We start from the raw sequence: 279994 nt of genomic DNA, 5'->3' as shown, positions 1-279994 counted from the left end.
GGTGCTCTCAGCTGCTCTGATGTGGAAAATGCCAGAGGTGCCGCAGATTCCGCACTGCCTGGCAGCTCACGAACGTGCAGCTAGTCGCTGCAGGGTAGGCTGAGCTGGAAGAAGGACCTTGGGTGATGCCCTCGTGTGCATTGCTCTGTCTTGCAGGGCTGGGCTGGGCGCTGGCAGCGGCACAGCTGGAGGCTCCTACCCTGATCACACTGCAGCGCAGTCCTGCCCTCTCCTTGGTGCAGACCTGGCACTTGCCCCCATCTCTCCTGTCAAGCCTTGCAAACCTCGCCTCCGTTCCTCCAGTGCACAGCACAGCCCAAAGGGTCAGGGTCGACTTTTCTGTATGGGCGGGAAGGTGTTTGCTTTCCCTTGCTGGTGGCATGGAGAGCATTTCACTCGTCTCCAGGGCTTGTGCCCCAAAAGCATGTTTCTGCTTTTGGTTTCCTTCTCTAGGCACCACGCCAAGAGGGTGTGAGCAAACAAGTCCTGTGAGGAGAAAAATCCCCAGCACTTCTGCTGAATCACCCTGCCCTGCCAGCACCACGGCCCTTTCCGGGGCCAGAGGGGAAAAGGAGAAGCATTGCAGTATCCCAGTCCCCTGTCTGCCTTGGGACCCCTTTTCACCATATCTCTCTCCTTTTCACACAGCCTTCATGAGGGACCCTGCAGAGTTGCACAGATGAGATGGTGCAAGGTGTAAAACCAATAGCATGGGAGGGGGATGGATGGGAGGTGTGGGGTGCTGTGTGAAGCCCCCTCGAACTTTCTCCTGCATGTCTGTCCCCACCTGGGGCCTGGCTGCTCCCCAGGGCTGTACGTCAAAACGCAAAATGACATCGTTAGCCATTAAGACCTACTCTGTTTTCCTCTTTCCCCTGCTGTCATCAATGGTGGGGCAGCCCAGCCCCTCTCCCCTCTTTCAGTGACTCCCCTGTATCCACTCTCCTGTCTGTCCTCCTTCTTTCTCCTAACACATGGCATTAGCTGGGGTCAACAGAGTTCAAGCCCCAAAGCAATCTGGCTTTTAAAAGATCAATCTGGACATCTTCAATTAAAATCTTAAGTGTCCCAGACAGTGGCTAAGTAAAGAGAAATATGAAAGAGAACACACAGGGCACTTCATCTATAAATGGACTAGTATATGTGACTTCATTTATCCACTAAGACATGTGAAGTGCTAGAAAATTACATCGAAGATTTACTTAACTCAGTTGTCTTTCAGGGACTGGTCTTTTTCTGAGGCGTTGAGACACTGGCAAATGAGGAACTTTGCACGAAAGGCAGGAGAAGTATGCCATTTCGGGCATGGCTTTTTTTATTCTTGTTGCTATACAGAGCTCAGATCTAAATGAGGTAAGTAGAGCCACCTACTTGTTTTGTTGCGATCAGGTTTATCATTGTACCTGGAGAGTTCTGGTTTATGTCTCATTTTTTGTGTCTTTGCTGCTTTTTTGTTCCATGTTAGCATCAGTCAGCACAATTTAATATCCAAAGCAGGTCCGTGTGTCCCCGATGTGGCTGTTTATGACTCAAAAACCTCATCTGTATTTTCTGGAACGTGTCAAAACCGCCACTTGATCACCTTTGACCACAGGCTGATGGTCACTGCCTCTATCCTCATGCAGAGGTGGTGTGAAGGAGAGTCCCTGTGGGGAAATTCCCCTTGACCCTCCCCACAGCCAGTGGCCAGGAAGGAGTAGGGCATGTGGTGGCTGGGTGGATGCCTTTGGACTCCGAGAAGTGACGCCATGGGACAGCAATGTGACTTCATGGTAAGGGGAAGGAAAACCTCCACAGGTCACAGCCCCGTGCTGCACTGTGCAGTGCCCAGGGCTGTGCAGGCTCAGCCCCAGAGCCGTGGCCAGTGTGTCCAGCCCCTCTGCCTCTGTGCTGCCAGCCCCTCACCCAGCCTTTGTCCTGAGCTAGGACATTAAGAGCTCTGATCCAGCAGTTGGATGCTCCCCCTCTTTCCTCCCCCCGACCCTGCCCCCAGCCCATTTCCTGTGTGATGTTGAGTTGTATAAGATTTCTTGCAGCACCCACAACCTGTGTCCAGCAGCCTTGTATCAATAAGTACTTGGAAAGCAAGTGATGCTGCATTGTCTAGGGATGATCCCTGCTGCTTCTGGTAGAGGAGGTTGGGTCATTTCTCATTGTCAAGGAGTACGGCCGAAGCCAGAGTGGCATCATCAGCCCTTAGCAAAAGCCCATTTCAGACTGTGCCTTTACAGAAAACACCAGCCATGTCTTGCTCTTTCCATGTAATCATGTTCCTCAAAGCACTTGACTTAGCTAAAAGTCTCTACAAATTAATGATGGTTGCAATAATTTAGAAATCTTTTTTTTTCTTTTAAAAAATATTCTCATTAAGTAGTCATAAGAAAGAACATTTGATGCTAGTAAACATCCTTCCCCAAAACAAAGAATAAATAGTTGTCTTTCCATCCTGCTGTGTGTAAAGCTGTGACTAGAAGGATGTTTTCTGTCAGAGTATTTTCTGAAGTTAGCCAGTAGTAAAACCAGAACCTTTTTGCCTTTTCACTGATAGTCCCCTATGCACCAGCCTCACCTTGCTGTGCAGCTGAATCAGTCTGATACCGTTGTGCTGAGCAAACAAGTTACCCAAAGCTGTAGTTCTCTGGATTTTTCCTTACTTGGCAAAGCCATTTCCTTGATGTGCTACTCATGCCACAGTAGCACTGGGGAAAGCCCAGCTGCTGTCATCAAAAATTACCTCCCTAATTCCTGATGCAGAGCAAAAGGGACTGGAGGTGGTCTTGTGCAGTTATTATTATGTCACATCCCATTTTGGGAGCATGAAGGGGAAGATGCAAGCAGAAATCTGCAACACAGCAGGTGGCAGAGGTGGCTGCGATCCTTGGCTCGGATCCCAGAGCTGAGGGAGGAGGAGCAAACATGGCACCTTGACCTAGGCAGAGCATGGTAATGCAGGCAAAATGCAATGTCCCCTGGTGATGAGCATTGTCCTGGGGCCCTCCTCTGCACTGAGCCCCCAGGTGAGTGCTGCAGCAGTGTCAGAGTGGTAACGCAGGGGTGTCAGCATACTGACAGCAGCTTCAAGGCCTCTTAACTGGCCTTAATCAGTGCTGCTCAAAGTAATTGTGTTTCTCAAGGTTTGCAGTCAGACTGTTCCCTACACAGAAGTGCCTTGGCCCTTTAGGCACTGGCAGTGGCACAGAAGAGCGGGAGAAAATAAGCCAAGTGGTGCTCACACCATCCTTTCATAGGGAGGAGGGAATGACACCAAGGCTTCTGTAAGATGAAATGGCTGAAACAGTTTTTATTTGAGGTCACTGCCATTTCATGGGATGTCTCTAGCTGCTATCACTTGCCTCCATGCTTGGTGAGATTTGCATTGCAAAGAGACCATTTGTGAGCAGGGAGGGCAACCTTGGCATGGCCATTTTCTTGCACCATCATCCAGACAATACAGCTGCACACTTGGGTGAAGACCCTTGTTGACAGCCTCTAGCAGGTTTTTTTGGACTATTGCTCACTGACATTCCTGCCATCAGATAGTCACCTACTTAATGGAAAACCCTGTCAGACTGAAAGACAACACATCATATCCCCAGCCCTTCTTGTCCAGCCTCATTTGCACCTCTATGGATGCACATCATGCCCTTGCACCATTTCGTGTTGACGGGAGGAAAATTCTAAACCTAGTCCCTTCCAGCAGTCCATGCTAAAAATAAGGAGCAGCATCTGATACATTGTTTATCAGATTACTTAAAAAAAAAAACACACCCGGTGAGGGGAGAGGGAAGGAACAAGGTGTTGCCAGTTATCTAGCAATTTGTTTAGGAAATACCACTTGTGCATCCAGTCTAAGGTGTGGGAGTATGAGCTGGCTGAGGGCACAGGGCTGGTTTTTGCCTGGGTGAGCACAGTGTGAACGTGACCCTGAGCTGCACGTGTTGCTCTCCAGGTGCCCACAGGCCGTGGTTAGCGGAGAGCACTACAGGGCGGCAGCTCCAGCAGTTTGCTTCAGCAGGTGGGTTTGTTTTGTTTTTTTGATATCAGGTGCTTGCATGTGAGTCAGGCGCCTTCAGACAGTGATGCCGTGCCCTAGTGATGGGATTTTTTTTCCTCCTGCCCTTTAGGGAGAGGCAGGTCACAAGCACCATGTTCTAGTGGTGACCTGCCTGGAGAGGGGCCAGGCCCTGGCAAGCAGCACGCAAGTGTGTCTGGATGTTTTCACAAGGCTGATGAGTCTTAAAACTGTAATTTGCTGGTGAAGCAGTGCAAAAATGCATCACCTGTTGCAGCCCTTGGCACACGGATGATGAATCTCCTCAGGACTGCTTTGCTGATGGCCCCTAAGTCAAAGCTCTTACAACCCTGGGGTGGCTTCACTGTCTGAATGCTAGATGCTCACAATACCTGCTCTAAAACTCCCCTCCTCAGCTGGACAGAGGAGGAAAAATATTAATGAAAGGTTCATGGGTTGAGATAAAAAGGCCAATAGCATCCTGGGGTGTATTAGAAAGGGTGTGGTTAGTAGGTCAAGAGAGGTTCTCCTCGCCCTCTATTCTGCCTTGGTGAGGCCGTGTCTGGAATATTGTGTCCAGTTCTGGGCCCCTCAGTTCAAGAAGGACAGGGAACTGCTTGAAAGAGTCCAACACAGAGCCACAAAGATGATTAACGGAGTGGAACATCTCCCTTATGAGGAAAGGCTGAGGGAGCTGGGTCTCTTCAGCTTGGAGAAGAGGAAACTGAGGGGCGACCTCATCAGTGTTTACAAATATGTTAAGGGCGAGTGTTGGGAGGATGGAGCCAGGCTTTTTTCAGTGATGTCCAGTGATAGGACAAGGAGCAATGGGTGCTAACTGGAGCATAGGAGGTTCCATGCAAATATCAGGAAGAACTTCTTCACTGTGCGAGTGACAGAGCACTGGAACAGGCTGCCCAGAGAGGCTGTGGAGTCTCCTTCACTGGAGACATTCAAAACCTGCCTGGACAAGTTCCTGTGTGAGGTGCTCTGGGTGATCCTGCTCTGGCAGGGGGATTGGACTAGATGATCTTTCGAGGTCCCTTTCAACCCATAAGATTCTGTGATTCTGTGATAAGGACAAGGAGAGATCATTCACTAATTACCATCACAGGCAAAAGAGACTTGAACTGTGGAAAATTAATTTATTAACGATCAAGTCAGAGTACAATAATGAGAAATAAAAAACAAATCTTAAAACACCTTCCCCTCCCCCACCTTCTTCCCTGGCTCATCTTCATTCCATGTTTCTCTGCCTCATCTCTCCCAGCAGCATGGGGGGACACGGAATGGAGGCTGTGCTCCATTCATCATACGTCGTCTCTGCTGCTCCTTGCTCCTCAGGGGGAGGACTGCTTACTACCTTCCTCTGCTCCAGCATGGGGTCCCTCCCATGGGAGACAGTACTCCACAAACTCCTCCAACATTAGTCTTTCCCACAGACTGCAGTTCTTCATGAACTGCTCCAGTGTGGGTCACTTCCGTGGGGTGCAGTCCTTCAGGAACTGACTGCTCCAGCATGGGTCTCTCACAGGGTCACAATCTGCCAGCAAACCTAAGGGCTCCCATCTGCATGGGGCCATAGGTCCTTCCAGGGGCCTGCCCTAGCATGGGCTTCCCATGGGAGTCACAGCCTCCTGGCATCCACATGCTCTGACATGGGGTTCTCCATGATCTCCATCTTCATCTGCTCCACCATATACCTGCATGGGCTGCAGGGGAACAGCCTGCCATATCATGGTCTTCACCATGGGCTGCAGGGGTTTCTCTGCTCTGGCACCTAGAGCACCTCCTCCACCCTCCTTCACTGACCTTGGTCTCTGCAGAGTTGTGTCTCTCCCATGTTCCCGCTCCACCTGCAGTTGCTGTTGCCCAGCAACTTTTCCTGCTTCTCAAGTATGTCATCCCAGAGGTGCTACTATTATCACTGATGGGCTTGGCCTTGGCCAGCAGTGGGTCCATCTGAGAGCTGGCTGGCACTGGCTCTGTTAGACAAAGGGGAAGCTTCTAGCAGCTTCTCACAGAAGCCACCCCCGTAGCACACACACACACACACCACCCTCCCCCCGAGTTACCAAAACCTTGTCTGGCAAACCCAATACATCTCTGCAGGTGGCTAACTGGGAAAGGACAGGAAGTTGCTTCCTTTTGTTGTTTATTTACTAGAAACCAGAACCTTTGGCCAGGAAGCTGATGCCCCAGGTGTAGAACTCCCTGCCTGGGAAGCTGAGGAGAAGCAGCATCGGGAAAGCCTGCTGAGGTGCATGGCACAGCAGGTGAGGATCTCACACTCTCCTATCCACAGGCCCAGCTTTGGGTCACAGCTTTAGGGAGGAAAAATAAGCTCTTACTATCTCCTTGGTATTTCCCTGTGGTAAGCAGTGTCACTTCCCCCTTTTCCACAACTCCAGCTTCAAACTTTGGAGAAAGTAAAAATCTGACCTTGGTGAAATGCTGTGTACCTTCCTGCCTGCAACCCTGACAAAACCTGTAACTTGGATGTCAGTCCTTCACTGATACTCAGGAACCCTCTTCCTCAAAGCTGCAACACCTCTGCTAGGCAATGGGACCCCTGCCACCACCCAATTATTCTGTGGACAGTAGCTGCTAGAAAATAATAGGTGTCTCCGTTTCCCATTTTGAAGCTCAAGGGTATGGTTATGTTTTGTTCCCCTTAAAGGCAGACATTAAAGCCTTACCTCCCAGTGCATACCTGCTGGCACTCTGCTGTTGCCCTAGTGTGTGCCTGCTGACATGGAAGTAAGGAAGAAATTTGTACAACATGATCACGCATTCTGTATCCACAGAAAACTCCTGAGTCAAACAACAATGACTCATTTTTCTCGTAAACACTTTGTATTTATTATCTTGGCAAGAATTCAAGACGTACGTGCATGGGACATACAGCAAAACATCTGACCTGTGTTCAGAACAGGCCTTAAGAAAAACAAACTCATGTTGATACAGTCATATAGCAGATACTTCACAGCAGTAACAAAAATCCTAGGGAGGGCATCAGCAAGTGCTTATTCATATACTGGCACTGATCACCTGGATCTAGGTCTTCCCTGAGCTGCCAGTGAATGCTAGCACTCTTGACAATGCTCAGAGAAACATAACAACATTCAACGAAAAGCAAACAGTCTTTACATATATATACAGAAAAATACTGTGTTGATACATAACTCAGCTATCCCCATGACAATGCATTTATGGTGATTTATTTTGTTTGGTAACACTGACGTGTGCTACAGCCTGAAGGCTGGGCTCTATGAAGCCCCCACCTTGCTTCGTATTGAATTTCAAAGCAGCATACACTGAACAGAACACTTCCGTTAAAATACATTTAATCTACTAATGTGAATGCTTATGCTGAATTTTTCTGAGAGTCCCAGACAGGCACAATCAAGGTTTAGTGTCCTTGATGAAGACTCCAAGACTCCCCCAAACTGGAGCCCTTCAGTTGAAGTTGGGGCTGCCTCTGATGCACAGCTTTGCTGAGCTGCATGCAGTGCTGGCCTGCAAGCTGGTATTTAGCTGAACAGAAACTCTTTGCATTTACTTTTTTATACCTGAAAATCCAACCTCTGTACATGTCAGCAAAACATGTTACTTAGCAGTACTAAAACAAATAATAGCTACTCCTGAAATATCATGTTCTCTGAAGAGGTATTAGCTGCTTAAAGGAGGAGGGAGCAATGCATGTGGCTCAAGCCAATAGCAAAGCTCCCATTAACATCACTGAGATGAAGTTCTCTATGTGGAAAGCAGGCGAAATCAGTCAGCTTCTGCTTAATGAAAATGGTGACAACAAGTAACAGCCACACACAGCTGGTTGTGACAGTGACCAGAGCTATGTAATCACAATTTTGCAAAGGCAGATTCAGAAGAGCTGACCAAAAAATTAATGATAAATACAAACAAGAATTCACTACAAGGCAGGAATAAATGTAGTTTGAGCAGACCCAGAATTCAGAATGTGTAACTATACAGCCCTATACCATGCTAATGTACTTTGATACAAGGTGAGTTAATAGAGTGAACGATGACCATTGACCTAAGAAGTAGCTACATGGCATGATCAGCTTCAGCCATTTTCTTGCTGTCTTGCACCATGAGAAAACACAGTTTAGGATTGTGTCTGACATGAATTGACTAGCAGAGTTACTGTTTGCCTTGATGGCAATCATCATGCTTAACACAGGTCCTCCAAAACCAGCCAAGGGTAATAAACCTTCAGTTAGACAAGCACAATGCATCACCATCCACTGGATGTGCTACAGCAGCTTCATAATTCTGGAACTGAAGTGGAGTTGCCATGAAATTAAATTAAATTAAATTAAATGGAAATAGAGTACAAGCGGAACCTTCACCTGTAAGTATAGTTAAACATTCGGAAATCAAAGGCTATTTTCTTGTACTGACTGTAGCATTCAATTCTATTGATATTATTTCTTCAAACAGAGGTAGTTGCTGTCTTTGAGTAAGTAACATGCTGAAGAAAACTTGAGATTCAACTTGTATTCAACTTTTGGATCTACCTCTATTGAAGAGTTATTTTGTTACTTATAAAGACACAGCAGTATTGTACTGCTCTCAATAAATTCTTCGTTGTTTTGAAAGAACTCTTCCACCAAACACACACATCTCAATATCACACATATCTCAATATCTGTATTTATGCAATATATATTCATATATATATATATTATATGATGCTGGATGAAAGTATGCTCCCCCCTGTATTGCATGAAGTATTTTGTCTATTATCAGAGAGCATTTTGCTTTTTTCTAGTTTATATAATGCATATTTATGTAAAGTTTTGAACATTTTTTCATACTATTCTTTGAGCCTAACAAGTAGCATTCAACGAATAGTTCTGTGAAAATACTAATTTCATACACATGGAGATACACATATTTCTATTTCTATTTTTCTTTATATTTTTATATCATGTGTGTATATATATGCATATACACACACGTATAATATAGAGTAGAACTATGCAACATTGTGGTAATTCATAGAACTGTAATTTTTAGTCTACAAAGCAACAACCTGTAACAAATAACTTTCCAATAAAGACAGTGGTTTACTTAACAAAAAGAAATAATCCCACCACCAGATACCTGTCCAGTAGAACCCATACTTTAGAAAACAGGAGCAGCCAAAAAACAAGCAACTAGCTTTTGCCTTGTGATATGGGATCCCAAATTCCAAGACACTGACACTTGTATTGACTTCTTCCTGAAGGTGTTCCGAGCTCCTTGGTGAAATGTAGCTGTGGGACATGAGGACCAAAAGGCAACTGGGAAAACCAGGTTCCTGGAAGTCTTGTAAGACCAGGCTTGAAGAGGCAAGTTCCATCTTGCCCCAAGTCTCCCGACCACATAGTGAGAGGCTCTGGCCATAGCTCTCTTCTGTTTTTTTCACCTGGCAGTCATAAGCCAATATTGCTGTAACATTTTTCAGAGGGATCACGTCACGACAGCTATCCTTCAGCAGCTACAGGCAGCGACGTACAACGCAAAGAACTTTCTCCATCTCCTTAGTGTCAGCGAAGTCTCTTGTTCCAAACCCACAGCGAGCCCAGGCCCTTCCCCGCTTCTCAGCGGTCCGTGTCCGAGGCGAGCTCACGTTTCTGGGCAGAACAGCTTGGTGAGGAGGTTCAGGATCTTCTGCCGCAGGTTCCACTTGTCGCCGATGCGGCGCAGCTGCAGGGCACACTCCGCCGCCGCCTCCCGCTCTGCCGGGGCACACGCACGGCCGTCACACACCCGCACCGCCTGCCCGCCCAGATTTGGTTTCAATTTTAATGAGATCTTGGCAATAGCGCTAATTTTCTTCATTCCATCTCCCTTTTTTTTTTTTTTTTTTAAATTTTTTTTCCTCCCCCCCCCACCTCAATACCACCCCCATTGCTACCAGCACCAGGTGAGCGCCTCTCGCCCTCACACGGGCGCCCGCAGCCCCGCTTGCAGCGGTCGCTGCCCCTCGCCGCTCCGCTCCGGGTGCTGAAGCCGAGAGGAGGAGGAAGCCATCCATCCCCAGTCTCCTCACCCTCTACATCCCCACCACATTCTGATCCGTTCACCCTCCGTTACCTGCAGGAGCGGCGGACGGCGCGGTCTTGCGCAGGGTCCTGCCCGGCATCATCGCGATGGTGAGGCAGGGCTCCTCGGGGCACGGCACGGCCCGGTGGGGCACGGCTCGGCTCGGTGGGGCACAACTCGGCGGGACAGGGCTCGGCTCGGTGGGGCCCGGTTCGGCTCGGTGGGGCACGGCGGAGCGCGGGAGGGCACAGGAGCGCACTGCGGGCGGGTGTCGAGAAGCGCGGCGCTAAAAGCGCTGGCGCCGCGGGGCTTTCCCCGCGCTGTGACGTGGGAACGGCGCGGGAATCCCGCCCCTTTCCCCTCTCCCCCCCGCCCGGCGGGCAGGCGGTGACATGCCGGAGCGCGCCCCGGGCGGTGCGGGGCGGGCGGAGGGAGCTGCGGACAGCGCCTCCGCGGGGGCACGGAAAGGGATGGAGGGATGCGGGGTGCTGGAGCAGGAGGAGGCAGGGGCTAAGGGGAGATGGAGGTGTGCGATGGGGTTGCGGAGAGGATGGGGAGGCTCTGCAGAGGGACCTGGACAGGCTGGATCGATGGGCCAGGGTTCAACGAGGCCAAGTGCCAGGTCCTGCACTGGGGTCACAACAATCCCAGGCAACCCCACAGGCTTGGGAAAGAGTGGCTGGAAAGCTGCCCAGAGGAAAAGGACCTGGGGGTGCTGGTGAACATGAGCCAGTGTGTGTCCAGGTGGTCAAGAAGGCCAACAGCATCCTGGCTTGTGTCAGGAATAGTGTGGCCAGCAGGACCAGGGCAGTGATTGTCCCCCTGTTCTGAGCACTGGTGATGTAGCACCTCAAATCCTGTGTTCAGTTTTGGGCCCCTCACTACAAGAAGGACATTGAGCATCAACAAAGCTGGTGTAAGGTCTGGAGAACAATTCTGATGAGGACCATAGTGGGGTTGTTTAGTCTGGGGAGAAGGAGGCTGGAGGGAGACCTTATTGCTCTTTACAACTCCCTGAAAGGAGGCTGTAGAGAGGTGGGAGTTGGTCTCTTCTCCTAATTAACAAGGAATAAAACAGGAGAAAGTGGTCAGGGCATGTTTAGATTGGGTATTAGGAAAAATTTCTTCACTGAAAGGGTTTTCAGGCACTGGAACAGGCTGTCCAGGGAAGTGGTGGAGTCACCATGCCTTGAAGGGATTTAAAAAACATACAGATGTGTTGTGTAGGCCCATGGTTTAGTAATGGACTTGGCAGTGTGATATGTTTATGGTTAGACATGATAATCTTAAAAGTCTTTTAAGAGCAAAATCATTCTATGATTTTATGTGCTTAGGTAAGAGGAGATAGAGGAATGAGATGGGCTTATGCTGGTCCCAGAGAGTTGGAGGATTGTGGCTTGCAACTTCTGGGCAAGGAGAGGAGGAGTTGTGAGATGTGCTTGCACTAGGTAAGGAGAGATAGGAGGGCTGCATGTGCTTATGGTGGTCTAGGAGAGATGAACAAGGTTTGTGTTTGTGCTGGGAAAGAAGAGGTAGAGGGATGGGGTGTGTTTGTGGTGGGCAAGAAGACACGGAGGGATGGGTCTGCTTGCTGTTAGCAAACACTCCTGACAAAGTGCTATGTCACTATCCAAGGTGATAGTGGCCTTGGCCTCAAGCAAGCCGTAGGGAAATGAGCAGGTCCATGTCGTGTGCCGTTTATGACTTAAGGCCTCCCTCCTCCTGTTGGATCCTCCCTGTGGCAGCACAGAGCCTGCGCAGCGTGTCACTGGCCGACGAGCACCAGGGCGTGCTTACCTGCTCTTGCTGTAATGTTAGATGATTCTTTTTACAAGAAACAACAGCAAGTCGCCCTTGTGACTTTGTGGCTGTCACACAGTGTTAGGAGAGCTGCCAGTATTATGTGAGTCACTCATCTGCCTCATCTCTTGGAGGGCTATGTGGTGCAGTGTCACTTAAGGATGGACTTCTGTTTTTAGGGGGAAATGAAAACAGCTTGAGGTATAGAAAGCACAGATGGGCCAGGCATAACAAAGAACTGATTTGTGGCTGAAAGCAAATAATTGCCAGCCTCTCCCATCATAACACGGCTTCAAAAAGGAAAAGATGCCATGGTGTAATACAGACCCACAAGGGTCTGTCAAGAAGCTCTGTTCTGTGGGAGTGTAGCCTCTGAAGTCCGGTGACTAGAAACGCTGATGACTTTTGAAGTCTGTCAGAAACCCTTTCCCCTGCATATGTCCTGGAAGTGGCCACACCTGCAACAGGGCTGGGATTTCTCTCTCTGTGTAGGTAACCTCAACCCCATTGATGCCTGTCTGGAGGCAGCATGGACAGTGGTGTTGGGGGGCTGGTGTGTGGGAGAGGCAGAAGTGCTCAAAGACACGGTGTTTCTCAGGATTAGATGTCCGAACAAAGGCTATGGCTGGATGAGGCTTTTGCATAGCTGTTCCCAGTGTAGTGGCTGTGTGCTGGCTCTGGTGGTATCCCACAGTGCAATCTTCTGGGTTGTGACCTGGTGTCTGAGCAGCTTAGGTTGGCCATGGAGAATTTTCTGATGTTTCTGAGAATGTATTGTCTCCATCTCTTGTCCTTTGGTATATAGCCTATACGGCACATAGGCTTATTTGCTTGACTTTGTATGTTCAGGGTCCCTCTTCAGCTGTGTGTACATCCATTTGTAATACAGGCTGGTCCAGGGAAAGCTGCCCTTTGACCATATCATTCCTGTAACATAAGAAACCATTTATTCAAAACAAGTCTGTTGGGTTTTCAGTGGCGGGAAGGCAGGTAAACAGCTGAGGAATGTGTCAGGCTGTATGATGTGTTCTCCCTCACAGTCTGCAGCGTGTGTTGTCCAGGACTGCGTTTTGCAGCCATAGCCTGACAGCTGCTCCACAAATCACAGTAGCCCCTCCAGGACACCAAAGCGGGAGGCCAGGGTGCTTCCTGAGACCCCTGTGTGCCCCCAGTGCTCTCAGTGCTCAGCAGACCCAAGTGGAAGGAAAGTGCACATGAAATCAGGCCACAGGGAAGAGGGACACAGCAGTCCTTTGTGCTGCTTGACTCAGGCACTTTATTTTGCTCACTTAGGCAGACCCAGAGATGACCAGAGGCTTGTTCTTCTTTGTGAGTTTGGAGACAGACCTAATATTGGGCAAATTATTTAAATGACCGTTCCTCCAGCGAAGCCAAAAACAAAGGAACCTCGATCCTGTCCTGCTTAGTACTACTTCCTCACCCGAAAGAGGCACAATCTTCAAAGGCAACTTCTGCCATTACATCTATGGGAACAAAGAAATTAACTCCTCTCTTGGGTGTATGTGACAGAGGAGATACTTTCCCAGCCAGTGCAGCTCAGCACAAACCATGTGACAGTAGAGTTGCAGGCATTTATTTATTCATTTTATTTTATTTTTAAATCGTGTTAGACTAATAAGAACAGTTGGGGACTTTAGTTCACAAAATTTGTTAATAGACCCTCCTGTGAGCCAGAGCATCTGAAATGCTCATCTCCCCCATGGCCGTGCTCGGAGCTCTCTATCTGAGTGCAGTGGTGTAAGGCAGGAAGCCCCGCTGTTCAGAGGGCAGCTGAATTGCATCAGCTCTGGATCTGGCCCACCACTCTGCAGGGTTTTATTGGTGTGTGAGGACCTTACTGGTGTGTGACAAATCACAGTCTGTTACGGCGGGAACAGCGGAGAGTGGGGCTGCTGCTAATTATAGGGTTGCACAACAGGGGCAGAGCAAAAAAAAAAAAAAGTCCATTGTGGTTTTGAGCTCTGACGTTTTTTTGTTTCAGTTCCCTTAAATAAAGCAGTATAACTGTGGGAAGCACAGGCCTCTGGGAAGCTGCTCTACTGGAGCAGTCACAAAAGCTGTTTCTTGCTGTGGCTTCACTGAACAGGAGCCCAAAGAGCACAAGCCTCTCAGAGCACTCTTCCAGTTCATTCCTGTTTAACAGTTGGCACAATGACACAGTTGAGAAGGGAGAACCATTATGAGATAACATGCCCCAAGCTTCAGCTGTGTCTGGGTGATATGATCTAACCAGGAACATGTTATTGAAAGCCAACACGTGACAGACTCTCAGTCTTAGTAGGAAGATCTGCTAAAATGAAATCGAACATTGCTAAAAGGAAAACGAATGTTACAGAAGCGAAATCATGAGTAAGAGAGACAGGAAACTAGCCGTTTTTTCTCTGAACTGTTATTTGTGCTGAATCAGCTTCAAGCTGTTTCTGTGCCTCTCTATAAGATCTTAAATAAATCTCTCGGTTATTGGAGTTTGTCTTCTCACCTTCCCAAGGCTGCCTGCTGTTGACAGCTCTTGTGTTAACTGACCAGCTGTCTGCTTCTCTTTCTCCTTTTTCCCGTTTCTGCAGACCGCAGGGTCGGCAGTTCTTGTTGATCCCTGCAGGTCCCAGCACCCGAGCAGGAAACTCAGCTCTATTGTCAGCAGCACAAACCAAAGGTCATTTCAGGAAAGCGCGGCAGGGTGCGGCCACACTGAGGGGGCGTGATGGTGGCCTCGGCAGGCTTTTCTGTTTGTTTGTTCAGCGTTTGCGGTTTGTTTCTTGTTTTTGTTTTGTTTCGGTTTTTTTCTTTCTGTTTTGTTGTTGGTTTTTGTTTGTTTGTTTTTGTTTTTTTTTTTCATTTCTTTGATCACTCTAACTCTTGTTTGCTCTTTTCTGGCACCTTTCCTTCAGGGATCTCTCTCACCGCTATAAGCAAAACTTCGTAAATCCTCAAGCCTTCAGCATTAATTTCAGCTTTTCAAGGAAACAGCCTTTTTCTGTGTTGGCAATTTTCTGATGGCAACTGCAGCAAAGCTTCAGCTTCCAGCAGCTGCTGCTGTGCTGCTGACACTTCCATTGTGGTGAGGAAAGAGGTTACTGCAGATTTAAATAGTTAGGTGAAAACACTCTCACTAATTCCCCTTTGAGTCGTTTGTGTGATCCATCACCAGACAGGAAAAGAAACTAAGGAGACCTGCCTGTCCACTGCTCAGATGTAGCCCCAGTAGCACAGGTTTTATCTGCTGTTTAAATTTTACCTAATGGCCCCACCACTAATTCTTAGACTCTCCCTAATGCTGTTCTCTCTTGCCTGCTTCTCTTGAAAGCTTAAACTTAAAATTTTCTTAGCACAAGCTGAGCTGCATGGCTTCAAATATCACAGTTCTCTGTCACTGGCAGTGGAATGAATACCCATAGTTTCCTCTATGACCACCTGTGTGACAAGCAGGCTGCATCAGTTTTTTATTGCAAAATGCTTCCGAAAGAAGACTTGCATGTGTCTAATCAGGTGCCCACCAAAGCCCTGGTGGGCAAAGCAGTTTTCCTACTGACAGTAATAATATTTGGCTGAGGATGGGGTTGAATAGCAGAGCTGAGTGTAAGACAGTTTACATTGACTGTGTGCTTTTTAATCAGTGAGTAACTGGGACTAAGTTTAGTTGACTGAATTTTCCTGGTCTTAGGCTGTCATACACTAATTTTTAAATAAGCTGGGGTACATTATCTCATGAGCTGAATTTTCTCTGAAAACAGAAACCAAAGACACCTCAGGTGGCTCATTATAAGCTCCCAATTCAGCTCACTGTTAGTCACCAAAAAGCTTTCTAAATAGCTAGGATGTAAGAGAGGGGAAAATTCAGCAGGTAGTTTGTTAAGTGGGTTTTAGCGCTCATGAAGATGACAATATCCTCATAAAAGCCAATCTTTGTAACAGCTATCCAGAAGAAGTAGGTATTAGTAAAGTAAATATTGGCTTTGATCACTGTTGGTCAGGCTGGTGGAGTATTTGCTGAAGAACTCTCCTCTGTGTAGGTGTCTTTTCAAACATCAAGCATACTGTTAGCACAGCTGCACCATCACTGCTGGGTTTTGCAGAAGCTCTTCCTTGGATGGTGACTATGGTTATTTTCTGTCTTGCTATCTTCGTTGAGAATTTGAATGTGCTCCATTTCTGGAATTCATCTTTGCTGCTCTGCTAGATCTTTTTCAGGCTGTGGCTTCCTCCTGTTTCCCCTGTTACTTACACCTCCTCTGCACTTTTTGTGTATAGTCAAGGCAGCAGATGTGAAATTGAAAAATAAAAAAGGGGAAATCCTGTATGTGAGGCACTTGGAGCATTCCTGGCATCCTCGTGCCATGCAGCTGAGCCAACAATCTGGTAACCCACACAGGGCTCATTATCAGTCACTTGCTGTGAATCGCTGGAGTCTGACAAGAGAATCAGGGAATCTAAGGAGTTCTGGTCCTCAGTACTCCAGTATCTCCCCTGTACCCTTCCACTTCTCTTCAGCTGGGACAGGAGCTATTTTGTCCCAACTTTTCAGGCTATTCTGAAAAATATTTTATCTGAGCTGGGTTTTGGAAGTGCCTTGTTTGAATAAGCTCCAATTGGATAAAGAAAAACCTTCTGCTTTGAAATTTTTAGGACTTAACTGTAAAGATAAGCACCCTACATCTAGAAAAGACAGATGGTACGTTCAATGTTATGAGAAAACGTTGGCTCTCCTCTACAACTTGAACCATAGAATGGTTTGGGTTGGAAAGAACATTTAAAGTTCACCTAGTCCAACAAGCCCTTGAGAGAGGGCTTGAGAGAGATATCATCAGCTAGGCCAGTGTGCTCAAAGCCCCATCCAACCTGACCCTGAACAATTCCAAGGACGGGGCTTCTACCACAGAATCACAGAATCACAGAATCACGGAATGTCCCTGGCTGGAAGAGACCTCCAAGATCATCCAGTCCAGCCTAAGACCTAACACCACAAGCTCACCACTAAACCATGTCCCTAAGCACCAGCATTGAATTGCCATTTCAATGCATCCAGAGACAGTGACTCCACCACTTCCCTGGGCAACCTATTCCAATGCCTGACAATCCTTTCAGTGAATAAATACTTCCTAATATCTAACCTAAACCTCCCCTGGCACAGCCTGCATCCATTCCCTCTGGTCCTATCACATGTCACCAGAGAGAACAGGCTGTCCACCTCATCTCTCCAACCTCCTTTCAGGTAGTTGTGAAGAGCCATGAGGTCTCCCCTCAGCCTCCTCCTCTCCAGACTAAACAACCCCAGCTCCCTCAGCTGCTTCTCACAGGACTTGTTCTCTAGGCCCTTCACAAACCTCGCTGCCCTTTTTCGGACGTGCTCCAGCACTTCTATGTCCTTCTTACAGTGAGAGCCCAGAACTAAACACAATATTCAAGGTGTGGCCTCACCAGTGCCAAATACAGGGGGACAATCACCTCCTTATTTCTGCTGGACACAGCATTCCTAATACAAGCCAGAATCAATACCCCCAGGTCTTTTTCCAATCTGCAGCTTTCCAACCAAACATCACAAACCTGTTGCTTACCATGGGGTTGTTATGACCCAAGTGCAGGACCCAGCTCTTGGTCTTCTTGATTCCCATACAAACCACCTTGCTGGGCAAGCTGTTCCAGTATTTCACCACCCTAACAGTAAAACATTTCTTCATATCTAGTCCAGATCTCCCCACTTTTACTTTAAAACTTACCCTTTGTCCTATCACAACACTTTAATAAAAAGCCAGTTCCCATCTGTTTTATAAGCCTCCTTTAAGTATTGAAAGGTCTCAATAAGGTCTCCCTGGAGCCTTGTCTTCTCCACGATGAAAAGTCCCAACTCTCTTGACTTTCTTATGGGAGAGATGTTCCATACCTCTGATGACTTTTGTGGCCCTCCTCTAGGCCTGTTCAGACACCTCATGTCCTGAGGACAGTAGAGCTGGACACAGTGCTCCAGGTGGGTTCTCACCAGAGCAGAGTAGAGGGGGAGAATCACCTTCCTTGACCTGCTAGTCACACTACTTTTGATACAGTCCAGGATACTGGTTTTCTGGGAAAAAAACTTTACTTTTCAGGGATTGCCCTGACCCACGTGCAGGACCCTGCACTTGGCCTTGTTGAACCTCATGAGAGGATTTTGTCCAGGTCCCTCTGGATGGTGTCTCATCCCTCAGGCTTGTTAGCCATACCACTCAGCCTGGTGTCATCAGCAAACTTGCTGAGAGTGCATTTGTCCCACTGTGTGTGTCACTGACGAAGTTACTAAACTTCCAGTACAGACCTCTGAGGGTCACCACTCTTTTCTGGTCTCCATCTGGATGTTGACTCACCACTGATTTGTATGAATCAGTGGTTAAGTGCATTTGGTTGAGGATCTTGGGGCCATTTCTTTGCTAAAACATGGACATAATAATGAGAGTACACGAGCTTCATTTCACAATGCCTGTTTTGGAAAAAAAGGCAAAAAAAGCATTAGATAGTATTGCAGGTAGATCATCACAGCCCAGATGTCAGGACCTGGCAGTACAATGCCAAGATCTACCCATTCTGGGGGGCTCTGCTGAGTATGGCAGTCTCCACACCATCGCTAGGGAGGCTGGGCACTTTCCATTTCTGTATCTGCAGCACTGCATTGTGGCAGTAGAAAACCTGCTACATGCCCTACGTCTCTATAGAAATGACTTGTGTTGGCTGAGAAGTGGGGCAGCCTGAAATTGTGTCTTGGTATAAGTTGGCAGGATGGCCACAGACTGTGAAGGCAGAGGGATCACTTGAGTCATCGCTAGACTGAAAACAGAGTTGATAGGAGAGGGATGGCAGCTTCCATGTTGTGAGCTACTTTCGATTTAAAGCTTTGCACTGACGTGAGTTCATTTCCTTTTCGGTTTTCTTTTCATATGCAGAAACATGCAGGGAGGGAGGCGGGTTTGAGTTTTGCTGCGAAAACGAAAAGCCACCCCGGAGGTGGAAAATCCCCAACAGCTGCTCTGCAGATTTGCCACCAGAGCTCTAGGCATGAAGGGATGCAGGAACAATGTATTGGTAGCAATGACCTTGAAAGGAAATGGGAGGAAGCTTGTCCTTTCCTGCCACAGAGTGATCTTTTTGGGCTCTCAATGCCTTCTCTATAGGTTTGAGCAGCTCACAGAGTGGAGGATGACATGCTGAAAGTGGTGAGACAGCGTAGTCAGATGCAGCCAGGAGCACTGTCCTCCCTGAATGCCTGTCTGTTACCATGCTGATCCAAGGGCTGGATACATCCACTTCTTGACTCCTGGGAAGCCCTTCTATGGGGAGCAGATCTATGTGGCACCCCAACCTGCAGCTGTAATTCCCCCCTTTGCTAAATGAACACCACATTAAAGATCTTACTTAGTGTGTAGGTGACATCAGGGAGAGCAAAACCAGCAGCGAGCTGGATGTGTTTGATGTCCACACTGGCTCTGAACACGGGGATCAAGCTTTTCCCACGCATCCACATTCATGTGCTGGGTCCTCACCCCGGCCAGGCACACTTTTGGCAGTGGGTGTGCCCCTGTGGGGTGTTGGTTACTGATGGGAGAAGGGAAAGCTGCTGGGGTGACCCTTGACATTTAAGAGTGCAAAAAAGCAAGTCAGAAATAAGAAGTCTTCCTTCAAGGGTTAGGACACCATGTTCTTCCTCACTAGAGATTTCTCTGCAGATGCACCGACTCCAAGGGGTATAAAGGAGAAGTAAATAGGGGAAACAGGAAAAGAGTTTTGCACTTGACAACAACAAAGTATTTTTTGCACTTTACAACCTATTTCTACTCTCCGGGCCCTCTGTGCTTTGGGAAGGTCCTGGTGTTGGTGGCTCCCTGTCTCCCCAGTGGGTCTGGGTGCTGTGTCTGTGCCATGTGCCCCTGGGAAGGGCTATCACCATCCCTTCCAGCTCCACACTTGCAGGAGGGGAGCAGAGGAGCACAGATGCCTGGAGGGAGGAAGAAGAGGTGGGTCACAGTGAGGAAGTGTGTAGGCTGCATCCCACAGGGAGGAACAGGAGTCAACGGGATCTGCAGGAAAACTGGGGAGGGACTTTTTGTGAGGGCATGGAGTGATAGCACAAGGGAAACTGGGTTTAAACTGGAAGAGGATATATTTAGATTAAATATTAGTAATAAATCCTTTCCTGCGAAGGTAGTAAGACACTGGCACAGGTTGCCTAGAGGAGCGGTGGATGCTCTGTCCCTGAAAGTGCTCAAGACCAGGTTGGTTGGGGCTTAGAGCAACCTGGTCTAGTGGAAGCTGTCCTTGATTCTGTGACTTTGCGTGGCAGTATCTTGGGTTGCATCATGTTTTGTGGCCGTGATGACATCCTCTCGCCCGGTTGCATCACGCTGCAGTAGGCAAGGAGGTGGAGCTTGGAGGGGAAGGCACATGAGCTGCAAATCTGGAAGGAGCTCACGATCTGCAAAGACACAAGAAGTCAGGGGGGGTTTGTTGCTTTGTTGTTGTTGTTGTTGTTTTTAACACAAGGAAATGTAATTGTCCAGATGGTGGCAAGCATTTGTCAGGGGATGGTTGGTGTGACCAGGCTGTGGTTGTGGTTATGGCAGAGCATAGTGGCTGGCAAGGAGAGGGAAGGGGACTGCTTTGCCAAAGAGGTGACTTAGGACCTCCAAAAGGGCTCGAGAAGGGGCAAGCAGTGGAGGAACCTCCCTGGACAGGCACCATCCACTGCCCACTTCCCTGCAGCTCTGATGGATGCAACATGGAGTCAACAGCACCCTGACAAACTAGCCAAGAGCCTGTGTAGTTATTCGCTGATAAGGTATTATGGATATTTTCCCTGGTTGGGTACTAACGTGGCTGGCAGGGGTATCAGAGGGAGATGCTCTGAAGGTGCTTCTTGAGTTCTCAGAAGAGCTGGCAGGGTGCCATGAGGAGCAGGTACTCCAGAAGGTCCACCAGGAAGCAGGTGCAGGGTGGCATGTCCTATGCTAGGAGGGCTAGGGGGTCCCACTGAGCATGGCAGGGAAGAGGAGGAAGCTAATAGCCCCTGTTGCAGGACAGCTGAATCATGCTGCTCCACAAACCCTCACCCACCCCTGCAGGGATGCCTCAGGGGCTAATAGTCTGCACCTCGCTGACAGGGTTCACCTTCTGCTGGGAGGAAAGTGACCCAGGCATCCTTGCTGATCCCTGTGGTTGCTGTAGGGTCTCTGGTAACCTCATGGAATGTGTTCCTCTTGGAGTTACTGTGTGATCTGCACGGTATGCAAGTGACCCTGCTGATGCCATGGGATGGGACACCCTCTTTGAGATGTCCTTCATGATCCTGTGGCATATGACTCCCTCAAGTGACACTAGTCATCCCATGGGGTATGAAATACTGGGGTGACCATGGTGACCCTGTGGGACATGGCACACTGTGTGTCCCCCCTGCCCCTCCCCGTGTCCCTGGTGGCTATGAGTGTTGGGACATCCCTGGAGCTGGGAAGGAGTGAGCAGTATGGGGCTGCTTCCCTTGCAGCTCCAGGCCTTCCTCTCTTGGCTTCTCATGGGGTTCTTCAGTTTCTCTGGAGGCCTGGTGTCTCCACTACCACCTCTGTCTCCTCTAGCTGGTGGTGAAGGTCCCATGTTCTGTCGTCACTCAGGCTGTGGGACCAGTTGGCCTCAGGGCTGACCGTGTAATCATTGCATCCTGGAGCTTCAGGTTCCCTCTGCCCAGCAGAGGCCACATCAAGCAGAACTTGCCATATATCTAGATGTGGTTGCATCTGGGTCTCCAGCCCAGGATGTCACAGATTAACAGTTACTCACATTTGTTAAGTAACTCTGGCAGTGATGATGTCAAGTCTAAAAACCCAGAAGGCTCAAACAAGGGTTACCCACAGAAGTTTGGATGCTTAGTCTAAGTAGATAATGTGAACTTGCAGTTTTGGCCGAGGGCCATCAAAACCACTTTTTGGTGGTGTCTCAGCAATTGCCAAAGAGCAGAAAATAGTGACACCCACAAAAACAACGAGTAAAATACATAGTCAGGCTTTTAAGAATCTCCGTTTAAAAATTCTTGGTACCATACATGAGAAAACATTCACAAGGGCAGCCAATGACCTGTCAGACTTGCAGTTCTGGGAAACCTCTGAGGGAGAATCTCCAGCATCCCAGTTTTTTTTAATTTAGCCCCCAAACAACAAAGCATACACAATAAACAATGCACTGAATCTAGTACTGGCAACTCTGATAATAATTGTATGTATTCTTTATACTCTCTGCCATGCCTATTTCTCACTTTATTAATTTCTCTGTCCCCAGCTTCCCATTGTTTTGCTTTTAAAATTATCATTATTGTTGTGATGCTTTTGGCTTGGGACAACTGATTTTCTCTTCCTTCTAAATTATGTCCTACCAACCAACTGCACCCTCATATTAAAGAAGAAAACTAGAATTCAGGCAGACGTGGTGAAAAGTAACCATACTATTCTACTTTTTTAATTTTGTTGTTGATGTTGTAGACTGTTTATCCTAGGTTATAAGATATTTGAGATGAAGATTATTAGTTCATGATACTGGATTGGCATTATTGTTAACTTTATTAATGTATGATCAAATTTACTATTACTATTACTATTACTTTACATAGATAATTTATAATAAAATAATTGGAAGTGTGAGGTATATGCATAATTGGAGCAATCTCTAAAAATAATATGTTTCCCTTGGTAATTATGAGAGATTAAAGGAAGATCACATTTTTTGGCAGATACATAGGTAACCTGTCAGCAGAAAATCTGTAAGTCCCAGCCTCCCTTCTAACACTGAAGCAACAATATGAAAGAGAATTTTGCTTTCATCAGTGTATTTGGGAGATTTATTAGCCAGGACTAGAGAAAGATTGCAAACCTTAACTGGATTTCCCTATATTCATTCTAATGTAAATATTTCATATATTCAGTTACTTATAATATCCTCCCAACAGAGCAGGATGTTACAAATCCAACCAGATGCAAACCCAGCTTTTATGTGCATAGGGAAAAAAAAATATGCAAACTGAGTGATCAAGCAGTTGCCAGCCAGGAAATGTAGCTTGTTCTGTGATCTCCCATGATAGTGGACTTGGTGGTTACACACTTCTCCCAAGAGCAGAACATGGTGTGCTGTTCTTGGAACAAAGAGAAGGGCAGGTTTCATAAGAGAGCAGAACTTGTAAGATTTGCAGTTGTGGTACATACAGATATTTTTCCACCTGCTATTTATTTCCCTCTATTTACTTCTCTACACACCCAGGAGTTTGCTGCTGAGGCATGGTGCAGAGCAGAGCTTTTTGCAGGGAGCACTCAAGGCAGCCTGCTGCTGAAGCGATGTTGTGTGCTCTAGCATGAAGAGATAAAATTTCTCGTGCTTGTTCTCTTAATAGCTAAGGTCATTCCGTCTGGATGCATCTGGCTGCTCTTCCATCTCCACCAGTAACCAGCATACAGCCACACCTGGTGGCAAATGTCATGGAGGGAAGTGCTCAATGTGACTCGAGGAGCAGTTGGCAAGAGAGGTACTGAAGGGGAAGATCCAAGTCACTGTGCCCTCTGAGTTAGTAGGACTGGTACATTTTCCTGTGTTTGTAAAATATTTGGGCATGAGGGAAAGCACTGCCAGGAAGGGTCAGCTCAGGCATGTGCCTGTGATGGTGGCTGTGGGACACCTGACAATGAAGATGCTTGGACTACTAAAAACAGGATGGACATGAAGTGATCTTTCCCTTCTTTTATTCTACCGATTTCTGTCAATCTACAATAAGGACTATCTGAATCAGAAGATACACTTGAGGGGTACATATGAAATATTATTACTTATATTTAAATATAAACATAAATATCTAATATATGAAACTTATATATGCTATATGTAATTAATTATACTTAATTCTACCATAATATTTTTTTATTCTGAGCTCCTCTGACTTTGACAATATTATTTGGGACTGCAGTAAATTCTGCAGGGGACCTACAGGCTCATTATCAGAGCTCAAAATTATCACCTAATAATTTTTCTGCTCTCCCAATCTGAGTCATTCTTTGTTCAGATCATTTGCAAAACACCTGAGCTAGATAACTGCAGTAAACTTCAGAATAAACTTCCCAGAATGATGAGACATATTCACAGAAATAAACCTAGGGCAAGTCTGTTGTGTCTCTAAGGATCTCTGACTGTCTTTTAATTTATGTCTACTGGCATAGAAAATCAGCTGATGGGAGAGTCTGTTTAAGAACAAATCTGAGAAAAACCTTTATGCAAAAGAGGAAGCAGTCATCAAAACTTGTCTATGCAATTATAGGTTATACACATATTTACTGAAGCAGAGGAAATGGAACAACTTAAAACTACGCATTTAAAATGTGCTTCAGCCAATAGCCAGCATGATTAAAATCTATCTATCTTCACGCTTCTTTGCTTTAGTCTTAATTGATGTTTCCACAGTTTAGTGATTTCTGGTATAGAGAGGAGAATAAGAAGGCTCTCTTCAATCCATTTTTGCAGTGTTTTTCTTATGGTTTATCACAGAATTATAAGGAATCCTTTCTTCTAGATGTCGACTAGGTGTAGGTTTAGCAGATGTTGGCAATCTGTTAGGAAGAGACAGAAAGGTGTCTTTTAAAAGGGTAAAGTTTAGAAGTTTTATAGCAGCGATTATTTTTATTTCCAGGCAATGAAGTGTAGTGATGAAAATATTGTAGGTAAAGCTGCACTCAACAAAGACCATTGAACTGTGTTCTCAAATAGATGAAAATGCAAAAACTGGGAAAATAAAGGGAAAAAGCCAGCAAACCTCCAAGGACCACTTACGGCAGTCAATATGTTTTCCTCTCTCCCTTCTGTAGAGACAAGAGAAGTAGCTACTGCTTGTTATGTGGGGTCGGGTGCTCTGCTCATGATTAAATGGCTATAAAGTGTGCTGGAAGGTCACTTTTTGTTTAATGTTGATCCCTTCTGCTCTCCATTTTGTCATGGAGGTTTAGTTTAACCACAGCCTCTCAGTGGAAATCTCCAATAGGTAATATTTTCTCTTCCCTTTATAACTTTGACATTTATTGTACAAAAGCTATATGGAAGTTGTAGCTGTTTTTCAAGCCATTGGGGCAGTAGACAAACACTGAAGGAGAGAGGCTACCCAGGGAAGGAGCTAATAATCAGGTAAATAATTGTACCCTTTCCCTAAGTTCTTTTCTAAGGCTCCCAGAGCTGAGGACTGAGCCAAGCTTATGGCACTGGGTCTTTTTTTCCTTTTTTTTAAAAACATATTTGTATACCACATTGTTCAATTAAGCATCTTGCATTGTAGGACTGCTCAGATATCTGCAAAAATATTTGTACTTTTCCCCTGGAGAAGGACAACTGCAGGTGACAGTTCTTGGCAGAATTTAATTTAATTGCTCATTGAGGTAGCCTGAAAAGCTGGATATTCAGGTTTGCCTACAGAGGACCTGAAATGACACATGAGCTGTGTTTGACCCCATGTTTGAAGAAAATGCCCTCATGATTGCAGACAACCTTTTCAATGATTTGAGCCTTGACAGCAAAGGCACTGGCAGAGTAAAGAGTGCTTTGAAAACTGCTTTAAGATACTCTGATTTGCCCTCTGTATAGTTAAAACTTATTTTACCAATTTCCTTCTTTGTATTAGCAAGGCTTTAATAATGATCAATCATGCTTACAGAAAAAGGTTTCTAAAAGGGTTTATTTAAGAATAGGGGACTGAACAAGAGGCAGAAATCAGCTTGGCTTTCAGAGGGAGATTCCTGGACTTTACAGAGGCAGATGTGAATGGTATGCAATGAGTTTCCAAACACAGCCTTCTTATAGACACCTCCATAAAGTATCCAAAAGGAAGAAGGGAGACAAGATACCTTTAATTTGAGCATAGTCCTCCTAAATGCCTTTCCAGCTCTCAAAAGAAATGGAGAAAAGCTTCTCACTGAGGATGTTCTTCAGTTCAATCCTGAGCAATCTGTGATGATGCCATGCTGAGTGTCCAGTGCTGTGCTGCCTGTCTAGGTGTGCTGGGGACTTCAGGTGTGAAAGATGCAATGGAAGAAAAGGGCAGTGTGCAGGGAGTGGAAGATTTGAAGTCTCCAGAGCCTTTGAAGCTGCTTTGGGATGAAGCAGGAAAGGACAAGTAAGGAAGACAAGAATACAGGAGATGGCAAATGTTATTAGTATGATGTTTCCATGTGCTGGAGACATGCAACAGGAACCTCAAAACCTTACTGATCTCTTGCAGCTGATAAACAAAACCAGAAGATGATGCAATGAGGTCAGTGCAGGAAGCTGTTCCTGACTCTTTTCCTGAGCTTATTCATGGAAAACAACTGTTCTGGTACTCTCTGTGTAGAAACACATAGCTGTTATGCAGAGGAAAACCAATGGAAACTGGAGTCTGTGCATCCAGAAAATCCTGTGACATTGAAGGCTTTGCAGGAGGTAATTCAGACTGTGAAACCTTCTAGAAAACAGGTATTGCATCATACGGGTATTGTATCATGTCAAGAGAGGGTTAATTTCTTGCTTCGCATGAATGGGCAGGTCCCCCAGTATTCACCCAGCAGAGCAGTGAGTCATCCCCCAAAGCAGCCCTCAGATTGTTCTCATCCATTATCCAGCTTTGCTCAGGTCACATATGAAGTCACCCTCATTTTACAAACCAAACCTTAAGTTACTGATTCTAAAACCACAAGAAAAGCACACACTTTTAAGGGTGGGAGAAAATAAATATCTAAATTCTTGAACTCTGTGACAAGCCTTTCAGACATTACTTACTTGTGGAAAGGCTTGATGCTGAAAAAGCCCCCTCTTCAAAGCACACAGAAATCAGTCACCCTGTTTTTGTCACGCTTCTGTAACTACCTATATTGAAAGGTCACTAAAGCCCAGTACACGAATCTTTTCTGTTTATAATTTTGTGGAAAAACTTAGACCTCACCTCGAAGTTTTTCTTGTTGCAGGTATCCTGTTGACTTAAATGTGGTTGTTGCTGTCTGAATTTTTCTTCACCCTGTAGTTCAGCCCTGGCTGATTGTGGTGATAAGCTGTTTCCTTTGACTGGCTATGGTAACAGATCTCTTTGGACGAAGTGGGCTGAGCAGTTCCTCTCCATCCTTGTTTTGTGGTGTCATCAAAGATCAGTATTACCTGATTGAGAAGACCTTCAGCTGTGTAGCCGAGTTTATCTGACTGAATGAGCTGTGGAAAAGGAGCATGTGTATTTACCTGGATTTCTCTAAGTGCTTTTTATCTTGCTTAATCGTTGCTGGCTAGATGAAGAAGCAATGGACATCTGAAGGTGAAATTCCTTTTGCCCACCTCAAGGTTCACACTTGGACTTGATGGCAGTTACCCAGAGAAGCAGTGCTCAGGGAGAAGGGCCTATGAGCCAGTTATGAGAAAGCAGCAGGTTCCTTCAGAAGCTGAGAATGTTTCATGGGGTCCAGGCAACATGACTTAGAATCACAGAATCATAGAATGTCTTGGGTTGGAAGGGACCTCTAAAGAGCATCTAGTGCAACCCCCCTACAATAAGCCAGGACATTGCCAGCTACAGCAGATTGCTTGGAGCCCCATCAAACCTGACTCTGAATGTGTCCAGGGATGGGATCTCCACCACCTCTCAAAGAAACCTGTTCCAGTGATCCAGCACCCTCATATTATAGAACTTTTTCTCAATTCAACCTAAGACTACCCTTTTATAGCTTAAAACCATTACCCCTCGTCCTGTTGTTACATGCCCTAATGAATGAATCTTCCCCAGTCTTCTATATGCCCCTTTCAGGTACTGAAAGATTGCTATAAGGTCCACCTGGCATCTCCTCTTCTTCAGGCTGAACAACCTCAACTCTCTCAGACTGCCTTCATGAGAGAGGTGCTTCAGCCCTCTGATCATTTTCATTGCCCTCCTCTCGACATACTCCAACAGGTCCACATCCTTCTTCTCTTGGGGGCTCCAGAGCTGGACACAGTACTCCAGGTGAGGTCTAACCAGGGCAGAGTAGAGGGGCAGAATCACCTCTTTTGATCTGCTGGCCACACTTCTGATGCAGCCCAGGATGGAGTTGGCCTTCTGGGCTGCAACTGCACATTGGTGGTTCATGTCCAGCTTTTGATCTAGTAGTACCCTCAGGTCCTTTTCCACATGCTCTCTAGCATGTCTTCCCCCAGCCTGTATTCATATCCCTGGCCCAGGTGCAGGACCCTGCACTTGGCCTTGTTGAACCTCATGAGGTTCTCCTGGGCCCACTTCTCTAGCTTGTCCAGGTCCCTCTGGATGGCATGTCATCCCTCTGGCATATCAACCACACCACCCAGCTTGGTGTCATTGGCAAACCTGCTGAGGGTGCTCTCGATGTCACTGTCAGTATCATTTATGAAGGTATTAACCAACAATGGTCCCAGTATGGACCCCTGAGGGGCACAACTTGACACTGTTTTCCATCTGGACACCGAGCCATTGACCACTGCCCTCTGGATGTGACCATCCAGCCAATTCCTTACCCACTGAACAGTCCACTCGTCAAGCCCAGATCTCATCCTGGAAAACTGATTTTCAGCATGACTATGTAAGGCCTTCACACACAGCTTGCCCATGCACAGAAACATTTCTTGATAGATAATTTTATATTATGTGCTTGAAATTCACTCTGTAGCATAAATTCCTCCAGTTTGGAGGCAGACACAATACTGTGCTCTTTGGCAGACAACCAACATTTCCTATCAGCTGTTTGCCAACAGGTGCAAGTTCTCTGTAAAAGAAAGAAGGAGCAACAGACTCTCATTATTTGAAGCTGAATAAAAGAATAAAATAGAATGATGTGTTTAGGGATAGTTCTCGGCCAGAGAAACTAGTTAAATCTATCAAAATTATATTTTCTGACTGCTCCCCAAACCTGCAGTCCCAGGCATCCCAGGGCAGGGCTGGGAGTAGTCCAGCATCTTTGTGGTTTGCATGACCCTTTCTAGAGACTGGTAAAGATGGCTCATGGCTAATGTAGGGTCATGGAAGAAGGGGTTCATGTTAGTCAGATAGTCCTTAATAACAAAAATAATGTATGTTGGGAATATCAAATGAAATTTTTACTTCTGATCTTTGTAGAGGAGCTGAAGACAGCTGTGGGGGCTGTTTCTGTTTTGTATGAAAGCAATGCTGCTACAGGTTCTGCTTCAAGGTCATGAAGGTGCCTCAGTGGAAATTTTAGGTAGATGGTTGTAGTTTACAGTTCATTTAGTTAGAGATTAATTTTCCAACTTCACCAGAGTGCTGGGTAGGACAGACAGCAGCTGCAAAATGGCCTTTTTTTGGGTCGTTCACAATATACAGCAGCACAGTGAAGTTGGCATAGCTGTGCTGTTCAAGGCAGGCCAGGAACTGAGAGGAGGATCATCCATGACACCTGTGCATTGGCAGGGTCCATGTGACAGCCAAGCCCTCAGCTCTGGCCCCAGCCACCCACGTGAAGCAAACGGGTGCAGCTCCCCTGGCATTTGCACAGCTGGCTGCAGCTCTGCTGCTGGTGCTGATGAAATTTTGCATCTGGCCTCCATGCCACCTGCAAACCTCGTGGGAAACCAGCAAGAAGTTCTTTTGCGTGTGGGTGTCCATCAACATCTATCTGCATATCTTCTCCCTGGGGCCCTCTGGGCTCAGGATCAGGGTGCAGAGGTGGCTGCTCTGCTTGCTGCCATGTCCCTCTGGCAGAGGTCACCACTGCATCAGCCAAACTGGGAAAGGGAAACCCATGTCTGTTTAGAGCTCTGGCACCTCACACCAAAGTGCAATCTCTCAGTCTAAAGCATTCTGATGGCACCTGATGCCAGGCTTTGCTCTAAACTGGCCCTGGGGAGGCACAGGTTTCTTTCAGCTTCCTCCCTGCCAGATGGAAGTTTTCTGTACTGGAACGAAGGGGAAAATTAATTAAAACTTACAAAGACATAAAAACCTTTTTTAAAAAAGTAGTAAAATATCTTAAATTTGGCCACAGTGAGTCATACCAAATTTTGCTTCTCAGGGTTGCTGACCCAGTGGGGGCTGGTGGCAGGGATAAGTGCTCGCAGTCCTGCTCCAGAGGTTTGTGCAATGCAGTAAAGGTATATTTGCCAGACAGGAAACCATTGCTGTTGGGTTCACTCTGATCCTGGCAGCCATGGCCTAACTTGCCTCTGCAGAAGAAGTTTAAGCACTTTCTGGTTTTCTGTGTGGTAGGAGGACAAGTTAAGTAACTGTTCACCAGAAGTGCCTGTGGTTGGACTGTGTCTCGTATCTCCAACAGTACAGGGGAAGGTACCAAGAACATTTGCTGCAACTTAACATGGCTGAGGATATGTAGAAGTGGAGAGGACAGAATCACAGAGGAGAGTCCTCATTTCAGAGTTCCAAACCCTGCAGAAGTGGACTTTGAACAAAATCTGGACCTGTCTGCCAAGGTCTTCATTTTCATCCAGAAATGACCAGGCATCAAATTGATTCTGAGCATTCCCATTCAGCTTGGAGAGACTTCTGGTCAAACCCATCATTTTTGCACATGCCTCTCCCAAATATCATCCATTTCCATAGGAAAGCAATTATACTTTTTACTTGCCAAGGAAAATGCTTTCTTGGTTCTTTTGTTAACCTTTCATAAATACTGTAAGAGTGAACAGAAGTGACATCTGCTGGACACATCCTGGTACCTTCTCTATCTGATATCTATAGGTCTTGTAAAGCACCTGATGACTACAATAACTTGGCTATTTTAAGGTCTTGTTAGAATTGTGGGGTATTATTCTGTTTATAGAAAAGTGTGTTCAAACTTAAGGTGTCTAAGGGCAAGATTAATGTTTCTCAGGGAAAATATTGCACATTTTCTGTGGTTCAGTTCCCGTGCTTGTAAATTGTGGAACTCCTGTGGTCCTCCCCTCCCCCCTGTATCAGGACTGCATTGTTTAGTTCTTGAATGGTATTTTAGAACTGAAGAATTATTAGAACCCCTTATTGTTTAAGACACCTTATTGCACCCTTATGGACCCTATTTTTAAAAAGGGCAGAAAGGAGGACCCTGGGAACTACCAAGCTGTCAGCCTCACCTCTGTATCTGGGAAGATCAAGAAACAGATTATCCTAGAAGCTATGGTAAGGTACATGGAGTACAAGGAGGTGATTCTAGACAGCTAGCATGGCTTCACCAAGGGCAAACCCTATCTCACCTGTCTGGTGGCCTTTTAAGAAGGAGTGACTACATCAGCAGGTATGCTGAGGCCAGCACCACTTATGCAATGCTGGGTGAGAAGAGGCATGCAAGGTGTACTTCCACAGACTTTTACTAAATCACATGGCTCTTCAGATCAGATTTTAATCTTCTTTTTGGACTTCACAGCTGACTTGTGATGGGGACATTCAGCCAGGTTCAGATGCGAATGTCTCTGTTCTTGTGCTCAACAACAGTGTATTTGGTGCTGTTAGAAATCATGGTGAGAACAGAAGGTTATACCTTCTGTACTTTCATAATTCTCATAAGGCTGTTCGAATGAAGCCACCTTATTTAACTGAACTCAACTCTTCCAGAGAGGATTGTTCTGAGACAAAGAGAGAATACCCAACTGGGGAACTGACATGGCCATCCAAGACAGATGCTGCATTTTTAACCAATAGGATTTTTTTATTGCTTCAAAGTTACCTGTCTTAAATTTACTGTGTGATTTCATTGCCCAGTTTCCCACTGCTGCAAAATTATTCTTGCAGTTTCTTGCAACTCATTGCTGCAGTGATAAAGCTGTCCTACAAATTGTCCTGCCCTCTGAGTACCAGTGCCTCATAGAGATAAGTCGTATTTCCATGTTCTCAGTTTTGGGAACATTGCAAGCAATATAGCTACTGTGAGAAGGATTTGTGTGTTTATCATGTGAAGTTCTGTTCTCTGAGAGGTCTGGCCAAGGCCAGAATAGGTTTGATGTAGGAGCCAACTGAGGACAGGTTTACAGGTGAGCCCCATGGCTTGTTGGCAGACGGGGGGGATCTGGAGTTGGATTAGAGTGAGAAGAGAAAGGAAAAGTTTTGAACATTGCAGCATTCCAAATATAACCCGAAGTATTTGGATTAATATTCATTATGTAGAGCAAAACATACTAGTGAAAAGGAAATTGTAGAGAAAAAAAAAACACCTTAAAAAAATACTCCTGAACAGTGAAAGAATCCCAGAGATGCAGAGAGAAGCACTGCATATGCACTCCTGCTCATCAGCTGTGTATTCTGGAGGGGTTTGGGTGGAAGAGACAACCTCACCACAAGGCACCTTCAATATTGAATATTGGAGCTTTAGAGCAGAGAACTGACCGAGTTCTACCCCATTTCTTAGTGATGAAGGGGGGAGGACTTTTTATTTTCTGCTAGCTTAGCTCCCTCTGCTGTTATGTGAGGTGAAGTTGGATGGGTTTCAGGAGGGAAATCACAGGGAGACCTCAGAGAAGAATAATGGAAAGGAAATCCTGTGCCAAAATGTGCCCGGTTGTTAATGTCTCGCTGTATTTCTGCTGCTGATGTCCAACCCCCCAGCAGCTTCATCAGTGCTTGAGGTGCTGGAGGGGGTGGTGCCAGGCAGACTGCTGCCAACCTTTTAACCCAATGTATTTACTAGGAGCGCAAAACTTTCAATTTCACACTGGAGGGACTTCATTTTCTTCCCACCCCTAAAAGAACAGATCAATACCAAAACAAAAGAACAATGTACAATTTGCACTATTTGTTGTTGCAGGAGTTGTTTGCTTCGACTTGATAGTTGCTGTACATATTAGCATTTTCCTGCCTTTTTCCTTATTTGCCTTGATGGTTTTCAGTTTCCCTTTGGTGACTGGTCTTGTTTCTCATGATCATGTTGGTGTCTCCCTGCAGAAGGTTGAAAACAAAATACTGATGATTGCCTGCTGTCAGGTGTCTTATCAGAGATACCTCCAGGGCACAAGAAGTGAGTTGTTTCATTAGTGTCACTCCTATTATGGATGAATTAAAATAATTAGCATTTTTATGGCTGCTTTAGGTGAAACTCTGTTCAGTAAGTGGACAAAATACATTAAACAGATTTGAGGTTGGACAGTCTTTGACAGCTCCATCTGGAACGACCAAGGGGTCGGTCAGCAGAAGTTGCTCAAGCTGCTAGTTTTGCTGGCAAAAATCAGCTATCATCAGAAAAATCTTCAATTCTTACTGGGTTTGTGTGTGTAATATATCCCAGATACTTCCAAGTTGCACTGTAATAAGATTAAAACTTACTAAGGACTTCCCCTGTTCCAGAACAAGATCAGCTGGTCTGAAGTCTGGCTCGGATTGTGTTTGTCAAATAAAGCTGTTCATGACCAGAACGCAAATCCATCCTTACAGGCCTAAATAAAGAACAAGTTGGTTTTCTTCCCTCTTTTTAAAAATTAGAGGTTACATCCATACAAAAGCCTAAACCAGTCAATGGAGCTCTTTCTATCAACTGCAATGAGTTTGGGATCAGGCTATAAATGACTAAGAGCAAAACAGTCGACATCAGTTAGCAATAGTTTTGCAAAAACTCTGCTCATTTGCTAAGCAGCTGCTGTAGAGCAATGCAGAATATTTTGAAATTTCCTTTCCAGGTACAGCTATGTCTAGGTGGGAGAGACTGTAAAAATGCTGCCTCAAAGCCTGTGTTCAACTTTATTGTCTAAATACCTGAATTCTTTGTTATTTCCTTTCTATGTTGTGTTCATCTAGATTGTTTTAACAGACAAACATTGTTTCAGTCTTTGCATATTTGTTTTTCATTTGAACTCAGATTAGGTACTGAGACAGAAAGGCTGATATGCTCATTCCAGCCAAGTTTTCATTCCAGAGATGGCTGTTGATAAGTGAAACTATGACCCTAAAAAACCACTGACAGATGCTTTGAAGCAGGCTCTTGGAAGAGCTGAATTAGGAAAGGCAAAAGTATATAAGATATTTTACCTCCTTTTATACCCTTTTTTATATCCTTAATGTTACCCCAGTAGAATTAAATTCCTGGGCTTAGTAGGGGAACAGTGATGAACAGTAATGGAAATCAGAATAATTTGAAGGAGAATCAGAAGCATTGAATGAAAGCTGCTTGCCCAGTTATGCTTAGGTTTTGAAAATTTTTGCATATGACTATTCATTTTATCTAAAATGCCAGCTCTAACTCAAGGTTACTGGAACATGTTATAAACCAGCATGTAGATACTTGTGAGCATATCTTTAAATATACATGGCTACTCCACTTTCTGCCACCGCAAAGGTCAAGACACACAGTCCTAGTCCAAGGAAACATGGTCAACATATCATTGTTTTGAATCTCAGACTTTAAGGACAGTAGGAATCTGCTGTGCATCTTCAGACATCTGCAGGTGCATTTGTTCTTTAAGAAGTGGTTTTGTTTTGATGTCACAGACATTCCCAAAGGGGATTTACCAGGGAATGTAACAGAATTTACCAGGGAGTGTAACAGAAAGGTTAATCCTCACAATAAAGCAGATTCTGCTGCATTCTGAGCAAAACACTTTCCTTTCTGGAATTGGATTGAATTTGCACATTTAAAGGGGTGCACCTGTTCTGCTTTATTCCTGATGAAGAGAGCCTCACCTCTGCTAGTGTCACGAACCCCTGAGGCAGGCAGAAGGATCAGAGCATAGTGGGTGGGAATCACATCAATATATTGAGATTGAGTGATCAGAGTGGAGGGGAAAGGGAAACCCAGTGGGTGACTAAGGTTAGTGATACATCAGTTACTCCAAGAAACAGCGTTTTTTGTTGTTGTGACTCTAGGACTGATGCACCAATAAAGGAAGAAAATGGTAGAAGTTTCAGGCCCTTCTTCAGGCATGACTGAAAACTGAAGGCCAGCTTTTACTTTATGTGTGTGTTGTAATTTCTCTTGTATGACAGATCCTTTCTGCCTTGCCTCAGAAAAACCACCCCAGTTCTTGGTTTTCCACTAGGTGCAGCACAAGCTCCAGATGAATTACTATGTCTTGGTTTCTCATAAGACGTTAGGTTTATGAACAACCTTCATGCTTGTAGGGTAATTAGAGAAGGGTCAAAGGACTGGTATGTTTATGTACAGTCAGGGCTGAAAATGACTGTGTGTTTTCAGCCGTGCTACTGCCTGCTTTGCTGGACTTGTAGTGCAGAGCTGGGTGGAGGTAGAATTAATTGCTAACCAGTTATCTTATCTGAAGAGCCACTGAGTTATGAGCACTCGGGAAATGTGATGATGGTGACCCCTCACTTCAGGAGCTCGTGGGATCCTCTTTTCTCCAGGCAACAATATTGCATGTGAAATGAACACAGTTAAGGCAGATGAGGGTTTTTTAATAGTTTATTTATTATTTCCCCCCCGCCAGTGGAAATGTCAGCAGAGACATTGCGGAGGCGCTGGTGCCGAATCACGGCGTTTTGCCGGGAGCCAAAAGGTGGTGCTGTTACTGCAAGGACGAGGAGAAAAACGTGGCTCCGGACGCCTTCAGCAGTGTTTGGGGTTAGCTAGGGAGCAGAGGGAGAGCTAAGAGCTTTCCCTGCTTTGTTCAGATGATGTGATGCTCAAGGGCTGTCTTGAAGTACAGGACACCTAGTACTTGTGGGCAGAGTCCAGGAAAGCAATAAAACTCAACACAAAAATATGCCTCTGGAGGGAGGAGAAGGAAGAAGAGGAGAAAGGAAATAACAGGTGTGAGATATCAGAGAACAGGACTGGAGAGAGTGGTGCCAAATGATGCTGGGCTGGGCACTCTATGAGGAGGCAGCCACGGGGCTGCTACTTGAAATAAACATAGATAAGGAAATGGAAGCATGAATAATCCTCAAAAGAAAAGGGAAAAACAGTGGGAGAGTTTGGAGATCCTTGGAGTGGAAGTGGGTGGCAGCAGGATGTAATTTAAACCCTCCTGAGATGGTTTCTGTCTTGGTGTCTATAAAGGAATGTGTCAAATGGGATGTTAACCTAGTCAAACCCAGACAAATTGCACCTAGGCTGGCACAGTAATAGTATTTAGGTGTTGTATAAGTGGATTAAGGAAGAACTGGTGGTCCAGCAGGAAAAAGTGTTGTCTCTTTTAGCTTACCTCTTTGAAAAACTCCTTGTTCCCATGGCAACCCTCACATTGTGGCAGGGAATAGCGTGCAGCCAACTTCTGAAAATATCTCTATTATTGTCCAGCTTAACAGGCACCTGATATGCACTTGACTCTGTCTTTTGCAGCTGGAATTGTCTCCAGTCACTGTTAAGGCAATTTGGACAAAAGAGAGATTTCAAAATCAGCCTTGGAGCAGTCCCGTGGGGATTACTTTAGACAGCAGTGTGAAATTCAGTGCAGCTTTTGGGGAGCTGCTGTCTCAAGTCGTCTGGGGAAGCATGAAGGTAGCCAAGCCCTACAAGCGTTGCTGTTTGGCCATTAGAGGCTGCAGTGACCATCCGAGGCATTGACGTGATGTTCTACACCCTTCTTTTTGCCCTACTAGGTCACAGGTATGGCCCCACTGGGCAGACCTGCAGAGGGTCTGAACTAATGTTTCTCCTCTCTCCCTGTGACTACTGAACGACTGCAATATGGTATTTGTTGAATGAATTGGAAGCACTGCTCAGGAATGGGCTGAGCTGTGCAAGATACTACCCACACCTAATTTCTATGGTCGTAGATTAATCGTAAGTGCCCACTGTGTTGTTCAACTCCTGGGCACTTTTAAGCAGAAGTATCCCTTATTCTTGCAGGCTTGCCTGGCTCATCCTCCAGGACCCCTTTTTCCTCCCAAAGGTAAAGAAATATAAGTCCAGGAAGAGAAATGCATAACAAAGGAAAAGCGGAAGGGTGAAGGGTTAAGAATGTAGGACCACAAGCCTGCATGGGGACCCCTCAGCACCCAGGTCTCCCTGGAAGTGCTCTGTCTTAACTCTGCCACTCATTTGTGATTTGTTCTGCCCATGTCCTGATGCCTGGCCTGGCCTGTGCGCACCCAGTGCCTGAACTCTGGGCACTGGCTGTATGTTCTGTTAGACCTCCTAGAAAGCAGCTGCCATGCCAGCTCATGTCTCATAAGAACTGGAAAAGCTCTGTGTTTGCTGTATACTTGATGACATGCTCTCCAATTAATACCAACAGGATTTTACCAGAGGCTTCAATTGGAGTGCAGCAGCATAGGTCTGTAGTCAAGTCTTTGTCATCAGAAACACACCAAATAGTAAAAGTATGTGTCAGCTTGTCCCTATGACATAAGTGTGTTGTACCTGAGCAAGAGATAAGTGTAAATAAATAACACATTTTTGGAAGAACAAGCACTATGTTTCTCTGTGTGCTAGAGAGCTTGCATGTAGCTCAAGACTCTCACTGTACAGTAATAATTCTTGTTTGTACTGGATGTTTCCAGTTCTTATCATTAATGTCTTAAAGCTTGTTTATTGAACTCTGGGTCAGTTTATTCAGGTTTAAAGATGCTTCCACTGCATGTTTTCAGTTTAAGTGCATGGAGGAAGGGAGTGGGGATATTTTGTATGCTGTTGCATGGCTTTTTCAGAAGGTTGATCTTGAGTTGTTGGTTGAACTAGTAGATGAATTATAGGACTGCCCATTGTGCTCTTTCTTTCTTTCTTTCTTTCTTTCTTTCTTTCTTTCTTTCTTTCTTTCTTTCTTTCTTTCTTTCTTTCTTTCTTTCTTTCTTTCTTTCTTTCTTTCTTTCTTTCTTTCTTTCTTTCTTTCTTTCTTTCTTTCTTTCTTTCTTTCTTTCTTTCTTTCTTTCTTTCTTTCTTTCTTTCTTTCTTTCTTTCTTTCTTTCTTTCTTTCTTTCTTTCTTTCTTTCTTTCTTTCTTTCTTTCTTTCTTTCTTTCTTTCTTTCTTTCTTTCTTTCTTTCTTTCTTTCTTTCTTTCTTTCTTTCTTTCTTTCTTCATCTGTTTCTCATTTGTGTCATATGTTCCCTCTTCTGCTTGTGTATAGGACTATCAGTGAGGGCAAAAAAGAATGTGGTTCATACAGGATAGTCTTAGCCTGCATCAGAGCTTGTGTCCCATAAAGAAAGGGAGATCGTCTTGTGGTTTTTGCATAGAATTGTGGAATCAAATGGCCTATTTTTTATTTTCCTGGTGTTGCTATAATCTTTTTGAGGAAATCAACATGGGGAATTCAATTATAGGATATATTTGTGGCAACACAAAAAGGTTGTGGCTTCAGTAGAGAGCAGATTGGGCTGTTCTGTCTTCAGTTTGCCTTGTAGAGGAGACCTTGCTGAATACAAAAGACACATATGTGTTTCCTAGAGAATACTCTCTGACTGGGGGATATCAAGTTGTAATAAATCTGAGTTTTCTGGGTAGTTCCCACACTGTCTTCTCATGCTTTCACAAGCACAAAGAACAGCTTCCAAAATCCTCTGTACCAAACACTTGCAGAGCCTGAGCTGGCAGGTCAGGCTGTGTTTCTAAATGCACATCTGGAATGCAGAGACATTGACCTCTTATTTATCCAGCAGCTTACAGATGTGTCTGTTCATGAGTGACAGAGAGCTGTGGAAACAGCCATGTAAGCTGCTTCCTGTAGTTCAGGCCATAGTGACAAATCATCCAAGCTGTACAGTGCTTTGGAAGCCAGGGAATATTTAACTGCAAAAAGTTTGAGCTTTCTCACTAAAAGATGGACACTGATAGTTTTCTCACCCACCTGATGGATATTCACGTATCCATCTGAACAGCTCTGAGAGGTGTTCTCAGAAGCCCTTCAGAGGGATGTGAATTTGGATTTGAAGCATCTCCAGCCACCCATGCCTGTGGCTTATTTTGCTTAGCATGCAAAGGAGTTTTTGCTCTTTTGCAGATGGAGTTGACTGAAAGTGAACCTTTGCCTTCAAAGATACCGTGGATACACCCTGACTGTACCTGTACCCTGTCTTGCACTCCTGTCCACAGGGAGGAAGGTGAACATAAGATATGAGTCCGCTGAGTGGGAAAGCTGTAACTGCTAGAGACACAAGGTTCCTGCTTTGTCTTTTCACAAGCCCTTTCACCACTTTGTATTTAGAGAAACAAGAGTGTATTATTCTGATAATTTTTTTCAATGAAGAAGTACAGAAAAAGTCTGCTGTCTGATATAAACCTGAAATAACATGGAAAGCACATAGAAAAAATTAATAAACCTGCCACAACTGATCTTGAGGGAGGCTTTTTTCTTTCATGTAGTGTAAAGTTTTCAACCCTGTGCAATGTGGCTTCTCTATAAAAAGGTGTTAAGTGCTCTGTTGGGTTTATTTTCTATCCTGCGTACTGAGAACTCCTTTTGTGTTAAATATCTCTGCTTTTCAATATCTTTTCTAAAAGAAGCAACTTGGATTGTGGTTATAGCCAAATGCAAAGCAACTTTCTTGCACAGAATAATCTGGACTCTTAAGATTATTTTTCTCTCAATACTTTGAAATCTGAAAAGGTTTTCAAAAATCAGTGAAATGTTTTGAATCTTGGTAATGTTCTCTCCTCTTCAGAAACAATCTCATGGTCCTACACAGAGGCTGGAAAGAAATACTAAATACCTGAGTCTGCCACAGAACATTTCCATGGCACTGGTGAAGTGATTTAATTAGTTTCTCTAATTTACACCTCCAAAGACAAACAACAATCATTTCTTGCCTCATCAAGTTATTGTGGTGGTAAATGACATACATGTACCTTTAGGAGGAAGGTGAGTGGATTCTACACTGCCAAAAGCCAGATAAATACTTGATCAGTTTTTTGGTGTGTTTTTTTTTGGTGGACTTCGCCATTCCTCACCAATAGCTGGGTGTTGTTGTTGTTGTTGTTGTTGTTGTTGTTGTTGTTGTTGTTGTTATTATTATTATTATTATTATTATTATTATTATTATTATTATTATTATTATTATTATTATTATTATTATTATTATTATTACGTTGTGCCAGCAGTTAGAGTCAGAGATTGACTTGAAGTCGATGTTGAGTGCTGTGATGGTGATTTAATAGTCATCACAGTCCCAAGCAATTGCAGATGGAGAGTTCCTGGAGTGATTTGATCCAGCTACAAAAGGGGGGAGCCTGTGGAGGTTAAGATGGTTGTTCATAGCGTAACTCCTTAAATGATACCTCCTCCTTTCTTAAATTCAGGAGGAGAGAGTGTCGATTTTGATCCCATCATTCGGGCTTGCTCAGTAGGTTAAGCATGAATCAAACTTAGTGCCTGAGGTAAGAACAAACCTAAGGGAGGGAGAGTGGAAATTTGTAGTGGATTTATATTGAGAAATCTTTCCCATGTGCACTAGCAATTCTAGTCTAAGAGTGATTTTTTTTTTTTTTCTGGTGTTAAAGATTGACATGGTGAGACAATCTGCAATAACAAATTCTTCCCAGTTTTTGTGCATGGGCAAACCCCATTGACTGGGAAATGTTGCCAGATTTGTCGGCAGCATACAAAGCAATAACAAAGTTATGTGAAAGGAAGTGTGTTCAATGAGTGGCATCTGCCTTCTTCATTGTATCTGCCATCTCCATGGCAGTAATTGCCTCATTTATGTGAATCAAGTGTTTGATTCTCATGTCTAATGCATCAGTGATATCCTGTCTAGCATATGTTACAGATTACTCCATAGCCATTCCACTATATGACTATGGAACAAATTTGTTATAAACAAATTATGAATCAACAGATTATGAAACAACAAATTATTTAAAACAACATTATGAAACTGTTCTGAGCTCTGCATGTCTATGTATAAAACTACCTTCATGTAAAAATCAAATGCATGAGAATGAAATTATATCCGTCTTACTTGCAAGTTAACTCCTGCTTGCAAGGCAAGAGAACTCCTGTGGCAGCTGCGTCCCTTTAACTATATTTCATGGGTAAAATCCTTTGGTTTTGAATAAGCTTGTTAATAGTAGATTTTGTGGAGGTAAAGGACTTGTATGACATACTGGGATTGCAGCTAGGTATGTGTTGTATGTCTGAAGTCTGTTTGGTGAATAAAAGTCTCCTGGACATCTATACACCAGCCCACAGAGAAGTTTCCTTTTCTTGGATGGCACAAGATGAGTATTTTCTGTACTGGCTCCATAAAACTGTGAGTGTGTGTCTGCTTGATTTTTGGCTCCTATCTTCCCACTTCCTTAAAAACTCCTAAGACTTTTTTAGCCAAGTGTTCCTTGTGCTGTCTGCTTAGTTCCTTTGTACCAGTCCTTTCTGTTATCTGAGGCTTTCTCATAGCTGTTGAGCATGAATATGGGATTATTAATTGTTTCAGTTGGCCAGAAAGGCATGAGTCTACACTGAATAGATTCAACCTCGTGAAAGCCAGTGGTTTTTTTCCTAATAGTTTCAGAGCAAGAAGTGGTAATTCTTTTTTTTCTTTATTCTACTTAGACTACCTGCCAAAACTTCAAATTTCAACTTATGTTCTGGCCCTAACATCATGCCTTGTACATCGGTTTTCTAAGCAATACTTGAGGGGAGAATAATGCTGGTGCCATTTAAATCAACACTAAGCCTCTTTGTACTTTAAGTGGTCTGGAGACCAGTGCTATGCAGGTGCTAATTGCTGCTTAGAAACTTGGTGTGAGAGCATGTGTGCTTTCAGCAATGTCCATAAGTGGTGTTGGCTTGTTGGAGGGCTGTTTTGGCAAGTTGGGAATGGGATTTTTTTCATCAAAGTGACTACTTCCACCTCTGAGATGCCAACCACCACTAGAATAATAATTACAGCCTGTTCAGGACTGGGATGCTCAATTCTATTTTCTACTACAGGAACATGTCTCTCTTCCAGTATTTGACAAATTCTAAATCTTTTAAGAATTTCAACCAATTCCTGCAAGACCGTTTCTCGAGTAATTCTGCAGACCAGCAAGGATTAGACAAGTGAATCATACTAGTGTTAGAAAATATAGCCCCAGAAAGGGAAGAAATGTTCTTTGTCAATCTTCTGCTCTGTGCTTTAATTTTGGGCTGTTTTTTTAGCTTAGAGTGCAGTGTGTGTTAGATGATGGAAAGTGGATAATTTCTGTGAAGTCTCCTTTTTTTTTTCTGTTTTCCAGTAGCTTTCGGTCTGTCAGAGAAAGCCATGATATGCAGTTTAATAAGGGACAGAATTAGCTAAAGAAAGAGGTCTAGGTCAAGTGGGAATCATCTGTATTGAAACAAACAACCAGAGGAACCCAAAGAAGAGAGCAACTTGCGTATCAGCAAGTTTGCCTGGAAAAACACTTTGTCACTTGCCAGTAACAAGAAATATTGGCAGTGGCAGAACTTCAGAGGAAGTGGAGAAATGACAGAGAATTTTTTTAAGTGAAACTAGTTATGTAGAAGTGCCTATGATAACTTTACTGCTCTCCTGTTGAATCCCAGCACAGCCCAAATGTGTTAGGCCCTGTCAAAAAATAAATAGGATCTGCAAAGCTTAAGGCTTTCCCAAAACCTGATGTGGGAAAATGGTTCTATTCCAGCGCCATGAACAGGTTAGAATTCTCCCTTTGCTTCTCTGTATGACCTCAAGTAAATAACATGTCCTGCTAGATCTTGGTCTTACTGGCTGTGTAATCACATATCCACAGGTGCGTGCCTCAAAGCAATTTTTCTGAAAGACTTGCTTTTGGGATCCCTTTTGTTTGGTGAGCAATGATTGTAGTCTGGATATGAAAACTTCTGTCAAAGCTGTTGTAGTTTTTACAGAGGGTTTAAATTTTAACAAGTCAGCATTTCCTAGCAAGATAAAAAGGGGGGTTTTTTTGAGAGAGAGAGCTCCCAGCTGGTACTGCTCAGATCACAGTATCTGGCATTTCTCTGAAATGAAAGCAGATGGAAAGTTCTAGGGCGTTTAATTCTGCTCTTCTTGTCTCTAACCGTTTGCCTTCAGGAGGTGGAACTTTGAGAAACACTAAATCTGGTAGGTTGGGTAAGAAAATGTGAAAGCTGGCTGTATAGAGTGAGAAGGTCCTTAAGTTTAATCTTTGATCTTTAGCTGATGTGTTTGCAGGCGCCAGATTAATGGGTTCAGTGCAATGATTCTTGTACCACCAACTCAGGAACAGTAAAGATACCACTTTCACTGTTCCTGGTTTTTAGGTTTTTCCTTCCCTCATTCCCTCTCTTTTGGTCACTTTTGGTAAAGTTCTCCCTTTTTACTTGCCCCCTTGAGGAGGCTGCAGCTTGTAAGTGTGACTTTTGTCCATGTTTTAAGGATGAACAAGGTGGAAGTTCCCCACTGAAAGGGAAAGGATGGAAGATGTTGCGTTGATCATACTGGGGAGAAGCTCTCAGAAGGGGGCACTGTTAGTGTATCTGTATTATGTCAAGTAATGATTCCTAACTTACCCAGGACTTCTGACTCTACTTGTTGTTAATTTTGGACCAGGCATGAATCCTTGGTGCAATGGGAGTTGGGCAAAGGGCAGGACATTTTTGCTTTCCACTTTGGCCTCCGATTGAAGCTGTTGCCTAGAATAGAATTGCTTCCTGGGAATCTTGCATTGATATGGGGGCGAGATCTCTGGGCAGTGTCCTCTCATTTCTTGGTCAATTCTATTCCAGGACTGGCACATAAGTGTTAGGAAAATGTTACACTCATAACATATATGCACCAGGAAGGTCTGCTGTAATAAATTAGGATAAAGGTCTAATTAGCCGCCTACTCTCTCTTTAACAATGATATAACAGATAATTTAGGAAGAATTTAATTAGAAAAACATAGAGTGAAAATTCCTCTGATAAACTTTTCTGTCTTTGGGTCTGTGGTGACTTCCAGAATCAGAGATGGTATCATTGTCTTGATGCTTGATGCAGCTTCTCATTATCTTGAGAAGCTCCTGATGGATTTTTATGCCATCAATCCATCAAGCTGAGTTTTGAAGCCATGCAAAACATTCAGAATTCTCATGGCAGTGACTTTTCAGTTTAAATGGATTTTGTGTGAAGATATGTCTCCTTTTGTTTACTTTGAAGCTGCCTCTTTCTCTGCATTTAATTACTTCTAGCCTTTTGACACCCACCTGCTCAGGGGCTTGAGGGGAGGGGGCTTATACTGCCCTGCACAGTACTGCTAGCCATGCCTGCCACCTTTCCATGTCAGTTTTCAGCAGGGCAGCACAAATCTTGGAAACACCTACCTGGGTACCTTCTTCCTCAGAAGAAACCTGTTTTTCTTGTCCATTTTTTTTTTTTTTTTTTTTTTCTTTCCCAAATGTATGACCATGAGATCTTTTCCTTTTGTCTCTGGTGGGCTACAACACAGCACTTACATAATTTCAAATTATTAAGTGACCCTCTTTTCCATCTTTCTTTCCCTTGCCAAACTGTCCCAACCAGGGTGTTTTGGGGTTTTTTTGGGGACAATGGAAACACCGTATATTTCCCAAAGGAGAGCAGCTGCTATGAAAGTCAATGTGTCAATCTACTTTAGAGGGGGCTAGCCCCAAGCTATGTGAACACAAGTGACTCTGGGCCACTTGGCAGAGCCTGTAAGTCCTGCTTTCTAAACTGTGCAAAGACAGAGCTGACAATGTGTGCAGAGCACGGGAGTGCAGATTAGTCGGTCTCTTAGAGTGCTCTTTGCAGCTGCTCTGCAGAATTGAACCTATTTGTAGTTCTTCAGGTTTGGGTTATGTGGAGATGGAGAGTTATGCAAGAGGAGGGCAAGTCCCATGAAGACCTGGAGAATTTTCAACTATTTTTTTTGCAGCAGCTTTGCCTGAGCAGCCCTTACCTACTGTTACATCAGTTCTGATCTCTGACATCCTTAGTTATACTGGTACCAAGTTACACCACACAAGAGGCTGCACGTTGTGCTGTGTGTGAGCTGGTGTTTATGCAAGGAAAAATAAAAATAGAAAAAAAACCAAGGAGGAGGGGTAAAAAAAGGGGATGTTTCTTATGATGGCATTGCTGGGAAAAAAAAAAAATATTGTAAATCTGTCAAACGTGTATATCTGCTAGCACTATTTCTTGGTATATTTGTAGTTAACTCCATGTCTTCATAAGTAGTATGGTAGGGATCTAAACTGCAAGTCATTATATTCTTATCTCAAGTCCATTCCTTCAAAGTGTCAATAAAAGAAAAAATCTGTCTGTTTACAGCTCAGTATATTTTTATAATAGCAATAAATAAAATAAGGAATATATCCAAGCTCCAAAGACTGTGCTCCTCTAAACTCCTGTCTTCCTATCTCTTCAATCAACTCTCTCTGGATATTTGGCTCAGGTCTTCTTGTGCAGAGCAGGCAGAGAGTGACTCCAGATTGATGCCAGCATGTAAGTGAGGAGAGAGCAGGGCCAAGATCCACTCCTTCAAGTCCAGAGGTCTTGACTTCATTTCCCTTTGTTTTTTAGCTCTGCACAGCATTGGAAGGGTATTTTACTAAGAATGGGAAGAAAAATAAAGCTCTGTATCTGGGAATCTGTTTTTATACAGAAATCTGGCATATAGACGTTCTTTCCTTTGACAGGATTCTACTTCTGTGCAGCTTCTCACATACAATGTTTAAGAGATTTAGCAGTATGAAATGCCAAATCAGCAGCATTTCCTTTCTGGACTCATGGTTGCTACAGTCTTGATGCAGTGTGATGCTTTCCAAGTAGGAACAGGGGTTTCTTTGTGGATATTTACCCATGCTACTAGCAGAGCAACTGTTACAGCTGTGCAGCTACATCCTTGTGAATGATCTCTGGTTTGTCAAAAAGTTTTGCTTAGAAAAGTGGTTCTGATAGAAAAAGTTTCACTGAGCACAGTTTTCATCAGTACCTTAGCAAAACAGTATCTCTAGTGTTTGTATATTGCCTTATGTTAGAAGAGGTTTTTGTGTAAGCTGAAAACCACAAATGCAAAGCATGAGGAGTTGTTGGGAAATGAGCGAATAGTGGATCACTGAAATGGGGATTCTTTTCTCAAAATCAAAAATGGAGCCCATGAGAACTGGCCATTTCCCCCAGGCCCACAGAAGATTGTATTGCTAAGAACAAGACTCACTGCTTCGGAATTTCTGGTCAGTGTTTCAGCTCAAAACTGTTTGTTAAAAATTGAAACAAATGCACAATGTGGATCAACTCATCAGCTGGGGACAGTTCTGACAAAGATGCTCAAGACTGCTCAGTAAGGCATCAGTAACATCCTCCAGTCTTTCTGGCAGGAGAAGGAAGAGAGCACTAATTCTTATTTGTTTATGCTAGTTTGGGCTGTTGTGAATTATTGATATGTCCCTTGAAACTGTCTCTGATCATTTCCCATTGAGCACAGAGGCATGTGGTGGTAAGCAGAGACCTGGCCTAGCTGCTAGACTTTCTCCTGCTGAACTCAGCATCCAAGTTGTTCATAGCAGCAACAGATGTTTCTGCTTTTTAAGGTCTGTGGGAACCTCACTTAACTTTTTTTTCCTGTCTTCCTTGTAGGAGCAACTGCCAATATAGCTGAGATCCAAAAAGCTTGACCTCAGCTTCGTGTTATTATTGGAAGGTATTGCAACTGGATATTCTATTGTCCATTCTCAAGTAAGAAGGCAATAGCTATTAATGCTGTATTTGCTTTTTCACTCATAGTTTCTGTGTGTTTGTTATTCAGCTACTTCCTGACAGTAAATGGGGGAGCACATAATCACTGTTGCCTTCAATGCAAGGGGGTCTGAGGGATGCATCTTGATTCAAAAGTGTTAGGCAGGCTTAGAAATAAGCTCACTAGCATCTATAACAAGCCATTCCCATTGTCTTGTTAGTGCCAAAAGCAGTCACCCAGTACTTTCTATTAATGGGATCCATTTCAACACTGTTCACAAGGTGTGACTCCTTCCTGGGTGCCCAGATGTAGATACATCAGGAACCTGAGCTGTATATGCTAAACCTGAGACTTTCAGAATGAATGTATGTATTTGAAATACTTTTTTTTTTTTTTTTTTCCTTCTACATTTGGAATTAAATCTGAGCCTGGCTCAATTCCCTGTGTGTCAAAAGTATCTGTTTTGCCAGGGGGACCCTTTCAAGACAGGAGATTGACTTTCAGGAAAAGATGGGCCATATGCCATATTTCCCCAGGTAGTTTATGAGTGTGAATTAACAGCTTTAATTTCCAGCAGAAGGTCCTTAGAAGTGTACTTGGCAGTGCATGATCCAGGAAGGTGCCAAATTCAAGCATCCCTTAGCCTCCTTACACAAGTACCAACATTTTCAAGATGTCAAGGCACTGTGGCAGGTCTCAGCACTGTTTTTTCCCTGAAGGAGAGTTGGATCTTTTTGAGTGGCTGGAGAGGAGCTGCAGGGCAAAACTGTGGCTGGGCAGAGTATGAAACACACCACTGCTTTCTTGGCTTCCTTCCTGCTCCACAGTCTCCACCAGAGAGTTGTCTCTGACAACAAGCCAACTGGCTGCATCTCACACGTGGGGTCAGGAAGCAGGAATGACGTTTCAAGACCATGTTGGACACAAGCAATTCCTAGAGGGCAGGAGTGAGGAGGAGGGTTTTTGGGGCAGGCAGAGTTTGTATGCTATGTTGCTGAGCACAGGAAGAACAATTACTTCTCCCACAAGCAGTTTTGCCTTTGGCTTCTTCAAGCAAACATTGTCACAAACCCAGATGTGAACGTGGCTCTTGGTGGTAGCCTTAGAAGGAGGCTGTGTTGGCAGGGTGAGTCCACCATTAATACATGGTATACAATTATGGCTTGAGGTTATACAGTCTGAAGCTAGTTCAGTTCCCAGCCACGTTGTGCTTTGATCTCAAAATGAAGTCTTTTTTCCTGTTTGGGTGTCACAGAAAAGGTGGTTCTTTGTATCTATGCACTGGGCTCCCACCTTTCCGGGCAGTAACATTTCATCTGAGTCATATGTTTCAGGAGATGTGCTCTTGCTGCTGTGCTGCCCAGAGATGGAGCAGGGGCTAAGGTCTGCCAGCCCCACTTGTAAAATGTGGTGCTGGAAAGAGAGGAGGGAACCAGTGTCCTGCTATGGGAAACGCAAATCCCTCCAGTTTTCTGCTATTGCTGTTGCTGTTTGTTTGGAGATGGCTTCAGACTCTAAACCAAGGCTGATCTGGCAGTGGTTCCATTACTGATTTTTCAGCAGTACATGCTGGCCTAGTGTGATGCAGGACCAGGGTACACCCAGTGTACAGCACCCACAAGACAGCTGGTGAGACAGAGTTTCACTCCATGATTCTGCAGTAACAAGGCACACAACTCTTGTCAGTCCTGGCTGCGGCAGGGGTGTGATGTCAGGTGCTAATCCTCCTGCAGCATGGTCCTCAGCATGGAGCTGCCAGGTGGGATGCTATGAGCATCTCTTGAGGAGCCTCTTGCTGTCAGATCTGTTTTCCTCCTGCATGGCATTATCCACATCAGCTTTTCTTCTGAGAGGTCAAAGGAGGAAGGCTCTCCGCTCTCTACAGCCCAGAAACAATGCCACAAAACTGCACTGAATTTCAAAGGTTTCACAGGATGCAGAAACTTTCCCTTCCCAAAAAAATTCTATTTAATTCTTAAACTTTGTCCTAAGTCTGTTCTGCACCCCCTGTTTAAGCCCCTGACTTCTCTCTTAACCTTAGAGAGGGGCCCAATTCAAAGCATGAAAGGATCCAAGTGTAGGCACTCCCTTTGGTTTGTCTTTAAAATCTGTCTTTCAGTGCATCTCCCCGTAGAAGAAGCCAGCTCAAGATGGAGACTTCCCTGGCCTTTACACTGCATCTCAAGCTGTTTACATATAGCTTTTGCTCAGAGATATGTAAACAGATTTGTTATTCAAAAGCAGAACAGAAATGTTGAATAGGACGTGATTATGAAGTCCTAACTGACATGCATGAATGTAGCTCTGTACATGAGGGTTCTGGCATGCTCTACCCTTGGAAGTGTTCAAGAGCAGATTGGATGGGGCTTGGAGCAACCTGGTCTAGTGGGAGGTGACCCTGCCCATGGCAGGGAGTTTGGGACTAAGTGATCTTTAAGGTCCCTTCCAACCCAAACCGTTCTGTGACTCTGTGATGCTGAGTGAAGAGGTTTTCCAAAGTCTTGCTAAAGTAACAAGCCAGAATATTATTAAATGTCTTCTGTATGCTGTGCAATAAATACCCTTACAATGTTATAGAATCCAATATATGACACATTGTCTGCTAATGGCTTTTTACTACTGTCTCAAATGCAAAGGCTCCCTACATTCTTACAGTAATTAAAGCAATAGTAAATAACACAAATCTTGTGACTTAGTGAATCTGTGCAGTGTTCACACTGATTATTACTATTTTTTTTACATGTGCAGGAACATGGCTTATCTCCTGTGCACCTAGGGAAGAAATGAAAGGAACAGCCTGTGCTGGAAATTTTGCCATCAGACAGGCCTTTTGCTGTCAAAGACCTTGGGTCAAGTCCTGTCACCTGTGGCAGCTCGTGTGGATAAGACACCAGTTTGTCAGTTGGCATAAAGGTTTTTTGCAGTCTGTCTTCAGATTACTGCAAACGGACATATGATAAACAATAGGAATTCTATAAGAAGGTTTTAGAAGTGAACAGCTGCCCAGTCTGGAGCTGGAATATGGGACAAGGAAGGCATTTCTAATAAAAGCAATGATGTGACTTACAAGACCGAAGGCTCCAGTCTCCTGCTGACAAATTTTCTTTCTCTGGCTCAGCGAATCTCTGTACCTTGTGCTTCCAATATTGATACTTCAAATATTTTTTTCGTTTTTTTATCTGTACACATGAAGTGTTTGGCAAATTCTGCTTAAGTTTAGGAAATATTTCAGATAAATTCAAACTACAGGTTTCAGTGACCAAACAGCTCATCAAGGAAATACTTGTATGTGTCCTGTTGGAAAGCAGCAGAAAGACCTCTGTCCTCTAAAAGACCTTGTCCTCTCTCTCTTGTCCCTCCCTCTCTGACACTTACTAGTTTTGCAATCAACCCCAGTGTTTATGGTACCAATAACAGACCAAGGACCTCTTTCTTTTAGATGGTGGGCGAACTAAACCCTCTCAAATCTGCTTTTAGCAGTGGCTTTTCATAGGCAGGAAGGATGAGAATGTTTCTACCATTAGTAACTCCTCACAGGATTTTTATGGATATAAAATTTCATGAAAGCCATTACATTTTGCAAGGCTAGGTTAAGAATGCAGACTGCTTAACTTCCCACAGAATTATGACAGCACAGCCCACTGTGGTATAAATCTGCTGGTCAGATATTTCCTCTCTGCAACACAATAAACATCAGTGTAATTTACACTGAAGTAGCTGCTGATGAGGTGTGTTCCCAAAGCACAGATGTGTTAAGACGTGGTGATCCCGACAGTTCCCATGGGAGCAGTGCTGTTGTCGGCATGAAGCCTGGCTCCAGCTCTGGCTGTGGGGAAGGACCTGCTGCCACTTCCTTGCCTCCTCATCCTGTGCTTGTAAAACTCTTCATGCAATAGGTCTCCTAGTGTGTAACTGCTACTCAAGGAAGGATTCTGGAGCAACACTAATAAATATTTCTGACAACTGGGTCATTTTAGATTTGCTTGGCTTGACTGTGGTGTTTTGTTTGCTGGGTTTTTTTAAGCTTGGATCTTCTGTTCACTCCAGTTGGAGAGTGAACCGCACTTGGTTCTTATTATAGCAGAGTAAACCTGCTGCTCTGGTGAAATATTTCATTTCCTCTCCTTCCTTTCTTTGTGTGTTTTATGTTTAATTTTTTCATTCACATGCTATTTCTAGCCCTCTGGGCAAATTGATACTATGTTTCAAGCTACATGTTTATGATGTTTATAATTACACTGTAAACATATGATGAAATGTATTTATTTGTAGGACCAAAATAGTTTGGCATTGCTAAGAATAATTTAGGATGTACTGCCATCTAATGGCTTTGCTAACAATAGAGGAAGCATAAGAGTAGTCTTGGGTCATATTAGATTTAGAAAGAAAAGCAAAAAGGTTTTCAATTACAATGTAGAAAAGGTGTATTTGAAGTATATGGCTGAAAATAATGTGTACAGACTTGGTTCCTTTTCAGCTGCTTGATATGCTGTGGTCTTTCATATCCCTGCTGTGGTCTGCTGTAGGAGTCTCTAAGTAAGTACAGGGACATGTTTATATGTTACTAGCATTTAACTTGAAGAATTCTTGAGCCTGTGTCATTAAACTTAATGATGCTTCTAAAAGCAGAAGTTCAACAACATTTGTGAATTCCAGTTTTAGAGAGGTCTTACTCTGCCTGTGGCTTGACCTCTTTTAGTGGTAAAAGAGAGTAAATGAATTCAGCCTGTGGCACTGAAAAAAAAAAAAAAGGAGCTTTTCAGGGCCATGTCTTGCCCCTCTGCTGAGAACCCTCTCCAAAAGAACCTTCCTCATGCCTTTTGCCATGATTTCTTCTAAGTTGTGGAAGCAATACCTGCTCCCAGTAAGGCTTTGAATACTTCTAATGGGCAAACAGATTTCTTCTTGCTGCCAATGATTTGGCCATATTGGAGCCTAAGCTTCGACAGCCAGGAGCTACTGGCCAGAATCATCAAAAGAGCTGGTGCATGGAGGACCGCACTGAGACTGCACAGGAAATCCTGCAGAGAGGGGATTCACCTTCTGCCTGGGCCTTGTACAATGGTGAGATTGTTGCTTCTGTAGTGGATTGAGAAAGATGGTGCATGCTTAACTGTGTGGAAGTGTCTTCCCTTGCCTCTACAGCCCCAGCTCTGACTTTATTCCTGCACTGTCTGTGAAGCTCCCTTGAACACACATCCACGCCCTGTTTTTTAGTGACCTGAATCTGGCTCCTCCAGCCTCCTTCTGGTCACTGCCTGTCCATGTATGCCTGACTCAAGCCATGCTCTGGATGCTGCTTTGCTGGTGCTGTACTATCTCAGGAGCATCCACGGGGACACAGGGATCCCTGTGCATGTGGCTGGCTGTGTGCAAAGGGAGATCTGGTTCTAGAAGCAGCACTGCAGCTGAAGTGGTGCTCCAGAACATCTTTTATCGAACTCTGCAACACCCTCATTTTTAGAACTACTCCTTCAACAATTTAAGCTGATTATAATTTGTTAAGCCCACCCTTTGGAATGTTACTCAACAGCTTTGTGGAGTCCTAAGTGCCCAGAAACAGTGCAATTGTCCAAGCAATCCTGCAAACAATTTCTTAATTTCCTGGATGACCCCAGGAGGAGTGGGCAATTTTACCTTCTTCCTGCTACTGCATTTTGTTAGTGGCAGTCTTGCATTCATGTCTGATATCCAGAATGCACAAACAGAAGATGCTCTTAAAAAATGGTGTGTACCCTATCTATTATGGTTCATATCTCAAGCTTAACTGAAAGGGGAGTGGGAAGGGTATGACTGCATAAAAATGCAGTAGTTACAGAAATAGTCATGTCTGAAGTGGCCCAACTGGGTAAAAGTTCTAGCTATGAGACTAGATTGCTTAATTCCCTAAAGATTGAAAAGTTAAATTCACATTCAAGTTCTCTGACATAAACAATTAATACATTGATTCAAATATTTTAAAAAAAAACAAACAAACACAATGCCATTGTGCTTTTGTTGCCTATGCATAATAATGGCTTCTGTGAGTCCAAATGAGTCAAATTAAATGACTAAAACACTCATAAGCAAATAAAGGTCATTCTGTTGGTGTCCAATAGAGTGCATCCCTAGTTAGTGCTATAGCCCCCTGATTGATCAGTGCTATGGACTCCTTCCCCTGGGGAAACAAAATCTTGTGCAGCCTTCAAAAAGAAGCAATTGCTGGCATTAGAAAAGTCACTCTGGAAATATGCACAAGGAAGTTATATATAGTAAATAAAACTTCTCTGCCCTGTGTGAAGGGAAGGCATGTACAAAAGGGTTATGCTTCAAAAGGGAGGTTTTTTTCTTCAGAGAATGGAGTAAGAAGTGGAGGCTGGAGTTTGTCAATCTGTGTGAGGTTTCCAGTAAAGAGTGAGCTGAGGCTGTTCAGACATAACCTCTCCCTACCAGCCTGCATGCCTGAACCCTAGGCTGAACCCTAGGATGAGAGGCTTCTGGCACATTGCACTTACATTTTTTTCCCCAGCTCCTTTCAGCTTGCAGTTGGGTAATGCTGGCCTAGGATCACCTCTGGTCTTAATTGATTTGCACCCAAGGTCACGTTGGCTTAGGCCCTGCATACCCAATGGTCACCATGTTGTTCTAAGAGTGATTGTGATTTATCCTCCCACACCCAAATGAGGTCTCCATGCCGGTGTCAGGTGGTGCACACACAACTGGGAAGTTCCATTTTTCACTCAGATGCTGAAATTCCACAAGGGACAAAGTTCTGTTAAATCTCATGTAACTTTGTTCATTTTGAATTAAATGTCAGTTGCCAACAGGAGGTCAAAGGAAGTAATTTAAACCTGTAGAGGAAGCTATCAGTTAGGTTTTAATGCACTTAGCCCAAGCTGAACTTTAAAACAGGATCTTAAATCGTTCTTAGGTTGCTCTTCCTCTGAGATGACCCCAGCCAGCACAGTGCTGCTGTTCAAATACTGTACCTGTTCTATTATGTGGGTTTTTTAACCTTTAAAAAATACTTGTACAGTGTAACAGGAATTAGTGAGAAGGTAAACTATTTCATGAGGAAGGGCAATGTGTCATGCAAGTGGATTCTTCCAGTATGGAAATGTTGCGGTGATAAGGCAGCAGGAATGATTTTTGAAGTCTTCATCTCAAAAGCCTGTCCTGTCAGCTAGTAGACTGTGCCCTTTTCACAGCTTAGCAGCTTATTTGTAGCTAGCTTTAGCATTGCTTGATTTTAACCCTATTTTAGTGCAATAGTTAGCAACTCTACACTTTCTTACCTTGGAATGCTGTTGCTCCCTTCAGGTATTTTGCCTTGCTCTTCCTACCCAATTGTGCCTTTCCTGGGGTGATGGAAAAACCTCTCCTGCAATCAGGCTGAGTCCTGCCATTCACTTAAAGCCACTTTTTCACTCAACAGACCATGTATGACAGTCACTGGAAGCAGCAGCCCCTTCTGAAGACAGGGAACATTAAAAATGCACAGGAAAAACTCCATTCAGTAAAAGTCATCAATACACCTCCTTACAACCTAAAAAGTTCAGTTTTCAACAGCCTCTTCTGGACTGCTACAGGGCTGCTGGCTCTTTCCGCAGCCTGTGTGCTTGCTTCTCACCCATATCCATGCAGAAATGTCAGCAATGGTACAGGCACTTGCTAAATTAATTATAAGTGACTTCTTCACTAGGTTGATATCTCAAGCTCACGTCAGTGTAAATGCTCTGTCCCTTCTAGAAAGATATTTCTTCATCCAGTCCATCTCTTTGCTCACTTTATCCTGCCCATGTTATCCACACTACCTGAGCTACCTGGGCATTGTGGCTTACACCTGGATTCCCTGTAAGAAGGTGTTCATATCCTCTTCCTGCCCTTCCCCCTTTCCATTGCATTTACAGATGGGAATGCTGTTCGAGTGCCTTGCAAATCCATGTGTGATTAAATGAAGTAATTGACTTTTTCTCAGCTGTTTGCTTCTGGCAGCTGATCCCTTCACAGTGGTGCACCAATTGGTCAGGCCAATAAAAATGTACAAGTGCAATGAAAAGTTGAGAAGAACTTCTGCAAAACCTGGGATACTTCTGGCTCTAAGAGAGGCATTGAGGGAATGACCCTGCAGGATTTGCCATTGGAGCCTTTCTGAAGCAGAGCTGGCCACGTCTGGCAGCCAGACAGCAAGATGGGTCAGAAAGTTGGCAGAGCTTTTGCTTCAGCTTTGGTTTTTGTCTGAAGATGGGGGGCTGTGAATGCTGTCAAATGTAGAGCTCTTCTTCCCGCCACTACAGCTTGACAATTGCAGTGGCTTATGGTGATGGGTGTGAAGGAGTGAAAAGGGGCTTGGGTGAAGAACTGGGCTACTGGAATGCACTGGTTTGGATTGTGTTGTGAGGGGAAAGGAAGACATTCCCATCCCTGCTTCCCAGCCACAAGCAACCACCTTGGAGGAGAGGAGCAGATGCTATAGAAGAAATGGTTTTCCATCTGGTGGTTTCCTTGCCATGGGGCTGTGAAGCAGCATCCCTTACTGGCCTGAGCAGATGCTCACTTCTCTTGGGGCTCCACCTCTACATGAGGGCAGATGGCACTAGCAGCTTGTTGACATTGCCAGAGATTTTCATACATGGAGTCCAACAGGAGTGGGCAGGGTGCTGGGAGGATGTGCCTAAAGAAATCATGTTTGTTTAGCTTTGACATTGTCACAGAGCTGTGAAGGGGAAAAAAAAAAATCATTTGCGTATATTCAGTCCTAATTTATTGCTTTTGTTTGTGTTTCCAGGTTTGTTTTCTTAATTTTGTGGGGTGGGAGCAAAGACTTTGAAGACATATCTATTTCCCTCTATTTGCATGCTTTGCTGTCCTTGCAGATGATGGAGTACAGGGAGCAGTTTTCCACTGCTGCTGTGCCAGTTGAGTTTCATCCTCACACAGAAATTTTGTCATGCCGGAATTTGTTGCAGCTCCCTTTCTGTCCTCTGCTCTGTCTGTGCTCTTGGCAGCTTAGTCAGATATGCACATCCTTGGTACTTTGGTAAATTCAAATATTTTTAATAAGAAACTTCTGAATTTCACGGTCTTGTAGTTCACTCATAAATTAACACTGGAAAACTTTGCTGCAACGTCAGCCCAGTTTTGTTCTTGTAAATCAGTCCTACCACAAGGGTAGGTTGTTGTATATACTTTATATTATTATATATTCAGCTTATACCTTGGATGCTCTTCCTTTTTGTCTTGCCACTTCCTTCAGCCTTCTTGGCTTGGCTGTCACCAGCTGGGGATTTAGGCTCTCACGGGGGTGATGTCCTCCTGATCCACAGCCACAGGAGCAAGCAGCTTCCCAGAGCCTCCAGCAGGCAGCTGATACTACTAAAAATTATAATCTCGTGCTTTTCCTTCCCCCTGCTCACTTGTGGCTTGGTTCAAAGTCTCATTTTTTCAGAGCAACAAAGTCTCCTTGTGTCTTTCTTGCATGAGCAAAATTGCTCCTGGGCATTTCCTGCTTATGGCTATTTTTGCCATATTGTGGCTTTGTTCAGCCTTAATGTTTTTCGTGCAACACAGAAATACTGAGGGAGAAAAGCGATATTGAACCAGGTCTTATTTATTCGTACTTGTGAGTTACTGCTATCTTGCTGCACTAATGATGGCTGTTTTGTATGAGATGTAGTATATTTCTGAACTATCCAAAACCAACTACCTTTTGGTCCAAAGATCGGCTCAAACCTGTCACTAGGTGCTGGCTTGCAATCTGTGTGTGTGAACTTGAGTGAGTCTGGGCTCCAACTGGGACAATCCCTGGGCAGTGTAGATCTGGCCTTCAAAACCACATTGCTTAGACTGTGTTAGAGGACATTATGTCTCTCTGTTTTGCAGTGCCAAGGGTTTCTGGTTTAGTCTGTGTTTTGCTGTTTGCCTTAGAGTGATGTTGGACTGACAACCTGGCTTTGCTGCCCACACATGAGAAATCCTACCTATCTCCATGTAGTTGTGGTGGGACTTCATCCATATGGCTCTCATTCATGGCATGCAGATTCAGTGCTCATTGTCCCCAAAGGCTGCAGATAATTTGGACAATTGCCTAGAAAAAGGAGATGAGTGTGCATGTACCAGCCACAAACAGGTTAAGTACAACTAAAGGCCTGAAGTTCTGTGAGATGTTTTAATGTAGTCCTCTCCTGGGAATTATGAATCAGTGGGAAAAAATCTTTCCAATTGTGGGCTCTCATTAGAGTAACAGGCAGCCATAGCTGCTCCCAGTGTGCTGTTTTAGCCATTTAACTCACTGGTTTGACAGGCTGTGGCATACATCCAGTTAAAAGTCAACTTGATGCCTCTTTGGTAGAAGTCTTAATAGGAGCTTTGCCACTGATTTCCATAATGGCAAAAACCAGCTCTGGAGTTTGTCACCTTATTAGCAGCACAGCTCCCATGGCACTTCTCACTGGGAAATGCTCAAGAAGTCTCTCCATTACAAACAATGATGGCTCAAAGTGGACCCACAAGATCTGAGCCTTGGTGCTGTGAAGGCCACAGTTTGCCAGCTACTTATATAACTGTCCATAGAGCAGAAAGTGACACGTTTCTCATAAAAACTCCAGTATTGGGAAAACTCAGAATGTACAGAGCAGTCATTACAGCTGGGCCAGGAGGACAGATAGAAATACATATAAAATTAAACACCAGAGTGCATGTTTTGGAAGAAGAAGGGCTTTCATGTCAGGAAAGGCATGCTTGTCACTCTGTATTTCAGTTGTGAAGGGCTAACGGGAGCTTTGGCAGCATCTGGATGTTAGATACACCACAGGCTTTGTCAGCACAAGCTGGGGTTGCACGACACTTGCTGAATGCGCAAATTGTTTCGCTGAGATTGGTAAAGACTGCAGTAAATCAGGAGCGCCTGAAGAATAAACATGGATAGACTAGTTCACCAGTTTGTTGCTCAGTCAATGATTACCCACTGTTCATTACGGAGCAGCACAAGTAGCGTAGCTGGCATATTTAACCATTAGCTAAGAAACATGTTCACTTCTGTTCAGGCTGAATTGCTAATGGGAGAAGGTGGTGTTCTAGTTACACATTAATCGTGTCTACTGTGCAGGCGTTGATGCCATCAGCCACTGGAGCAGGAGCCCTCCTCATGGCAAGGGTGCACTGGGTGATTGTCACCCCAGCTCCAAACCATGGCTGCTGTGGATGAGGAGGTCCACAGCAGAGAGGGCAAGGAAGTCTGGGATGAATGGGTGTGTGGAAGGGCGGAGAGGAAGAAGGCTTGGAGGGAAAGCAGCAAGCCTGAGAATGAATGGCTTAGAGGCCAGGGCTGTCATGTACAAACCACGCATCTGAGAGAAGCTGCGAGACTTCAGTGGCAGGAGGCATCATGTGGACACTCCTCAAATATTTATTCTCCTCTGTAGAAGGCGGTTGGCTGGCAATGGAACTGATTTCAGCAGATGGACATGCTGTCTAAAGTCAGGACAGGTACTGAATAAAGAGAGATTTTCTGAGCTGCTCCTTGGCTGCTCTTCAGTACTGGCCTGAGCCCTGGAAGAGGATCTAGAGGGTTCCCTCATCCAGACAGGCAGAAAGACCAGGGCAGTGAGGCCAAGCTGAGACATCACTCGGCCAGTTTCTGTGCTGTGTCTGCTCAGAAATATCTGACAGCCTGTTCGCTTGTACAGGCCACTTGGCTTGGAAATGCCTTATCCCAAGTGTAGCATTTCATATACATTCTTGTAATTCATTGAAACCCCCTTTGCTCTCATGGCAACTAGCCACCTAGATGTATTTAATCCAAAAATAAGTGCTGTAGATTATAAATAGCTCCTGCACACACTAGGAACGTATTCCAAGGAAACATTTGGACATGATGCCTGAAGGAAGAGTTAGTAAGGAAAGGCAGCTTGGTTCAACTAAGTGCCAAGCTATGCACTGCTAAATTCCCTTGTTGTTTGGTAGAATTCAGTTACTGTCAGGATTGTTCGTTTATTTGCTCTTTTTTCCCTGACCATTACTTTTTAGGCAGGAAAATCAGTGACCTAGCTTTGGTAAATAACAGCTGCATAGTCATAATATAAAACTGTCTCCTTTTCTGGAGTTTTGAAATCACCCTCACCTGTTTGAGAAGTCAAACTGAGTACTTTTTGACAGATGCTTGTTTTCTCTGTATGTCTATCCTGTTTGGGGTTTTTTGTTATTTGAGTTTTTTGTGGGTGTTTTTTTTCTGAAATGTTGACCTGGAAAAGCTATTATGTGATACACAGCAAAAAAAAAGAGAAATACAGTTTTCTGGCTGCAAAGGACCACTTGGAATTACAAGAACAAAGTAACTTACTTCTCCAGTGTTTCGTCCCTTCCAGAGCTCTGCTGGAAATGCTGAACATTGTTAAGCACTTAAATAGAGCTGATTGACTGCTTAGTTTCTCTTTGGCAAGTCCTTGGATCGCTGTTATCATAGTGTCCTGAGGTCTTTCTGTATTGCCTTGGAAGGTGTTCCTCATTAATCACTGTCAGTGTCCTGTGGGGTCTAATAGATGGGGGCATGAAGAGCCTGAGACCCTGATCCTAGAAAGTCTTGGCATGTCCAATGCCTCCTGTCTTCCTTGGTAATGTGGAGCCTCTGTGGCTTTCACCAGCCCACTGCACCCCAGTGTCTCACCCACAGGCTGTGAGGAAGCAGATACCTGAACCCAGATCTCTGTGTTCCTGGGGCTGTATAAGAGAACACCATCCCATGCATTCAGTGTTGCTGGTGAGCCTCTCAGTGGAACAATTTGCTTTTATTTTATAGTGGTCACCCAAGCTGTGAGCATCCTTAGGGGAAACTCATAGTAATCCATGTCCTAAGATCCACGGAAGAAGGATGTCTGTCTTCAGCCTGTGTTCTCAGTTGTGTTTAGTCCAAGTTCCTGCAAAAGGCACCACAGAAGCTATCAATGCCATCTTCTGGGGTAGGTGCAAGCCCTTCACAGCTGCTGCTAAGCTGCTGTAGGCACTTGCCATCTCCCATTTGTAGCCTGGGCAGTGAAGGTCAGATGGGAGACCATGAATTTTCAGTTACCTTTGTTTTGAGCTGGCATGGATGCTGCTCCCAGTTGCTATTCCATCTTTGGATTGCAATGTAGATACATGGATGGGGAATGTGAACAGAACTGTGGGGTTTGTCTCCAGAAATGACTTTCTCCCTTTAGTCTAACATTTGCTGTAAAGTGGTGTAGTTGGTACGGGTGACAAGAGGAGCAGAAGCCAGATGGCAAATGGCAGCATTGGTGTTTGGGTGAGTGTATGAGGAGTAGTGTGATGAGTTTTGAAAGATCTTCTCACCAGATGCAAGGAGTCCAGGAGATCAAGCCCTGACTGCTTGTAATATTAAAGGACCTGCAGAGAGGTAAATGTGAAAAGGAATGTGTCTCAGATTCATTGGTGTAAAGTGCCCACAATTTCTTGCTGAGGCTAATCAACCTTTTAGTGATACACAAGGATTAGAACACTTGTAGCCTGAAGACAAACTAGATATAAATTAATTGTTTTGGAGAGAAAGGTCCTTCTCAAAGCAAAATCATGTACTCATCCTAACAATTAACACTTCAATAACTGAACATCGAAATGTGGATTTTCCCCTTTTCTGGCAGGAAAATTGTCTTTCCCAACATGCTTTTTAATTCCTGACTGTGCATGACAAACTTTGAAGTCGCCCATATCTATCATTGATCACTGAAAGTCAGCACTTGACAAGCTCCAAATAAGAGATTTTCTTTTTTTTTCTTTTTTCTTTTTTCTTTTTTTTTTTCCTGCAATTGAATTTTCTTCCCCACAAGCATCCCATTCCATTGCCTTAAACTTCTTCTTTGGCAACTTACTGTAGGGATCAGGCCAGAAGCAGTGCCATTGCTCTTGAAAAAGGCACTGAAAGATGTAAGTAATTTTGTATACTTTTCACACAGCCATCAGCAGAATTACACAGCAGTCACTGCTGAACATGAGGGGTGCCTGGACATTCCTTTTCCTGCAATGAATGTGCCAGAGCCTATTTCTGTGTAATTTATCGTTGATTTGTCAGAGTGGTCAGAACTCACAGAAAAGTCTTTTATCTCTGACACAACCAGCATGGCTTTAATGGGAAGGGACTCTTTAACTGAGACAGTTTAAAAACACTTGCCTTTTGACCCCTTTCTTTGAGATGTGATTGAATGTGTGGAGTGTTTTTGCAAGGAGTGCAGAATAAATAAGCAGTGAGTGAGCTGTGACAAGCTGTGGAGTGAAGGTCGTATTCTTCTTTTTTTCACTTGTGTTTTGCCAGATTAACTTCAATGAAATGGGTGACTAGTCTGAGTTGAGCCCATTTCTGTGATGAGTTACATGTGTTGCACCAAAGGGTAGAGTGAAACTCCAGTAAAAGCTGCCTGGTTTTGAAGGAAATTGGTGGGGAAAAAATGTATCAGTGCTAATAAGGTGACAAAAACAGTGTGCAAGAGTGGAAAAGCACGAAACATGCTGTTATTTCCACGGCAGGGAAAACTGCACTGTCAGTGCAAAGCTTTTGCTTGTGCTGTCATGCCAGGTTAATGATCAGTTTAAATAACTTGCCTCAGTCTGTGAATGGAGGGATTTTATGTTTGGGTAAACTTCATTTGCCCACTTATAAATTACATGCAAGCTAAAGCATTCATTTCTCAGTAGATTTAGAGGTAAAGGTTGGGAGTGGGGGTGTGCGTGTGCATGATGCATGACTGCGTGTCCCGGTTTTTCCAAGGAGGGCAGGTGCAGCCACCACCCCAGGTGAGGCAGATTTCAAAGTCTGTGGCATAACCAATGGTCCCTCAAGCCTCCCTGGTCCTGTTTTTGCCCATAACTGTAGGAACCAGGACTCCGTAACTATGCTTTTTCCATGCTTATTTTCCATGCTTGAAAACTGGGATTTCCATCTAGTCTAGTCGGTGTTCGTGCATCTGTCATTGGAGAGTGCCCATGGCTCTGCAGGAGCTTCAGCCAAAGAAAATACAGCTGGGGGGAGATGCCACAGCAGGGGCACGTGTACCGAGTCTCCAGGCTGCGTTTGTTTTGGCACAGGCTCCAAGGATTGCCGTGAGCAGAGCAGCGTGAGGGCTGCCTTGCTTCCCACCGTGTCACAGACCTTCCCCAGGTTCCCTGAGCAGCTTCGGATACGGGCAGTGCTTTCAAGAGGTGCTAAGGCAAGCTATGGAGAACCAGTTTTTTCACAGGTGTAACTGCAGGTACCTGAGCTGCCTTGGGCTGTGTCAAGCTGTCACTGCCAACCAGCTGCGAAGGGAATTGATTTTGCCTTCTCTGCAGGTGGGATCACAGGAGGCTCCGTGTGCAGGGGACCAGACCGCAGCAGATACCTGAGCTGACTGCGATTTGCTGTGAACATGTCCAAAACAGTGCAATTTTGGGTTAGCAACTCTGGGAAAACAAAATTAAATTGGCACTGCAGTGTGTAGTCCTCCTCAAAGAAATCTGCAAGTAGAAAAATACAGTTGTATGTTCTACAGTGTAAAACAACTATTTATATATGTAATAGATATATTTTGTGCTTTTAAAGATGTATATTTTTTATTCTTATACTGTGATAAGGGTCAAAATTTGCCACTCAAATAAATACCTTAGAGTTTAAATATGCAAACCTGACCAAAGGTGGGAACGAAGAAATTAGGTCATGCTGCAGATGGTGTGCTGAGGTTCAGAGATTAGGACCCACGTGCTTAGAGGTATTTAGACTGCAGAAGGTCTGGGCCCATGTCATTTACCCAAGGTCGTGGAAGCACTTTGAGGCAGAAGTAGTAATTGAAAGCATTTTCTCCACCATTTTTCATGCTTGTATGCATGGGAGTTACATGCGTGAGTGTCTGTGAGCATGTTGAAAAACACGTTTTTGAATGGTTGCTTCATCCATTCTCTTCTGATCTCTTCCATATATGTGGCTTGATGCTTTACTTGCTGGAACATCTATTCTAACATTTGCAAACCATCAACTGATAAATGTTTGCTCTTCCATGAGCGGTAATCCATATTCCAAAATAAAGGCTTATAAATTAATTACATGTAATTTAAAACAAACAAACAAAACCTTGTAATTGCAAATTTTTGGTTAACAGACTTTTCGTTATGGTCTCCTTCTGCTCAAGCTTTTATATGTAGTCTCTGCACTTTTCTGTGTGCAGTTTTCAAAGACTACCCCCTCACCTGGCTGGAGATCCATCAAGATTCAAAATTGGGAGGGGTTGTTAAAGTTTGGCCATTTACGAGCTGTATTGGTGACACGTGCATGCAACAATCTTGAGTGCTGTGCTTCCCTTGCCAGGAATTTGTGTGCTCAAACAGGGTTCCTGTATTTTTTTTCATCAAAGGACCACATAACTTGTTTGGGGGGGAAAAAAGGGAGTACTTCCCAGGACTGTTTTCCTCTGTGCTGCCACCATGACATGCATTTGCAAACGAAAGAACAAGTGCCCAAGGTTTAGTTCAGTATGTATCATCAGATCTAGCTTCCCACCTATTTTGTTTCTTGTATGCACAAGACTCACTCACACTCACTGTGCAACTATTTGTGTGTGTCTGTGGCTAAAAGTGATTCCTTCATCATTGACTTGGCAAAGACTTCCTCACCAGCAAGGGCTTCAGGAGCACAGCACTGCCATGGGACTCTCATCACAGGAACAATTGCTGCTTCAGGTGGAAAACCTCATAAACTCGAAGAACAGGGACCTTGTTCTAACTGTTACAAAGACTGACTAGAAGGGGTTTGTTTATCTTGCTGTTTGTGCACTTAGAATGATGGCCCAAGCCTTGTCAAAGAAGCCCAGACTGACAAGAACCACATATACACCTCGGAGGCTGATGGTGTTTGATATCTGAGGTGCTAGGGGAGATTTTGCGTTCTTCAGCTCTAATCTCTTATAACAAATTGGAATTCAAAACTAACTCTCAGGAAAATAAGTCAGCTCTGGTTAGTGTCACGTCATGTACTATGTATCCATCACGATTTGTTTTTGGTGGATTAGAGCTATCGTTTACCTATTTTCTGCTTGGTCAGCAGAGCTATTGTTTTAGCGGATATATTCAAAAGGTGTTTATTTTTGCCACTAATCTAAGATGAGCCTTGTCATTATCTGTGAAATGGAGGAAGCCATCTGGGGCAATTCCTTTCTGTAGTTGTTGATGCTTTCTGGAGGTGATGCCTGATGGTCAGCATTGCATTTTTTTCGAGATGCTTTCTTCTGTGACTATTTGAAAAACAATTGCATCACATTTCAACTACCTTGATCCTGCATTAACATGTTTTACTAAACATGCCACCGAAGTAAAGCAGAGACTTTTTGTCTCCTAGATGAATTAAGGGCCATAATAGTGCTTGTGATTAAAAGTGTCTTCCCTCTCCCTCAATGTTTTTTTATTTGATCCATGTTTTGTGGAGTATTTCATATGTTGGACTCCAGAGGTAAGATAACACCTTGTATGTCCTAGGGATCATAAAGAAAATATTTTCACTCTCACAGTTTCTCACAATTTCAAGATAAGCCAAGGATTGCTGGAAAAAAGAAGTAAGAAGCATAAGCACCTTCCCCCCTGTTTTTCAGACCTTCTCCTCACCCTCTGCTCTTTGCCACCCAAACCTATCTGCTGTGACCCATACCTCCATGCTGCTGCGACCATACCACTGTTTTCTCAGCATCCTTTCCTGCCCTTTTGCTGCTGTGACAGGTGCTGGTTTACACTTGGGCAGATATCAGCCTCTGCTGCAAGGCTCCCTGACATGTCTTCAGCTCCTTTCTCTTTCTGGTTTTCCTCTGCTTCCTTTTTTTTTTCCTTGCTGTACCAAATCTGCTTCCTGAGGAGCCATGGATCACCTCTGACAGTTTTTGCTTTCACTCTTTGCCTTTGCTCTGCCTTTTTTTTCCTTGCTTCACACAGACTTTACAGGTAGGCAACTCTTATTAATCACAGAGACATTAGGAAGAAATTCCTGCTCTTTCTAGGGAGCTAGGTATAATTATTCCAGACATGTTTTTTGTTCTCTACTGTCTGGTTCTGGCTTTTTTTTTTAATTCTTTTTTTTCTTTTCTGAGAAATGACACTGCTGTAGACGTCTCCTGGAGTTGAAATGGCATTGGAAATCCCCACATTGCCCAAGCCAGGGTGAGTGTTTAGCAGCTGAGCTTGGATTGTGCTATATTCCTGGGAAGTACAAATCTGGATCTAGAAAGATTCAGTCTGGGCATTCACACAGAAGGGAACCTAGTGCACAAAAGACCGACATAAAGCCTTTCAAATTAAAAAAGTATCCTAGGCCCAAGATATTCCTGAAAACCTCTGTTTTCTGTTTGTTTACACCGTCAGTCCTGCTCTGATCTTTCTGCATCTGTCAATGCTGACAGCTGGAGATCTGGTGGATTTGCCACCAAAGTACTCAAACCAAACACGATGCTGTAGTGGAATTAAGGCTATTTACAATAACTGGTTACTTTCTTTCTGATCGAGATAGATGGAAAATGCCTCAATGAAAATGTCAGTTGTAAATGGATTAAGAAAAATGACAGTGCATATCTCTGAAGGTTCCAGTGAAACATCTTAAAGAAAAGCCACCAACCCTCTACCCCAACATGACAGTCATAGTCCTTTTAAAGGTGAGGATAGGAAGTAGGGAAAAACAATTTTCTATGTTCAGGATCATCATTAAACTTTCAAACCTCTCTGTGTGTTTGTACTGAGCCTAATATAACAGCTCTGGCTGAGGTCTGTGGGTAGTAGGTTAATATTTTAACTGCTCAAGATCTTGTGAGATCTTCATGGACGTACATGACCTCAGTGCAGAGGTTGTGTCTTTCTGCTAAGGAAATGAGCTTCTGAAAGAGCCTCTTCAGAGGCTGCGATCAAAGTTTTCTTCTGAGCTATTCCAGTTACCAGTAAAATACAGAAAAGAAACTTCAATTTGTATTATTAATTTAACAACACCATTATGAATGAATGAACTGCAGGAAACTATACATCTTCATACATAAACATTATAAATGAAACTTCTGATAAGCACTTCACTGCATTGAATTCCTTGTTCTTTTCTTTGAGAGCACTCCAATATTTAGTGTGCAGCTTAATCAACTTCATACGTGGTTGAGTTGAGCAAGTCAAAACTAACATGACCCCGCACAAGGAAAAGCATCCCCTGCACGAGAAATCACATTCTGCTTATTTACTATGTATGAAAACAGTCCCAGATCATTCCTTCCCTGCAGCAACAGGAACATTTCAGTGTTTCCTTAACCACCGCCACCCTTCAACACTTTCAGGAAGCAAGCTGTGTTTTCAGGATGGCCCTGGCTGCACGGTCATTAAAGCCAAGACGAAGCAGATGAAGCAAAATAAGAAAACTCTCAACTTTGATGTATTTAGTGGTAATGGAGCTACCAAATGCAAAAAAAAATGGTTGTTGCTACATGGTGCTATTAAACCTCTTTTCTATCTACTGTTGATCACACTTAAATTATTACATATATAAAACTTTGTGCCCTGTTTTGGCAAAGAGTTGAGTACAGTATTAGCTCGACCTGCATGTTACCTTGTTTAAATTAATAAGGCTTTTTGCATGAGTTAAAGAAATATGTATGTAACCTGCTATAAGATTTTAAATTAAAAAGATAGTACAGTGTGTTGATACAGTGCTGTGTGGGTGGCAGGCACTAAAGAAAAGGCAGAGAGCTGAGTTAGGCAGGCAATTCAGGTAGTGAATCAGATGTGCATTGAAGGGCTAAAGTCCTGGAAAAAGCCTTCTTTATGCGTATTTATTCAAGGCCTATATAGGGATCCTTCGAAAATTAAGAGTTCCTCTGAAGTCATGACACTTGGGTCCTGGTTGGAAATCATCCAAAGGATTTCAGCTCTGTGTTTTTGGGGGGCACTGACTGCTTCTTGAATGTGGTAAATTAAATAATCTGTTACCAAAGGACAGACACTGCAGTGACTGCAAACCTCTCTTTGCTTGAGACCTTGTCACTGGATGCTTTCTACTGAATAACATAGTGTGGACACAGGTGTCTTCTGAGCTCTTGGGTGCAAGCACCCAGGTTCTGCTTTTTTTCCTGTTATCTCTGAGTCAGGAGTGACTGTGTGGGAGAGATGGGGACTTAGCCCTGACAGAAACACCCACAGTGTTCTTTGGCTTCAAGACAGTGAGTCCTGTCTTTGCTTACTCGTTATTTGTATAAAGGAAAGAAAGTTATTACAAAGGAATAAACATCTAAAAGATCTCCTCAACATCAGAAGCAAAACAAAAACAAATCTGCTGTGCAGAACTCCTTTGCTTAACAGAGCACAGGAATAGAGAGAGTGTGCAGCAGGAGTGCCGCAATACCTTGAATTTGGCTGTTCACAGTACATGCAGCAGACCATGGTGACAGCAGATGCTGCAAGAGCCAGGGAAAATTGACAAGCCCAGAGTTTCCCAAGTGAGAGTCCACCCGTCATTAGCCTTCTTCTGGGTACTGGACAACATACCAAGGGGATTAACAGCTTAATTGTAGCTGATTCATGTATGAGGATCTGCATTATTTGTTTATTTATTTTATTAGTAGGGTCTTCCTGTTAAAGATACAGGAAATGGAGGCACAGAACAGTGAGGTGACTTGTTTCAATGTTGTCCATGGCAGAGGAAGTAACATAAGGGGGTTGCTCAAGTCTTCTTATACACCTTTATTTCTCCCGTGCTGGTTTAACAGAGGAGTTACAGTTTGTTACTTGCACAACCCTGATTTTTCTAGCTGTAAGACTATATAAGTATATATATATATATGAGCATAATATATGTCTGTTGCTCATGTTTCCATGAATTTTCTGGCTGTAAAATGAGGTTGTTTCTACTACAGGTGAAAGCACTTGTGAGGCTAACTCACACACCCTCATTTCCCTGAAGCCTTTCATGCCTAGGAAGTTAGTGGTGATCACAGCCAAAGCAGCAGCCAAACACACTGCAAAGGCATCCTCGTTCTGCTCCCCTGGTCCCAGGCAGGGTAACCGTGAAAACAGGATATGGTACAACGGGGCAGACCTGATGCGCTGCTTTATCAAAGTCTGTTGTCATTAATCTCCTTTTTATGAATGGCGGGGAAGTGGCAGCCGAACACAAGGATAAACAACCGTTGCAGCAGAGATGCTTTGAACTGCTCTGTTCCTTTGGGAAAGAGATCCGAGATAAAGCCGAATCTGGAAAGCATCAGTGATGCTGCACCGAGAGCCGCGGATCACTCCCACGGTCTCGGACCTTTCAGTCACTTTCTGCCCCCATCACCCTGGGGCGGGGACTCCCCGCACCTTTTCTGCTGCTCCCTGCAGGCGGGAAGTCCGGGAGGGACCGGGGGGTGTGGGCAGTTTGTTGTCCCCTCACCCCCACGGCTCATCTGCCTCGACCCCTCCACATCTGGCTGCCGCGCCGCCTCGCCCCGCCCCACCGCATCTGCCGGCACATCTGGGCGGGCGCGGCCCCTCCCCGCGGGCACATCTGGCGGCGGCGGGGGGCGGCCCCGCGGCGGGGCGGGAGGAGCGGCCGGTCGGCGCAGCCCCGGAGCCGGCCGGGGCGGGCAGAGCCGGCGCGGCGCGGAGGGGAGAGGCGGCCCGATGGGGCGGCCGGCCGGCAGCCTGGCCCCGCTCCGGCTGCTGCTGCTGCTGGCGCTGGGGCACGCCTGGACCTACCGGGAGGAGCCACAGGACGGCGACAGGTGGGTGTCTCCCCCCGGCGCGGACCTCCCTGCTCCTGTTTCTGAGCCTTCCCCCTCACCCACCACCTTCTTTTCTCTCTCTCTCTTTTATTTTTTCTTTTTTAATAATCCCGACTCCTCGCCTTGCAGGGAGGTTTGTTCCGAGAACAAAATCGCCACCACCCGGTACCCCTGCCTGAAGCCCACGGGCGAGCTGACCACCTGCTTCAGGTGAGTGCCTGAAAGGGGAGGAAGGGGAGCTGGGGGGCACAGGCGTGGCGGCAGATCTGGGCTCGCTGTCCGGGGGCAACCCTGGGGCGGGGGCTGCGGGGGACACACGCATGACGGTGGTAGTGGCACTTGTTTGCCTTCCCCCTGGCACCGCACTAACCTACTCTAGCAGTTCTACTGCTCCGTGCTCTGGGGGACGGGCAACTCGGTAACATCCCTCTGGTGTGGGGCATTTCCCTTGGCCAGTCCCGATCTTGCCCCAGCGAAAGGTTTTTGTAACTCTGTTGCGGCCTCAAAGGCGTTGCTGGAGAGGGCGTGTGTGATTTTGGTTGCCATATCCTTGGCTCTCAGTCGTTGAGACAGTCAAAGGCTTCCTCTGCTCTGGATGTCTAGGACTACATTGGAGCTATAGCTGCATCAGTTACAGGATAATCAGTGAGATCAGCTGGATTCGTGCCACCCAAAATACGTTTACATTTAGGTAGATGAATCATATGCTCACAATGAGTAACTTCTCCAGCAACCAGCTCTGGGGGGGTCTTCACCAGAGGCCTCTCAAATTCAGTAAGATTAATCCAATCATGAGTTTTCATTTTTCAGCTGTGTGTTTGAGAAACATCTGTTTTTGAATAATTTTAAAGCTGTTTGAAGGATGACAAATGTCCAGAACACATACAGCAGATGTACTTTTGGAGAAATACACCCAAAGTACCAGAAAATACATATCCATATACTGATGTCCTCTGACTAGTCCCATCCCCACAGATGAGATGTTCCATCTACAAAAGCTGCTTCTTATGAGAGGTTACTTTGTGGAGATGACTGTGATCTGCCTGTGTGGGTATTGTGTGCACGTGCCAGGGAGCCACTCATGTACACCAAAAAGATGATAAGGCACATTGATGCTTGTGAAAAGTGTTACAGAGATTGACCATTTCTTCCTAGAGCATTTTCTGATTGGTGTGAATACCAGAGAGCTCCAGATGCACAGTGCAGCATGTTGTGCCTCACACAGGCACGGGTTCATGCTCTCTGGCACCCACAGCCACCTGGAGAGGTGTCACACTGCTGCCCAATTCTCAGCAACATTATCATCCTTGCAGCCCCTGAGAGGGACTGTGTGGGGATTATAGACCACCCTTATCTGCTTCCCTCATCTTCTCTCTCCTCTTCTTGTGAAGGTGAGGCGGAGTCCACTCACAAGGAGCTCTGTAGCATGTAGCAGCACGCAGCACTTTTTGGAGAGACTCAGCGTGTAGGTTTTGCAGGGAAGGAGAGTACTCGGCTGAACCTCCAGCCTTTTTCTGGTTTGGGAGCAGAGCTATGAGATGATCAAAGTTGTGCTGAATGGGGAGTTTTAGTGCTGGAGAAAGCCAGAGTGGGAGCTGCATAAAGCAGCACACACATGACTGTCCTGCTAGTTACTGCACGTCCCCAAATCCATCTAAGCGAAGTGAGTCTGCTTTGTAATAGATGAGGACTTCACAGGCTCCACTGGATGCTGCGAGCCACCGTGCAAAGAGAGCAGGACTCTGTCTGGCTGCCAAGTCCTACTGGTACTTTCTTTCTTCCTTGCTGAGGTACTTCTGACCTTTGGGGTCTGGTTGTGCCGAGCCCTCCCTCCTTCCCCAGCTCTCCCCCTGCACAATCCCAGGCAGTATTCACCGTCTGTAACCAGCAGACTGCGAATGAATGCTTCCAAATCGCTGCATTGCACCCCAGGTTGCTGCAGTTTATGTTTTCACACGTTTTATCCATCTATGGGTGCTAGGTCTGCTTTACTTTAGGGGAAAAAAAAAAATAAAAAAAATTCCATGTGCTTGTGTGTTTTCCATCCTCTGCCCTGTGAGCTGTCTTTTGTGATGTTGGTGCGCAGAGGAGCAGGGCAGCATCTCCGAAACGGAGGCGTGCGGCTCGGCAGTGCAGCTCTGCCCGGGAGGACGTACCAGTGCTTGGTGTGCTGCTGGTCCTGCCCCTCGGAGGTGTGTCACGCCCTGACACGGGCCGGCAGCATCACCCACCCCTGGCTGTGAACCTTCGGGGACCGGCAGCATCCCCATTGCTCCCGGTAGCAAGGTGTGCTTCCAGCCCGCACACGCGATTAACCGCAGCAGAATGTGTTTTAATTTAAGATTCATTATTAATTTGAAGTTGAGGCTGTTAACAAGATGACAGGAACTTGCAAGTGTTGACTAAGCCTGTGATGCTTCGAGGTGGGTTTTGTTTGCAGGACATTCAGGTGCTTCAGGATTCAGTTTTCACCTCTGGAATTACAGCAAATGTGCTGGACAGAAACTCAGCTGTGGCATTAGGAAACTCCACATTGCTGAGAAACTTGATTTTAGTGTTGTAATGTTTATTCTTACAAAACTTAATTTTTTATCTTCCTAGGCAGTTTTTCACAGTATTTCATAATGACAATAGTTAGGGATAATACAGTAATTTATATACCTTGTTAGAGGTAGTCTAAAAGGATAGCTAACATCAGTTGCTTTTTATTATTAGCATACACACCTAATTTATTTTCTAGGTCAAAATATCTTTTGTATTATTTTAGATGTTCTCTGTATTTATTTTCACATGAGTACAGAGGAACAGATGCAAAAAGAAGCGGGAGCTTGTATAGTATCTTTTCCTTGCAAATCTCATTGACACAAACTTTGTCTCATGTCATAACCCATCAGACATAAGGCAACATGCACCACTACTGTTTGTCTGCTGTGCAATTAGTTAAATAAAAAAAGAAATACATTTGAAGTCTGATGTCAAAATTCCCGAGCAAAATTAGTTTTCCAAAGTGTCAGTTCTTGATTGAAAGCAACTTAATCCTTTTATTCCTCCTGCTGGAATTTTTAATGAAAATCAGCATGTTTGCAGAACACTTCCATAAAAATAGCATCTTTTCATCACAGAAAGTATTTCTTGAATTTTTGTTGGTTTTTGGGTTTTTTTACCAGATTTACTCATGAATAAAAATGAGCCAAATAGAGGGCCAAGCCAAAAGCAGGGCCAAGCACTGGGAATATATTGGCATTTTTCCCTGTGGTCATAGCAACCTTGTACATAATTAGATGTATTTTTCCTTTTTGAATGTGTGCAGTCTGGCCCTTGGCTTAGTTTGATTTGTATTATTTTAGATGTTCTCTGTATTTATTTTCACAAGAGTACAGAGGAACAGATGCAAAAAGAAGTGGGAGCTTGTATAGTATCTTTTTCGTGCAAACCTCATTGAAACTCTTGTGTGTAACTGCACAAAGTACCCAGTACTAATGGCCCCATCATGTAGGTACAGAGAATAATTTCTTCAGATTTGTTGACATTGTAGTCCAGCAAGACTTTGAATTCCTACTGTATGCAAAATTCATCAAATTTGATCAAATTTGGACAGCATGAGAATATGAGGACCCAATTACTCATCACTGTCTTCTCCAGCTATTTGGGTGTGATGTTGACCTTTTTCACTCACAGACAGGTTTCTAAACCAATTGTTGGCATGTTAAATTAGATTGTTGTTGCTGAAGTTTTCTGCAGTGCTTCTGTCTGTTATCACTTGCATGTGACAACTCATTTTGTACATCTGAGCAGCAGTTCTTTTAAATCAGTCCTTCATTCATTTTCCTGTTAAACAGTGCTACTTTACATTGTTTCTCTGATGCAGAAGGAAAAGCAGCATCTGGAACAGGCAAACCCCTTGCTTTATCCTGATCTTGTAGCGGTGTTCCCAAATAGGGGATGGTAGTGGTTACATGACTTTCGTGTTCAAGAGGCTCAGCATCTAATCTCTTATAATTTATTAATTGGAGTTGCTGCCTTTTCAAAAACCAGCAAAACATAATCACCTAATTAACTGTTGCATATTGGGAGAGCTAAATGCTATATTCAGTTAGAATTCAGAGAGTGTAGTGAAAAGTACTCAGAAAGAACAATAGACAGACTTAACTTAAACATTTGCTACCACGAAGATGTTTGTCCATCACCAGTTGTAGGAAGATTCAAGCATGAAACAGATGGGAAAAGGAGAGTATTTGTATCTCCAGACTGTGCAAATCTGTCTAGTAGACACTTAAATAGTGTTGTAAATTGACCTGAAATAAATACTTTTGCTCCTTTTCAGAATTTTGTAATAAAAATAAAGGGCTAAAATAAGGAAACCAGTATGCATGAATCAGGTAGATCAAAATTTGAACCTGATCTCCACAACGTGGAAGAACATTTTAGCCATTGACTTCACAGGCAAAGGGAAGGGCTTTTTTTTTCTTTTTTCCTTTTCTTTTATTCAGCTGAAACTATTAGTATAATTTCCTCTCAACTTGTACAAATATGAACTAAATTGGTGGATTAAACTGATTTTTTAAAACAAATTTACTACTGTCCGGGTGAGAGAAGTGATTCATCTTTCTGCAACATCACAGGGAGCTCTCTCCTCTACGCTTTTTTTCCTAAAAATGAAGAGTACACTTTCCTATTATACCCTAATTCTCTGTGTGTAGTGATCGACGCAGCTCCTGCTGCTTCCTTTGTAGGACCAGTGGGGAGTAGAAGAAGGTTTAGAAAAAGAGTGCTTGGCAGAATAGTCCTAAGTAACGATGGTAAAGTCTTTGTAAATGTGAGGCAAATCTTTACATGTTGTATCTGCAAACCAGCCCCATGTTCTGAGGCTTAAATCTTGGCTTAGAACTTAACCAGTAACTTTTTTGGTAGTATTTTGCAAGCAGAAGTTTTTTTAAACTGGATGAACACATTTCAGTGTAAATTGTCAGCTTCTTAATCTGATAATTAACTGCAGCAAATATTTTAGAGAGGCCCTCCCTACACTTCAGGTTTTAAATTTTGCTGTGCAAGATTGCTCTACACTTGGTTACAAAAGACAGTTCAAATGTATTGCAGAAGAGGAGGCATGTATACTTACACCCTGCTTAATTCCAATGCTAACCAGAGATATCATGCCTCAAAAAACATTCTTTTTATTTTCTTGCACACTGATATGATGGTGGAGCCTACTATTTTTATAGACTCTATCATTTTGCACATTCTTGAAAGATAAAAGTAAGTGCAAGTAAGTTGGATTGTAGCAGTTTCACAAAGAGCAGCACTTTCACTAATATGCCCTTGGGGACCATGTGCAATTCCTGGTTCCCAGATATACGATGAGCATGTTGCAAAGCTTTCCAACAGGAACAAAATTGCTGTGTAGAATTTTGAAGCTTTCAGCTGGAATAAGCAAGGATGATGTTTCGTCATCTTATCTTCTGACTTTTCAGAGACTTCATTTTTATTGTGTTTCCTCTCTGAAGTTTTGCTGACTGTTTCAGCTTTAATAGAATTGAAAGAGACCCAATTGATATAATACAACAGTAAAACCAAGAAATTTGTCTGATGAGAGCAAAGTACTGCTTAATCTCCTGTTATCTTGCAGGGAAATGCACTCCCTGGTGGAATTTTTTCAGAAAATTTAAGAGAGGATAAGATCTCAAATTTTGTTTTGGTTTCAGAAAACTAAATACACACAACAGCTGTAATTCAATGTCTGCCAAAATAGTTTCTTTACATTTCAATAAACTAACAACTCTTCTTTTGCATGTAGTTCAGTGGTGAAATGCCACGAGCTGCTAATTCTGTGCATCACTCGTGGTAGTATCAACATTGGAAACTAATTCATGTAGACTATGAGCACTATGGCAAATAACTACAGCAATGCTTCCTGGTGATTGAACTGAAAATGAGGAGTGTCAGAGCTTACTAATTTATTCATCCTATGAAGAAGCCTGCATTATGCATGTAGCATTGGGCCCTCTGGAGTCCATATCAAACCATGTCTATACCTATATATGTATATATAGAGATATCGTCCTGGAAATTGCAATCAATTGCAATTGGTTGCACTCCTCAAGGGTCGGTACTGGGACCGATGTTGTTTAACATCCTTGTCAGTGACGTGGACAGTGGAACTGAGTGCACCCTCAGCAAGTCTGCTCATGACAAGAAGTTGTGTGGTGTGGTTGACACACTGGAGAGAAAGAAGCTCATTCAGAGGGACCTTGACAGGCTTGAGAGGTGAGCCCATGCCAACATCATGAGGTTCACTAAGGCAAAGTCCATCACCTGGTTTGGGGTAATCCCAAGCACAATTACAGGCTGAGTGAAGAATGGATTGACAACAGCCCAGGGGAAAAGGACTTGGGGGTGTTGTTTGATGAGAAGCTGAACATGAGATGGCAACGTGTGCCTGCAGCCCAGAAAGTCACTGTGTCCTGGGCTGCATCAAAAGAAGTGTGGCCAGCAGGTTGAGGGAGGGGATTCTCCCCCTCTACTCCACTCTTGTGAGACCCCCCCTGCAGTGCTGTGTCCAGTTCTGGATTCCCCAACAGAGTAAGGACATGGGCCATGAAGATGATCAGAGGGCTGGAGCAGCTCTGCTGTGGAGACAGGGTGAGAGAGTTGGGGTTGTTCAGCCTGGAGAAGAGAAGACTCTGGGAGACCTTAAAGTGGCCCTCCAATATCTGAAGAAAAGCTGGGGAGGAACTTTTTACAAGGGCATGGTGAGACAGGACAAGGGGAAATGGTTTCAAACTGGAAGAGGGTAGATTTAGAGATTGGGAATAAATTCTTTGGTGTGAGGGTGGTGAGACACAGGAACTTGTTGCACTGGGAGGCTGTGGATGCCCCTTCCCTGGAATTGTTCAAGAGCAGGTTGGATGGGGCTTGGAGCAGCCTGGTGTAGTGGGAGGAGTCCCTGGGGACTTGGAACTAGATGGTCTTTAAGGTGCCTTCCAACCTAAGCCATTCTGTGATTCTATGTTTCTATGTATCACAGGCAGACATTCATACATACGACTAAGTAAAATTTCACTTTGGTGTATATGCTACATTGATGCTAAGATGTTTTTATAGATTTTATTTTTTTTCTCTATATTGCTTTGAAAGTAGCACTTTCAAGTGTCATGGTTCTGACTGCAGTTAGTTCTTAGTTTGATCAGATTTCCTTTGCTGTGATTGCCAAGGGAACAGACTACTCTCAGTTTCCATGATATGTTTTGGGAAACTGCTAGTTAAAAGTAATACCAAGGCCACAGACATGTCTTTAGGTTTCCAAACAATATTTGAGTGTCCATGACTTTCTGGGCCACTTTGCTGTCTCAAGTCCTAAGAATACTGGTCTTAATTCTTATCAAATACAGGTGAGGTTAGGGACACTTGAGATCTCAGCAGATGCAGATGTTACTGGTTGGAGCAAAGCCCTCCTGCAGCAAACTGTAGTGCTGCTGTGCATTTACTGTTCAGTGTCTCCTCTGCACAGCCAGGTCACTCTGAAATGAGCCAAGATAATTAATGCTCTTTCCTAATATTGTGTAATTAGTGTGAGTGGTGCACTGAGGTAGGACAAGCTACAATTAAAGGATGAGGTCTGGCAAATGGTTGTTCACGTGGTCCAGAAGTTTTTTATGTTCACATCAAAGCTGTTCAGAGAATTTTAAAGCTGGCAAGTCAGGAGTTTTGTGGTAAGTGCCCTCCTTGGTGGTTTGATCGATAATGAAATCCAGGTGCATTTCATTATGGTTCTCATCCACAGAATATAGGGTTAAATATGAACTGACTTTCCTGGGTATGCCATCTAGCATAGAAACTCCAGATAAATAAAATAGTAGCCCCAGGGCCTCCCATGGCTGATACAAAATATGTAATAAAGTTAGGCCACCAAAGGGAATATGACTTTTGTAATTATCCTAAGTATTGTATACGCTCCCTAAGGTTAGGCTGTTTTGTCCTTAAAAAAAGTGATTGCAGTCTCTCTTCCTAACAGCAGGACGCTATTAATACTTGTATTACTGCTCCCATTGTCATAGAGACCCCTTGAGCTGGGTTGTTCTGTACTGATTGCAATCAAAACAGGCAAAGCAGAAAAGGCAGGAATAGAAGGCTAACAATACAGAGCAGTAAGGAAGAGAAAGGGAAAAATCAGGGGCATGAAGCAGGCAGGGGAAAAAAAAAAAAAAGATAAAGACATAAAAAGAGAACAATTCCATCTTGCTGGTGGTTTGTGTAAGAGACACATGTGTGATAGAAAGGTGGTAATCACTCCCCAAAAAAGTATAATTTAAATGGCTTTTAAAAGGCTGCTACTTAAGTAGAACCCAGGAAAGCAAAATGTCTTTCAAAACCAAACAAAAACATGCATGCACCTCAGGGAGTTCTTGCTTGTTCTCCCAAATAAACTTCAAGCTAAGTTACAATACCTGATGTCTCTTCACTTGGCAGCCTCTCCCCTGCTTTCCTTCCTCTGTTTGGAAAATCTCTCTCCTGTCTGTAAAGTGTGGGTCTGTGTGGGGCAGGAGTAACAACTTACAGGCAGTTATTTAAATTGTCTGTTCAGTCTTTGCTCAGTTCAGATTGCATTCTTTCCTTGTCATAGCACGGAATTATTGGGAAGTAGCTGGAAATTAAATTAAGAGGTCAGGCTTGCTAGACATCCTGGATAGGATGGTATTGCCCATATTCTGCTATGATAGCCATTTCCCAGTAGGAAGAACATGTGAGGAGCAGATTCTCTGAGGCTTCTTCTGTGCTTGCCTATTTTTCTGTCAGTGCATGTTTGGGAGAGCAGTTGCTGGGTGTGTGCAGCAAGGACACCTAGAGCAGGTATGTGCAAGATACCTGGTGTCTTGCCACTGATTTAACTGATGTGCAGAGAAACTTTCCTGGGAGAAAAGACATTTCAGACTTGCTCTTGTGCACTGCCGGTCATTTGGGGCATGTGTCACTTTGGGTTTTTGTTGAGAATGTAGTGTGCTGAATTCTCACAACCTTGAGTTTTATCTTTTGTTTTTGTCTCCACCACAGTGCCCCCCAGTACTGAGATGACTTTTCTCTCAATGTGTGACACATTGAGTGTTGAGTGCTCAGTATTAGTATTGCTTCAGATGGAGCTGTTGGGGATGGCAGTGGGCTTGGTTTGTGCTAAATAAGTGACAGGAAGAAGATCTGGTTTGAAGACCTTCACTTGTGTGTCTTCTGTCTCCTACAGTGTTATAGATAATGCCAGTGTTACAGACAGAGTCAGAGTGGTTGGGGTTAGAAAGGACTAGAGTTCATCTAGTCCAACCCCCCTGCTAGAACAGGATCCCCTAGAACAGATCACACAGGAAGACATCCAGGCAGGTTTTGAAGGCCTGTGGGGATGGAGATTCCACAACCTCCCTGGGCAGCTTGTTCCAGTGCTCTGTAACCCTCATAGCAAATAAGTATTTTTTTCATATTCTGGTTAAATCTCCTGTGTAACAGTTTGTGACCATTACCCCTAATGTTCCTCTCATGCTTACTAAGACCAAGGCTTGTGTCTGCTGTCAAAATAAGCAGAACTGACATTTGATTTACAGTAAAAATCTTTCTCCAAATTCTGTTCACAATTTTTTTCTGTCTGTTGTCCATTTTCTGTTTGCTCAGTTTCAGCTTTCAAACTAATGGTGACTTCTTTTGTAAACTAACAGTAGCAAATGTCACTTGACTGCTCTACTTTGCCTTTTCTTCTGTGTTGTTCCAATTGTAACCAGAAACAATGGAGAGCATAATCCATACAGTGCTGACTCTGTTCTTGGGCTAGGAAAAGAAAGCAGTTTGTTTGCATCTCCTTGAGGGTAGCTGAAGAGAAAAACAACTTCAGTTGCAGACAGTAATCTCAGAGCTTAGTTGTGTTTGGAAAATCCTTCTCGGTTAAAGAGTGTTTTCCATCATGCTGTGTTGATTTTGTTGTTGATCCTGGTTCAAAAAAGGAAGGACAAAACTGTAAGGCATTTAGCATACATGCAGCTATTAAAAATGTGTACCTCTGTGTCCATCTTTAACCTGAAGTTCTAGCCACATCTATTTTAATTGATAATCACAAGTGATCACGAGATTGTGGAGTTCAGGATCCTGTGTGGGAGGAACAGAATACCCAGCAGGATCACAACCCTGGACTTCCACAGGGCCAACTTTGAACTCTTCAAACAATTGTTGAGGGAAGTCTCGTGGGAAAGGGTACTAGGTGGTAAAGGGGCTCAAGATAGTTGGTCAACATTCAAGGACCACTTCTTGCAAGCTCAGGATCAGAGCATCCCAATGGGTAGGAAATCAAGTAAGGGAGCCAGGAGACCCACGTGGTTAAACAAGGAACTGCTGGGCAAACTCAAGTGGAAGAAGAGAACCTATGGATCATGGAAGGAGGGGCTGGCCACTTGGGAGGAATATGGGACTGTTGTCAGAGGATGCAGGGAGGCAATTAGGAAAGCTAAGGCCTCCTTGGAACTCAACCTTGCTAGTGAGGTCAAAGACAATAGAAAGGGCTTCTTCAAATACACTGTAGATAGAACTAACACTAGAGGCAATACAGGCCCACTGCTGAATGAGGTGGGTGCCCTGGTGACAGAGGATAGAAAGAAGGCAGAGGTGCTGAATGACTTCTTTGCCTCTGTCTTAACTGCTGCAGACTCTCCTCAGGGGCCCCAGATCCCTAAAGCCCCAGAAAAAGTCAGGATGAAGGAGGAGTTTGCTTTGGTAGATGAGGACTGGGTTAGGGATCAGTTAAGCAATCTGGACATTCATACATTGATGGTCTGGATGGAATGAACCTGTGGATGCTGAGGGAGCTGGCAGAGGTCATTGCTAGGCCATTCTCCATCATCATTGGTAAGTCATGGGCAACAGGAGAGGTGCCTGAGGACTGGAGGATAGCAAATGTCACTCCAGTCTACAGGAAGGGCAAGAAGGAGGTTGGACTAGATGATCTTTTGAAGTTCCTTCCAACCCTTAAGATTCTGTAATCTGTGCTGGATTTGAAATAAGGTGAAATACACCGTGATTATGTTCACTGTACTAATATTAGCAGCCATACAGTAGTAAATGCACATCAAACAGAATTTTTCTCCTGCCTTTTAAAATGGGCTGGAGCTAAAACAGTGCATACACCATTTTTTAAGTGGGAAATAGGAAAAATGAAAGCTATAATCTGAGTTTTTAAATTGATTGTCCTTGGAGAATGAATAAGCTTATTGTAAGTCAAAGGCAAGCTAGACTAGGGAGGGAGTGTGGAGAAATATAGGACCATATTCATCTGGGCTAGCAAGTGTGTGACAAACAATAGCCTTTCTATGGAGAAATCAGTGGTGCATGGCTCTCTGATGTAAAACAGCAGTGTTCAAGTTGCCTGCATAGTCTCATTACCCTCCCTCGAGAGGGAAGGTTGACCACCTAATTCTCTGTAACAAGATGTGTAAGTCCAAGAAGTCACATAGTGCAGCCTGCAAAACAGATAAAGAAATACATGTAGTATGGTTGTAATATTTTTGAGCAATGGGTAAATGTTGACGATTTATAAATTTCTGAAAATGCACACACAAAAAAGTATCCTCAGAATTCTTTCTATAAGAGAGAGCAAATAACTTTATTGGATGTGTTACTTCCTTATAAAAAGCTTCTTTCCCAGAGCTCCCATGTCTCAGTGGAATGTTAATATCTCCATGATCACATTCAGCACATTTAATATAGGTTGTAAATCTGGCATCTTTTCTATTCAACGAGATGTTATTATCATACTCAACTTTCATTACAGAGTTTATTATCATAGCTGCACAAAAAAAGTGGTGTCGTTTCCTAAACATTGCTCTCTGGAATTCTGACAAAACCCTTACTTAAAAGATTACTGCCTTCGAGAGTTGAAATGAGTTATAATTCAAACAGAAATAGCCAAAGGGAAAATTATTTAATCTTTATAATAGCATCTGTGGGAAGAGAAAAAAACGGGTGGAAATGAGGTTGAGGATCTTTGGTAGAACTTAGTGGTTGAGAAGGAGAGAGTGTGAGAGAAACTGGAGGGACCCAGGGGTCACTAGAGCTACTGTTTGGTAAAGGCTTGATCCTTCTGGGAAAGTGTTTTGTTTTTATAAATTGCAGCTTCCTAAGGCAGGAGCAAGGAGCAGTGGCAGACAGTCATGCTGGCAGTCTGGGCTGATCTCTGCCCACTGCCTGGAAATCAGTAGCATGGTTGGGCTGTTGGGCTGCACAGTGGCCCAGACAGTCTATGGGCAAGTCTTGTCTCAGACTGTGACCCTTGTGGTTCCTCGGATGTTGGTGTCTCGATAGATTACACAATATGCTGCTTGTATGGAAAACATTATATTTGCTTAGGCAGATGTAGAAAGGTTGCTTTCATGTGTACTTGGATTTAAAAAGATCATTAGGGTTTTTTTGTTTGTTTTGTTTTTCCTGAAGACAGTGTATGTCCACTGGACTTCCTGCTCCCTGGAGGCTACAAATGCATATCCAGAGAACACTTACTGAAACTGCTTTAAATTTCAAAATTGAGAAATGAGGAGCCTATGGAAAATAGGTTGTTCCTTTTTTTTTCTTTTTTTTAAAAAAAAATTTCAAGGGAAAATTCTAATGTCAAGCTTTTCAGATTTTATAAGGAAGAAACACAAAATGGAACATTATTAAAATGGAAAATGTGGGGTACATTTCTATTCTGTCTTGTCCTACTTGCCTTCTAGCTTGTCTAATGGCAAAACAGAAGATACAAAAAACGTTACTTCCGAGCATGTTTCTCTGCCCACTCTGTTTCCCATGTTTCTTTCTTCCATACAAAAATCAGTAAGTTAGGGATGAGGGAGGGAATGAGGGGACAAGACTACAATTCCCAGTTTTCTGACCTTTCTTTTAAGAGTCTGCTTTAGGAGTCTAGTCTTTGCTCTCTGTATATGGTCAATGGGGAGCAAGGGAAAGAGTTATCCTTAAGGCCAAGGTAACATGTCCAATTTCCTCTTAGTTTTAAAACATCTTAGAAAGAAATTAAAATGTCATTGTGATAAAATCTCAGTGCAGATATTTACTCACATAAGTTTTTATGAAGACAGACCTGCATTCTTGGCATCTCCTCTGGGTTCAAAATAGATTCAGAGGGCATTCGAAGCTTCTTGTAGCTGATCTTACATTACATCCTTCTCCTACAGAAATTTCTCTGTGTGGCACAGGAGCTCGAGAAAACTACTTGGCATGCATGAATATGTTTACAGGACTGTTTCCTTCTCCATTGTTCTTAGAAATTCACCTGTGTTAAAGGATGGCTCTTCTGGTCCCCTGCATGAGCACTAATGATGCAATATGAAAAGATTTGCAGAGGGTTGCATTTCCACAGCTTTGCTGGCTTCCCTGGACCTATACCAAAGTGCATCATCTTGGGAATTCTTCATAATTCTTCTTATCATTCCATGAAAAAAAAAAAAAAAAAAAAAAGAAGGCAAAAAGAGATTCCACAGGTCAGATGCATCTTCCCAATGAAGTGAGTTCCCTGCCTGACTTACCAAGATGAGTTTATTGGCCAGGGTCTTGCCTGCGCTGTTTTTGTCCCCGCGCTGACCCGTATTTGAGTTGTGGTTTTACTGAGCCTGCTTGGAAGGGTCCTTGATGGTGCCCCTCCAGATTTACATCGGTGGGAGCACAGAGATGCTGGCAGGCAATGTTGTTTAACCTAGTGCTGGACTTGCCAGGAGTTGAGTTATAGTTCTAGGTCCTGGGCTAAATTTCTGTGCTCCTCAAGGACTTAGTATCGTGCCAAACACAGCCTTCAAGTTATTCACTAAGTTTTACTATGAAACATCAGTATTAGCTACTTTTCCAGCTATAAAATGGAGGCAATAGCCAAATTTATGCCTTATAGAAAAAAAATAACTTGATAGCTTATGCTGAAGATATAGTGTTCCTTCTGTAGCAAAGAAGGCCGCCATAAATTGAACCTTCAAATAACTTGTTGGACTGTGTTTACTTATGGTGATTTGCTGTCATTCCAGTTCAGCAAAATGCTACCGTTTGAGATAAGAAGATTTTAAGGATATTTTTTCATATCCACTGAGAGACAAATTAGATTTTTGTGATGTTTTCTTATGTTGCAAAAATATCCAGAGTATTTCCACAGTGGGAGTAAGCTAATGGTACATCACTGGAACATCTCCAGTGAAAATAGCTGTGGCAGAGTGAAAAGAGCAGAGGAAAACAAGAAGTCAGGAGCAAGAATGGCTAACATGTACACATATATTTATTTACACGTTCTCATTTGTAATATGGACTGCAGGATATTTTTAAGTATCAGAAAAAAGAGACTTCAAACATTTTCATTGACCTTGCAGCCATTACAGCTTTAAGTTAGTCCAGTGAAAAGAAAATTGTTCCAAGAAATTTTCCTTATGGACTTGACAAAGATTTAATGCCGGACAAATATATCTTCAGGATAGAAATAGAGAGGAAACTTTCTGTGTTCACATTGCCCTTAATTGTATCTTAGGACTGAAGACCCTGGCTGTATTTTATATTGTCCAATTTGGTGCTTTGCTCCATAGAGCTTCTCTTTTGGAAAAAAGAAGTAAACAAATATAGCAATCCTTTTATTAAATGCCATCTTGACTGAGCTTCTTGGAAAAATAATGGCCCAGAGGATGAAAAATTGCAGCAAGTGTTTATTACTGAAATCCAGTCTCAGTTGCAAGCAGATTAACTGTTGCAAAATATTCAATGTTCTGCCCTCTACAATGGGATGCATGTGGACAAAAGCTGCAAAGCAGCACCAAAGAGCTGGAAAAGCCTTTGTCATGTCTTGCTCTGCAGGCACATGTTTGGTATTTGTGGGAAATGCTTGAGAACATGAGTTTCAGAACCGGTCCTTCCATCCCTGAGTTGTCACGTTAACTAAATGGGGAAGACCTGGACCATGAATCCTTGCATCATCCCTAGCTGCCTGGTGATAATAGCAGAGAGAAGCAGAGTCTTCCAGAACTTGGGCTTGAAGTCAGCCGTCAAATGGGTGTTCTGCAGCTGAATATCAGTAACTGGATGAAGAGCTACTTTACTCATTTTTATTTTTATTTTTCCTTTTTATCTCCCCCCACAAGGAAACCTGTAGTTCTGAAGCCCATTACATAGCATGAAAGAAGTCTGTTTATGAGGATGGCTTCTTTGCAGGAGCAGGTTCTTGATAAATGCAGAACTAGAGGCTAGCTTCTGTTAGAAATAGTTTTTGTTTTAAAAATAGCCAAACTTCAGGCTTTAAATAATTTCAAGTTTTTTCTTGTTACTGGAGACAAAATTAAGTTGTTTGTCTTTCAGGGTACTTTTCCATCTTTTACCCCATTTCCAGGGAGACATTCCCCATTCAGAAGTCTCCCTGAAAGCTTTCATGATATCTTTATGAAGTGTAACTGTTAGTCTCTTGGAGAGAATAATTTTAATTTTTTGGCACCCCTTGCTGAAACATGAGTTTCACAAGTAAATGCAAGATTATTTTTGTATTATTTGGTAGCGGCTGTAAAAATAACATGACATGTAGGCCATGGCAGCTTTTTTGCCTGCTTCACTCAGACTAAATGCATTATTTTTAAAAGACACTGAGAGGCACAGACACCTACTGCTTTTTGTTTGCATTGTTTATAGTGAGCTGTTATTACTTCTGTTTACAAAATACATGTTTTTATTTCCTTCTTAAAAAGTAAATTTTCCCTAATACACTTTTCTATTAAATGATTCAAGGTAGTTTACAGTCTACAGTTGGGTGGTCAGACATTCCCTTCATAAAGTCAATGTTTAGATGGAGGATTAGCCATAGAGCTCTTAATTTTTGTTTTTAGAGCATATAGCAAAAAATCATAACAAAAGGAAATTATTTATAAATTGAGCATCACAACTGTTGAAGTTAGAAGGGTTCTGGCAATGTCTTACTTCTCTGCAATGACAGAGCATGAATTCTTTTGGAAGAGATTTAGATTGAGATATGACAGCATATACATATAAAAATCGGTACCTAAAATACCGTCTCATCCAAGACAGCAAGAATATGTCATATTTGTTTCCTAGTGCCTGTGAAGAAAAAAACTAGCCAGAGTAAAAACCTGATTTGCAGCACCAGTGCAAATTGGATGTAGATCTGTTGGCTTTGGTTGAGCTTTCCTAGATTTATGCTGCTGTATGTGCTGGTGAAAATGAGATTAGGCTCTGGAATTTAGTTTTTATGAAATGTCTCCCACTTCCTTTCAAGATGAAGTAATTTGATTGTATTTTACATGGAATGATCTAATCCAGCAGTTACTGCATGTAAGCAATTAAGTTATGCTTTTTCAGCACTATTCTGTCTCACCATAATTTTTTAAAGTTATTTGTCACTGTGGATAACACAGGATTAAAACAAAACCAAAACCAAAAAAACCCAACCAAACCCCAAAACAACAAACTACCCCTCCCAAAAAACCCCAACAAAACCCAAAAAACCCAGCTTGTTGCTTTGTTCCTTGCATAATTTGTTTGAATATCCAGCAATTATGGGCAATATGTGCAATTTTTTATATGTTGGAGAACTTCAATACGCTGGTGTGCCTTCTGAAGAAGCTATAAGCTTTCTATTTATAGCCCTGTCTTATCAAGACCAGCCTAAGTTTATTCTCAGCCCTGTGATGCTCTACGGGATGGATTGTCAAACCTTTTGGATGCTTCACTACACCCATTATGGTAGAAGTCAGATGCCTACATATCATCTGAGAAGCTGTGCTCAAGAAGAGGACATATGGAATGTAAGATTAGTAAGGATCAGTTAATTCATGTATGTGGTAAAACTTAATAACTTACTGAAAGGAAAAAAAAAAACCAACAAATTACAGATCTCATTTTAGAATATAGTCAAGTCTGTGTTTGAAATCTTTGACAAACTGAATAGGATGATGCTGTGTATTCCCTCACCCTCAGATCACTCTCCCATTTCTCTGAATTATTCTGTGTTTATCAACATCCCTGAACTGCAAAGAGCAGAAAAGATGTTTAATTTTAGGGTTATGTGCACTGCTTCCAAATGCCAAGGCAGAACATGCCCTCTCTTTTTCCGTTGTTCATTACCAAAGAGTCTCAGCAGTGGTCTCAATTACAGGGCTCTGTTTTTCCTTTCTAGATGTGTGGCTTGTAACTCTTACGCAGTTCTGCACAGGCAGCCGAAAAATCACTGAAATTTTTCATTTTTATTTGCTTGCTAGCATTTTGATTTTCTTATATAGTGCTTCAAGGAAGCAGAGAGGTGGAAAACACTTCAGCCTTACCATGAGCCTGGGGAGAATGTGCAAGTCTGTCAGAGCAGGAATTGGTTATGCCCAGAAGGAGAATCCCCTGCCAGCACCAGGGCATGTCAGGATTGCAGTGTCCTCCCCACTGTCCCTTGTACCATGCTGTGTGACAGGATACTCAACTTGGGGTGAGTCTGAGATGAAATTAATGTCATGAATCTGATCACAAAAGTAAAGATCCACGGATTTTGAACAGAAAATTAATACTGGATCATTCCTATGTTGGGGCTTGTGGAGTTGGAATGGCAGACACGCAGGGTGAGTACCCCTGAAGATTGCAGTTGGCCAAAGCACTGTGGTGAAGAGAAAAAAGCACTTTAACTTGAATAAATATGGTAAAAACTATCTTTGAAAAGTCTTTTTGCTAGAACCAGAGAGAAGCTGGGCCATGCTTTTCACTGAGGCATCCAGAACTGTAAGAAGGAGCTCTGAAATGTTCCTTGTTCAGTTGTCTGGGAAGAGCCAAGGGGTGTGCATCTCAGAGGGAAAAAAATGCATTTTCTGTCTGCTTTAGAAGTGTCACTCTGGTCAGACTTTCTCCAGTGTTTTCCTGGAGGAATATATGCAATCACTGGAATGTTTGTGCTTTTCTAACACTCTTGCTTGGTGGATCATCACCTCTGGTACTTAGATGTTTGGGAATGAGAGAAAATAAATAGTGGTCAAAACTTGGCAAAAATTGATCCCCAATAGGGATTACCTAAACTGTCTGCAGTTCCATGTATCATTTAAAGAGGCAGCTTGTTGTAGGTAAAATAAATTTGTCTGGCTTGGTGGGAGTATTGGGGCAATTGTCTCTATCAGGAGCTGGTGCTCCAAGTGAGAGGCTTGTCAGCTGGCAAAGGCACAGGAGGAAAGGTCTGGTTATGGGACAACCAGGACTGGAAATTATAAAGGCAAGTGTGGTGCCACAGTGAATGTAGCAAAGTATTTTCAGCAGTAGTGAGAAAATCTTAATATTGCAGTGTAAAACCTTGGCAAGACCTCTGCTGAAACAGCCTGTGCAGTTCTGATTGTGAACTTGCCAGAATGAGGAGTCACTCCGGTGATAAAGCTTTCAGAAACAAGGACAGCTTATGTGATGGGAGAGGAAAGTGTTTTAGAGATGGAAATAAGCAACATCCCTCTTGAAAAGGTACAGGCCCATCCTAGTTTAAAAGTTATATAGCTATTTGAGTGCTGATCAATACCAAGCTTTAAGACTTGTTAGGTGTAGTGTTACATTCGCGTGAAAATCAGCTTCTGGATTTGGAACTGTTTCGCACTGGGAAGTTTGGACATGGTGATGGAGGCCTTGCAGGCATCAATATGTAAGCACTTAACTTGGAGTTGTCTTTCCTCTGCTGCATAGCTCACATGCTTTCACTGAGTTACAAAACCATGTGCAAAGTAACTTTCTTCCTTAGTTATGTCCTGTAACCACTTGTCTAGTCGTCTAAACTAAGCTACTGAATTCCCAGCTCACGTGGCAAACACTAGTGCCATCCTCATGTCTAACAAACCAGCAGCCCCCAGGGTGTGGTTGTGCTTATTCCAACCTGGAATTGTTTGGGGTCAGCACAAGCAGGCTGTTAGGGACACCAGCACACACTTCCCTCTCACTTGCGCTAGTGCCTGTGTTATTACCAGACTTCTTCTGAAGGCTGGAAATCCTCAGTCTCAGCAATCATGGCCTAGAATCGGGTGCTCCTTCCTCTCTGGCATTTTGACTGGGCTTTTAGCTTTGTTATTGAAAGTAGTGAACGTGGGAAATCTTATCTCTTGTCTGAATGACTTCCATAGCTGTGCTCAACATCCTGTGATGGTGCTTTCTCTTTATGAAAGTTTCCCTTGTCATTGTTAACGTGGAATAAATATCCCTGGAAACAAACAAAACAAGGAAATATAGAAAATATTTGCTATAAAACAGAATTGTGTTTTAATTTAAGGTCTTCCCAAGGAGCTTTCTAATACATGCTTAGAGCAGAGCATGCTTTGTCTAGCCCTGAATGTTGACTTTTCCTTCTGAATCCTAACAGGATAATGTGGGGGTTTTTTTAAATGTCAGTCTTTCATGAACCTAACTTATGCTAAGTCTTCTGTACTGAATGATTTAAAAGCTGAAATGGAATTAGAACCTTAAAGTCCTGAATGCGCATGAATTCTTGAAAAAAAATTTTTTTAATTAGTTAAGGGTATTTTACTGCTGTCATTTTTTAAGATAGCAGGCAATGTCTGAGTATGCTTTCTTAGAATCTGATCCGCAGACCTGAACATCAGTTATACAGTATCTCCAGGGATAGTTTTGGGGAATAGCCCATGATATTGTTCAAAGAACAGAACTTTTGCTGTTTATGAAGTTGTTCAAAGTGGCAGTTTTGGGATTAGGTGTCTCAAGACACATGTATAAAGAGAACCTTGTGCCTGCTGCCTGCTAAAATCCAACACAGAGGCTGCAGGTTGGGATATTTGGGCTTTTCTTACTTTCATTAGCAGAGTGAAAAGGTGGGTTGTCTTTTTTAGGTGACTTTCACAGATGCTTGTTACCCAATAGTAGCAGGGCAAAGACTTGACCTGGAGGTTGAGTCTCCAGTGACCCTTAAAGTTGGAATAACTGAGAGGGCAGCAGTTGCACCAATAAAAGCTTTGAATGAGCTGAGGGCTGAGGACAGGGAGACTGTTGCTTATAAGAAGAACTGAACTGATGCCAGCAGAAAGCTGATACCAGAGCGACATGAGCGATCTTATCTCCCCAACAGACGTGACTGTGTTCCAGAGGCTGCAAGGTCACCCCCTGGGTTTGCTTAAGGGCACATGAAGACAAAATACATCCTTTCTATACTACTGTAAACAGGGATCTGAAACACGATAATTAACATTATTAGAATGAGCTCCTTGCTACCGTCTTACTTCTTTGTGGATTTCTCAGCCAAAAAGAACAGAAGAGTTTTTTAAAAAATAATTTCCACCATTTGGAACTACTCAGTGGCCAGAGGGAGAGAGTCCATGGTTATACTTTCTGCTGTGTGTAGGAATTGCTCAATCTATGTGATTTTTTTACCATGAGTAGGATCTTACTACAGGATGATGATTTACAGGATGAAGTCAAGGCAAACATCCCAGCCACCCACTTAACTTCCAGCCCAAAATTTAGAGCTGTTTTCTCCTGACCTTCTGTACTTCAAGGTCCTTACCACAAATACCTGAGGTTTGGTGGCAGATTCTGCCCTTTTTATTATTTTTTATGTCCTGAGGGCATGAATGGAGGACAGCTCAATGGTGAGTCATGGTGGCAGACCATCTCCAAAGGCATTCTGATCCCATAATGGAAAGAAGCCCAAGCTTGCCAAATATTTGAGAGTTACTGACACATTTAGTGCTGGATACGGTCACAAACAGCTCTTTAGAAATAGCCACCACACAAGCTGGTGACTAAGTGTGAGGAGGGCTCAGGGGTACTGGAAGATAATTTTAGAGTAATGCCGTTGCATGGGTACTTGGTTTAGGCACGTGCCACATGGTGACTGTTTTGTAACTGCATCTGTAAAACGAGCAGGACAGAAAAAATGCAAGTAAACAACAACACCGGCTTTTTCCAGATCCTGATGAAACTGTTAAGTGAAATGTAATGTTCTGTGTCAGTTTAACAACCTGGCCAGACAGTTAAATGAGCTAGATGAAACATTTTACAGAAAAATAAACTTTGCTTGTATGTTTGTTTTTCAAAAAAAGTAAGATGCTGGAGTGATGAAGTTACTTACTGTGGGTCAGTGTGTTCGCGACTGTCAATGCTGAACTAAACAGAATTCTAGCCTGAAAGTCCCTGAGCAGCTGACATTCAGTGCCACCAAGGAGCCAGGTCACCTATTCAGATTGGTCAGGGGGCTGGAGACACTTTCCATGGGTGTATCCTATCTCATCTTCCAATGTTACCTTTTCTTTTCTTTTCTTTTTACCTATTTTTGCACTCTGTTGCCCTGTGGAGACAGGAATACTAGTATGTATATTTTGTAGCACCTCCCAAAGGAAGCTAGAAATGAGCCAAGTATTTTTGCTGAAAATACTTGTTACAGGCTAAGAGCAATTGCTCTGTCTAGTTCAGGATTTGAAAATACAGTTTGAGTTCTAAAGCCAATAACTGTATCTCATGCTATCGTTTTGGCAGGGATCTCCACAGGGGGTACAATTTAGCAAAAATGGGTAGAGACCTCAAGAAACATTAACTTTCTTGGAAAAGTCTGAAATAACCAAATATTATGGGAGAGACTGGACAAAGACATATTAGCTCTAATCTCTTGGGAGAGATCAGAAGTAAGGTTTTCTCAGACAGTATATGATCTCTCGTGTCCATCAACTGAAGTGAAAATTCAAGCATAAAATCAGGGCTGGGAAGCACTTTATAGAATCTGACAATCCCTGACACCCATGATTTATACCTGGGTTACAGGGAAATGTGAAACAGTATTTTAAGCTGTGACAGCTGTAAGCTTGCTGTAATTTTTAAGAAAAGACAAAGTGAGGAAAGAGCCATAATTTTAGTGGGGTTTAGGATCTCTGTTCCACTTGATTTGAATGTGATCTCAGTGCATGCTGCAAAATTAATTCAGCACAGGAAACTGTGCTCTAAATAGAAACTAGGTACATATTCTTAAATCCCCAAGCAACGCAGGGTGGGGGAAAGTGATCACTCTTTGCTAACTGTTATAAAAATTGCTTTTTCTTCCAATATAGATTAGTTTTTACCATCTCACAACCTAGTAGAAGATTTTTTGACACTTACATGTCATTTGTTAATTTGTTGGTTTATTATTTCCCCAAACTAGCCTGGTGCTTTCAATTTCTGCTGCGCAGCACTGGTGAACTAAAAGAAGCACCACAGGGGCTCTAAGGACACAACTGGTGTTTCCTATTCAGGGGAAGCCAGAGAAGCTGTTAATCCTGTAAGAAGCACGCTGTGGACACGATAACTTGTAGTCTGAGGAAAGTCGTCCCAGGCTCCTCTAAAATACAACCTCTGGTCTAGGCCAGCAGAGCCACCCCCCCTCACATCATCCCTACATCTTTCTACATGTTTCCTATGGGAAGGTGCTGTGGGCTGGTGGCAAAAGTGCACAGCAGGGACTGGATGCATTTCCTCAAGGACACTGTTTTTTTCTCAAGCAAGAAGTCTGAACCGTATCTGTGCCTGAAGGGAGAGCCAGCTCCTGCTAATATCAGTGCCTCCTGTCACTGGGTGTTAAAACTCACTGGGTGAGGAAGATATGGGTAGGAGGTTATGTGAAGTGCCCACAAAGCCTTAAGAGTGATCTGTTTTGAGGAACAAAGTGGTGTTTACTGCGGGATTAAAAACCCAAATTGCTTGCGTTTTTGCTGACATTCTGCCAGTGGTGTTTTAGAACTCAGACCACACAAGGAAAATGGTGTTCCAGGATATACTGCCTACTTAAAGAGAGACTCTGAGACTATGACCTAATGTTTGTAATTGCAAGAGTTATTGAGAGTCAATTGAAAATGCAAAATTCCCGAGTGATTGCATTTATCACTTCTGTGATTTGCATGCTTGTGGAGCATAAACAGCTGAACAAACCCAAATGGTTGATGCAGTTCAAGAGAAAGAAAATTAAAAATACATCAAATATTGTTGAAAACGTAGGTAAGGCTTGATTTTAAAGTCTGCTTAGAGGGGAAGATCAAAGAGCTTTTTAATGGGCTTTTCATGATTGCTGATCCATGTAAATGTCTGGGCAAATAGTTTACTTGGAAACTGATAGGAATACTGATAACTTCACTGTACTATTCAGTGGGATTTTACACATTCAGATATGAAATCTTGTTTTATGGATTACATGAGAGAAGGTTTGATTCTAGCAAAATCATCCTAAAATGAGCTTTACTTTTAACATAAATACATTAAATTTGCTAAAATATATAGTTTAATCTCTATAATGTATATAGTCAAGTTTATATAATGCGTACATAGTCTTACATATTTGTATATTTTTAAAATAGATTTTGTTTTTATATATATAAATAGAATCTCTTCATCATTCCCTAAAGGACCATTTTGTAGCATTGTATTTGTGAGAGTGTAGCAAAGTTACGTTTTTTTAAGGTGAGATTATTGTTTGAGGTCTGCAACATCTTCTAATTCAGATTTCATTCTTCGTAGTTGAAATTGTCTTGCATGACAGAAGGCCAGATATTTCATGCTGGTCTGTTAAACCTGGAAGACCTGTTTCGTTGTAGATGAAACACAATGATTTCTGCATTATAGCTGTATCTTATTTTTACATCTTTGTTGGCTCAGTAAAGAACATGAAATGATTTTATTTTTTTTTAAGCTTCCTTTCAGAAAGATTTATTATTTTTAGGTTTTGGCTAAGTTTGAACTTAAGGATTTTTCCCAGCTTACTCCGTTTCAGTACGCCTGCATCCTGGGGAAAGAATCTGGCAAAAGAGAGGAGAAACCAGAAGTACAGTTACAACCGAAAATTTCAGATACATTTCATTGACTTTCTAATGAATTTCACTTTGTGCTGGTTTACTGCCTCTTAATTATACGTAATTGTTAAGGCAGGTCAATGTTGATACAAAAAAAGAAAAAAAAAGGGTTTGCTGTGGTTTTTTCTCCTTTTTTGTTTTAGTAACAAGGGAAATAGGAACATGTTCTGTTTTTAAAAGGCTGATCTGAAAAAGGATACTTCAAAAGATGGCTTTAGGTGCTAAGTACCACCAAAGTTATTTTCCATACTGCTATAACACGGGAGTGCTTCACCAGCAGTGCTGGTACTTCTATATCTTCCTTCATCTGTGAATGTAAATTCTGCTGATCCAAAAACTGCAGAGATGTCTACAAGGACTTTTCTGGAAACCCAAGCTGGAAGGTGCTTGTCCAGGGGGCAGCTTCAAGACTGATTTATGCAGCTTTCTGTTTGCGTGCAGATGGAGTTTGCTGAGTGGTTGGGAACACTGTTTTTATTGGGCTTGTTCTGTTTTTCCTTTTGGCTGACTTTGCCCGTCTTCGTTCACTCAGCCCCAGGAGTGTGCTGTGGTTGGGACCTTGCACTTAATTCACATCAGCAGTTTCAGTAAACACTTAGTAAATAACAGATTGTGCACTTTTAAAGAAGATACGTTTTGGGATGCGTTTTTTTAAACAGCTTTAACACCTGTGTTACTGGCAGGTTTGAGCAGCGCTGTATGTTATATGACCATAATCCAAGAGCAGTCATGCATCAGTTTTGAAGAGACAAATACTGGCACATCCAGGGACCTTTTCCATCTGCTGCCTTCTGCTGAGCACCAGATCTGCCTGATGGCATCACTTGCATATTACATGACTTTCTCGTAAGATCTGGAGTGATGAAGAGCCAAATGTCTCAGCGACACACGGCGTGTCTAATTTCTGCAGTCGTGGTGGTTTGCAGCATGGGGGACTGCCTTAAAGCCACCCTCTCCTCCTATCAGTCAGGTGTCTCAGCTGGGCTCTACATAGGTGGTGGTTTTCTCTGTAAAACCCACGACTCACATTTTCTCTGCTTAGCTTATGATTTATTCCCCAAAACGGCCCTAAGACACATATCTTGTAAATGGCCCGTACCCTCCTGGGAGCGGCTTGCCTCATCTGCTGTGCCTTTTGAAATCCTAATGACCATTTAATCGAGTAAGTGTGAGATAAGCTGTGAGCTAGAGCTGGTTTCATGACTGTGCTTGCACTTAACAGTGTCATGGTCTTCCTAAAGTGTTAAACCATACCACTCATTGATGGCATTAAGCTGTTTTCCACACCCACGGTCCAGCTGGGCATCTGTGGCTCAGTGTCAACTGCCCCCAGCTGGGGAAGCCACAAATATCCGTGTACACTGTCTTCTGTTACATGCTTAATGAGATTTCTGCATCTCCTGGGAAACCAGCATGGCCCACAAATGGGTGATAACCATGTTACATTTCTGCTGCCACCACGTCCCCATACTCCTGAGATCCTCTCCAAGGAAAATCCATAGTTATTTGTAATGGACTGTTTAAGAAATGAAGTTAGAACAAATGCCAGTATTGCAACTTCACATTTTTAAAATGTATCTTATACAATAGAGGGAAAGAATATATACAATTATTTTTCTGTTTCCATATGAGCCTCCAGGTAATGCTGAGAGGCTGGTTTGTAATTTCTGTGCTTACTGCAGATGCCCAGCAGGAGATAATTACCTTTCAAGAGGCCCTGGCTTCTTTTTTTTTATCTTAAAATAACTGGCCAGCAAGAAATAGATTGTTCCAAAGTTTTGTGCTTGGGAAATTATTTTCCAAACTACAAACATACATCAAGAGCAAATGAGATACTTCATGGACATGTAGGCAATAGCTTAAAATTTGGCTAGAGGAAAATTCTGCTCCAAACAACAAAACTACAGGAATGTGTTTTTCAGCATCACAATTTATTGAACTAAAATTTCTGAGAGTTGACTGCTCTCCTGTTCTCATAGAACACAAACAGAGAACATGTTTTTCCATTTTCACACCCTCTCAGTCTGGAGCCTACACAGCCATCAGAGAGAGAGGACGTTGGTCATGTAGCTATCTATGATGGGGAATGAAAAAGTTCTGTAAAAAGTTTTTAATAACTTAGATGTGCACTGTGAAAAATGCTGGGGTATCAAATGAGGTATAAGTAGAGCCAGGTCACAGAAATTCTGAGTGACTTTTATTCTTATGGTTACAAGAAGGTGTGAATAGGTCCTTCTGTAGTCACCAGACTGCAGTCTGTGTTTTACCACTCTTAACAGAGCTCTTTCTACATAATTGCTTGTAATGCTAATATAATATACACTAATGAGCTGTGTATTTTATATGTCTTTTCAGTACTGCTGCAAAAACGTAAGTTACTAAAAAAAAAGACAAAATAAAAAACAACAAAGAAAACAACAACAAAAAAACCCTAAATGGTAGAAAAGTAAATGTGATTAAACATCAAAATTACAAACTCATTAAAGAATGAGTTTGCCTCTTAAACATCTTTCACCTTTAATAAGAAAGCATATGCTACTTCACTCTAAAACTGTGATTTGAAGTTACGTAATTTCTAAGAATTTTAAAGTGAAGAAATGTTTAATTTCCTGTTTCCATAGGACACCATGCCCAGAAATGGCAGAGAAAGTCTGTTTCTCCACTTGCACTGTGTGCATCCACAGGACATCCCCAGCCAGCCAAGCACTGTCCCTGGCTGTAAATAAAATGCGGCTGGGAGCTTTGGGTTTGTACAGGTCAAATACACTCTGTGTGCTTCAAGTGTTAATAATGCAGCCCCATTTTCTCCAGATTAGATACATGCTTTGCTATACCTGAGATTTTCTACGGAATTGTATCTACCTCTTTTTTAGGGTGGCTTTCAGTATTTTTGCAGACTGCATGGTATTCTGAATATAGGAGATTAAAGAGTGTGTGATTAGGTTCTTTATTTCTGGGCAAAACACCTGTTTTTGGTTGTGTGGTGATAAATTACTGCCCGACAGACATGTGTGACAGGAAATAAGTTCATGTCCCAGGCAAGCCAGGACATCTTCTCCTTGGGCATAGCCAAGAGTGATATTTTCCTGGTAATGCCAAATTAATACAAAGTTGTTGACTGGAAGATTTTTGTGTAAGCATGAATTTTGCAGCTTTAAATATAGCCAGAAAAAATTAAGTAATCATAATGAAATTAAAGTAAATGAGTACACCGACTGAAATCCAAGAGGACTCCCTGCACTGAAAATGTTAGCCAACACTGGGTAAAAAAACTATTTTGTGAGGTCTTCAGCCACACTGGAAGCTGCTTTCAGCTGCTCTATTGTTACCCAAAGGGCTTGCTAATACCACACAATTAATTGAGCCTACAAATAGATCCATAATCCTCCTGCCAGAAAGGCTGCTTTTTAAAAAATTTGCCTTGTGTGAATGATGTTAGTCTTTCCATTTTTGGATAACATTATGTCCATTACACAGTCTACTAATACTTTTCCTATGGGAGGCAAATTCTCACACAGTATTGATCTCTTGGGTGTTTTTTATTTCTCATGTAAATTTAGATTACATATTTAAAGACATTTTTAGCCTGTAATTATGCTTGGTAAAATGACACTGCCCATGCAGTGCCCACCCCAAACCAGCAGTGATGCTTACAAGCTTTTTGCCTACATACTTTTTTTTTTTGCCTGTGGCCTGTCTTTGGTCTAGGAGTTAATTGATCCAGTGTTTTCTGAGATAATTATCTTAAGCTTTGGCAATTTGGTTAGGAAAGCAGTTAAACATGTAAACCAAAATAAAACCCATATGCTTTCTGTAGTACAGTTACAACTGAAAATTTCAGATACATTTTATTGACTTTCTAATGAATTTCACTTTGTGCTGGTTTACAGCCTCTTGATTACACATAATTCTTAAGGCAGGTCAATGTTGATACAAAAAAAAAAAAAAAAGGGTTTGCTGTGGTTTTTTTCTCCTTTTTTGTTTTAGTAACAAGGGAAATAGGAACATGTTCTTTTTTTAAAAGGCTGATCTGAAAAAGGATACTTCAAAAGATGGCTTTAGGTGCTAAGTACCACCAAAGTTATTATCCGTACTGCTATAACATGGGAGTGCTTCACCAGCAGTGCTGGTACTTCTATATCTTCCTTCATCTGTGAATGTAAATTCTGCTGGTCCAAAAACTGCAGAGATGTCTACAAGGAGTTCAAAGCTGTAGGAGAGACCTCAACAACTAAATCTGCTGGAATCATTTCATGTTTCTCCTGGATGGTAAATGAACACATTTGCACCCCTAAATTTTACTAGGTCCTCAAGGATTTATATGATGTTGAGAGAAAGACTCGGTGTGAGGTTCAGATGAGATCTTCAATTGACTTGGGTGGGACAGCACAGTGTGTTTGACCTCAACAGAATTTTAGTCTCTTTTTTCCTGTTGATTTACCATAGGACAGTGCATTTGGTGGGGTCAATGTGAAGGTTTTAGTCAGTCTTTGGAAGTGAGCTGCAGGTGCAACATCCTCACTGCTTTTCATACTGAATGAAAAGAAAATGCTTGAAAATAACAGAAAATCAGTAAGTGTTACAAATTAGAGGCCTCACTTTTGTTTGTGGTTTAGCAGTCGTTTACACCAAAGGCTTTTATCAGCATTTAGTGTGAGTGGGGACAGCCATCAGAGTATAATTAAACTCCATTTAGAAGGTTTAATTTGTGCTTTGGTGCTGAGGGATTAATTCCAAAGCTTAGAATTGTAAAGGGAATTTAATCACAAAAGATTAAATAAATCCAAGCTACATTTGACAAGTATTTCATGCTTCAGTAAGTCATATGATCCATAATTATCCTCTGAAAGCCTATTAAGCTCCATTCCTTATTTAACTCATATAGCTGCCATAAGACTCTTGTGGTGTGGCTTGATCTGCATTGCTTTTTTAATGCATGTTTTGCTAATCAGGCTTCTCATCCTGCCAGTTAATCAGCCTTTCCCTGCCATGAAGCCCAGCTGCTGTACTCCCAGTTCAGCAAGATGGTTGAGACGTCTCATAGTCCGACCTCAGAGAGCTTGTGTGGCCAAGTGCCCCAGGGCAGGTGATAGCTGGAGTCAAAGGCCAGCATGATAGAAAGTAACGTAATTTAAACCTGTCTGAAGAAACCTCTGAAGAGGTTTTTGCTGGAGGCTTTCATTCCACCTGTTGCCCTATAACCTTCTCCTCCCTTGGGACAGAGACGTGCTTTATCCTGTTCATGAAAACTTATATTTTCTTCCCTTGAAACAATACAGTTTCTCTTCTATTGTTCCTGTCCATTTTTTATGAGTGGAATTTCTAGCAGGAAAAACTTGGAGTGTATTGCCACAAGGTTAATATAATTCTGGTATCATTCTGGGTGCATGTCATTCTGCCAAATGTACATACTTGGCTCAGGAAAAAATCAAATCTTTTACCTAATCAAAAATTCCTCAGCTGGAGTGCATGAACTTTTCCAAATACTTGTAATTATTAATGGAGATGCCTTCTGAAGTGTAATAGCAAACCTGCATGTTCCTGTAAGCAGATATGCAATCTCTTCATATCTAACAGTGCTGGGGAGCAACATTTGTCAAGGTTCATTTGACTACAGTTATCCCTTGTTTTCCCCCTTTAAAACTCAGTTGCAGAATTTCCACTGTAATTTCTGCTGAACAACAACAAAGAAATGAAGGAGCTCTCATGCATACTAATTGGTTGCATGTTTTGCATGAAATCCTTAGAGGGTTAGTGCACTGGGCAAACACTGTTTTCTCTGCATCAATAACTCAATCAGAGCTGGAGGCCAGATCTCTGGAGAGACTTGTAGCACTTGTTTTCTGTGGCTAACTTCCTTTAAAGGAGGCTTAAACCTCCCCATCTGGCTGTATTTCTCACCTTGCTTAAAGCTCAGCTAAGTGACTGGACTGCCTTGGAGTGGAGGTATGTAAATGCTGACATGAGTATCACAGCAACGCTTTGCAAATGCACCTTGATTCCACTATGCTTGATTTCACAGGTCAGTCATGTCCCACTGATGTTTTTATTATAATAATAATAATTTTATTTTTTTTTTTTTTTCTTCTGTGGTGTTCCAAGTCAATAGCAAATAATGTAGGTGTCTAGAAAACCAACCCAAACCCTGCTGTGGGAAGAAGGAGTGCTAAATGAAGTAGGATTGGCTTATCAGGGCTGATCTTGAGCAACTTTTTTTCCATTTTGTTTCCTAAGATTGCTTGTCAAGGCCAACCAAAAGTTCAATCAAGGTGTGCAAGCCAGTTCATACTCACACAGCATGTCTACCCCTCTCTGTTGCTGATGTGTGGACTTCAGAGTGGAATTAACAAGCCACGCTTCATAGAGGCTGCAGGTTTTCGGCTCATATTGCACGGGCTCCGCACTAGAGATTGTGAGATGTCTGTTGCCAGCAGCCCCTTCGGGGGTTTGTTACACCACCACAGCTGGTGCTGACACAGATGCAGGGTGTCTGACCTGACGGCAGCTTTGCAGCAAACCCCCGAGGGTACAAGCAATCCCCATGAGATGGCCATCACCCTGGTTAGGACTGAGGAAGGCAAAGCTGATTAGCAAAGCCTGGAGCAGAGCCCCCCCCTTGGCAGCAGCCGTCTGGCACTGCAGAGCTGCTGTGTGCGTGGCCAGCCCTCTGCTTGGATCATTTTTCAGGGTATAGACATCTGATGTTTCTGTCCCAGTCTTCTGACTTCCAGGTGACAAACTCCACCACCAAAAACCTCATTCAGCATATGTCAAATCACTCAACGCTGGAAAGTTTCCTTAAAATCAGACTGTACTCTCAGGCTTTTGCATAGGAAGATTTCCCAAGCGGTCACAGCAGATGTCAGATGTTCTGCTTCACTCTTCCTTAAAACAGAGGGATTTTAAATTGTAGTCCGTAGGAGAAGGGAATTATTTTGCTTCATTTCTGCAGCTATAATGTTTTCCTGTGAAGGTAAGGTATGAAATCAGTTATAAATGAAAAAAAATATACTTAGAAATAAGAAAGTCTGTTCCCTGAATCTGAAGCACATGGCACATGGACTTAAATTCTTCTTACTCAGGTTCTCTTTATTATCCTGTGGATATCCTGTGTAGTTGGGTCTGAAAACAACAAAGTGTGTGGCCAAACCTGAGGATGAGATATAACACTGAGAAACTAAGAGTGTTGGCTAATTTATCTTAGGATAACTTGCTATAGGCTTTTCTAACAGTGACTTTAAGCCTGGTAAAATTTAAGGAAAAAAATGTGATTTTTTTTGGAGGGGTTTTAAAAATACAAAGGAAAAATAAAAGAAATTCCAAAGGAAATATTCTGTGTTTTTAAGAAGCCACATTACCGCAGAGTGCAGCAATCTCTCATTGTGCCAAGTACACCTTACTTGGCATAGATGAGGAGAAATGCCAGTGGCATGAACACTCCTCATTTGCCCTTTGGATCAAGGTGCTGTGTGATGCTCCTGGACCCTGTCACTCTGGCTCCACAGTCCATCTCCTTCATTCCCCTGCACCATAGGCTGTCATTTGTCCCCAGTGATAAGAAGTCTCTTATCCAGCCTGAATTAGTGCACTCTTGAGTCAAGTGTGCCCTCTCATCCCACCATGCTGCAGTTATTATAAGTGTGCCAGGATTTTACAATTCGGGTACGTCCCGACAAAGAAGGCTGGAGATGAATAGGCATGTAGTCCTTTTACACCACTAGAGACATGGTGTAAAGAAGCAGGACAGTCTGGCATAAAAGAGGCAGGAGAACTGGTAGCAGAAGATACAAATTCCCATCTCAGGAGAGGCATCCCCATGAGAGGCACTTTGCTCCCTGACACAGCATACTTTTGCAACTGCAATTTAGTTCCAAATCCTGGACAAAACTGTTAAGGAAATTGAGGCCTTTCTGAGATTTCAGAGTGGCTTTGTTAATGCACCAAAGCCTTTGTTTGACCTTTTCCTGTAATCCTCCAAGTGCAGCATTGTTTAATAAAAAAATAATAATGCCATTATTTTGTTAATATTTATAATAATAATTGGTGTGTGATTTCTTTTTCACAATTTTTAATCCAGCAGTCATTTACCAAAAATAGTTGAGGTGTTTACATAACTGAGAGCTTTTAAAAAAGGTATTGTCTACATTATTGTCCTGGTCAGTTCAAATACTGAATAAATCTTGTGCAAGAGAAAGCTCCAGGACATTTCAAGTTGTGGGGGCAGGAGGGTGGAAGGAGATGAGTCTCACTGGCTTTGGTGAAAACAAGATTTTCAAGGGCAAATTCAGTCTTTCGCTTAATTCTTTAGGTCTGTGGTGACTGTCAGGACTCTAATTCTTCTAGGATGTAGTGAAGAACATTTTGAAACCTAAATCAGAGGAGCCAAGACACAAAGATGTCTCAGGTCCCCAGAGAAACCCTTTACCCGAGCAGGTGAAGAGCTGGCTCCGTGCTAGACCCCCTGACGGTCAGCTTTCCTGTGTGGTGGGGCATGGACGGCAAGTTTATTGCTGGCCTTGTGGGCTGGCTTTCCATCAACCACATGGGCAGTGCAGGGTGCTTTAGGGAGACAGGGCACAGCTCCTGGGGGAGCAACACTGGCCCTGAGTCCAGCATCCAGGGGCTGCATCTCGAGCTGGAGCAGACACCGCTGGCTTGTCCCGACTCTACACATTTTGTCATCTTCAAACATACATGTGGCAAAAGACAGCTCAGCTGGTAGCTGTTAGACTCCACGTTGTGGATGCCACCTCCTTGGGATACCACATTCTTATTACTGGAAGAGAAGAGGGGTGCAGGAGGAAAACTATGAGGTGCTTGGCCATTTTTAATACTTTTTTCCCCAGGCTATCGCTGGAGACAGGACTGGGATAGATGGACTTCTGTTGTGACCTACCTGTGGCAGTTTTCTGGTCTTATCATCACTGGTTACTTATGTTGCTCTTGTGTCTATTTATTTCCTGAGTTGTCTTGTTTAACAGTATTTCATCTTTCTGGACATTTGAAGAACACATGCATGTACTTAGTGAGGTAACAGTCTGATTTGTTTTCCCAGTAACTTGAAAATAAAATACACCTATTAAAAAATCATGAAAGATTTGAGAAGCCAAAATGCTACACTTAAAAAAATGGTGAAACACTCTGAAATTTGCTTTAACAATTTGGATTCACTAATACATTCTTTTTATCCCTCCTGAACTTCTTGGCTTATTTAAAAGATTCCTATCCAGATTGTCTCTAACAAATTAATCCTACAGATTGGTTGCACAATTAAAAATCAATCTTATTTTCCTTTCTTAGGCTTTCAGTGTTATTATCAAATTCTAGGTTGACTGTTGTTTTCTAATCTTAATTACAGTGTCATTTTAAGTGCACAGAGGGGTTTTAAAAATAATTTGAGCTGGGATCATGCCGAAAGCTGCATCTGGGGATTCCTGGAGGATGAGGGAAGCTTTGAATCCAGCAAGCTAGGAAGTTTGCTGGGTAGAGGAAGGCCAGCACAGTACTCTCAACCTGTGCAGATATTAATGGGAACTCTTGGCTGCTACAGCAGAGTTGCTCAACCTTGTGGTTTCTCTGGGAATCTTGTGTCCAAGATCAACAACAAACCTTAAAAGCACAAGAAAAGGCTGTGAGCTCAGTTTGGTGTGAGTGGATTTCTGGAGACACATCAAACCTGTGTGGCTCTGCTGGTTCACATGGTACCACATCCCTGTGAGCCCAGGTCAACCCTTGCAGCTTTTGGGTACAAAGAGAAACTGTGGTTGAAGATCACTTCCTCCTCTATAGCTCTTCCTAGACCTGCTTGATGTGACCTACAGCGTAGCCTGACTTGTGGCTAGGAAAAAAGATGGCTCTGTCATGGACAGTGTCACCACGAGTATCTCACGGGAAATGCCATCTTTGTTGTTCTGCTTGTACAAGTTGGTGTTTTGCAAGCAGAGTTTCATCTGCAGTTTCATGCTTCAGAGTACTTGGTGATACTACAAGTTTCTTATGTCTCCCCATTGCATGGTGCTGATTCCCACACAACACTGCCTGCACAGAAGCTTCAGGCTGACACCAAGAACAGGGACAAGGAACAGATCTTGCCTGTTTCTTGTTGGGTTTGGGCTTTTTTCCTCTTTATTTTCTTTAATTTTGTTCTGAAGCCAGAGAGGTCCCTAATGTGGCTGATGGAGTGTCCTGTGTCTGGGCTGGGGGTGCATCATAATGGAAGCAGGGAATCCCCGCTGCCCCTTACCCACAAGGTAAATGTCTGCACCTTCAAAAAGGATCACTAAATTACTCTTGTTTTTTTAGTATGTTTGCACAAGTAAAGCTATACTTCCAGCCCCACCGGCAAGTGCAGTGTTGTTTGTCTTGCAAGCACTCAGAGTGTTGCAGGGAGCACACAAAAAATTCACTGGCTACAACAGAGTCCTGGAGCTTTGCAAATTTTCGCCTAAATGAGGCATGTCCAATTCTACTCTTCATATCCCAGACCTGACATGAACAGTGTGAGACAACTGAGTTAATTCCACTTACTAGAGTAAATGTCAATGTTCCATTTGGGTTGGCAAAGCAACATCTCATTGCATGAGCTACCAAGGTTACTAATACGCATTTAGGGAAGATGTGTGTGTATCCTGTGAAGATGGTGAGACACTGATATAAGTTTCCCAGGGAAGCTGTGGATGCTTCCTCCCTGGAAGTGTTCAAGGATAGAGCTTCAAGCAACCTGGTCTCACCCCCCCCCAGCAGTGGGTTGGAGCTAATGTTCTTTAAGGTCCCTTCCAACCCAAACCATTCTGAGATTCTATGATTTTTTTGTAATCAGAAGCATATTTGATTTCAGACTTCTGATTGTCATGCAAAAGTTGAATCTGAAGTACTTCCCAAGTTCAAAAATCATTGTAATACCTAAAAATAATAAGAAAAATAGCTTGTGTCCAACAGTGCTTATTTATAAAGACTTTAAAAGGGGGAAAAAGAAGAAACAATGTAATTTTTGTGACCTGAGCCATTGGCACCCACCCAAACCCGTTTGCATGCTGAGTTCGTCCATTATGCACTTTGTCAACTCTTTCATATAATCCCACTGTCTCTCATCTTAATCTTAAAAAAATAGCCCTTTGTTTTGTGTTTGACTCCAGAGGATAAAGAATACGAGACTGTCTGCAGTGTTGTCAAACCTGGGTGGGCATTTTAATGTGCCTTAAACATTTTTCTATTGTGTAAGGGCATTTCCCTCTGTGTGTGCAAGTCCACTGGGTGTCCATTGTTTATATCCTCCGCTGGTGTTATCTCCAAATTCCTCCTCTTCTCCAAGGGAGTAGATTTCTCCACAACAGCTTCTCTTCCAGGCTCAGAAAAGCTGTCTCTGTGGGGCCACTGGCAAGCCACACAGCTTTGCTCGTGGACTGCGGGGGAGGGAGGGCTCCTGCAGGGAGGAAACCTATATTAACCTCTTTTCTTTTCTTTTCTTTTCTTTTCTTTTCTTTTCTTTTCTTTTCTTTTCTTTTCTTTTCTTTTCTTTTCTTTTCTTTTCTTTTCTTTTCTTTTCTTTTCTTTTCTTTTCTTTTCTTTTCTTTTCTTTTCTTTTCTTTTTTTCTTTTCTTTTCTTTTCTTTTCTTTTCTTTTCTTTTCTTTTCTTTTCTTTTCTTTTCTTTTCTTTTCTTTTCTTTTCTTTTCTTTTATTTTTTTCTTTTCTTTTCTTTTCTTTTCTTTTCTTTTCTTTTCTTTTTTCTTCTTTTTTTTTTTTGTGAAATAATAGGAAAATGGCAATACCTCTGGAGGGGGGTGGGATGCCAGGTTGCTCTGCCAAGGGCAGACCTTGCACACCAGTCAGGAGCCGAGTCTGAACAGACTGGAATTTGCATCCTCCATTTCCACTGCGATTGTAGCCTATCCTTTATGAGTTCCACTGTTCTCTGTAAAGGAGCACTTTGGTTGCAATAGCCACAGCAGACTTGGTGTGCAGCTGTTTACTGCTTTTTCTTGATGCAATTAGTGATGTCAAGTCCCAGTCTGTATCTCTGCATCTCTAGGGAGAGCGGGACATACTCAGCTGTCAAAATATCACATTCTGGTGGGGAGGGAAGGCAACATTGAGTCTTAGTTTTGTTGAAACTCTTGGTTGTCACCTATCCCCTCCATTTTAGCTCACAGTTTGAATGGCCTCCCTGTGCCCCCTGTGGTGCTTAAAAAAATGCAAGACCTTAGATGCTCTGTTATTTTAAGATTAAAACAACATTGAGCTGGCCCATGTTACGCAACTATGAATTGTACTTCATAGTTTAGTGAGTTTGTATACCATTATTAACCTTTTTTTAGCTAGCTGTATTCTTGTTTTTGCCAACTGCCCGTATTTTGAGGGTTATGATTGCTGAAAGCCCATATCATGTATTGGGGAAATATTCAGAGTGGTTCTCAGATTGTTATGGAAGCAATAATGGGATGGATCACTCCATGGCAGCACCTGTCCAGAAAAGCCAAAGGTATCACTTCACTGGGTTGCCTGCAAGTCTCTCTCAGCTCATTATAGATGTTTCTTTTCTACATAATGCATTTTGTGTTCTTTTCCCCAGCAATGCTATTGTAATTTTGCCAGCTGAAAACCTTTTATACCTGCAGCTGCAGCTGGTCCCTGAGATCGGGCATGGCCCTGTGTTTAACCACTTCCCTGCAATGTGGCCATGCAGGGCCACTGGAGTCCTGTGTCCATGCCTCTTTTTACTCAGGTGCCTGCTAGAGGATTATTTGCTTTTTACAAGTCAATTGATAAAACAAAACAGAACTGCAGCGCAAGCCACTGCCAAAAAAATATGTGAATATTGGGACTTAAACCACAAGAAAGCCAAGCCTTTGCAACATCAGAGGCTTGCTACATTTCACCCCAATAAGAGCAGCAAAGGTGGCACCAAGAAGAGTAGAAGAAACCAGCTAGTGTGGACATGGGCTTCAATTGTGGGAACTCTGTGAACTGTGATGTTGGGTAAAGATGTTTCTGCTTGCTCAAGTGGAGCAGGTTCTTTGGTTCCCATACATGGAAATGATCTTGTCTGTTTGAGGGTAAATCCTCCCCTCTCCTGGGTAAATGTGCGTGTGATGTGATTACTTGGGGGGTCAGGGCAAGTGTGCATCATCTGCTCCACCCAGCCCTATGAAATTATAACACTTATTAACTCAGCACTTCTGGCACCTTCTGTCCACCAAGCTGCAATGCCATAGCCTCAAGTGCTGCCTAAAAACACCAGATTGAGCTGGGTGATGCTGATGGACCACCATTCCCAATATGTCATCTTTGTGAGTAGCCAAAGTCACTCTCCTCAATACTTTTCTGGTTTTTTTCCCAAATTTTCAACCATTTTCAACTCAGGGACTCACAGGGCAGGAGGCAGTTGCTGTACAGTTAGTCAAAATAATGGATTTATTTTCTGTGACTTTGTTCATTTTCCCCTTTGACAGATGAAAACTGTAATTCCTTGGCAAATAGCTCCACAGTTCAAATAGCCCTTCTGTGGGTAAAACTAACAATTATTTTATTTGTGCCTGTTTCTTACTAGTGTCATATGGTCTTCCCTGCTTCTTGTACTGTGCTAGTGATCTAATATTGGATAGTACAGTGTAGTCACACATTTTCAGGATTTTCAGCTTGGCACACTCTAATATGTTTTATGGACATTTATTTGGCAAAAGCTATTCCAGCAGAAAAGTTCCTCCTATAAAGTGTCTGTTTCTAGTCCCTCATATTGCTTAAATCTGACTCCTGGTACAAACATCTCTTAAAATATATTTTCCATTAAGTAGAAATCTTTTCATTTGTAGTCCATTAGGAAAGAAACTATTAAAGAGCTCGCTTCTGTTCAGGAGATGCCTGTTGGTAGAAGCAGGGAGGAATCATGGCCAGACTTGGCATTGGCAGATCAACACCTGCAAAGCTTGGGGCCTGTTTCTGCTGGCACAGGGATGCTTGAGCCACTGCTGTGATTCCTCCAAACCTCCTTAGCTGCCTGCTGTGGCACTGTTAGGGATTTCTGGCAGATTTCCAGGCTCACTCGAGGTGCAGTGCCCTACTGAGAGGATGCACGTCTTTCCTACAGCTGGTTCTCCAGCCCCACTGATGGTTTCTGTGCAAGAGCTGTAATATGTCCTTAATCTCCAGAGTGCTTTGGAGTGATGTGTGAAAGGTTCTAGTGTGCCAGCAGCCCAGCTCAGGGCTTGATCATCAGTCTTGAGGCAGTGCTGCCTGCATGGTCACAGCTGGGCCAACTGCCTGCATATGTCTAGCCCTGAAGGCAAGCAACTCCTGGACAGGCTCTTTTCAGAGACCCCAGAAAACTTATTCACCCCTTGGCTTATGCAACAAACTTGTCCTCACCTGCTCTTTACCCAAAATGGGGCCCACAGGTAACCTTCAGGTTGCCAGGTTCTTGTCCCCACTGGTGGTCCTGACGTCGCTGACTCCAAGGAGCAGCTCTTCAGTCACCCTTCCTTAGGCTGAGGTATTGCCATGCTGGGTGAGCAAGGAACACCGGGGATTCTGACCTTTGTCACCTTCCTGGAGACACGGGAACCCAGCAAAGAAGCAGCTGGTTGCTGGACTGTGTGTGTAATGGCCTCCCCTGGGACACACATGGGGGCTTGGAGAGAGAAGGTGAGCATGGGACTGCTGTGGCCTCTCCAGAGATGTGGGCTCTGCCACAGGCATTTTCCTTACGTGATTTATTTACACAGAATGGGGATCACAGGATTTACTGATTAAGTATAGGAAAAGGGAGAGCTGGTGAAATGAAGGCCTCTTATCTCTGTGTGATGTGGCTTGCAACCCAGGATATAAATTACAGTTTTCACCGAGTGCTAATGGAGAGGCTGTTCCTGAAAAGCAAAGGTAAATCCCATGAAGCTTGCTAAGCAGCTGTGTGTTCTTTAACCAAACCGCTGGTAAATGACTCCTCTGAACACTACTTAGCTCAAGTATCTGTAAACTGTGGGCCTCATTTGGGTGGGAGATGTGGGAGGCTGAGAAAAGGGCTTATTTCTGTCCTTTCCAGGATGTCCTCAGGATAGCTGTGAGAGGAGACACAAGCTGGATGCGGATGAGTTCAGCAGCTGCTGGGATTGATGTTGTTTTCCCACTCTCAGGAGAGATGCTGTGTTGCCAGAATGGGTGTTTTTAAGAAGATGGATACCTATGGTCTGGTGCCAAATCTCCTTCAGTCTTTGTGGGGTTTTTTTCTTTGTCCCATCTAAGAGTTAAACCAGATCTGCTCTTACAGAGCCTTTCACATTCTTTTAAGTATTTCACATCTTAGGCATAAAATGTGTATTTTTTAAGCTATTGACTGCATCATTTAAATTCTGCTATTGCCTAATATTGACCTTGCCAGTGGGTTGTTATCCCAATCCCTGTTATCCCAAGTGCCATAGACATGGGCTGGTGTGCCCACAGGGACTTGCAGAGCAAGTCTCACCAGGCACCCCATTAGCAGTCATCTCCATCTCATGTGGCCATCCTCTCTTGCAATTACAAAGGCTATAAACCCCTCTGCAGAACACGTTTACAGCAAAGTTCAGGGACAGGTCTCAGTACACACAGTTGAATCATGTCTTCCCCTAAACAGGAGTTAGCTCTTATTATTTCTAGAGGTCCAAGCCTATTGCTTGAATATTAATGCTACTTATCTTTCTTGAGGCAGTGTAATATTTTCTTGGCTCTGTAACCCATCTTCCTGTGCAGTGAACAGATGTTTTTCACTGGATTCTTCACATCTCTGAGGTCTCTTTCCTGGATGTTTTACATTCAGATAGAATTTATGAATGTGTAGAAGCTCCTTCTGGGACGTACTGCATTTCTTCCCAACGAGTTTCCCAGGGTGCTGGGATGTCTGAGGGCCTTCTGGTGCCTCTTGGACTTGTGTGAACATAATTCTCCAAAACACTTTGTCAGCTAAGGGTCTTGCTACCTTATGCAACTGATAATTAACAATCATTAATTGTTATTGATTGTTATTAAGTCTTTATTCTGCTATTTCACTTCCTTCATGTTGGAAACTGCTAGTTTTTTCATTTTCAGTGTTTCTCTCTATGTTTGAACTTCTCACCCCATAGTGTAACATCCACTAGTAACAGAGAATAATGAATTTTTACATCACAACACATGTGAAATAATCATAGAATCATAGAACAGTTTGGGTTGGAAGGGACCTTTAATTATCTTCTAGTCCAACCCGTAATGAGCAGGAGTGGTTTGCTGGTCCTTGGTCTTTCAGCTTTGCTATATCAAGGCCTACACATTTTACAGGATAATATATATTGCTGTCCTGCTGGGTCTGCTTGTGGTTTCTAGCCTTTACTTAGAGGTGCAGGTTTTTGAAGACAAGTATCTGTCATCCGTGACAGGCCTGACATGCCTGTGCTGCCCCATGAGTCACAGCAAGTACAGCTAATCCGTGCTGTTCCTCATTCAATTTTCCCATTGAACATACGCAAACAATTTGAGCTGAAACTTCAGCTTGGCAGTGTTGGGGTAATAGCTCTGCACAGGGGATGAACCAGTCTTCTGCTACAGGATTATTTAATGGAAGAAGTCCTTCAATTCATTCCAGTTTGGCCTCAGAAATACATTTTGATTTAGTTGGTGAATTTCTAAAAATGAAGCCAAGACAACTAGGGCAATGGCTTAGGCAAATGATTAATGAACACTGGTCCAGTTATAGCTGCTATGTGCACCTTTTTTATTATCTGGGCTATGGAATAGAAAAAAAACCCAACATTCCTCCATAATTTTAGAACACATGCCCAGACCTAATTCTTTAACTTACTTAAAAATAAAGTTTAACTTATGAGTTTGCAATCAAATTCGTCTTTTTTTAAGTGGAGGGGGGGTTTGGTATCTTCTCTGTCTTTTTTTTTTTTTCCCCTCTCCTTTTCTGAAGGAGAGTGGGATATATGTTATTGAGGTAATTTATCCCCTGAAACACATTGAGCAAACTCAGCAAAGGGAGGCATGAGTTGCCTGCACTGACTGCACAGAGAGGATGTGCCTTGGGCTGTCCCCTGGTCTCTACCTTTTATCTTACCTAGTTATGCTCTGCTGGCTCCCAGCTATCAGATTCTGAGCTTTAAAGCATTCAGCTTGGGAGCTTTTTTGGAGTCAGACTTGACATTTCAGTTTTCATACCTTCTCAGCACTCCTAAATCCCAGTTTGGAGTCAGAAAGAGACATGCATGTTTAGCGCTTAGATGATGGGATGCATCTGTGCCTTGTGCAGGAAAGTGCTGCATACCTCTTCAGAAAGAAGACTGTGTCGTTCAGGAGTGCATCCTTCAATCACATTTGATGATCTTGGATCTTTCTTGGCCTAGCTACAGCTGCTGGGTGTCATTAGGCTTGTTGCTTTGGGCTAAGCCCAAAGGGATTTTCTATTGCAGTGTCTGACTTTTAGGCAGCTGGCCACCTAATTAAATCCAGATCCCAAAGTCAGACATCCAGACACATCCAGAGAAAACAAAGGGCCTGCAAGAGGGAGCACTGTGAAAGCCCATGAGTAGGGAGAGTGCCTGGTGGGCAAAGCAGTGGGGATTTCTGTGAAGATGTGGCTCAGCACGGCACTGGCTGCTCGGACCCCTCTCCTGGAGCTGGCTGCTTAAGGCATTACAAGCACCTTTTTTAAAGCAGAGTGTGATGAGCCGTGCAGAACAGTGGGAGGTTAGCCTCAGGTGCAGGGTGCATGGGGGCTTGGTGATGGCAGGAGCAAGATACTGGTGGCCTTTTGCTTCATACCCCAGCAGAAGGGTTGAGGGCCCAGGGGCAAGTGACAGGGTTGCCAGTGTCAGAATTGGTGCTGAACTTGCACACTTAGTCCTTAAATTTATCTTCATTTCAGGGGGGTGACTGGTTCTTCTTTCCAGCTGTTTTGCAAAGGACTTGGCTGGACTGAAGAAGCTACATGGAAGCTAGATATCAGCAAACCAACATTTAGATACTTGGCCTGTAAAGCTGTTTTAACGAAACTGTCTGTAACCTGTAATACAGTCTGTCATTTCACAAGGTTGAAATAACCTCTTCAAATAAAAAGCAGCCATGCTGGCAAACCATCTTCAAAGGTAGCAGAATAATCCCTAAGGGGAGATCTGCTTTTGTGAGGAATTCCCCAGCAGACGGCTGGGAGATCTTAACAAACAAGTCCTTTTAAACTGCCATGTACTTTGAAGCCTGAGTGAGCATTCATTCATTTGGCACAAAAAGCAGCAGTGAGGAGGGGGGACAAGGGGTGGAAGGGCTTAGTCAAGGTGAAAACGAAGTTGTGTCTTTACCCAAAGCCATTGTGAGTACAAGTGAATTGCTTCAGTGGAGGTAATAAAATATATGTTATCCCACATTTAATAAAAAAGCAACAGTGAAAATACAAAGAGCTCATTTCAAGCTTCAGTTATCTGATGTTTATTGCACACAGCCCTTTCTCCTGGGGATGGAGACCCAAGAAGTGTATTGCCCTTTGAAGTGTGGGCTGTGTGGCCAGTTGCCCATTTGCTGTTTTATGGCTAAATCTGCTTCATATGATCCACTTTCATCTTTCCAGTGGCAAAGGGCTCTGCAGAGGGGAGAGGGCAGACAGGCTTCTGGATGAGCCTCCAAATGTGCACTGAGGACAGGGCAAACCCTGGCGTGTAGGTAGTAGGAAGGAGGATGTGGGGTGAAGCAGAGGCTGTGCTCCGTGAGATGCAGAGCACACACAGCCTTCAGCTGAAGTGGGATGCCTGTGTGAGGACCACAGACTTTGCAGTGAAAAACAGTGAGCAGAGCTATTGTGGAGTGAGTTTCTGTTCCCTTTGAGGGTGAAGGCGCTGGTCATAATTTTTGCTTATCCTGCTAGTATTTTCAACTCCCATTTGAAACCATTGAGTTATCTCCAGTGGTTAGGTCATGGTATTTGGAAAAACAAGTTTCTTGACAGTGCATTTCCTGCTAACTAAATATTGAACTCTGTGGAAGAATCCCTGCTAACATCAACAAGCTTTGGACTGGTGCCACAGTCCACTTCCGGGCACTAATAAGCACTGCATGTTTTTTCTATCAAAAGCAATTATTTTACAGATGAACTGTAATAAACTGGCTGAGAAGTTTACCTTTGTAATGCCATATAGGAAAAAAAATTAAAATCAGTGTACTTGTATCCCAGTCAGGTTTAAATGTTCTTGTATAAAACAGTAACATGCTTTTAAAGCTTATCTTAGAAAATATTTTTCCTTATGCTAAAGCATTTTGCAGCAGTCTCATTTTTACAAGCAAGCCCTAAAAATTTCAAGCAAATGGCATGGATAAAGATAGAATTATTTAAGAAATTGTGTTCTTAAAATAACATCTTTCTATCCTCAAAAACTAGATTGCTGTACTGTGATATCATTGTGGAGTCATGACTTTGAGAAACAAACTTATTTAAATTAATGAAAAATATTTCAGTTGAAAACACTGTCAAAACAATCTCCAGGAAAGTCATTGTTGTGGACTGGAAAGAATGCTACTTCACATGTGTTTAATTATTGGGGGAAAAAAATGAATCTTGCCTTGCATCACAAAAATCAATCTGCAACAACAGGAAATCCTGAGCCATTTATGCAGAGGTTCCTCTTTCATTGCAATTGGCAATTGGTTCCAGCTTCTAAAACCTGTCTAATTCTTGACAGCTACAATAATACTGCCTCAGTCAGACTGTACACAGCAGTGCTCTGATCAGGAGTCTGATTTAACATGGTAAATCAAAAAAACACAACCAGCAATGGCAATGACATCTCAGTGTGAAGCAGTGCTGTGTTACTTTTTGGTTGTGAATGCAGGTGATTATTGTCCTTCCTTGCTCAACCTGTCCATGTCTGCACTTACACAAGGTGAGGAAATAAAAAGTGAGGTCTGAATTGCTGTTATTTGTGCTGACCCAGAGCTCTGCATCCCCAGCCCTTGTTGAGGACACTATTGCATTAGTTACTGCAAAAACAGAGGGCAGGAGGAGCAGTCCCTATTTCAAAACATTTGTGTTTTGGGGTCTAGATCAAAAGACACAGGACGTTGGGGTAGTACAAGGAAGCCATATATTGCTGGTAGTACATCAGCAGGCAATCCTTTCAAAGCCTTTGGAGCACACAACAGCAAAGGAAACAATTAAGGAGCCACACAGCAGCTGCTCCTTCCCAAGGGTCAGACCTGGGGATTTAAACCAAGTCTGTGCAAGGTCTCCCTGCTTGTGAGTAGCATCAGATCTCTGATTGGTGAGAGCCACTGGTGTCTGTATGACACCTTGTTTGATACTAATATATACAGTGTCTGTATGACACCTTTTTGGTTTTCTCCATAGATTATTTGACTAGGAAGTAATTTCACTAGCTGTCTTGCAGTGTTCAGTGTTTCTTCCTCATATAATGAAACTGGCCCAATATTACTGCAGGTATCTCCACATGGATTATTTCAGTCTTGTCAGAGGACATACTGTGGATTTTTTTGCATTCTGCTTCCTCTTTCTGTTCCTATTTTGTTTTTTTAAAATTTCTGATGAGTTCTCTATACTGAGAACATTAGTGGGTTTTATCCTCCTCTAATCCATTTCTCCACCTGTCACACACATGCTTATAGCTGGAGTGCTCACTTAAAAAAAAAAGCCCACAAGACTAAATTGTTGCGATCTTGGCTCAGGGTAAAGCTTGCACAGTAACTCAGACCTCTCAAACCAGACAGCCATTTGCTGTCCAAAATGGTGACAGAAGGCACCACTGCAGGGTTCCTTACAGTGGCCTTTCAGAGGGATGAGATTTCCCCAAACTGCTGTGCTGCTCAGTTCTTACAGTCCTGCTGGTCACACTCCGTTGCTACCCTTTATCTTAAAACGACATACAAAGCATCTCCTACCTGCCTTAAAAACATACTAAAGACTTTCCTTTGTGGCCATTTCTGCATCCACAAGAGCAATTTCTACTGGCAATTTGACAGTATTTTTCCCACCTTCAGCCTTCACTGCAATGGTGAGCCTCTGGGACAACCAGATTGTCCACCCTGATGTCAGTCAGCACACTGAAGCTTACCACCAGGGTCTATCAGCTGGCCAGCACGCAGTGGACACAGCTCAGGGGGATGTCTGGGCTGTCAGAAATCCCCACCTGGAGTCAAATGCCATGGTGTGAAGCTGGCTGGGAGGAGGATCCGTCCCCGGGTCTCACTCCAGGCTCTTGCCCCACCATGCAGAGGCGTGTTGGCAAGATCCTGAACCACCCAAGAAATTAATGAGTAAGCGCAGTGAATATGCACAGCCACCACAGCTGCAGTGGCAAGCTGAGCTGGAATGCTATCCTTGTATCACAATTAGAATTTAAATTCCCTAGGTCTTACCATGTGCTTTGCAGCCTCTGGATCGAAAGGCAAGCTCTGGCTGCTGTCTTCCAGATCCAAGGCAGATGTCTGCTTTATCACAGCTTGTTTGCTAGTTGATAATGAGAAGAGAAAGTAAGGTAAACAGCAGGCTCCTTCTGTCACATCCATTAGTACCTCGAGTGGCTCCAGAAACAGATGATCTCTGATTATTTTCAAATTCATTATGAAGACTTGCACACAGCAAACCTTGTCTGCAGTGTTGCATGCTTTTCCACACACAGCCCATAAAGTTCCTGCTCTTCACCAGCTGCCATTTAGCTGATCTTGAAGGATAATTTTCCAGGCTGTGACATGACTCATACACAATTTCTTTTTCATTTGCCTGACCTAATTCCTCAAGCTCAGTGCATGCTGTTCATTTCCTCTGATGTTTGTACTGTGTATTTAGAGAAGAGCATGGTTGACTCTTCTCTTCCTGCATGTGGAGGCATTCTCCTTCTGCAGGGATTTTGTGAGGAGCAATCTTCGCTTACAGGGGACTTCTTTCCTTCCTACCCCTTGCCAAGAATTTCACTAATTGGGGTCCAAATGTTGTTTTGCAGCTCCACATCTGCAGGCAGACAAAACTAAAATAGCCCTCAACCTGGATTTTTGTCAAGGGTGGGCTGCTCACAGGGGCATCAGTGCTGGTCAGAAGTATGGAGCAGTTTCCATATGGGGAGGGATTGAACAGCTAAGGGTTTGTTTTGGAGAAGAAGCAACAGAGGAGGAGTCTCTGAAGTCAGCAGTGAATTGCATGCTGCTTTTCATGCAAATCTGGATCCTCTTTATTGGATCTCTAATAAAATTATCAGGTGGTAGGTTAACAGATGGTAAAGTAGACTTGACATAAGAAGAAAATTTAATTCAGGGGAAAAAAGTCCATCCTGAACTCTTGAGTAACTTGGACATAGAGACACTAATCCAGCCTTGCCTGCAATGTTACTTTTAAGTATGGCAACTGAGGAAAAGAGAGCTTTTTGAACACAAATGGTCCTTTTACAATTAGTGGGTAAAACCTGTACCATGCAGACTGGAGGCTGTGGTTTATAAATAAAAGAAGGAAACAATACACTGACCCTGGCTGTAGGACACTAAACCCTGTCCCACCTCAGGGTGGGGAGAGGGGGGCTTGTTACAGAATTTGGGGCTCTTGGGACTCCTGTTTTCCTCAGAGAGGACAAGAAGACAACCCTCCCGACATTGACTGGGTATTTTGGTATTGCCTTATTCAGAAATAAGGCAAAAATAAGTTGGATCAACCCCCTGACTGGCATGCCTTGGAGAGTTAAACTCCTTCTAACTGCTGCTATAACAAGATCACAGCAGGGCCTGTCACATTTCTTTATTCGTTATTAAGTTACAAAGCCCCCTTTCTAATATTCAGATTCTGTGCTCATTTACCCAGGGATTAATTGGTTTATTTGTGCTGTGAGTCACTGCCCACTGTTTGGAGAGGGAATGTGCTGTGCCCTGCAGTGCACTCGGAGCTGGACGTGGTTAGATGCAGAGCGACACTGCAACAGCTCGTCCCTGAACTGCACCAGCACCTACTGGCACTGAACTGTTCAATGACTTTTCTTTTTCCTTTTTTTAGTGCAAAGTAGTTCTCAGAACTGCTTAATTGCATATCTCAAATTGAGCACATGGCATCCGTCTGTTATTGTATTTTAAGCCCAAAAGCCTGGGGTGACCAGAAGTATTTCCATATGAACTTATAAAAATTAAGTGATCCTTATGTAAGCAAGATCGAAAAGCCAGAGACACGTTTTCAGTGCCACCAGTTTGCCTAGCTGGTGTCCATACTGTGTGGCATTTTCTGGTGATTCAGTGCTGCTTTTCTGCCAGGTTTGAAAATCAAGCCAGAAATAAGAGCATGGAGGAAAATGGGTGACCCTTAGTATGTAAACGAAGCACCACTAGGTCAAAAATAACCCATGGAAACCAGACATGGTTGTTTACAGTGCATGTAAAAGTAAGTCATAGGAAACAAATGGGACAAAACAGCACTGGAGAATGCACGGATGGTTTCTCAGCTGAAATCAGGAGGTGAGCTCATGGCTAAATTACAAGCACTGCATGTAGCAGGAAACAGATTTAAATGGATGGTTTCTAGAAGACAAATGCTCACTTTATTCAAGTTCTTATTGCAACTAAAACGCCATATACTCATTTTTTAATTGAAAGATCTGGCATTCAATATTAAATTCATCTCTTATGAATTAGCACTGATGTTACCTGACATATCTGGGAGCTTCATGCTCCTGGCTGCAGTTGGTAGCAGTTGCAAGTTTTCCAGTGCTTTGGAGAACAAAACTTGTCATTCATCCTGTCAGGAGCAAGCCCAAGGGATTTGGGGTTGGTTAGGCACCAAAAGTCAGGAGCAGAGACTAATTATACTAAAAAGCTCACAAACAAATCTGTCAGAAAACAGGAAATAACAATACTGGGGTCATGCTTTCTCTTGATTTAAGGTATGAAACAATAGTTTAAAAAATATTTTATTGCCTAGAAGATTACTGTGTGAGAAAACTTGAAATGCTCTTTTTATTACCTAGGACTTTTCCTGTTGAAAATGTCCTCAAAATTGGCACAGTCACAGAAAACACTTGAATTATGATTAATCAGCATTTTCCAGTGCCAGTTGGGTCTGCCTGGAGTTTTTGACCAGGCTTGTCCAAGTTAGAGACAAGCCACTTAGCAGGGATCTCCTAAAAGGTAGTTTAAAAAGTGGGATTTCATTTTCAAATCCCCTAGTTTGCATATGATGAGGCCATGGCAAAATTATGATGATAAATTCTTCACAGTTGATCATTTAAGCATTTACATGGATGCACTCATAGATAGATATATTTATATGTCTCTAGGATCCAATTACTTCGAAAATTAATCTAACAGTTAATTTGTTTCACAATATAACACAGCATGAAGTCTCACTTCTTTGTGGAGCACAATTATAGCAAATACTTCAAGCAACCTCATCCCCTCAATTATTGCCTGTGAGCCTTCCCATGCATGACAGGAGTGAGTACACACTGGTCATATCATGGGAAATAACCACGATGTAAGAGATGAACATGAGGGTAAGGGGAGGCTCTGCAAGATGGCAGGAGAAGCTGGTTTGAAACACAGCAAGTTGCACAGCATCACTGCAAAGCAGTTGAGGCAGGAGCCTTTGGACACACCCTGCCTGCCCCACACAGCATATTCCACAATCTCAGCATCAACAAAATGCTATTAATAATTTTCCTGGGAGCAGGGAACACACCATTGTTCTGTATAATGAAAGGAAAAGTAAATAAAATTACTCCTATTGTAGCTATTTTAAAATACTCAATCTGTTTTTTAAAACTTTTCCTAAACACTGCTTTTTTAAAAATACTCTGGTTGGGGTTTTTTCCTCTGTGTAGACCTACTCCAGCACTTTTCTAGTCAGTACTCTTCAATCAAGAATCTTGATAATGTAGAAACATTAGGGGTAACCCCTTCACCACTGAAATTCCACTGGGAATGATGTAATTACATGAAGGATAGCTGTGGAATTTAACTTTTTGTTCAATTGTTGCATAGCAAATGAGGCATTAATCAGTCCTTGAACATCCTCTTGCATTGTGAACTTCAAGAGTGTGTGTGTGTGTGTGTGTGTTGGCAGGGGTGTTGCCCTTTTTTAATACATATTTGGAACAGCTGTGGTTCTGATACCCAAGTCAAGAGTTCTTCAGGTGAGATAGGGAGAGATATTAAAAATGCACCCTACCGTCTTTGAAAACAAAGGTCATGCAGAGCACCGTTGGCCCATATCACACTCCTTACTCTTGGAGATGTACAGGAAACTCTGGATGGCTGGCAGCTGCAACAAGATGAGAAAGCAGCATTTTTTGCACCCTCCAGCATGATTGAAACAGTCTGTGTGTTCCCCTGAAGACCAATCCTTTATTATTTACTATTTTGCCTCTGTTATTTATAAAACATCACAGCAACATAAATATCCTACATGAAAAGCTTATTGCATCCTGTTTAAAATAGTTGTTTTGTTGTGTACAAGCCGTATTTCCTGGATACTTAAGTCCGAATTTGCCGGCCAACTTTCCCCAGTGCTCACAGGAAGATTTATACTGCCAGACACAGATTAAGGCACACGCACATCTCTAAAGCACCTGTGGTGCTTGAGCCCGGATGGTAAAGCACCTTTGCAGGGCATTTCCACAGGGACTGGTGATTGACATTGGTGGATTTTGCAAAACTGAAGTAGCTCCATGGTGAAGGGTGCAAGAGAGCTGCCACGGCGCATGTGACATTAAATGGATTACCAAAGAGCCTGCCTGCTGGCCGTGGTGCTCGCCTGCCTACCTCCTGGAAACAAGAACGAGAACATTTTATTTTTATTTTTATTTTGGTGAGGAGAAAAGAACAGCATGTTTTCGGGCAAGTATCATAATTTGTCCCCTAAGGGTTCATTGAAGAGTATTCTTTAGAGTAACTATTTTTCATTGGGATAAGAAAGCCTGTAGGATTTTAGATGTTGTGCGGGTTCTGGAAAAATCCCAGCTAGTGAACAAACTTTCTTTTCTCTTATTGGTAAAAGCTTATTATTCACAGCAAAGAATTCAGCCCGACAGAAGGTCAGATCTGGCTTCCATTTTAATAGTCCTCCTCCTCCTCCCCTCTGCTCTCCTCTGGCAGACTTTTGTGTTCCTTGCAAAGATTTTCATTTTACCACAAGAGTAATTCCAAGATGCAATAACTTTGTTCCTTTTATTGAGTTGTTTTTTAGTTGTTGCTTAGTTGGTATTTCAGGCTGGTGCTCCCCATGCTGTAACTCACCTCAAAAGAATGCCCTGAGTGTAGCTTTACCCGGTAAGGGAAGTAGCTTTCCAGCCTTGCCAGTGCATTTTTGTCCCTTGCATCCCCTCTGCTGCCAACACTCCTCAGCCCTCTAGGACTTGGGGTGCACCTGGGATATCAGTATGTTTACTGTGATTGATCATTGAATCATAGAGTTATTTTGGCTCTTAAAGATCACCTAGATCCAACCCCTCTGCATGGGCAGGGAGACCTCCCACTAGACCAGGTTGCTCAGAGCCCCATCCAACCTGTCCTTGAACACTTTCAGGGAGGAGGCATCCACAGCTTCCCTGGGCAACCTGTTCCAGCATCTTGCCACCCTCACAGTTTCCCCCTTCTCCAGACTAAACAACCCTAGTTCCCTTAGCTGCCCAAAGTAGGCATACTTTGTGCTCTGGAGTCTCCACAGCTTCCCATTTCACAGCTAACAATGGCCCAAACAACTTTGGTAGTTCATGGTTTGTTTATTCTAAGGACAGCAGGAGGAGAATACCTCCAGCACTGGAGGGACACCTCACCCTTTGGGTCAGAAAGAGGGCTAGAAATGAGGAGGAAAGGAGATCACTTTTCTTTCTCTTTTCCACAGTAGTGATCTAGCCCAAGCTGAAGCGGGCAGCCCAGCAGTGCCAGGAATGCTGAGCATCCAGAGGGCAGGAGATGGCTGCTGCCCTGCTGCTAGCCCAGGGCTGCCTCTGCTCACCCTGGACGAAGCTGTTGGCTGCCTCCTTCCCTGCACAAACACAGGCTTGCGCTGGCCTGTCATCCGCAATTACGGCCACGCAGCTGATGGTTTGCATTCATTAATCATCGCTTGGGAGGAATGCCGGGGAAGGAGTTGTTGTGCAGTTCCCTCTCTCGTGTCCTTGCTGATACAAGGTCTTCTCACATTCTGGTATTAGAAACATTACTCCCTCATTATCACTGTCTGTAGACAGGGTACAGCTGCAGTCGGCAGCGCCAGCCAAATGAAGGTGCAAACAGCCTCAGCATTTTGCTACCCCTGTTTCTTGTTCATGGGTGCGGAGGGCAATCCCAGGAGTGGTTCCACAAGTGAAGCCCTGTGTCCTATGCCAGACCAGCCGTGGGTATCCCAGCCAGTGGGACAGGTGAGGAGAAAAGCAGGGTAAAATCTTCTGAGGGAAAAGCGAAGGGTGTTAGTGCTCCATGTATCTCTGTAGTGTTGGAGCAGGGAGACTGCAATGAAGACACAGGTTCCTGTGGCTTCATAACAGCAGAGGGTGAGCTCTGAATGGGTTCCCAGAGACGGCAGAGCACCAGCATGTCCCACCCCCATCTCACTAGAACTGGAAACACTCAGCCCCCTGCAAGATCAGGACCTGCAGTTAGTAAACACAGACAGTAACACTTGGGTTCATTCCCCTCTCTAGTGTTTTCACTGCCAAAACCAAACTTTATGTGTAACAGATGGAGCCAGTCTGCAAACTCAGAGTGCCAGCTCATCTCCTGGGCTTGACCTTCACATGTAGAAAATGGAAGGGAATTCATGCTTGCTATTTTAGTAATCTCTGGCACTTTAATTTTTAACTGCTGCAAAACATCTTTTGCATTTAAAACAGAGTTCATTACAATCACTGGATTTGCTAAGCAGTGTGGTGATGTGTTTAAAAAAAACACTAAAGAGAAAACTTACAGTATATCTGGCTTGCTGACTCTGCCAAAGATTCAAGAAATACGAGATTAAATAATATTCCAGCACAGAGTTAACTGCTAGGCTTCCAAGCAGGACCTTAGTTAAACTCACCTTGGGGTAGGGACTGTTTTAATGAGCTTTTAAAGCAAAAAAACCCACCATAGTCAGCTGTTGCCTTACAAAACACTCAACTGACACAAGAAGTTACTGTCTCATGGCTCATGGTTCCCCTTTGTCCAAGAGCATTAAAAGAAAGGAGATGGGGAGCAGGGCCTGGCAGTCCTCTACATGCATGTGTGTGAGGAAGGGAGGGAGGAAATGGGACCCCCTTATCCTCTGCAGTGCATCAGGAGGTACCTGGTGCTGCTGGCCCTACACATGATGGTTGCACAGGAAAGCCCTTAGTGGAGGTGGTGGGTGGATGAGGCTGTGCCAGGACATCTCTGGCCCCAGCCAGGATGCCAAGGAGGGGTGTCTGCTCTTTCTAGAAGATGGGGTGGAAGATGAAATCCTCTTTCATCTGCAACCTCAGCATTCCCCTTCCTTCTTCTGCCCCTCCTTCCCCCTTCCTCTTCTAGAGGACAAGATCAGGTTTTTCCCTTTTGCTGCTGGGAATGCTGGAGAACAGCATGTAAAAATGAAGCAAAGCCTGTAGAAAGGGAAGGTTTAGGAGAGCTGGAGCTCATAATCCAGCTTCTTCTGGTGGAGCAAAAATATTTTGAGCCCTTTTCCCAGGTGACACCTGGTTGGGGACCTTGATTTGCATTTGCTGTAGTGCAGCTGCACCCAGAGTCAGTGGGATCCAGGCTTCAAACTAACACAGAAAAAATGCAAAACTTCAGAAAACTCAGCCTCTTCTGATCACAGATTTCTCTAGAGTAAGCGGAGATTATTTTTTTTATATATTAATCTCTTTGTGTTTCAGCTCCCTACCTGGCAAAGAAAAGAGGAAACTGTCCAGTAACTTCACAGTAATTAATTATTTTATTGTGTATCTAGAAGGGTGCATACCTAACTCACCATATAAAATTACTTATGTAAAAAGAAATACCTAATCATTACAAAACAGCTCTTGGACAACTCATTCATCTTTCTTTTCCCACTGGTGAAATCTTGATTCTGACTGAGTAATAGCGTTTTGTCTTTTGCACTCAGTGCAGTGTTTTTAATCCTGTAATCTTTCCTCCTGGCTTCAGTTGCTGATCTCCAATCTGAATCCTATAAAATGCTTTTTGAAAATGTAGGCATGTTGCTGGAAATGTATGCACACTAGTAAATTTTCTTTTATCTCTCATAGCAGTAATACTTTCAAAAAACTCTGGAGCATAGATAAGGACGTGCTGCACATGAATCTGTCCTTAGCTGACATGTGGTTTTGAAGTGTTTTCTTAGCTCATTGGTAAGATCACTTCCAGTGTTTCCTTTGCATCTCTTTGAGCTTTAATTGGTCAAGAATTTAGTGCAAAAGGTGAAATGTCTTCTCCAAAAATGCAAAAACACAGATCTCCAGTCAGTTCTACAGAGGAATATAAATAACCATACAGATTGTGAAACTGAGAAAGTGAATGAATTGTTTGAGTTCAGTGATCACATCATCTGGTCTTTCTAGGGTCCTTTTCATCCATTCACTGTCCTGGACAGGGTTATTTTTTATTGACTCTTCCTATCTCCTTTCTTTAGCTGTTTTTGTCACATAGATCCAGCAGTGAACCAGCTGACTGCCCAAGCACTTGACAGTGACTGGCAGCTCTCCTATCTCCCTCTCTTCTCCTGCAAACTAATCCTGTCTTGTTTGTCTTCCCCTTGTCTGAGCTTTATTTTCATATTCCAGGGCTGATACCACAATCTTGCAAAAAATTTCCAATTTTCATTAGGGAAAAAATAGCAAAGCTCCTATCACTGTCCCATGCGACTTTCAGCGCACATCTTGTTGGAGATGTCCCTGTGTCTCTTGCAAGCTGCTAAGATGTCTAAAGGTGCTCTGAGCCCTTGGAAGAAGTGAGTTAATAAACACCACCAGGAATCAGAAACACGCTAGTCATAGCATTGCTGCTATCTGCAGGGTTAACATTTTTTATCTCTGTTTTTTCATCTGCACAAAGGGACAGACCCAGAGCAGCCCTGTTTTCTTTGGCTGCCATGTTATCCTAGGTCTGTGCTTCTTGCCAGTGTCCTCCCATGATCCAGCCCTGTTCATCTTTTGGGTCTAATGCTTTCGTGAAGTGGTTGTCCACTGCCAATATTTATGTGGGGCAGAGTGTGCTCAGGAGAGGCCCCCCAAGATTTATAGCCTGTCATGTAAAGCATGTTTTTTGGAAATAATGGCATAATTTACTAAGAAAACAACTCCCTTTTGTGACCAGCCAGCCTGTAGTGATAGTTAGCACAGTGACCAGGGGCCACTGGTGAAATTTCAGCTCTTGAAAAATGACTGCAGTATTTATGATGAAGGGAAAGCTTGCCACGTGCCTCTGTTAAATTAGCAGAAGTCTATTGGGACATAACCAGAGCTCAGCTAGAAAGAAGTGTTAATGCAGCCATTAGTTCCACTAATGCTTGAATTACTTGCTTTTGAGTGATGCTTTAAGGATTGTTCCTTGGTTTGTTCTGTGAGCATGCTGCTGCTAGGAATATCAGCAGGTTTTTTTTTCAGAATTTGCAGCAGGCTGCATTCTCAAGCAAAAGCTGAAACTAAAAATTATTTTGGGAAAAAACAGCAGTTTCTCAGGGATCTGAGCTGACTGAGATCTGAGGTCAGGCAAGCACTGATTGCAGTGGGTTTCTAGGAGCTTTAATGTGAGCATTTGCCACACAAAGTGCTGGTCAGAGGGAGTTGTGTGAATTGCAGGCCCTGCTGCCTCTGTCCCCGCCGCAGTGCTCAACAGCCTGTGGCTGCTGACTTGCTGTGCTTTGTGATTTCCACTAGCACCGAAGATGGTGGTCCTGGGTGGCAGGCAAGGATGGCTGTGTTTGAGGGCAAAGACTTCCTGCAAGAACCTGCTTTTCTTTGCCTTTTTTTTTTTTGCCTTTTTTTTTTTTTTTTTTTTTTTTTGCATGCCATGATCTGGAGTACAGGAGGCCCCTGCTGATGTGATTGCTTTGCAGCGAGCCTTTTCATCTTGCCCACTTTGTGAAAACCCATGAGAATTGTGTCAAGGGGCTGTGCAGTAGGATGTTTAACTGTGTGGGTGGAAGTCTCTGTCTCCTGGGTTTTCTCAAGGAGAGCAAGGACTTGCTTGTTCTCTTGTACATTTATCTATGCCACTGAGTTAATGGCCTGATAGTACATTGGTGCCTCCTTTTGAGAGCTGCTGAGAGAGCCCTTCTAACTGTGACATTGTTTTTGGTCTTGGCCAATATTGCCTTTTATTGCCAGTTGACATTACCCAGCGCTAGCAAAGCCAATACCCCATACTTTTTTGCCAGTTGCACTGCCACCCCTGGGTGGTTTTTAGACTTTGTACCAGCCCTGCATTTCCACAGGTGCCATTCCAGAGGTACACGGGGTTTTGGAGAAGGTTAACCCTGGAGTTGTTTAATTTGAAGTAGCCAGAGGGGGGTTCAGAAGACCCTGGGTGAAATCTTCTTGCTGCAGCTCAAAGGCATTAGAAGCCCTAGTGTAAAGTCTTTTTGATTTTAGAAGTGCCCACTGATGTCTCTATCTGTCCACATGCACACAGGCTGGCAGATTCGAACTCCCTGTGAGCCCCATCTTGCACAGTCATTTGGAGCAAATCCAAATGTAGCCCATTGTTCACCTGAGGTGAAATACAAGCTGAAGTCCAGTCTCTGCATGGAACATGTACTGACAAAATAAATACTGCAACACCCTCCTACATCCATATTTATTTTGCACCTATAGGTTGAATTATGAAATGCATTGAATCCCATCACATATTCCACATGTTTCCTGTTAACAGTGAAGCAGTAGAAACAAGCTGATATCCATCCCTTCTTGAAATGTTCACATCAAGGTTTCATTCCAGGAAAATCATTTGAGTTCTTCTGTAAACTAACTGAGCTGATCCATAACCTTTTGTCCAGCTGTGCCAGGGACACATAACACAGTAATGGGAAGAGGTCTCTTTCATTCCCTGTGTTTTTAGAGAGCTCTACAGGTCAGGTATGATCCAGGAATGCAGCTGTAATCCTTGTTCTGTTAGAGGAGACCATTTAGCTTGCAGTGTGACACTGCAATTACTACTCCTTTCACAGGAGAGAGATTATGGCCATGTGGTTTTCCTTTCAGATTCAGGTTTTGGTTTCCATTTACAAGTGGTTCTTGTAAACAGAATCTCTCTGCTTCATTTTTGCTAAAAGGCTTCTTGTCATAACACTCAGGGGGCTGCTTTATCTTCCCTTCAAACAAGCCCAGGTACCCAAGCAGGCTGAGAGCAAGCTGCTGTTGCTCAACATTCCCTTTTAGAGCAGGAGTTTCAGAGCAAATCAGAGCAGACGGTGCAGCCTCAGGCCACCAGCGTTCAGCTGCCAGCAGCTCCTAAGGAGCTGGGATAGCATGGTGCTGGTTAACCCTGTGAGCTTAAATTAAACACTGGCAGATGGCAGCACCAAAGCAGTGCTGGGAAGGACTTCTGCTTTACCTCCCATCTATAGCCAGCTGTATCTCTATGCCTGCCTCTGTCGATGGAGACAGACGGGCTTTTGCCTGTGGTACCCACCTAGACCCAGTCCTCATTAATTTGTCTGAGTCCTGTGTGAATCTCCACAGTCCTCTAACCTCCACCTCACCCCAAATACTGCAGTTTAGTGTTGCAAGAAAAAGTACATGTTATCTGGTTTATTTGAGTCTGCTGCCTCATCAGTTTCCTTGGGTCCTCTCTGGATTTCATGAAGTGAGACACAGCACAGCACAGCACAGCTCCTTATTCGCCTGCTGCCACTGTTCTTTAGTTCCAGTCCTGTGTCTCACCTCCCTTTCACTCTCCCTTTTTTTCTTTTCACAGAAAGGACTTCTCCTTATTTACAAGTTTCCCTTGAAGTACTGTCCCATGCTTTTGAATGTCCCTGACCCTTTTCTCCAAACCTTTTTCATATGAAGATCTTCTCCAGAGTGTGCCTGTACAAATGTACTCTTACAAGCTCCTTGGGAGCTGAGGTTGCTATTCAGTGTGCATCTGGAGTTACCTTCAGGGATTTTGTCCCAGACCTGTAGATTCTGGGAACCCCTTTCACCTGCTTGCAAGTTTCTGGGTTACAGACCAGTTGACCCATAAAATGTTTAGGTTCTCCAGCAGAGGGAGGGCTGCTGGAGCCTGGAGTTCCCAGGCAATGCTGTGTGATGGGCATGCAGTGTTCAGCTGAGGAGTGAGGAAGGGGTACCCAGGCTCTGCCCAGCAATTTGGGCATCCCTGTACAACGTCCCTCTGTGCTGGCTGGGAGCAGGAGTCTGCTGGCTCCAGCTCACCAGTGGCAGGGGAAGCGGGTGTTGCAAGAGGGGAGCAGCTCAGCAGTGTCGCCCCAGCCTCTGGGTGGCCTCGTTGCTGTCCCACTTTCAGTGGGACTTACAGTGCCATGCATTTCTAGGTCCTTCGGGAATGCTGGAGCAGAGAAAGTGGGTTAGTGCCCTCCAGGACCCTTGCCAGGTCACGGAGCCCCACAGATGCTGAATTTCCATGCAGATCATGACCTGCCTTTCAGCTCATCCTGCATGTGCTCCCCTCCTTTCAATTCAACGGGAAACTTAAATGTTGCCTCTTTTATTATTATCATCATTATTTCTATGCCAGACCTTATTTCCTTACTTTCCTTTCTGCCTGATGGTTTGCAGGGACAAATCCAGGCATGCTGAGGTGGGGAAGGCAAGCAGGACTGTCCATCACACACTCTGTTTGGTGCAGTTGCCAAGCTCTCCCTCTGTGTCCAACACACGTTTCCTAGTGCAGGCTCTACAGACATGGGGGAAATCTGGATGCAATTCCTCATCTATTTAAAAAGCCCAACTGTTTGAAAGCCCTATTGAACCCAGGACAAGTAGGTCTCTGGGGCACTGTGGATACAGCTCAGCTGAGCACCACAGTGATGGTTTTGTTTTTAAATGCGTTGATGACCCCACTATGTTGTATAATGATTTTGGCCACCTCTGTGTGTTTTCATGTGAAATGGTGCCATTCTCTTGCCTTCCTTCTCTGAATTGGATGTCCCTACATCCAATCTGTTTGCCGAGTGAGAAGCTGTTAGTGTTTCAAGAGAGGATCCTCAGAGCATTGCTGGCTGATACATTTGTTCTCTTCTCCTGTGTTTCTAAGTAGCAAAGAATGTTTAAGTAAATAGTGATTTGGGGAGAGAAATTGGTAATGGAAAAAATAACTTGAACAAGATTTGATAAAAATGCACTGTTTTGATTCAAACTCATTGGTTACAAGCATTTCCTGCAGGCCAGTGGGAACTGGAATACTGTCTTTGTGGGTCTTTGAAATCTCAGACATTTCAAAAGTGAGAGCATCTCTGTGCCTGTTACAAAACATCAGACAGCAATCAAGTTGTATCTTAGCAAACAGCTATTTTAGGTAGTGCAATCAGCAGAGCAAAATCCAGCCTCTAGCTTACAGATAGGCCACAGCTTGACTACTGTCTCTTTTAATTTGCCATCTCTTTTAGTAGGTCAATACATTTTTAACTTTTACATTTTGAACCCATAGAGGGATTATTGTGATATTTTAATAAGCCATGTAGATGAGAGGAAAATAACTCCTGTCAATAGGGTTTGAACTAAATCTAGGGTGAAAGCATTGATCCGAACCAAAATCTGTGCCACTGGTGAAGTCTGTGAGCAACTCCCCAGCTGGCAAAGATATTCCACCTTCCTTGGATTTAAAACAGACCTGCTCTGTGGAGGGTTGCTTATCAGAGCTGTTTTCCTCTCACTGGTTGAATGATGGACTGCAGCCGCCAGGCCCAGAGCCCCTACAAAGTGCTTGGGAGGAAGGAGACAAGCCAGGCAGTGGTGGGTGTGAGCCCCCAGCCCCACAGCTGAGCATGAACCAAACTGCAGCCTTGCTCTGAAGCTCTTGGTCTGTGCAGCTGGGGAGCCTGTGGGCACGGCCGGGAGCTCCCAGCCCAGGGCTGCCAGTGTCTGGCTCCGAGCTTGCTGAGCCCAGCTGGCTGTGCTGTTGTCACCAGGGTGAGATTGAAGTGGTGATGAATTGAGGTTCAAAGCCTGAACTGGAAGAAAATCAAGGAATGCAAGGCCTCCCCCAGAACGCCCATGCTTGGGGGTTGGGAGTCTCCTTTTTGCTTTGAAGAAGCAGTCAGTCATTTCTGATCTCCAAACACTGCTTCTCAGTGAGGAACTGAAACACTTTGGCCCTCAGGTTCTTCTTAGTTTTTCCTTAAAATAAGTAATTTCCTGAAAGAACATTGTTGTTAGGTTTTTCCCTCCTCCAGTGAACTTTTTGTCACCCAAAAAAAGGAAGAAATTCCCCAGCTCAAAGCCCGCGTGTCCTAGAAGCCAAAGGAAGGGTCACAAGGCTTGTTGTGGTTCTTCAGCCTGGGAGATGCACTTGCAGATCTGCTGGGTCCAGCTTGGCACTTCCAGGCATCACAATCTGTCATGCTTAATTGCTAATTAGCTACCTCCAGCCCTTTCTCTGGGAATTATGATAATGAACATAAAGAACTGTTTATTCTAAATGAGACTTCCCGAGGGTAACAGCCTCCTCAGTGGCTGTAGAAATGGAGAGCAAGCCTGAGGAAACACCAGGGCGCTGTGGTTTTTGGCAACAGATTATAAACATTTCTTTGTGGATGGAGCAGAGCATGTAATTTACTGCCCAACTCTAACAAGAGCTGTCTTGACCATTTTGCTGTTCTCTGTTAGGATGCAACAGCTAAACCCGGGTCAGAAACTGTGCAGTTAACATTTTTGTAGGTAGCAGCATAAAACATACTGTGCTTTATCTGTGGAAAATTAATTAATCATTTTTATAAGACCTCAGACATTCTTGTAATTGCTTTATTGCTTGGGTCCTGCCCAAGTGGTGATGGAATCAGGTAGCATCTAGATAGTTGTGCAGATGCATTCAAGGGCAGGAGGCTTCTTTTGATCTCCCTGCTAGGTTTGCATTGCACAGATAAAACGTGATGATCTAAAGCCACAGAGCTTGCTCCTCAAGCACAAATCATCAGTCATTTTTATCAATCCCCAGCAGTACTTGCATCAAATATTTTCTCCTGATAATAACTTATTGCAGTTGTTGCTTTACTGAAATTTTCGGGTCACTGCAGTGGGCAATAAAAACAGTATTGTCCCTGTTTTATCCTCAATAAGACAGCGGAATTTATCAACACAGAGCAGTTCCCGGGCAGAACGATGGATGCAGGCAGCCATCCCACTGCCAGGCCCACACTAGCACATTCAAAACTGTCTTGGGCATCTTTGAACACTACTGTCCAATACCATGTATGAACAGAGAATTCAAGTAACCAAAATTCAGAGATTTGAGTTATGTGCCAGCACAGGACATGTGCTGTCTGTTACTGAACATGGACAAGTGTTTGCAGCTTCCTAGCATGAGCTGCTGGAGGACAACTGGGCAAACTGGGGTCCATGCTTAGTGGTGGGACACCTCAGCTGGTTCCTTAAGGGAGTTAAGTCAAGGAATCTGATACTGGTGTAGGAACTGCACACTGGGCTGAAAAAGATCCAGATCTAAAGACTGGAGTGCCCATTCCCATTATTTTTCACCTCAGCCTGTGTTTGACAGTTGTCCCATCTTAGACATCCACCAGTGCTCCTGGGCTGGCACAGAGCTGCTGCAGCATCCCATGGCATCACACTGTGATGCTCTGACTGCATCTTCTGCAGGACTGCATCCATTACGTCATAGACACAAATAGAGTAGAAATAGGAAAAAAAAAACAAACATGGCTGATATAGTAGAAGCTGGACATTAACTGGAAAAGTACCAGGCGACAAACATCATCTCTCACGGCTTTAAGGAGTGCTGAAAGGGAATTTGGTATGTTGGAAACAGTGATCAAATAAAGTCATCATTGCACAAAACAGTGACCTTTTAAACATGCAAAGCACTCACAGATTATGAAGAGCCAGTGTTAAGCATATGCCAGCATAATTTTCTCTGGACCTCTGTGGTTCTCTGTTATGATTCAGCATTTAATTACATGATTGTAGTCTGTTTCTGGAAGGGTTTCCTGAGAGGTCCAAAACCACTGAAGTTTTAGTATTGCAACATCTCCCTGGTTTACAAAACAGCTTAATCCACTGGGGAGGGTCACTAGAGCTATGCAGCTGAGGGGGCGGCTGCCCTTGTCTGCAGCTCTGCGAACAGAGTTCCCCAAAGAGCTCCCCCAAGGCCAATCCCTCCCTCGAGGAGCTCTCAGTTCTCAGCACTTGGCTGTCAAACCACAGGAGCACACCCAGCCTCCCACGTGGGGTGATGCTTTTCTGCATGGAGTGCTTGGGTTGCCTCCCTCAAGGAGGTCCCTCCTCAGGGTCTGCCCCCTCCCATTGCAGGAGAAGGGCTGCAGGCTGTGGCTGGAGACCATCAGCAGAGTGAGCAAGGTGACAACCTCCTCCTCTTGGTCTTCACCTCCCTTAGCAGTGAAGCTGTGAACGAGGTTTTTTTTAAAAAAAAAATTGGGTAACCCTGCTGAAAACTGGGACGTTACAGGCCAGGTCTTCCCTACAAAACTTTATCCCTTAACCAAGACACCAATTTAGGAGGTTCACCATACCATTGCCAGGCTGAGCCTCTCTCCAGAAGAGTCTGTCAATCTCTGTTGAATACAGAGGGACCTGGGCTTAGCCAAGCCTTTTGCTGTGCACACTGATGGGGTGAATTTGAGAAGAAATTCAGCTACTTCACAGAAAATCAGGTATAGTTTTAACAAAGGATGTGATGGCAGTGAGTATCCTGCAGTCGCAATGTGCTAATGTGAGGAACTCTGTCCTGGTATATATGTATCTGCCTTCCATGCCCTCTCGTAGCTGTGGCTTGAAAAGATATTTGGTAGTAAATTTGAAAAATTATCTAAGTGAGACGTCTAAGAAATCTAAGTAAGGAACTACCAGTTTTCTTGGAAATCTCTTTATGTTGAACTTAGTTTCTATTTGCTTCTAGTCTTACTCTAGCGATTAACATGACTACTCTGCCTCAGTCTTCACCAGCTAGGGCTCTGTTCACACCATCCAAGTTATAGAAGGCAAAGGCAGGTACTGGGAAAAAGAGGATTCACCCTCCATAGAGGCTCAAGACCACCTGAAGGACCTGAAGGTCCATGGGAGCTGATGGGGTTCATCCTCAGCTTTTGAAGGAACTGGCTAATGAAATTGTGAAAACACTGTCCAACATATTTTAAGAGTGTTGGCAGTCTGGCAAAGTTCCCACTGACTGGAAAAGGGGAAACATAATCCTCATTTTTTAAAAAGGGAAAAAAGGAATATCTGGGGAACTACAGGCCAGTCAGCCTCACTTTTGTGCTTGGCAAGATCATGGAGCAGATCCTCCTGAAGGCTCTGCTAAGGCATGTGGAAAACAAAGGGGTTACTAGTGACAGGCAGCATGGCTTCACAAAGGGCAAATCCTACCTGACCAATTTGGTGGCCTTCTACAATTAGGCCACAGCACTGGTGGACAAGGGAGAACAACCAATGTAATCTACCTGGATCCGTGCAAAGCTTTTGACACTGTCCCACATGACATCCTGGTATTGAAATTATATCAGTACGAATTTGATGGATGGACCACTCATTGGGTAAGGAACTGGTCAGATGCTCACACTCAGAGTGGTGATCAGTGGATCAATGTCCAGAGGGAGACCAGTGACAAGTGGTGTTCCCCACTTGGAATCGGTACTATTGGTACTTTGACCTGTGCTATTTAACGTCTTTGTCAGTGACATGAACAGTGGAATTGAGTGCACCCTCAGCAAGTCTGCTGATGACATGAAGCTGTGTGGTGTGGTTGACACGCTGGAGAGAAAGAAGGTCATTCAGTGGGACCTTGACAGGCTTCAGAAGTGGACTTGTGCAAACTGCATGAAGCCCAACAAGGCCAAGTGCAAATTTCTGCATCTGGGTCCAGGGCAATCCCAAGAACAAATATAGGCTGGGTGAAGAACAGATTGAGAACAGCCCTTAGGAAAAGGACTTGGGAGTGATGGTAGATGAGAAGCTCAACATGAGCCAGCAATCTGTGCTTCCCATCCAGAAAGACACCATGTCCTGGGCTGCATCAAAAGAAGCATGGCCAGCAGGTCAAGGGAGGGGATTCTCCCCCTCTACTCTGCACACATGAGACCCCACCTGAATTACTGTGTCCAGTTCTGGAGCCCCCAACATAGAAAGGATATGGAGCTTCTGGAGAAAGTCCAGAGAAGAGCCACAAAGATGATCAGAGGGCTCAAGCACCTCTCCTGTGAAGACAGGCTGAGAGAGTTGGTGTTGTTCAGCCTGAAGAAAAAAAGGCTCTGGGGAGACCTTCCAGTATCTGAACAGGACCTACAAGAAAGCTGGGGAGGGACTTCTTAATATGCATTTTAGTGAGAGGACAAGGGGTAATGGATTAAAATTTGAAGAGGGAAGGTTTAGATTAGACATTAGGAGGAAATTCTTTAGTGTGAGGGTGGTGAGACGCTGGCACACGTTGCCCAGGGAAGTTGTGGAAGCCCCTTCCCTGGCAGTGTTCAAGGGCAGGTTGGATAGGGCTCTGAGCAGCCTAATCTAGAGAGAGGTGTCCCTGTCAATGAAGAGGGGTTGAATCTAGATGGTCTTTAAGATCCCTTCCAACCTAAACCATTCTGTGTTTCTCTGACTCTGGTTCTATGATTCTATGATCATAGAAGTGAAAGCACATTGTTACCTCTACCAGTACTGATTAGTACTTTGGAAAGGTCAGAAAGCCAAGTCAGAGAAAAACATGTAATACAACACATTTCTTAATGAAGGTGAACTCCGTTTCAAGAAGAGGAGAGTTTTGTGCCAGCAAACACCACTTGATTTCTCAGTAGAAGCCACAAGACCTACATGCAAGCAGGAGAGTGTGATGTTGTTTTCAGGTTATGGACCCTCCTGCACATGATGACATTTATTATTGCTGAGCACTGGTATGGCGGATTTTGCTGGACCCTTCAAAGAACAAACAGAAATAAGGGCCTGGGGTGACCTACTGCCAATCCTAGCTTGTCAGTGTTGCTATAAAATAACAGAATCATAGAATATTTTTAATTGGAAAAAACTTTTGAGATCATCAATTCCAACTGTTAATCCAGTACTGCCAAGTCCACCAATTAACCATGTTCATAAGTACCACACCTACATGTCTTTTAAAAACCTCCAGGGACTGCTTCAGTATCTTCACATTACTAAGGAGTCTGCATGTTTTTCTGCTGCTCATAATGCAGTCTTCAAACTTCATCTGCAATGAAGTGCTCTGCTTAGCATCCTGCCTTTACCTTTCATTTTATTTTTATTGTTGCATTTTAGGAGATTCATCCACAGAAGTGTCTGTGTGGGCAACAATAAAAAGCCTAAGATAAATTAATTCTGAGTTATTATCTGTAGTTGTGAAAGATAATAGATACTGGATTTCTGTTAGTGTTGTGATTCATTTAAATAAAAACCATATGCCCGAAGTCAGAGCCTTGGAGATTAAGTCAGACATCTGGCTGAGATTCCACATTTGAGAATGTACATGATGCAGATGGTGAGATTATAATGCACACTGTGCCCATCAGACTGCAATGGTGATGAACAAGCACATCATTAGGTAGAGAAGTGTGTGGGGGGGAAAAATCCCAACTAATAAGAGGTGAAATTTCGCAAGGAATGTGCGTGATATCCATTTCAGTTTGGAGTCTGCTTGCACGTGTTTGGGGGAGTCTGCTTTACACCACATGCCAAACCTTTATTCCAAATGTGCTAGAGTGTGCCAGATACAATATAGCACTTTCAAACAACTTTGCAGAATCAGATCGATATCTCAGGCTGTAAAAATGTTGGGTTTTCTTCCTTGGAGTGTTTTGGAAACAAAAACCCACTTGTGAACAGAGTAGAAAAGAAAAAACTAGTTTATTTTAGTCTGCATAAAATAGTAGCTCCACAGAAATGTAGTGGTGTGAACTGTGGAGCTGAGGTGGGTGCACAGGTATTGCATGTAGATAAACTGGTGAGAATGTCCAATTTGACAGAAAACATTTGTTCTGACAGAAAAGAAGTTTGAATCTTGCAATGCTAATCTTGTCTTTGCTGATACTGGTTTAGCCTCAGTTCTAAATTTCACATTGTCTCTACAGACTAACACAGATCGATACCTTGAGTGTACAATATGCTTACCTTTGGTTCCACTTTTTGGAGACAACATGCATTCTGCAGGGAGAGCTCAAGTTAACTCAGGGAGAGCCAAAGTGACTGTCACCCACAGTCACCCCAGTCATGATAAGTGAGTCAGAAAATACGTGTTACTCCCTGACCTTCCAGACTGCCTTAGCAGTCACACTACATTGCAGTTACTGTGACATGGTGGGTAGGCTCACGTGGCTGGAACATTTCATGGATGGACACAAACTTTTTAGGAAAGATAGGCCAGCAAGGCAAGGTTGTGGAATTGCCGTTTTTGTGAAAGACCAACTGGAATGTATTGAGCTGTCCATGGGGGTGGATGAAGAGCAGTTTGAGGGACTGAGGGAAAAGATTAAGGGGCAGGCTAATAGAGGGACACTGTTGTGGGTGTTTATTACAAGCCTCTGGATCAGGATGGGGACGTTGACGAGGCCTTCTACAGACAGCTGAGAGTCACCTCACAATCACAGGTCTTGGTTCTCATGGGGGACTTCAATCACCCTGATATCTGCTGAGAAGACCCCTCAGCCAGGCAGGTACAGTCCAGGAGATTCCTCCAGTGCATTGATGATAATTTTTTGCCTCAGGTGCTGGAGAAACCAACAAGGAGAGGTGTATTATTAGACCAACTATAGACAAAGAGGAACCGGTAGAAGACATTATGGTTGGGGGCAGCCTTGGTTGTAGTGACCATGAGATGATAAGACTTCAGGATCATGTGCAGCAGGTACCCTGGTGATGGAGGATATGGAGAAGGTGGAGTTTCTTAATGCCTTCTTTGTCTTGGCCTTTACTGCTAAGGCTGACCCTCAGAATTCCCAAACCTTCCAGACCACAGAAGAAGTCAGGAATGAGGAAGACTACCTTGACTGAAGAAGATTGGGTTAAATATCAGTTAAGGAAACTGGACATCTACAAATCCATGGGCCCTGATGGGTTGCACCCATGTCTGCTGAGGGAGCTGGCAGAAGTCATCACTAGACCACTCTCCATCATCTTTGAAAAGTCTTGGAAAATGGGAGAGGTGCCTGAGGGCTGGAGGAAAGCTCATGTCACTCCCGTCTTCAAGAAGGGCAAGAAACAGGACCCGGGTAACTACCAACCGGTCAGCCTCACCTCCATCCCTGGAAAGGTGATGGAGCAGCTTATTCTGGAGGTCATCTCTAAGCACATGGAAGAAAAGAAGGTTATCAGCAGTAGCCAGCATGGGTTCACCAAGGGGAAATCATGTCTGACTAACCTAATAGCCTTCTATGATGGTGTGACTGAATGGGTAGATGCAGACAGACCAGTGGATATTGTCTTCCTTGACTTCAGCAAGGCTTTTGACACTGTCTCCCATAACATCCTTGTGGATAAGCTCAATAAGTGTGGGACAGAAGAATGGACAGTGAGAGATGGATTGAGAACTGGCTACATAGTAGACCCCAGAGGGTTGTTTGATCAACAGTGCAGAGTCCAGTTGGAGACCTGTGACTAGTGGTGTTCCCCAGGGGTCAGTGCTGGGCCCAGTCTTATTTAACATCTTCATCAATGACCTGGATGAGGAGACAAAGTGTATCCTCAGCAAATTTGCTGATGACACGAAGCTGGGAGGATTGGCTGATACACCTGAAGGCTGTGCTGCCATCCAGTGAGATCTAGACAGACTGGAGAGCTGGGCAAAGAGGAACCTAATGGAGTTCAACAAGAGTAAGTGTAGAGTCCTGCACCTGGGAAGAAAACACCAGTATAGATTAGGGCTTGACCTGCTAGAAAGCAGCCCCATGGAGAAGGACCTTGGGATCCTGTTGGACAAGTTATCCATGGGACACCAATGTGCCCTTGTGGCCAAGAGAGCCAATAGTATCCTGGGATGCATTAAGAAGAGTATGTCCAGCAGGTCAAGGGAGGTTCTCCTCCCCCTCTACTGTGTCCTAGTGGGACCACATCTGGAGTATTGTGTCAAGTTCTGGGCTCCCCAGGTCAAGAGGGACAGGGATTTACTTGAGAGAGTCCAGTAGAGGCTACAAGGATGATTAAGGGACTGGAACATCTGCCTTGTGAGGAAAGGCTGAGAGACCTGGGGCTGTTTAGTCTAGAGGGGAGAAGACTGAGAGGGAATCCTACTAATGTCTATAAATATCTGAAGGGTGGATGTCAAGAATGGGCCAGTCTCTTGCCAGTGGTGCCTTGTAACAGGATGGGGGGAAATGGCACCAAGCTACAACACAGGAAGTTCCACCTCAAGATGAGGAAAAACTTCTTTATTGTTTACTGAGGGAGACAGAGCACTGGGACAGGCTGCCCAGAGAGGCTGTGGAATCTCCTTCTCTGGAGACTTTCAAGACCCCTCTGGACATGTTCCTGTATGATCTTCCTTAGGTGATCCTGCTGCAAAAGGGGAGTTAGACTCGATGATCTTCACAGGTCCCTTGCAACCCCTATGATTCTGTGATTCTATAATTCTATGATTCTATGATTTTACTTAAGTACAGCACCAAGCTGAAAACGCCTGCAAGTTTAGCAATGAGTGTCTTAGCATGAAACACATAAGAGGACCATAAGTTTACAGGAAGAAATCACCCAAACTTTTCCAAGTTGTTTGCTTTAGGTGAAAGTGTAAACTCTTGCCTATGGTCAGGGTCGTGTTTGGTCCTGGGCAGCTGACAACATCTGCCATTTCTTCTCAACACTTCCCACAGGTGATGGGGCTCCATCCTCCCACTGGCTGAGCTGCAAAATCTCTTAGTGCTGTCACTCATTTTATTTGGAAAATAGGTTTTAAAAGCCCAAGGTACATCACATTCAACTAACAGTTCTCCCATAATTACAACACATTCAATTAACAGTTTTCCCATAATTAATCTCAGAAAAGTATTTTTAAAACATAGGTGAGCCTAGGATGTTGCTGAAGCAGATGAGCTGTCAGGCATTCCCTTGCAGTGCACCTTCAAGATTCATTTCCAGAGTACCTGCATCAGCCTGTCTTCTCTTCATCTTGCCCTGAAGGCAAGAGGTCTTTCCTTTTCTAATTATCCTGCCTGTTCACCACAGCATGAGAGGATGCTTCTTGCTCCTGTGAGGGTGTCCTGGAAGAAAACAGTCTCCTCCCAGTCATGAAATGCTATTTAAATACTTTGTAGAGAATAAAGCACTAGCGGAGATGCATGTGCATATTGTGGCAGTCATTTAACCTTTGTGTTAACAACACCAAGTTTGTCAAGTTTATTACATGGTTCCAGCAAGGTTGAGATCCCTCCATGAGAATCCAGCCTTCCCCATATTTCCAAGATATCCGGTAGGTGTTGTGATAATGACACATTTATACTGTAATATCTTGAATATGCTAATGGTAAAGGAAACGTGGTGCACCATAAGAAATGTGGTGCAGAGTGCTGTCAAAAAAGAGTAGCCTGAGCTGTTCAGAAGGAGACTTTGCCCAGTCACACCAAAACTATCCTACAAAAGAGTAACACAGTGAGAACAATGCTGAAAGCCCATGGCAGAATGATGGGGAGAGATGGGTCCCCACAAGCAAACAAGCACACAGCCAGCAGCAAGTGCATCTTCAGACTGACAATCAGCAGGATGTTGGCCTTCACTGGGGCTCAAAGAAATAAGGCAGACAAAGGAAAATGTAATCACTGGAAGTAAACAAAGATTTGCAAGTGAGCTGAAAAGACCCTGCAGTGGCAGACGAAACTACTGAAAGCTGCATCTGGGCTGGTGCATAAGATGGTTGTCCACCATGACCTGCAGAAGGGGAAACCTGATGAAATGAGGCAAGCTGGTGGATATTCAGAAAGGAAAGCAGGAGCTGAGGAAAGAAGAAGCTCTGATTCTGTAGAGATCACCTGTTACAGAGTGCCTGCAACAGCAGACCTTCTAAGTCTGAAGCCAATAACCCTCCATGTGTGCCATTGACGTTAGCCCTGGACAACAGCCCTACCTGTATAGATCCTACCCAATCTTCTGGGCAAATTGGACAATAACCCTGATTGTGACCTCACTTGGGTCTCAGTTTCTTTTTGTGCCAAACATTAAGCCTAATTGCATGCTTCAAGTACCAGAGCTTCTCCACTGCTTACAGGTCTGCAGTGCTGGCTGTACCTAGAACTGCTCCAGTAACTCCAACAGTCATGGATTTAGGAAGCAGTGTAGTAATATAAATTCAAAATTTGCCTGCCAGCACTAGCATCAGGAAATTCAACACTGATGAGCAACTGTGATGTGTAATTAATACAAGGGTAATTGCACCTTTGGGTTTGCACCAATAATACCAGAATGGCAGACAGAAGCATCACTTGCTGTTTTGGAAAAACCTCAATAGAACAAAAAAATTACACAAATTGTAGAAAAGCAAACACCACCAAGGAATGGAACTTCTCTTGTTTGATTAAGTGAAATAGCCCAGAACAAAGCAAGTACCTGAGCCAAAGCACGCCGTAATGTAAAATGTTTCAATGTGCTTTTGTATGGACTACCCAACTGTCCATGCACCCGGTAGTTACATATTGGTAATAATTTCTGATTAAAAACACTTTCATTCCAAAGTGCTTTACAAACGGACATGATGGGTATTTTCTCAGGTATTTACTCACTGAGGGCATACACCCACTTCTGTAGGACAGTGTGGCAGGGGTTGGAAGGACACCCAAGCACACCCCATAGTTCAAACCACAATGAGAATATTGGCTCCATTTTGAACTCCATGGATAATTTCTTTACAACTATAAATATTCCCATCCTATTAAAAAAAAACACACACAAAAACAACCAAAAAAACAACACAAAACCAACCCAAACACACAAACAAAAAACCCCACACAAAACCCACAAAAAACCACAAAAAACCCAAACAAATAAAACAAACAACAAAGAAACCCCACCATGAGGCAGTGCTACAAAAGTCTAAAATCAGTATGTTCCATTTCTCCACATGGAAATATTTCTTCCTAAGTCAAGTGAGGATAATGCTTATTGAGCAATATTTTATTTTTTTTCCAGGTAAAGCACATACCCTCACTGCCAGCTGTGCTCTGGGCCAAAGCTGTATGTCTTAGTTTCTCTGATGAAGGGGCTAAACCACCTAAAACTGTTTTGTTTTTTTTTTCTTCCCAGGGAGCATAATCTTGGCATGATCACAGATCCCGATGGTGCAATTTTCCTTTCTCAGGAAAGATCTGGTTTAGCAATTTTTTTAAAGATGGGTGGGACTGGGGGATTGGTGGTTGTTTTCTAGCATCAAGCAGCATTGAGAGAAAGTTGTGCAAGTTTTCCTCTAAGAATTCATCACACTTGAGGCTCCCTATAAATTTGCCACACGTAATCCCCACCAGCTCAGGACTAAGTCTTCACTGGCCACCTGAGGATATGAGAGTCTACGTTTGGGTTTGTGACCTTTCTCCTCAGCTTCCTTGTGCATCCCAAAGCTTTTTGCCTTCAGGCCTCCATCCCAGCAGCAGGGGTTGCCCTGCAGCAGGGCCAGTCTTCCTTTGGCTCATTTCCAGCTCTTTGCTCTCAGTGTTTTACAGCTGCCCAAAGTGAAGTGCCCTTGATTCTAACTCAGGCTGTCCAGGTATCAGACCTCATCCCCAGTGCTGTGGCAGTGGATTCAAGATGGTCTGTAGGTGGAGGAGAGTCTTTCAGGTGGAACATGGTTGAAAATAGCAAGCATACAGAGAGAAAGGAGGGGTGAGAGGACTTGACAGCATTTCAGCATCTCATGAAAGTGTGATGTTCAACCTTAGTAGGTTATGCAGGCCTAAACCCATCTTTCTGCAGCAGGATGGGGAGGAGGGAGCAGCAGTGAGTGCCAGATGAGTTAAATGAGGCAACAGAAAGTCAACTCTCCTCAGGGCTGGGGCTATGGTTTACTTAGTTAGGGCACAGCATGTGGGTCCTGCAATTAGTACTCAGCTAACAGGTGATTGACACCAAGTTCAGGCTCTGTCTGGCTTGAAAGCTGAGCCCTGTGTGGGACATGGTGTGGTGGGGAAACGGAAGGAAGTTTCTGAAAACAGCTTTACTTCTTATTTATAAAACTGGCCTCATGCCATCCATTTACTCACAAATTAAACAGGAGCAGGATGCATTGGCTTTGAGTGGGCATGGCAGGTCTGGAGCACTCGGTGCTGCAATCACCACAGCCCACTGGCTGGCAGGAAGATGGGATGGATGGCATTCCTCCTGCCACTTTTAACAGAGCAGCTGACTGCCACATCAGAAAGCTGCTTCATGAACTTTCCATCATCTGCTGAGTGCAGGCCTACCCAGCACAGAGCCCACGTCCCAGATACCAAGACTTCTAGTGACACCATATATAAATAACAGCTCGTTCCAGTAATGCTTGTCTGCGTAGTGAATTGTTTCAGGATTTACTCCATCCATGCTACCCTGCAACAAATAACCTGCAGATGTGTGGCTCTAAAAATAATCCTTGGCACTGGGGCTGTGCTACAGCATCACTACATAATTCAACAAACTTTTGCACTGCGTTGTTTTAAAAATTAATCTTTTCTGTATGCAGGAAGTGGTTCCTTGAGACAGATTCTCACCTACCAGAGACTGCTTTGTAAATAGATTATTTTGCTGAAATTTCTGCGGACGACAAATGTAGCTCTGACTCTTGAACTTGTTATGTTAGGAATTATTTCTTTCCTTGTCCAATTCATTAAGTCTGTGTACTTAATAAGCAGTTTCAGCTTTTACAAGGTCTTCTCTGGGAACAGTAAAGCAGAGGGAAAAAGGAGAGAAACATCTGGATCAGTGACATGCCCTTGAAATACTATCTTTTTAGAGTCTTTATAGACATTTTGAAGGGCTTACATTAAGAAGTTAATTCCATTGCTGCCATTGATGCTGAAAATACATTAGAAGTAAAATTTTAGCTTGATCATGTTGCTTAGATAGTGATCAGAGCTGACCAACTCTTTTGTTTGATAATAGTGTAATGGCAAATAACGTTGTTTATATTTAGTTCAAGACTTTCTATTTTTTTCTTCAGTTTATCTCCTTTTAAAATTTTATTTTGAAAATGGAGACAAGAGGGGAGAGAAAACTGTGGGATGGGACCAAAGCTGCAATCCCACTGAAATTTAGCAAATAACATTTTGGTTTGGTTTGGAGGTTTTTTGTTTGGTTTTGTTGTTGGGTTTTGTTATTTTGTTTTGTTTTGTCTTCTTATTTGCTTCACCGTTTTTTAGTACTTTTAAAGAGTATCTGCTAGTGATACTTTTTTCTTACTATTACCTACAGTTTTGTACACTTACCAACAAACAGGACATAAGATGCTTAAGGGCTGGAGTACTTTATATTCAAGAAGAGCCCAAAGGGGCTGTGTTTACTTAGCCTGGAGAAGAGGAAGCAAAGGGGCAAATTTAATTGGTGTCTCCAACTACCTAGAAGTAGTTATAAGAGTTATAGAGGAGAAAAAGCCAGACCTTCATCACAGATGCAGCGCAAAAGGACATAAAGACAAGAGCCACAATTTGCATCAGGGTCATTTTAAGTAGATACAAAGAGGGAAAATGCACAGTGAAATGGTTAAGCACTGGAAGAGGGGCCCAGAGAAGTGAGGCAATCTCCATCCCTGAAGACATTCAAAACTCATCTGGATGAGTCTGAGCAGTTAACCCTGCTGTCAGGTGCTCTTGAATCAGATGATTTCTAAAGGTCCCTTGCAACAAAAAATATGCTGTGAATCTATTTTTCTAAAGTTATGGGATTTTTTTTTTTTTCCTAGGATTTATTTCTGCTGCTTATAGGATGGCTGAAATCATGACTCAAAAAATTCCCATGTGCTGGAGCAGGGTCATGCCCTGTAGACTCTAAGCCAGTACTGGAAGGATAAAAATCCTCAGGCATAAGTGGCTGTTAAGCACCCTTATGTGATTCATAATGTATAAAATTGGGTCACTGTGCATTTTGCACTCCTAGAAAGCACGTGCTCTGAAGATAGGAGACATTCCAATATTGTTACATAGCAAACACCTTGTTTCTTGTTGATCTGGGACAATTCATGTAAACCTCCATGTCCTGTGTGGTGTCTTGTCCTTTCAATATGAGTTTTCCACAAGACAGACAAACACAGACATCTCCCTCATGCTGTTGGTTTCCAGCTCGGTGCTGGAAATCAAGGTGTCACCTGGACATTGTAGGTGGCATAGAGAACAAGGTGCTCAGAACTATGTCATTCTTAAATTATTTTTCCATGCTATTTGACTTTCCTAAAAGCTGACGGCTTTGCATCTGACTCTCCCTGCTTCCAGACTTTAAATCAGAAGTGTTAGACTGGCTGGACATGCTTGCTTTCTTCCCAGAGCTGTGTTTTAAGAACCATCATGAAGTATCTGTTCAATATCTGCATTAAATCTCTGTGTCTAGGGTATAGATGGCTGGTCTAAGGGTGTAGATGGGTAGATGATGTGTCCACGGGAGGAGTACAGGAGCAGGGCTACATGTCAAATCCTGAATCCGTCAAAACCAGGAAGAGGTTTGCAACAGTTTCCAATGATTAATGCCAGCCAAACTGGTTTAAGTCTATGCCACAAGTGGTTGTGTGAAACTGTTCTTTCAAGAACAGATTGTAGCACATCCTCATGGCTGAGCATGTCTTGGTTTGAGCTTGTTCCCAGCCTGGCATGTGCTGGTGGTGAAGCTGCATGGGATTTCTGCAGACTCAGGATCAGGCCCTTACATGGCAGCTCACCCCGTAGTGAACACAGACCAAGACACTAACTTGTTTCTGAAGGCTAATTGAGATTTATGTCCTGTTTGGAGAATGAGCTTTAGAAATCTGACTTCCTTGCATAGTTTCCAGAGTATGTTTTTCTGTGCATGCGTGTGTAAAGGCGCTTGCCTTTTGTTGTTTATCGAAGGGAGTTTATTAGACATCGCTTATGCAGCATTTTTGTGATCTTGTTGATGAAAGATGCTATATAAACCGGGTTAGATTGGACTGGATTCAGTAAGTCTAAGAGCTTGCCAGCAATTTAGTGCTGTTTGACTCCAGTAACCGAGCACCAGTACAGCAGCCAGCAAGCGAGTGCAGCTCCTTGCAGCACTGCTCTGGCTCTGCCTTCTATACTGAAATGGGATTTATTACTCTCTATCTTGCATGGATATTTGGTAGGAAATTTGAGCTACAAAATGAAGAGTCATGGAAGTTTAAAAAAATCCAAGAGACAGGACAGATGTGCTGTGATTAGTCCTGTACTCTGGCTCACCTTGGGTTAGATAAATAATTGAATGTGTGCCGTCAGCAAGACATAGTGTTTACAGACTTGGAAGGAAAGTTGGCTTGCAGTCCTCTAATTGGAAGTCAGAGGTGGGGGGGGAAAAAGACTTTTGATCACTTTTTGTAGTTTAAATCTCAAAGCAGTGAGCTATTTTAAAACATGGGCTCAATCTTGTATCATTTTAATTGAGATTGAGAAGGCTACTTGTTCTTAGAAATGGCAATGCATTTATGAGGATGCATTATACTTTGTCAGTTCATTTAGCTACACAGTAAATGTAAACAGAGCTATCTTTGTATAAATTTTTTTTTTTTCTTCCCCTCAAATTTCATACCTGTCAAATATTAATTTGATTCTGCAAAACTCATCCCAACTTCACCTGCAAAGCTAAACAGTTTCATTTTCTTGGTACAAAGCCAGAAAATAAAAGAAATTTGTAAGAAAAGAAAGCAAGACAAAGCTGACAGCATGTATATAAATCTGAGTCTAAGCAGACAAGAACAGTCAAAAGTCTTTTATTTAGCCATTCTGGTTTTTTTTTGACATGCTGTGTAGTGATAAACCACATGAGTATTCCCTTGCATTAAGGAAAAACAAAACAAAACAAACAAACAAACAGACAAAAAACACACACAAAAAAAACCCCAAACACCACACACAGAAATAAAAAGAAAGAGTGGAAGTAAGCACAGTCCAGCACTGAAGGAATACCATATGTGGTTTTCAGGATGATGATCACATGAAACGTAAAATACCCAACAAATGGCTTTTCCAAGTGTCAGCAGGAGTAATCACCTTTTTGAAGTTGTGTAGTATTTTCCTTCTGAGAGTTTTCTTCCTGGATTAGAGAATATTCACAAGCAAATTTTTACTTTGTCATTTTTGGACATTGGATTGCTAACTGAGATACAAACATTGATGGCTACCAGTGCCACCAGTTGGGCTGTGCTACAGATAAAAATGATGATTAGTCTGGGGTTAATCAACATGTTTGCAGCTCCAAGGCTGTGGCTGGACTAGGGACTAACAAGAGCCAATGTTAGTTCTGGCTTCCCTGCAAGTGTGAGGCCCTGGTCTGTATGTTTCATGTGGAAATCCCAGTATGACCCTGGTCAGATGGAAGGATCACAAAAAACATTTCTAAAATTCTGTATTCAGCCCAGAAAAGATGCACAAAGCTGAGTTTTAGTTGTTACTTCTTCTTGCTGAGAGCAGAAGCTCTTTGTTTCTTGTGGGGCTGCCTGCAGGGTTTTCATACCAACCCATTTATTACATCCTGAAAGTCCCAAAATAGTCGAAAAGCAATGGTCTGGGACTGCTGATCTGCTGATACAGGGGGGTGTGTTGGGAAGGGGTCTGCCTGCCCAGGTTTTGTTTGAACACCTCTGCTGAACACACGCACTGCATCTCATTGACTTAAACAAAACCACAAATCCTAAAATGGTGAGATGTCCTGTGCTGTGTCCGTGGGGAACAGAGGCTGAAGGGATGCTACAAAAAGATGGTTTTGGTGGTTAAACTCCCCAGACCTGTGAAGTTTTGTTTTCTGTGCATTCTCTAGTTTTGTGCACCTATTACAACCCCCAGCCTCACTGATTCCCACCCGGGGTGGAGGGTTTTTTCACACCCCTTGAGGTTTTATTTTCCTCTTTTATAGAGGACTGAGCTTCGTACATTCACAAACACTGTGCCCAGCAGGGGCTGCAAATCATCTCAGTTTGGAAGGTCCCTTCTGAGAAGAAGGAACCACAGTTTATACTCCAGTGCCATAAAACTCTTTTGACCATAAAAAGATGACATGAAACAGCACTTTGAGGAGAGAAGGAGTCAGTTAACAAGACATCACAGTAAAGAGCAGCCAAGGAGCGTGTCTGAGAGCTTTCAAGAGCATTGGCCGGAGTCTCCCTGGCTGAGCCCTGGCACAGTTCCCTAGAGTCAACAGAGATGTGTGGCTTTTGCCAGGGGACGATCTGGTCCTTGGCTTATGTTCATGGAAGAGGAGTCCAGCAACTGTGAATCTTATCAAAACCTTCCCATTAGTGGTAACTGGAATGGGTTTTCATGTCTGGTATCTGTCATAATAACGAGAGCTGAGCAGAAGAGCAGATACCAGGGCAGTTGTTTTTTGGGTTTGTTTTGGTTTGTTTTGGTTGTGTTTTGTTTTTTTCCTAAGGAAAGGAAAACCATTATATGTGTGTAAATCTAGTTGACTTAAGTAGCTGATGAGAAACATGGCTTAGACTCAGGCAATACATTAAATCACTGAAAATCTGACTTTCAGAAAAAAAATCAAGTAAAAGGTTGTGGTGATATGCTGTCAGAGGTCTGAGTCCCAGCTTTGCTGGTGAGGGACAGTGCCCTGTGGTTGCTCAGGCAAATCCTGCTTTATTCAGTCAGTTCAGAGAAATAAAGGTTCACACATACATATACTGCATAGGTGCTGCAGCATTTCCTAGGCAGCAGAAGGCGTGCACTGTACCTTCTATTATTCACTCTCAGCTAAGACAGTGACTGGAAGAGATCAGGCTGGCCTTGGACCTTGAGTTACACCTAATGTGGATATAAATTATATGTGAAATAATTACAAAACTGTGAAAAAGAACTAAATCTGAAAATTATGGTAAAGTGTATGATGAGCAAGTGTCTGCAGGGACGCCATCCTTTCTTACTCAATATTTCGGTATGTAACCCACAGAAAGGCAAACAAAAATGAAGTGGATTCAGTTTTACACCATGTTGCCATAAATCTTCTCTCTATGTGAGTTACAGTGGAACCACGCACAGCTACTGAGCTGCTTCCTTAATACGCTTGTGCTGCAGATGCACTTTGTGCATGTTTTGGCAGGCAGACCTGGACCTCATTGGAATTTTATATAGAATATGAGAAAAACAAGAGTTTGTTGTTTTGTTTTTGTGGTGGCTTTTTTTTTTCTCTCTAAAGTACTTTGTTGGCTTGATTTATAGCTGTCTAATTATCTTTTGTAAGTTAACTGCTGTATTATATATTTGTATTTTTGCTGCACTGTATATTTCTCAAACTCCAGGTGATCAAAAAGAAACTCGGGCAGGCACAATAAAGAGCCATTTTAACAAAGACCTCTTTGTGCAATTAAACACAACCATGCTGTGGCCTTTGCTGGCTCAGGTCTTCAAGATACAGCCCAAGTCCTTCTGAGTTCATGTTATGATGTTGTCTGAAGAAATCTGGTTTTAAAAAATTGTTTTCTATCTTTTCCCAACAGGAAATTGGCTTTTTGATTTAATACATTTGCTTGACTGTATTATCATTATTTTTGACTAGCATCAGCCTAGGAAAACAGTGTTGAGATGTTTAAACCCACACAAAATGTTAAGCAGCTCTCATTCTCCCCAAACTGTGAGTCTCCTGACATTTGTGGGTCAGAAATAGCATGTCAGAAAGGGGGGATTTGACCTGCCTGACCACCTATGGAGCTGCTGCATCCTCCAGTGTTGTGCCTCAGGCATCAGCTGGGCTATAGAAACTGTCCACATGTGTGCTCCTATCCCTGATGAATGGGAGTTAAAGTGCCTCTCCTTGAATTACCTCTGTCTAGGTGGAGCCCTCCTGGAGGCTGACAGTCTGTCTGAGCCCCAGCAGCGTGGGGATAAAGTAAGGGTAATATTTTATCACAAGAGCTCACTTTCTGACTCAGAGAAGGGTTTTTTTTGTGTCTGCTTTGCTCCTAGGAGGCAAATATTTCCTAGAGTGGAGTCTTCTGTTTCTACTTCTGACATCTTTAGCAAGAGCTTCCTTAACATACTATGTTAATCTGAAAGCAGTGTAAGACTTTTCTTTTTTTCCCTTCCATTTACATTTCCCTTTGGCCTCTCCTTTTTTCCAGTCATTAAATAGCCATCATATGTTTTTTTCAACAATCTTATAGCCTTCCAGTACCTGAAGGGGCCACAGGAAAGATAAGGGGGGATTTTTTCCATGGGCATGTAATGGTAGGACAAGGGGGAATGTTGTTAAGCTGAATGAGGGTAGATTTAGACTAGATATTAGGGAAAAAAAAAATAAAATTCAATGAGGATGGTGAGACACTGGCACAGGTTGCCCAGGGAAGTTGTTGCTGCCCCATCCCTGGCAGTGTTGAAGGCCAGGTTGGATGGGGCTCGGAACAATCTGGTCTAGTGGAAAGTGTCCCTACCCATGCAGAGGGGTTGGAACTAGATGATCTTTAAGGTTGCTTCCAACCCAAACCATTCTGTGATTCTGTGATAATTGTCATGACAGAGTTTCAGAGTTGCCTCTTTGCTAAAGGTGACCAAAACCTCAATAATGCATCAAGCGGTTCCAAGCCAGCTGCTGTCATGTCCCAAGTCACTGATACATTATGGTCGGCAGATATGGGTTAATTATCACTTAAAATGTTTATCCTGCTATTGTTTGCATTTCCAAAGCATTTCAGCTGCTGCAGGGCCCTAAATCACTCCCTCTCATCTCGCACAAAAGTATTTTCTCAGCTCAGCATACCCAGGTCTCCCCGGCACCGCCGCCAGCCGCAGTGTCCCTGCACAGAGCAGGAGGTGGGCAGACACGGGGGGAGACAGAAGCCCTGCACCAGGTGGAAACAATTATGGGGAAAAAAAAAACTCGGACCGCACTGGATGAGTTACTGCTGATAGCTGCCAGATAAGCTAACTTAATAAAGTGGTGGCTTAATTAAGCCACATTCCTTGCATCTTGCCTTTCGTCCTGCCTGTCTGAGGCGATGCTATCAAGCAGCTACTGCTTTGCAAGATGGGACAATGGGGGTGCTCCTGGAAAGCTCAGCTCTTCTCTCAGTCCACAAGGTGATGGGTAACAAAAGCCTGCAACAAAGGCCTATCTGCTGCTTGCCTAGTCATGGATTTTTTTATTGGTATCAAAGGTTTGACCCTGAATCCCGTCTTTTGAGGTTCAGTGATCCAGGAGCACCTAAACCTCCAGAGCAGAGGGGAGTAGCTCAGCTTCTCACTGCTTCTTCTGCAGCTACCCATCAGAAAATAAAGAGTGGCTTTGCTTTGTGGGAGTCCCTATCACTGTGGATTTTCTTCCAGGTCACAAAAAAAATAGACATCGCAGTGATCAAGGTTGCCAAAACCCTCTGCAAATTTGGGCTTGTGCATGTTCCTGAGTTAAGACTGCATGAAAATCAGAATTTGCTGTAATTTTAAACGCCAAAGCCAGAAATTTCCCCTTTTGGGAACAAGATTTAAAGTTGATGAACCAACTCAAATTTCCCCATAGATCAAGATTTTCGTGGTCGAACTTCTTACACAGTCGCATATTAGTTTGTGTTTGATGCACGCTCACATTTACAGCAGCATAGCAACCGCCTTGCTGGAAGTTATTCACGAGCTGAAATTATCAGTGGGAACTCACTCTTACCTCTCAGTATGTATAACAAGATTGCTGCTGTGCAACGTTGATTAGACATGTCAACCTGGAGCTGGATGTCTGAAAATGAGTATTGCTATTAAAATGCCTTTGCTAATGAACATGTGTCCATCATTTTGACAGATTTCTCTTTAGGAATGTAAAAAGCTAAAGCATGCAGGAATCCCAGGGTTGCGATGTAGTGTTCAGAGAAACAGGTATGTCTGTATTGTATTTCCTGTGCATTAACCCTAGAGTAGCAGTTTCCCTGGCAAGATCACACTGGTGACTGAAGCTTGCTGTTGAGTGTAGGCTGCAGTAATACAGAGCTGTAATCTTGAATTGGGAACCAGTTGTCAAGGAGAATTGATTTCTGGGGTGTGATCCTCAAAGCAGGGCACCCCTCCTCTAAAACACTTCTTTCCATGTGCCTTAGAGCTTTCATGATGGGAAAGTACAACAAAAATTAAAAGGAAGACTGAAAACAAGACAATTTCTCAAGAAAGTCTTATCCTCCTGTGGAACTCATTGCTGCAAGATGCCTTTGAAGCTACAGGTTTCTTCAAGGGCTTGGATATATGCCAGTGCAGCACAATTTTCCAGTTGTTTTAAGAGGAGCTACATGAGGCCGTGCTTGCTTCAGGGTGCCAGGGCAGTATTTAATGGCTGTAACTTACCGTGTGGTGGGGTTCCCAGTGTTTGACTGTGGGAGAGGGCTTGATCAGGGCAAGTGCTTTGGCTGTCAGAGAATCCAGGGAGGCAGATAAAACCACAGTTTCACCACAAGAAAGGGAACAAGTCCAGGCAAGAGCCACCACCAGCCAGGCTGAGAGGAGAGAAGCAGCTCCTGCAAGGTTCCCAGCAGGAGAGCCCTTTCACAGGAGCAAGCTGTGCTGGCTGAGGTTTGCATCTGCTGCCACAAGCCACTGCAAGAGTGAGAGTCCTAGTGATCCTAGGCCTGGAAATCAGGTGGGAATTCTCAGGGAGAAGAGTAGAATTTATGAAAGTTGTTGCTTCCTCTTTCTGGTTAATTCTGGCTGGCACAACCCAAGATGTCAGCATCTTATCGCATCATGCCCTCCTCTCCAGCCAAGCTGTATCTTCCTCTGAAGAGCAGCTACAAGCAAGGTTTTATCAGCCTCCCTTCTCCCCCAGACAAGAGGAGATGAATGTGCACTTGGAAAGCCATTGGTGTGGCTTGCAGTATATGAACAGCCTCCCCAGTGCACCTTTGAACTCATTCCTCCTGCATTTGTTTGTCTTGCAGATAAAACTTCAGAGCAGTGTTTGGAGAAAAGTCTAATGAGGGACCACTGTTTGCATAACAAAGCAAGGCTTCCTCTTCAGATGTTCAGCCTTCATTAAGCATAATTTATATTCCAGCTAATCTTTAGAAGAGGGTAAAATATGGAGCCAAAGTTTGTTTTTACATAGTTTGGAGTAATGCATTGTTTGTTTTAAGTGGTCAGTTGCAACTGATAGTTGATTTAAATTCAACAAAATGAAGATTTGTAATGGCTTTGTGTTGTCTAGGGGGGTGTTGTGTCATTAACTGCCATGGCTTTCACACTCTTCTGCGTCAGTTATTGAATTAAAGGATAAGACCAAATGGACGGTTTCCCGGTTTTGCAGATATTTCAGCATGTCCACAAGGCATGAGAAACTATGAATTTTTAAAATATGGGGTTTTTTTCCCCGCAGACTCATGTGGACTTGATAAAATAGTGCACTGAACAGCAGTTTACTTCTCTTGCGGCAGCCCTGGAAACCACCACCCTGGGACCCATGAAGGTCACCAGGCTCCTGCAGCAAGTAGTTCTGAGGGTGGTAAGGGACACAGCCATCTGTAAAGGCTCCTCAGCACTGTTGGGAGTCCTGGGGACTTGATGTGGTTTGCTGCCTAGAAAGCAGAACAAGCAGATGCAGCTGAAATCCTAGATGTCATCACAAGCCAATGTGTAAGAAATCTTGTTTTCTCAGCACTCAGGCTTTGTCCAAATCATAGGCACATGAAAAAATATCTCATCCTAGTGGCTTTTCACTGCAGTTATGTCCTCCTGCCTGTGTAAGGTACCCTGCTTTGCTCCAGCTGAGCCCCCCTGCACAATATATTTCACTTATCACCTTCGAGGTTTATTAAAAGATGAGAAATGACTGATAACATTTATCTTGTGTGTACTTATCACTGAGACTTACGCCTTTCTGCAAGTTTACATTGTAATGACAGATGTTTGAAAACACCCTTCACTGTATCATGAAAATTATGACCTGAGTTGTGTATGTGGACAGCACTGAGGTGTGTTCTGTCCTTTCAACACAAGGGCACAGGGTTTTCAGAAACTACTTTGGATGCTGAGTGGGTCAGTGTTGGGGAACCCAGCCTCAGGCTCCTGAGGTGGCTGGACATGCTGTCATTTAAAATGCCTCACGGACAGGGTGCTGGGTTTCCATGTTGCATCCTTAAATGCTGAGAGATCTCCAACTGCAAAGCTCAGGATCCTCACTTTGTTTGGTTCATCATACCCATTACCTGTTTTCAAAGGCAGGTCTAATATTTAGGTTATTTATTTATTTACTTACTTACTTACTTATTTTATTGTTTTTCAGGAAAAAGTGCTGTAAAGGTTATAAGTTTGTTCTTGGACAGTGCATCCCTGAAGGTATGTGATTTTACTGCTCTTACCTCTAGTGTCCCTGTACATTTGTTTTTCCCCTAGTTTGCCCTATTCTCCCATTTGCCCTGTTCTCCTCACTGCCAGTTTGGAAGTGTCCTGATGTAACCGCAGGCTCAGCTGTGTCTCATGTGTCAAAGGGGGAACAGTTTCCAATAAATTTTTGGGAAAATTATTGGTGTCTTCCAAAGGTTTTACTTAGCATGCCAAGCCTTGATCCTCCTCTAAGTGAACGTGGCTGCACAGATCTTATACCATGACTTACTGCAAACAGAGGGATGCCTTCTGCTCTTGGCTAGGTACACAGGAGACCTCTGTGCACCCAGCAGCACAGAAAGGAGTGACTGGCTGATTAAGTCCTGCTTTTAGTTACCCTGGTGGACATCATGCTGACCATGTGCCCTGCTGGCCCAGAAGTCAAATGCCTTCCTGGGGTGCATTAGGAAGACTGGCCAGTAGGGTGAAGGAGGTCTTCTTCCCTGACCACTCTGCCCTGGTGTGGTAACATCTGGAATACTGCATTCAGTTCTGGGCTCCCCAGTTCATAAAGGATGAGGAACCACTGAAAAGAGTCCAGTGCAGGGCCACAAAGATGATTAGAGGAACTGAGCACCTGCCCTATCAGAAACAGCTGAGAGAGCTGGGTTTGTTCAGCCTGGAGAGGAGGAGAGTGAGGGGAGATCTCATCAATGCTGATAAATATCTAAAGGTTTGTGTTAGGGGGGTGGGACCAGACTCTTTTCTGCAGTGTCCAGTGGCAGGACAAGGGGCAATGGGCACAAACTGGAGAACAGGCGGTTCAAGCCAACCATAAGGAAAAACTTCTTCACTGTGAGATTAACAGAGCACTGGAACAGGCTGACCAGAGAGGTTGTGGAGTCTACTTCTCTGGACATAATGAAAACCCATCTGTACATGTTCTTGTGTGGTCTACTGTAGGTGATCCTGCAGTAGCATAGTGGTTGGACTAGATGATCTTCAGAGGTCCCTTCCAACCCTGACCACTCTATGACTGTGACTCTGTGACTCCAGATGTCAGAGAGGGGAGAGCATTGCCAAACAGCACCTCTCTTACACTGCATCTCCTGGTCATGGACATGGCTTTTTTTTGTCCCCAGGGGCAGAGAGAGATGAGGAATTACTTGGGGTAGGTCATGCAGTAGTGAAAAGGGAACCATCCCCCTCCTGGCAGAGAGGAGCTGCCCACCTGCTTTGCAAAGGCAGTACCAGGATCACAACACTCAGAGGTTCCTGCAATGACATGTCATGTGGGAAAAGGCTGAGCTCTGCCTGCCTTCACCTCAGGAGAGGCCTCTGTTGGGTCTACCCAGCCAACGGCTTCACTGAGCAGTAGCAATGTAACTTCTTCAGTTGCTCCCATCACTTCACCCAATTCAGATGAAGTTGGCTCCCTAGTTACAGGATAGGAGAAACTCTCAGGCAAAAGCAAATGGTCAGACATAACAAGGCAATAAACCTTGTTTGCTCCAAAAATGAGGTTAAAGAAGTTGGTTTATGGTAACACATCCTTCTATTTGGTGACTTAGGGAAAGCCTTGAAATGACCTGAGAGTTTTCCCAGTTTGGGCTGAATGGAAAAGTGACAAATTTACACACTGGAGAGGGTTAGCTGGCCTTTGAATTATGGTCTCCAGCCAACAGGAATTATAACCCAAAACCTGCTGCTCTTTTTTGTATTTGTATCTGCTTTGCTTATGGCTGGAAACTGGAGCACTAGTTACAAAAAAAATGGAAGAGGGGAGGGGAAGGGAGGGAAGGAAAGGGAAGGGAAACCACACATCTTCTCAAAACACAAATTGTGCATTTGCTATTTCCTTGTGGAGAAACAGCTCATGATGCTCGCTCCAAGCCCTGAGGACCTGAGTAGGGTTTGGGTGAAATTAATGGTTACAAGGATTTCTTCATCACAAGGTTTTGCAGTGAGATTTGTTTCAGGGTGAGTGGCATGAGATGATAGCTCCAGTGCAAGATGGACACTTGGAGGAGGCAGTTGTGCTGTGTTGTACAAGACAGTTTTTTGTGTAGGAGGCAGAAGCCCTGAATCCTTTTGGGGTGGAAGGAAGCCAGGATTCTATAGTCTGGCCTCCAGCTTTCCTATGGATAGTAACAATTTTATATGCTGGTTATTCACTCAATATAATGGATACAGCAGGAGAAGTAATAGGAGTAAAAATAAAATGAGACCATGGCAATATATTATTTTAGGCTTCTAATTTTCATCTCTTGAGGTTTTAGGTGATTATGAAAGCAGTTTTTATTATGTACCCACTGACTTCATTTAATTCTGTCTGTTAACTGCATCTCAGTAACCTGAGAGTTTCTGCCATTAATTGAATTTCTCTGCTGGCTCCAGCTTCTCTCCCTTTGTATCTCCATGCTCCCTTTTTCAGCTCAGTCTGTGTTTTGCCTTTAACTTCAGAGGCCACAGCAATTGCTATAACATCTGAGACGCTCCTGGATTGTTGGTATAGGGAAAAGGAACATGATTCAGTGAGGCATTCATTTCACTTACTCTGTTACAAGACATCACTTGGCTCTTCACACGTTGTTTTGGCATAATCTTGACGGAGTAGCTGTATGAAAGGCATATCTAGACACAGGCACATAAATACATTACAGATGTGATCTTATTGGAGCACATCTGCACCTTTTAATCCAGTGCTGGTAAGTCAAAGGCATGAGTAGTTCTTGTCTTCTCCAGGATTTGGCAGTGGCTGCAGGCAGCAGGGTTGGGAGAGGGACAGACCCTCCCTTGTCTGCCGTGTTACGGCCACCTCAGGAAGACACTGTTCTTCTTGGACAGCTGCTGTTTAAACAGATTCTTTCCCAAAAGGTTGTGTCTTTGTCCATGTCCATCTTTGGTTTCTGTCCTGTTATTTCACATCTGTCCTTGAAAAGCAACAGAACTCATTGCAGTCCAGCATGAGTCCATGCCCACAGGTTCTTAGTTTCATTTGCTTTGGATTCACCTTCTCGATCTCAATTTCAGCTGCAGGAACAGGGAGCAATGATCGTCAGGGAACATTGAGAGCAGTTTGCTTTGTGTGATTCCCCCTGTAGCATCTCTTTCCTGCTCCACCTGACTGGAGAAGCAGGTAAAAAACAAGCTCCTCACCCTTTTCTCCTGAATGATCTCCTTCCTTTTTGCTTTGGAGACTCACAGCTCCAAACAATGAGGTTCTGTCATGTGGTATGACCTAGAGTAAAGCAAGGACAGATGTAGTCTGAACAGCTTATTTTGGAGAGCACCTTTCCTACCGCTGGTTTGTTACTTGACAGTCTTGGCTGTGCATTAGTTCAGAGCAAAATACTTGATGACAGGAAAACACTAATCAGATCTGCCCTTTCCTCACTAATGCTGTTCCAGAAATTTTCTTGGTAGAACTTCACATGCTGTATTGTCATTCCTGAGTTCATTGAAATATGCATAGAGGCATCTGCTATTCTGCTTCAGATTTTTGTATTTTCCTAAAGTCTGGAACAGCCTGATCCTCACAGTGAGACTTGGTTTCATCCTCAAACCATGTTTCTTAGGCTGGGTTGGCGGACAAGGGGCTTGAATGCGGGAGGATATGCATCCTTGGTTCTGGAGAGCTGCAGAGGTGGTGCAGCAGAATTTGCTCAATTTCATCCCAGTTGTAAGGACTGTTCCTGAGGGAGTTGTGTTACCTGGGACCAAAGCCCTGGGGGTGCACAGCTTTGTGATGTGGGACCTGCCCACAGTCACTGCATGATCTGGGTTGGTGGTGTGGGAACCACCAGCAGGGAGATTGCCACCTTCTGGACCATTCCCTGGCTTTGTATGAAAGTAAATAAAGCAATGGTCTTGATGAAACTCTGCTCAGGTGGGTGTAAAAGCCTTGTTTGAAGATGAGTTACAAGACATATGACAAAAGACACAAGATTAAAAAGAACTGCTGTTGTTTAGTCTAGACAAAAGAAGGCTGAGGACAGATGTGATAACAGTTTTTAGGTATGTGAAGACTTGCGGCAAGGGTGAAAGTAAACTGTTCTTTTTGGAACAGTTCAAGTTCTTCAAGAAGAAGAGGAGAAAATAGTAGGCTTAAATGGCTATAGGGGGATTTTGGATTAGATATGAATAAAAATCTTTCTATCTGCCAGGATATTTAATCTTGGGAAACAAACTGCATGGTGGGTCGTCTCCATCCCTCAGGGATTTCTGGATACAGGGTAGATGAATGACTGTTAGGAAAGGTTCACACATAGAGGGGTAATCCTGCTTGTGATGGAAGATGGTCCCTTCCAGAACTGGTTTTTTGTGATTTTATTTGGGCACATCTCTTTGTGGAAGTTCAGGGAGAACAGTGCTCATTCTAACTCTGCTCTGAATAAGCTGAACACAGCACAGGCCAAATCCAGCATCTGCGTGGGTATACTGGCTAAGGAGAAGGCATGTTCACTTCAGTGCTGGGCATACTAACCTGTTCTCCATCTGATTCTATTGCAATGGAAAATGAAAATTGCAACTGTGCCCAGGAAAAAAACACCACTAATGCTTTATATCTGGGACTATTTAGAAGTGCCAAGTGTGATGGGAGTTTACAGCCCCAGCACCACTTAAAAAGCCCAAACTAGCCCCCAGGCTGTGTGTATGGAGGCAAGGGCCATGTTTTTCTTCCATGTGTAAGGCTATTAGACCCTGGTTACTGCTGCAGTTCCTGGTGCCATTCACCACTCCATCACTGTGGGCAGACTTCAAGTGTTAAAATCAACACAGTTGTGAAGCAAAAAGGACAAAAAGGATGCCTCATATTCAGAATGCAACAAGCACAAGGGAGAAAATGCTTGGCACCATTAAAGTAGTATTTTTTGGTCTAAGAAGGTCTGGCCTGACATACAGCAGCTTGTTAAATCTCATTTGTTGCTTTTCTGTACCTTGGCACACTGTCACTTCCACCTCCAGTGCTACACGTGTCCTCTATATACTTTGAGCAGCAAATGTGGTTTCCCTTGCTTTACCATCTATTAGTTCATTCTAATTGTTTGGAAAAATGATCATACCCAGAGATGTCTGCTAGTGATTAGTGTTAGTCAATAATGAGTGTGGGGTTTAATTATTTTATACTGTTTATATGAAAACACAATGCATTGCCGGGAGGTCAGTCAAACACTTAGGTTTGGTTTAGATCTGTTTGGTCTGGAGCAGGAATGGGGTATTTCTGCTGTGGCCCCCTAGTACCCAGTTACATGAAGGTCACAGTGACAGCCACGTGGACACTGTGTGCTGGATGATGTTCCTCCAAAACGATAAAAGAGACTGCCATTTGCTTTGGCATAAAGCCCAACCTTCAGCAGGGTTTGCCTGTGCTGGTTTTGAGACAAGATGCTGCTTCAGCTTCTTCCTTCTCCTGGCTAATACTCTCCATGGTGCTGCAAAGCACCCACATCTGAGGGCCTCCTGTCTGTCCCCAGCCCAGCCACCAGCCTGATGCCAGGGGGCAGGGATGAAGGTCAGACCCTGTTCTGCTTTGATGTCCATTGCCTGGACTGCAGCTCTGCTGCCACACACCAGTGAAATGAGAAACAGATTCACTCTCCTTCAGGTTTCAACTGGGGACTTACAGTATTCTGGGATTTCAGAGACAAGCCCAGTCAGTCACTTACCATGCCCTAATCCTCACATTGCCATTACTAAGTGTGATGATGGTTTTGTAACATGTTCTTTGCTAGAAGAATGTGGCTTTGAACAACTTTTCCTTATGATACACTTTCTGCCCAGATTTGGCAGTTCGTCCTACAGTGTTTCACATCATTTTGCTTAGGAAATGTTGTTATGAGCACTTAAAAATTTGTGGAAGAAGACAGCAAAAAGCTTCTAGGTAATTTAATATTTCTGTTGGAAGACTTCTTAAATTCTGCAAAATGGAAAAGTGTTCCTTGCTTAAAAAACACCTTTAAGAAATAGCTTAACTACTGTAAAGCTGTGATTAGCAATTACAATTTTTCTACAATTCTTTCCTTATGCCTCATCAGTCTTTAATTTCTAGGTTTCTTCAGTACTCAAAACCAATGTAACTTTAATACCTAGCAGAGAGTTCCTGTCATATTATCATCCAGCTACTGCCATTGGTATTCTCCTAACCACATTTTTCTCTCCCTAGACTATGATGTCTGTGCTGAAGCTCCTTGTGAACAGCAGTGCACAGATAACTTTGGACGAGTCTTGTGCACTTGCTACCCTGGGTACCGCTATGATCGGGAGAGGCATAGGAACAGGGAGAAGCCTTATTGCCTGGGTGGGTAGAAAAATATGTCGAGCTCACCTCTGTTTAATGACAGATCCGGCTCCCTCAGGTCTTTAAGGATTCAGTTTAGATCTGAAACCTTTCTTGTTCTCTTTACTATTACAGAACAAATGTGGCTTTTAACTGTATTTGACATATTGGTTCCTTGAACTAAGAGATCTAAATCCCCCTGAAATTATTAGGAGGTAGTACCTAAAACAAGACATATGCATCCAAACCCTTTGAAGTATTGGGCTGATGTAATTTTCCCTTTATTAATTCCTCCTGCATGTTTTGAGTCATATCTGGGTTTTGACCTAAGATGAGGGACCAGGAACCCTCAAAGCACTATAATCCTGCCTAATTATGAAAAGAAATCCTTGGGGTTTGATTCACATGGCTAGTATCATCTAATTCAGGAGTGATCACTTACATGAAGTCCCATGTGGCTAGTACCCTCTGACTCAATAGTCCTGCACTGTGTGGTTTACTGTGGCAGGGACCCAAAATTTGCTTGGAAGCTTTACAATGCAAAGAAACTGAACACGGGGCGTTCACAGATAAAATGCCAGGTGTGTTAGCAATAATAGTGCAGTTTGCACTCAGCTCCAGCCCAAAGTACCAGAGGAGCTGCAGTTACTCACTTATTTCACCACAAAATCTCCTGCTACCCTTAAAGGAAGTATTTTATTGTATTTGAGGTCTGAAACCTCTGGCGTTAGGATATTTTCAGCTCTTGCTCCTCTCCAGATATCGACGAGTGTGCCACGAGCAACGGGACGCTGTGTTCTCAGATCTGTGTCAACACCATGGGCAGCTACAGGTGCGAGTGTCATGAAGGCTACATCCGGGAGGAGGACGGCAAGACGTGCACCAAAGGAGATAAAGGTATATGCCAGGAGGGGCGTAAAGGTCATCGGCCAAAGTACTGGCTAAAAGGGTGATGTGTTGTAAAGAGGAACTGCACCCTATGGTACACTTGGAGCCAGGGGTCTGAAGCTGGTGATGCCACTGGAGAGCCTGGGTTGTTCACTGGGGACCCAAAAGCCTGTGGAGCAGTCCTGCCACAGGCCCTCCTCCTCCCCAGTTCATAGAATCATAGAACTGTTAGGGCTGGGAGGGACCTTAAAGACCATTTATTTCCAATCCCCCTGCCATGCGCAGGGACACCTCCTGCTAGATCAGGTTGCTCAGAGCCCCATCCAGCCTGGCCTTGAAAACTTCCAGGAATGGGGCTTCCACCACCACCTCTCTGGGCAACCTGTTCCAGTGTCCTGCTGCTCATGAGCTGCACGCACACAGCAGTAAATCAGTAGATGCATCTACAAACAAAAAGCACAAGTACATTGGAGGATGTGGAAAGCATCTTCCCCTGGAGAGGCAGAGTGGCTGATCAGTGAAACTTCACATCACAACTTGACATTACACCATTTCTTCTTGATCCAACTGTTAAAAGCCTTGTTTTGCTCCAATAACAAACTGGATTATACCTAGTTTGCAGTCTAGAGCTCAGGAGACAGTAGGAGGGAAAAAAAAATGCCGGATGCTGACCCTTATAAGCTGTCATTAATTTAATCTCTTAATTAAATTTATTTCAGTGAGTTTAATTTGTATTTTCATACAAACATCTGAGACTGGCAATCAGCCCTGGATTAGGTGGTTAGTGGCTTTGGGTACAAGAGGCTCAGAAAAGGTGTGCCTGGGAATTCACACACCTTTCAAACATTGCTTACATCAATTGCTAAGTTATGGTGAGTAGCACTGAATTCTGCTAGTGTGCAATTAGTTTGTCTGTCTCATGGCTGCAGTCAGATTTTTTCCTTCTTTCTTTTATGGAAGTAATATATGATGGAAAAGGGGTAGATGTGAGGGGTTATTCTTGCTTTTCGCTGCTGGTTTCAAAGAATATATGTGTGCTGTGTATGAATTATTTCAAAGTTTTTTTATCTCAAGCCAGTTATCAACATACAGCATTTAGAGAACTGCAGATTAAATACTTGCGTGAAGGGAAGTAGGAAAAGAACAACCTGTGCTCTGGAAAAAAACCAAACCTCTTTTGATGAATGATAACTTACCGCAGGTTCATCAATTAATGCCTGAACACATGTACCACTGGCTGCTCCAGATCCCACTGGATGGCCTGAACAATTTATAATTTTGGTTTTCCTCTGGAAATGTGTAACTGGAGCCACTCCATTAACTTTAATTGTTCCTTGTGGTTCAAAATGTTTGGGTTTTTTTTGTTTTTGTTTTTTGGTGTTTTTTTTTTTCCTTGTAAGTGTGTAGAGATCATAAAGGAAAGATGTATAACCTATACAATCCCCTTGCAGATAGTTTTTTTAGTTAACTTTTCCTCTGGCTAGTTCAAATTTCCTGACAGGGTAAAGCCCAAAGCATTCAGGGTAACTGACCATTCAAAATATTCAAGGCTGTGGAAACAACTCTAACATTTGAAAAACCTCAATTCTACACTGAATGTGCATGGTACATAAAAATGTCAGTTCCAGTAATTTAGAATTAAATAACCACCATCTCTCAAAACATTTCCCAAATCAGCTGTGCGAAGCAGAGAAGGACGCTTTCTGCTCTGCTTCTCCGCTGTACTCCAGGTTCACGTTACCGATTGCCAGACCTCTGGAGCAAATGAAAGAGGAGCTGGTCATTTCTCTTTCACGGAACTTATGGCCGTCAACTCATCCCAAAAAAACCCAAGGTTTTTAGCAGCCCGAGGGACGCGCTGTAGCCACGCACCACCCCGTGGTCAGCCCCAGCCCTGCAGCGCCCCAGAGAGCTGTGCATCCCTGCTGGAATTGCTTCCTAACAAACAGATTTTTTTGTTTTTCATGGTAGTTGGAACACCTAAATTTGATTTTGAAATGTAATGTGAAAGACATGAAAACACATGTATCCCTCTGGCTTTAACCCAGGGTATTATTATTAACGTCTTCATTGTGCCATGCCTGAAGGCTCCAATCCAGACACTTTTTTGGCTCTGTAAGTGATCATGGCCAAAAGCTTTGTGTTTGTGAGTGGGGGCACAAGAATAGGGAGCATTTTTCCTGCATACACAGCCATGTTGCATTTGGGGGAGACAATACAGCTACCCACGCTGAAGTAGGCAAATGAAACCATCTCAGCAGGCTAAGCCCAGATAATACAACACAGATGATCAAGTCAACAGTCTGCATGCGAAGACCACCCGCGGCACAGCTCCCTGCAGAGCTCTCCCCCGCCAGCATCTCCTTCTCTTCCAGCATCAGCAAGACAGAGTCTTCCAGCACATGCAAAGAAAACACATTGCTCCACCAAGCAAATCTCTTATCAGACGGTGCCGTGGGGCTCACCGGTGTCTCGCCGAGATGAAAGGACCCCCATCAAAACTGCAATATCATGCATGAACTAGACTTCATGCTTTGGAAAGCCTTCATAAAGTGGGGCTGGTTTAAGTCTTTTCCAAAATACATTTGGTTTCCTGGTGTAGGTCTGTGCAATGGAAGCAGGCTGTGTAAGTGCCTTGCTCAGTGCCGGCCAGACAGACCCTGGTAGGTGACCTTCGTATCTCACCACACGTGGGTGGTTCCATCTAATTGCTTCCTGCCCCCCTCTGGCTCATCCTAGGAGGCTTCTGGCTTTATCCATGCTTTATTCTGGCATTATTCATAGTTTGGTCCTGATACAGGATTGGATGGGGGTAGAGTGAATGTTTGATGGATGACTCCTTCCCTGGGCAAATCATCACCTCTGTCCGGTATGAGTTAGGAGGATTCCACCTCTCTCCTGGGACAGCTCAGGCTTGCTGATGTGATGCTGCTGGACTTCTTCCTCCGACAGGACAATCCAACTGGATTTGCAGAAATATCACTGGTATTAGGTTTCCAAAACATTAGCTGACCCCCCCACATTAATCTCCATGGATTGTTCCAGCCCTGTTTTATCTGTACTTCTCAGCCCCGTGTACCACATCCTTCTGGAAGATAAACTGGATTTTATAATGAAACATGAGGCCAAATTCACTGCTTCTTAATCTGCATGTAATTCCTCTGAATCTAGTGGGATTGCATTAGGTTTAAAATAGCAGAGGCTCTGGCAGTTTCTCCCTATGCCTGTATGTTGCTTTCAACATTTCTTAACACAATGTTTGCATGTTATAATGAGTCATAGAATCATAAAATGTTTAAAGTTGGAAGGGACCTTAGAGATCATCAGGTTCCAGCCTCCCTGCCATAAGCAGGACACCTCACACTAGACCAGGCTGCACAAGCCTCATCCAACCTGGCCTTGAACACCTCCAGAGAAGGTGGAGCCTCCCTGGGTGACCTATTCCAGCAGCTTACTACCCTCATGGTGAAGAATTTCTTCCTGATGTCTAACCTAAATCTCCCCTCTTACAGTTTAAAACCATTACCCTTTGTCCTGTCACTCCATGTCCTTGTGAAAAGTCCCTCCTCAGGTACTGGAAGGTGCTATAAGGTCTCCCTGGAGACTTCTCTTCTCCAGGCTGAATAGCCTCAACTCCCTCAGCTTGTCTTCATAGCAGAGCTGCTCCAGCCCTTTATGTCCTAAAAACATAAAAATAAATTGTATATTATTATAACTCAATTGGGGTGCAGGTGTGGGAGCAGGCAGTTGATCAGAAGGAAAACCCCCCAAAGCCTTTGCTTCCTAATCTTCTGATCAGTTCAGAGCTAATACCAGTCTTAATGATGCTGGTCACTCCAGCACCTTGCCCTGACAGCCTCCTCCTCCCTGACTAGAACAGAAGTTAATCTTTGTCTCCTAAAAGCAAGCATAGCTGATGTGGCCTTAAATCCAATCAGTTTTTCCTAAATTTCTGCATTAGTGCACCATAGATGACCATCTGATGGGTGCAATACTCCCTATTGGACCCTGCAAACATTTAAAGTCAAGTACCATGTAATATGTTTAGTATTAGAAAGTCTCGCTTTTATTTAAAACTATGCAGATGTTTAGAAAAACAATACACATTTATGGAAAGAGAAAGGATGTGAAAGTGTCCAAGTGAGGAGAATAAAACAATAGCAAAGAGCATTGTAGTTGATCCTTTTTGAAGAGTCTGAAGATTTGCTGACTTTAATAAGGAGCACCTGCAGAGTTTTTCCAGCACAGGACATGCTCTGTAAGGTCAGTGGTCAAACATGTCCAATAACCCTTCCCAGGTAACATCGTACAAGGCCACACATCATATGCAGAGCCATGATGCACTCTATGCTTCTCAATGACTATATGTGAAAAAAAACAAAGCTCACCTTGAGTCAGCCAGTGTGTGTCACCCTGTGTTTTGGAAATCACGTTTTTCTTTAATCATGGAATCATAGAATCACAGACTGGTTTGGGTTGGAAGGGACCTTAAAGGTCACCTAGTTCCAACCCCCTGCATGGGCAGTGACACCTCTCACTAAGCCAGGTTGCTCCAAGCTCCATCCTGGCCTTAAAAGTTTTTTAAGGAAACATCTGTTAAAAAAATGCTTGTTTGCTTGTGGTGCAGAAGTGCTTCACTGTGTATAGAACTGAGGAACGGAAAAAAATAACATTTGTGATACCTTTTACATTTTGAATAATTTAATAGATTCCTGAAAAGATCCCATTCATGTGTACTACCAACAGGTGTGACCCTTTCTCTTGTATGGATTTAAATCCCTGTCATTAATCTCAATCCCCATCTCTGCTCAGATTGATTCCATCACATGGAGGATAACCAGCAGTGATAAAGAGCAGTTTGTGCCAAGTGAATGAAATTACTGTATTGTGAGGGATTTTACTGTAATTTATAGCATGTGAAAATTTGCCCTTCAGGGGACTGTAAATCAGTTCAGATCTGTAAGGTTAGCCTACCCTAAACACAGAGATAAAAGAAAGGGTGTAAACTTTTCCAGGTATTAAAAAAAGAAAATCTTTGGGAACTGTTAACTGAAAACAGCTGCTTTAAAAATGAGCTCAGAGCTGTCCCTGCAAAGTTTCTCAGCCTTACATAGCAATTCACAGTCAAAGCATTAATAATGGCAAGATTCCCTCCTCTTCCCACAATCTGGGGAAATGTAACAACCTTCAAGCTGCTTTTGTGATCACTGTGTGAATTTCTTTCCTTTCGATTTTTATATTTGTATTGGAAACTTTTCTTTCAGCTGGACTTCCTGAGAAATCTGAAAATGTGGCAAAATCGGGGACATGCTGTGCTTCTTGTAAGGAATTTCATCAAATAAAGCAGACGGTTTTACAACTGAAGCAAAAGGTATGAACATGGATCAGTCATGCCTTTACTAGACCTGCATGTTTTGTGACAACTGATATTAAATGTGTCTGGAGCTGTCACTGCCATGTGGCTCTTGTGCCAGTAAAGATGATGATGGTAACATATTTTGAAATCATCTAGAAATGGCTTATCTTCCTTATGTTTCTATATTGCTTTTAAGTAAATTGCTGCCCAAGCTCGTGAAGCTGTGTTAACCAGCCCATGGTAACAGAGTCTGGTAAACACCCATCCCAGACTGAGCCCAGGTTTCTTGGCAATCTGCACTGGCCTCAGCTTTTCATTCATTATGAATACAAAGGGCTTTGGACTTGATCCACCTTTAGTGTATGCAAGTGCAAGATATTCTGCAGATCTGGCAATGTGGGAGAACATGATTTTGCATTAATCATATGCTGATACCGGATTCTTGCCAAATAGAAGGTGTGTGGCTAAACAAAAACATCACTAACAGATACATTAGCTTTGATTGTTTTCAAAATAAAGACCTCCCAGCTCCAACCATTTCTGTTTCCACCTGTGTCCTTGCAAGTAGAAAACAATGCACTTAAAAATTTCCTCTGGCCATGTGGCCTCCTTTTACACCTGGGCAGGATTGAAATAACCTGGAGACACAGCCCAGGATTTGGAGACGTGCAGGTGTGCAGGTGTAATGCCTTTTCTGGTGTCACCTCCTTCAAGCGTTCCAATTCTCAGAAATGGAAATGTTCTGCAGGAATATTCTCAGCAATGCATATTGACAGGCTCTCATTATTCCACCCAGGTGCTCACTTCATTTAATTGTGTCCAAACACAATTTGTTATATTCACTTTTTGTCTTTAATATAGTTCCATGGAATTTTCATTCAGTGTTACTTTTGTCAGGGAAAAAGAAATCTGTTTCACTAAAATGAAATACAATGACATTTGAGATATTCTTTACATCAAAAATCTTATCATGTCATGTTTTCCCTCTGGATCAGTAAGAAGATAAATGTGGAAGTGACAGAATTTTATGTGTGATGGATAGTGTTGTTTTCAAACAAATGCTAGCTGACAGGTTAAAAAAGGATCTGTGCTTTTGAGTGGCTGTTTGCCCAGCCACAGTCTGTGATGCTGAGCAGGCTCACACTGACCCCCGGGGAGGCATTTGGGGTCACACTGTTGGCCAAGTATTTTGCTGCAAGAACTGATGGAAAGCAGTGACCTTAATTAATGGAAAGTTTTCTGTGTCTAACTTCCACTGATAGGTGCCTGTGTTCAAAACTCACTCCTGGAAAACCAACACCATCAATACCTGTTGCTATGGGCACTTGTTGTTCAGAAGCCAAACTATGCAGCTCACTTTTGTCTCATAGCTAAGTCCCATCATGGTCTATAGCCTGAATTTTCCCCAAGTGTCTTCCTAGTGGGACTTGATTTATTTGGCATCCTCAGAGGTAGCCAACTGGGTTGTGCCTCACACAGAGATGGAGGAGATTGTCTCCTGATACCCGCAGCATTTTTGCTCCACAGAGAGGAGAGCTTTTGTCCATGCTGAGAGGAGATCTGGCCTCATACTTCTCTCTGCCCAGAGAGGCATGAACCCTAGTGCTTCACCAGCTGCTCCCCATGGCCCATTTCTTCTGGGGAGGACATGTCTCTGTATCTGCAGTTGAAGTTGCTTTGTTTTGTACAGAAAGTTTGATTTTTGTCTGCCAGAGACACGGTTTATGGGAATTGAGTCTTCAGGTTCACTGTTAAGGCTTTCAGATAGTATGGACTTTATGCAAAATTATGTTTAGCAGAAGAGTCTGTGAAGGATCCAATCCAGCAAACCCTACGGCTTAGGACTGCAGTATACTTCTGGAAGTAGGACATGTGGTTTTGTGTCTCCTTAGGAAAGGACAGGGTGAACTCAAGTCCTGCTGCCTCTGGTGATGGCACCAATACCTTTTTAGAAAATTGCAACATCTGCTCCAGATCAAGGACAGGGTAGTTCAAAGTTAAGGAACAGAAAGTCACCCTGCATGGTCAGCCAGTGGGGTGCACTATCCTGATATACTAGGGAGCTGTGGACAGTCCTAGCTTGATGTCCTACCTTGCTGGAAGGAAGAAGAGTGAAAAGCTGGAGAACTAGGGGAAAGGTATATGACACACAGCCAACAATTTAAAAAAATCAAGTAAGCAGTTCAGCAGTTGGAATAGGGGCATTGCTGGATCCCACTGCACAGATTTGTTTAAAAATCTTAATTACAAAGCCATGTTCCGTATCACTACTGTCAAGCACTATCAAAGTCTTCTAAACAACAGATCTCCTAGACACTACCCAAAACTCCAGATGTAGCATGCAACGCAACATATGGGAGTCTTGTTTCTAGTATGGTCTTTTAAAAAAAACTTACCCTCACTAATATTTGCATGCAAATGGACAAAAAATATTTTCCTAGGGCCATTAAGATCTGGAGGTGAAATAGAAATAAGGCCAGTTAGGATATCCAATCCCTGAGAGGATGTGAATCAACATCAGAAACACACGGTTTGGCCCCAGTGTATGTAACAACCCTTTTCTGGCCAGAAGATATCAAACACCAGTGAGCTAGACCAGAGCCTAGGTATTTTGGCACTCATTAGTGCAGGCCTCAAGTCCAGCTGATTCAGCGGGGAAGCATGTGTAGATGCTTTCACAGCAGCTGTGTGATTTTATTTTTATTTTTTTAAGTTACTAAGTTGTTAAAACAGCCTCGCTGTCAGGAACAAGTCAATATTTAAGCAACAGAAAGGAATACACTTCCAAATCCTCTTCATGATGTGTCTTTGCCACTAAATAAATACACCTTTTTACTCCAGCCTGGACATTTGCAATATAACCTGAAGGATATTCATGGCTGGCACTGTATACTAAGTGATGTCTATTTATCAGCTGGGATAGCAATAGATCCCCAGAAGACGATCTGGTCAGAAATTTAAGCAAAAGCTCTAAGGAGGATATCAATTAATCTGCCACTCACCTGTGGCCACCCCTAAGGAGAAACATTGATGACACAGAAAATATTCCCATAAAAACTGCTGAAAAAAAGTATAATGCTCTCAGGTAGTCACAGGAATTAACTCTGTGTCTTGGTTGTAGCATGCTGGTGTTGGCACTGCACAGCCCTTACTTGATTTATGTTGGACAAAGGAAGTTTGCAGCATGATGGTCCTTGCAACCTTCCATTTGTGTCCAGCCTTCTCTGGACAGGGTGGACACACCTTTGGGAAATAAAACTTCGCAATGTGCTGACCAGAGCCTGTCAGTGGACCTCCTCATGCTGGTCCTTGGCCAATATGGCTATGAGCACCCCCAGCTACTGATTTTTCCTCTTCAGCCCCAGGATAAGGTACTGAGACCCATGGAGTAGCCCCTTATCTTCAGCAGTCCGAAGCCTGGTCTGTGCTGCAATGGCTGGGATGCATGCTGAGTAATCTACAGGGTTATTGTTAAAAAAAGCAGATGCTTTTCTTTGGAAAACCAAAGTACAAAGGGCACACCAGGAGGAGTTCTGAATCCCCATTTTCTATGACAGCAGATTCAGAGGAGGGAGGACATAAGAAGCACCCTGTGGGGCTTCTGTGAAGTGCTGACCTCATCTAACCAGCGATTTCTGGGGGTGGAGTAAATCTACCAAATTCTTGTAAGACTTACATCATATTTCTTTCTTTGCCTTTGGTGCAGTCATCTTGTCTTTGAAAACGGCAGTGCTCTCTGAAACCTGAGTCACAAATGGCTGACAAATCCTTATGTTCCTGTCATCACATTTTGAGTTCCAGTCTGAAAAATCAAACTGGTGTTTCAGAAATGCCACCCGGAAATGTCTCCGCATTTCCAACTTCTTTTTTTTCTCACTTTTGCTTCTTTCAGAACTGCTCAGTGCATCTGACCCCAAACTGCAAGCAGCACTGGCTGCCCTTAAAATGCACTCATAACTAATAACTTGTTTGCCAAAAGAAATTTGCCCAGTTACAGTATTTACTGCAAGTGCATAGCATTGTTTTTTTCCTGTGCATCACAAACATCACGTTTTCACTAGGGGCAGGAGGCTGCATATCAAATAATTACAGAAACAAACAGGAGTCTTGAGAACAGTTCAGTGCAGGGAATTCCAAAGAGCTGACTAAAAAGCATTGTCAGATAACAAGAGTCATCATGTATTTTATTTAATGCAGCTTTGCCACACAATTGTTGCAGAAACCATAATCAGATTTTTCAGTGAGCCAAATGCATTCAACAAAGCTGACTGTCGTGGTCTGAACACAGTTTTGGGTAGAAGCCAAGCCTTATCTCACAGCACAAACGCCCTGTTTGCTCACCAGGATTTTCTGACACCAATTACACGTTCAGGATAGCCTTTGAATTACTTCAGTGGGTCTGACCCTGGCTTGGGGCTGGTTTCCACCAGGTATAGAACCCATGGAGAAGCTCCTCTGGGAAGCACACACACACACACAAATTATGTGTTTAAAATACCACTTTACTGTAACAGTTTTCAAACTGTGTGCGTGGAAAACTGGATATGTAAATGTAGCCAGTTGGTAAGAGAGAGAAAAAAAGACTGTTGTAGTTTGGGGTAGAGAGGGCCCGAAGCCTTTCCCGTATAATGTTGTCGAGGTCCGTGTGAGTGAGGACCAGTGTCACACCCGTGGGGAGGAGGCATGAGAGGTGGAAGGTTTGGGTGGTGCTGTTGTGCTCAGTTAGAGGTGGAAGGTTTGGGTGGTGCTGTTGTGCTCATGTCCTCCTGGAGCCGGGGGTGAGGCGAGTTGTGGCAGCGGTGGCAGCTCCAGTGCAGGTGGCACCAGTGACAGGGACAGCAGGGGCTGCAGCAGCTGCTGCCTTTGTCCTTCTGGTGCCTCCTCTTACTTGGTTTTCCTTCTCCTCTCTCTTTGGTCTTCTTCCCCTCTCTCTCCTCACAGCAGCATCAGGGGCGATGGGCGGTAACGACCCACAAACCATCGTCGTTCTGGGCCTGGCATCCATTGCTTTGCAGCCTGAGGCCTCTCCCTGCCTGTGCAGCCCCTGGTGAAGTCCTGCCCCTGCCCCCCAGAATTGCCACCGTTTTCTCCTTTATTCTTATTTTATTTCTTCTGTTACGCCTCTCTCTTACAGTCAATTTCAGTGACAGACATTCTTTTTTGGAAGCCAGTTCTCCACACTGACCCAGGATAGACCTGCCCTGGTATTGCTGAAACAGCTCTTAGATTCAGTTTGGCAGAGCAATATTCCCAACTCCACATGCAGCCACTCACCACTAATAAACTTCTTTCCTCACTGCAGACGAGCCTCCTGGCTTGTCATCTCCCCTCTGCTGTCTCTGGAGAGACTAAATGTTTGCAGAATATGCCTAAAAATGTTTAATTATTAAATAGATTCAATCTGGGGAAACTAATGTTTAATGGATAATTAAACAACTGATGTAATGGATACTGGCACTTTAAAGCACAGTGGGCAAATACTCTTAAATTCTAATTTCTTTTAGTGTTGTGTCTCTATGCAGAGCAGATCCAGATCTGTTGGGTTAAACAGTATGGTTAAAGGGCTAGATCCACAGAGCATTTGGGGCTGTTATTGAAACCTATGAAAAGTCAGGGGCTTGTGCAGCAATTGGGAACTAAATATCTGAACAAATATTGCCCTGAGAAAGGGTGGTAAATGAATGGAGAAAAATTCAAGTAAGGAAAAAAAGAGGTTTCCTAGGAAGATCCAAGTAGTTGCAAGATTCAATTTTTTTTGTCACCTTGTTGCTCTCTATGTCCTGAATGTCTCCTACCTTCCATTTGGATTGACTTGGAGTATTTCCATGGTGACTTGAAAGGGGAATAGCCTCACAGGAAGCATCAGGGTTTCTACTAGGTTGCTGGTTTCAGAGAAAGGAAAATACCAGAATTCATAAAAGCCTTTTGAAGTCATGTTTTTCATGTGGCACCTCTCAAGCTTAGGAAACCTCCTGCAGAGAGAAAGATATGTATATCTATTTTTGTGGATCATCTCTAGGATCCCCATCCAGAGCTCCTCCTGCACACAAACACACACACACACACAGACACACACTCACCATATGTGGAAGACCAAGGAGGGTACTATTTCTGCAAAATCTGACTTTTTTCCATGGTCCACCCAAAAGATCCTGTGGAAAGGCACTGTAGACCATTACTGCCCGTTACACTATTATCTTAACAGATTTCTGCAAGGTGTTCAGTCAGAAAGATGTACAGGTAAGAGCAGAAGTTCCCAGGCATCCTTCCAGCTGTTTTCCACTACCTGAAAGGACAGCCCATCATAGGTTCAAGGAGCCAGTTTTCCCTGAGACAACATTTTATAGCAGGAGCTTCAAGAAAGCTTCATGTCCATAGATAAAAAGAATCAGCCTGGTCAGCTTAGGTGTAACTGCTGTTTTTTCTGATTATTTCAATGCAGTATTTTTATATGCTGTTTCTCCACATGAAAGCTTAACAAAGAAGATAACTTATTCAGCTGAATTATGAGGAACTTACAGGGATTTTTTTATTTTGGCAGGTTGCTTTGCTGCCAAATAATGCTGCCGATCTTAGCAAGCAAATCACTGGTGAAAAAGTGCTTGCATCTAATGCATACATCCCTGGCCCTCCAGGTCAGCCTGGCCAACAAGGCCCTCCAGGTAAGATAAAGACCAGAAGGACTTGAATGTGCAGTGGTGCCACAGATAAAAAATATAAGTTTAAATCTTTCAGTGTGATAGCATTTCATGTATTTTATATTGTTATTATTAAATTCATGTTGCTACAAAATTTTAAAATAATTACTTTCTGTTTGTTATGGTTAGCCTCTGCCAACTGTCCAGCATTATCCATTGTGACTTAGTCTCCATGTGTTTCTTGGAGTGCAAGCTGTATTTGTCCTATATGTGTTAAATTTCTCCCTCTCCCTGGAGTCTATCACCTGCTTCAGTTGTCCTTTCTCATATTTTATCTCTGTCTTAGAGCATTTTCCATTGCATTTCAAGAATACCTATTGCTTTAGCTCACTGTCATTATTAGAGCAGAAAATGTGCTTTCAGTTTGCAGGGATTTGTACCAACTGTTTTCTTTTTCCTTGTCTGGTTTTTCAAGGATTGATTTGTTGGTTTTATGTGTGTTCTGTGTTCCATATTCAAAGGAATCTGAAAAGAAAAGTAAAACTCCACTCACACCTTCTTTGCTACATATATGTTGAAACAACGAGCAAAGCAGAGAGTTCCTAAAGGTCTGTCTTAAGCCAGACACCTTGCAGACTGCAGCCAGTGATGTTAAAAATTTTGCAGACTGCTGAATGCCTAATATTGGCTTATTGATAAATCCAGGGAATTTTCACATGGTTCTGGATGTCAGGAGTATTCTTAAAGAGGACTAGCAGATATTCCTTACAAGGTTTGATTAACTCCTTAATGAACTGCCCCCCATTTATCCCCACTTTTGCAGTCTTGCTTTGGTTTTTGAGTCTTTATCTTGTTTTCTTGGAGGACGAGTATCTTCAGTCTTCTGTATATCCTAAGTGCAAGGACATTGTGGTTAGAAGTTCTGCATCAGACTCTGAAATGTGTGGTGCTTGCTGCCTTGCCATCTCTCTATCGTAGGCCTGACTCTGCATGTCCTCCATCTGGTTTCCCCATGACTGAGCTCTCCAAGGTACTGTGGCATTGTCGTGTCGGCTTGAAAACCACTCCTGCTCACCTCCTCCTCTGCCCTTAGCAACAGGCCACCTGGGCCTTCAGGAGGAGTCATAAAATCACAGAATGGTTTGGGTTGGAAGGGCCCTTAAATACCATCTAGTTCCTAACCTCCAGTGGCAACCCCCACTAGGCCAGGTTGCTCAAATCCCCATCCAACCTGGCCTTCAGTCTGCGAGGTTCACCACTGTGCTTGATTTTACTCCTTTGGAAAACCCTAATTGCACCTATTCTGTCCTGTTGAACCCTTTTTACCCACTGCCTTTCATTTTCTACACCTTCCACGTGCCTTTAGTATGTAGAAAAGTGCTTTCCCCTCGAATTGTAAAGCAATTCAGCTAGTGACACTTCCATGGTCTTTATTTTTGTGCAAAGATTGTTTCAGGTGCCTGATTTTCTGTTTTGATTTTTGTAGTGTACCTTTTGACCTAAACACTTTTTGCTTCTGGTGTCCTTCCTAAAAACTAACATTTTCTGCTGAATAAGCAGAAGCTGAAAAGGTATGAAGCAAAATGGAAAAACAGTCTTTTTTACCCGTAAGACATTGGCTATCATACTGGGCAAAAGAGTGGTGCAACCCATCAGAGAAAAGGGCTTGCTTCTCTGCCAGTCATGTAGATGCCTTTGACCCAACATCCCCATGAGTTTTCTGAGGCTTTCTTTTTATGAGATGTTTCTCAGATGTGACTTGCTCTTTTCTTCTTTGTGTGAAAATGAGGCATTTCTGCTTTTCTTTTCATTCCCAGTCTGTGTCCCTAACTTCCTGGCAGTGGCACTCTCAGCTACTTTTTTAAAAAATAATTTTTATTCATAAATTGTTTTGTGAAGATCTCTTGTAGCCATTGTGACAAGGAGTATTGTTGTGTCGGATAATTGTTGTGTTGCTTGTCTTTTTGTGGATTTGGGTGTGTTAAGGCAACCAGTCCATAAGGCGTTTCAAAAAATGGTCAGTCCCCACGGCTGGCACTGATGAGGTGTCCTGCAGGCAGCCCCTAGCAGGTAACCTTTGCTGTCAATTGCAGGGGCTCCAGGACCAAAAGGGAGTCAAGGAGTTCCTGGGTCACCTGGACCTCCCGGACAGCCAGGCCCTCGTGGATCAATGGGACCTATGGGCCCATCTCCAGACATATCACATATTAAGCAGGGCAGGCGGGGCCCCGTGGTCAGTATTCTCACCTCCCATCATGCATTGCACAATTTGCCTTAGATCCACAACCTGTCATGTCCTTGTGAACACTTTATTTTCTCTTGCAGGGCCCTCCAGGAGCCCCAGGGAGAGATGGTAGCAAGGTGAGGAGAGGTACTGTTTTCCTGAACGTGGGCACACGCACATGTGAAGTGCAGGCTTGCTAGGGAGATCCTCTACACACTTCCAGTCACACCCATTTACCACCTTTGCTAAGCTGGAAATGTCCTATTGTCCTGTCCCTTCATGCCTTCCTTCTGCTATGTTGTGCTTGCCAGTCCTTAAGTCTTGCAAATAGCACTGCGAGGCTATCTGTTATGCAGCATCCCTGCCTTTCTCTGCAGCTCTTTTGGCTTTTCTGTGAAGAAACACAGATGCTTTAGCCTTAGCACATCTAATTAGACTGCTCTTTTGTGAATTTCTCCTGTTAACTGGTTTGCTTGTTATGGCCTAGGAGAAACACCGGAAATGCCCAACTCTTCTCCCACTAGAACCAGTGGTAACTTCCTCACATTCCTCCTTCACTTTCTTTTCCCAGCTAGTGTAAGCTGATGATTCTTGACCTGGGGACAGTGAGTGAGTCTGCAGAGACAAACTGTGATTTGTTTCTTCCTCTAGTCACAGCAAACTAACTGGGGTGGTATTGATTACAGGGCGAGAGAGGCGCACCAGGACCAAAGGGGATACCTGTAAGTATTGCTCACAGGAGGAATTTCCACAACAGAATGATGTTAACTACTAAAAAGGACATGTAGCTCCTGGAGAAAGTACAGAGGAGGCCACAAAGATTGTCAAAGGGCTGGAGCAGCTCTCCCATGAAGACAGGCTGAGAGAGTTGGGGTTGTTCAGCCTGGAGAAGAGAAGGCTCTGGGGAGAAGTCATAGCACTTTCCAGTACCTGAAGGGGCTACAGGAAAGCTGGGGAGGGGCTTTTTACAAGGGCTTTTAGTGAGAGGACAGGACGTCATGGATTAAAACTGGAGGGGAGATTTAGGTTAGACATCAGGAGAAAATGCTTTAGTGTGAGGGTGGTGAGACACTGGCACAGGTTGCCCAGGTAAGTTGTGGAAGCCCCATCTCTGGAAGTGTTCAAGGCCAGGTTGGATGGGGCTCTGAGCAACCTGGTGTGGTGGGAGGTGACCCTGCCCATGGCAGTGTGTTTGGAACCAAATGATCTTTAAGGTCCTTTCCAACATAAACCATTCTACAATCTATGAAAAACCAGTCAGACAAAAGGAGAAAAATAAAACCCTCTCCTGTGTCAAAAGCACAGTGAAAAATACTTTCCATGCACTGAAAATGTTATTGGAAGGACAGTAATTACCCGGTTTCATCCAAATGTTTTTGCCTACACACCTCCTCCTTTGCTGGGTGTGATATTGAGGCAGTAGGTGCACCTCTGCCCTACAACAGCAGTGGGACACGGACATTCCCAGAAGGCAGCAGCATGAGATCCCAGGCAGAGTGCCAGTTAGTACAGCTCAGCCACTGCTCCTACTGGGAGCCACCGCTCCTGGTGTGTGCTCCTGCCCTTCATCTCTTTCAGGGATTTGGCAAACTACAGGCTTTGAGTAAGTCATCAAGAGAAGAATGAGTATTTACAATCTGTTTTCAGGTTAAATTGTTTAAAAAATTATTTCTTACGGTGTTTTCTCTATTGGTGGAATGGATTTTAAGAATATGCCCAGCAGGGTGTCCTCATTATTAAACAGTGTACTTTACTGTGTGAAGTCAGCTAAAAATAAATGTTGATCTTCTAAAATCAGATGCAAACAGATGAATATTCTCTGCATAGTAATAACCAATATATCTAATAAGCAATGGACAGCGTGAGCCTACCATATTGAAAAGATACTGTTCAAATACCAGAATTATTGAAAAAAAACTTTAAATAATAATTATTGATTGTTGAGTCATTCTAAGAATGTGGCTTCTATCCATTTAATAAGAAGGAACACAGGGAACCAAGATTTATGTCCTCTCTTTCCATGAGGTGTCAAGATACTCTGGGGAGGGAGATGTAGCAAAGGAATTGCAAAGTAACAAAAGGGCTAAGCATGGTGTAAAAGTAGGCTCTATCTGCAAAAACATTTGCCTTATTTTGAAAACTGCTTCCTAAGCAGGCTGATCCAAAAAGAGACTGTTAACTTTTGGCAGTTGATACGAAGCAGTATTTTACTGAGTTACCCCTGCATGAGTAATTGTATCAACCTGTCTGAAAACAGTAAGAGCGAAGTGGATTATTATTAATGACCATGCCTTGTGACTGTAGGGCCCACCAGGTTCATTTGATTTCCTATTGCTGATGATGGCAGACATCAGAAATGACATCGCTGAGCTGCAAGAGAGAGTGTTTGGACACAGGACTCATTCATCAACAGAGGAGTTTCCGTTACCTCAGGAATTTACAAACTATCATGACACAGTAGATTTTGGATCTGGGGAAGACTACAAACCACGGGCAGCACCCAGAGACTCCAGGATACAGAAGGCAGCCCATCCTTAGCTTCACCTACTGAAAAATAGAGCCCCTTTAGAGTTCTTCAATATAAAAATGCACTGACAATGTAATATATATATAAAATTTCCCAGGTTTTTGTTTTGTTTTGGTTTTGATTGTGGGTTTTTTTGTTGTTTTTTTTTTTGCTTTTCCTCAACCATGCTGCCTGTACTGTAGCTTTCCTTGTTTATGGTAGCCTCCTTGCAGCATTTCCATACCATCCAACCTGCACTGTGTGCTGTACCTAGACTATCAAGAAAACCTTCTTAATGTTTAATACAATTAAGGCACGCTCTGGCTAATGGTGCAGACCACAGCACTTCATCTGCCTACTTTGTACCTAAGTCCAAATGACCCAGCACTCAAATTTTGCCGGGGGCAGAGTGGGAGCTGAACATCCTCCCTGAATGATGTCAGTAATTAAAACCTTGGTCCACAGTTACTTTATACATGTAAATACATTATACCACTGAACTCAAGCCTCCAGCTTAGGAAAGCATGGGAAGTGGAACCCCATTTCACAGCAGATGCCAGCTATAAGTGAAGTTTTCTTCTTCTATTATGCTCCACCATGGCAGGACAAAGCAAGAAAATATGGTCAAGCATGATACAAGGGTGCTGCTTCTTGATTTGGAAATCATTTGGCTTTGTGTTGCCAGAGTATATTATTCAGAGAGAGTCAGAAAGATGTGCTTGACCTCAATTAACACTACTTTTCCCTTATCATTCTCCTATTGCTCAGTGTGCAGGCCAGCTCCCTTCCTCAACAGATTCATGCTGGATTCAGTACACAAAGATGAGCAAGAGAACAGGGAATGTATAAAGCATGAAAACCAAGCCTAAGTGACTCAAGTAGGCTCAGGGGAAAGCACAAAATCAATCCCGGCCTTGAAGAAAAAGTTGGTTTCTGACCTCCAGTGGTGAAATGCTGAAGTCCAAGTGAAATGGAGATTAGAGAGAGGCCTCGTGTTTGCAAAGGGATTCTGTCTGTTTGGTTCCTCTGCTGCATGAGGGCAACTTAAAATGGCACTGGATGGAGCTGGAACACGAAGGTGCAGTGTATTTGTCTGGGTATCTGAGGAGTACAAGTAGGTGCAGGAGCGCACATGGCAAAAGGTGCCAACTGGTACGAGGATGGCTAAGGTGAGGTACTGCACATGGGGATCCTGTATTTGTGAAGGGGGATGAAAAGGAGTGCCCTTCTTTAACACTGGAAAATTCGATGGACAAGTTAGACCATATCTTGTGGATGATGGATGTTACCACTTCTTTTGGATCACCACAGCTGCTGAGGACTTTGCCACGCTCAGAAGATAAAGGACTATATTAAGCACAAAACTTCAATGTTGTATCTGTGTAGCTGCTACTTCCACAGTATGTTCAGTGCTGGGTCATGTCCATGTTACAAATGCAAAGAAAAACTTCTTATTTTGCCCAGTTTTTCAGGGCTTGCATGTTCTAATAGAATAAATACAGGTAAAAAATATAAGCCAGCCCTTTTCTGATAAGCCTAAAAAGGCTTGGATTCCCTTCCATATTCTCTGGGCCAAAAGATAGTCGGTGTAATCCTCACACCAGTGGTACAGTTTGTATGAACAGCTGGCTGCCTAGACCTTCATTTTGTGTATTATCTTAGGGGGATGTGTTAATTCCTGTAATTGTTTCCCACCTCTTTGCTATCATTATGCCACAAGCAAGGGCATTAGCTTTGAGAACATTAACGTTCTGCACTCCTCCTCTTCACATTATATGCATATCGATATTTACAAATCAAGGGGATATCTTAGAATGAAATTATTGTGCTTGCACCCTGTCAGCTTTGAGCTTCTCCTCTAGGAGGAGCTCTGCCAGAAGCTGCTGATCCAAGTAGTCTCGTGAAGTAGGTAGCAGGAAAATCAATGAAATTTGGGGAAGGAACCTGTGGCCAAAAGAGATAATCTGATATGCAGCAGGCTGAAAGAAACCTCGAAGAAAGCATGAACTGAGGCATGTAATGTCTTGTTTTATTAATTTTAAGCACTCAAGTAGGTATAAATAAGACAATTCAAAAATACACGTTAAAGTAAATTTGTTAAATGGCAAATGTTGTAACGCTTGCAAATTATGTAACTCTTGGATAAGTTTACTACCACACCCCATCCATCACCTGCTGGAACAGGTTGATTTCCACTGCAGAATTAGTAGCTGCAGGTTTTTTTGACCTTTTGATCAGATACTGAATAATGAGTTAGATGAGTGACTTCCTACATATCAACTCAATTCTATTGCCCCTTGCCCACAAGAAGATGTGTGGGGGGGGGAAAGGCACTTATTCTAGTTCTAATCTCTGCTTTTCCAAATATAGACAAATACCAAACAAGAAGTTCCTGCAGTTTGGCCATCAAATTCAGGGGCAAGTGACAATTTTCCCTGCTGTGCTGAAGTATCCAGGGGAGTGAAATTCTGAAAGCAGGCCAGAAAAGGAGATAAAATAGATGCCTCACTGTCAGTAGAGAAAACTGTCCCAGACTTATGACCATTAAATGTGGCACATGCTTATGTGCTTTTCTGAATGAAAACCTCAGTAACTTCCCTTTCTGGAGTTGGTTTTCACAGCCTAGAGCAGGGTTTGCAACAGATATGCTTAAGGAAAATGCTCCTTGGGTTTGCCCTTGTGCTTCACCCTCCTCTTTCCAGACTCCCTGCCCCAAATCTGTTGGCTGAGTCCCGGCAACACGGAGGGGATGCTATGGTAAAGGCAAGTCCTGGAATTCCTCCAGCAGGGACAGCCCCTCTGAGCACAGCTGGCTGGGAAGGTTCAGCCTTCGTTCTGCATCTGGCTAAGATCTTTGCATAGACCTTTCTCCCTTTATTTCTGATTAACTGTATGATAACTTTTATAAGACATTGTATCTGAAACACTTCATTAAGATTTCTGGATAAATACACACACCCATATAGAAAAGTGATGTTTTCTTCAGGATAGCCAAAGTTTTATAAAGCCAGAATAATTTCCAATTTAAAGTTTGGTTACTGGGAAGCCAGGAAAGTCATTACCTTCTAAATTATTTATTCTGATGTGGCCCCCCAAAATAACATCACCTTCCCCCCGACAGGAATCCAAAATAAGTTAGTAGTAAAATCTACATTCATGTTTAGTTTCAATACGAGGGTCATGCACATGAAAACTTTACTTCGTATAAATACTATGTATAATTCTATTAGAAAGAAATATTATTTTGATGTTAAGACATCAAGTTATAAGCAAAAGGATAATGAAGAGTTTGTTATTTTATTAATTTTAGAGATCTATTTAATGGAAACGTTTGCAAGAGTGTGCAGTGATGGGAAAATGCTGGTTGTTAATGGGCTTAACAAAGTCATAAAGCTTGGAGAATTTTTTCTTTCAACACTGTGCCAAGTACATGCAGGATTAGTCTTTTTTTGCAAAGCTGGGATACTGACACAGAACAATTCCTACGTAAGTCAGGCTAAACCAGGAAGAGGAGATGAAAATTGATTGTAAACTGAGCTAAGGTAATGCCTGGAGTTATTGTTGCCATCTCAGCTTGAGCCTTCTTCCTTGAAGTGTTTCGTAATACACGAAGCCCCAGAGAGGCAACAAAAGCCGGGACTGAGGCCCAAGAACTTGTTAGTTTCACATGAAAATCTGTATGTTTCTCCCTATTACACATTCCAGTAACTACGCTGTTCACTTTATTTATATACGAAATACTAAAATGTGCATAAAATGATTGTGATTTCATGACGTCTTCATAATAACAAAGATATTTTTTCTTAACGCTGTGGGTGGCTGCTTTTTTGTTGTTGTTTGTTTCTTTGTTTTTGTTTGTGTTTGTGTTTTTTTGTGGTTTGTTTTTTTTTTTTTTTTTCCCCACACAGTCCTTTGCCCGGAACGCAGCAACGCGGGCTGCGGGGGCAGCCGCGGGGCGCTGAGCCTGCGGGTGTTGGCTGCGGCGGGACTACAGCTCCCGGCGTGCGGGGCGGGGCGGCGCGGTGCGGGGCGGGGCTGCCGGGCGGTGCGGGGCGGGGCTGCCGGGCGGTGCCTCCCAGGCTGCCCCGCGGCGGGGCGGGGCGGAGCGGAGCGGTGCGGAGCGGTGCGGGGCGGCGGGATGCGGGTGTCGGTGGCGGCCGCCATCTCGCACGGGCGCGTGCAGCGGCGGCTGGGGCTGGGCCCGCGCTCGCGCCTGGACCTGCTGCGGGGGCTGGTGACGGCGCTGGTGCGGCACGAGCGCGTGGAGGCGCCCTGGGCGCGCGCCGACGAGATGCGGGGCTACGCGGAGCGGGTGAGCTGCGGGGTGGGGTGAGGGGGGGGGGGCGGGACAGGGGCCCTAACGGCGTCGTGTCCCGCCACACACACACACACCCCCCCCCCGCAGCTGATCGATTACGCCAAGCTGGGGGACACGGACGCGCGCGCCATGCGGATGGCGGATTTCTGGCTGACGGTGAGTAGCGCTCCCGCACCCCGCACCCCCCCCTCCCCACCCCCGCAGCCCCGCAGCCCCGGCGCGGGAGCTGAGCGTTGCTGCCCCGCAGGAGAAGGACCTCGTCCACAAGCTGTTCAAGGTGTTGGCGCCGCGGTTTCAGCCCCACCCCGGCGGCTACACCCGCCTGCTGCAGATCCCTAACCGGGAGGGCCTGGACCGCGCCAAGATGGCGGTGGTGGAGCTGAAGGGGAACCCCTTCCCGCCGCTCGTCCGCCCGCGGCGCGACTCCGAGAAGACCTTGCTCAACCAGCTCCTGAAGGGCTACCGGGAGGACACGCAGCCGGCCCCGCAGCCCCCCCGCGGCACCCCTGTCTAGGCCTCCCCGCCTGCCTGAGGGAGGCCGCTGCGCCCGCACGCACCAGCCCCTTGTTGCTGTCCTGGAGCAGAGGAGTGGGAGGTGCCCCGCGAGATCTGGAGGTAGCCTGGGGTTTCCAGGGTGATGGCAGAAGCTGAAGGGTTTACTTGCTTCTTCCTGGGGTTTGAGGAGAGGCTCGGATAAGGAGGGAGGTCAAGCTGGGAGACCTCATGGTTGATGTTCTGCGTAAATAAACGCCGTTCAGAAAGCGAGTTTGCTTCTGTTTGGATTATATCCCAGTGTGTAGAGTTAGTAACTGATCCCAGCAAAGACTGGGTTTGTTTACAGCTTCTGGCCCAACAGCCCTGCTCTCCAGGGCAGCGTCTCCACTTCACTGTGACAGAGCTTCAGTGTTTCTAGAAACCAGAGTGCAGCCTTTCAGGACAGGAAGTGGAGTGAGAAATTGTTTTGCTGTTTCAGAAGCCCTGAACACAAGTGGGATGGTATCACTGTTACAAGGCTTCAAAAAGGCAGTACCAAAGGGACTTGTGTTACAGTAAGGAAGCAGTGTGGGCACCACTAATGGTAATTCCAAGAGCTTGGCAGATGTTTTGACTTTGGACGTAGGGTTACAAGAAATCTCTTACTACCTTATTAGAAGAAATAAGAACAGCAGAACGTTGTTTCAGAGGGCAGTACAACTACTGGGAGATGAGAAACTTTAGATTGCTAGCTTTGACTTGGGATTTCAAGTTAAAGTAGTACTTAAAAGTCCTAGCTATAAACTTCTAAATGTAAAAAAAAAAGGACCAAAAAAGCATGTTGGGTTCTTTCCTCCCTCCCAGGTTTCAAAAGCACAAGACAAATGACCTGATGCAGTGAGTTAGATGTATGCGAAGAAAAATAATCAAGTGATGTTAAATAGCTTAAAATTTGGTGACTGTCTTCAGGACACTTAGCTCGCACAGCACGCCACTTCTGTTTAATGAAATACAGTGAGAAAATTAAAGACGTGGTACTGTTGAAGGAAGAAATAAAACCAGTGAAATTACTAAAAAGTCAATGTTCAGACAGACTTTAATCTTTGTTCCTAATGACCAGCAGTATCTGAAAATACAATGTTATGCCCACATTGCTGTTAACTAAAACGTGTTTTGATCAAAGGACCCAGAAGCAACAGCAGGTAGACGTGTGTAGACAAACAAATACGAAAACACTGATACAGAAAGTAGAATAAAAGCATTTGGTGAGGGAAAGCAAGTCAGGCTCTCTCCTGCTTGTCCTTCAATTTAATAACCTGAGGGAAAAAAGTGTAAAGCTAAAGCCAAGTTGGAGAAAAATCTTGGTACAGATTCTTTATAAGCAAATCCTGTGTGCATGCCTGGGTTTTTTTGCAATACTTGTGTTAATACTAGGGCAGGTGACCAGGCATTAGTAATCTCACAAGCACAGTGTGTGGTCCTTCTTATGTGCAGTTCTTCTGAACGTCCCTGAACATTCCCTAGGATTGTGTAGGCTTCTACCAAGAGGGGCAGTTGTCCTGCCAGGCTGTCTGGGACTTGGATGGGTCAGGCTTTCAGTTGCCTGCAGAGGAAAACAAAAGGGAACTTCACTGTTGGTACATGAAATCTGTTCTGTCTATTCCCTCCTATCCTGGCTGCCAGAGGCAGCTCTACTGTATCAGCCTTATAACCATGGCATAAATGCAAATTCACAGGTCTGTTTTTATGTTCTGCCCCCTTTCCTTAGCCCCTCCCACCTCTAGAAAATAGATGCCTACCTGACTGCAGCTCTGAGACTCCGGTACCAGTCATTAATATCTTCTTGGTTGCTGGACATCAGCAGCAGTGTCTTGTGTGGGAAGGAAAGCTGCAAGGCAAACAGAATCTGCTGCTGCTCTGTGACATTCCTTGCCAAGGTAGCAACTGATAAAAGGACAGCCACCACCACCAAGCTCAGCTCCACCCTGCATGCTGATTGCCACCATTTTCTTTCCCAAACAGAATAAAAATTGCATTGGTACTGGGAGGTACCAGACGCTGGAGAGTACAGAGCAAGTGCCAGATTTGTTCACTCCTTCCAGCCACAGATGACCATTCACTTAAAGATTTAACAAGGTGCTTGGAAGTGGGCAACTGCAGTTTTCAGCAGCTCTTCATTTAGTTTTTTTTCCCCTTATTCCCAGTTGCCCTTAAGGTCCTTTCACCACCACAGATCATAGCTCAAGATGCTACAACCTCAGAAGACCAAACTTGAAACCCCTTTCTCAGCCATCAGTCCAAGACAAAGACCCTCAGGGAATTAGATGTATGAGCAACATCTGTTGTGATCACCCCGACATCTCACATCCTTTGAGTTTCAGTCCACAATGCAATGCTGTGTGTTCAGTGTCACATGCCCATGGGGCTGTCCCCCCAAACACATGGCTCTGATGGCATGAGGGCATGTCAGTCTTACTGGCCTCTCCTCACCTGTGCTAAGAGAACCACCCAGCAGCCTGTGCCCCAGAGTGCTCAGGAGGGCCTACATCATGAAGGGAAAATGACCTACATCACCCAAAATGAGCATAACGGCCCTGACTCAGACTGGTTCATTGCAGTTCTGGGCTCCTCAGTTCAAGACAGACAAGGAACTATGGGAGAGAGTCCAGCACAGGCCACTAAGATGATGAAGGGACTGGAGCATCTACTCTACAAGCAAAGGCTGAGAAAGCTGGGGCTGTTCAGCTTGGACAAAAGGAGGCTGAGGGGGCATCTCATCAGTGCTTATAAAACTCTACAGGGCGGGTGTCAGGAGATGGGGTCAGACTCTTCTCAGTGGTGTCCAGTGACAGAACGAGGGGTAACTGTCACAAACTGGTACAGGCTGCCCAGGAAGGCTGTGGAGTCTCTAACCCTGGAGACATTAAAGACCCATGTGGACATGTTCCTGTGTGATCTGCTCTAAGGGATCCTGCTCTAGCAGGGGGTTGGTCTAGATGATCTCCAGAGGTCCCTTCTAATCCCAACCACTGTGATTCTGTGTCACTGCTGTCATCATCTCAGTCCTGCTGCTGCTGTGAGGGCTTGAGACCTGCTTCACAGCTCTGACCCCGCTGATGGCTCTGCCAGGCAGATGCAGGAGCACTTACACTGAGGAGCCCTCCCTGGCTCTGCGTGTGGCCAAACACTTTGTCCACCACGCACTGGTGAAGTGGGTAGACAGCCTGACAGGCCAGCTTCTTCGAGTTCAGCAGGTGCAGTGGGTGGCAGGGCTTTGTTGCAATTAAGATATCAGAGAAAAGGAAGAACATCCTCTGCTTCAGTTCTTCTCCCTTTGAAGGCACCACCGACAGCCAGCCTTCCCGGATATACCAGCGTCCTAGTTGGGGAAAAAAAGGCTGTAATGAGACAAACAGGAGTGAGCTACAGTTGTGGGTTACCAGGTTCTACATCAATTCCAGCCACCAGAAGGCACTAGGTATCAACTGGGGCCAGCTCACCAGCACTGACAGCCCCATGCAGCAGCAGTAATCTACACAAAATTTTTAGCAAATGAGGAGCAGAGTGAAGCTGTTGTAAATTTACCATGTTAATTAAAATGCTGTTATTATATGTTTAAATTAGAGACCAGAACAAAAACATGGTTTGAAAATTGCATGCATACTTTTAAATTAAATATAAGCCTTTGTAAAACATACCATAGTATCATAGAATGGTTAAGGTTGGAAGGGACCTTAAAGATCACAGAATGATAAAATGTGAGGGGTTGGAAGGGACCTCTGGAGATCATTGAGTCCAATCCTCCTGCCAGAGCAGGACCACCTTGGGCAGGTCACACAGAAATGCATCCAGGCAGGTTTTGAAAGTCTCCAGAGGAGACTCCATAACCTCTCTGGGCAGCCTGTTCCAGTGCTCTGTAACCCTCACAGTAAAGAAGTTTTTCCTCATGTTGGGGTTGGACTTCCTATGTTCTAGCTTATACCCGTTGTTCCTTGTCCTATTACTGGGCACCACCAAAAAGAGATTGGCCCCTTCCTCTTGGCACCCTCCCCTCAGAAATTTGTAGACATTAATAAGATCCTTTCTCAGCCTTCTCAAGACTGAACAGCCCCAGTTCTCTCAGCCCTTCCTCATAGGAGAGATGTTCAAGTCCCTTAATCATCCTTGTAGCTCTCTGTTGGACTCTCGCCAGTAGATCCCTGTTTCTCTTGAATTGGGGACCCCAAAACTGGATAGAGTATTCTGGCTGTGGTCTCACCAGGGCAGAGCAGAGGGGGAGGAGAACCTCCCTAGACCTGAGGGACATTTTTCTTCATGCACTTCAAGATACCATTGGCATTCTTGGCCACAAAGACACACTCCTGTCCCGTGGGTAACTTACTGTCCAATAGGACTCCAAGGTCTTTATGAAGCTGCTTTCCAGTAGGATGACCCATAATCTGTACTGGTGCCTGGTGTTATTCCTCCCTAAATGCAGGACAATACATTTGTCCTTATGGAACTTCATGAGGTTCACCTTCACCCAGCTCTCCAGAATGTCTGGATCTCATTGGCTGGCAGCATAGCCTTCAGGTGTATCGGCCAATCCTCACAGTTTCATACCATCAGCAAAAACTTGCTGAGGATACACTTCATCACTCTCATCGAGGTCGTTCATTAAGATACCGAACAAGATGGGACCCTGTACAGATCCCTGGAGAGCACCACTGGCCACAGGCCTCCAGCTTGACTCCGTACCACTGATCACAACACTCTGAACTCTGTTGTTGAGCCAGTTTTCAATCCACCTCAAAGTCCAATCATCTATCCTACATTTCTTGAGTTTTCTTAGGAGTCTTATTATGGGAGACAGTATCAAAAGCCTTAGTGAAGTCAAGGAATATTACATCTACTGCTCTCCCTTCATCTACCCATTTGGTCATGCCTTTGAAGAAGGATGTCAGATTAGCCAAGCAAGATTTCCCCTTAGTAAATCCATGTAGGCTACTCCTGATAACCTTCATGGATTTAGGGTATGATTGGACTTGATGATGTTCAAGGTCCTTTCCAAACAGGATGATTCTATGCTTAATTTCTTCCATGTGGTTAGAAACCGCCTCCAGAAAGAGCTGCTCCATCACCTTTCCAGGGATGGGGGTGACGCTGAGGCTGACTGGTCTGCATTTTCCTGGATCATCCTTCTTGCCCTTTTTGAAGACTGGAGTGACCTTGGCTTTCCTCCAGTCCTCAAACATCTCAGAAAAATTATGGAGAGTGGCTCAGCAAGAACATCAGCCAGCTCTCTCAGCACAATGGATGCACCCTATTGGGGCCCATGGATTTCTGCATTTTCAGTTTCAAACTATCTTTCACCCAATCCACACTGACCACTGGAGACTCTTCCTCCCTCCAGTTTTGTTCCCTTACTTCCAGTGACTGGGATTTCTGAGGGCTGGTCTTAGGAGTAAAGACTAAGGCAAAGAAGGCATTGAGCAATTCTGACATCTCTGCATCCTCTGTTACCATATCTCCCACCACATTTAGCAGTGGACACACAAGCCCTTCTTGTTTTCTTTCACCCGTCTCGCCAGACTAAGTTCTAAGAAAGCTTTGGCCTTTCTTGTTGAGTATCTACATACTCTGGCAGCATTACTATAATCCTCCCAATCAATCAGACCTTTATTCTACATGTTGTAAATTTCCCTCTTCCATTTGAGTTTTTCCAGGAGTTCCTTGCTTAACAATGCAGGTCTTCTGCCTCCTCTACTTAATTTTTTTTAAAAAGTGAATACATTTATCTTGAGCTTGGAGAAGGTAGTATTTGAATATTGACCAGCTCTCTTGGGCCCCCCCTACCCCCTAGGCCACAGGATACTTCTAAGTAGATCTTCAAAGTGGACAAAGTTAGCCCTCTTAAAGTCCAGGGTGGAAATCTTACTTATTACCCTACTTCTTCCCTAACAATACTAAACTCTAACATGTCACGGTCACTACAGCCAAGTCTGTCCCCAATCCTAACATCTGTGACCAGACCTTCTTTGTTTGTTAACACAAGGTTCAGATCATCAGGTTCCAACCTCCTTGCCATGAGCAGGGACACCTCACACTAGATCAGGCTGCACAAAGCCTCATCCAACCGGCCTTAAACAACTCCAGGGAGGGGGCAGCCACAACCTCCCTGGGCAACCTATTCCAGTGCCTTCCTGCCCTCATGGTGAAGAATTTCTTCCTAATATCTAACATATCTTAAACTGTGTTGCCCAGTTATTAGTCATTAGCAGTGAAACACAAGTGAGCCTAAGCTTTGAATATTATTTTCAATTTGGTTTGCTTGTGCATGCCACCAATTAGAAAAAATACATCATTTCACAGGTCATCTAACTATATATGGAACTTCAGTAGTTAGATTACAGAATGCAGATCTACTGCTCTCATGAAAAGAGAGCAAAGGAAATACAAAACAACACATTAAAGACAGGTTTGAATAGGACAACCTTATCAACTTTCTTTAACAGAACAGGGTTCAGAGTCACCTACTCATAAAATGCATTGAAATAAAATAAAAGGCAGAGAAATTGACAGGAAAAATATAAACAATTTGAAAAACCCAGGTGTGAGCAGCAATAAAAAATGGCATCTACAAATTGGAATAATTAAAACAGTGCCTCTGACCAGGATTACTGTACAAGTTTGACATAAACTCAGGAGAATTATGAGGACACCTGCCAGTAAGATTATTTATAAAAATGTAAAGCCATAAGGTATTGCCATCTGGCCTGGGAAACACCTGCCAGAAATTTTCAGCCACTGTTTCTCATGCCTTTCCTGGCTCAACTCCGGCTGAGCTAGTAAGTCCCTTTTAGAAAACAACACAATTTTGTTGTAATTATGGATTGCTACAGTCACAAAATACAGAGGTAAGTGAACTCCTGCTTAGCTTACTCCACAGGAACCACTCCTCTTATCTGAATAAAAAACTGAGAAAGAGAAACAAGGGGAGGTGCAGGAATTAGCCCAAGTTTAAAAAACAAATGGAAGGAAGATGTCAGCAGTATGGGCCTGGACTGGGAAATGTTTCCCTCAGGCTGTGCTGTGATCAGCATCCCTAGTATACAGTCTGAGCTGGACTGTGCTGGAAGTCTTGAGATATAGGTCTGTGCTCAGGAATGCCAGGGGTATGCATTTTAGAAAAGTCTTGTGAAAGGAGGGCAAGGAAATATCCCTAGGGAAGTACAGATGACAGAACAGTGTTCTGTGTTAAGGAGGTAGTTCTGGCTAAAATGATATTTTTCCATTCATACCATCTTTCCTGTATATGGAAGGCAGCAAGGTAGGAGGGTCTCTTTTTGTTGGGAGCAGCTCATCTCAGAGACACTGCCAAATGTGAGATATCTAACTCCAGAGCTACCTCTTTTCACTGAATCTATAGCATTATGTCTTCTTGTCTCTACTCCTCATAGTAACAGGATGCAATCTTAACAGTTCTGCAAAAGCTAACTTGTTTCTGAAAGCTCACCCAAAGCTGCCAAGGTCCAGGTGCCTCTAACTTTCTCTTCCTCACATCCAATAAATACCTGCTTGACTCAAGCTAACAGAAACACAGCCATTGCAGTTCTCTGCCTGGATAATGGAAAGGTGTCTATAGTCCCTCAACACTTGTCCTACTACATGTCTTAGAACATTCAAAGACAAAACAAAAAAATAGTGGGTCCAACGCTGTCAAACAGTGGCCATCTCTGGTCTAGCTAGACTGTTTTGGGGTTAGGTTTTTTGTCATGGGGTGATTTTATCAGTTCTGTCAACTGATTTACCTTTTTACTTAACTCGCTATCCCAGGGTGCCCAGGCAGCCTCAGACATACTCATGCTCAGTAAAACAGAGCACAAGTCTGTTAGCTGCCCTTCAGCCAGCATCAACAAAAGAGTTCTTAAGTAGAATGGAAAAGATAACTGTAAATTAATGTGCCCATTAACTAAGCATCTTTGAGAATGATAATTTCTGTTCAATAACATCTTCTATGTGTGCTGGTTTGGCTGGAGTAGAGTTAATTTTCTTCGTAGTAGCTGGTATGGGGCTATGTTTTGGATTTGCACTGAAAACAGCATTGACAATACAGGGATGTTTTCATTATTGTTATTGCAACATAGACACTGCTCTTCTCTACTCCTCACACCAGTCCACCAGCAAGTTGGCTGGGGGTCCACGAGGTGGGAGGGGACACAGCTGGGACAGCTGACCCCAACCGGCCAAAGGGATGTTCCGTATAATGTGATGTCATACTCAGAATATAAAGCTGGGGGAAGAAGGAGAAAGGAGGGAAGGGGCATTTGAAGTGACTCTATTTGTCTTCCCAATTCACACTACATGTGATGGAGTCCAGCTTTCATGAAGATGGCTGAACCACCTACCTGCTGATGGGAAACAGTGAGTGAAATCCCTGCTTTGCTTCTGTGTGCAGCTTTTGCTTTACCTGTTAAACTTTTTATCTTAACTCACAAGTTTTCTTACTTTCACCCTTCCAATTCTCTCCCTCCTCCCTCTGCTGGATGCTTTTTTCACCCAAAACACCACAGGTATGAATTACAACCACATTCACAAGTACCTGGAGGTGTCCCTGTGGAGAACTGGCTTCCAAAAAAGAATGTCTGTCACTGAAATTGACTGTAAGAGAGAGGCGTAACAGAGGAAATAAAATAAGAATAAAGGAGAAAACGGTGGCAATTCTGCAGGGCAGGGGCAGGACTTCACCAGGGGCTGCACAGGCAGGGAGAGGCCTCAGGCTGCAAAGCAATGGATGCCAGGCCCAGAAAGGCGATGGTTTGTGGGTCGTTACCGCCCATCGCCCCTGATGCTGCTGTGAGGAGAGAGAAGGGAAGAAGACCAAAGAGAGAGAAGGAAAACCAAACAAAAGGAGCCGAGCTGAAAGCAGCCCTGGCTGAGACCAGCACAGGCCGTGACTGCCACCAGACCCGAGACCAGTGAGGAAACCAGCATCAGACTCCTCATCTCTCCAGCGCTGCTGAGATCCCCAAAGAAGGCGCTTCAGGGCGACAGCGGTGAAAGCTTCGGGCTCTCTCTACCCCAAACTACAACAGTCTTTTTTTCTTTCTCTTTACTGACTGGCTACATTTACATATCCAGTTTTACACACACACACAGTTTGAAAACTGTTACAGTAAAGTGGTATTTTAAACACACAATTTGTGTGTGTGTGTGCGCTTCCCAGAGGAGCTTCTCCATGGGTTCTATACCTGGTGGAAGCCGGCCCCAAGCCAGGGACAGACCCACTGAAGTAATTCAAAGGCTATCCGGAATTTGTAATTGGTGTCAGAAAATCCTGACAAACAAACAGGGCGATTGTGCCCTGAGATAAGGCAGCTTCGACCCAAAATCGGGTCCAGACTGCAACAGTCCCTTAGGGACCCCTACACGTAGCGACTTTCACGCTCCTCTCCAGCTGCAGCACTGTTTGTAGATGACCTCTGCAACAGCAGTGTTCAGTGAGGGGCACAGGTGAAGCCCCAAGTGACCCTTTCATAGCTGCCAAGACTGGACACATTTCTCACAATAGTGGAGTGTGATCTGGGCATGGAGAGCACCCAGTCACACATGGGGTCATAATCACAGAATCTCAGGGGCTGGAAGGGACCTTGAAAGATCATCTAGTCCAACCCCCCTGCCAGAGCAGGATCACCTAGAGAACATCACACAGGAACTTGTCCAGGTGGGTTTTGAATGTCTCCAGTGAAGGAGACTCCACAACCTCTCTGGGCAGCCTGTCCCAGTGCTCTGTCACTCTCACAGGAAAGAAGTTTTCTCTGATGTTTACATGGAACCTCCTGTGCACCAGTTTGCACCCATTGCCCCTTGTCCTGTCACTGGACAACACTGAAAAAAGCCTGGCTCTGTCCTCCAGACTCTCGCCCTTAACATATTTGTAAACATTTATGAGGTTGCCCCTCAGTCTCCTCCAAGCTAAACAGACCCAGCTCCCTCAGCCTTTCCTGCTACTGAAACCTGTTATCCAATTACACGATCTGACACCAATGACTGTGGCTTTATATAGCACAGCTATCAACACAAATACTCTGGTTTCTGGCGCAGTTTAAGTATGCAGATAGAAGAAGATTCTTCATGTGAAAGGTATAAACAGAAGTCCACGAAGCTAAAACACCACAGTCCTTGGGCCCTTAATACTCAGAAGTCTATGGTTCCTGCAATGCAGTACAGTCAACATTGCTATTTACTCTTTTTAAATTGTTTAAGTCCTGAGTGTGAATGACAGAGACATTAATATTCCTGACCTCCTGTTAGTAACTTTCAAGCTACATTCAATCATCTGCTCCTATCTGAATGTCAGGGAATTAAGGTGCTGCTTATCCTTACTCAAAAATTCTTACTTAAAAATAAAAAAAAAAACACAGGTGCTTGGAATTACTAGTTACAGTCCTTGACCAGCTATCTCTGAAATTTGGGCAGAAGAGGAAAACTGGTTAATACAAGAAGAGTCAGAGATGAAGGCAAACACATCTCCAGTTATTTCAACTTGGAAAAAAAAAAAAAAAGTCTGTAAGACCCACCTGGAGTCAAAACCTGGGTCTTCTGTCCCTTGAGCAGTTTCTGAATCCGGAGTAGCTGCAATGAGTTCTCTCTCTTACAAGCAATATCTTGCACCCACTGAGATACCTCAGAAACAGATTTCACAGTCTCTGAAATGATAGCAGCATATTCTGACATTACCACAAGTGAGTATGAATATATCACACCTTACCTATCTTGCTGTGAAAAGATAAGGTGAAATTAAGAAGTAAATGTTTTAAACCAAGTATCAACTGCAGATGTATTCAGTAATTTCAGTGGGAGATCTGGCTTGATGACCTCCAGAGGCCTCTCTCCAACCAACATTTCTGCAGCTCTAGAAAACATTTACTTGCCAATTAAACATTAGACACAGGAATAGCTTGCTGGATTTGGAAGCAAAAAAAGGGAAAATGCCCCACAGCTGGTGGTAACTGCTAGAAAACATGGCATGAAGGACATGAATTGTCCTAGCAGATGGGAGGCACATGACCAGTATAATCATAGAATGGTTTGAGTTGGAAGGAACCTTTAAAGATCATCTAGTCCAACTCCCCTGCTATGGGCAGAAACATTTTTCACTAGATCAGGTTGCTCCAAGCCTCACCCAACCTGACCTTGAACACTTCCAGTGATGGGGCATTGACAGCTTCTCTGGACAACCTACTCCAGTGTCTCACCACCCTCATGGTAAAAAAATAGACCTGCCATTTCTCCGGTCTAACCCCTGAGCCACTTTGTCAGTCAATTACTCTACATTTTTATTCCTGATGTGTTCTCAGGAACATCTTGATTAAGATGGGAAATGGTCATTCATCAGAACAACAGAGAGAGGAAGATTTCTCTTCCTGTGGAAGTAGATTCCAGATGAGATCCAAATACTAACAAGGAGGATAACAGTGAACAAAGTGACAGCATCTACAGGTGGAATCATACTTGCAAGTTTCTGGTACTCAGCACTGTCTGGGCTGGTGTTCTCTAGCAGGTCTCTAAGGAAATGCTTGTACCTAAGATAGAGAAAGTAGATTTATTTCACAAAAAGAAACCAGGAACAGCAGCATCTCCTATTAGTGATAAAACAGTGAACAACACTCCACCATGAGATTGAGTCTAACCAAGCAGCTTTTGGTCACACTTCTTCCACCACATTAATTTTGTCTTTAAATTTATCAAGTAGTTTAACCTAATTATTTTATAGACCTGCAAGCCTTTGGCATTTATCAAGAATCTGATACAAAGCAACCTCACTTATTACTGCAGTTTATGCAATTCTTAGAAGACTCCATCATTTTCATAAAAATGCCTTCAATAACTGTCAAATTTCTCCTTGAAGTATTATTTTTTTAAGTGACTGAATGGTAGCATTCATACTATATGTTTCCTGACCACACAAGAAAACAAATGCATTTCCATAAGAACTAGGAGCTGCCTTTTCCTGTTTTCCTCTCCAGTCTTTGCTGGAAAGGATCAGATCTCTGCAAATGCTTTCTCCCAAGGAAGTAAAACTATTTTCAGTCTGAAATCACAGAAGAAATAGCCTACTGAACAGAGCTGAATAATGAAAAATTAGACCTTCTGTAGCCAGGGTCTGGCGGCCGGAAGATCTCGTGCTGTACGGAAAGACAGGGCCCCTCCCCCCCCCCCCTCAGGACAGCCAATAGTGTATAGACTGTGATGTAAGCAAAACGGATGTGACGTTACTCAAGCTATATAATGCCGTGCCGCATGGCAATAAAGGCCATTTTGCCATCCACCACATTGGTGTCTGTGTGCATATGGACCGAGCGACCAGGGGTTGGTCGCCGTGCCGTTCCTGAACCAGGTCGCCTTGCCTTTCCGAAGGCAACAAGTGGTGCCGAAACCCGGGAACCGAGGGATCTCGCCCCGAATCGGGAAATCGCCTGGAATCTGGTGAACGGCGGCCGGAGCGGTAAAACCAGCCCGGCGGACGCCCCGGACCAACAAGGAGGAGGACGCTCCGGGACCAACGAGGATTGAGGCACTCGTGAAGGTCGAAATGGAAACCCTTGTGAAGGTCGTATTACAAATACATAAGCAGTGGGGGATTGATTGTAAGCCCAAAGATTTTACTCTTGCTGTTGCGAGACTTTTGCAAACCGGGGTCATTGAACAGCCGGTGGATATTCTCCACCCTGAGGTGTGGGACAAATGTACTAAGGCTTTAGCCAAGGAGACAATGTCTTCGGGTAGTGGAAAAAACCTGAAATCGTGGGGGAGGGTCGTGCAGGCCCTGGAGAAAGCCCTACGAGAACAGGAGACCTGGAGGGAGGCAAAGAATTGTTTAAAGGTCACCCCGAAACTGGGAGTCGGGGCGGCCACACAGACCTCGCACCCCCCGGGCGGTGACGATTCCGCCGAGCCCGGGGATCCGGGGGAGGCGAGACAAAAACATTGGAATCTCCGCCCGCTTTGACCCCCCCGCGCAGCCCCAGCCCCGATCGGCGGGGGGGCGGCGCGGCCCCACAGTCCCCGGAGCCACCACGGTCTCCGGACCCCCCACGGTCCCCGGAGCCCGACCCGCTCACGGAGAGGCTTAGACGAGCCATATCCTTTTGGCGCGGGCTGGCCGAAGAGGCCAGGGGCGCCACGGAGATACCGGGGTCTGAGGAGCTCTGGGCGGAACCGCCGCCATGTGCGCCCCGAGATGGCGCCGAGCGCAAGAGGAGGGAGCGGGGAGAAGGCGCACGTGGCGGGGGCGGGGAGGAGGCGCCGGCATCGCTGGGCGTGCACGAGCGGCAGGGGGAGGGGGGCGAGAGCAAAGGGCGGAGAGCCAATCAGAGCCACCCGCCTTATAGGGCAAACAGCCCGCCCCGCAGGGGGCGGGGTGAGCCAGGAGGGAGGGAACCGCCCACTCGCAGAGGAGGGGGGCGGGGCCGGATTCCGCCCGCCCGTGACGGAAGGGGGCGGGGCCGGAGCCCGACAAAAGGGCACTGGCAACCGGAAGCGGCCGGTCAGTCGAGCTCTGACTTCGGGTCAGACACGGACTGGAGTGAGGAGTTCGCAACGGATTCAACTTCAGAGGAAGAGGAAATGGGAATAAATACAGTCAAAAGCAAATATATCCCAATCCAAAATAAAAATAAAAATAAAATCCGAAATAAAAAAGGACTGCGAGGGGAAGAATTCCCTTTCACTGATTGGAAAGGAATAAAAATTGCGTGTGCTGATTTGGTCCCACCAACCACACTAGCATTCCCGGTCCGGCTAACGGAGGGGGGACAGAGGGTCTTTTCACCAATAAACCTTAAGGACATACATACAATTATTAAGGCAATTGCGGACAAAGGACTCAATTCTGCTATGGTCACCAGCCTCATAGATGGCCTTTTTGGGGGAGATGATCTGCTCCCATTTGATATAAATCAAGCCTGTAGAATGATCTTTGACGGAGCAGGGATGTTTGTGTTTAAACAAGAATGGGAGGACCACTGTACAAGGCAACTAGCCCAGGTGACCGGGGCAGACCACCCACTCTACGGCTCCACACTGCAGCGGCTGATGGGTAAAGACCCAACAATGATCACCCCCCAGGCGCAGGCCCAGGGCCTGCGGGTCCATGAAATTATGGCAACCACTCGCGCAGCCAGAGAAGCCATTCACGCAACTTCCAGAACTGTTGTCAAGCCATCGCCGTGGTCCTCGATTAAGCAAAAGGAAAGTGAGAGTTTTGCACAATTTGTGGATCGCCTCCAGGCAGCAGTTGACTCCTCAACCCTGCCCGCGGAAGCAAAAGGCCCGGTTGTCGCAGACTGTTTACGTCAGCAGTGTAACTCAGTAACCAAAGAAATCCTACGTTCACTGCCAGTGAGGTCGAGTATCGCGGACATGATTAGGCACGTCGCAAGGGAAGAGCATCTAACCCCAATTCAGACAGCTGTTAATACCATGATGGCTAATGTGATGGCATGTTTTAAATGCGGTCAGGCGGGGCATATGGTAGCAAACTGCCCTCGGTTGGGGGACCCACCAACAGCGCTCCCCCCGCACCAGAATCGACCCAGAGGACTCTGTTGGGTTTGTGGAAAGAAGGGACATTTCGCCAGGGAATGCAGATCTAGAAACCAGGGAAACGGGAGGGGGAGAGGGCACCAGGGCCGTGCACAGCCCTCTCCCACGTGGGACATGAGGCGGCCCAACCATACCAACCGCGGATGGGGTGGAATGCATCCGAACCCGCAGCACCCTCGAGAAGCAACCAACTTTATGGCTCAACCAACAATCCAGCCAAACCTGCCCCTACCTCAGGAACAGCAAGGACCACCTTTTGGGGGCGAGACCCCAGGGTGGCCCTGGCAGTGAAATGTGATAGCCCGCCAGTGGTTTGGGGGATCTGTTCCCTTTGCAATACCTTAAATGACATCACCATTAGTGTTCCCTTTTTGATTGACACTGGAGCAGATGTTACAGTCATTCCCGAAACAAACTGGCCCCAGCACTGGAAATTGGAGAATGCCCCCATGGTGGGCGGAGTCGGAGGACTAACCCAGGCTCGAAAGAGTGCTCAATTAGTAGCGATCACGCTTCACACGGAAAAAGGACCAGAGAAAACCATCACCCTCTTCCCATATGTCATGCCTGGAGTCCCACCCCTGTTGGGAAGGGACGCTCTAGCCCTTTTGAAAGCCAGGGTGACAAATTTACCGTGAGGGCCACTGCCGCACACCCACTTCCACCGATCAGACAGATGTGGAAATCGTCTGACCCAGTGTGGGTCGAGCAGTGGCCCCTGCCAAAGCCTCGAATGGACGCTCTTCTTGAACTAGTTGACCGAGAACTACAACGAGGTCACATAGAGCCTTCCACCAGCCCATGGAACACCCCAGTTTTCGTAATCCCCAAACGGTCTGGTGAAGGGTTTCGTCTCCTTCATGACCTGCGAGAAGTAAATAAGAGGATACAACCAATGGGTCCTGTCCAAACGTTATTACCTATGAACTCCATGATACCAGAAGGACAACCTTGTGCCGTCCTTGATATTAAGGACTGTTTCTTTTCAATACCCCTGCATGAAGAGGACAAGGAGCGGTTTGCTTTTTCTGTCGTGTTCCCAAACAGCCAACGCCCTAACCTGCGCTTCCAGTGGAAAGTGCTGCCTCAGGGAATGATCAACTCACCTACCATCTGCCAGATTGCAGTGGATCGGGCGCTGGCACCGGTTCGGCACAGTGACCCGACAGCGACTATCATTCAGTACATGGACGATATCTTGATCGCCGCGCCATCAGGAAGTCAGGTGGACCACCTGGTATCAGCAGTTTCGGAAACTTTAAAAACAAACGGGTTCGAAATTGCGAGCGCAAAAGTCAAAAGAGGACCATGTGTAACCTTTCTGGGAGTGGGGATCACCAGTTCTTATATAACACCCCCCCAAATTAAAATCCGTCGGGACATCAGAACACTCCACGACATGCAACAATTAGTGGGGTCCTTGCAATGGCTCCGCAATATTGTCCTGATACCCCCCGAAATCATGGCCCCCCTGCATGATCTTCTAAAAGGAAAGAACCCATGGGAACAAAAAACTCTGACAACAGAAGCAATGAACTCCCTCGATTTCATCGAGCAACAGGTATCATCAAGCACGCTCGCCAGGTGGAACCCAGGTGTTCCACTCGACCTGTATGTACATTTCACAAAGGGAGGGGGAGTAGGGACACTGGCCCAGGGGCCACCTGAAAAAGCCCAGCCAATACAATGGATAGTCCTAGGAAAGCCATCACGTGCATTCTCTCCAGGAGTCGAGTGCCTTGGCAATCTCATCATGAAAGGCAGAAAGCTCGCCCTAAGACACCTAGGCATCGAACCTGCCAGGATATTCCTACCCTTCCGCAAACAGCTCCCAATACAATCAGTGACCATGTCAGAGTATTTAGCTATAGCCCTTGTCGGATTTGGTGGAGAAGTTCGGTACGCTGCAAAGCCCCCCTGGACTCAAATGCTGGAAATCGTCAACATTGACATCCCACAGAAGATCATGGACCGGCCCCAACAGGGACCAACAGTCTTCACAGATGCATCCTCAACAACCTCAACTGCGGCGGCAGTGTGGCAATCAGGAGAAGAATGGCACTGCATCAAAATGACCGACTGTGCGCTTTCAGTTCAGCAGCTAGAAATGATGGCCATAGTGCTGGCATGTGGACTGTTTCCAATGGAACACCTTAACATAGTGACCGATTCGATGTTCGTGGCCAAGCTTTGCTTAGCCATGTCAGGACCCGGCGTGTCAACATCAGCAGTAGCCCTAATGCTGGAAGAAGCACTCTTCTCGAGAGGGCACCATATCGGTCATCCACGTCAACAGCCATAACCCGGTCAAAGGGTTTTTCCAAACTGGCAATGACAAAGCAGACACCGCTGCAAAAGGAGTGTGGGCGCTAAGGGATGCCCGGCAGTTACATGAGTCTCTTCACATCGGGGCCAAAGCGCTAGCGAAGAAATGCGGGATTTCTGTCACTGATGCGAAACACGTAGTTGCTACATGTCCTCACTGTCAGAAAGCACCACTGTGGTCCAGTGGAGTCAACCCCAGAGGTCTCAAGGCCTCTGAAGTGTGGCAGACAGACTTTACACTCTGTCAGTTGCTGAAACCTCGAGCGTGGCTAGCAGTAACTGTGGACACCTATAGCGGAATGATCGTAGCCACACAACACCCCAAAACCGACTCCAAAGCGACCATCCAGCATTGGCTAACGGTCATGGCATGGCTTGGTATCCCTAGTCAGATCAAAACAGACAATGGCCCAAATTTTGTTTCCAAATCAGTCCAGGCATTTGCTCTGAAATGGGGTATCACCCTAATACATGGCATTCCATACAATAGCACAGGACAAGCCATAGTCGAAAGAGCAAATCAAACCCTGAAAACTAAATTAGAGGTGCTGGCAAAGACAGAGGGTTTTGTCAATGTCATCCCCTCAGGAGACCAAGCACGCCTGCTAGCGACCACTCTTTTAGCACTGAATCAATTTCCTAGGGGGGAAGAGATGAATAGCCCTACACAAAAACATTGGGCCACTCGAGCGCTAGAAGGCGGCCCGTTGGTTATAATTAGAAATGAGCTAGGGGAATGGGAACAAGGGTGGAGGCTAGTCCTTACAGGGCGAGGGTATGCTGCAGTCAAAAAAGATGTGAAAGTCAAGTGGTGTCCGCTTAAGTCTATTAAACCTGACCTCCAGAATGAAACTAATGAAAACTGTTAAGTTTTTATCCACAGAACCAGATCACCAGACGTCCTCGTAACCTGCATACCCCGGCAACAAGAGGCACAACAAGACTGGTTTGCAGCATGGTTCAACCATTCACCATGGCTGAACACCTTGATATCTACCTTGATGGGACCGATCACAATGATCATGATAGCATTAATCTTTGGACCCTGCATACTGAACAGACTCGTGTCATTTGTCAGGAGCCGGTTAGATACAGTTAACATCATGTTGGTAGAGCATCAACAATTGCTCTAGGAATATTTTTATACCCTGTTACCCCCAAACTACCTCAAGTTCAACATGCCTTGTATTTTTCTATTCAAGTTTACAGTATATATTTTTGAGATCGTTGTACATTTAAAATTTTTAAGATTGTTACAAAGTTTAAGATAGGAATAGGATGTTTTATATCTAGGATTTTTATACCTGTAGTTTTTTAGAACTGTTATATTTAGCCAATTTAATTATGCATAGGGAGGGGGGAAATGTAGCCAGGGTCTGGCGGCCGGAAGATCTCGTGCTGTACGGAAAGACAGGGCCCCTCCCCCCCCCCCCTCAGGACAGCCAATAGTGTATAGACTGTGATGTAAGCAAAACGGATGTGACGTTACTCAAGCTATATAATGCCGTGCCGCATGGCAATAAAGGCCATTTTGCCATCCACCACATTGGTGTCTGTGTGCATATGGACCGAGCGACCAGGGGTTGGTCGCCGTGCCGTTCCTGAACCAGGTCGCCTTGCCTTTCCGAAGGCAACAACCTTCTGTTAAAAAGCCACCATTTTTCCAGTCAGATGGACAATGACAAATATACTGCTATTTTACAAATTTAAAGGAATGACCAAATAATTCCAGTAAAAGGAAAGCTTATGTTTATACCTGCCAAGCTGATTAAAAATGTTACATTAAGCTACCTGTGTTAATGCTCACTCCAAGCTATTTTCAAAGAAACAAGGCTCCCAGTCTCTCAAATTTGCTTTAGCATGGGTAAGACCATGGTTGAAGAGCAGCTACTTGATTTATAGCAGCAGCTGGGTTCCCAGCAAGCTATCTGTGCTCTGTATTACCCACATACCCTCCCCAAGAAAGGGCAGCCCTCGCCTGTGCAGTCAGCCTGCCTCTTCAAAGGGGAGATAATGCCTCAAGAGCAGAATGCAACCATCCAGACCAGATCTGTTCAGGCTCAGTCAACTGTGATAGGCACCAAATCTCAGAAAAGCATATGGCCCTGACAGCCAGAGAAGGGAGAAAGCTCCCTGGAGTTCACTGTTCAAATCTACGAGAGTTAAGCCACGATGCTCCAGGTCAGCAACCCACACAGAAGTGAAGCAACACCATTTTCTGTCAGAGAGCACCACTTCAGACAGCTTGCTTTTGTTGAGGGCTTAACTTCAGCAGCTTACCCAGGTGACAGAAAGCCTCCACTTAGATTCTGACAGCTAGATGAAGGGCTTAGGAGCCACAGTTAAATGCAGCTACCTCCCTCAATCACTTCCCATCCAGGTACGCTGATTGGACTTTACAGGCACTTCTTCAGGTCTGTTTCGTTGCTTTCTATGTGCTCTGATCTTGAGAGACATGAAGCAAATTTACCTCCCATAGAAACCAAGACACTGTTATGTTCCTTCTTCCCCTCTCATACTAACACCTTGAAGACTTAGAACTGCTTACTTACTGGTGCAGCCTCTGCAGGGGCAAAGGAAGCAGATCTTCTAGCTTCCTCCCTTGAAACTGAGGTCGAGTCTCCTGGAGTTTCTTAAACCGTCGGAATGACTTGTTTTTCCTCAGCTGCTCCTGTGTACAGCAGAAAAGACAGGCAGCTTTCAGACTACAGAAAGATGTATGTCCTCTAGTCTGCACTAGAGCTTAGAAGTCTTCAAACTCTTAAACTTCAGAGTTTAGGACTTCAGTCCTAAACACAAGCATCAATAATTTCTTTTGTGGCCCATTCCCATTCACCTGACCACGATTTCCTAGTGGGTAGTGGAAGCAGTATCACCTCTTCATACATGCATAGCAGGGTGCAGCTAGCATACTCAGCAAATGGAAATAAAGAAAAAAGTAAGGTTGACACAGATAGGAAAACAGGGAGTCCACCCATGGCTTTTTGTCACTCATTTCAAGACAAAGCAATGCAATTCTGCATCCCCATCTCCTCAAGACAAGTATCCAAAATGGCTTTTTCTCTTGGCGAAATCTCAAGTGTGAATATATGTATGAAAACAGAGCAGAAAGGAAACATCCCAGACCATCCTGTAGCTGGGAACAAGCACAGACAAAAACTGGAAATGGTTGAACTTCCAGACACAGCTATCAGGACTCTGAAATAGATTTATTCTTCTGAAATTTCTTGGAAGACAAGTTGTATTTGGAGAGGTAAGTCAGAAAGAAAAATATTTTCTTCTACTATAAGAGAAAAAAAGAAAAAGAAAAAAAAAGGGATAGAAAAGGAAACCCCACTATTAGGATACAGTTAATAGCAGTGGAAAAGACCAGGAGAAAATTATCCAGAAAGAGATTACTGTTCCCTGGTGTTTCCACTGCAAACTCTCCAGGCCTGCCAGCCAAGGAGTGGTAGTAAATACAGAACACAATCTGAGAAATTGATCCTCAGCACACGCACAAACACCTGAGACAAGTTTCAAAAATTTGAAATTCTAAATAAGTAGAGAAGTTTCTCTCTTCAGAGCACTCAAACCAGGACACCATTATTTTATGGAAGAAAGACTGAGAAAACAGCAGCAGCCCAGAAAAAAGGAAAAAAACTTGATTAGTCCAGAAAGAGAAGAAAAAAGGATATAATGGAGAAAGAGAATGAAGAAAGAACATGAAGCGTAAAGGAGTTACTTACATTCAATGTCTTATTTGCCTGCTCCATATTCTCAGCATAGCGGCCATAAAGCTCCAGATGCTGACAGAAATTTTCCAATCCTGGTCCCAAATTCCCTCTCTCCAGGTGAAGGGACAGAACTCTGTGCACAAGGCGCAAAGAGAGTTTGTAAGGAGTACATTGCTGGTGGCATTTTCACAGCTCCCTCTTGTTCACTCCAATGCTGATCTTCCTTTGTCAGTCCCCACCTCACATCCAGTTTCTGTGCCACATACGGGCTTGGTGGTCACCAAATAAGCTACAGAAAACAGCCCTTTAAAATACTGCAGAGCAGACCTATTAGGTTTAAACCACTATCCAGGGAACAATTGAGCATCTGTATATGTGGATACAGACCAGCAGTACACCTGTAAGTGCCAGTGCCAAGGCTAGCAGAGCTAGAAGTGAATGCTTGTTTAACAAGGTGTTAGTTTTATTTCCTGAAATCTGACTTCCTCACCAATATAGGGTCCTCCACATATAATTACAGGAATCACATAGAGTTATAGAGTCATCAGGATTGGAAGGGACCTCTGAAGATCATCTAGTCCAACTCTCGTGCTAGAGCAGATCACACAGGAATGTGTCTGGATGGGTTTTGAATGTCTCCAGAGAAGGAAACTCTACAACCTCCCTGGGCAGCCTGTTCTAGTTCTTAGTATGTTCACTTACTGGCTGGCTGAATATATGGATTCCAGGGGTCCAAAGATGGTTTCCAGCACAGCAGGTTTCAGCGTCCCCTTGGCCTTTAAAATTGTTACAAAGAACTAAGTAGGAAACAAAGAGAGAATTTCAAATATGTAAAATTCATGGGTCACTCAAAGGTTATTGTTGGCACACAGCAGAAGCACAGAGTTGCAACAGATATTGCAAATGCCAACCTAAGATATCTATCATCAGATGCAAGTCTTCTTGGTAATTTTAGCCATAACTGTAAACATGTGGAACAGCACTAAAGCCCTGATGGAGTATATTTTAGTATTCCTAGATGTGCCTGTTTTTCACCACCTTGTTCATAATCTGTCTTGTCTGTGCCCCTACGTTTCATACTTCTCAGGCATCTTAAGGTAAGTCCCCAATACAATCAAAAGTTTAAGCTTTACATCTGCATGCAAAAGCCAAGGGGCCAAAACCACAAGCTATCAGATATTATGGAGGATGTAAAAGAACAACAAAAAAAGCTTTCAGCGCCAGCAGTTGTCCCATGCAGTAGGGACGTAGCAGAATCTTGCTCTTGACCATTCCCTGTGACAACAAAAAATGAGTATGTGCTGCCTGAAGGTACCCACATATCAGAAGGGACCAAAATACTCACTGTGACCACCAAATCCAGCTGCTCAAGGTATTGGTGTTCAGTTTCCAGCAGCTCCTTGGCTGTCCGGCTGCGCTTTCTCTCCCAGCGAGCCCTTTGCTCTTCCACAGTGTTTGCTCCAGCCAGGAATGGCAGGGAAGAGTCACTCATGGCAGCCTCAGGGCTGAGATACAGGAATGTACCTGATCACGAAAAGCCAGGAGAGATGGACACGAAGCAAAAGAATAAGCTGTGCTGCAGGGCAGGATTCTGAGCTACAAACTCTACGCTTTACTATGAAAGAAGGGAACTCAATTGCCAGCAACCGTTATTAACAGTTTCCTTCTGCATTCTGACAGGCGAGCACAGGAGCACTGCATCAACCAGAGAACAGTGGTAGGAAGACCAGACCATGAAAGCAAAAGCAGTACTTCATGATACGTCTGTAAGCAAATCTCAAGTGTGCAATCCCACTCACAATCCACTGCTTCCTGTGCTTTGCCCACTCTTCATGCAAAATTCTTCATAAACCAAAGGAAGTTAGTGGGTGGAAGAAGCACTGCAGGTAGGAGTAGGAAACAGCCATAAGATTTGTCTTGGGCAGGGAAGAGAGAGAGAGAGAGAGAGAGAGCACTGTTGCTTGCTTTGCCATGGAGGTTCCCAAGCAGCAAGCGGCTTGCACTGTCATTTTCTAACAGTAGTTTGTGGTTTCAGCTAGGAGAGGGACCAAGCAACTGCTGTGAATCACACTACCCACTTATTAACCAGCTTTGCTGCTGCTCTTCTCTTCTGCAAAAGCATCACGGTTTTCTTACCGAGTTAAACACTCCCTCTTTAATCATCCTCTCCCAGAGAAAGAGTCATGTGCTAGCAGACCATTGGTTAAACACTGCTCTGCCTTTTGATGAAAACACAGTGCAGGCTGTTGCACACTTGCCATGCCATGAAGTCTGGTTTCTCTGGAAGCTGAGCTATTCCCACAAAAGTTCTGGTTCCCACATGGATGAACTACACTAATACAGAAAGAAGTGTCATTAGAAATAAGGGAATTTGTCAAATACAGCCTTCCAGAGATATTTCAGATACCTAAATCAGCATCTGAAACAGAAGTTTCACATCAAGTGAGTACCAAAACTCATTTAATTAGTTAGCAGAAGTCCAGATAGCTGAGGGGCGTGTGCAATATTTTATAGCACCAGAGCTTCTCTAGAGGTTTATCCTCAAATCTGCAAACAAAGCCTGGCCAAGGCCACATTTTGGTCAAACAGGGCAGACCTGGCACCCCTGCAGATGGAGGGGCAGCACTGCAGGAACACCATGCAGGCATTAGTGTGCAGCTGCAACATACTCACCAGTAACAGACCAAAACACTACCACTTGCAGGGCCCCTTCAGCCAGCCTAGGTTGCAGTCATGATCTTCATTTTGAAGCCAAATTTATTTTAAGAAATAACAACAGTTGGGGAAAAAAAGAAAGAGAGAAACAAGTTATACCAAGTTTTACTATCTCCCACTCACATAAAGCAGTGGAAACACTCCAGTTATTCCAAAAAACGAGACATTTTAAGTGTTTCAGGTCTGCAGGGGGAGAGCTGCCTGGAGCCCACGGGCAGACTGAAGACGCTTCACCTACAGGTGACAGAAGCACTCTGGCTTGCTTCTGACTTCTCAAACTCAGAGCAGAAACCACTTTCTATCCAGTTACCCACTTTACGGTGCCCCAGCAGCAACATTCCCTACAACAACTCTAAGCTTTCTGTTTTGAACTCCTCCCCCCCCGCTCCCTTCGCTGTCACAGCACACCCACCCCCGCTGTCTCGGAAGCACCGACCGCCTCCTGGGGCGGCTCCAGGGGCCACGCAAGCCCCACGCCCCGCTCTGAGGACGGTGCCTGCTGTGGAAGGCTGAGCCTCGGGGGGCTCTTACCCGCCCCCAGCCCCTCTGCCCACTTCAAACCGGCTCACGGCCGCAGCAGCCCGGCTCCGCGCCCGCGGAGCCGACCCGACGTGGCCCCAGTCCGCCCGGCCGGAGGCAGGACATCCAGGAGCCCCGGGCAGAGCCCCAGCCCCAGCCCCAGCCCCAGCCCCAGCCCCAGCCCCAGCCCCAGCCCCAGCCCTCGGCCGCCCCGCACGCCGAGGCGGGGACCGGGCACCCCCGGGCACACGCAGCCCCACGACGGGGCCCCCGCCGCCCGTTACCTGCCGCTCCCCGCCGCCGCCCCGCGTTCAAACGGCGGCCCCGCCCCGGCGGGCGGAGCTGGGCGGAGCTGGGAGGAGCGAGCGGGGCCGGCGGGGCGAGCGGGGCCGGCGCGGGGCCGGCGCGATGTCGCCGGGGGATGGGGCGGCCGCGGATCTAGCGGCGCTGTCGGAGCTGGACGAGGCGGCCGTGCTGGGCGGGCTGCGGGAGCGGTTCCTGCGGCAGCAGATCTACGTGAGTGCCGGGGGTCCGGGGCCGGGCGGGGGCGGCGGCGGCGGCGGGCGCTGGGCTGACGGGCTCTCTCTCCCGTCTCCACCAGACCGATGTCGGCGACATCCTCATCGCCATGAACCCCTTCCAGCCCCTGCCGCTCTACGGGAGAGAGGTGAGTCCCCGCGGCCCCGCCGGCCGCGCCCCGCAGCCCCCCCGCCCCTTCCCCACCTCTCCCCGCCGCTTCCCCCCAGGTCTCCGAGCAGTACCGGCGCCAGCAGAAGGGCACGCTGCCACCCCACATCTTCGCCGTGGCCAGCCGGGCCTACCACGCCATGCTGGGCTACCAGGGCGGCGAGCCTAAGAGCCAGTGTATTGTCATCAGGTGAGGGCAGGGTGGGCAAGCGGGCCGGGCTGGGGGCTCGCCAGAGCCGGGCAGAGGCGGTGGCCCGGGCGGCAGGCAGCGAGCCGTCCCTGGGCTCTCCCCGCTGCAGGTTCAGGCAGAGCTCACCCGTGATGGGGTCGGTGAGGCAAACCCAGCTGCGCTTGGGAGGCATCGCTCTTCCCAACCCGTCCACTTCCCGGACAGGAGAGCGGGCAGATGGCGAGGGGAGGTGTGCGGCAAAGAGCCGGCTCCCGTCGAGCTGCTCATCTGCCAGGACAGCTAGATATGTTGCTTTTTTATTTCTGGAAAGATTTAACCCCCTCTGGGCAACACCATAGGGTGCTCTCCTTTGGCAAAACAACTCCCAGTGTGACTGCTGTACTGCAGGTGGTAAATAATGAAATGAACATGTGTTGGTGGTGTGGAGCTTCCCACGTATAAGCAAAGAGCAGCAGAAAGAATATCAGAAGCTTTTTTTAATTCAGTCCTTTGGAAATCTGGTCAGGGAAAATCTTATTGTCGTGGACAATTGTGTGCACTAGAAAGGAAAAAAATGGGCTCTTTTAAGCAAGGAGTGTGTCAGTGTCACGAACATTTCACTCCACTATGTCACTGTTGTTCTGCTGAAACTGTGTAGGGCAGCAGATAGCATCAGCTAGCAGAGGAAGCTTCAAACAGCATCAACTAGCAGAGAAGGCCTCCTAACACTCACTGTCTTTTCTCGGTATTGTAGAGAATAGTTTAAATGTCATGTCAGTTAAAACACTGTCAGCTTGTTTGATTTAATATTTCCTTCTTTGTGTTTGCCTTCTGATCATTTAATCAGTATTTTCAGTCTACACAGTGTGGAAATGACTTGCTGAATCACCCCTGGCTGTTGTGGTGGGACTGAGAGCTGACCCTGAGGGTCACTTGAGCCCCACTCATTTCTCTGGTCTGCAGGCCATCTGTACCAGTGCTCTCATGAAGCTGATGTCCTGGAGTCAGCAGGTGTAAGAGCTGCAGGTAGAGCTCTTAGGGATGAAGAACAGTCATAGCATTTGTCTTGGGAGATGGAAGAGAAGAAAGAGCAACCAGTGGGTGTTTGCCAGCAAATCAGTGTTCTAATTGTTTTCTGCCAGCAGTTTGTGGTCTGGGAGGTGAGAGTCTGAGCTATTCCTGTGCATTTTGCAACCCATGTATGTGTTGCTATCACAAGGAAGTTCATGATCTGGCTCTCTGCAAGTGGTGGAACACTTATTAGTAAGATTACCTGGCATGAGCAAAGCTGGGGGGGAGGGAGAGGAGGAAGTCACTCATGTTGGACCGGAGTGCATCAGAACAGCATGGGGATGCTTCAGGCTCTGCTGTCCTTTGTGGTGTCTTTGATTTCTCCAGCTTAGTCTAGAAGGTGTGAATAGCATGTTCCAGAGGCTGATGCTGAAGGCAGTGGCTGCCCCCAGGTGATAACGCTAATTGCAACCAAGTTGTCCTGTGCTGCATATGCTACTGGCTGCGCTTGCCTTCCCAATCCCAACGGACATTAGTCACAGCCTGGATATGCTGTGGTACAGCACTTGGTTTTCCTGGAGTTGACTATGCTTTTCTTCACAGCCTGTGGCTGTTACACACCCGCAGCTGCATCATGTTTACAGGACCTGCTGAAGCTGTTGTACTCAGAGTGTACAAGGACAAGCTTGAGCTGTGGGAGTGCTGACTGATAGTGCTTTTGTGGAGGAAGGAAATAACTGTAAAAAAAACCAAAACCACCTAAATTATTTTAGATACTGATCAGGGGCACTGTCTGGATGGCATGTTTTCAACTGACAAAATGGCCTTTATTTTGTTTGTGCGTTTTTGGATAGTGATGGCCTGGTCTGTGCTTGAGATCAGTATCTGTCATAGTATCAGGAATTTAGCCACCTGTGACAGACACTTGACACGAAGCAGTAAAGCCACACCAGGTGCTCAAAGGTCGGATGTGGAAGCAGAGACCTGCCCTCAAGCATACCTTCAGCATTTCCTGCCCGATGGTGCTTTTTTTCTATGCATAGGCTAAAGTTCTCTGCCGGCGTGATGTTGTCAGTCAAGGGCATGTTGTATGCTGATTGTTCTTCCTCCCAGGACAGGGGAAACTGCACTTTCCAAGTACTGCTTGTTTGACTTGGAGGTGGAGGCACAGGGCAGACATGACAGCAGAGCGACGCTGCTGCTGCGGGCAGGTGGGCAGCTCTAAGGCTGCCTGTCTGTGTTCTCAGCCAGCTGCTGCCTGTGAATGTGGGAAGCACCTGAGGTTTGAGATGGCCACAGTGTCTCAAGATCAGTACTCCGTTGTGGATATGAGGTGGATCGGGCAAATCTCTTTGGAGAAAGAAGAAGCTGTTGACTCCAGCACACCTGGGAAGTTGATGCATTAGCTCACTTTTGAAGGAGGTGGTTTTCCAGAAGTTAGATATATTTTCTCTTAAGAAGCAGAGAAAATGGTCTGTCCAGTGCACCCCATGCAGAAGTGATGGCATGGGCTATGTCTGTATCTCCTTGCAGATGGGGAAATATTCCCTTGGGGAGGGGCAGGACCTTGTGGGACCTGCTGCATAAAGCTATGGTGCGAGTTCACACACACAGTTGAGCTGAAAAAGCTGTGAAACTCTCAGACAGGAGAGGACTCTGAGATCACGGAGCACGAAGGCATAAAGAGCAGGACAAGTAAACAACTGCTGTAATTTCCTTTGCTTTTTCTTGGCAGTGGAGAGAGTGGTGCAGGGAAAACAGAGAGTACGAAGCTATTGTTGCAGCACATAATGAACCTCTGCAAAGGCAACTTGCAGCTGGAGCAGCAGATCCTTCAGGTAGGTCATTACAGGATCGTGCTTGGAGGTGCAGAAGCAGCACTGCTGCAAGACAACTTGATCTAGGTTCAGAAAGCCTGCTGATGAATCAATCACCACTGGAAGTCAGGGAGCAAAACAAGACACATAAGAAAATAGTGGGTAAGGATGGTGAAATAGCTGGCCACAAACTGGAAGAGTTGGTAGGTTAGTAATTCAGTTTGCTGGGAATTTAGTGGTATCTTGAATGATAGAAAACAATCGTGAATGTTCTCTGTGACAAGGGATTAGGGGCACTTTTCCAAATAATTTCCTATTTGAGATAGCACAAGGACTTGTATTAAAAATATGAAACATGAATTTAATGGTACACAGGAATGGAGAATCCACACAGCCTTCTGTCACCTTTGCTTGGTTACTTATACTGACTGTCTGGCACATACCTGCTAACTGGCTACTTTCATCTTTGCCGTTTTCATATGCCTTTGCTAACTGATTTTGAAAGATAAGTACTTGTCTCTTTGATCTGAAGTATTTCCATTGGGATTGCACCCCAGGGAGCTGTAGGGATTTTTTAGCAAATCATACCTTAACCTTCCATGTAATAGATTAAGTTCTTGGACTACTTAATTTTAAAGTCTTTGTTTTCAGGTTTCCTGTAGAACCAGAGAGATTTGTGTGTGCTGAGTTAACTTTGGCTGAACACCAGTTGCCCACCAAGCTGCTCTATCTCCCCCATCTCAGGGTTGCAGGGAGAAGAATATGACAAAAAGGCTTGTGTAGGTCAAGGTAAAACCAGGGAGATCACCCAGTGATTACCATCATGGGCAAAACAGACTTGACTTGGGGAAAATTAATTTAATTTCTTGCCCATTAACATCAGAGTAAGATAATGAGAAATAAGAACAAATCTTAAAATACCTTCCCCAACACCTCCCTTCTTCTCAGGCTCAACTTCACTCTTGATTTCTCCACCTCCCTCTCTCAAAGGGGTTGCAGTCACTTCATCACACTTGTCTCTGCTGCTTCTTGCTCCTTGGGTAGGACTCCTTATGCTCCAGCATGGGGTCCGTCCCACAGGAGACTGTCCTCCACAAACTTCTCCAACATGAGTCCTTCCCATAGGCTGCAGTTCTTCACGAACTGCTCCAGTGTATGTTCCTTCCATGGGCTGCAGTCCTTCAAGAACAGACTGCTCCAGCATGGGTCCCCCACAGGGTCACAAGTCCTGCCAGCAAACCTGTTCCTGCTTGTGCTCCTTTCTTCACTGGTCCCCAGGTCCTGCCAGAAGCCTGCTCCAGCATGGGCTTCTCACGGGGTCACAGGCTCCTTGAGGCATCCACCTGCTCCACCACAGATCTCATGGGCTGCAGGTGGATATCTGCCATTGGTGGGCCTGTCTTGGATCCATCTGGTACTGGCTCTGTTGGACATGGGAGAAGCTTCTGGTATCTTCTTACAGAACTGATCCCTATAGCCTCCCCTTCACCAAATCTTGCCACACAAACCAAATACATTGTGCCATGCTTTGGGCTTGGAATGGCATGCTGTTTCAGTGTGGTATCATCCACAGTAGATCAAGGTGAATGCCTGTGCTCTGTTGTGGGAACATGGCATTGATCTACCTGCTGGCTCCACTTATGGCTGACTTGGGCCACACTACCAAGCTGCTTCTGATCTGAGCAGGTTCAGGAAGCAGCTGTGCCTGGCCAGCTGAGGGCCTGGCCTAAAGGAGCCTAAAAGACCTGACAGGCAATGTGGTAGCTGGCCTGCAGTTCCTGCACTGGAAACAAAGTTCACTTCAGTCCAGCGGAGCTGCTCTTTGCAAACCTGGAGGTTACAAAAGAAATAATAGTAATCTAATTTGCTTCCTGTAGATACGTTGAAGGGCTAAGTTAGTCCTTTTGGGATTACAGTGTCCAGCTGTAAAGCTGTGCTCAGGAGGCTGCCCAGCATATACCCTAAGGCATTGTTCTTCCAATCAGCAGTCATTCTTTGCTCAAAAGTAGAAAAACTGTCCTTTCACCTTGTTTGGATCCAGTTAACCAAGCTGGGCTGGTTGTTCTATTATGATTCTTTATTCTGCATTAATTCTTTATTGGTATTCTTTGTCATTCACTGTCCTGAGCTATATGCAGTCTACAAATTTCAGTAGCTAAGTTATCATGCTTCTGTTTACTGGGTGCCATGTTTGCCTTGTTTATTGTTGTAGTATAGCAGTCAAATTATCTACTGATACTATGTCAGGTGCTTTGTGGAAACCTCTTACAACAACCTTATCTTCTGACAAATGAGTCAATGATCTTTCTGAGATGAATCAGTTTGCTTCTGCTTAATTTCAGTGATCCCATGTCTTTGTTATACTTGCTGCTTTCAGTCCTTTTATCCAGGCCATGATAAAATAGATGCTCTTGGGTGCTGAATGTTGAACAGTAAATGCTAAAGCTGAACTTTTCAAAGTAAATTAGATTGGATCACCTAATCTGAAGAATGCTTGTTCTGCTTGCCTACTTGGTTTAGGTAAATCCATTGCTTGAAGCTTTTGGCAACGCCCAGACTGTGATGAATGACAACAGCAGCCGCTTTGGAAAATACATACAGCTGCGTTTCCATAAGAATACAGGTAAAGTCAAAAAGGTCAATGACTAGTTTGGGAGGTGGTTAGGCACTTGAGGCAGTGGACTGAGTAGCCAGAACTTGTGGAGAGTGAAATGTTGTCACTTGACTCCCTGGAGGATGGGTGTGCAGTTAAGTAAGTAAAATCTTAAAGCAGCTACAGCTGTAGGCTAAGACCTGGGTTTAGACAGTGGTGGGAATACAGGAAGGATATGGGGGTGACAATGCAAAGGAAGTTTCAGTAATACTTCGTGGTGCCAGGAGTCTTGATTGCTGCTAAAGGAGGTGAGCAGACATCTCTAAGATGATGGGAAGCATGGAGAAGCCCAGGGTGCTGGGCATACTAGAGGGTGTTGCACACAAGGAAGACAATTCCGTGTGCCTATTGCCAAATGAGAGATCTGGGATAGCTCAGTGAGCTTCATGTCCCCAAGTGCAAAGTTTACCCTGTCACTCTTCTGTGCAGTGCGAGGTGCGAAGCTGAGTGAGTACCTGTTGGAGAAGTCACGGGTAGTGCAACAAGATATCAGGGAGAGAAATTTCCATATCTTCTACTACATGTTTGCTGGACTCTCTGCAGAGGAAAAGGAGATGTATGGGCTATTGGATCCTTCATTCTACAGGTACTTCAGAGGCAGAACCTAGCTTAGACTTCTTGATGGGGGGTGAAGGGGAGAGCAGCAAAATGAGGCCTCTACCTCTGTCCTGTGGTTCTACCTGTGGAGACTGGTACAGGTAAACAGATGAAGGGAAGCTGGAGGTGGGATCTGACTGATGCTACATGAAGGGATCTTGCGGGTCATCATGGAAGCTGGGAGGTCTGAAGTGTCTTTGCTGTATTACCATGGAAAAGTTTCTTTCCCTCTCAAGTCTCCACTGCTGCTGATCTGCTTTGTTCCTTTTGGGTAGGGCTGGCTTGCTATGCTGACTGTGTGATGGTTTTTATGGGATATGCACTTTCTCAGGTACATAAGTGGATGGTTTGGTACACAGGATGTAGTTCAGCGCTGGAAGCACAAATACCAAGAGGTGTGCAATGCCCTTGACATGGTGGGATTCCAAGAACAGGTCAGTTCTCGGGTTGTTTAATTTCCAACTCTGCTTCCTGCAGGCACAGGGTTTCTTTCTGGCTGCTGTTTTGAGGTTCATTCCTATTTTTCTCCTCTGTATTTTCCATATTGCTTTCTGAACCAGCGAAGTCTGTCCGACTTTGTATAGAGCCTTTTCCCACAGGCTACCTGTGCCATTCCCTCACCTCTCCAGCTTCTGGGGCCTCCATGTTGTGCATGGTACACACTGATAGGTTTTCAGTCACCATTCTTCTGTGTTTTAGGAGCAAGTGGACATGCAGACTATCTTGGCTGGTATGTTGTCTCTGGGCAATGTGACCTTTGAGCCTGAGGAGAGCAATGGGTCTGTAAAAGTGAGCGGAGCGTCCCAGGGATGGCTGAAGGCTACAGCGGTGAGTCACAAGAAGAGCTGACAGAAACTGTATTGATATGATGCTGGTTCCCACTGACACTGTGACTGCAGGAGCTGCTCCTGACAGAGATGCGAGAGGCTGTTCCTGCCTCAGAGCATGCAGGCTTCTGAAGAACAAGGAGTTTATTCCGGAAATGCACTGTGTCACCCCGTGACTGCATTTGTGTTCACTGCTATTCATGTCCAAAGAGATCTTTCACAGCTTCTATTTCTCTGTTTCACTCTCCAGAAGCAGTGTCGTGCATGTGGTAATATCACATGTGCCTTGCTGACTTCATACAACACAATCTTCTTAAAATCAGATGTTATTTGTTAGTAAGCATGGTAGGTCCTTGGAGTAATTCAAATGTGCAGTATCTGAATGCTAGTTCTGTGGTTCTGACAAATCTTTTTGAAGGATACCACCTGACTGCTATCATTTTTGTTGCTTATGGGCAACTAAACTTTTTACTATTTCACATGCAATTATAACAGATTAAGAGGTATATGTTCCCCAGGATCATCCCATTTTTATCATATGGGGTGATACATTGTCTTGCTTTGTTAAGAACAGAAACAAGTTATATATTTCTGCCTTTTCTGTGTCTGTTTATTTTGACCTATTTGAAATCCCAGCACCCTTGGGATTTTTTTTTTCCATTCCTATCCCTTTGCCTGTTTCCCTCCTACACCATACCTGAAACAACTGCCTACATCTGTTCAGGAACCAGCTTTTTTTTTTTTACTTCTTGTTTTCTGCCCAGGGGAGGGGAATTCTTGTTTAAGCAATCACTGAGGGTTTCACTTGTGTCTGACTCCTCTGTTTCCTGTATCTTGTGGGTTGGTTTGGCTCTGATGCCTGCTAAAGCTCGGATGCCTCAGCACCTTCACAGTTGCCTTGGTGTGGTGCTGTTCAGTAAGTGATTAAGCCACTCAGCAGGGACTGGCGTGGCTCCCGGAGAAGGTGCAAGGTGGCAGCACTGGGAAAGCAAAACCAGAAAGTATTTCAGAGAAGTGCAAGCATGAGCTTGGTCACTGCGGGGGTGATACATATCTCAGAGCCTGTGTTTGACTCCAGTGTTGTGAGATGTTAACAGTAATACTTGCAGCTGAGCTCAGAGGCCTTAATCTGAATCATGACTCTGTTACACTGGGTGCTACACAGATGCAGGGAGATAGGATGCTCACAAGTAGAATAAGAGTTCACTATTGACTGTCCTGATCTGCTTCCTCTCTCTCAGGGTCAGTTTGGAGTCCAAGAAGATGAACTGCTAAAATGCCTTATTTGCACAATGTCGGTGACCCGAGGTGAGCAGATCCAGCGTTTTCACACCCAGCAGCAAGCAGAAGGTAAGAAATATAATGAATTGCAGATGTGTTGGCTAGAAAAACTGACCCGTATTTGATGGAAGGGTATTCCCACACATGTGCCACTTGCTGGGAACAAAGATGCTTGTCTGTGCCTCTTTGTTCCTACTGCACAGCGGCGAATATATCAGTGTTTATCTGTTTAGTCTCTTACTAACATGTAGGACCATGAGTGCTGCTTTTGTTTCATCTCCAGGAGACTGCAGAGATTAAATGAGAAACTGAGGAATTAACTTTGCTCTCTCCCTCAGTCCTGCCTAGAAGTAAACTGTAGATATTTGTAGGAAAGAGGGAAAGTCTCCTGTTGCAGGGTGTTTGCAGTGTGCAAAGCTCTAGGTAGTAGATGGAGAAATGACAGAGAATCATGGAGAAATAACTGAGAGAAACAATGAGATAAAGTGTTATCAGGGAAGGAGTAAGGTGAGAGGAGAGTATGTTGAAGTAGCAAGCACAAGGTGTTATTTTCCCTTCCAATAAGAAAAAAAAATAATCCAATATAATCTGCACAAAAGGGTTCACTTAAAAGAAAAAATTCTTTAAAAATAAATTAAAAAGCATGAAATCCCAGGATTTCTAGATTATTGCTTAAAATAAATGACAGAAAAAACTGAAAATGGGCATTTAGCTGCTGCTGTTTCCCAAATGTCTTCTGTTGCATCACTTTAGATAATAAAATCTTCATCTTCCATCATGCAGTATGTCTCCTTCGTAGATGTCAGCAAATTTACAACCAGTTGCATCCTCCTCTTGCCCATGGTGTTTCAGTATTTTGCAGCTGTGGGCTAGGAGGAACAGAACCCTTCAGCTTTCTAAGTACAACTTGGAGGCTCCTTCTTGGTTTAGCTTTGGTGGGTTCTATACCCAGTAGACTTTCAGAGAGCAAAGCAAGTCTCTGGATATTCTAAAAAGTGGCTGGACTTTTTTGGAAATGAAATTTTCCTTTTTAGATGGTCTCACAGGTGCCATAGTGTGCCATATATGGTCTTGTAGAAAGGCTGTGAAGATTTCAGAATGAAAGCCCTTGTGTAAGTGTGCAGAGGGCAGGGACAACCAGACAGATATCTAATGTTTATCTGATCTTTAAAAGAGCTTCATACACCACTAGATGCTGTTGCTGGAGGTGAATGTCTTGAGGCAGCTTGTGTGCTGGGTTCCCTACTCTCCTCTGAGCCCTTCAGTGACCTGCTCTTGTCCTTGTGCAGATGCTCGGGACTCCATTGCAAAGGTGGCATATGGCCGAGTATTTGGCTGGATTGTTTGCAAGATCAATGAGCTGCTGGCTGAGAATGTGGATCCTGAGGTGGAACTGAGGGAGATAGGTGAGTTCTGCCTGCCTTGCTCCTGTTCTGTCCTCAGATGTGTGTCCCTCAGCCACACCAAAGGAAAGGCACAATATGAGGTTTCGCGGAAGTTGCATGCAGGGATCCACAGTTGAGGACCACGTTGGAGATACTGGCCAGCAGTATGAAGTCTGTAGGGCCTTGGCCAACTCTGAGCAGTTGGTTGGTCTGAAGCAGCTGTGGGGCTGTCGTTCTGGAGCACTTGGGCTTTGCAGGGGAGCTGGGGGTGGGAGTAGGGCTATTAACTGATTCTCCAAGGTGGGTTCTGGGAGAAGTGCCACTGGTGACTTGAGTGGCGTTTCCACGTGCCACAGGAGCTGGGTGCTGGGACATTTAGTTGTGTGTTGGGGCATGGCAGCTGTCTGCAGGGAAGGTCTGCATGATGGGCTCATCTTCCCTCTTGTAGGTATCCTGGATATTTTTGGGTTTGAAAACTTTGCAGTGAATCGTTTTGAACAGCTTTGCATAAACTTGGCCAATGAGCAGCTGCAGCACTTCTTCAACCATGTAAGTCTCACCTTGTGGGGCAGAGAAAGCAAAGCACTGATCTACCTGGCATGTTAAGGAGAGCTTAGGGAAAAACAGGTCTTTTGCTTGGAAGGGCACAAATGTTGATCACTGAATCAAAGTAAAGAGCAGCAACCTTCTCTGCTGTGGCAGGGGAGCCACTGAGGCAGGGAAGGAAGAAGCGGAAGGGTCAAGCAATGACCAAAGCTGGCAGAGCAGGGTCATTTTGAGAAGTTTTCCAGCTTTATGCACCAGCATCAGTGAGTGACAGGCCTGCAGAACAGCAATTTCATCTTGGGCCTGTCATGCCATGGGTGAGAGAGCTATGCTTCTGTCCTGTGTTTGGTGGGGGAAGGAGGATAATCACAGTTATCTAGCCAAGCCTGCTGGATGCTCCAACCTCTTTTTTCTCTTGTTCAGCACATTTTCCAGCTGGAACAGGCTGCCTATAAGGAAGAAGAGCTGCCTTGGGAGACTATCACATTCAACAACAATGAACCTGTTTTGGTGAGTGAGAGGACTGACAGAAGGGAAGTGCTCCATCCAGCCAAGAGAGGAGTCTTGTACTTGAGGAGGAGATGTACTTGAGGAGGAGATGTACCTGGGAAGAACCTCTTCCAAGGGTGGCATAGGTGAGAGTGGATGCCCTGTACTGCTTTAGATATGTCTAATGTGTCTTCTTTCCTGCAGAACCTACTCCTGGCCAAGCCACTTGGGCTTCTGTCTCTTCTGGATGAGCAGAGTGCGTTTCCTCAGGTATGCATGAGATAGTTGGGAAAGAAGATAGTGTTGGAGAAGGTAGAAATAAATATTTGGGCTGCAGAGAGAGATTTTATTTTGGAGTGTGGCTTCCAAGAGCAGGATGAACAGAAGTGTCCCCATGTGTGACTGATGAGATAGTCACCTCAAGGACAATCTAATGATACTGGCATCCCTGCGGAGAAGAAGAGAGTACAAAAACCGTTCCACAGTTTTCCAAGGCCACTTCCAACATTTTGTTTTGCTTCCAGGTGCTGTGATCTTGTTGCAGCCTTATTGTTTAATTATTCAATCTGCTTTCTTGCAGGCAACTGATAAAACATTTGTGGATAAATTAAACAGCAGCTTCAAGGGGAATTTACACTTTGAGCCAGGCCGAGGCCGTGTTTTGAGCTTCAGCATCCTTCACTATGCTGGAAAAGTACGTACTGTTTGCAGGAAGGAGGCTGGTTTTAGATGTGTAGAAGGGGGCAAATGTGTTGCTGGACAAATAAGGCTTTAATGTTAAGGAGTGTATGGTCCAACAGTGGTAATAACAGAAGTGATGTGTTCCCACGGAGCTGCTTTCTAGAATTCACTGCAATTTCTGTAGAAGGTATAGAAAGAGAGGACCCCCAAAGAAAGTGGGGTTAGCTGTGGGAAGCATAGGGTATTAGATGAGTCTGCTGCACTCATCATCGTTCTGTTGGAGCTCTAGTCTTAAAATAGTCCTTTATAAAATAGAAGCCCTGCATCCACTGTGCAGCACCAAAGGATGGTCTAAAGCCTTTACCTTTACCTGTTGGATTCCAGAGCACACCAGTCACTATTTTATTGCAAACACTGAGGAAGACAGTGAGAGCAACCAGGTAATTAATGTTTTGAAAATCTAGCCAGTTATTTATACATTCAGCTTGAGGTTTTGGACTGTTGCATGTACCCTTCCTATTATCAGTTTTGAAAGCATTGGCCCTAATGCAGTGAATTGATTTGGGACAGATTTTGAAGCAGGAGCAGACATGACAATTCAGGTCATTGTAATATGCAATTTAGTAATCTAATCTCACCATTGTTGACTAAGTTATTACTTGTGACATTCTTTATTACAAAAATTAACACCCAGCATGGAAAACTGAGTGGCAGGCTGGAGATGAGAAAGCAAGGGAGAAAGGGAAACAAGGGCATGCATGACAACAGGATGGAAGTCTATTCAAAGGGAAAAGGGGGGGAGGAAGGAAAAGAGTGAAGCATAAACCAAAAGTAAATGAAACTTCATAACCGAGAAAAGGTGGACATGAAAAGGTGGATGTCTCAGTGTTGTGCTGCTCTCCTGTGGTTCTGCTGCCTCAGTGCCATCTGAAAGGTCTTGTTCCTCAGGATTTGCACCTGAATGGTGCACACAAGCATTCACCGAATTCACATTCCAGCCCTATACATTCAATTTATCAGTTGCTCCTGGCAAGCTGTGGAGGTGGCTTTCTCAGGAAGCCTGTGAGCCCTGCTGGCCTTAGTGACTTGCTTCCCTTTCCCCTAGGTGCAATATACAGCTGGGGGCTTTCTGGAGAAGAACAGAGACACCTTGCCAGCCAATATCCGTGGGCTCTTCATTAATAGCATCACCCCCTTGCTCAGTATGCTGTTCACAGGCAAGTCCCTCTGCTATGACAGGGTGTCCCACATGAATCAAGGCCCACCTTGGCAGAAGTGAAGTGTGGGGATGAGGCTTGTGTGCTGGGAGTGTGTTGCACAGCTAACAGTCCCAGGGAGACTGCCTTCACTGGCTCTTTCCATATGTTCTGTTTTTGTCTAGAAACTAAGCTGGACAAGGTGATAGCTTCCAGCTCTTCACACTGAAAACAGAGTGCTGCAAAGCCATAAGCAATGAATGTAGAGATTATCCTTTTCAAAAACAATTTGGTTTTCAGGTAAAACTTAAAAAATCCGAGGTCATGCGTTATTTCTCACTCACCACTTAGACTCCCTTTTTCCAGTTATTGATAAACCCTTGGAGTTCTCAAGGCTTCTCTGAAAGTAAACATTTAAAGAAAAGTCAGGTGGATGCTTCCGTGCAATTTGTCTGACTGAACACAGTGCTTCTGTTGCAGAAATCTTTGTATTTCTTTTTGTCCTGTGAAATCGATGCCACTTTCTGGGATTTACAAGTAACTGATGAATTTCATTTCTGTTCTCCACTGTGTTTTTTCAGCTCTTCTGCTTAGAAGTATCTTTCTTCTTAACCTCTTCCACACTTTTACTGAAGATAATTAGTCTTGCCCCAACTGTTTAAAAGTTCTTAAACAACAGAGAAAATGTGTTCTCGGATTGGTTGTCCACTCCTGGGCAATGGCTGTAGGTGGCCCTCCTGAGCAATGGGGTTAGCCCAGGTGACCTCCAGAGGTCACTTCCAACCTCAACCATTCTGTGGTCCCGAAATCCACATGAGACTCTTGAATCAAAGGTATGCAAGACTGTCACTAGATACTTCTGTAAATTCAGCTTGCCTGAATTTTCATTTTGTTGGTAAATTAGTTTTAAACTATTTGGCTAAATAACCTCTCACCTTGACAGTTACAGGTGATCTTCCCATTTGCTGTTTTACTGCATTGTGAGATGCCCATTGGTGATAAACCTTTTGAAGGTCATTTAAGGTTGTTCAGTAACCTGATTGCCTGGTCGGCTCAGTGACAGAAAATAATACTGCCTGCATTGTATACTTCATATATTTGCATTTTATTCTCCCTTTTTTTAGCTCTTTCCTTGTATTTCCACATTGTGAGGCCTAATGCCCCATGTGTGGTTCAGTATGTGTAGGGAGGCTTGTGTGTGAAGTGAGGTTTGAATGTTTAGACATGGTTGATTGTTTAGGCATGGTTGATCATGAGCAAAGGTACAAAATTAACTATTGTCTCTGCTCTTCCAGCCACTGTCTCCAGGACAGGGACACTGATGCCTTACGTGAAAGCCAAGGTATTGCACTTTCAAACCATATGGCAATTGATATAAGATGGCATAGTTACCTGATATTTATTACTTGAGAAACTGGCTGAAAATTAAAGCAGACAGAAATTGGTTGAGAATAAGAGCAGATTGCGATCTTGCTGGCAGCAACTTCTCCTTTATTTTTTACTGGGTTTTCTGTTTGCTTCTGCTGACATGTTTAACTTGTCTTTCCCCCACTGAAATCCTTTCTCTCTCCTTTTTGCCATCCACCTTCCAGCAGAGCTCTTTGGATGGCAATCAAGCACATCTTCCAGGGGTGATCTTTTGTTTGGGTCTGGTTTCAGGTCATACCAGGAGCAGCTGGCAAGTTCAACAGCACACGGAAACAGTCTGCTGGAGCTCAGTTCCGGGTGAGGTATTGCTGCCCTGCAGTGCCCCTGGAGATGAGTGTGATGATATTTTAGTGAAATCTTCCAGGCGTCTAAGTGTAGTTAAAGCATTCAGCATCTAGACAGGGTCTTTTCGGGGTGCCAAGTACAGTTCATCATAGTGGGAGCAACCCAGTTGTTATCAGAGCCTTGAAAGTTGCAGTGGGGTGGGAAGACAGTTCTCGCTGCAGGATGTTGTACACTGGGCTCTGAGAGTGCTTTGGCTTGCTGAACTGTTTATCCTTCTCTGCCCTTGCCAGCATTCCCTGATGGTGCTCATGGAGAGGCTGTATTCTGCCAACCCACACTTCGTGCGCTGTATAAAGCCCAACAGCCAGAAGGAGCCAGGTGTGGTGGACAGCCAGGTGGTACTGCTGCAGGTAAGGAAAAGCTGCATCCTTTACAGGTATTTCTGCCTTGCCTTTCTCCCCTTGCAAGAGAAAGAGTAGGCATGCTTTTTTATGCAGGTAAAAGTTCTGGGTACGTGGCTGTTTTTGTGACACAGTCTGGTATGTCCAGCTTTTGCAGTCTTATTTCTCTTCCATTTATTTTTCATGAATGCAATGAGATCTGCTTGTCAGGCACTGAGATTCATCTTTGCAACTCCTAGATGGTAATTTGTACAGACAGTGGTACTCTACAAAAATATAATGCTTCTTGGAGAAGACAGTTTTCACCCATCATCCAGGGCAACTATGAATAGGAGCCAAGATGGGATTGCTTTGATAGGGGCTGAAATGTGCTGCCATGACTGTCCTTGGATAATGTGTCAGGTCTGAGAACCAGATGCTTTAAAGAATACTGAAAATTATTAGAAGAGTTCAGAAAGCTCTCTGGCCTGTTTAATGTATATAGAAAAGGATAGGATTAAGAGGGAAGTTCATCCATGCCTCAGAGGACTTCCTTGTCCAGATTTGGAACTGAAAGGCTATCCTCTAAGGGGCTAAGGCAACTCAGTACCCATGGCTGGAAGGTAAAGTTATTTCAGCCATTGTTTTTTATGGTTTCCAACTTTTAACTGAGAGTGCTTAATCATCAGAGTTACAGGATATGGTAAATTCAGTCTTTAACCAAGGAAACATTTTCAGAAAGAACCTTTTTCATTTTGAAATAGAGAAGTTTATGACTGAATGAAGACATTTCTGGCTGCAGAGGAGCAAGCTGATGTCCTAATGACCTGTCTCTGATTCTCTGATCCTCTTTGTGGTGCTGCTTTAGCTCCGTTACAATGGACTGCTGGAGACAATCCGTATCCGAAGAGATGGTTTCTCCTGGAGACCCTCATTTGAGGAATTTGCTGAAAGGTTTGTTAAAACCTCTGAATGTTCCTTACTAGATTTTGTTAGGGAAGCAGCCCTGGTAACCAGATATGGGCAGGAAGGGAAGCAGCCTCTTTTAAGTTCATGTGCCTGAGATCGTGGCGTTCTTTGCTGTGGGAGGCTGAGTGGGAAAGAGGGTAATTGTTATTTGCTGTGAGGGTGGTATGGGTCAGGTCAGCACATCAGGAATGTGGATCTTACCTTGCTTGCTGTGTTGTTTTTTTTTCTCACAGATATGAAATTCTTCTTCTTAAACCAGATGTTTCTCTCACAAAAGAAAGGTAAGAATTGCTGTGTAGCAATTCAATTACTGTAAACCTTGCTATCCTGTGGAATGAGAACTGGCTAATGTTCTCAACTTAGGGAGTCACAACAATGGTCAAGGGTTCCCACTGAACTCAGTGTGGCAGGGGCTCAGGACAGTTGCCAGATGCCTCTCCAGGCTTTTTCCTGACAGCCTCATGGGAGAAGAAGAAGGTAAAGATGATGCTGAGCAAGCAGCCAGCACTAAATATCTCTCAGGATAGAGAGGATGTTTCTGGTCTAACAATTGTTTATGTGTGGAGGCATAATATAACCCCAGCTCTTTCAGAACCTGACTGTTCCTCACACACATAAATGTCCCTCCAGCTCTGCAGTCTTACCCAGTCAGCTTTTTACTTCCTATGTCTAGGACAGCAACTCTCCACCTCTTCTTTCCTACTTTCCCAGTCCCTCCTTCCTGCCATGGTCAATTGCGACTGATGGTGAAAATGAAGCATGTAGGGCAGCCAGGTGATTATTTTTTTTTCTTGTAAGAAAAGGATTTTAATGTTCCCTTGGAAAAGTTCCCTCCTGGAAGTTGCTCCTCCAGCCTTCACAGAGCTTCCTGAAAGCTTACTGGTGATACTGAATTAATAAGAATTGCAAACCCAAGTGAGACCCAAGTCAAGAGAAAATCTCATGGATTGGAGAAAGATGATGGTACAAGGGCAGCACAGTGGGTTTTCAGACACAAAATTTTTGAGGAAATAATTATTTTGGAGATAGATTCTGGCATGGTGGAAGTTAGCTGAGAAAGAAGGAAAACCACTTCTGCTTTGCTATGTGAGATAATAGCAAAAAAAGTGCCACTACAGTTTGACAGCCTGGATTTGCAGGCAGAGGGAGGAAGCTGTCTGTGTACTGCAGCTGGAGTGTTGCTTTTGGTTTTAAGTGTTGGTGAATCTTCTGAGGGACCCAAATTTTATCACTATTCTGAAAAAGGAAACTGGAATTGGAAAACAGACTTTCTCCGGAAGTCTTGCTGTGCTGACCTTGTAACTTATGTGCTTCAAAAAGTTTGGAAATGGAATGAGTAATAACAGTTCTGAGAATAAATAGGCTCCGCAGAAATGCCTCCCAGGGAGCTGAAGGAAATCTGTCTCTAGGAAACCCATTTGCTGATGTTCCTGAATGTGATCTTAGCGGTACCTCAAGGGGCACTGCAGACTGACTGGCAGTTACTGAATGTGATCGGGTGACAGGGGATAGAGAATGTAATGCAGAAACATTGAGGCACTTTTTCCTCCTTTATGCACCTAAAACCACTGGCTGCAAGGCACTGGCTTTGGGTGGAAAATTATTTATTTCACTTTTTTCCTCTCTTACAGCTGCTTGGAGATACTGGAATGCACAGAGCTGACAGGCTGGATATGTGGGTAGGTGTGGATCACTGTTGCTGGGAGTGAGGGGCATGCACTGCTGAGACTTTATACATACAGACTGTTACCTGGTTCTCTTTAGGGAAAACTTTGTGTCTATAGGCCTGCCCAGAGAGTGATTGAGTGTAAGTTTAGACAAACTGTTTCTCACTGCTTCTTTTTCTCCCCAACTTCTCAGGAAGTCACGACTTTTCTTTAAATATTGGCACCAGGAACAGTTGGCAAAGTATGTGGAGCGACTAGAAAAAGCAACAGTTGTCATACAGAAAGGTGAGCGCTGGGGCAAGAGAGTCCCTCAACTCTGATCTCTAATCAGGGCAAGGAAATCTTTTCTCCAGTCCCTGCTCCCTCATTCCACCTTTGCAGATGATGGAAAGGCAGGCCATCTCCATGTCAATGCCCTGGGGAGTCAGCGTGCTTATTGCAGATGCCCACCTCTTCAGTGCTTATCCTCAGTCAGGGAGAGCCATCAGACAGTGTGAGACTTGAAAAGAGAAAGCACATGTGCAGGAGAACTGAGCTGAGCAGGGCAAGCATATGATTTGGCTGCATCCTGAAATCTGGGTAACTGTTCTCTGGAGTGAGGGCTTATTTGTGAGTGGTGTTGAACTGAGGAGGGGGAAAAGAAGATAAATGAAGCAGATCTCATTCCTACTTTCAGCAACAGGAAGAAGGGGATGAAGTTTTGCTTTGGTGTGGTTTTTTTAATTTCCTTTCTAGGTAGTGTCTCCTCTGGCAGCCTGTTTCTCCAGAACAGGCACTGTGGGCAGTTTGGTACTTCCCTCTGTACAGGTTCCATGAGGACTGTGGAACCAGGAAGAAGAGGCTGTCATCCTGCCTGGTCACTCTCTGTTGTACTTGTCTGTTGTACTTGTATGTCAATAACCCACTTCTGTATGGGTTGTTGCACTGCTGAAGCATCTGAGTGGCTTCCAGCTGGGTGTTGTACAGCATGGCAAACATCAGGCTGTCACACGCTGTGCCTGGTTCTCACTCATGGGGAAGATGTGTAGGCAGAGTGAAATCAGGAAGTGTGGCTTTCAGTTCATGTGCTTTAGTACCTGGTAGACTAGGCAAGAAAATGCAATGTCTCTAAAGCTCCTGATGAACCCTTTGATGGCTGCTTATGGGAAAGGTTATCCTGTGGGCTGACACCGTGGAAATCTCATCTCCTGTAGGGAAGAGCTTTGCTTTTACTAAGTAATGTCAGCAGGGTACTGGGGAGATAGATCATTAACAGAAGCCCTTCTGTGAGACATTGTTTTTTAGGTATCCTATGCCTTGGCATTAGAGATGAGAGCTTAGATCTGTAATTTGATTTTCTTTAAATCTCTGATCTGGCAGCTTAGAGAGTAGAAGACAGTTCTCATGGGGTTTTGACTGCCTGCTCAAGTAGAGTCTGCATTGCTCTTTATTAACACGTTTGAAGTGTTGAGGGCTTTTCCCTGGGTGTAGGAATATCACCCAGTGTGCTTCCCCAGGGAGTGACAAAGGCATGACGAGCAATTTTTTTTTTTTTTCTAACCACAACTTTTCTCTGAACAGTTTTCAGGGCATTCAGATGCAGAAAGATTTACCTAAAACGGGTGGCTGAGCTGAGAGCTCAGGAGAAGGCAGAGAGAGAAAGAAGAAAGCAGCTGGCAGTGGAAGCAGAGGCCCAAAGTGAGTTGTTCCCACTGCCCCTGTGCTTGGCCATTTGTCCAATGATCACCTCAAGGTTCTGTAAGCTCCAGGTGATGACAGCCTGCCTTCAGCTTTCTGAGCCTGGAGACTCCACCAGTGTGGTGGGCAGGGAGCTGCTGACGTTTCTGCCATTTGAAACTGCAGCTCTCTCTGTGGGGAGCAGAAGCAGTGTGGTGAAGGTTGTCTGCTGGGCTGTGTGTTTCCCACACACTCCATACAGCAGAACCTGTCCCTGTCCTGGGCGTATGGAGGATGGATCTCATGGATTGTATTAATCCATGATCTGGATGAGGGGACAGAGTGTATCCTCAGCAAGTTCACTGATAATACCAAACTGGGAGGGGTGGTTGACACTCCAGAGGCCTGTGCTGCCACCCAGTGTGACCTGGACAGAATGGAGAGATGGGCTGGGAGGGACCTAATGAGGTTCAACAAGGGCAAGTGCAGGGTCCTGCACCTGGGGAGGAAGAACCCCATGCACCAGTACAGGTGAGGGGTGGACCTGCTGGAAAGCTGTCCTCATTTGAAGGATCTGGGAGTCCTGGTAGACAGTAAATTATCCATGAGCCAGCAGTGTGCCCTTGCTGCCAAGAGGGCCAATGGAATCCTGGGGTGCATAAGGAAGAGTGTGTCCAGTAGGTCTAGAGAGGCTATTCTACCCCTCTACTCTGCCCTGGTGAGGTCACAGCTGGAATACTGCATCCAGTTCTGGGCTCCCCAGTTCAAGAGAGACAGGGAACTACTGGAGAGAGTCCAGCAGAGGGCAACAAAGATGACTGGGGGATTGGAGCATCTCCCTCATGAGGAAAGGTTGAGAGAGCTGGGACTGTTTAGCCTCAGAAGACTGAGGGGAGACTTTATCAATGCCTACAAGTATCTAAGGAGTGGGTGCAAGGAGGATGGAGCCAGACTCTTTTCAGTAGTTCCCTGTGACAAGACAAGGGGCAATGGGCACAAACTGGAACACAGGAAGTTCCACTTAAATATGAAGAAACACTTCTTTACTGTGAGGCTGACTGTCACTGGAACAGGCTGCCCAGGGAGGCTGTGGAGTCTGCATCTCTGGAGATACTCAAGACCTGCCTGGATGCAGTTCTGAGTAATGTGCCCTGGGGGATCCTGCTTAAACAAGGGAGTTGGACTAGGTGATCTCTAGAGGTCCCTTCCAACTCTGACAATTCTGTGATTCTGTGATCTTGGATGCTAGATCTCATCTTCTCTTTTCCTCGTTGCAGAAAAGAGCTCCCGCCCAGTCCCTATGCCCCGGAAGTGGTGCCCTCAGCCTTGTTGCCGTCCTCCTGATAAACCACCAGTCCCACGGCCACGCAGCAAGCTAGCAGAGGTACAAGTATTATCTCTGCTTGGGGCCCTTTAGCCAGGTGTGCTGGTTCTCTGCTCTTCCCACCTTCTGCATGCACATGTTCTCCTGCATGTGGTCCCAGGAGAAGGCTGCCATTCTTGTTGTGAGAAGTGAGAGCATTCTTTCCTACTGTGGTTAGAAAAGCATGGTCAGGACCTCTGAGGAACTGAAAGCATCATTTGGCAGTTTGTGACTGATCTTCTCTAAAGGGACTCAGGAGTGGGATCATTTCTAAAGTGATCCCTTCAAAGGTTCCCTGCTTTTGACCTTGCTTTCATTCTTACTTTCCCCCTCTCTTCACTTTCAGTTCACTCCTTTTGATAACTTGGACCCTTCTGCACCTCGCCCTGTTCTGGGAACAAAAGAACCAACTGGAGAAGAGACAAAAATAAGTAATCACAAGAGAGGAGCAACTCTCCGCTGGTTCAAAGAGACACAGGCTGAGAAGGTCATGCAGAATGATGGGGCCTTTCCAAGCTGGCTGCATGGGATGATCAGTCGGAGGTGAGTACCCTGGACACAGTGGCCACAGCTGGGGCTGTGGGAAGCAGGCAGAAGCTGCAGTGTCCTTAGTAGGACTGTGTAGGTTGGATTTGCCAGTACTTGCCTCCTTAAGGAATGGCAGCTACCTGCATAACCTTCCACTTTCAGACTGTGAGCTTCAAACCCGCAGGGGGAGCTCAGAGCTCCCTATCACAGGATGCAAATGCTGACAGTAAATACAGATCCTGTGCAGGGAAGGGAGGCTTGGGAAGTACCTGGAAGAGGCAATGCACACGTTTACCCTCTTGTGGACCATTCACAGAGACATGATATGGAATGAAGATGAGCTTTTGGTCTGACTCATTATGACTGTTCTCTTATTTCTCAGTTTACCTTAGGAGGAGACCTGACCTCAGTTTACAGCAAGAGAATACTGAATTCAGTGTACATTCAATTTTTTAAAAATATTAAGAGGGGCTTTAATGAGTACCCAGTAGCAAGATGCCCCCAAAGACTCCAGAGATAGCAAAAGGAAGACTTTCTGTTGATACGTCTGCCCATCTAAGGAGAGTGCAGCATAGGTGGAATTCACATCCCTTTAGGCTGGACGAGACACGCACAAAGCCTTGCATTTTGTTTATGAGACTGTGAATCTTGAACTTTTTTGGGAAAGCCTTTGTTTGAATGCTTGAAATTTTGCTACTGAGTAGGCCTCACACTTCACTCATTTGGCTGGACCAAGCACTACTTTCCAAGCAGTTTGGTAATAAGAGAAATGCTGATTATTCCAGTGATCAGATAGAAGCCAGACACTGGGGTTAGCAGGTAGACATCATAATCTCTGGATATAGTCTCCCCTGTGTGCAAACAATTCTATAGTGCTGCATGATTGCTAAGTGCCAGTGTCCCTTATTTGGTGGGACTTGTGTGTGGGCATTGCTGCCAAGCATGCCTGTCATTTGAACACCTTTATCATCTTGTTTCAGTTCAGAACTTCTATCTGTTCAAGCTACAAGTCTCCTTCAGTCTTATTAGATCACAAGTTCTTGGATTTTATCAGTTTGTCAGTGTGAACATTACTCAAAGACATTGTACAGCACATTAACTTAGTAAAGGATTCTGCTGTAGCTGACAGCTCTCTGGTAGCTGCATTTTTTCTTTTTTTAAAGATAATTAACAAGCCCTCACTTTCATTAATGCTTTTGTCCACAAATGCAAGAATGCCGGACAGGGACTAGCACCTGGAAGCCAAAACTGTCCAAAATTTGGTATAGGCTAGCCATGAGCACTTCACAGTGAAGGACTGAAGACCTTCAAAGAAACTGAAGATTAGATACTTTTGAAGTGGTGTTTCCCACTGCTGAATTTAAGACTCCATGAAGCGTCATGTAACAGAGCAGCAGAGCAATCCCAACTGCCCTGGTGATTTGCAGTCACCTTTAGCCTGGAACAGGGCACATGACAAGCACAAAGCAGTGCTTTGTCTACTGGGCAGAGAGGGGGAAGACCCACTTCCAGCAGGAAGTTTAGAGAGCCAAAGTGGTGTAATCTACGTTGGTGTTTGTCCAAGGCACTGGGCTTACCTTTTGCTGAGCACCACTACCCCACAGCATCCCAGTTTCTTCCGTCAGCTCTGGAATGTAGGAAATGCATATGTGCACAGCCTCCTTATGTTTTGTCATATGTGCTGTGTTGGAAGGTAGCTGTTGCTATTGCACTAGTTTGACTGCTGGAGCAGGTTTAGAGCAGCCCTGCTTGGAGAAGCTTTCACTAGGAGTGTTGTGTCTCCTCAGCCTGCTAACAACTCCTTGTACCAGCAAGTCTGGAAACCTCTAGCTGAGAACACATGGGGCAGGTGCTAGCCTCCTTTGGGACTGGGCACACAACCATGGTAACATGAGATAGGATGGGTGTCCCTGCACAGAGGCAGCTCTCACTGTCTGCTGAAAAACTCTTTCCTGCTTCCAGGGAAGCTGAAAACTTGCTGATTGACAAGCCTTTGGGTTGTTTCCTAGTTCGGATCAGCCAGAGTCGACCAGGCTACACCTTGACATACAGGTAGGTAATAAGCCTTGCAGAGGAGGAAAAAGAAGGTCCTAAACTGAGCTATGCATGGCTGAATGAGTTAACCTCCTCCACAGATAAATCCAGTGAGGATGGTGTTCATCCTTTCCTGTTGTGGGTGCCTCAGACAGTTTGGAGTAGCAGACATGACACTGCAGAGTCTGTCTCTTGCCAAAAGGGGCAAACAAGGTTGAAAGAAGCATTAACGGGAGGACACGAGTCTAGAAGAGGGTCTGAAGAGGGGCAATCAGAGTGCTACAAGGACATGGTCTTTGTACAGCCTCAGGGAAGGCACAGGGCAGAGTTCTCATGTGGACAACAAGCATGAGAGGTGGTACAGTCTGCTGAGGTTTGGGTCTGGCTGCTGGAGTTCTCCTGTCACTAACCTTGGGGAGATTGCTCCTCCAGCACCTACCAGAACAGTGTCTGACATTCCAGCATGGTGCATCTTCCACGTCTTCGTGCTTATTTGTTACTGTGGCTCCTGATCACACCTGGCCTCTGGAGACAAGTGCAGGGAGAGATGACTGGGACGCAGAGAGATGCTGTGGCCCCATGCCTTGACTGTTTCTGTCTGCCCCCCTCCCCAGGGGCAAAGGCCGCTGCAGACACTACCTGATCCAGGTGCAGTCCAACGCACGCTATGTCATCCTGGGGGAAGACCGGGCTCACGCCTCGCTCACCGAGCTGGTTCGGTATCACCAGACTGTGGGCATCCAGCCCTTCATGGAGACACTGACTGTGCCCTGTGGGCAGGTGAGTGTCAAGGATCTGCAGCCAGAGGAGGGGATGGGGTGTGGGCTGTGCCCTGGGTGGATAGAGTCACTGTGGCAGCAGCTGTCTTTTGTATTCTGGCCAGGCAGCCTGGCATCTTCTGCATACACTGGGGAAATGCTACTAGCTGGGCACTGGGGAGTCCTGGGCTGTGGGAGAGACCCTGGTGGGTGGGTGACACTTCCCTGCCCCTTGAATGTCAGCAGTGGGCACAGCTGGGTATTCCAATATGTTGAGCTGTTTGGGGTATGTGAAGGGTCTGCAAGCCACTGCTGAATGCGCTCTTTTCTCCCCTCAGAAAAGTGGTGAGAGTTTGGATCCAGAAAATCTGGAGTGCCTTAAGCAGGGTCTGTCAGCTGCCAGTGGGGGGACCCCTCCAGAGGACCAGCCGTGCCCCTCCAGGCCTTCCACCAACAAACCTGCTCCACAGCAGGTTCTCATGCACTTGCAGTACAGGCAGAACAACAATTTCCAAAGCCAGCAGAGCAGTATGAAAAAGCCAAGCTCAGACAAGGAAGGAAGCCACCGGCAAGCTTTCCCTCACCTCCATTCTTCCATACGTCTGGCGATGCAGGAAATCCAGCAGGTGAGATGAGGCACCCACAACCAGTGTGGAGCATGTGGAGCTGCCCCATCCAGGGGCAGGAGAGAGGAGGCTTCCACTAGTAGCTCCTCAGTCATGGGATGGTCTGTGGGTCAAGTCTATTTTCACTGGAAGTGCTGGGCTGGAGAAGACCCTGGGAGAGGGTTGCTGAGATGCCTGGCGAAAAGTCCACAACAGAAGGGGCTGTGATGTGGCCAGTGTCCCAGTCACTGCTCTCCTAATGCTGTCTCTCTGCTTCTCCAGCAGTTCTCTTCCATTTTCTTGAACAACTCTCTGCAGAGCTGCTGTCAGTCTCTCAGCATTAAGGACATAAAGCCCAACTGACACGGTAAGAGGAGGCAGCACACAGGAAGGCAGACAGCAATTGCAGCTTCCCTGGTAAATGGAGGAGCAAAGGGGCTCTTGCATTCCTGCTCCACCTGGAACATTTCTTGGCTACCAGCTATCTAGAAACCACAGGAAAAACAGAGGGCAGTGGCCAGCATTCATTCCAGGGCTGCAAAAAGACCAGGAAAAATGGGAAAAATCAGCGTAAGATTGGGTTCCCAGCACCTGTGCTGCACAGTGTGCCTGCAGTTCAATAACAAGGCTGCTGGAGGGAGCTCATAGTTTTTTAGAGGCCCAGGGCTGGAAGGAAGCGTGCCATCAGAAAACATATCTGCTTGTGGAGAGAGGCACCTATCAGAAGTGGGTGCTGGGCAGAAGCAGTGAGCCAGGGGCAAGGTGGAGAACATACAAAAAGCAGCAGACAGGACTTTAAGCAAGGCCTCAGCAGCTGGAAACAGCTGGTTACTGAGGCTGTAATATACTGAGAGGGGTATACGACTATATGGAGTGGGCCAGGGTGCTTCTGGCACAGCTAGCTATGTCCCATGCCTTGATTGCCTGAAGCATCTAGTTCCCCTCTGCAGCCAAGTGGGTGAGACCCTGTCCCATTCGGTTGCTAAAACGAGGAGGAAGCAGTGTTAGTGCTGTTGTGCACATCTGGAAAAGTCTCTGTTTGTGTCAGTTGGGAGTGGAGAGAGATCTGAAGAGCATGCTGTTGGCTTCAGATGCACTGTGGGGCTTGCAGCCCTGCACCAGGGTTACTGAGTTACCTGTGTGGTTCTGCTCCCAGGAATTCATGTTGGAACGAAGCTTTTTGGTTTGGTCCTGTCTTGTCTTTGATGGCTGATAAAATCCTCTGCCTTAAGTGTTTGACTCAGTTGTTCCATGCCTGATGGTGGGTACTGATGTACCCAGGAGCTGATCCTTGTGTCTGAAGCTAGGCAGAAGAAAGACAAAACGTGGGATTTGCACAGATAACTGCGAGCATGTCTTACTGAGACTGCTGAATGGCACCCTCCCTTTATGTCTTCCACTGAGTTGTGTTTCTTGACTTTCTTGTAGGTTGGAGTGGCTCAGCCTTCTCCTGTTCCAGTGCTGCTGGGCCTTACCTAACTCGGTGAACATACTGGACATACAGCAGCCTTTTTTCTTTTCTTTTTGTGTTTGCTGCACCCAGCTGGCCCTGTGCCTTTAGACATGACTGCTGCAAAAATGAACTTTCATCAGCACTCAGCTGGTCTCAGTGGCTGAGACGGCAATATCTGGACCAGTCTGGTCCTCACAGAGGGGAGAGGATGGGAACAGCCACACTGCACAGTCCCACAGTGCCTGACAGTCCATGTGTCAATACTTCAACGTGCCTAGAGACCCCTCACCTCGCACTGTTAATAGTCACAAACTGGATGTCTTGAAACAACATGTTTTCTCAGAGATACCTGTACTGATTTCCTACCTCTTTCTCTTCAAGTCCTGTCTCTCTTTTCATCCTGTGTGTCTGCTGCTCTGAGTGCCAAGGGTAGCTGGGCTTGGGAAGTAAGGAGTTAAACTGATGTGTCCAGTTTTTTCATTGCAGGAGCACTTGAACAGGAGATGAGACAAGGGGCAAGAAGTTCTTCCCGCAGAGGGAATTTCCTGCCCTTGCATCAGTGTTCTGGCACACTGCTGCCCAGTCCTTAGCCAGAGCTCAAGTCAGGGAACCATTGGTGAAACCCTCCCGTTCATCCTGGTTAGAATCACTACAAGGTGGGCTGGACAACACGCTAGTTTACAGTGAGGATAGGGAGCTTGGAACACACAGAACCATGCTACTTGTTATGTATTTTCTACCTTCTAAAATAAATTTGTATTCTTTCTATAAGGAGAAGCTCAGTGTTTTTCTGTTACCTGCAGCAGTTCAGCCATGGACTGCAAAGGGACAAGAACAACTAACACCTCTGAGGGCAGACACAGGATTGTGTGAAGTATCTCAGTGGAGAATCTGAAGGCTCAAGGGCCAGTAATCCAGGTGTACAACTGCCACCTCTAACAATGCTCTCCATGCCAGCCTCATCTCCCCATGTATGCCGTGACTGGGGCCTCCTCTTTGCAGCCTGTGCCAAGCTTCCTCTGGCTCAGTGCTTCCCTGGCAGACCCCTCTGCACCAGGGGACTGCCACACTGCCCACCCCACTCCACCCCTCCCTGGCAGGCACGGGTGCAGCTGTGTCCCAGTTACACAGGACATGGCTGCCCTATTGGAAAAAGAATCACAGAATCATAGGATCAATATGCTGAGTTGGAAGGGACCCATCAGGATTGAGTCCAACTCTTGTCCCTGTGTAGGCCACCCCTAGAATCACACCGTGTGCCTGAGAGCATCATCCAAATGCTTCCTGAACTCAGGCAGGCTTGGTGCTGTGACCACTTCCCTGGGGAGCTTGTTCAGTGCTCAACCACCCTCTGGGTGAAAAACCTTTTCTGATACCCAATCTAAACCTCCCCTGGTTCAGCTTCCTGCCATTTCCCCAAGTCCTGTCATTGGTCACAGAGTGAAGAGATCAGTACCTGCCCCATCTCTTCCCCTCATGAGGAAGCCACAGACTGCAATGAGGTCACCACTCAGCCTCCTCTTCTCCAAGCTGAACAATCCAAGTGACCTCAGTCGCTCCCCATAAGTCATAGAGGATGCTTGTGGCTGTGTCTGAGTGCTGCATGTAACCATGGGGCTGCTTCTCTTCCCTCCCCTGTGCTCTCTGGAGCAGCCGTGCTGAGCTGTGCTGGGTCACAAGGGAGCACAGCTGGGGACCAGACAGGGAAGCAGTGGCAGTTCCAGCCTGACATGCTGGCTTTCCCCAGCCCTGCCTTGCAGTGCTAACACACCTTTTCACTTTCTCCTGCTGGGTTTTGGCAGCTGCTTTGAGGCTGTTCAGGACAGAACCAGTCCAGGCAGTCCAAGGCTGCTATTTGCAGTCTTCCTGGCTAAGCCTTGTCCTCTGTGCCAGTGTTCTCCTTGGCTTCCTCTACTGCTGAGCAGCTGGGAAGCCTGCCTTCTGGATAGCACGTAGAACTGCTTCATGGCCAAAACATGTCTAAGAACTCACTAGTTCACAGAACTGAGAAGTGTATGACAAATGCATTTCAGTAACAGAGCTGCTCTGGAATTCCTTCCTAATTTCTGTGCCACAGAGCATGGTGTAAGCCCAGGGCTAAGGTCCAGCAGCAAAGCACTGTTCACTCCTGTAGCCTGGCAGGGATAATGCTGAACCAAGGAGGATATTGAAGAGTTTTCCCCTAGCAGCTGCCTTCAGCACCTCCAGGGTGCTGTTGCAGGCACAGCTCATGGGGAACCCTAGGGGGGCCATTAGGGGAAGGTCAGAACACTTCTCCAGTGGTTGCGCATGACACATCTCCTGGCAAGCCTCCCAAAACCAAGGCAGATCTACTACAGATTTCTTTTTCCCCTGATTTGATGGGTGGTAGGTAGAATTGCAATGTGGGCAGCCAGGAGCCTGGCACGGACCCAGGCGGCACACCTGGGCTGGCAGGTCAGGTTTCTTCCAGGTCTGCTACTTCTGCTTTTTCTGTGACATGGCAAGAGGAAGCCAAGGGAAGAGCAGGGTGATGAGCTGCTAGGCTGAGGAGGTTATGCAGCACTGGAGGTGCTGGCATGATTTCTGCAAGGATCTGGTTTGCAGGAGCATTAACAAACAGACAATGCTCAGCTTATGTACAAGGTCTAGCCAAGTTCTGGAGAGCAGTGCTGGGACTGTCATAGACAGAAATATGTGCCAGCAATGAGGAAAAGATGAGAAAGGAGCTGGGAATACAATAGGCTGCTGAAGGAAAAAAAAAAAAAAGCAGATTTTACATCTCCATCACGGTCTTTTCTTGCATGCTTCTATATCATGGCCAAAATCAGGCACTGGAGCTTCAGTTCTGTGTGAAAACATGAGTTATGCTAAAGATTTCTTTCATCTTCCCCCTGAAGATGATCTTCTCCATTGAAGAGAAGCAGCTACACAAGCAGCCCTACCTCATTTCCTATGGTAGCAGTTTGCCTTGTGGCGCTCAGAAAGTTATGTCTTAGGAAAAGCGAAGAGCAAATTGCATCAGCCTGTGTGGGAAGGCTGTTCATGCTGTATCACGTTGGAGTTCACCTGGCGTGTGATTAATTAAATAGGATGTACTCACATAAAAGGTTGCATTGGGCTGGGTGAGCAGGGGCAGCACCCAGAGAAGGCCTGGCAGCCCGCAGAACCCCTGAGCACTGCATTTCATACCCCATGGGATTCAGCTGAACTCCGAGAGGAAGGCCAGGAAGAGAAGCCCAGCTGTGGGGAGCGGGGCAGAGCTGGCACCCAGGAGGACAGGAAGAGCAGCAAGAAGGTTCTTCAGTCCACAGGAGCAGGAACTGGAAGTGCTACAGAGACCTTTTTTTGGCTTGGAGACTTGGGAGGAATTTTACTTCATAATCTGTGCCTTCCCAGTCATTGGCCCTACTCCATTCTTAAAACCGGTGCTTCGCTACATCCTTTATGGAGCTTCCATAACCTGCCTCCTTGTTTTCACAGAGGGGTTTTGTGTCCCTTTCTTGTCTTCCTCTGTGCCTTACATCTGAATGATCTTTGCGGCAAACGTTTTAGTTTATCACCTGTAGTCTAAGACCTACTCCAGATCCAGTTTCTGTCCAAACTTGCCTTTGTCCTTGAGGTGTCTGGCCAGCAACTCCCCACCAGGCTGGCTAAAACAGAAATTTTCTTTCCTCTCTCCTTCCCTTCTCAGTCTTTCTTGTTCCTCTTTTTCCTAGCTCTGCTTTTCCTCTCCTCTCCTCAGCCTGGCCATCATCTTTGATGTAGACTTGAGGTTTAGGAACATGAACCTGCAACCCAAGGACCAGTATAGCTTGCGATCTCTTTTCACACCACTGGCAGCCCTCACGTTGTTTGCTTTCTTCCAGGGCAATGCTATGGTGTATGCTCATGTTTCCTTCCCCAAATATATTTTAAAGACCTATTTGGCCCTCAGCCTGGACAAGGCTTTCCACGCTGCTCTTAGCCTCACTTGTCAAGTGACTGTGGAGTGTTGTAACAGCATCTCGAGGTACAGCCTTTTCTTTATTCTACTTAACCCTGTTGTCCACACCAAATACTTGCATCATGTGTCATTGCTTTGCAGCAACATTTAGGACAGGCTATTTGACCAGGGCTTTGTTCATCACTAGAGCATATAAACTGCTGTCTGAGCTGAAGGCTTCAAACCAGCACAGGATCTTGGCTGTGAAGCTGGCCAGCAGAGTATGGTTGGAGCAGATTCAAGAGCAGTGTAGGCATAAAGCCATGTATTGTTTGCTATGTGTTTTGATCAATACTCATTTTAATATTATTCTGACCAAAGTGTCCTTCTGTCTATCAGTCCTTGCTGAGTTGCTTTTCCATAAAAGCATCTCATTGCTTTTGCTCCATTCTACATTATTTTGTCTCCGTAGCAACCTTACGCAATTAATTCCTCAGACTTACAGCGCATAACAAAAAAGTACTTAAATTTGTTTGGCTTTTAACCTGCTGTTTAATTATTTAATCAATATGTCCTTCTTTATATACTATAAAACAGCACAAGTAATTGTTTCCAAAACAGCTCACTCACTGCACATAATTTTTATGCATCAGTTTCTCTCCCTTGTCAGTCTTCTCTGTCCTGTACATTTTATTTTCCCTTTCCCCTTTTGTGCCTCTTAATTCCACTGTATGTTGTCAGAGAGGGAAAGGAGAAACCTCAGAGATGACCCTCAGGCTACTTCCTTGAGTGGGGATAACTGGTCTGAACTCTCCCTTTGTGCAGGTGGAGCTTCTCCTTGTAAATTACAACTACTAGTGCTGACTTTAATTTGTCATTCTATCATCCAGCTGCTCATTGTGAAATCTTTATTGAACTCTGCAGCAAGTGCTCATTTTCACTGCACTACATCCCTCAGCTTCACCAGCAAACTCTCCCCCATCACTGTTCACACTCTTTCCATGGCCATTCATGAACACAGCAAAAATCACAAGGCCTAGCACAGATCCTGGTGGGACAGCACTGGTATGTTCCTCTGCCTTAAACACTCTCCATTTTCCGTTCACTATCTTTTGCCTTGTTAGTAACCATGGGAAACAACATGTCATGGAGAATCTTGACTGAGGCCATTTAGGCATGGGACCTTGCTGAAAGTGTTTTGGCCATCCAAGTACATCCATCTATCCAGCCACATCCAAGAAACACGATTCCTCACTCCGTTAAGCAGCAAGAAGTGACTTCCTTCTGCTAGAATAGGTTTTGTTTTATTCCACTTTAATCTCATTTCTCTAAGTGCCCAGGGAAGCTATTCCTAATTCCTGTGTGGAAGTCAGATTCATAAGTCACACGTCTCCAGATTTATGCAAAATTCTGAAAAAAACCCCACCAAAATCCCAACCCTGGGGCATCTCATTTTCCTGCTGTCATTCCTCTGGTTTCAGGCTGAACTAAGTAACATGTTGCATGACCCTTAGAAGCTGAAAGACCTGTGTTGGGTTCCACTAGAGCTCTTGGATAAATGCGATCTGTGTCATTTACTGTTTGTGTTATACGTTGGTTTTGAATCGTACCCTGATGATGCTTTCACTTGAAGCAGGTTCCCTCATTCCTCCCTGCAAAAGAAGGATGCAGCATGGGAATTTCCCTTTGCTCCTAGCTAGTGTGGAAGACTCCTTGTGCTTTTCTACTGGGCCTCTGTCTTGTATGTTCTTTCACACCTGTCACCTGTGCACTCTATAGCAAGCTTCCAGTGTGCAAATCCTTCCATTTTTTGTTTGTTTTGGGGTGGTTTGGGTGTGTGTGTGTGTGTTAGTTTTTCAGCTTATCACTCTGACAGACCCAGATGGTTTTCCATTTAATTGTTGTGGTTACTCTCCTTCAGAGAATTGCAGGAGGCTTTGAGATATGACAAAAAGCATGTCAACTTTTCCAATAAATTTAATTTATCCTCTTGCATGTTAATTTGATTCTTCAGAATTTAGAGCTTCCTGGAAACCCACTAGAAAAATCACATTCTATTAGCCAGCTTTCTACCTCTCGCAGCCAGCTTTACATGGGAGGTTACACACCACAGATTCCAGCAGTTTCACCTTGAGCTACTTTAGGGCCAGTTGGAAGGACATGAAGAATTCCACAAAGGTGCAGGATTAATGCCCAAAGCAGCACCACGGACCTGAGTCCACCAGCAAAGTTATGGCCAGTCTTTAGCCCCTTCTGCAGAACATTCACTCTTGAACAAGGCTCAGGGCAGTTGCTGACCCTGCTCTCATCATGCTTTTGGGATGCTCCTGATTACAGGAGCACTTTCCAGGTTCCCTGAGGAAGCACAGTGTTTCTGAAGCTCACAGCTGCTCTGGTCAGGGCAGACCAGGCTGGAGGGCTTTCAGCTTGAGCTTTGGCCTGTGCAAGGAGCTTGCCATGTCTGGGGTCAGCTCTTAGCATCACAGATCCTGGCAGTTAACAGCCGGGGGAAACCCCAGGGCACTGCAGATTTGGTTTCCAAAGCTGTGCTTGGCTTCCAGTCAAGCACAAACATTCAGCAAATTAGGATGTTGGAAAATTAGGAAGAAAAACCACTTGACAGCATCAGGAGACCTGAGAGGGCATTTCAAAGGGTTTCTCCTGCTGCTTTTTGTGCCTTGGAGGTGTCTGCCAGCAACTGAGCCCTGCTGCCGCTGGGGTAGCAGGCATCAGCACAGCTGCTGAGCCTCTGCCAAAGGCAGCATCTCACCCAAATATTGCGTGGGCTGGACCGACAGCAGCTGCTCAGCAAGGGCCCGCCGAGCTGAGGCTGCGCCCACCTGGCCGCTGCCGGGGCTGCGCCGGGGGAGAGCGGGCGGGAAGCGGCAGGTCCTGCCGGAGCCCTGCAGAGCCCCGCACAGCACGGTGGCTTCCCTGCCGGCGCCCAGCTGGGAGCAGGCCGTTATCACTCCATTTTAAGGCTGTAACAGGCAACTTGTGTACTTCTATGGCTCCGACTTTGCTGTTATCCCGGGTAGGGAGTGAGGGGAGGTGGATTGCCATCCCGGTAGGTTAGGTAAGGGCAAGTGCTCATCAGTGCAACCACACAGAAATGCTTCTGCAGAAGCCAGCCTGGGTCTGGGCATGGTCACCCCTGATCCAGAGATCCCGCACCAACCACTAGTTTTTTTACTGCCCTGCTTTTTTTTTATGTGCGCGCTGTGCTCTTCAGAGGCAAAGTTGCATCAGGAGTTGGGGGTATTAGCACCGGTGCTGCTGCGGCTCCAAGCCAGCCCTGCACCACCATGGTCAGATCATCCCTAGCACAGGGCACCACCTGGTCTCTGCACAGAGCTACACGGGTGTCTTGGAGCACAGTCCCCAGTATTTTGAGATGGAATTGCACAGATTCAGCATTTCTGGAAAAGCAGATGAGCTTTTCCTAGCCTGGAAAGGAAACTATAAAGATGTTTACTCTGTCTTGGCTGTGGATGGAGCCACTTCTGTGTCTTTACATCCACGGCATAGTTAATCTACAAACTGTCCTCAAATAAGAGAGAGTTGGGTTTCAGAGGGGACTTTGTGTTTGAGATAGTGCTGCAAAACATTACCCTGTGCCATAGCCAACAGCATTCAGTAATATTTACCTATAACTTTAAATTGCAGCTCTGTTTTGGTTTCATCCAAATCGAGGTGTTTCCTAATAACGACTTTCAGCTCTAGTTCCACTACTCTGTAACTAATGTTTTAATTCTTCTGTAACCTGTCTCTGAGAAAGAAGAAAAGAAGCTACTCTGGAAGCATCTGTTTTGCCTGAGGAAGCCTCACAGGACACAGCGCCCGGCGTGTTTGTGCCAATGGCTCCAGGAAGAGGTGCCATTTTGCCTCGAGACCAGCCCAATCAGCCTGTCTAGCACATGCATCCTCTAGCTCTGTAGATCTTGTGACCTGGTGAAAACACAGGCCCATTCCTCCAGTCCAGGGTGAAGGAAACTTGGCTGCTTTTCAGCCAGATGGCTAACGGCTGGGACAGGGGACGGCAGTGCTAACACTGCATCAAAGGCTTAATGAATTCCAAAATCATGTGCTCCACGTGACAGCACTAATGCTCCCCTTCAGCGGCTCGTTCGGGATTCGGTTAAAAACACATTTGTCTGACAAGTTCCCAGAGCTCGTTACTGGTCTTTTGATCCTGTTATCCCCTCGTGGTTCCACTGCAGCTAAAGCGAGAGGCCGGGGCCAGGTCTCGGCTGGGCTGAACACTCTGTGGGCCCCACAGCTGTCCTTGGACATTAGCCTGGCAGTGGGCAGCAGAGCAAGAACAGCAATGCTGCCCAGACTGCTCACAGGGACCTGGGAGTCCTGCCACTGGGGGCATGGGGGGGTGGAGGGTATTTCCTCCTTGTTTTTCAGGGGTTTGCTAACTTCTGTTTTTCTCTGACAGATTGTTATCCTCCCTAGAGGATGCAGTCTGAAAAAGAGGTCGCTCTGCAGTTTAATAATAAATGGCTGAAGTTTCTCTGCAGCATGTGCTGGTGACTTTGCAGTTGTCCAGGTTTTCTACTTAACACCTGGTGAATTCTGCCTGCACTGGCCAAAATCAGTGTGATGTGTTTTACAGATCTTTCCTACTTCCTCTTCTCATACCTACACACGCATATGTATATACGTAAAACAGTAGTGTAGTTTGAAGTTCTCTCTAAGTCTGTGATTAACATCTTTTTTCAATTTTATCTTCTCACCTTGTTTATGCTGGTTTTTTTTATACTGTGCACAAGAGCAATTAGTACTTGGACGAGTCCCTCCCTACCTCCTCCCAGTCCAAAACAGCCTGGTTGCTCTTTCTTTGTCCCCTTTCTGTAAACTGTATCTCTTTCTGTAGGGACTGCTGCTAAGCAGATGGTTGATCTAGTTGGACTTGAGCAGGAGAGAAGAATCTACTGTTTCCAGAGTGTTCTTCTTCTTCAGCAGTTGGGCATTGCCTTTAGGTTTGAATTTGTTAGCTTGAGCTTTGGCTTGGCAGAGTCCTAATTCTGCTGTCCTGATAGTAGCTGAAAAGTCTGGAACTTCTTGGAAGGGACGTCAGTTCAGATCAAATGCAAAGTGTCTCCATTCCTCTCAAGTGTTTGAGGCATATAATGTTCTTCAGCAACAACAGCTGCATATAGCAACCAAGGAGCTCTTCTGCAGGAACATCTAGATAAATCAGGGCATTAAGTCTCAGTCCTGTACTTGCCTGACTTAATGACAGTTAATTTGTTTTTGCTAAGTGTTTTGCTAACTCTTTTCCCCTGAAAGAAAATGAGATTTGATGTGTCAGACAAATAAAATGCTGGAAGACTGATTCAGGGAGGTGGGAATTACCAGGATCTGATAGAACTAAAACTGTACTCTCTGCATTCCTGCTGTAATTATACTGTTAGAGAAAAGTTTCTGCCTAACAAGAAGGTCTACCTGAATTGCCACCAAGAAAGCACTTGTCAGTTCACAGTGCATTAAGCCTGTAGAGGACCACAGGATCCCCTGGACAGACCTCTCACATGGCCCAAGGGAAGACTTTCATGCAGTTCTCACCACCTCATGCAAGGCCTCCTCACAGGGCTCAGGAGGGCCCTGCTGCATCTGCTGCTTACTGGTGGCTAATGCCAGCTCACTTTTCTGTCTTCTCAGACAACCCACTTGAAGTTTCAACAGTGCAGCAGCCTATGGCAAATGCCCTGGGCTACATCCCCACGCAAGAACAGTCTCCTGCCTTGGTGGCTCTGAGCTGTCCTGGCATCACTTGAGCAGCAGTGGGAACTTGTTGCTCCTGTCTGCAATGTGCAAAGCACTTGCCCTACTTCTGCTGCCCTGGGCAGCAGTGTTCCTACCAGCCACTTCTGCACACCGACACAACCATGCACCTCTCTTCTCTCCTGGGAGGAGTACATTGCTACAGTGCCTGCACAGATGTGAAGTCTTGCTGGTTTTGGCTCTTCCACTTGCCTGGCAGGTCAGTGCAGATGGGCGCTGATGTCATGTGGGTCCGTACCCCTGACCCTCTCCACTTCATGTTCCTGCCTGAGGCAGCTGCATTGATTACATTTACCACAGCATGTTGCAGCATGCTCTGAGCCCCAACCCACACCACCTCCACGGGAGCCCCTGTTGTCCTTGCCCACATGGAGATGCAGTCCCTCCAACAGTGACAAAGCATCCCAGGGGAGCCCAGTGCCTTCTGTTTGCATTTGAAGCAAAGGATGCCTGGTCTGGAGCCGGTCAGCAGGAAAACTAACGCTAAAAAAAGCCGTAAGAGGTTATGAAGGGTTTCAGGTAATAAAGTACTGGGAGAATACAGTTCAGAGAGCTGCATGGGGTCAGGTGTCCAGCTGCTGTGTGAGCATCGTGGGGGTGCTCTTACTGCATTTTGCCAGCAGCATCAGGCATTACATGTGCCAGGAGTCAACGTGACTGAGGAGGAGATCCAGACACAACTGGGTCAGAGACCTGCAAGGGCCAGCCTGGTTGACAACACTGGTGTGGTGAGCTAATGAGGCTGTAGGAGGATTTGTTAGGAAGTCCTCACATTCTGCAGGAGGCAGAAATATTGGCTGGTCTTCAACACAATGGTGGGGTGTAGGTGGGTGTTCCCAAACTGAGCTGTGTGGCCCTGGGACACCCCAACATCCTTGTGCTCAGAGAGTGCTTCCTGCAGGTCAAGGTCAGTGCTGCTGAATAACATCCTTCTGCTTTGCTCTGCTGCCAGCCAAAAGGCACGGATTAGGGTAGTGAAGGAACCTGAAGCATGTGATTCCAAAGTCCTGCCAAGAAACCTGGGAAACAAAATGATTTTGCCAAAGCACCTTGGTCGGGTAGCACTTCCCTTGTATGGCAGCACTAAGCGCAGAGCTTAAGCCGGGGAAAATCAGGAGGAGGATAGGAAGGGAGGGGCAGAACCGGCTTGAGGAGAACAGCAATTTACTAATAGAAGCTGAGGTGAATTGAGACATCCTCAACCAAATGGCTGTGAGTAGGACTGACCACAAGGCATAGCTGGCTCACACGCTTCCCTGCTGCCTTCCACCCCATGTCCTGCTCCAGCTGTCATCCATATTCTGGGCAGTGGGCCTCTCTGCCCTCTTTCAGGAAGGAGCTCTGCAGAGATTGTGCCAGGGCCTCCCTGGGAGCTGCTGTCTTTGCTAGAGGAAGCAGCACACTTCTATAGGCTTTCCCCCCATGCTGTGCTGGTGATCACGTCCACCCCAACACCCTGCTGGCATAGTTTATCTGTGGGTTTTATCGCCCAACAATGTGTGCAATGTCATTGTGCTAAAAAGAAAACAAAGCCTAATCCATTTTAAATTAAAACAGTGCCCCAGTGTCATGCAACTGCTGCAGACAGGGCTGGCTGTGCAGCCTGAGGGCTTCACCCCAGAGGGGCTGGTCTCTCTGCTCTGCTCCCAGCAGAGATCAGCCCCTGCCTTCAGGCTGGGGAGACGGGTATGGGCAGGCCCCTCTGGCCCAAAGCTTCTGGTCTCTCAGGTCCCCTAGAGAGCTACATCACTTTGGGTGAGAGTCAAAGCATTGCCCTGTGTCAGAAGTTAGCAGCAGACAGAAACCAGAGATGAAAGCAAGCTCTGGGTTCTTTCCATGGTGATATAAGCCATAGAGCCTTGTCCAGGTCCAGTCTGGGGTTTAGAAAGTCTCAAACAGACTGAAGAGGAGAAAAGTAAGGGTATGGTGTTTGCAAAGCAGGGCACTGGTCCTTTCAGACCAAGAGACCAGTTTTTTTGCTGTACCACTTGTGTTCTAAAAAATTAGTTTTCCATGGCAGCCCCTGGTAACTGCATTTGTCACCCAGCAATATTGCAGAGCCTGCTCAGGGGGCTGGCCCTGGGGGTGCTGCCGAGGTGGAAATGCTTTCCCAGCTCTCTCCAGGGTGATTTTATCTCCAGACAATGTGTGCATGGACACTGGCCAGAGCTGTTGTGCAGGGCAGACCCATGGTTCCCATAATGGGTGCTATGGTAGAAAGCAATGCTTTGTGGTTGTGATGAGCACACTCACCTCCTCCTTCTCATCACCCCTGAATCTGGCAAGATGAATGAAGATTCATCCCATCCTGATGGGGGAGGTGCTGTGCCCCAGCAGCTCCTCTGTGCTGAGTAGAGAGCCATTTGGCTTGTTTCATCTGTAGCCCTTTCATGTTTGCACTATTGTGCAGCAGTCATGGGTATGGGCTTCACCCCATAACCACAGCCTTACAGCAAGGCTTGCCAGTGGGAGCTTTGTCTGAGATCCCTGCTGTCTTCCTGCTTGTCATTGCATGCAGGAGGGCCTGTCCCCCGGGAACAGGCTGCAGTAGATCAAAGCTAGCATGTGCTGATGGGACTTAAGACCCGTTAGCTTTTTATAAGCGTGATTTGGGCAACGAAGCCAGGTGGCCATGAGTAAAACCTCTTTTGTTTGTGTGCTGCATCTCTCTGCTTTTGCTGGATCCAAACCGCCTGGGGGGCAGCTCTGGGCTGTGCTGGGATGCAGTAGAAAGCTGCCTCGGGGAAGGTTGTTTGACACATGGCAGAGCCTCACGATTTCTGTGCAGCTTTCTGACCACGCTCTTGGCTCTCTTCTCCTGTGTCACAACCCTGCAAGCGTCATTTGTGAATCCAACTTCCTTTTCTTCAGCCTGCTTTGCCAGCTCATCTCTGAAGAGGATGATGATTAAGAACAGAGTTGAAAGAGTGCACTGGATCTCCCTTGGCCCTATGGTACCATACCCTGCTATGTGTTAAAGAGACCTCATATCTTCTATCTGCTGGCTCCCACACAAGCAACACCAGAGATGCTCAGGGCATCTGAACTCCAAAGCTCAACTTCTGGAGATACTTGACAGCTGAACAGTTTCCTCCCCTCATGAAACACCCTGCTGGGCTGCCAGGAGTTCTGCAGAGACTGGCTCTAGGTGGGGGTGGGATCTCTGCTTTGGAGGTTCATAGCAGGGCCCTCTGGTAAAATCGCAGCTGCACTCTGAGGCTGGTAAAGTGAGAATTTACTGTGAGGCCTGACTAGTTTGAATCTCTGTGAAAGCATAGCCCATGAACGCCAAGCTTGCAGGCAGCGAGCAAGGCAGGCTTAGGAAATGAAGGAGTTTTTCCTAGAAATCTGTGTGCTGGAAAATAGTCTTGAGTCTTATAAGGAGAATGGCATGAATTCCCGCCAGGATGTTGTGCCTGGATGAGCCTTTCCAGCCAAGGATCTTGCACCAGGAAGTATGAACCAGGGAAGGGATTCTTCCTGCATGAGCAGTTTTGGTGAGGCTGTGACTGACGTAGAGTCCTGTTCTGGGATCCACATCTTTGAAAGAACTTTGATGGAAAATTGGAGAGGGCACAGGGAAAAAAATTACAGGCTGCTCTAAGGCTGGGAAAGTGCCTTCCAGGAAGAAATGTAAAGGGCTTAATTTGACTCGTTTATCAAGATGACTATTGAGATGTACAGTATGGAACTTCAAGTACAGTATGAGAAAACACACGGGGACTGTTCAGAATCCTGGACTAACAGCAGGGCAGAAAGAGAAGGGGTGGTGTGGGGTTACAATCAGAGTGATGAAAAATTGATACATTTCAAGATCCATTGGGGGAGATTCCTGAGGGAAATCCTAAATCCTGCCAAGTTTTTGGAGCTCCATCATTTGAACATTTTTGCTCCAACCATGTGTTTCCCAGAAGCAAAGACTGAATTGCACACAAGCTGCTGGGCTCAGGGCCAGGGAGGGCTGGGTAGGGTGATGTGTAGCCAGGCAGAGGGGCCTTGTGAGTCTTTTGACAGCTGTATGTTTGTAACTGCACCTTCTCTGCTTGTTCTGTCATGGGGATATGCTACGCCCCATCCCAGGTACTTTCTATTTGGTTTTAACTGCTCCCCGTCAATAAGACACCACCACAGGGATTCTGAATGTTTGATTTTAATTTGCTGTCCCATTAATTCCCCTTTCTTTAGATATCTGGCTTGTGGTCTTAAGGGTCCAACAGAGGCTTTTTTAGTCCATTTCCCTTTTTGGAGAAACTCTTAAGGAAGAAAGTCAGCACACAGGACACTATGCAGTCACTTCTGATGACACTGCTCTGTGTGAGCACCTCTAGCCAGCCTCAAGTATCTTCAAAGTAGTGAAACATGTTTATTTTCTATGGATATGGAGTTTGCATTTCTGGGAAAACATATACCAGAAAGCATTTCACAACTTTCTGTAAATTACAAAGATCCTCAACTTTGCTCATCTCTTCTGCATTGAGACGTTTTTTCTCTAATGCCAGTTCACACTGTGGTAACAGATGGGGGAGTAGCTTGGCAGTTTCCTGTGACAATAACACAACTCAGAGTTTGCTAGTGGCTTCTATCAGGAGCCAGTTGCACCAGCCACTTCTTGCTCAATTTAATAATCTGGGGAAGTAGCCTGAGTTGATGGTCATTGTTTCTTAGACGTAGAGATATTATTGTATACAAGCTAGTTACAGAAAATAACCTTATATTGAGTGATAAAATTTTAACTACAAAAAGTAAAAACTTACATGTGTTTATGGTGATTCTTATATTCAAGAACAGTAGTTAGAGAAACAGAAACTAGTTAATGAAGTCACTTGGGTTGAGAAGCATGAGGACTTGGCAAGGAACAAAGAGTGGCATGGAATTTTTTGTTTACTTAGTGCAAAAGCCATCTGAAACTTGTGTCCTGAATAATGTGTGTAAACATTTTAGGAGGCAACTCCAGCCCTCAGTAGTTGTATAACTACAGGGAATGACACTAAGAATGAACAAAGAATCTGCTGGCAGTAGTAAAAGCAGTGGATCGGTAGGGATGCTGTGGCTTAGAGGTGAAGATGCACATGGAAGACCTGAGAATTGTTCCCAATTGACACCCTCCAGGAGTTTCCTAGTACTCCACCAAAGGTTCTTTCATAGTATTTGAAGACTGGGGGAACAGCAGAGGGTCGATGGTCCCTATGTAAAGATTAAAAGTTAAACATTAGGTGCAACTCCACAACTGAACGAGTGTCTGCCTCCATGTTGCTTAGGCATAAGAACAAAAGCAAAGGACCCAACAAAACACAAATGTAGGGACTGGCCACCCCATCCAGAAGAAAGCTTATAGATTAAGGTATTCAGATGTCTTGCATTTCACAACCTGAGAGCTGAAAGAAACAAGAATCAGCTTGCAGGTTTGGTGTCCAGCTGGGGGTGGTGCCACACAAGAGACTAATAAATGTACCTCACTTTCAGTGGAGATCTGGACATCTTCAGAAGAAGGGAGGTTATAGAATAAGCAGAAAGGAGGATAAAATGTAATAAGTATTTGCTAATTATTTTTTTTTGTACCAAACTAATCTAGTATCTCTATGGACAAAGGAAGTGTTCTTGGGTTACTTTACCAGGATTTCACTAAGTTATTTAATATAACTTCTGGTGTGAGAATTAAAGTGAAGAGGATAAGGACTGTAAAGATTCAATGAAACAAGGAAAAACAGTAGGTCATCTCAAGAAAAGAGATGCTGTGCAGCAAAGAAGATATTACTGAAACCCACTGAAAGTGGATTTTAGGATCCCTTTGCATCGATATTGTCCTTAGGCACCTTCATGAAGAGCAACAATATGCCAATGACAAGAGGCTGGGAAACACTGCAGCTGCAGCCAAAAATCAAGCTGCTGAAGCAGGGTTGTGGAGCCTGCCTGTAGTAACATGAAACCTCATGTTCCTGAGTGCTGCTCCTAATGAGGACTCCTGGTATAAACTACTGTAGGAACATGAAAAAAAAAAGCAGGCAAACCACCTGACTATGTGCTTAGTATGAGCAGTTTTATGTGTGGTGGGACAAATGTCTTCCATGTAGGATAAATGTATGATTTAGCATGTGTACATTCAGAAGAAAAAAAGTAAAACTCTAAGAGATGCAGAGGGTTAATGTGATAGGGAGAAAACAGGGCATTTATTTTCTGTTAAGCCAAGCTCTTTTCAGACTTCTGTCTAACCTTTCAAAAAGGGATAGTGTTGATACCTACCAATATACCCAGGAATAAATACTACCAAAAGGGTAGCCTTCACATAGGAACAAATAAACACATTTAAATGAAAAAAATAAAAAAAGATTCATAAACACTGAGGTTTTATCATCAGCTCAAGGAAATACAGGGCAGGAAGAGGACCACTGCTTTCCATATATAGCTTGATCAAGTCATGAGGGAGGCCATGTAGTTGCTTTTTAACAAAGGGGATCAGACTCAGTGCCCAGGCAAGTGCTGTCAGTCCTAATTTACACATACCTATAGGTAAAATCATGTTCTGTTTGCTGTAATTAAAAAGATTGACTTATTCACTGCTTGAGAGAGATCGCAGCACAGCTCAGTTTTCTTGGAAGTGTTTGCCAGCTCCAAGTCTCCACATTTTTACCCTGCTGGGACAACATTACAGCTGGTGTTTGCCAGAAGCTGCTGGGGAGGTTGCTTGCCTACCTGGAACAGACTGACACAGGGATCCAGAGGCTCCTATGTAGGCTTTGCCTGAAGTCAGACTTTCTAGTTTCCAGAAGTTTTGATAATTTCAGACTCAGATTTGGATGCAAATATCTTCAAATTAAAAGAAAATAAAGTTTCTTGATACTTTTTTCTTTTCTTTCTTTTACCAATAGGTAGCAATGGATGTGTAAATATTATACTTTATATTTGCATATAGTACCACAATAATGTGTGTTTTCAAACCATCCCTACTAGTCCTGTGAGAATTCAGAGATCCAGGGCAGGTGCCATGCCGGTCCAGAAGTTCCCAGGCCAGCTGGCTCCTGTGGTTACCTGTTTCCTACTGCTTGGTTACATAGAAGAGCAGAACAAGATCTGGCCAGACTGGGTCTAGAGCCCCATAACACAGGTTCTGGAGTTACTCTAAAATTAGAAACCATTACCCTAGAAAATGAAGGGACAGCCACCAGCTCATTAACACTCTTGCCTCAAAAATATTCCTTGCCATCCTACCCTCAGGCACTGAAAGTTAGTGCTTTGCTGGAGATAAGCACCACTGTGGTGATGGAGGGCTTGGGTGTCTAGTAGAGATGAAAACACAAACAGTTGGTAGGAGATGCCTTATGCAACTTCTGCAGTTGCCAGGTTGTGTCTAGCATTACCTTGAAGCAAAGATCACTATTTAGGCAACTCTAACCAAATCTCAGTAACGAAGTGCAAATGACAGGTGCCAGTGTCTGGGATTCACCTCGGTGAATGGCATAGATCAGCCTGGTTTCATTTGGAAGTCCTCCAGGAAACTTCTAAATCATGAATAGGCACAACAGCAGTACTGTGGAACTTGTGCCTGCTGCTGTTACATTAAAAGTAACAGACAATAAGCCTGTGAAAGAGCTCAAGAATTCATTACCTTATCCCATGGGAAAGGATTACTGGTACAAATTTGAAGCAGCCCCAAAGTCCCAGAGTTCTTCTAGATGTCCAAGCCTTTCCTTAGCATGAGTTAATTTTCCTGGGAATTAGGTCTTTTTCTTGAGAATAAACCCTTTCATAAGCATTTGGAGGTCATCCCTCCCCACAGCACTGGAGCTGAAACGAGACCAGCCAGTGTTTCCAGAAATACATCCACCCTAGCCTAGCCCAGTGCATTTTGTGCTGCTAAGGATGGGAGAGCCTCCCTGATCCGTCTGCGCTTTGTGCCTCAGGCTGATCTGTGCTGAGCTGAGCAGAAGTTTGATACTGTGCATTTCAAAACACCTTTTAGCAAAGAAGGGCACAGAGCTGGGCTGCTTGCAGGAGCCTGAATCCAGCTGATCAGATCTCCCCTCACATAAGTCTACCAGAGAGGACCTTTTGGTGAGGATATTACACTGGCATGAGCCTTGTACAGGAGGATAAACATTGTGCTCTTCTACTTGGCCTGCAAGGCTCACGGCACAGGGCTGTGATCCACAACCCCCAGCATTCCCAGAAAGCACATCCAGACAAAGCGTCCTGATGATGAAGTCATCTTTCATTCTAACAGTGTCCCCAGCTGCCAGGTATCATCTCTACAAAAAAAAAGCTGACAAAGTATCAGAGATCACAGGTAGAAAGTAGACACGTGTGATAACAGCTTCTGTGATATGATACGCTCATCCTCGAAGAGCAGTGAAGAGGGAGGACAATGAAACCTAAGAAAGACAGGGCAGTAAAGGTGATGGCTCCATGATTGCTCCTTTTGCAGAGCTGAGGCAAAGAACACAGGGTAACCTCTCTGGGAAAGAAAACAGAAGTGTTTTACACAGATCTGAGGTGAGAACTGCATGGGGTTTGCCCTGAAAAAGAGATAGGCTGAGCCTGTGCTTCTTCCAACCTACCCAGCTCCTTCTTCCTTGTCATAAAGGATAAAGACCATTAATAAGATAAGCCACTTCAACTTGAGAAGGAAAGAGTGCTGGAACTGTGGTTTATGGTTTGGTTCATCCCCCCCTAAACCTGTTTCTTGGGCCTGTTAAATGACTCTTCTTACCTGATGATTCAGTTTATCTGGTATTGGAAGAAACAAAGTGAATAAGATAAAGTCTGAGGTTTGGGAGTGCATGGATCCTACCTGCAGGTCAGCACTGGAGACAGGGCTCTCAGGAGAGACCAGCTATGAGGGAATGTCTCTGGCACAGGGGAGAGCAGGAACCCATGGTGTCAGGTTGCTAAGGGTCGGTGGCTTGTGTTCCCAGCTGCCAGTTTTCTGGGAGAGGTTCATTCTGTTCAGGACAAAATCCAACCCCAGCCTCAGCAAGATCTTCTGTACTGCTTTGACAAGTCTCGACCCCTCTTGCAGTGAAGGCAAGTCTGTGGATGTGGATGTTTTCACACTGGCTACCAGGAAGGTGCTGGGATGACCAGTGATTTGGGTGACAACCTGCAGGGCAGACTGGTTGAGCAGAGGCGTGGGGCCCATGGGGCACAGCACAGAGCTGGGACTCTGGTAGCAATGTGGAGCAAGGAATCCATTACCTTGTCCAGTATCTTCTTGCATGTGCATGACTGCACTTTTGGAAAAAGGTGTTCCTGCATTCCCTTCTGCAACACATGGAAAAATGTTTTGCTGGTTGGACTCAAACTTTCTGCTTGACGATTTTGGTTGATTGTTTCATAAATCCACTGTCTGAAGAGAGTAAGTGCTCATTCCCTACTCTCTGATCCCATACAAGCAGGGATGCTGCAGACACAAACTTCACTTCATGCCTGCTTGGCTCCTCCCTTGCTTGGAAGCCACCCCTGCACCCTGAACAGCCCTGGGGCCCATGGGTGCTGTTTCCGATTCTGACCCTTTTGTGATAGGAGAAGCAAAACCCTTTAGTGGGAAGCAACTGAGCAGAGGTTTCACCCAAGATTTATAAAACAGCTGGACCAGGTTTTACTGTTTTGTTCTTTGTTTCTTTATTGATAATTCCTCATGTTTTCTTCCCTTTTCTCTTGGCAAGCAGTGAGGTGACATCACAACGACTCTCTGACCCCTTCTGCAAGTTACATTAGCTAATTTAAGTCCACCCTCATGCCATGCACCCTTGATGACACCACCTGTGCATCACTGTGCATCTGCCAACATGGACTGCAATCTGCTGTTGTTGTACGCAGTCACTCAGCACCGTATTGCCCCCTCGAACTCTTCAAGGCAGCTTCAGTCCTTTACTGCCCTGAATTAGTGTCAAAGATAGTTCTACCCCATCACTGCTCAAGTGTTTTTCCAGACAATTTATGAAGATACTGAAAAGCACAAGGGCTCAAAAGCACAAGCCCTAGTGCAGTTCCTGAGTGCCTAGTGCAGTTCTAGTGCCTCACTCCCCCTTAACCTACCATCCTATTTTCCATTGTGTGTCTGCTTAACCATGGAGACCAGCACCTTATGGCATGAAGCAGACTAAGGATATTGGGTACAGGACCTTGTTTAAAGCTTTTTGGGATCCAGGCACTGCTGAGGGTCCATTGGCACCCACTGAGAGGAAGTGATACCCACCACTGAGGGATTCTTAACCTGTTGCTGAGAAGAGAGGACCCCCATAGCTGAGGCATCTCAACCCTACCACTGTGGAGGGGGGACTTCGATGACTGAGGGGTCCCAATTCCACCACCGAGGAGAGGGGACACCCAGCACTGACGAGAGGGAACACCCACGGGTGAAGGGTCCATCACCCGCGGCTGAGGAGGGGGCACACCCACTGCTGAGGGGTCTCAACCCCAGCACTGAGCAGGGGGGACACCTACGGTAGGGAGGTCCGAGGAGCCGACGGTGCTCCCCAGCCCCCGAGCAGGGGCCCCAGGCATGTCCCGGCGGGGGGGCTGGGGTCGAGGCAACCCTCGGGGGGATATTGTGGCTTCGATCTCCTCATCGAACTGCTCACCTGTCCGGGCCGGACCGGGCCAGGCAGCGGCAGACTTTGCCTCCAGCCTCTATAAAAGGTAACGGCGACGTGAGTCAGAGCCGCCTCCTCTTCCCCGCCCGCTCTCACGTACGCGCGGCCGGGCGGGCAGGCACGGAGCCGCCGGCCGTCCCGCACCCGCGCACTTGCTGGAGATGAGCCGCGCCGTGCTGCGGGTCTCCCTCCTGCTCCTGGCCGCTTTGGGTCGCGCCGGCGCCGGCAGCGAGCACGACCAGGAGCACGGCGGAGAGGACCCTCCTCCCTCCGGGGAGAAAGGTGAGTAAAGGGGGGTGGGGTGGGGGGGGGGTTTCCCCTGGGCGTCCCGCTGCATGGGGCAGCCCGCTGCTGGGTTTGGGGTGTCCTATGCGCGGGCACTCTGATGTGCTGGACATCCCTAGTCCTGGGTTTGGGAACCCCGGTGCCTGGGCACCCTGCTGCCTGGACCACCCCAATACTGAATGTGGGGTCCCTGAGGCGTGGGGTCCCTGATGGATAGGGTGCCCCGTTGCACAGCGTTCCCCCCCTTTCTGGGTCCTTGATGCATGAGGCACCCCGGTTCGGTTTGGGATGCCTAATGTTGTGGGTTTTTTTTGGGGGGTGGGTGTTTGTCCCGAATGCTGGGGAGCTGTCCCCTTGCGTGGTGTGGGGATGCTGCCCTATCTCCTGCTGCACCATTGTTAGGGGCCCTGATGTGCCCCAGCAGAGGGTGCCCCCCCAGCATCGAGCAGCTGCGGAAACTTCTCCCCCCCAGCACGTCCCTGCCTTTGTCCCTTCTCCCGCCAACTCCTGAGCAGCCCGACCCCAGCTCGGGCGCTGGGGGTCGGCGCCTCGCGTGCAGCCCTGTTCCTCCCTGAAGTCCCTTTTGCATTAGAGCGGGGGTCTCTCGGCAGCTGCTGGTATAAGGGCAGCCCAGGGCTGTGCAGCAGGCAGTGCCTTGCTGGGACCGCCTGGAGGGTCCAGCCCCAGATCCTGGTGTGGCAGGACGGTGGCTGGTTCCCTTTGTCCTGCAGCATGCATGGCCTCTCCCCAGTGGTGTCCGGTGTCTAACCCTCCATCCACCTTGTCCCCCTTCAGCCCAGCAGGGATGGGGTCTGTCCCTGCTGCGCAGTTGGTGGGGGTCTGCTCCGTGGCTGACGGTGGGCAACGGGGAACGTGCCTGAACTCACGGCTGGGTGGCGGTGTGTGCCCCCCCACCCTGAGAGCCATCTGGCTGGCAGCGCGGGGGCTCTCAGGTTTCAGGGTCACTGTTTTGGGGCGAAAAGTCCTGAGTCTTTGGCCTTGGTCCTCTTCCTGAGTGTGGACTGTGGCACTGCCGGCGCTCAGGAGGGGTTTTGGGGCAGTGCCATGCATTTGCTTGCGTGGGGCTGAGCTCTACCCTGGGACGTCCCTGGCTACGCTCCTCATCCCGGCTTTGCCTGTGAGTTTGTTTCCCGGGCTCAGTTCTTGGTTTTGCCTCTGGTGAGGAGTTGCCTTGACCTGTGCAGGACAGCTGCCCTGGGGTATGGACCTGCAATTGTGTGGTGCCAAGAGCTGCTTTTATTGTTGCCATGAATCACATTTCTCACCAGAGCCACTCTTGCTGTGCTGAACACTGGATAGAGATAGGGGTGCAGATGGTCCTTGTCACAGAGATGAAGTAACCCAGGCCACAGGGTGGGAGGGTATCAGACATTCAGCGTGTTAGTGGGGTGTGCTGGCAGCAAGCAGCTGGGCACTGTGTGGGGTTTGGCATGGGTGGGTGAGAAGGCTGGGACAGAGATGGGAAAAGGAGGTGAGCAGTGGAAGGTGGCAGGGAGGGTGGCAGGGAACAGGCAGCCTGGCCCATGCTGTACTGGTGTTGGAGGCTGAAGATCTGGCTGGAGTCCTGTGAGTGCAGGTCTCAGCTAGGACCTGCCAAGGCTCCTGCCAGGTGCTGGAAGCTGCGTGTCTCAGCACCACTCTCCCTCTGCCTCAAAGATTGTGCATGACGTAGGGCTGGTGGCTTTCCAGCCCTGGGCACTCTGAAAACTGGCAGGTTCTCACTGAGGCTTTCCCATAGGGCTTCTCCCTGAGGAACCTCTGGCTTCCCTGGAGACCCAAGTCCTGTGTTACTTGTGTCTTTGCAAACACTAACTCCCTTTCCCACTCCATCATGTTTCCTCTCTCCCTCCTTTTTGGATCTGTCCTGGTCTCTGTGTCCTCTTATTGCATATTTCTCAATGCCCATTTCTCATGTTTAATACCCTTTATTCATCTTCTTCCCCAGCTCTAAGCATTTAACTGTCCCTGGGATTTCCCCATTTTTATCCCTTCTGGCATGGCCCTTTCTCTGCAGTGCTCTGCTGTTGTTTCCTTTTTCCCCTGGCACTTGCTGGGGCAGTTGGTTTCAAGGGTGCAGGAGTGTGCCCTGTAGTGAAGCCTGCCCTGTGCTTTCCCCCACCCAAACCCTTGACCCTCAGGGGGTGAGCCAGCCCAGTCTTGGGGCCCCACAGCCCAAGCAGCCCTTCCCCAGCCACACAAAGAACAATCCCTGTGGAGACCTGTGCTGCCTGTGGCAGATTACAGGCTGATCTCAAAGGCTTGCAGTGGGTCAGAGTTTATAAACACAAAGGGGCTTTGATGCAGCTGGGCTTGGGAGGAATCAGTGCCCCCCGTGGGCAGTGCGTGGGGTGGTGTCCTGGGCTGAAGGGACATGGGTGGTGCACAGGGTGTGTGTCTGGATGGAGAAACCAGGGCTGTGGTGGTGCAGGTAGGGCTGGGACAGTGCAGCCCTCCCACAGAGAGGCTCTTTACAGGGCTTGGCAGAAGGATGCTTGGGTTGTGCACCCTGCTACCCAGACCCTGTGCCTGTGCAGTGCTTGCCACAAACTGGCCTCGGGAGCTGGCTTTGGGCAGCTCACGGTGGTACAGCCTGAGTTCAGTAATCAGGTTATTGCTTTCCAGGGACAGAGTGATTGGATGCATTTTCAAAGCGGGAACCTGGCTGCTGTGGCTGGTCCCTGCATTGGGACTTGCATTCTGTGCATCTCTCTGTGTCCTGAGACCTCCTGCCTCACTAGGCATTAGGAATAACACTCCACTTTCCTCCTCTCTGGGTCATGAGCTCCGCTTGTCCACCCATAGCCTGGGATTTATCTGCAGACAAGGGCTTCTTCCTCAGGGACACAGCAAGTTGGTCCTGCCCCAACATCCCCTGTGAACCAGCCTCATCCAACAGGGCTCTGGACCAATTCTGGCTCGGTTCTGGCTCAGGGCTGGGTCCCAGTGGGAAAGGAGGCTCTAGCAAGATTCCAGTGCTCTCTGTGGCTGAACACAGGGCATTGTGTGCCAAGCCAACAAGAGAGCAAGGATGTCCAAGCATCCACGCTGTGAACAGCACATGTGTTTCTGTGTTGTCAGGTGCCCTGCAGCAGCTTCAAGCTGTGTACCCCCTAAAATGTGAAAAGCTGAGGAGTGAGGGGGCAGATGTGTTGGGCAGACCCTCTGGTCTCCCGTCTTACTGCCTGGATCTGCTGAGGGCTGCCTCTTGCCCTGTGCATGTGATCCTGAGTCCCTTGGTTGTGTGACCTCTCCCTGTTGTCCCTGTGGTGAGGTCTCCTGGGAGCAGCCTGCTGCACTGGTGCCTCTCCTACATGGGACTAGCAGCAGCTCACAGTTGTGCTGGCTCCTCACCCTGCTGAAAGCTGCTCCTACCCTTTCCTCCCGGGCTGCAGGACATGCTGAGCAGCACGCTGGTAATGGCAGCGCCTGCCTGAACTCGGCAGGAAAGTGTTGTTGGATGGTGTTGGATGTCAAGGAGGGAAGGGAGCTGGCGCTTACGGCAGCCCCAGTATCCCAGAATGGGAGGGCCTAGAGGGAATGAGCAACAGGGGAAGAAAGCGGGAAGGAGGGAGGGAGGGAGTGAAAAGGGGAAACTCCTCTGCTGGGGGGAGGGGGTGGTGGTTGGTGCTCAGCTGGACTGGAGGGGCTCTGAGTGGCTGAGCATAGAGGCTTCCTTGTCTGCAAGGGTATGCAGCTCCTGTCAGTATCCTACTGTATTTTCTAGCTGGGACCCCTGCAAGGAGTCCTCATCTTGTATCTTATCTCCCAGGGCCCTCATTGCAGCAGCAGGGTTGTTTCCCCCACATTTTTGGAAGAGCTTTGCTGGGGGTGTGGGTGCTCAGAGGTAGGGCAGGGCATGCAAGGAGCTGCAGCACCCACTGCCGAGGTGCAGCCACGTCTGTTGTGAGTGGCAGCAGTTCAGCAGAAAGGAGACCTGGCACCACGCAGCTTACCTAAGGGAGAAGATGAGCTCCGGTGGGGAGTGTGGGAGGCAGGCTGAAATTACACACATCAGCATTTGGGAAGGGCAGTGGGTTAATGCTCATGGCAAAGGGCGGTGAGATTGCGAATGCCCTCATGTGGAAGGTACTGAAGTGTTGCAGGGTTCCTCTGAGGCCAGGGCAGATGCTGAGAGCCCAACCCAGCACCCAGGCTGGGCTCACCTCGATTCTCTCTTGCAGTGCTTGGTGCCTGTGCCAAGGTGGCCCAACCCTGCACAGCTCTGCTTGAGAGATGCCTCCATCCCTGAGTGGGTGGCCTGGTTGTGCCAAAGCTGCACCCAGAATCCATGAGATGGGAAAACACTTGGGTGGCTTCGGTGTGTGGATAAGTGCTTGTGAGTCCTTCTGGCTCTGATGCCAAGAGACCCTCAGGGAAGTCTGTGGTGTTGGGATGGATTGGACTGACTCCTGGGTGCGGGTGCAGCTGCAGCCTTCGGGATGTTAAAAGCTGCTAATCTGAGCTGGTGGGAGGCTGTGAGGAAGGTCTGGAGCCCCTTTGGCTGTGGGAACACATGGGTGTGGGGAGATGTGGGAGACTGGGGTGGCATGGCAGATGCCAGCATGGTGCTGTTGCTCAATCTATGATGTGATGTTTGAAGCTGCTTTCTGTCAAGGCAGAGTCCTCTGAGATGAGCAGAAAGTGGGGTGCTGGGGGCGGGCTGTGCCAGTTGAGGCATGTGCAGTGAGCCAAGGAACTGCGTGCTGGCCCAGGGCTGCTGTGCCTCACCTGTGCCAGGACTGTCCCCAGGCCATGCAGATAGGTGGGGCAGGAGAGTGGGAAAACGGTGGGGGAAGACACGGGGTGGGTGCCTCCAGAGGAGGGTCAATGTACTCTGGGTTTTGGTGAATTGTAAGCGTCCGGGGATCACATACCACATACCCTTTGTGTGATTCAAGTCCAGCAGGATGAACCCCAGCTGGGTGCGTTCCAGGGCAGTGTCATGGAAGCGGGCAGGGAGGGGGCACTGCAGCCTGTCCCGGGATACATGTTCCTGCCTGACACTAGCAGCTCTGGCTTCCCCAGCCCTCTGTATCCTGCCCCTTCTATGCCTTTGGGAGTACCTCGTGCCTGAGCAAGTGACTCTGGAGCGTTGCTCCTGATCTTCAGGAGAACTGCAGAGATGAGTCACTGGCCATGCTGGAGGGCTGTTCCCATCTCTGCAACTCCCGGTGCCCCTGAGCACCCTCCAGCCCTTCCCAGCCCAATTTTGCTGGGCTCTAGGGCAGCAGCTGCACCAAAGGCCCTCAGCAGCACCCTTGCCTGGATCCTTGCTGAGATGAGGGCAGAATCCCACTGAGCTTGGGGCCTTGCATAGGACATCTGGGCCTGGGAAAGCGTGTCTGTTCCTTTCTCACCCCTGAGCTGGAGTCTTTTCCTATTAATAGCAAGTGGCTGTCAACCTCTGTTGTCAGCAGCAGGGATGGGGACCGGAGCAGCACTGGCTGAGCTCCTCCTGCATCCCAGCCGGGCTGACAGACATTTGGCCCCCATCAAGGGACAGAGATGGTATTGGGGCTGGACTGCACATGCTCAATGTCCTCGCATGCTGGGGAGATGATGGAAGTGGTTGAAGATGCTGCCCCTTGTTGCATGCACCCCTTCACCCCAAGCCTGTCCCAACCTGGCACCTTCATGGGCTGGAATGTGCCAAGACCCTGTCTGCAATGGCAAGCATGCTGGTAAGGTACAAGTCAGAGGAGAAGCCCATGAATTACCAGTTGTGCCAGTCAGGACAGGGGCATAATCCTTATGGGCCACATTTCTCTACTTGGAGCAAGTCCAAGCCTCACATTCCTTTGCCTGGAGCTGATTGCATGCAGAAGGGCTGGTGATAGCCAAGGTGTTTGGTTGGGGGTTCTGAGACACCTCTAAAGTCAGCTCCAGTGACATGCTAGGAGCCTGGGCTTTGCTAGAAGCTCTGGAGAAGAATGATGTTTCAAGGACTGCAGTTGTACCCTCAGGACCTGCCCCAGCAGGGCTTTGCTCCCTCTAGATCTGCACACCAGGGAGACCCCCAGCCATGGGAGGCTCAGGGCACACATCCTATCTTGCTGAGGCTGCTGTGTGCCCCACAGGTGATGCAGGACATGCAGATGTTCTGGCACGGGCTCCCCATCCTCTCTCCTGCTTTTCCTAAGGAAAGGGTTTGTGTGTGGTAAGACCCTTATGCAGCTCTGTGCAGGAGTCTGGGTGGTCAGGTGAGGGGGAGCAAGGGGCTCTGGGTTGAGAGCTGGGTGTTTGGCCTGGCATGTTTTCCTGTGGCAGTCTGCCCCCGTGGTAGGGGCACTTGCTGATGAGGAAGACAAGGCTTTGGTGCTCATTTGCTTTCCCTGCTGCGAGTCCCTGCGCTGCTTTTCCAAGCGGGAGAAGGGTGTCTGCATCGTGCAGTGCAGCTCACTGCCCAAACTCTTCAGGGTGTGGGACCTGCTCTTCCCCACACCCCCTCCAGTGCTTTGGCATGGCAGGAGTGACACCAGGACAGCTGCTTCCCAGCTGATCTTGCTTACAGAGCCTGAGCAGGGAAGCAGCAGACCTGCCTTGTTAAGTGCTTTGTCCGGGGACAGTGGGAGGTTTTGGCTGCTCTGGAGTAGCTGCAAGAGCGTGTGTACAGCTGCTCAATGACGGAAGCCAGTGTCTCTGATTTTTCCATTATAAGGATGATAAAGCATCAAGCCCTGGGGTTTTCCTTCTCGTCGACAACTGCAGGAGACCTGGCCCTGCTCAGAGAGGCAGTGCCCTCTGGGAGCATCCCCCCTTGCCAGGCCAGGGGCAGGAGTGGGAAAGGCAGGCTGGGGTATTGAAGATGGTGGGATCCCAGAGACCTGCTGCCAGGGCTGGGAGTGCTGCCTGGAAGAGGTGTGTTTGCTGCCAACCTTTCCCTTCCATTCATGTGGTTTCTTTCGTTTTTTTCAAGGTCCTGGCCACAGTCACTGGAGCTATGAAGGTAAATACCCTGCAGTTACTCCTGCTTTTTTCCTACCACCCAGCAGACCCTGGGCCCAAGCCAGCTGTGGTTAATGATTAGAGGGCTCCTGTGCGCACTCCCCAGCTCACCTTTCCCTTCTGCCTGACCTGGTTGCCTCAGCAGTGACCAAACCTGGGCATGGATGGGCTGGGTGTTGCTCTCATTTGAGCAGGAAGCATTGGCTCCACCAAAGGTTTCCCCAGCCCCTTGTGTGTGGGGGAGTCCCCTCGGAGCAGGGGACACCCCCTGCTCTGAAGGGACTCCCTGAACGGCAGGTCCCCTGATCTTTTGCCAAGTGGGGAAGGAAGCTACGCTCTCTAGGCTGGACTTACAGCCAGTGCTGGGACTTTGACCTGCCCAGGGATTAGCTTGTGTCCTCACCTCTGTCCCGTGTCACCCTTCCTCCCCATCTCGGCTGGCTCTGAGCTCCCATCGTGCATGAGGCAACTTCTCCACAGCACCACTCGTGATGGGCATCACTGCAGCACCAGTGCAAACACAGCCCTTCCCACCATGGTGGTGGGCCAGGCCATGGCTCCATCACTCCATCTGGGACCAGGGACTGGCTTCACCCTGCTAACCCCTGGCTCCATCTTTACTGGGGTCCTCCAAGGGGCTAGGTTGGAGGCAAGCCTGGGCTTGCACTGGCCAAAGACATGTTAGAAGCAGCTCCCTGCAGAACAAGAGCAGGCTTTTGGGGCATCAGCCATTCTTATTCCAGCTGTGGCACCAGGGAGAGGTGGAAGTTCAAGCAGTCACCCCAGCTGTGTGGGCTGGCCCTTTGCAGGGCTCTACTGGTGCAGTTAACAGCTGGGAATCCATCAGTCCTGTGGCTGTGGGCTTGTGTGATCCAAGTGGCAGTGTGGTACCTTCTTTGCAGAGCCAAGCAGGTGAAGTGGTGGCAGAGGCCAGGCTGTGCAAGGCAGCAAGCGTGTGATGAGCCACAGAGCAGCAGCTTCTCAGCTTGCCAAGTCCGCTTGTAAATGATCTTCTCGCTCTCTTCCCAAACACCCCAAAAATAGACTTCCCTGGCAGCTCACCATGCTCCGGGACCTTTCCTGGTACAGCTGTGTGCAGTCACATGGTGGCACAGAGCTGCTTCCTAGCTGACTTGATGGAAACTAACCTTACATGTATGGCTTATTCCATGGCCAGTTCCTTGTCCCCGTCACCATCAGTCACCAAACCTCCTTTCTGGCAGGCTCCTTGCCTGGCTGGTCTCACTGGTATTTTCTCCCTCCCCATACCAGAGCGGGAGCACTGGGGGGTGGATTACCCAGACTGTGCTGGCACTGTGCAGTCACCCATCAACATTGACATGGCCAAGACCATCTTCAGCCCCCATCTGAGGCCGATCCAGCTCTCGGGCTACAGCCTGCCTGCCAACGAGAAGCTCAAGCTGAAGAACAATGGGCACACAGGTGGGTGCAAAGGCACAGGCAGAGGCTGGACCACGGGCAGAACTTGCTCAGCCTCTCCTGGTAGGACTTGCCTTCTCTGACACCCTTCCCCATGGCTCTGGGAAGGAGATTCTCTTGCAGGCTGCAGTCATGTTGACTTCAAGGCCAAACGGGAAGCATCAGGCTGTTGAGCCTTTACAGACAGGTCCATGTGCTTTTCTGGTTGGAGGAGAGAAACTGGGAGATGGGCAACTCATCACTCTGCCTTTGGAAGCTGGCTCCAAGAATTTGTGAAAACCCGTGTGTTCTGTTAAAATGCAATCCTGATATTTCTGATGGAGGTTCTCAGCCACTGGTTGCTCTCCTGCATTTCACTTTCAAAGGACTAGTCCGTTTCTGATGTGATTTAGCCTTTAAGATACCTACCTCTCAGTCTTTTAGTACACAACACTGGCCAGCTTCTTTAAGTCTCTGCTTCAGGATGCTATCTCAATATTTTTTTACAGGTCTTTTGTGTCCCTTCTCCAAATTTAGAAGGTTTTTTGGAAAGTCTGGACACACAACTTATTCGCATTATTTTAGTATCAGTCTCACCATGCCACATAGAGGAAAAACACATCTCCATCCCACTCACCACTCCACAGCTGAGGATGTTGAGTCCTGGTTGCTACCAGCTTTTTCTGGGATCAAGCAGAGTGTTTTATGCATGCTGGTGCCTGCCAGTCCCAGAGCTAAGAAAAGGGGGCAGAGAAAGAGGCTTAAGATCTCACTGACAGTGTGGTAAGACACCTCCTTGCCCTGGTAGCTAGCGAGATGGAGCTGACCTGTGTACAGCAAACTCAACAGGTTGGACTCGCTGTGCATGGTCGTATCAGCCGCATGGTGCATGCACAGAGCTTTATATTATGGCCTCCTGCCCTAGCATGCCTGCAGAGTTAAACTAGTTGAGCTCAGTAGTTGCTATTTTAGACACCCTGGCATCTAGAGTTGCTTGGTGTTTAGAAAAGCAGTCAGAGCATTTTCATTGGGGTGGGGGCAGGGGGGTAGTTTTTTGCATGCTTATAATACGCCTTTTTTTTATTCTGGCAACTACTGGTCTACTTAGGAAAAGCCATAAATAAATAAAAAGTTGCAAGTCCAGTAGAATATTTGCACAGTTAATCCTTTTTGTCATATAAAGTGTATACACTGTATAAGTTTTTTCAAGGGCTTGAAAATGACTCAGGTAGCTAGTAAAAGGAAAGCAATCATTTAGATATACAAAAGAAATGTAGAAGCAGATAAATTCCCAGGGAGGGAGCAGTCTCCCATTTCCTGTATTTGAGTTTTGTATCTCTGAAGCCCATTCCACTGGGGACGACAAATGACTCACCACAGCCCGGTGACGTGGTTGATCCCAAATCTGTGCCCTAGATTCCTGATGTGACTCAGGGACACTTCACCTATAAAGAAGGAGTAAGGAAAAGGTGCTTAGAAGGACAGGACAGCCTTTCTTAGAGTCCAGAGATGCTCCTGATACTTTTTGCCACGTGTCCAGGTAATACAGCTTTTACAATTGCTACAATGCTGCATGAGTGCAAGATAAGCTGGCTGAACCACACTGAAGTAAAAGGCAAAACCGAGTATGTATTTACCACATCCAAAGAGGCAAAATTTTAGCTCTAGATGTTTTCAAAAGATTTAATACTTCCATTCCACCACCTCCAGTGCTGTCAGACACTCACAGGCTGCTTTATTTGAAAGGTCCCAGCTCACCAAGCATTGCAGCCCTCTGCTCAACTGCCCTGCTCTCCTAAGTATTCACCGCTGTGCCAGTATCATTATCCATGAATTTTGTCCTTGGTCTCTTTATATTACTCTCACTTACTGAGTAAAATGTTGGATAACATTTGGCTTGGACCTGGCCCCTGGGAGTCTCTGCAGAGGGGCTTGTCACTTTTCATCATTTTCATAGCAGCTATTTTTGAAGCTGATGCAGAACACCCCAGTAAATACAACCTGGAGTCGAAAGTTGAACCCTGCCATATTGTCACAGTTCTGGGTATTGACTTACCCAGAGCCTCACGAAAGATGGAAAACAAGTTTGTTTGTTGTCACAAATTTCCACAAGCCCAGGGTGACTCTTTCCTTTGAGACGTCTGTTCTGCATACCTGTGGGATGGACTGGCCTTTGTGTTTTACTGACCAGCCTCTCCCTTCTGCCTCTGCAGTTGTCCTCAATCTGCCCGAATCCCTGGCCATCACAGGTGGCTATGCCCAGCAGTACCGGGCCACGCAGCTGCACCTGCACTGGGGCTCCCCATCAGGACCTGGCTCAGAACACACCATCAACGGGCACCGCTTTGCTGCCGAGGTGAGGAGCCCTGGTGGTGGTGGTGGTGGATGCAGCTTCTCCCCTCCCAGTGCTGGGATGCAGTCTTGCTCCTAATCCGTGGGCCTAGTTGTCACTGGATGAATGCAGTAACCCCCTGGCCAGGGTCCCTGTTCCCTGAGCATCTCTACAGACTTCAGTGTTGGAGGCTGAGACCAGCTTTGGTGCTGAGACAGCCCCACGCTGCAGCCTGGGGTGCAGAGACCACCCTCTGCCTGCAGGCAGGCTGGGGCTGGCCACCTGTGAGCGGTGCAGCCTTGTCCTGGGTTGATGGAGTGGGAGCTGCAGCTGTCCCTGGGCTGGGGGAGCCTGCTCTGGGAGTTGGAGGGGCTGTTTACTCTGTACACTCTGCCTTCCTGCTCTGCCAGCTCCTATCTGGTTTTATCCCTCCTTCTCTAGCTGCTGACCACACACCGAGCCTGGCTCTGCAGTACAAGCCCCTGGTTTGCTGCTCCTGACCAGGGAGGTTCCTGTAGGCAGACCTTCACACTTGCTGCTTTGCACATTTTCTGGGTCCCACCAGCATATTCCCCTCCAAGAAGGGGTGCTCATCAAGGGTGCTTGTCTCCAAGCCTGTGCTCTGACAGGCTGGAGCCCTGTGGGAGTGAACACCTCCCAGGTGTGCCCATCCCACACTCGGGATTACATGTGTCCCTTTCCAGATCCACGTGGTTCACTACAACACCAAGTATGACAGCTTTAAGGAAGCAATGGTCCACCCAGATGGCCTGGCTGTACTTGGAGCCTTCCTGGAGGTGAGTCCTGTAGATCTGCCCTGGATGAGGTAGTAGCAGGGGAGAGTGTAGGATTGGGGTAGGCAGAGTCAGGCACAGTTTTGGCAGCTGGGAAAGATGCAAATGCTCCTGGGAAGGAGAGAGAGGGCAGAGCAGCCCTGGTGGGAGGAAGGGGTCAGCAGGATATCATTCCTCTCACAGGGAGTGATACCTCTGCCATCAACTGGCCCCTTGTACTGGTCATGACTGTGGGGGTCTCTGTGTCGCAGGTTGGGCCACGGGAGAACCCATACTACCAGGAAATAATTAAGCATCTGTATGAAATCCAAGGAGAAGGTAAGGCCCCATCCCACCTTGTACTTGTCTCAGGGCCTGCAGCCCTGCAGAGAAACCCACAGCATGGCAGGGAGAGACTGCAGCAGGTGTTTGCAGTATGCATGTGAGAAGGGGAGCACTGCACACCTTGTACAGAAACAGCTCCCCAAGGTGCCCTCTGCTCACACATGCTTTCCCTGCCTCCAGGGCAAACCCGCTGCTCTTTCACAGAATCACAGGCTGGTTTGTGTTGGAAGGGACCTTAAAGATCATCTAGTTCCAACCCCCCTGCATGTGCAGGGACACCTCCCACTAGACCAGGTTGCTCCAAGCCCCATCCATCCTGACCTGGAACACTTGCAGGGATGGGGCAGCCACAGCTTCTCCGGGCAACCTATTTCAGTGTCTCACCACCCTCACAGGGAAGAATGTCTTCCTAATATCTAATCTATATCTCCCTTCTTCCAGTTTAAAGCCATTACCTCTCATCCTATCAGTCCATGTAAGAAGTCCCTCCCCAGCTTTCCTGTAGCCCCTTCAAGGACTGACAAGTGCTCTAAGATCTCCCCAAAGCTTTCTCTTCTCCAGGCTGAGCAACCCTAACTCTGTCAGCCTATCAGCCTTTTTCCATTGCACCGGTGGCAGCAGTGTGGGCTCTGGCACATGCAGTGCCAGGCTGTCCATGATCTCCATGCTGGTCCTGCCTGCTGTCCTCCAAGGGGTTGCCCTTGTTTCACTCCCATGGTGTTTCTTCTCCCAGGCGAGGAAGTTTTGGTGCCCGGATTCAACATCGCAGGTCTGCTACCTGCCAACCTGAAACTCTACTTCCACTACAATGGCTCTCTGACCACCCCTCCCTGCTACCAGACAGTGAAGTGGACACTCTTCAACCAGACCATGTTGCTCTCTCATGACCAGGTCTGTCAGGGTAATGAGCTCCACGCTGGGACTTGCCCAGCCTCTCCCTGCATGTGTGCACTCTCTGTGCCGGTTCCCTGGGGCTCACCTGGCTCCCGAAGGTGGGATGCACCTTGTTCTGCTCACACTGTTCTCCTTCCAGATGTCAGTGCTGGCAATGAGCCTGAGAAACGATGACAACAAACCTCTGCAGAACAATTACCGGCCGGTGCAGGGCCTGCACGGGCGACGGGTGCTGGCGAGCTTCCAGACCTCCCTCTTGCTGGAGAAAGAGATGCCTCCTGGTAAGGAAGCATGAGCCTGCTCAGCCTGCACCCAGCTGCAGGGATGCAGGGATGGGGTGAGGAGCAGGAGTCAAGGCTTCGTGTCTCTTGCCGAAATGTGACATTTGCATAGGTTAGCCCTGGCCAGCAGGTGACTTATGGCAAGACTTAATGATCTTGAGGTCCTGCTCTCCCCTATTTTTGCACTTCTCTCACCCTGCCTGGGGAGGATCAGTTTCTAGGAACTATTTTACTCTTGGTCTTGCGGAATTAACAGTCAAGACCAAACAGCCAGGGCCTAGCATCCCAACTAGCTTCTTCATCCTGAAAAGAAAAACTGAGTAGGAGCTGCAGAGGTACAGGCTTGCAGCAAGCACCCCACTGCCAAACCCTGTGGGAAGGGCAGTGCAGGGAACCCCTCCTGAAGCCTGTGCTCTGCCAGTGGGGCCATGCAGCCATCCTGGCTGGGTACATCATCTCCAGCCTAAGATAAACCTTTTTAGCCCATCCTCAGTTCGTCCTCAAAGGCCTTTCTTGCATTGGTTGTTTCCAGCAATGAGTAGAAATTCCTGTTACTCCTCAGGTGTGACTATCACTCTACATCGCTGAGTTCTTGCCTGTTGCTGCTCTCTGAGGTTACTGGGGTTTTTCTGTCCAACGTCTTGTTCTTTTTCTGTTTTGATGGCATTTCCTACACCTGAGGTCAAGGAGACTAGTAGAAACAGCACAGAGCCTTGGTCCCAGGCCCTTGGGCAATGCCTTGATAACCACACACCAGGTGCAAGGCACTTCTCTTCACTGTCCCACCTGCAGCCAGCTCACTAATGGCTGCAGGCTTTTAATCACCATGGTCTTCAGCCTGGCTAGAAGTTTCCCATGTGGCACCACATCAAATGCTTCATTGAAGTTGGGAGAGATAAAATCTGGCGCATTTTCTTTGTCTATAATATCGCTTATCAAAGAAGGGTATCGGGTTAGGCTGGCATGCTCTATCTTTGGTAAACCCGTGAGATACTTTATCGTATTTTCCATTTACCTCCAAGCCTTTCTTTGACAACTTTCTTGCAGAAGCTGTTCCAAAGCCTTCCAAGGCTGGGGTGAGGGGGGAGTTGCTCAGCTCACCTTTTTTATTTTATCCTTTCCTTATTTGCTATTTCTATCCAACAACTCCCACTCCAACAAAGCCACAAAGCCCTTGTTCCTGGACTGCTAGGACACTGTCCTAGTACTCCCAGATCAGGTTACTGGTCCCCTGCCTTACATGTGTGGGGCTGTTGGAGTTAACTCCCCCACTTCAGTGCTCATAATTCCTTGCATTAGCCCCAGGGCTGCTGAGCACCGAGCTGGAGTGCTATAGGGTCATGTCTGGCTTTACTTGCAGCCACGCCTCCTGCACCCACCCTTGTTGATCTTTCCCCAGTCACCCCCAGTTTAGGAGAGCTGTTCCTGCTGCTGGCCCAAAGGCGGTGGCTTTCCAGCAGTGGCTGCCTGACTGGATACAGCCTACAGATAGTGCCACTCTGTGCGCGATACCTGAGCTGGGTACAAGACGATAATGCAGCTGTTTAAAAGCCATCCTGTCACACCGGTTAAATATTTGCCCAGCACAGCTCCCGCCCAGCATGTAGGGCCACTAAGCCATCCCCTGCTGAGTGCCCTTCCTGCTCCGGGGGAGCTGTCCCCATAGTCACTGCCTGATGGGCTCACCCCATGCCACTCTCCAGGGTCTCCTGCAAGGTTTGGTGCAGTCATGGGGTGCTGCAGTGCTGGGCACTCTGCTTGCCTGCTTCCCAGGTGGTGGCAGCAGCAAAGAGGAGGTTCTGGTTGGGCTCAGCAAGGCTTTTTTGTGGGCTGCAGTTCAGTGATCCTTTTATTGCCCCTTCCCTCAGTGCTTCTGGCAGGGCGTCAGGGCTAGGCTTCCTGCAGCAAGATGCTGTGAGCTGCTGAGGATCCGGCAGGCAACTCTCCTGTGCCTGCTCATGGGTGACAGGGAGTCTTGCAGGCAGCCCAGCCTGAAGCCCTGCAGGCTTGACACTTCCCTCCCCAAACACCTCGGGCAACCTCTTGACTATGCTGTCTCTCTTCCAGGTGCTGATGGCTCAGCAGCAACAGGTAGGTGAGGGGCTGACCTGAAGGAGGGGAAGGTGGCCAGGGAAGGTGGCTGGGGGCATGAATCTGCCTGGGAAAGAGGGGTGCTGGCAGCCATGTGCTGAGCTGGGGGTCAAGCAGCACAGTGGGTTTACAGGGCTGCCCTAGTATCTATGCAGCTGGTTCTCATCCTCTCATCTGTCTCTTTTGCAGGACACGCCAGCTCTTCATTTCATGCAGGTAAGCATGCTGAGCCAAGGCTGTCCCCTCTGCCCCAGCCTTGCCCCCTATCCCTTGGCTAGTAGCCACAGGGACCCATCCCCCGTGTAACATGCCAGTGCTTGGCTTGCAGGAGATGTGCTGGCTGTGCTCTTCGGGGTGCTCTTTGCCATCACAGCACTGGCCTTCCTGCTGTACATCTACAAGCACCGCAGCCAGAACGCACGGTGAGCGATGGGCAGCTGCAGGAGGAGGGGGTAGCACGGGTTCAGGGCATGAGGAGGGGGGTTATGGATGGTCTCTGGGGCAGCAAGATGGGTTAGTAGGGCCTCCCTACATGCTCTAATATTCCTCTGCTTCCTCACCCACCAGGCTGGACTCGCCGACCAAATCCAAGGTCATCTACACGGCAGCCACCACCGAGAACACTGCATGAGCCCCGTGTCCCTTCAGGGGTCCCAGCTCCTCTGGTTCTGCCTGCCCCCCCACCTCCCCTCACTCCCACCCTGGGCCTAGGGAGGGCCAGCACTCCAGCATCCTTCAGCTGCATGGGCTGCTCACACAGACTATTGGGGATATTTTTGTTATAAAAAAATAAAAAACATTTTACAAAAAAATATTAAAAAATGTAAAATCCTCCCATGGTGCCAGCCCTCTCTGCTGTCCTTGTGTGGAGATGTGGGGCATGAAAAAGGGCACTGCTGGAGCTGGACCCACAGCAGACAGGGATGTGCAGGGACCCCTTCCTGACCAGCAGAGACAGCATCAGCCTCCGTGGCCCGGGCAGAGCTCCAGAGCAAGCAGCACAGGTCTCCTTGCACAGCCCAGCCCTGCCCTCCATCGCTCTGGGACTTCTTCCTCCTCTTATTTGTTCTAAGTGTTGGAAAAACATAGCAGCAGCTTGGTAGGGCTGGAGAGAGGCAGAGTTGAAGGTGGCAGAGCCACCGATTCCTTGCTGGACAGCCACCACCCAGCTCCACTCTGGCTCTACCATAGCTGGGTCAGTCCCAAATCCACTGCTGCCTCCCACCTTTGCTGGTGGCTCCAGCGCAGCTGAAGTCAAACCCCAGGGAGCTCTGTGGCCACACCAAAACCAGAAGGGGCCAGGTCTGGAAGAGGGGAGGAACCTGCAGGTCTCTAGCTCTCAGCAGGCCCCACCCCAAAGCAGTCACACGAGAGGTCACCCCTGTTTGCATGCCCACAGCAGGAGCAGAACCTGAAAACCTCCAGGCAACTGGGGTCTGCAACTGCCAGGCTATCCTCCCCCCAGTCACACCAGTACAAACCACTGCCACCACTGCTACAGGCTGCCTGCACCCTCCCCATGAGAACAGCTCCGCTTGACTGTGGTACTTCTTTTTATTGGTATAAAAGCCCACTGTGGGTAAAACTGCCTTCTCAGCCCTGAGCCCAATGGCAGTTTCTCCCTCCCCACCCTGTAGCACAGCATTAGGGCTGGTGCCCGCCTAAAAATCCCCCTCCCAAGTACAGGAGAGGGCAATGATCCCCTAGAATGGCTCTTTGAGCCCCAGCCCTAAGTTGTGCTGGCACCAGCTGCAGGGTTGCATATCCTCCTGAGCCCTCCACCACCCTCCATGTTCCCTGGGCCCTTTGGGTACTGTATTTTCCCATTCTCCCTCCCACCCTGGGTGCTGTCAGTCCCCTCGGCTCCCCAGCCCCCGTCCTCCCTGCACCAGGATGCCGGCTTACTGCAGCTACTGCAGTCCAATGCCGGGGCCGTGGCTCCTAGGGCAGAGAGGCGGGGCGAAGAGGCGGAGAAAGTAGCACCGCAGCGGTCAGCCCAGACCGAGAGGGCGGCAGCGCTTTGCAAAGCTGCTTCCTACACCCTTCGGCGAGGAGGCGATGTGGGGACACGCCCTACAGACCCCCTCCCCGGCACAGGGGACAGTACATCTTCTGCGGCAGGCGGGTGAAGCAATGGGCTTCTTTGGGCTCAGGCCTCTGGCAGTCCAAGGTAGCATCCTTCCCAGGCAGGCTAACTGGGGCTCCACTTGTGGCAGAGGCAGCAAAGTTGGGTCCCCCAAAACTTAGCTGTTCTCCAGGGGCTCCCAAAGGGGTGTCAGAGCGGGCAAGCCCCAACCACACCAGTTGGCTGGTTGCCACAGCCAGAGCCCAGTGCCTCTCCCACCGGGACTGGCCAGGATCCCCCAGTCCAGAAGAAAAGATATTGCAGAGAAGGTGACAGCTGCTCTTGCTATCAGGATGGAGGGGAGGGCAGGGGTGGCTGGGGACAGGAACATCCTGCAGGGCCTCAGGATCCTGGCTGGGGGCTGGCTCCGCTCTGTTGACCTGCAGGAACCAAGAGGAGAGGGACTTTAAGGAGACTTAAACCAGACTCCTTGACCCCATCCACTTACCCCAGAGAGGCAACAACCTGATCACCATCTCGAAATCCAGCTTATCCTCCAGTCAGGCAGCTGAGGGGATGATGCCCTTGTTTTAGCCCCAGGTACACCCTCTCCCCATCCCACCACTGGTCGCAGTACCCAGAAGAACCCACAGGGCTCCTCATCCCCTTTATGGAGCAGGACTTACAGAGCAGGAAGCGCCGCAGGTTTTGGGCAGATCCCCCTGAGAGCAGGTAAGCCCAGGCAGCAGCAGCGGCCATCAGCAGGTAGGAGGGCACCAGGCTGCCCACATACAGGGGGTTGCAAAATGTCTGGGGAGAGAGGCAGAAGAGCAGAAGGGTGAGCAGGTAGGAGAGGAGGGGGACAGGGTGGGTGGCAGCATCACTGCCTTGATGAGGAGAGTTGGACAGGGACACCAGCTCCAAGATTCAGTTTGTGAAGGGCCAGCTCCAAGTCCCCCAAACCCAACTGCTTCACTAGTGCCAAAAGCTGTTCCTGCCCCAAGACAGGGAGCAGAACACACGAAAGCTGTCACCTCTGAGGTCCTGGCACAGAGCTCTGCTCACAGCTACTCACCGAACCCGAAACTGCGAGGTGCATGACAACAACTGCCGTGATCTCCCACCAGCGCCGATGCTCACAGCCATGGAAGAAGAGGATCCCCCAAAACGTGTGCAGGAAAATCAGCACCATGGTCATAAAAGCTGCAGGGAGCAGCAGAGAGGTGTCACCAAGGAACCACCTGCCCTGATCTGGCCTGCAAGCTCAGGAAGGGATGGAGAGGAGATGGGACAAGGGAACAGAGGCATTACCGGGCTGGACTGGGAGGTGCTGGGGCAAACCTCAAGTGAGGGAGGGATGGGGGGAGAAGAGCAGAGAGTCACGGGGAACAGAAAGAAGGGTTTGGCTCAGAGATGTGACAGGGGACTGTAAGGGGCTCAGGAGGGTAGAGAGTGCTGCATGGAGGAGACAGCATGGAGGGGAGACTCCAGACCCCTTCCCTGGTCTGCTGCCTCTCTGGTGGGGCAGGGACATGAGCTAAGGGTGCTGACCCACCTGAGGTCAGGAAGTAGAGTTGTGAGTCCCCATGGATGCCCACGGTGCCAGGTCCTAACGCGTCTGCCAGGAGATTGATCATGGAGAAGGCGCCACTCATGAGCCCGAAGCCCACGCCAGCCACTGCAAGGACAAGGACACCATCAGGCCCTGAGCCTCCCAGGGCCACCCCAGGCATGTCCCAGCCAGCTCTGGCATGAGAAACCTCCCTTTCCCCCCGATCCCCAGCACTATGCTCAGCCCTGCCCGGGCTCATCCCTGGCCCCACAGTGAGGGTGCCCCACTCTGCACAGCACTCACCATATGCCATTTGCTGGATGGAAATGGGGGAGCAGCCGTCCTCACTGAGGGCCACCAGCCCCTCGATGGCCTTCCTGCGGGGTGAGAGCACAGTGGAGCTCAGCACAGCCTGGCCACTTCCACCGCACTGCAGCACCAGGATGGGGCAGACGGGACTGGAATCTCACTCTGCACCATCCCACCCTCCCTGGTGACCTCCCCATTGCCGAGACCCAGCATGGAAAGCACCTGCATGACAACCCTGAACCGCCAGACAAACCACGTGCGTGAAAACCACCGCGTGAAGCCACATCGAAAGATTTTCCAGAGGAATGCAAGTGCCAGCCAGCCCCGCGGAGGAGGCTGCGGTGAGCCGGACACGGTGCAAAGCAAGCAGCACCCCCGCACGGAAAAGCAGCCCCAGTGCAGGCGTGGGAGGTGCGTGCTGCGGGCGGGTACCTGCTCGTCGCGTGTATACTCTTAGAGGTTGAAAAAAAAAAAAGACCAAAACGGAAGGGGTGAGCCGGGAAGAGCTCAAAGGGCATAAAAAAAATTCTCTGGGGAGAGAAACTGAAAGAGATGGGTTTCATAATTCTCGTCAGCTAGAGGTGTGGCAGGTGAGGAGGACGCCAGATGGCTCCTCAGCTCGGGGAGGCCCGCAGCACTTGAAGCCGGAGATCCGTGGAGAAACCGAAAGTGAGCAGCTTGCTCCGGAGGCTGCTCGGTGGAGCTCTGCTACCCCCTGCCTGCAGCGGTGCGAGCCTGCCTGCCCCGGGGGACCCCCGGCCTTCCCCAGCCCCCTGCCAGCCAGGAAGGCTCCGGGAAGATGAGGAATGCCGACCGCAGCACCCTCTCCCCTTGTCTGCCCCCCCAACCCCGGTGCAGCGTCCATCTGTCTGTCCCAAAGCAGGACAGGGTGCAACGCGTGCCCGGGAGCAGCTGAGGCTGTGCTGAGGCTTTGCCTCAGGCTGGTCAGGGCACTGAACAATAATGGGGTGGTGGAAACGTGCCACCCCACAAAGCCCCAAAACCACCTTCAAGCTGTCCCTGCTTACATAAAGCCTCCCCTAAGGAAGGAATCCAGGAGGCCAGGGCAGACCCCTAATTCATCTGTCTCCCATGCATCAAAATAGGCATCTCCTGGTGCCTGGAGTCCCCCTGAGCTGCTGGTGCCAGTCACCAGGCCAGAGGGTCACAGAGAGTCACAGAGAGGGCATGACACCCACAGTTCGTCCCAAACTCAGGGAGACACCACCAGCCACCTCAGCCCTAGACCCCTCCAGACCTTAATACTGCGCCGGTCTGCCCCCCAGGACCTGCTCGGGGTCAGCACACTGACACAGGTACCACCTGCACGCTCCCAGCAAGGACCAAGGTGGCTTGGTGCCACGCGCGGCATCCCCCCCAGGCCCAGCCGAAACCTGGCGCCCGCCACAACCGGGAGGACCGTCCAGCAGCAGGCTGGGAGCCACGGAGACGCCCTTACCTGAGGAGCTTGTAGTAGAGGAAGCGGAAGGCCTCCTGCAGCAGCACGGAGAACATCACCCCAAATATCAAGAGCCCCTTCTGCAGCGGCTCATCGCGGGGGTCGCTGGCCTTGACGGCGATAAACCAGATGAGGGAGGAGAGCAGCAGGGACACCAGCCAGAAGAAGGCCCTGCGAGAGAGGGAGGGCCTGCTGGCACCACTGCTGCTCCCCTGGCGTGGGGCTGCCAGCTCTGCCCGGCCTTGCCTGCCCTGCTACCAGCACCAGCACCATTCTGGTACCAGCGCCAGGCAGGTGGTGCCTGTACTGGTACCGCTGCTGTTCCACTGGGAACCAGAACTGGCACCAGGGCCCCCGCTGTGCCCACACCGGCACGAGTCCCAGTGCCATACCCTCCCGGGCCATACTGGTACCAGTGCCCCCTGCACGTGTGCACCAGTACCACTAACAATTCCACCCCGTTCCTGACACCAGTGTCCCCATCACGCCCATGCCATGTGGTGACCGGAGTGGTACCAGTGCTGGTGCCTCTGTCACACCCTTGAGCCTACGAGCACCATTATTGGCCACAACCACCAGTACGAGAACTGGTGTCCCTAACATGCTTGTGGCTGTACCAGTAACAAACAGTACTGGTGCCCTGTTATGCAACAGGACCAGTATGAGTACTGGAACAAATGCACCTAACAGCACCAGTACAACTACTGGTACTGGTGACCCAGATGTGTCCATAACAGCACCAGTACTGGCACCTCCGCTCTGCTGCTTCCAGTACCAGTCACTTCCCTGCCACACCCATACTGGTACCAGTGCCCACACCTGTACCAGTGCCCCCATTATGCCCATACTGGTACCAAGCTGGTACCTGTACCCCTGCCACACCTATACTGGTACCAGCACCAGTACTGGTACCTGTACCCCCGTCACACCTATACTGGTACCAGCACCAGTACTGGTACCTGTACCCCTGCCACACCTATACTGGTACCAGCACCAGTACTGGTACCTGTACCCCTGTCACACCTATACTGGTACCAGCACCAGTACCGGTACCAGTGCCCCTGCCACACCCACACTGACACCCGTGCCCCCGCCACACCCATACTGGTACCAGTGCCCCTGCCACACCCCTACTGGTGCCACCACCAGCCCTGGCGCCGCCCCAGCACCGACACCAGCACCAGCGGCCCCTTCACGCCCGCTCCGGCGCCAGGGCGGCCCCCGCGCCCGCCGCGGGACTGACCCGGCGATGAGGATGATGATGCGGAGCGGGTCGCGGGCGATGGTGAAGAGGAAGAGGCCGAACGCCGGCCCGAAGGCGATGAAGGTGCACCCGAAGAAGACGGCGAGAGTCATGGCGGCGGGGCCCGCGGCACGGGACCGAGGGCAGGGCCCGGACGCTCGGGCCGGCCCGCACCGGCCCCGCCGCCCCTTCCCCTCCGCCCTCTTCCGGGGCGGCCTGGCGTCACGCGCCGCCGCCGGAAGTGACGTGGGGCCCGGCCGGGGGCGATGGCGGCGGGGCGGGGCCCGGGGTGCGGGGCCCGGGGGGACGCGGGGCGCAGCGGGGGCTGGGGGGCTCCCGGTGCGGCCCCCCCGGGGCCTGGCCAGCCAAGGTGCCGGGGTTAGGCGAGGTGCGCTGCCCGCCGCCAGCGGCCCCGCCTCGCTGCAGGAGGGTGCTGGTGCTGGAGCAAGAACTCGGAGCTTCCAAGCCCCCGTGCTGTCTAGCACTGCTCGCCGAAGTGGGGGGCTGGGTAAGGATTCCGAGAACAAGGCCCAGGAACAAGAAACAGGCTGTTCCTGAGCGGGCTGGGGGTTCTCCACCATGAGTGCTCCCACCAGCCAGTGGAGCACCCCGGCTGATCTACACCAAGAACATGCGTATTCAGTTCCGTGTCAGGGAGTCCCCAGAATTCTTTTACATCATCGTTTTATTTCCTGGAATTGGCTCTCTTTGTAATTATGCAGGCTCGAGGGTCTCCTGTGGGGGTCTTCGTTGATTCTAGCCCTTTGTCCTGTCTCTCCTCCTGGTCCTGTCTCCAGTCTCCTGATGGTCGATTGCCCAGGTGGGTCAGAATCCACATCAGTGTGTCTGCGGGCGCCACAGGTTCTTAGAAGGCTTGATGTTATCACAACCTGCAGGATGCTTGGCATAGCTGACTGATAGTTTCACAAAGCACATCTTTTTAAAAGTAACCCTTAGTATCGCAAATTCAGTATTTTAGTAAATTTTTATTAGGCTGTGTTTCTATTGAATTTTACTAACGAATATCCTGTGACTATCAGTGCTGCCTCCAGAGCCCCTGCAGCCCCCAGACATGGGGCAGGGGGCCCCGCTCTCCTCCTGCACTGCCCACTCCCAGCTCCTAGCTCAGGCAGCACAGCCCCAGTGGAGGTGCCATAACAAGTGCTGCAAATGGGGCACATGTTGCTGGGACAGCACCGAGTGTTTATTGTTGGAAATGCAGTGTTGTTTTTGCATCTTGGTGTTAGAAGTGTAGTGTTGGGGTTCCTAGTGTTAGGAATACAATAGTTTGTTTCTGCCATAATGAAAAGAATTGAATTAAAGTTCATGGCGACTGAAGAGGGAAGTGAGATATCTGGGCATTCCAAGGACACCTGAGGGGGTTTACAGTCCAAGAAACAGGGACTTAATTGGGCTCCATATGGGGGATCTGAACATGGAGCAGGATTTATGGCCCAAGATAAGACAGAACAAAGTCACTTCTATCTTGCTCCTCGGAACAGCACGGCACCAGAAGGTAGAGATCATTTTGGTGATTGGGAACGCAGCCAAGGGGGCAAGAAAGGTCAGAATTAAACCTTCAAAAAGTAAAAAGGAAACTCCTAGAATGGAATGTGTAAACAGGGGTGGGAAACTTATAGGGTAATTAGAAGCGTTGGATAGGCTGTAAAACCTGAACTACACAGCCAGTGGGGAAAGAGGGGAGGGAACTTCGAGTTGGGAATGGGGAATATAAACAGTTATTCACCTTACTATCAGGTGTCCCTACTTGTTTAGGCCACCCATTCTTGCAAGATTGTAAATAAGCTGTGCTTTGCTGAAGGACCTGTGTGGGCCTGTTCATTGGCACCACAAACGTTTCTCACAGTTCTGCCCATCCACACTTCCCTCCAGCTGCCTTGTCCTCTGCTGGGATTGACAAATCAGTAATACCCACATGGAGACTGGGAGCTTTGTGCTGCACTTGGCTTTGGGCAGCCTGACCTGTTGCAAAATCACCCAGAGCCCTGCAAAACCCACACAGCTTGGCAGCGTGGTTCTTCCCGACCTCACCCAAATGTCTCGGGCTATAAATGCAGGGAGAGACTGGTTGGGTGGCAGTGGTCTGTGTCCAGCTCAGTATGTCTCATCAAAGTGTCTCCGTGATGCTCTTTGTGTGGTCCTTCCCCTCCAGCATGTACCTTAAAGGTACTGAAGAATTTGGAGATGAGGCACCAGAGCAATGAGAAAACTGGAGAAGAGAGCAGAGGTGAGAGGCTGTCAGAGGTTAATGTGGTGGTTTATCCATAGGATGACAAGCCCACACCAGGACTAAAAGCTCTTCAGGGAGATCTTCAGTCTGCCAGGCCAAAACAAACATGAATTAAAGGTTAGAATTAAATGAGAGAGGTGCAGAGGGAGGGAGGAGGAGACTGGTGCTGTGGTCCCCAACATGGGCCTGAGCAAGGCTTGTGGGGAGATGTGCTTCCAGGTCGATCTCCCCTGCCAGCAGCTCCACAGTGCCCCGGCCTCCCAGAGCTTCCCCTGGCCTGCGTCTTTCTGCAGGGTGGGAGGATGGACAAAATGCAAAGCTTTGCTGAACCGTGAGGGGTAGGATCATGTCTCTGAGGCAGAGCATCACCTGGGAACAGCTGCCAGGATCTCGCTGCCAAAGCACAGAAAGTTCAGAAAGGAAAAAACAAACCAAAACAAACCCTTGCAGCAGGATGTAAATGGTTAAGTTAAACAGACTGGCCTGAACATGGAGGCAGCAAATGGGGAAAAACTCTGGGTGTGAAAGGGCTCTTTGTCCCATCAGGAAGGCGAAGGGCACCCAGAGGCTGGGCGCTGGGGACGCACCCTGATAGGAGTGCAGGGCAGGCTTGTTTGCAGCACTCCAGGAAAATAGGTGGTTTTACACCCTTGTTCGTTTTGCAGTTGGACAAGACTCTGCTTGGAAAGTGCTTTGATGGAATGGCTCAGCTGATGTGCTTTGGAAAAGCAAGGCAGACTCAAGGAGGAGCTCCACCCCTTGCACAGGGCCAGCTGGTGGGACAGGACAGCCATGCTGTTGTCCTTCCCTCCAGCATATCCAGGGCGGGCAGCTGCAGCTCATGGTGGGTCTCACACCCTGAGAGGACAACCAGAAAATGAGCACTCCATGCAAGGGGACCTCTTTGTCCCTGTAGGAGAAGGACTCAGAGGCACAAAACCAGAGGTGCTGGGCCGGGGGGAAGGCAGGAGGCCGGCAGCAGCTGGGCAGGAAAGAGATGCAATCTCACCACCCTCCTTTCCTGAGCTGAGAGACCCAGTGAATAAAGGAAAGCAGATAAGGAGAGCTGTCCCAGCCGGCTGCTCGCTGGGGCGATGGCTCAGTCCTGCAAGGGGTCAACATGAGTTATGTTTCCTGGCAGCATGAGGCTGCACTTTTGGAGGGATATCCGCTGGGTAGCGTGGGACAGCAGGGCTCGGCGCGCATCACCGAGGGGCCCGAAGAGGAGGGCAGGACCAGGGCATGACTTTGGGCCTCCCCAGGGGATCCGGCCTGTTTTGGTGACAGGGATGAGGCACATCCTGCTGCTCTGCTCTTTGTGTGGGGGAAAACAGAGCAAGGCAGGAGGAAACTTTCTGAACGCTTTGGGAAGTTGTTGCCTACCGCATCAGTACTTGCTAGTTTATACAGCTGTCCCTCAGGCAGGCATTCAGCAACTGGTAATAGAAAATGCAACAAGTACACAGTGTAAGCAGCTAGCGTTAGACCTGGAGAAGGGCTGGTCGGTCTGTTATCCCAAATTACAAGTCACAGAACAAGGGGAAATGGCCTCAAGTTGTGCCAGAGGAGGTTTAGATTGGATATTAGGAACAATTTCTTGCCTAAAAGGCTTGTCAGGCACTAGAACAGGCTGCCCAGGAAGTGGTGGAGTCACCATCCCTGGAGGGATTTCAAAGAGGTGCAGATGTGGTGCTGAGGGATGTGGTTCAGTGGTGGACCTGGCAGTGCTGGGTAAATGGTTGGACTTGATCTTAAAGGTCATTTCCAACCAAGACAATTCTATGATTCTAAGACCCTGATAACTGATAATGTGTGCTTGCATGGTCACAAGCTGGTATGTCTCCTCAGATGTTACCACGAGCAGGAATCATGAAGCAGACTCCATGGGGAGGTCAAAGACCCTGTGGCTTCCCCAGGTGCCAGGCAGGTAACATGCTGGCTGGAAGGAGACACGCCAGTGACATATGTCTGTCACAGTGCACTTGAGGATGGTGCATTTTGACTGAGCTTGAGGGGTGGAGGTTTCCTGTGCATCCCAAGAAGTGATGGAGACAAGGGAGCAGAGCCCAAACCATGTGTGTTATTACTCCCAACATCCCCAGGGCTGCAGGGGACATCCTTACACCAGCTATACCCACCATGGACCCAAGTCTCTTCAGAGCCTCCATGCACAAACTGGGCCCTCACCACATCCCCTGGCACCTGTACCCGCCCACAAGGACCAAGCACACCCATCCATTTTGTCAAACTGCTTTAATATTTGGACATGAAGACAGGACAGAGCCAGCCAGGTTGTGCACAGACATGAGGCCTCTGCGCCACGGTGTAGGGCTGCAGGGCTTCCCTTCTCAACAGACGTGTGGATTTGGCCAAGATGCAGTTCAGCTGATGATGTCCTGAGCATACCGGTGGGGTGCACGTGTGGGGTAGGGATGGGGGATAAGGATTCCCCAGGGCAGCTCAGAGGTTATTCAGCTCCAACAAGGTCTGGTCCAGGACCTGGTGGATGCCCACGTTCTCCTCTTTGGCACTGGCCAGATTCTCTGTGAATACAAGGGACACGCAGCCATGCACACGGAAACACCCCAGACGTACCCAGGCGCAGCCGGACCCACGCACACCACACCAAGCACAGACACACACACACAGACGGACATTTCAGTACGGCGACAGCCTCCTGCCCAGTGGGGCATCCCGGTGGAGCAGACTCTGCACAAGCAGCCTCATCGTCGGCAGGGATGAGCCCAGCCACTCCGGGACCAGCTGGGGCAGCCAGGCCAGGCAGGCTGGCCACTGGTGGCAAGCCGTCCCTCTCCTCAGCATTTCCATCCTCCTATGGCCGGGCCCTCCACAGCGCAGGTGCCACTGGCAGGTAGGTGCCATTCCTTGGCCAGCCACCAGGACATCTTGCCCTGGGGCATCAGCACCAGCCAGCTGAGGGCACATGCACAAACCCTCTGCCAGTGAAAGAGAAGAGCCAGTGCTGGCTGCATGACTCATTGGTGCTCCGTGAAGAAAAGGAGAGGGACTGCAGAGGACAGCAGAAAGAGAGAAGGAGCAGAGCTAATAAGGCCGCAGGGAAAACCTCTGCCAGGCAGACCACTGCTGAGGCAGCCTCCTCTGTTGTTTACTTCCAAATGGCACCCTCCTTCCCTCTGGAGACAGCGATGGGATGAGAGCTCTGCTCACCCAACCCCATCTCCCAGCACCCTAAGCAGGGCTCTTCTCTGTTCCCTGCTACAAGCCTGGGGCAGTGGGTGCTGCCAGGTCCCCAGCTCCTATCCCAGCCCTCCAAGCACCCTGCAGGGACCCCACTCCAAGGGCATCCTCCCTGCACAGTTTGGGGTAACCAGAGTGAGGAGGAAAAGGCTGGCTGCTGACTTCTGGGACAACGGGAGGAAAGCAGTGATAAAAACTACCACATCCCTCTCCAGCAGGGCCAGGTTGATGCCAGGAACAGCCATCACTGCATGAGGGTCCTGGGACATCAAAAAAACCTTCATTCCTCTCCCAAGAAAAACCTATCAGCTCCAGAGGGGCTCCCTGTCCCCACCCCCCCCCCAGGCAGGGTGGTCACCCCTGGGGTGATAAAACCAAGGCTCCACACCCTGGCTAGCCGTGGTGGGGAGTGGGCATGGGCTCCCAGCCCAGAGCCAGCCTGACCAAAACAGGGCAAGGGAGTGGGGCTGGCAGCAGCATGGATGCAGGAGGCTGGGCTGGGGCCAGGAGCTCTGGGCTACTCAGTTGTTAAGTTCGGTAAGGATGACCCGCAGCTCCTTAGAAAGAATGCGGTTTTTCTCGGCTTCCTGCTGGGAGCGCTCTAGAGAAAACGGAGACGTCAGCGCAGCAGAGGGAAGAGAAAGAGAAAGGAGAGTTAGTGAAAAGAGACAGCATTCCCCAAAGCCCCTCTGGAAATCCCGCAGCCACCCAGCCAGCAGTGGGGACGAGCTGGGCTGGCAGGAAGAGACAGCCAGTTCCAGGTCTGTGGGTCCATCAGTTTGGAAACTGGGTTCTGGGGCAGGCAGGGTAGGAAGTTGAGGAAGGAGAAGGATCACGAACGCATTTAGGGATTGCTGCTGAAGGGTAGGGTCAGTCCCTTCCTCGGGGAAGGGTGATGCAGGAGATGCCTGGGCTGAGATTGCGGCTTGGAAGGGACAGAACCAGGTCTAACCCTGCTATTTCAGGCCAAAAGAGTAGTGGAGAAGATGGCAAGAGATGAGGAAAGCTATGTATGAGAGACAGAGGGTGGCAGGCGTCATCCCCTGGGCCACGGCACACAGGGCCACAGGGCTGCATCCCACCCAGCCTGGAAGTGCAGGAGCCACTCTGGGACTTAGCCACCACCATCCCGAGGGTCCCATGGCTGCGAGCTGCCTCTGATCTCCTCCTACGACCCCACTGCAGGCACCCACGTGAGACATGCATGAGATGAGGGACAGAGTGGCATGAGGAAAACAAAGGAGAAACCAAGGAAAGTAATATGCTTTATTCAGTAACTCAGAGGGACAGAACATAAAAGTCATGAAATGCAAACTGAACAGCAATGTGCAAAGGACAGAAGGGAGGCAGGGGTGAGGAACGAACAGGGCAGGTTTGGGAGTGGCCTGCCTGCCTGCCTGGTAAAGGGCTGCCTACATAGCCAGGCCCAAAACTCTATCCCCTGGGCCTAAGCTTTGGCAGTGGAGCTGTGAGTTCTCCCCACCCTGGGCTCAGCAAACAACACCAGGGGGATTTGCTGGGGGCCACAGGGGGGCAGGTGACCTGCCAGCCCCGGAGCTGTGGGGTTCCCAGTGTTGTGCAGCTGGGGAGCTGAGGAGGGAGATGCTGGAGCAAAGGGCTCCTGTCCCCCACGGGGCAATGCTGAGGTACAGACATACAACCACATGGCACTGTCTGCCCAGTGCGTGGGGCTACCAACGGATGCTACCCTGGCCAACCAAACGCCCCATAGCATCCAGACCTCATCTGCCCCCCAAAGAGGGGTATTGTGGGAACACCTCAGGCCAGCTCCTGTCCCAAAGGAGCTGACGGACAGGCACGGGCTAGGAAGGACAAAGGAGGACAGAGCAGGCAGGAGAGCAGTGGGATGGCCAGGCAGGCAAGTGGCCGAGGTGGGGAGGGGAGAGGCAGGCATGGGGGTACAGTGCTGGTGCCCGGTGGTGGGCTTAGAGGGAGGTGATGTCATTAAGTGCATTGTCCAGCTCCTCGCTGATGGCTTTGTACTTCATCTTCTGAGCATACACTTCATCTGCAGGCAGCAGGGCAGGTGGGAGGCAGGTGGTAGAGCAGGGTGAGGGGTGGGTGGCAGAGAGAGAGATGGTGGCTGTGAGTGGGGGGCTGAGGGTGGCGGGTGTGCGGGCACTGGCAGCGTGGATGCGGCCCTATTCCCCACCCAAGGGCAGAGCCCAGAGCCCAACAGCATTGTGCACCTGTGCCAGACACCACAGCATCCAGCTTCTCCCCTCCAGGGACCCCTGCCCACCCTCTCACCCTGGCCAAGCCCTGTCCAGCCCCACTAGGGGCACACTGTGGCCAGTGCTCCCTAGGAAAGAGGGACACAGGGCCAGTGGGGACATTTTACCTTCTAAATCATCGATGGTTTTCTCCAGCTTCGCCACAGACCTCTCTGCAAATTCCGCCCGGGTCTCAGCCTGTGGGAGCACAGCAGGGAGGGCGTAAGCTGCATGGCATGGCAGGGACAGTGCAGGCTGCACCATACCCCTAATTTCCCCCATCTGCATCTCTGGTACCCTTCTGAGTGAGCCCTCCCCTAAGAAAGGCAAGGGACAAGGCATCCATGGACCCCTCCACCCTAAATCAGAGCAGGCTGATGAGGAGGAATTGCAGACCCAGGCACCTGCCACACTGCAGGGCTTCAATTTGCAGAATGCTGAGAGAACACAGGCATGACAGGGTGAAAACCGACACAACTGGCAAACTTGTGCCTGCAGCAATGCAGTGCTGGCCTCACATCCCTTACCTCCTTCAGTTTTTCCCCTAGAAGCTTGATTTCCTCCTCGTACTTGTCTTCCTTGGTGGAATACTGCAGAGACAGAGACAGGCACCTGTGAGCCCCATGGGACACCTCTGACTGGCCTTCACC

The 279994-nt window shown here is 46.0% G+C and overlaps 8 protein-coding genes across 21 annotated transcripts in view; 4 read left to right on the top strand and 4 right to left on the bottom strand.

Moving 5' to 3' along the window:
* Nucleotides 1-6860: 6860 nt before the first annotated feature.
* On the bottom strand, nucleotides 6861-10281 carry PMAIP1 (phorbol-12-myristate-13-acetate-induced protein 1). Of its 2 annotated transcripts, none has more exons than XM_051643467.1 (2): nucleotides 10118-10169; nucleotides 6861-9759 (listed from the first exon to the last, which is right to left on the bottom strand). In XM_051643467.1, exons 1-2 carry the CDS (start codon nucleotides 10167-10169, stop codon nucleotides 9647-9649), a joined length of 165 nt encoding a protein of 54 aa, XP_051499427.1. In that variant the 3' UTR covers nucleotides 6861-9646. The 2 variants fall into 2 exon arrangements, 1 of the variants encoding a protein (XP_051499427.1); XR_007891886.1 differs by having other exon boundaries at nucleotides 9673-9799; nucleotides 10118-10281.
* A 57690-nt stretch (nucleotides 10282-67971) lies between these two features.
* CCBE1 (collagen and calcium binding EGF domains 1) lies at nucleotides 67972-178029 on the top strand. The gene is made up of 11 exons (XM_051643389.1): nucleotides 67972-68072; nucleotides 68202-68282; nucleotides 150290-150342; nucleotides 156497-156631; nucleotides 157370-157507; nucleotides 162763-162869; nucleotides 169396-169516; nucleotides 171586-171725; nucleotides 171818-171853; nucleotides 172403-172438; nucleotides 174021-178029. Exons 1-11 carry the CDS (start codon nucleotides 67972-67974, stop codon nucleotides 174252-174254), a joined length of 1182 nt encoding a protein of 393 aa, XP_051499349.1. The 3' UTR covers nucleotides 174255-178029.
* Nucleotides 178030-178333: 304 nt separating this feature from the next.
* On the top strand, nucleotides 178334-179305 carry MRPL17 (mitochondrial ribosomal protein L17). The gene is made up of 3 exons (XM_051642981.1): nucleotides 178334-178534; nucleotides 178628-178696; nucleotides 178788-179305. The coding sequence occupies exons 1-3, from the start codon at nucleotides 178361-178363 to the stop codon at nucleotides 179052-179054; spliced, it is 510 nt and encodes a 169-aa protein (XP_051498941.1). The 5' UTR covers nucleotides 178334-178360; the 3' UTR covers nucleotides 179055-179305.
* Nucleotides 179306-180048: 743 nt separating this feature from the next.
* Nucleotides 180049-201133, bottom strand: ARHGEF39 (Rho guanine nucleotide exchange factor 39). The gene is made up of 9 exons (XM_051642980.1): nucleotides 200987-201133; nucleotides 200344-200438; nucleotides 199654-199774; nucleotides 198478-198596; nucleotides 190508-190578; nucleotides 189574-189702; nucleotides 182164-182393; nucleotides 180814-180902; nucleotides 180049-180617 (listed from the first exon to the last, which is right to left on the bottom strand). The coding sequence occupies exons 1-9, from the start codon at nucleotides 201131-201133 to the stop codon at nucleotides 180602-180604; spliced, it is 1017 nt and encodes a 338-aa protein (XP_051498940.1). The 3' UTR covers nucleotides 180049-180601.
* A 2150-nt stretch (nucleotides 201134-203283) lies between these two features.
* Nucleotides 203284-230053, top strand: LOC127395598 (myosin-IIIb-like). Its single transcript, XM_051642745.1, has 30 exons — nucleotides 203284-203391; nucleotides 203477-203542; nucleotides 203622-203752; nucleotides 206478-206580; nucleotides 209080-209182; nucleotides 209642-209663; nucleotides 209756-209798; nucleotides 210509-210637; nucleotides 211878-211986; nucleotides 213207-213323; nucleotides 213751-213851; nucleotides 214272-214358; nucleotides 214542-214607; nucleotides 214918-215031; nucleotides 216124-216235; nucleotides 217510-217556; nucleotides 217874-217939; nucleotides 218218-218337; nucleotides 219176-219261; nucleotides 219510-219557; nucleotides 220908-220955; nucleotides 221137-221228; nucleotides 222504-222620; nucleotides 223877-223983; nucleotides 224309-224505; nucleotides 226453-226542; nucleotides 227139-227304; nucleotides 227621-227908; nucleotides 228170-228254; nucleotides 229316-230053. The coding sequence occupies exons 1-29, from the start codon at nucleotides 203284-203286 to the stop codon at nucleotides 228248-228250; spliced, it is 2964 nt and encodes a 987-aa protein (XP_051498705.1). The 3' UTR covers nucleotides 228251-228254; nucleotides 229316-230053.
* A 19679-nt stretch (nucleotides 230054-249732) lies between these two features.
* On the top strand, nucleotides 249733-265845 carry CA9 (carbonic anhydrase 9). 2 transcript variants are annotated; one of them, XM_051643392.1, is made up of 12 exons: nucleotides 249733-249908; nucleotides 256849-256878; nucleotides 258150-258320; nucleotides 260510-260652; nucleotides 261333-261425; nucleotides 261674-261740; nucleotides 262480-262637; nucleotides 262780-262921; nucleotides 264989-265012; nucleotides 265202-265228; nucleotides 265341-265434; nucleotides 265580-265845. In XM_051643392.1, exons 1-12 carry the CDS (start codon nucleotides 249788-249790, stop codon nucleotides 265641-265643), a joined length of 1134 nt encoding a protein of 377 aa, XP_051499352.1. In that variant the 5' UTR covers nucleotides 249733-249787; the 3' UTR covers nucleotides 265644-265845. The 2 variants fall into 2 exon arrangements, with proteins under 2 accessions (XP_051499352.1, XP_051499353.1); XM_051643393.1 differs by lacking the exon at nucleotides 249733-249908 and adding an exon at nucleotides 256014-256089.
* Nucleotides 265846-266547: 702 nt separating this feature from the next.
* On the bottom strand, nucleotides 266548-271844 carry APH1A (aph-1 homolog A, gamma-secretase subunit). Its single transcript, XM_051643405.1, has 7 exons — nucleotides 271641-271844; nucleotides 270398-270568; nucleotides 268933-269006; nucleotides 268633-268755; nucleotides 268153-268280; nucleotides 267764-267887; nucleotides 266548-267517 (listed from the first exon to the last, which is right to left on the bottom strand). The coding sequence occupies exons 1-7, from the start codon at nucleotides 271751-271753 to the stop codon at nucleotides 267480-267482; spliced, it is 771 nt and encodes a 256-aa protein (XP_051499365.1). The 5' UTR covers nucleotides 271754-271844; the 3' UTR covers nucleotides 266548-267479.
* A 4287-nt stretch (nucleotides 271845-276131) lies between these two features.
* Nucleotides 276132-279994, bottom strand: part of TPM2 (tropomyosin 2) — a 13513-nt gene continuing 9650 nt past the window's right edge. For 4 of the 12 annotated variants that reach the window (XM_051642847.1, XM_051642850.1, XM_051642854.1 and 1 more), the window contains 3 exons: nucleotides 279872-279934; nucleotides 279473-279542; nucleotides 276132-276434 (listed from right to left, as the gene is read on the bottom strand). In XM_051642847.1, the coding sequence (XP_051498807.1) occupies nucleotides 276352-276434; nucleotides 279473-279542; nucleotides 279872-279934 (216 nt within the window). In that variant the 3' untranslated portion in view covers nucleotides 276132-276351. Of the gene's footprint in view, nucleotides 277712-278357; nucleotides 279140-279472; nucleotides 279543-279871; nucleotides 279935-279994 lie in introns of those variants that run through there. The other 8 variants (XM_051642852.1, XM_051642853.1, XM_051642860.1 and 5 more) reach the window with 2 other exon arrangements.

This window comes from Apus apus, chromosome Z (assembly GCF_020740795.1).
Source record: "Apus apus isolate bApuApu2 chromosome Z, bApuApu2.pri.cur, whole genome shotgun sequence".
NCBI classification, from domain to species: Eukaryota; Metazoa; Chordata; class Aves; order Apodiformes; family Apodidae; genus Apus; species Apus apus.
The sequence above is the reverse complement of the archived record's forward strand: the minus strand, read 5'-3'. Positions and strand labels throughout refer to the sequence as shown.

Excerpts from the sequence above, each read along its gene's own strand:
- PMAIP1 (XM_051643467.1), bottom strand. The coding sequence starts at position 10,169 with ATGATGCCGGGCAGGACCCTGCGCAAGACCGCGCCGTCCGCCGCTCCT. Across the intron at positions 9,760-10,117 it reads GCCGTCCGCCGCTCCTGCAG|AGCGGGAGGCGGCGGCGGAG; the intron begins GTAACGGAGGGT and ends GTGCCCCGGCAG.
- CCBE1 (XM_051643389.1), top strand. The coding sequence starts at position 67,972 with ATGGGGCGGCCGGCCGGCAGCCTGGCCCCGCTCCGGCTGCTGCTGCTG. Across the intron at positions 68,073-68,201 it reads GAGCCACAGGACGGCGACAG|GGAGGTTTGTTCCGAGAACA; the intron begins GTGGGTGTCTCC and ends CTCGCCTTGCAG. Across the intron at positions 162,870-169,395 it reads TTTTACAACTGAAGCAAAAG|GTTGCTTTGCTGCCAAATAA; the intron begins GTATGAACATGG and ends TTATTTTGGCAG.
- MRPL17 (XM_051642981.1), top strand. The coding sequence starts at position 178,361 with ATGCGGGTGTCGGTGGCGGCCGCCATCTCGCACGGGCGCGTGCAGCGG. Across the intron at positions 178,535-178,627 it reads TGCGGGGCTACGCGGAGCGG|CTGATCGATTACGCCAAGCT; the intron begins GTGAGCTGCGGG and ends CCCCCCCCGCAG. Across the intron at positions 178,697-178,787 it reads TGGCGGATTTCTGGCTGACG|GAGAAGGACCTCGTCCACAA; the intron begins GTGAGTAGCGCT and ends GCTGCCCCGCAG.
- ARHGEF39 (XM_051642980.1), bottom strand. The coding sequence starts at position 201,133 with ATGAGTGACTCTTCCCTGCCATTCCTGGCTGGAGCAAACACTGTGGAA. Across the intron at positions 199,775-200,343 it reads TCCATATATTCAGCCAGCCA|AGTTCTGTCCCTTCACCTGG; the intron begins GTAAGTGAACAT and ends CCTTGTGCACAG. Across the intron at positions 182,394-189,573 it reads GACCCAGGTTTTGACTCCAG|GACGCTGGTATATCCGGGAA; the intron begins GTGGGTCTTACA and ends TTCCCCAACTAG.
- LOC127395598 (XM_051642745.1), top strand. The coding sequence starts at position 203,284 with ATGTCGCCGGGGGATGGGGCGGCCGCGGATCTAGCGGCGCTGTCGGAG. Across the intron at positions 213,324-213,750 it reads GGTGGAACTGAGGGAGATAG|GTATCCTGGATATTTTTGGG; the intron begins GTGAGTTCTGCC and ends TCCCTCTTGTAG. Across the intron at positions 221,229-222,503 it reads AACAGTTGTCATACAGAAAG|TTTTCAGGGCATTCAGATGC; the intron begins GTGAGCGCTGGG and ends TTCTCTGAACAG.
- CA9 (XM_051643392.1), top strand. The coding sequence starts at position 249,788 with ATGAGCCGCGCCGTGCTGCGGGTCTCCCTCCTGCTCCTGGCCGCTTTG. Across the intron at positions 265,229-265,340 it reads CAGCTCTTCATTTCATGCAG|GAGATGTGCTGGCTGTGCTC; the intron begins GTAAGCATGCTG and ends CTTGGCTTGCAG. Across the intron at positions 265,435-265,579 it reads CACCGCAGCCAGAACGCACG|GCTGGACTCGCCGACCAAAT; the intron begins GTGAGCGATGGG and ends CTCACCCACCAG.
- APH1A (XM_051643405.1), bottom strand. The coding sequence starts at position 271,753 with ATGACTCTCGCCGTCTTCTTCGGGTGCACCTTCATCGCCTTCGGGCCG. Across the intron at positions 269,007-270,397 it reads CTCTACTACAAGCTCCTCAG|GAAGGCCATCGAGGGGCTGG; the intron begins GTAAGGGCGTCT and ends CTCACCCCGCAG. Across the intron at positions 268,756-268,932 it reads CATCCAGCAAATGGCATATG|TGGCTGGCGTGGGCTTCGGG; the intron begins GTGAGTGCTGTG and ends TTGTCCTTGCAG.